The following is a 283,548-nucleotide window of genomic DNA, read 5'->3' as shown; positions in this document are numbered from 1 at the left end:
ACACACGCACACACACATGCACACACACACACACGCACACACACGCACGCACGCACACACACGCACACACACACGCACACACACACACACATGCACACACACACGCACACGCACGCACATACACGCACACACACGCACACGCACGCACACGCACGCACACGCACGCACACGTGCGCGCACACGCACACGCGCACGCACACGCACATACACGCACACACGCACACACACGCACACACGCGCACACACACGCACGCACATACACACCTCTACAGCTAACCTTTATGAGAAAAGGAGTAGCCTATATGTAGTTTTCTGACAGTCGCCTTTTCATTCTGTTATTAAGTTACCACATTGCAAAGAGCCAGTATTTATACATTTTAGTACCATGCAAGAGTCCATTATGTGAACGTATATCCCCCTATAGATATACTGACATGGGATTCCCTTCTGTATTCTGTGAATACCATTGGTTAATGAAGAAACTGTCTTGGCCTGTGATAGGGAGAAAGAGTAGAGTCAGGTAGGAAAACTAAACTGAATGCTGGGAGAAGGAAGATGGAGTTAGAAGAAGCCATGTAGCCCCACAGGAGACAGATGCTGGAACTTTACCCAGTAAGCCACAATCACATGGCAATACACAGCTTAATAGAAATGGATTAAATTAATATGTAAGAGCTGGGAGATAAGAAGCTAGACCTAATAGGCCAATCAGTGATTTAATTAATACAGTTTCTGTGGGATTATTTCAGGAATCTGGGCAGCCAGGAACACAGTCCACTACAATATTCCCTTGATTTTTTTTCTAAAACATGCTTATATATATATATATATATATATATATATATATATATATATATATATATATTCTGGAATATGTGTGCAAGTATTTCTCTTGAGCATACAACTAATAGTGGAACTGCTGTTAGGCATAGTTGCTCACACAAATCTAAGTGTTTGGGAGGCAGAGGCAGGAGGATTGTCATGAGATCAAACCAGCCTGGTATATACAATAAGTCAGTCCCAGGCTAGCCTGGACTACATAGTGAGACACTATCTCAAAAAATGAGAGTGAAATTGATTGTTTGCAAGTATACAAATTCTTAACTATTTCCATTTTCTTACCTTTAAATCATTGTCAAGTATTAATTGCAATGGATTTCATTATGACAATTCTGTGTAGGTGTTTTATGTTCCTGCTCCCTTCACACAAGCCCCTCACTAGTCTCAAATAGACCTTTTCCTTCTTTTAAAAATCTCAATTCCATGTAGGATAGAAAACATAAACTATACCTCTTTCTAAAATTACTTATTTTGTTTAAAATATTTAACTTTCAAATGAATGGCTATTCACAATGGCTATAAATAAATTGGCACATTAGCAATACATGACCGATCATTTTGATTAAAATCTTCAAAACTGGATTTTGTTAGGTCTTTTCATTTTTGCCAATTTAATCTATTTAAATATGCCACTATGGTCTTGTTTCTCTGATTGAGAATAAAAATCTTTTAAATATTTATTGTCATTTATGTACTTCTTACTTCAGGGGGAAAATTAACTCTTAGTCTATTGCCCATTTTTTCTGTTAGGTTGTCTGCCCTGTTGTTGTAAAACCTAGGGCTTGAGGTGTACCTACCACTCAGCTACATCCCTGCATTAGTTACTATAAAATACCATTACCAAAAGCAGTTGAAAGAGTGTACTTGGCTTATGGTTGCAGAGGGTTAGAGTCCATCATGGCGGAGCAGATGAATGGTAATAAGCAGTAGACATGGTAGAGTAGTAGGAGGCTGCTTGTTCATTCCTGGCTGCCCAGAACCAAAATAACCACACAGAAGTCTGCATTAATTGCAATACTGTTTGACCAATAACTCTAGCATATTTCTAGCAAGCCCTTACGTCTTAAATTAACCCATTCTTATTATTTTATATTTTTACCACAAAGCTCGTGGCCTACCAGAAAGGTTCTGGCTGGTGGCTTGCGTCTTTTTCCTCTGCCAGGAACATGTCATCTCACTGAGTTAGCCTTCTCTCTCCCAGCATTCAGTTTAGTTTTCCCCACCTAGCTCTGTTCTGCTGTCATAGGCCCAAGCAGCTTCTTTATCCATTGAACAATTGTAATAAAACATATTCACAGAATACAGAGGGGAATCCCACATTGTGGTGGGAAGAGCAGGAAGCTGAGAACTGACATCTTTTAACTATAAACACTAAGTAGAGAATGGACTTGGAATTTGGGGGAGGGGGCGATATCCCTTAAAGCCCGCCTCTAGTGATATACTTCCCTCCAGCAAAACCACACTTTCTAAACTTTCCTCAAACTTAAAATCCTCCTGCTTCAGCCTCCTGTGTAACTATAGGCATGAGCCACCAGTCTCAACTCTCTATACATCCATGCTCCTGACAAATGTCTTCTCTTGTGTGGAGTTGGGCTGGACAAAAGCTCTAAAGGAATTTATAACACAACCAATTTTATTTTATACTTATCTTTTATGACTTCTCTCTGCCTCAGCTTTAAATTCTTAAGGAAGAGATTCACATGTATTTTAAAATATATTTCTCCTATGTTTTGTACATCAGAAGCCCTAAAGTTCAAGATACTTAAGTTGTATGTGTGGAGGAAGATTTAAGTTCTTATGCCTGCCCCCATTTTTGTTTTTTGTTTTGTTTTGTTTGTTTGGTCTCATTGCATGGACACTTGTACTATTCTCCTATAGCACTAATTCTGAACCTTTGGGTTGCAACCCTTTTGGAATCATATATCAGCTATCCTGCATATTGGGTATTTACATTTCATTTCATGACAGTAGAAAAATTAGTTATGAAGTAGCAAGAAAAATAATTTTACGGTTGGGGTCACCACAACATGAAGAATTGTATAAAAGGGTCACAGCATTAGGAAGGTTGAGAATCATTGATCTATAGTATGCCTGATTATCAATATAAACACAATATATGTACATAAATATGTATACAAATATGCTATAGAGCTGTGGACTGGATGGTTTGCCCATTTTTGCTCTAATGCATTAATTTCCAGCCTTATTAGTAGGGTTCAAAGACTTTCTTTCTTTTTTCCCATTGGTCCCTCGACATTTTTTTTATCTTGTACTCAGTGACATATATTCATAATCAGTTTGTCAAGTCCAAGAAGAACACTACCAATCATTCAGTAAGAACTGACAGGTTTTTTGTTTTCTAGCCACAAGCATTTCATCTCTGTCTTGTAGTTTTATCACCTTCTCTGTACAAAACTAACAAGCATTTGAATTTACAACTACATATTGATTCTTAATTTTAGTAAACTGCCCAATTAAGGTCTAACAATCTGATGGTGGATTTCTTAATGGGATTTTCTAAGTATACAACCACATAATCTGCAAGCTCCTTTTAGCCTATCTCCTTTTCAATAATTAGGCTGTTTTTTAAAAATATTTATTTATTTATTTATTTATTTATTATGTATACAATATTCTCTGTGTGTGTATGCCTTCAGGCCAGAAGAGGGCACCAGACCCCATTACAAATGGCTGTGAGCCACCATGTGGTTGCTGGGAATTGAACTCAGGACCTTTGGAAGAGCAGGCAATGCTCTTAACCTCTGAGCCATCTCTCCAGCCCTAATTAGGCTGTTTTATTCTTATCTTTCTATGTTGTGGTAACACTTCTATTACTATGTCAGATTTTTAAAATGAGGAAAATTATTATCCTTGTTTTGATTTTGAAGAATTTTAACTTAATTTTTATTAACTGTGTGGTTGTGTGTGGGTAAGCACACATGAGTCCAGGTGCCCCCAGAGGCCAGAAGAGGGTATGAGATCCCCTAGAACTAGAATTATAGGCAGGTGTGAGATGCCCAATGTGAGTGCTCATATTTTGGAGAATTTTACATGTCAGTACTGTATTTACAACTATTTCCACCTCCATCTTTCCTCCCTCCAATTCTTGCATGTCCCCCATCCCCTCTCAAATTCATGGACTCTTTTCTTTATTGTTAAATCTAGACATACACATGGATTTATAAACACAACTTGTTGAGTCCATTTAATGTAGCTGTTATGTTTGGGGGCTGACCCTGGGGAAGATGGAGTCCCCCACTCTCAGCCGTCATTAATTAGTTGCCTATAGTTCTCCACCCCAAGGGCGGGGTCTTATGAGATTTTCTTCATGGCTGTGTTTTTCTCTCCAGCTGATTATCTTCAAGCTGTTTCTCATGTCCTTCTCCCAAGAACAGTGATCACAGGGTTTTCAGGCATCTTTTTAGTGAAAGTACTCTCTTACTGAAAGAGACAGGTATCGATTTCATCAGTTTTTCCCCATCTATTGATCAATTGGCTTTTTACTTTTATCCTACAGCAAAGGTGATCAATTTTCTAATACACCGCTTTTGCTGCATTCCTCAGATTTCATTTGGTCAGTGTGTTAGGTACATGACTATAACAAACCCATACTTTTCATCCCTCATATATATTCTATCTGGTGTTTTGTTTTGTTTTGGTTTGGTTTTGGTTTTTCGAGACAGGGTTTCTCTGTAGCTTTGGAGCCTGTCCTGGAACTAGCTCTTGTAGACCAGGCTGGCCTCGAACTCACAGAGATCCGCCTGCCTCTGCCTCCTGAGTGCTGGGATTAAAGGCATGCGCCACCACCGCCCGGCTACTCTATCTGGTGTTAATATCAAGGTGATAATAGTTTGGCTGTAGCTGGCAACTTAAGTATTTTCTGGGTAAATTTGCATATCAGAATAATCCATTCTTCTTGGTAAAGCTACATAAGAAAAAAAATCTCTCCTTTAATAAGAATAGTAAGGCTTATTTCTTCTTCATCAACTTTTTCCTGGAACCTTTTCACTTTCAATTCTCACATGAACTGACATGTCTGACGATACCCACTGCATCTGGTTAGTGTCTTCAGAATCTGTAATGGCGACTCTTTCCATTCCCAATGTTGGCTGTCTCTGTCTGTTTTTTCTCCATGATAAACGTGCCTAAAATTTTGTTCATGTTCTTCAGTTCACTTTATGGTGGTCCACAGAGTCCTTTCCTTCACTTCCCTGAGCGTAGTTTCTGTAATTTTATTCAGTTCATGCTGGCTTGGAACTTGCTATGCAGCTAAGGATGACATTGAACTCTTTATCTTCCTGCCTCCTAATTGGGGAGGAAGGATTCTAGGCAGGGTCATGACACTCAGCTGTACTTCATCCCCTCCCTCTGCCTCGTCTTTGTAGCATTGTGTAGCTCTCTTCCAAATTTTAAGATGAATTATTAATTAAATGATGAATGCTATCAGAATATTCTCCTAACACTTCCCCTTTCTTAGAAAAAGCGTCAAAACCAACCCTCTTGGCATAGCCAAAGGCCACTTGTGGCTAGATGTCTCTGAAGATGGGGATAATCCATCTGTCTGCAAGTCACTCCCCGGTGAGCAGAACCACAATCTGCATGGTCCTTACCCTCCTCCAGTGCCCCATCATTTTTCTCCATGTCATGTTCAGCCTCCTCCAAGAACTGGATATTGGCTGCCTCAAGGTTCTTTCACATAGCTGCTTCCCATACTTTTTCTCGTTTGTTTCACCTGAGAGTTCTGAGCCAAACCTGACCTTCCGGTTTAAGGAAGCCTTCACCATCCCTGCTCCTGTTTCCCCTTCTACTTATTTGGTAATTTCCATTGTTCTTACAGAGCTGCTACCAAAGACCATACTCCTATCAAGATTTTCCTCGCATATCAACAATTTTTACATGTCTAAGATGTCAGCATCTTCTAGATTTCCCAGAGGACATTCCACAAGGAGGAGCGTCCCCTGGGTATTTCACTATATGTAAAGTTTGTTTGATGATCCCTGAGATGGCAGTTACCCAGTTACCGTGACACAGGGCGGCTTTTCCTGCTACTTGTGAGGAGTGAACAAGGCCACTTCCGGCTGCAGGGACACGCCCGCCCACGCTGGTTTCACACCTTGCCTGGGCAGGTGCCCGTCAAGGTTGGCGGCAGCTCTCCAGGGTCCTAGGACCTTGTCAACTGAAGTACACAGGACAGGACAATGTGGTAGAAGGAAGTTCAGTTACACTTTGGAGACTAGCTGTCTGGGGGGTTGGATCACTGGACATCCAATACCAGGCAATGGGACTCTCAAAGTCCTCTTGGTCAATCCCTTAAGAGCTTCAGAGAGCAACTGTCTGGCTGGTGAGAGGACCAGAGAGGTCCAAGGTTAGTGTCTGCTTGGGCAGGAGTCAGGAAAGAAGACTCCAAAGCCCTGTTGTGTCGTTCACCATCGTAATCTGTCAGCACGGCCCTGCCTGCTGCGGATCATCACCCTGGGCATGCTGCAGTGGAGGCTGGGTACAGGAGCCAAACGACAGGAGTAAGGGCCTTTTTTATCTATTTGGGCTATTAATCATATAGATACATGCATTTTCATATAAATACATGTGCCATAAACACCATTTTGTTTGAACATTACCGTTTTCATTTCCCCCATTCTTCTATTTCCAGCCTATGCCCTGCACTTTGACTATAGATCATACACTGGGATCCAGTTTGACTGACTCTTTTCAAATGATAAACTTTATAAGTTTATCGTCTTATCGCATCTTCATTTCCACGTCGCTTGTCACACTGCTTCTCTAGTCATTTTTATTATTGTTCCTCGGTGATACTGTTACCTCTAGCAAGTATCTGTCCAAACTCCATGCTTCCTGGTCTATGCCCACTGTCGCTACTGAAGCTGGAAAGCGTCAATTCAGGATAGTCAGACCTGCTGCTCCTATCACCCTGTGGGTTCCCTCATTTATGACATCAACGAACTTTCCCCAAGTATCTGGTTTGTTTGGATGTTTTGTGGTGCGAGGGACCAAAGCCAGGGCTTTGTGCATGGCAGGGAGGTTCTCTACCAGCAAGCCACACGCAAGGTTCCACTCTCCTTTCAAAGTTAGCATCTCCTGAACTTGTTTTTCTTATTTAACAACTGTCTCCAAAAGTGTTCTTTGTGGAAAATCTTCTGAATCCTTGAACGAGCACATTCGATTTGATTCTGCGGGTGGGCTCTGTGACTGGTTCAGATTTCTCATGGGTAATCTATCTGGCCATGAGAACAAACATTCTTAAACACTAGGCATGAACATACAGGAAACCCCACCGTGGCCATGGAAGTGTACATACACAAAGTGACTCACCACAACGACATAATGGGTAAAGAACTGAAAGCAACCCAATCTCTAGAAACAGACTGTTTAATTACAATGAACATACAGTGATTAGGGGGTGGAGATCTGCACCAGAGAGACGGCCCACCAGGTTGATGTTGCCACCAAGCTTGATGTCCTGAGTTTGTCTGATCACCAGAAACCACATAGGTGAGAACAGATCTCCAAACGCTGTCATGTGACCTCCACAGGCACAGACACGCTTCCGCATAAATACATAAATTGTAAAAAAACTTCTTAATATGTGGAGGTTTACTCACAGGGAAAATTTCCTCATTTTTAAAGCAGGAAGGACAGGCTGGAGAGATGGCTCGAGACTCTTGCGGAGAACCTTAGTTCAGTTCCCAGCGTGCACCTGGCAGCTCACAACTGTCTGCAACTCCAGTTCCAGGTCTCACCTCTCTGTGCACCAGGCACGAGTGTGATGCGCACGCACACACATACGTACACATACACACACAAGTGCGCGCACACACACACACGCACACACACAAACATTCCCACACATACAGTCAATAAAGCAAAGAGGTCTTTTTGTTTTGGAGCTGTGCATATAGAAGTAAGAAACATCTCAAAGCCAGGACTGGTTGTGCTCTCACTGGAGACAATGCCGTGGGATCGTCTTTCCTTTGCATCCCGACACTGTCTCCACCAGGAACCTCTCTTACTGGTAGAAATGGTTAGTAGTGTCTTCGTGTCCGCTTTGGTTAAAACTTAGAGATCAGATGATGCTCAGAACTGGCAGATATCATTCTTTTTAGAGCATGATACCGTTTATTTATTTAATATTCCTTCAATTCCATGATAGCGCTCACTGCATAATGTGAACCCCTACATCAGGATGCTCAGATGCTCCTCCAGAGGAAGAGCCCCGCCCTTCATTTTCTACTTGACATACCATGACAATAAAGGGATTCACTGGGTCACTGCGAGCTGAGTAACAGTAATCTTTCTGCAAATGAGAAGGAGTGGATGGAGCGGGAGGGGGGGGGGAGGAACAGGGAGAGGAGGAAGGGAAAACTCAACAGGCTGGGAAAAAAAAACCTAATTAATTAATAAAAGAAAAACCTCACAGGTGGAAAACAAAAAACCTTTCTGTAAATAAACCCTTGTGTTTGAATGTCAACACACATATAGACACACAGTAAGCCCTGTGCACACAGCTCCGTCCTTGCTCCCCAGAGGAGTGCAATGTGAAATACCACTGCCTTCTGCAACTCTCCAAGCCAAGTCAGAGCTAAGGAAGAGACACACACTCGGTCTGGTATTTATTTGGTGGTTTGCTCTGCAGTGCTGAATGGCCATCACCAGCACACTGCAACTCCTCGTAGTGTGGTCCATTAAAGGACAAGCGAGAACAGCCCAGTCTCTTTAAAAGAAATCACAGCACTTCCTAGTGTAATCTGCAAGAGACCAGGAGTCTTGGGCCTTCTCCTCGGGAATAAATATTAGCCATAAAAACGTTCAGCCATTCTTCAGTTGTCCAGGGAGGCGCACGCACGGCCCCACGCAGGGTGTCAAAGTTCCTCTTTGAAATATCCCAGCTTCGCCAACGACATCTCCTTTCTCAGCTGCATCACTTCCCAAAACATCTGATCAACTGCACAGACGGAGAAGAGACATGTAATCAGAATGTGAGTCACTGCTCAAGCTTCAAGGACAACGCAGGAGCAGCTGAAATGCTTCTCACAAACCTCTCCGTGTTCCTGTGGACACCCCAGCTTCACCAGTCATTAAGAACAGTATTAGTTTTGTCTTGAGGAACGTAATAAAAGCCGGCATTTCAGTGTCTAGCGTCAAGGCTAATCCCATCCCCTCCTTGAGTACACTAAGGCTAATTATCATAGGTTATTATACAACCAGCGAGTCTTCCACCCTGGTGCGCTCTTCCTTGGATGGTTCCCAGAACACAGAAAATTCAGCAATGTTCCCTGAAGAGATAAAGGGAAGCTTCTGGATGGCTCAGATTAGAAATAAAAGCAAATGTTGGGGTTCAGCTGCACACTTCCATTGTCCAAACTTCCTTTTTAAACTCCAGGCAAGTGGGGAAAAAAGGGCTGTGTGCTTCCAAAGCCATGTAAGGTCTGTGATCAACACACACAGCGGTCAGTGTTCATCAGGGGGATCTGTGATGGACACACACTGTGGTCAGTGTTCATCAGGGGATCTGGCCCCCGAAGCACATCTGGCAATGTCTGAATACCTTGTTCACTGTTGAATTTGGAGGTTCTACTGCCATCTAATGAGAAGCCAGAGATTCTGTAAAATATCCATAACACACCCAATAGACACACACACACACACACACAATTACCCACGCTCAAAATGTCAATACAAGTATCCTTTATCTGAGATGCTTGTGAGAAGAAAGGGTTCACATTTAAAAAAACAAAACCATTTACACAACAGACACAATGAGAGAACCATAGGGAAAGAGCCCAAGGTCAGACCCAAAGTTAAAAGGCTTCACAGGGAGCCTGCTGTGGTGGTGGAGGCCTGGAATCCCAGAGAGCGGGGGGCAGAGACAGCAGAGTAGTGAGTTGGAGGCCAGCCTGATCAACAGAGGAAGCTCCCAAAGAGTTCCAGCAGAGCCAGAACTACAGTGAGACTCTCAATACAAAACAAAGCAAAGCAAAATAAACAAGAAAGGAAAAGGTTTCACGTGGATCTTACACACAGCAAAGTAGTATTTTTATTGTACCTGCATTCTGACTAGGAGGTCGGGTGGCTCCGACTTGTGGCTCTGCACCCATGCTCAATGTAATAATGCTTATTTTGAGGCTTTTGTGTTTGGGGATTAAGGTACAAAGGCTGAGAAACTCTGCCTTGGATTTAACTGACCCTAACCCTTTTTTTTAAAAAAAAAATATAAGGCTTAGATAATGAATAGGTTTGTATACAGGGTGCACATGGTGTATAACGTGTGCTGGAGCACTGACAGAGACTAGTGGGCTGTCACATCTGTCACTCTTACTCAAGACACTTCCTCCTATTTTCAACAAGTGAATTATTTTCAGACTTTCCCCAAATCTTTTACTTGTAACAAGGAGAAAATTTGCATCATATTATCCATCAACAGGTATTCAAAAGGTGTTTTTATTAAAATTACAAAAATCATTACACACAGACTAATTCTGTTTCATAGTCTTTAGCTCGAACGTTAGAGACTGATCCCATGCCTCCTTTATACATTAAAATTACATGTAATTCTAAATAAATAAGGCACAGTTCCGTATACCAGAGTCATAATGGCTGAACTAAGTCTTTGCCCACCTAATTTCCCGTAAACTTTTCACTAGGGTATGTGACTGAAAAGAATCAGCTTCTACTAGTCTTTTGCAGTACAGAAACATTTTCAACATCTATGAAAATTTACGTGGAAACATTTTCTACAATGTCAAATATAAAAAGATGGGTTTCTTCCTGACCTAGCGCATGCTCCTTTCGTCCTGCAACAGTCACGTGCACTCAGCAAGTGTGCTCGGAAGTTGTCGTGATGCACCAGCCCTTACGCTGGGTAGTTAAGGGAACACTGAGTTCTATAGTCCACTAGCCGCTCTGGAGGCTACGCTGAAGTGTTCACACAATCACAACAGCTCACGGATCTGTTTCTGCTGCTTCAGGATGGGCATCTTCTCTCTGCTCAGAATCATCACACACGGAAGTAGAACACACAGGAAACTCACGGTTGGCCTCTTACGCTTTCCATCAATAAAAATAAATCTGACCACTTCTAGAGCTTGCTCATTTTCACACACACACACACACACACACACACACACACCCCTCCAAGTACCAGCAACCAAACTTAGGACCTCGTTCTAATAAAGCACCCTACCACGGAGCTATACCCATTCCAATATTTTTAAAATAGTTTAGTTTTCTGAGACAGGATACCATTAACTTGCTTACACTGGCCTTGAACTCATCCTATAGTTCTCGCTTGCCTTCGATTTGCTATCCTCCTGTCTCAGCTTCCAAGTAGCTGTCATTTCATCTCTCCAGGGATAAATTCAGTAAACTCCAGATACCGTTCCCACTCACACTTTGCTTTGTCATGTATCCCTAGTGAGGTAAAACTGGCTCTGCTCAAAACTCGAGAGTTAAAAGAGGGAACTAAAAACTTCACTTTTAGAAGACATATTCTCTTCTAAAGTATCCAACCATTTTAACTAGGACCATAAGGGAAATTCAGTGGACTGGGGAGCAGCGGCTTCCTTCTCCCATTCCTGTCCTGACCGGCTAAACTGCGCTGCAGATGTTTACAGTGAACCAAGAACACTCACCGTCCTGCTGTTTCACAAGGCCCTGCTGGATGTATCGAATGTATGTAAAAAAGTTACACACAGAAGTGATCTAGGCCAAGAGGGAGAGAGGTCATCAGTAGTCAGTTTCCGGCACAGCAAACAGTATTATTATTAAACGTCAAGGTCAAGCCACTTACCCTGTATCTGCAAAAAGGAGAAATATAGTAATAGTTGCTTGAGTCCCCTAGTTTAATTCTGTGCTTACAGGACTTACTCTGGCCAGTGAGAGCACATTTTCTGCAAAATAACAAAGTTCAGTTTTGTTTTATAATTAAAAGCATTTGCCCATCCCCCCTCCCCATTTTAACAAGCTGTCTCTTCATTACAACAGAGAATATCTGAGAACCTAACATGTGTCAGGCCTGTTCTGGGTGCCGGACTACCGTGACGAAAAGACAAAGTCCCTGCCCTGTGGGACTTACATTACGGTATAAACTTACGACCGTAACACTGACCATGCTTCTACAAAGAGACCTGGGGTATTGTCCATACGTCCCAGCTGACGGCAAATCTACAAATGCATCAGCAGCTGCAGGCCAGCACTCCACTTGCAAACGTAACTTCAGCTTCCTAGCTGAATCTAATCAACATTATCCAAGTCTTAAAAACCATCGCTAATGGTTTGCAGGGTGACAGCTGCCAAGCGGAGTGTGTTTGATTGGTAGGTTTTGTTGCATTTAGTAAAGAAGCATAAAGAAATAAGCTGCCCTTCATGCACAAACCTCAACACCTGTGAGCGAGGCCCGTCTCATACCACTCTTTCTCCCTGCGGCCATGGCTGGCCTAGGCTATACATTCTTTGAGGGTACGCCTCTTTAGAGCCTGGCCCCAAGTAGCCACTGACTGCCTGCGAAATAGGCTCTGTGAGGGAAACATCAGGCTGGCTGCAGCAGCCCCGCTGGCAACTGTCAGCTGGGATCTTGGGAAGACACAACTACCAGTCTCTGGTTACACAAAATTAGCATAACTCAGTGAAACTAAGTGGCCAATCGTACCTGACATGACACTGTAAATCACACGACAAAGAAAAACAACTATATGAACTACATTAGATTTTGGTTATACCTAAAAGAAACATAACACAGTGTTCCTCGACAGTGAGAAACCAAATGTAAAATATATTATTTGGAACAATATGATTTTAGAGGTGGCCCTGCAAATCTTTTAATTTTTTTCAAAGAAATTTTGCCTTACTGTTTGTGCATGTGTGTGCTTGCGTACACACACACACACACCTACAAATTGCTTTAATGGTCTCTGGCAATATTTTAAAGTACTAACAATTAGCTTGGGATGGATCAGAGGTCAGTAAATTTAAGGTTCAATTACTGGAAGTTCTTGTAAGTTGCAAAACGTATAACTTATTCAGAAGGAAAAGTACCCTTGAATTAAAAAAAAAAGTTACACCTATTCTTCTGGAAATATATTTTTTTCTTTTAACATCTTGTCTCATTTTAAAAGGAGTTTGCTAAAGTGGTCTCAGGTATTAAATTTTAGAATAATAAAGTAAAAATATCCCCTTCAAAGAAAGGCCCAAGCTCTGGCTCGCTGAGTGTCGTTCTGCTCTGTGGAGGGTCTTTCTGTGTGTGCGCAGTATGGATGTGCATCTTTGCCCCAATAGAAGCTTTTCTCCACGTGCCTTTAAAAACAGCTGGCCGTTTCTAAACGCTAATACAGTCAGTCAGCACACTTGGATTCCGGACTCGATGCCGACCTGCCCTTCTCTCTGAAGCTGCAGTAGAACACGCCACTGCTCCCGTGCTTCCCACAGCGCTCGTCTCGAGTCCACATTCCGCTTGCCGGGCCACATGAGCACTGGAGGTAAATTCCTCCCTAAATCCAGCCTACCTAACTCGTTTACTAGAACCTGGGAAGTCCACATCGCCATCTGTCATCACTCGGAGTATACTTTCATATGTATAGTAAGTAAGACACACTGCAAGCACAGGCAAGTTCTATAATAAAAAACTGCCACATACTGTATTTAAAATAAGGTATGAGCAGACCTCCAAAGGACGGGCACTGCTGCCACTCCAGCTGACTTTCCATTTGAGAGGCTGCAGGGCCAAAAGGAAAACACTTTGGGGTCTATAGAATTTAATACTATAAATTCCCCTAAAGTTAGAGGCCACTGTGCTATAGGGTGTCACAGCAGGATTTAACACAGACTACCACTCTGAGGAGATGTGTGACTTGAACATGCACATGACCAGCTACACTAGCCAAGCAACCACCTGAGAATGTGTGTGCGCCAACAGAAGCCCGTTACAGCTTCTCAACAGGCTCACGACAGCCCTGATGAGTCAAGGACTTTACTCTGTGGGCTCCTGGGGCTTCCAGTCTCCCACAGCAACCCAGTCCTAGAACCGAAGTTAAAGCACAATTACATTTGAGTTTTGGGCAAAACCCTCTTCAGAGGCCCTCTCAGAGGACTGGATAGGAAAGGCTGCCCTGCTATGAAGTACAGTGGTTCTTCCTTTGAAAATTTATAATTTCCAAATACCTGTCATATGTGCAAAACAGAACTATTTGTCAATTTCGGAATCTTTTATAGAAATAATATGGAAGGTAGGAACAAATTATTTTTGTTGTTTTTTTATAATCATGTTTATGTGTGTAGGTCTGTGTGTGGGTACGTTCACGTAAGTGCTAGAGTCCATGAAGGTCAGAGGTAGCAGATCTGAGTTACAGGTCTCTGTGAGCTGCCTGATGTGGGAGCTCGGATTGAGTGGGAGTTCTCTCAAGAGCATCAGGGAGCGCTTACCACTGAGCCATCTCTCCAGCTCCTGGTGCCGCTTTCAGTCCTCATAGGAACAGTTCTAAGTCAGTACCTTTCCAAATCAGCTTTGATGGCAATCCTCAAATTGAAGCATTTTACACACATACCAACTGTACACAGCTAACTCATTCATTCTCTCCTCTCTTTCTCCCTCGCTCTCTCTGGCAAAACAAAAATTTGGTCTACAATTCGTTAGACAACTGTCTCTAATCCCTAGTCTCCCTGCATCCCTGCTTGTGCTCCATCATGAAGGGGCCTTAGCACACACCCAGCTCCCACCTTAAGTCTGTACTAGGGCCTTTCCTTGGGTAACTTCTCATTCTCCATAGCCACACTGAAATCTAAGAATGCGCCCTCATTCTCTTAGTGAACCACACACCTTTCTCCACTAAACAGGACCACAACTTCGTCTGGAGGAAAATAAGAAAAGTACCAGTACCCTCTGGGGATTTGTCCCTGGGCCACAGGCGCTAAGAAGAAACTGAGGAGGAGAAACGTAATCACACTTACAACACACAAATGAATGAACACAATAAATACCACAATGCAAAAACTTTCGAGAACTCACTCGCTCCCACAAGGCATGGATGGAAAAACCTACTTTGGTCCTCCACATTCTACAGCTGAGGCTTTCACGAATCGAATGGGCTGAAGCCCCACTGGCTCAATGCTTAGAGTGTTGTTCTCCACGGCCTCCAGAACAGCCGAAGCCAACTGAAAACAAAAAGCAACAAAAAGAATTAAACGATGGTAAGATTCAAAATAAGATAATAATTTTATAAGCTAGTCTTCTTTCAGTTTCACAGACTTGGCCTTAGACACTACAAAGAGAAGGGACAAAAAGCTCAAATCACAATCCTGACTTTATTACTTTCATAAATCAAGCAGTTATGATAGGTAACTAAGTTACAGTGGAAGAATTTTTGGTATTAACTGGAAGAGGATTAAAGGTATTAATTCCATTCCTTACCCAATATTACACATCTACTACAAAAGCCACCTCAAAATTAGTATCCTAATGCCACATCCTGATAAATTTATACAATAAATTCCAGTCATTTATATTAGCATTAGCAATATGTACTAATTTTAGCTATGTATTTTTTCATCTTATGTATTTATAGGCATAAAAATCTGCTTAAAAAAATTGACATTTCCCCCCCAAATCAAGTATAAGTCTCCTCTGATAAACGGGCAGTGAGGCCTGAGTTCCTCTGGGGAGGTTAGCAGCACCGAGAATGGCCGACAACGCACAGCCTACACGCCGGTCAGTGCGGGGCTCATCTGCAGTTCTCCTTACAAGGACGCTCGCTACAGCTCGATCCTCAAAAGGCTTCCCTAAGACTCTCAGGACTGAATTCCTTAAACATCAGTGGACAGGCCATTTATCTGAAGACAAACTTCTCACATATAAGATCAAACTGAAGTTATGACTTCTCAGTTGAATACGATTTATACAATTCCTGATCCTCTGAAATGATTTTTATCTGCCTACTTTATTCTTCCTCTTAATTCTATGACAAAGGCCACGTTAGCACCGTACTTCTGTTTATTTATAGACACACTTGGTGCTCTGGTTTAGGTTATGTTGGCCAAGGTGGAGATCAAGTTCACAGCCCTGCAGAGACCAGCCCAGCACTTAACTCAAAACCACACCCTAGATCCTCACACGTGTTTACCGTGTGATGATGAGCCCGTAACTGCCTGTCCCAGAGCAAGTACAGAACTTGGCTTAAACTGAAAACTGGACCTGGGTGTGTATGAAGCAAGCAGCTAGCCCTCTTTCCGTACACATCTGCCCGCCACACTAACACAGTACACATCTCAGTGCTTCTGAGCCTCGTCTCGAGAGAAGAAATATGTTCAGAACGGCAGGAATCGTGGGTCCTGATATGAAATGGAGGAAATGTTAAACATGACATTTTTACAGCAATCACATGTAAGACATTAAAATATGGAACATGAGAGCAGAAGCACAAAAGATCTGAATGCATTTCTATTAAAATGAAAAACAAAAAAACAACGCCGGGCCGTGGTGGCGCACGCCTTTAATCCCAGCACTCGGGAGGCAAAGGCAGGCGGATCTCTGTGAGTTCGAGACCAGCCTGGTCTACAAGAGCTAGTTCCAGGACAGGCTCCAAAACCACAGAGAAACCCTGTCTCGAAAAACCAAAAAAAAAAAAAAAAAAAAAAAAAAAAAGAAAAACAAATTACCTCACTTTTTGCGAACGTTAAGCACGGGAAGATATCTTCCTGGTAGATCTTGTCTAAGAAAGGACATGTTCTGTCCATCGTGGGCTCATCCTTCCAAGATCTGAACTCATTATACAGAGAGAGATCAGCCTGACAATCAGAGCAAACAAAAGCCACTTAAAGAACAAATAAAAACTACTTGATAAAGCAAGCCCTAATGCAAATATCATTAAAAGGAAATGTTCTTCATTTAAAATAATAAAAATTCAACTGTCCTGTAATATATGATAGCATTTTTCTTTATAAAATGATTGGCTGAGCTTTTGGGTACGATCCATCCCCTATGGAGCTCACAGACGTTGCCGTCTTCCTCACCTCGTGGGTCTCCAATACTGCGGCTACTCTCTCTCCCCATCTGAGCCAGGGGCTCACTATATATACCCAGGTCTTGGGAATCACGATGTCAGCAGACTGGCCCTGACTAGACTCATGCCTCAGCCCTACCACTACGCCCAGCCACACTGGGGCTCTCTGAAGACACAGACTGTCCTGAATATAAAAGGCGCTGCTGACCAGTGTTTTCTGAACATTATCAATCTGGAGCCAATCTAATTATTTATTAGTTTATTTAAACTGAGTGTGGCCTGTGAAATCTAGTGTGGGCTGAACACGGAGAGAACTGCTCTTTATTAAAGACAGTCCTAAAATACCTGCGTTACAGCAACGGGGCAAAGAGCAGCAGCAGGCACAGGGCCCTCCACTGACCACCGCATCACCCTGGATTAGCAGAAACAAGCCACGCCTCCTCTTGGCCCTCCTCTCCTGGCTCCCTGTACTCAGTCTAAGACCTCTCTCTACAGACCCTTGGATGGATCTCCTACCGAGGCCACTCCAGGCCACCTGCTGACACCGAGCAGCTCCTGCACAAGCCCCGCCCTGGGCCTTGCAGAGCTCCTGGCCATGCTCGCAAGTGCTGAACACCAGGTGAGCACGTGCTGTCGGCTGTCGTTGGCCTGGGATAACAGCTAGAGGTGCAGCGCACATTAAAGAAATGCAAGGCTGAGGGCACCATGCTCTCTCCTTCAGACTCTAAAGGTCAACCATGGCCATCTCATTCTAATCCATAAATGTCTTAAGCCAAAGCTACAGGCAAGAGGGTAATGTATATTAAGAGACAAATATTTAAGATTTTCAAATTCACTTGTGAAGTTAATCGAGAAGATGGAAATAAGCCCCGAAGCAGGAGAGTGAATAATTATCAAATGAAAGAGTTAAAGGCAATAGAGTCACTTCCTAGAAGCTGACTCTTTCGGGAACCATGCTTCCGTAAGCACTTTCTAAACACTTAATCCTGAGTGGTGCAAGGCGGACATGAAGACGCCCGGTTTATAGATAAGGCTAGGACTTGAGATAAAATGGCTCCCCCAAAGTCACACAGTGTGCCAGCTGATTTTGATGTCAACTTGAGACAGCTGAAGTCACTTAAAAGGAGGAAACCACAACTGAGAAAATGGTCCACAAGACAGAGCTGTGGGCAAGCAAGGCCAAGGGGCTTTTTCCTAATTAATGATTGATGGGGGAGGGCCCAGCCCACAGTGGGTGGTACCATCGGTTTAACAAGAAAGCAGGCTGAGCAAGCCAGTGAACAGCACTCCTCCCGCCATGACTTCTGCATCAGCCCCTGGACAGGATCCTGGCTCCTTTAGACAATGAAACATGACATGGAAGCGGAAGCAGAAGAAGCCCTTTCCTCCCCAGCTTGCTTTTGGTCAAGGTGTCTCATCACTGCGATAGTAACCCTGACTAAGATACACAATTAAGCCCAAATTCAGTTGGACTATTTAGAACCCAAAGCCCTGCACTGTGCACGTCTGCACACACGTGTGTCGAAAGCTTTCAAAACATCGCTGCGACTGAGAGCCCTTCCGTGTTTTCTGCAGAAGCGTGGACACATTCCACCTCACTTCAGATTGCTACAAACTGTCCTAGGGCAGTGCTCTCAGCCTTCCCAATGCTGGGCCTTTTAACACAGTTCCGCACGGTGCGGTGACCCCGGCCATACAATTACTCTCACTGCTACTTCTAACTGTAATTTTGCTACTGTTAGGAATCATAATGTAAGCATCTGTGTTTTCTGATGGTCTTCGGCAATCCCAGTGAAAGGGTCGTTCAACCCCAGAGGGATCATGACCCACAGGTTGAAAAGCATTGTCCTAGGGCGTGCTTCAGTAAAATTGTGTGTGTTTAAAACTTGCTGATGTTTTCACAAAGCACCAGGATATAAAGTGTGACCACAAATCAGAAGTGGGTGCAGGTGACCTATTCATATGAATTTCAAAACTAGAGAAGTTTACAAAGTGGTGAGAAGTCATCTACAAAGGTTTACTGTAAGAGGCAGGAGAAAATCCCTCACACTTACTGGGTGAGAACAACAAGAAAAGCTGTTTTAAAAGCACACTTATTTAAAGTCAAAGAAATCAGAACTAAAGTAACCACTAAAGAAGTGTGTTAGAAATTTAACAGAAACAAATACGAATTTCAGATTTTGCTATATTCAAAGATGGACAAGCACTAAACTTTTCGAGTTACCATATTTTTATTAATAACTGAACAAAGGTAACTCAGTTACAACAGTTAACCTCAGTAATTCAATTTAGTCACTCGGCTTCTATACACAAACTAACTGGATAAACACCAACAGCTTCTTCAGCAGGAACTAAACTCAACAATGACTACAGCTTTGAAGAAAACGAGGAATATTCCCAGAATTCTTGACCAATCCTCTTAGAGACAGATTTGACCACAGATGATAACAAAACAATGTTTAATAATTACATAACTTTAACTCTACACATTTCAAAATAAAAGGTATCCAAGTTATCTTTGTTTTTAAAATGTAAGGCTTCTATTACTTCTGGGTTCTCTTGTGTTCTTATTTAACTATTTATTTAATTATTTGCATCAAATCTAGAACTTTCTTAGTCACGCAAAACTCTTCTTCTGATTTTGAATAAAAAGAGCAAACAGTAATCTTCAAGAGAATCATCTCATTTCCTACTTTAACACCGCTCTAATGGACGTGAAAGCCACCCGCTTTCTCTTGTACAATACATCCCAGTTTGCTCCCTGAATGAACATGGGAAAGGCAGAAACTTACCAGATCTGCAGTGGGACTCTGAGGCCAGCCAGCAGAGAACAGGAGGGAAGGATCCCTGAAAACAACCAGCTCTAGATAAAGCCTCCCCCATCTTAATATTGCATATTTTGTACTAAAAAAAAATATGGTGGAAAAAAAAATCACGACGGACACCTCCATGACGGACATTAACCATGATCAGAGGACAGCCCTTGGCGAGTTACCTCTTTGCAGTCCTTCACCAGCGGCTGTATCACACTGAGGTCCTGGTGGCCGCCACTCATGGCACCGCTCGCACTTTTATTCCTCATGTGTCCCCTTTTAAAAGGCGTCTTTCCAGCCGCCAGAGGCTCCTGTGTTGGTGACGTGGGAGAGCTGGACAGCACGAGCGTCTTCAAGGCGGCCACTTCAGCTTGAAGTACATCGATCTTGAAAAGAAATCAGCACGGTCACACAAGCAACATGCTCGACAACAGATGCGGCTCAGCATTAGCAATCTGGTCAAAACACTTTCAAGGGCAGAACGTTAAGTTAAATTTGTATTTTCAGTGGACTAATTAAAGGAAAATAATCCAAGGATTTTGGGTTTCCATATGGCTTGGCTTCAAATGCCAGCAATGCCAAAAGAAAATTAAACAGTCAAAAATACGTAACATTAATGTGAATTTTCAAAATCATTAAGATAGATTAGCTTACAGTTCACTCCTAATATAAGATCTATATAGGGGTCTTCTTTCCCAAAGAATTAAGAAAATAAGCTTAACTTTAAAATGTGCCTACTGAACCCTTTTATGTGATTTACATGGCTTTAAGTAAGGGGGCTGAGATATAAATGCACCCCGGCGTCCAGTGTCAATGCACCTGTTATCTGACTCATGGTTTCTGCAGTCTCTAAATGTAGAATAAGCACTGTTTCTCCGGTCAGAACAGCCACCGATGGCTGCTGAGGCGCCCTGGCAACGGTGCTGACCGGCTCCCCACCGGCCCCCCAGTCCAGAACTAAGCAGTGAGACTCACTTTCCCTTGAGCTTCCTTCAGCTGCTTCTCTGCCGTGGCCTGCTTGACGTTCGCTTCTCTCACCATCTTGTGAGCTTCCTGAAAAAGGCAACACTCAAAGGTTGGAGACCAAGTGTTTCAGCATTCATTCTCAAAGCACATTTCAGCCGCCACCTATGACGGGAGCACAGCCATCGTGCCGAGGTCTACCCTGGATCTGAGCGTTCCATGTCCTCTACGGGAAAAGAGAGGACGTGAAAAGGAGGACCAGGCCCTCTCCACTTAGCACCTACTGGCCACGGTGGCAGCCAAGGTGGGTCCGACCACCTCAACAAACTCCCGCGCCAGGACTGCGACCACTAAACAGAGAATGACTGCAGGCAAAGCCAGCTAAGAGCGTGTGACCAGGGTCTGTAACTCTCAGTCACGACACATGCGTATCGCTCGCTAGCCGCAGAAAAGTATACAAACTGCCAACACCTCAACAGGAGTGACAACTGAGGAATTTCAGTTTCCAATGAAACACTTAGAAAGCGATACGGGTGGAAACCGGACTGCAGAGCGAGACCTGGAGAGGGGACTCTGCCTTCTCTTCAGTGGCCTTCACTTTCTAAAGCGACAGAATGAAACTGCAAGAATCTGCGGGTATCGACCTGCCTATCAGTCATAAATATTTACTCCTGACTTCTCTTTATGAGGCACTGCTCTGGGCTGTGACGAGCGAGAAGAGACAAAGGCCCCGCTCCTAAAGAGCATGTGCTCAGGGGACATTGAAGGGACAAAATCGGGGTAAGAATCCCGGACTTTACTCCAAGTAAAAGATGAAGTCTTGTTTTAAGGAAGAGAATAACATGATCCCATATTTTAAAGATTATGCTTTTGCAAAACAATCTGTGTAACAGATTAAAATGGATCCAGACAACATAGGATTTCGGAGTTCGGATTTAAGAACTTTATGCAAAGGAGATTAAGAGATATTTAATAAACACAAAGTCCAATGACTCCACCATGCTTGTGAGCTGCCAAGGGGCAGGGAGGAGATCTCCCTCACAGTTGCTCATTTGATCTTGTGGTAGGCACCAGTGGACAGCAGCTTGTCTTGTGAACATGAACCTCAGATGACATTAAATAATCAAATGTTCACTAGCAATGATTTATAATGAAATGGAATGAACACAGAGATACTTCATGCACCATCACGCTGCTTATCTGGCAAAGTCTGTAAGAACTGTCGGATGTGGTGAGCTCGGCATTTTCCTTTGGAAAACAACAGTTGTTGCGGATTTGCTAAAATTTTCTGGGGTAAGAAAAAGAAGACTATCTGGCAGACATTTCTGAAATAATAACCTATATACTCTGATCTCCCCGAAGATAAGAGGCAGTGAACTCTAAATGCAGAAGACAGAAATGCCAGAGCACCTGCCGACCTGGCTGCCGATGGACTCTTAGTGGACCCTACACGATCTGAATCCAGCTTCTCAGAGGACTGGGAGAGCGGACACTTCTAAAATCATCTCTGAAAGCTTCAGAGTAACAACTAGAACTAAGGCCACGAGAAAACACCAAGTGAGACATGAGGTGGCCTTTCCAGTCGCAAGAGGGATGCCATGAAAGATACAGAGGTGTGACTGATGTCCCCAAAGAGAGGGTACCAGCATGCGGCAGAAACATCTGAGAAGATAACGCGTAAGGCGTGAGTCTGCCAACCACCAAAATGTCAGAATGCAGATTTCCAAGAGTTTGGGTTACTTCCTTTTACTGTCTTTCTGGAGCTGACATGACGTAAGCACTATGGACACCACAGCTCCCAAACTTTCTCTACCTGAGATGTCAGGTTGGACATTTTATAAGGCTGAGAACACCAGTTCTAGGGCAAAATGGCAGAAGTATGTTTAGGACCATTTCAGAACTGTTAAAAATTATTTTTTAAATACATAACTTTTATCAGAAATTTATTCACTGAGAATTTGATATATGTGTGCAATGTGTTCTGGCTACTTTAACCCCACCCATCCTCTCTCCCTCCTACCCATCGGTCTTCCCTTTTACACGTCCCTTTCTCACGTCGTGTCTTGCACTCTGGCTTCTGGCACCCCACTTCTGGCACCCCACTTCTGGCACCCCACTTCTGGCACCCGACGTCATCGATATGACCATGTTTTGAACTATCCATGGGGCCCTGGTGTGTACAAGCATTACACAAACGACAATGACCGCATCATCCTCAGAACCAATCGAGGACAACAACTCACCAGGGTGAGGTATGGTCCCGTGAGCTCCTCCCAGTCTATAACAGGCCTAGGCTGCGCAGGTGCAGTGCAGGCTGGGCAGGGCTGTGGACACAGTGCTTTCACAGCCCTTCTCCAGATCTTCTGGCTCTTATGGTTTTTACCAACTCCTCTTTTTTTTTTGGGGGGGGGGGGTTATTTCTTTTTGCTTATTTACTTTTTGTTTTGTTTTTACATCCCAATCAAAAGTTTCCTTCCCTCCTTTTTGTAGCTCATCCCTCCCCCCAACTCCACTCCTCCTCCTCTGTTTCTCTTCAGATATAGGCAGGCCTCCCATGGATACCAGCCAACCACAGTATACCAAGTCGCAGCAAGACTGGGCATCTCCTTTTCTATTAAGGCTGGACAAGGCAATCCCTTAATTCCATAAGAGGAAAGTGTCCTAAAAGCAGGCCACAGTCATTGACATCCCCTGCTGTTAGGAGTCCCACAAGAAGACCAAGCTACACAACTGTAACATAGGTAAAGAGGGCCTGGTTCAGTCCCATGAAAGTTCCCTGATGGTCAGTTCAGTCTCTGTGAGCCCCTATGAACCCAGGTTAGTTGATTCTGTGGATTTTCCTGTGATGTCCTTGAACCCTTGAACCCCTCTTCTGCAGGATTCCTGTAGCTTCGCCCAAGGCTTGGCTGTGGGTCTCTGCATCATCGACTCATTGTTTTTAATGTTTTCTTTCTTTTAAATAAAACTCAAGCCAATGCTTCAAATAGCATTTTTTCTTTTTTACATTATTAATTTTGTGCATGCCATGGCATGCATGTAGAAATCAGAGAACAACTTACCTCAAATACTAAGATTTTCCTTTAATTTTTAATAACATGGAAGCGTGTGTGTGTGTGTGTGTGTGTGTCTCAGAGGACAACCTTCAGGAGTGGCACTCTCCTTCCACCATAGGATCCACCACCAGAGACTAAACTCTAGTCCACAGCTCACACAGCATGCATGTTTACCCACAGAGCCGCGTCAGTCTTATTTCCCTATTTTAAAAGGCTTGATATTGCCAGGCGGTGGTGGCGCACGCCTTTAATCCCAGCACTTGGGAGGCAGAGGCAGGCGGATCTCTGTGAGTTCGATGCCAGCCTGGTCTACAGAGCTAGTTCCAGGTCAGGCCCCAAAGCTACAGAGAAACCCTGTCTTGAAAAACAAACAACAACAACAAAAACGGCTTAATATTATCTAAGCACACACTACTCTTCAGCTTTATTCATTCATTGATGAATATATGTTTACATCTAGCTGGTGATAATACTACAGCAATGAACATGGGAACACAGATAGCAAGAATTAATCTTATTTCCTTTGATGTATACTGGAAAGTGAGATTGCTTGCCTCTAGTTTCAATTGGGGGGAGGCTGGGTTTTTTTGGTAGTTTTGTGGTTGTTTTACAACAAGGTCTCACTATATAGCCCTGGCTGTGCTGGGACTCACTGTGTAGACCAGGCTGACCTCAAACTCAGAGCTCTGTCTCTGCCTCCTGAGTGCATCACCACCGGCCGGCTCTATTTTTAGTCTTTATAATAACCAACAGCACCACATCCTTGCCCACATGCTGTCATATGTTAACAGGCGTGTGGTAACATCTCACCGGGGTTTGCTTTGGAATTACCTGACTGGTGATGTCAACCGTCTTTTCATACACCTTCCGCTGTTCGCACATCTCATTAGAGAATCCATTCGGTGCTGACCCTGCTCTTTCGACAATTGCCCCTTGACAGGCACACTTTGCCAGGTTTCCACCCAAGGCACTGCATTTTAATTTTGGTGACTGCTGTGTGCAGGTTTAGTCTCATGCAATTCTACCATTTTTTTTCTGTTTTCTGAGCTTTTGGTTTCATGTTAAAAAAATAATAATAATAATAAATAAAATAAATAAAAAAAAAAAAAAAACACCTTCCCAGACCAATGTCAAGAAGCTTTCCCCAAGTTTCTGCTAGTGTGGTTTCAGGTCTTTTAGTTCACTCTATGGGTCTGCTCACAGTGTGAGGGTTCAACTCACTCATCTACACGCGGATGTGGACATTCAATTCCCAGTGTCATTTACTGAGGAAACTAGTCTTTCTTCAGCCGGTGTTTATTAGCCCCTCATTAAGAATCAGTTGATTGTAAGTGCAAAGATTTATTTCTGGGCTCTACTCAATTCCGTTGGTCTCTGCATCCTTCCTCTCGTTGGTGATGCTGCAGTTCCCCCAGTGCTTACGATGAGGCTTTGCTTACTACTTGGTCCTTACTGAGTAGAATAACATTCCTCGAATACCTGCTTTATTGAAGATTCCATCATAAATTAAGGCTGACTTTTGTAAAATGAGTCTTCTCCATCTGTTGAGATGATCACGTGGTTTCCATCTCCTGTTCATGCAGTGTGGCACACAACTGATTTGCTGATGTCGGACATCTTTGTACCCCAAGAATAAATCCTATCTGGCCATGGTTATGGTTCTTCTCATGTGTTGTTAAATTCAGCTCGCTACCATTTTATTCAAGATTTTGCACCTTTGTGTTTCAAGACTACTGGCTTATAGGTTTTTTTCTCATGATGTCTTCCCTGGCTTTGACATTACAGTAATACTGACTTTATAAAATTCTTTTAGAAGTGTGAGCCCTTTTATTTACATTGTTTTCTTTGTTTTGGGTAAATATTTATTATTTTGTTTTACTGTTTAGTAAAATTCACCTGTGAAGTCATCTAGCACTGGACCCTTCTACTGGTAAGTTGGTTTTGGCTTTGTGTGTTTATTCCTGACTCATTTGTCATTGGTCTCTTGTGACTTTCTATGTCACCTTGATTCCATTTTGATAAACTGTTTCTAAGAATTTCTTCATTTCTTCTAGAGTATTATTAGCCTGGAATATGACTTCATACAGAACTCCATGATTCATAAAGGACTATGTGAATCATATAGGACTGTTAAGATTTCATGCAGGACTCTGACTTCATACAGGACTCTATGAATCATACATGGCTTTACAACTCATACAGAAGTCTTATGAACACATACAGGACTCTAAGACTCATAGAGAACTCTGACTCATATAGGACTCTATGATCTCACACAGGACTCTATGACTTCATACAGGGCTCTATGACCTCATACAGGACTCTATGACCTCACACATGACTCTATGACCTCACATAGACTCTATGACTTCATACAGGGCTCTATGACCTCATACAGGACTCTATGACCTCATACAGGGCTTTATGACCTCATACAGGACTCCATGACCTCATACAGGGCTCTATGACCTCATACAGGGCTCTATGACCTCATACAGGGCTCTATGACCTCATACAGGGCTCTATGACCTCATACAGGGCTCTATGACCTCATACAGGGCTCTATGACCTCATACAGGGCTCTATGACCTCATACAGGACTCTATGGCCTCATACAGGACTCTGTGACCTCATACAGGACTATGACTTCATACAGGGCTTTATGACCTCATACAGGACTCTATGACCTCATACAGGACTATGACTTCATACAGGGCTTTATGACCTCATACAGGACTCTATGACCTCATACAGGGCTCTATGACCTCATACAGGGCTCTATGACCTCATACAGGGCTCTATGGCCTCATACAGGACTATGACTTCATACAGGGCTTTATGACCTCATACAGGGCTCTATGACCTCATACAGGGCTCTATGACCTCATATAGGACTTTATGACATCATACAGAACTCTATGACATCATACGGGATTCTTATGAACTCATAAAGGGCTCTGACGACCTCATACAGGACTCTATGACATCATACAGGACTTTATTACTCATAGAAGACTCTGACTCATACAGGATTCTTATGATTTCATACAGACTCTATGACTTCATAAAGGACTCTTATGACACCATACAGAACTCTATGACTTCACACAGGACTCTTATGACTTCATACTGAATTTTATGAACACAGACAGACAGGACTTTATGACCTCATACAGGGCTCTATGACTTCATACAGGAACCTAACTTCATACAGGACATACAGGACTTTTAAGACATTAAAAAATCTTCAATATATCTTCCATCTCTTTTTAAAACTTTTTTTTTCCCCTCGGTCTAATAAAAGTCTTGATTATTTCTTTGAAAAATAAACAAACTTAATTTTGTTGATATTTTCCTTTTTTTGTCCTTGTTTCTATACCTACTATACCCCATCAATTCCTTCCTCTTGCTAACTTGGAGCTTAGTTCTCTTTCAAATTCCTTGAGGTCTCATCTTAGGCTGAGTATCTTCTTGTATTTTTCTGTAGGCATTTACTGCTCTGCAATTTTCTTAGTACTGCTTTTGTTGCCTCTCATAAGCTTTTACTATGCTGTATTTTCAATGTCTGTCTCAAGAAGTTTTCAAATTCCTTTTTTAATTCCCTCTTTAACCCCAAAGTTCAAAATGTCTTAAGTTTCCACATGCTTGTATTCTTTGCTGTTTTATTATTGATTTCTAACTAAATGTTACTGTGGCTGCAAAAGATTCTGGGACTCTTTTGTCTTTTTGAAGTTATAGTTGATTTTGTAATGTAACGTGAATTATCCTAGACAACAGCTCATGTACACATGAGAAGTATGTGGATTATTTTGTTATGTGGAAGGTTCTGTGTATGTCTGTAAATACCTCTGGTCTACTGACATCCATCCTACTGCTTCTTTATTTGATTTTCTGTCTGAACAATATATCCATTAAATGCAAGAGGTATTAGCATCTCCTACAATTACTGTATTGCTGTTTCTCCCTTCAGCTCTGGTAGTATTTGCTTTGTACATCTAGGTGCTTTGTTGTTGGGTACATATTTAATTGGATCATCTAATCAAACTGATCCTTTGTTATTATGTAATGATCCTGTCTCTTATTGACAGTTTTGATAGAAAGTCTATTATGTGCAATTCAAATACAACAATTCCTATTCTCCTTACCAGGTGCACAGACATCTTTCCCTACCTATTCACCTTCAGGCTGTGAGTATCTCCATGTATATTTTGATTGGAGAACTTGGTTTGTTTACATTTAGTGTAATTATTGTTAAGTACAGACTCACTCTGCCCATGTTGCCCTTGTGTTCTCTCTATTCTGTGGTTTCCTTGTTCCTCTTTTGTCTTGTTCACTTTCATTGTGGTTTGGTGGTGTGCATGTGCGTGCATGTGTGTGTGTGTGTGTGTGTGTTGGATTACTTTGATTCTTTTCTCTCTTTTGTGTACTAAGTACTTTATTATTTTGGTTATCAGAATCCAAACTAAACAATTCCCCATTATAACTGTTTTCAGCTGATTAACCTCAACTACATGAAGATACTTAAGACCTGCTCCCCAGTCCGCTATGTACTTTATAGCTGATGTCGGATCTCACTTCTTTGATCGTGTTTCCGTTAACAAATTTTTGTGGTTATAGCTACTTTCAATACTTGATTTTTAACTTACACATTAGTATTGAATCTTCCACATATTTACATGTATGAGAGTTTTAAACTTTTTTCTCCACTTAAAAACATAAAATCTATTCTTAGGTCACAGGAGACAAAAATAAGCAGACTGCAATTTCCTCACCTGTGATCTTTGCTCTTACACGTGTGAACATGTTCACAAACTTGGAAAAGAGAATTACTTTTCTCTCCTAGTATTTGGGGACAAACCAATTTCATGTTTCATTTTGTAATGGGAATCACAGGACACCCAAATTATGTATTATCAAGCATTTCTGTGATGGTATTTTGGATGAGATTAACAAATTGATATACTTTATAAGGCAGACTGCACTACACAAGCACAATGGGCCTCACCCCACCAGAGGAAGGCCTTAGCAGAACAAAAAGCCTACCGCCCCACCCAGTAAGAAAATCTGTTCTCCCTTCAGACTCTGAAACATGGCTCTTCCAGTTCTCAGGCCTTCAAACTCAGACCAGCTTGCCAGCTGACCTCATAGCCCTGGGACGTGGTGGCCTCCACAGGCAGGAGCCAGTTCTTTACCGTCTCTCTCTGCCTGCCTCACACACGCCCCCCTGCATCTGTGTCTCTGTGCCAACGACACTGCTATCCAGAACCAAAGCTGGGTAGAAAGCTTGGTCCTGAGGGCAAGCAGGAGATAAGAAGTGTACCAACTAATGTCTCTCAAATCACCCTACAGCAATGACTACACCTCAGGGGTTTGCAATCATAAAAGAAAATTAAAAATTAAGAAAAAAAAATCACAGTAGTCCCTAAATAACTGGTAAAATTTAAAACTAGAGTTACTAACCTTTCCTTTCACACACACACGTTTACACCACCAGATACTGATAGCCTATGGAATTGTAGTTTCTTCTTACACTGTTTTAAATTAGAGACTATATTTTATTATTATAATTACAGATTATATTTTCTTGCTTACAGGAATTATGAATACTCATGAAGCTAGCCATAGCCGTCTCAAGATTCCTTCACAAAACCAATTCTACCAACATTTAAAATTGAGATGTTGCTCTTGGCCACAACATAAACAGACCAACCTCAAATAAACTAGCTGTGAGTTCTTCCAACTCCTGCCCAAGTTGATCTCGCACTTTCGAAAGTCTCTCACATTCTTCATCTTTTAACTTCAATTCCTATGAGAAATTGATAATTTTGTTTTAGATCTCTTCGGTCTGAAATGAGATTATATCTACTATATAATAGTTATTAATAGAATTATAAAATATTAATACCACCTCCTAGTACCTGCTAGATGGAAGACAAACAAACAACCACAATTACAACAAATCAACACATTACATTAGATTTCTCCCAGAAAACGTCCAGAGACTAAATATGAATATAACACATAAAAAAACACTATTTCCCCTTTAGCTTTTCTCTGAACATATTTATTTCTCCCAAGCATGAACTTCTTTCAATTTTGCTTTCTAATGTCAATAAAATAAATGATTTTTTAAATGTTTACTTAAAGGGGATAGATGGTTCAGTCAGTAAAGTCCCCACCACAAAAGCGTAGAAGACCCAAGTTTGGATCCAGAACCCATGTGAAAAAGCAGGCACAGCAGGGAGACAAATCCCTGAGCTCACGGGCACAGCAGTGCACAGCAGTAACCCCAGCATGGAGGAGACAGAGACGGACAGATCCTAGAGCTCACGGGCACAGCAGTGCACACCTGCAACCCCAGCACGCAGGAGACAGAGACAGAAAGATCCCTGAGCTCACTGGCTAGCCAGCCTGCAAACAGGTGAGCTCCACACTCAGTGAGAAACCCTGTTCCAGCAAATATGAGAGAGCCGCAAAAGACAACAACCTTATCAGTCTCTGATTTCCACACACATGCATGTACATCCACATGCGTGACAAACACACACCACACACAAAATTGTATTCAAACATCAAAATACTTGATTTTATATGTTGAAATCACTTGAAACTAACCTTTCAAACAAAGATTTTAAAAAATCTGAAGCTCTAGCTGGGCAGTGGTAGCACAAACCTTCAACTCTAGTACTCGGGAGGCAGAGGTAGGCAGATCTCTGTGAGTTCAGGCCAGTCTGATCTACAGAGTGAGTTCCAGGACAGGCCCCAGAGCTACACAGAGAAATCCTGTCTAAGAAGCTCTGCCCAAGTCATTCAGTTCCTCTGACAATGTAATAACTAGTCAGGTCACAGAAGGCAGCTTAAGATTTTAATCTCCCAAAGACAACTCTTGAAAACCAAATATCCTAAGCTTGAGAACCTGATGATAAATCCTCAACAAAACCTGGCAGAAGAAATCCCTTGCAAATCTCAGGCTATAGAGAACGTGTCCTTGCTGTACAGGCAGTGAAGCAAGAGATGCAGCCCCACACTCATTACACACACCTCAAAGTGTAAGGACTCGCACGGTGGAGAAAACTGGAAGAACGTAGCTGAAAAGATGGGAAAAGCAGAAAGGTTTCCCAGGCCTCACTTGCGGGTGAATGAGACCAGCCATATGCTCCATCCCGGAGGCGGCGAGCGGCTAGGAAATGCGACACACGGCAGAGTGGTGAGCAGGGAGCCTCTCCCAGCACAGCACAGCCTCACACTGAGGGAAAACCTGTTGCCAGAAAACCACCAAAACACAGCAGACTGGTTGAGACAAGGCTGTGATGCGAAACTCTGACAGTGGAATGCTGAGGCGCCAAGGCCTCCAGAAACACTGCCCTAGAGAAAACCTGGCTGAACGAGGAGAGCTCCAAAAGATGCAAGCCATGAAAAAGACACACCAATCACAAGGAAGGCCACAGGCCATCCTGCTCCTGCACCCAAACCTCCTAATGTTCCATTAGAAACTCAAGATAAAAATGGATACATAAAGTTACAGTTAAACAGAAACAAGACGCTCTGGTATGCAGGTGACTGCAAACAGTAACGTGTTGACTATTCCAAAACCTATAATAAAGGATTCCAAAAACTTTGTCAATAGAAAACTTGGAAGAGCTAAATATGTTTAACATGATTTAAACACAACACAACATACATATGTATGAAACATGATAGTAACATATTAATACATATGATTTTATGTTTCTGTCTGTTTAAAAACATTTTTAAAAGTCAAGTTTCCTATAAGAGAGAAAAAAAATCGGATATGAAACTTCAACAGGGGTATTTTATGCTACAAAACAATGAAGTGTTATTTAAAAGACAAAACAACTCTAGACTCTAAGTTGAATGTTTTTCATCCAGCCAATCTTCCATAAGGCCACAAAGTAACACACCTGTAAGATCTCAGAAAATGTCTGCCCTATGAACCTCCTTGAGTGATGGAGTAGATTAAGTATCAGTAACTCTCACAAAACAAAACCTGCTGAAGCTTTATTAAGAGTGAAAAGGAAACTATAGAACCATGACTTGAAACATAAAGCTATCAAAATAATAAGAATAACTGAGATGACTCAATGTAAGAGTGCTTGCCTAACAGGACAAGGCCCTGGGTTCAGTCCATGGGGGTGAGGACACAGACATGGACACACAAACACACGCACACGCGCACACACATGAGGAGGGGAAGGGAGAGAAAGAATGGTGAGCCACAGACAGGATTCACATTTGCAAAGGACATACGTGATTAAGAACTATCATCCAAAACATGACAAGAATTATTAACAACATTAATAGAAGAAAAACTTTAAAAATGAACAAAATACCAGACCAAGACATTTCACCAAAGAAGACACACAGGTGATAAATAAGTTTCTGAAAGACACTCAATGTTCTCAGTGTTCTCTTTTATCCAGCAACTGCAGGTAAAACAAAACGCCACCAGACACCGTCAGAACGGCCAAAACCCAACCACGGAAGACACTGCACGCTTGTGAGGACATGGAGCACAAGAAAGTCCCATCCTCTGCTGCTGGGAGAACAAGGCGTGTGCTCACTTTGGAAAATGATTTGATAGTTACTTACAAAACCAGACACAGTCTTAACAAATGATCCAGAATCCTGGCACAGATCCGAAGAAACTGAAGACTTAGGCCTATATAAAAACATGCATGCAAATGTTTTTAGGGCTTCATCTGTAACTCCTCAGACCTGGGAGCAGCCAAGGTCCTTTACTAGGAATCCTTCTTAGTCGCAACTTCGGTCAGTCCAACACAACAGGTGAGCACTCGGTGCTAAAGTGAGCAGTACACCCATGAAGAGATACTCAAGACCCTTAAATGCATACTGCTAAGTGAAAAGCCAATCTGAAGCAGCTACTGACTGTGTCTTCAGCCACGTTACCTCCTGGACCAAAAGCAGGTCCACAGACACGGGACCCTAACAGGGCTGAGGACTGCATTACCCAATGAAACTCCTAACAGACACAAAAGGCAAAAACAGAAGACAGGAGCCACAGCGTGTCTGTCACTGGCAGAGGTGGAGCTCAGACTAGCTGCCGACTCTGACCAAAGCAGCCTAAATCCCACCCAGGCACTAAGTCCCCAAAAGCTTGTGCCAGTCACCTTTCCAGAGCTGTCCCTGAGTCATACTCTAAACAGGGTCACTCCCCAGCCTGGTCCGATCCATCTGAACTCTCCCCACAAGTGACTGATGTCTTTGTTTGGATGTATGCTTCAGGGTCTGCCTCAGCCAACCAACGCGTTGTGTTCTCTGTGTGAAGATCTCTTAGCATCTGTTTTCTTCCTCGTCAGTACTCTGTACTGAAACATAGCTACTCAATCTTCACTCCTTCAACACGTGCTAACTTGATGCTCATCAGGCAACTGTCTTAGTTCTGGAGACAGAATCTGAGAGCAAATTCATGGTTTTCATGAAGTCACTGTCTATGAGGGCTACAGAGCTTTTAGGCAAACTCACCAGGAAAATTCCTAAGTTGTGATGGGTGTGTACCAGGGAAGTTGGCACTGACCTACTGTAGGCATGAAGCAGTTAACCACATGAGGGGAAGGCTACAGAGAGGAAGGTTTATGACCTGTCTCAAGCAGCCCTGAAAGGCAAAGTAACAAACAGGACTTATCTTAAAGCAAAGGAGAATTACCAAAAAGAGAATGGGAGTCACTGAAGGATTCTAACCAAGGTCTAATTAAAGAAGCAACCAGCAGATTTATCATTCAGAATATACCACTGCATAGTTTAGCTACGTTTAAAAAGAAAAAAAACAAAAACAAAAAACACTGGAGAAAAAGATCACAGTAATTACTGGAATATTTTAGGCCAATGATATGAATTTAGATGATAACATGGGAGAAATAATCCAAGAGATGTACAGAAAACATCAGGATGCTATAAGCATATTTCAACAATATTTAAGACTCCATCTTCGGGGGGTTGCTCTTCCAGAGGATCTGAGTTCTATTCCCAGCACCCACATGGTGGCTCACAACCATCTGTAATGAGATCTGGTGGGTGCCCTCTTCTGGCCTGCAGGTGTACATGCAGTGCACTTGTGCATAAAATATAAATAAATAACTTAAAAAAAAAAAAAGAGTCCATCTTCATTATATTCCCAGAAGGGCTTTGATGTGTCCCCAAGCTAGCCCCAGACTCTTGAGGTCAAGCAATCCTCCTGCAGCTTGGCCTCCTCCCAAAGCAGCTGGGCTGTTCATGTATCACAGCACGGTCAGTGAAGACCTCATCTCCACCCAGAGCTAGAGACTAAACCAGCCAGCACCTCTGGTACACTACACAATCACCTACCACTGAGCTATGTATCTAGCTAGACTTTTTCATATGACAGACAGCTCATGCATACAGAAAGAAAAATGCTGAAAATGAAACGATGATACACTGGTTTTTTTTTTTTCTTCTTGGGGTTGTCATTTTGAGAATTCCTTTAGGCTCACAGAACAGATTTTTATCCTGTCACTCTGTGTTTCTTTTCAATATTTCACTACAGGGAGATACTTCTGAAGGTAGCTAACCTAGTAATTACGATCAACAATAAAGCATCCAACTCAATGAAACTAGCTTGAACAGTTAGCACCAAGTTCATGCGTAACTAGGCAATCACGAACGTCCTTATTTATTACTGTCTGTTACAATGTAAAGACCCACTCTGATTTCAGAGATGCTATAAGGGAAAAAAGAGGCGCAGCTACACCTTTTCTGTCCAGCTACCAGTTATTTTTCTCAATTTAATCTGGTTTATTTTTTGATAGAGGGCCTCACTCATAGAGATCCGATTGCCTCTGCTTCCCGAGTGCTGGGATTAAAGGCGTGTGCCTAATAAGGACATACTAAAGCCTTTATTCTACCCACACTGATCTTCAGCAACAACCTGGGGAAGACAGTTGATAACTAGAGAGTTACACCGTGATCTCTGGCACACCACACCTCTCAGTCTCACGGGCGGCTCCCCTATTAAAACACTATGGATCTGTTTCTGGAAAGTGATTTTCAGTCCTACAAGATTACAAAGTCTATCCGGGCGGTGGTGGCACACACTTTTAATCACAGCACTCGGGAGGCAGAGGCAGACAGTTCTCTGTGAGTTCGAGACCAGCCTGGTCTACAGAGCTAGTTCCAAGACAGGCTCCAAAGCTACAGAGAAACCCTGTCTCGAAAAACACAAAGCCCACCACAGAACAAAGATCCCTAACTACTTCACAGGAGAGCAACCTCTCTTCAGAGTATTTCACAAATAAAAGGTTAAGTTTCTAATATATTATACTGCTTATAAATTACTACCCATCTAGTATATTATGCATATGTACGTAAGTGTACAATATGCCTGCGTACCCATATACATATCCATGAAATCAACAAAATACAGCAGGACTACATCACACACTTCATGAACAAAACGGGAAGCTCAGAAAAACTGCAGTGTGCACATGTGTGGATGTGTAGATTCAGGAAGCGGTTACCTGGATAAAGTGGGCAGATAAACAATATAAGGGAACACAACTTCCCGTTCTAATCAAGACAGGGTAATGGTCCAATTTACCACCCACACGACACAGCTGAAAAACCAGGAGAACAATTCTGAAGCCACTGGGCACTTGCCAACAAAAGATTGTTTCCCAGAAGAGGGAAACAAAGTGAGCAGATGAGACGTGAGGACGTTCAAGCCCGAAGTTCAGGAAGTTAGAAGTAAGGGTCAACATGTTACACAACAAAAGCAAACTATTTAAAGGTTTAGACTTTGGACATGAAAACCACGAAGTCTGAGACAGGTCTGATACTGCAGAAGGAAAGAACAGCACTGGCAGCTGTGAGAAACTATCCACAATGAAACACAAACAGAGGGAAAACGACTAAAACAACAGAACCCCACACTCTAACACACATACAGAAGAGCATCACACTCTTAAGTGTATGTGTGCACATGTACACACACACGCACAGAGACCACACAGCCCAGAAGAAAACTATACTGCACGGGGAAAGCATAAAACTGCTTGCTTACAGAAGACTCTCCCAGCAGCAAACAGCACAGATGTCACAGACAGAGCAGCTCCTGTGGGAACCAAAGTGTGCGGGAAGTCAGCAAAGCAAAATCTTTTCAACTAAGAGAAAGAATACGTACATTGACCTCCAAGTCTACAGCCAGTGAACTGCAAAAACTAAAGTAGCGTATGCAAACAGGAAACATGTTAAAGGTGACCTTCAAGCAGAAAGAAAATGACAGCTGGAAATCTAGATACACTTGAAACCAAAGAGCAACACTGGAAACAGATGTGTAGAAAACTGAAGATTATTACTCATTATTTATCTCTTTAAAATAATCAAATGTTCAGTGCCAAAATCAAAGTGCATGATGAGATTTAAAATATATGATGTATATGATAATCACTGCACAGAGCTAGAAGAAAAAATACACTTCCAAGGTTCTTACACTGCACATAGGTGGTAGGCAGCTGGGAAGCAGACAGTGACAGGTGAAAGGAGTGTACTCTAAGTCATAAACTACATTAACACAACAAAAATTAGCCAGGAAGTCAAAGAAAGTAAGAGTGAAATTATAAAAATAATGAATACAAAAGGAGGAATAAGAAAAATCAAATAGAACAACAGAATACAAATGGTAAGACAAGAGATTTAGCCAAATTTTATCAATATTGCACTAAATATAAATGGCCTAAATACACCAATCAATGGGCACATATTAGTAAAGAAGGATAAAAAGCAAGACTTGCTCTAAACAGAAAGGTCCAAATAAAAGGATGAGAACAAGGCAGGTATGAATCACCAGAATATGCATGGCCCATGATGTAATTTTGATTCACAAGTTATCAGAATTCAGAAAATATTTTCATATTCAAATCCTCAAGACTTGAGTCCTACGTTGTATTAAAACTACATTACTCTCATCCTAATACAATTCAGTATGTATGTCACACAGTTATGCTTTGGTGGGAACGCCATGGTGGACAGATGGTGGAATATATGTCATGACATTAAAGAAATAAGTCTTTGACAGATTTTCTCGGTTTTTAAAATACAAATTGGTATTTGACCACAGCTGTCAAATTTATATACGTAGAATTTTTCTGATCATCCCTAAATTGTACTTTTGCTGTCTGTAGAATCAGGAGTAATACTCATTTTACTCTTAATACTGGTAATCTGTATTATTTATTTATTTATTTATTTTGCCAAAGGTTTGTCAATTGGGGGAGGTTGTTTGCTTGTTCTTTCAAGACAGGGTTTCTCTGTAGCTTTGGAGACTGTCCTGGAACTAGCTCTGTAGACCAGGCTGGCCTCGAACTCACAGAGATCCACCTGCCTCTGCCTCTCAAGTGCTGGGATTAAAGGCGTGCGCCACCACTGCCCGGCGAGGTTTGTCAATTTTATTGATGTTTTAAAGAATCCAGTTATTTTGTTTTCTATTTCTCTTGTTAATTTCACTGAATTCTGCTCTCTTTATCTTTCCCATTTTTCTACTCACTGTGTTTTAACTTTCCTTTGGTTTTTAGGCTGATAAAGTAAGATTGTTCATTTATGACTTTTCCTGGGCTACAGAGATAGCTAAACAGTTAAGAATGTTTACTGCGCAGTCATGAAGACCAGAGTTCAGATCCCTGCACCCACGAGACAAGTCTAGCATCCTGACATAAACCTATAACCGCAGCTCTAGGGATGAAGAGAAGACAGAAAGATCACTGACGCTCGCCATTGTCTAGCCTAATCGAGAAAATGGTTCAAGGAAAGACCTTGTCTCAAAGGTATAGGCAGAGAGCAATAGGGGAAACATCCCCTGCTGCCTCCGGGCCTCTGCACACACACAGGGGGACATACATCCCCTCTCACTCACACAACACACACACACATACACAACAAATAGATAAATATATTTCCTGTTTCCTAATGCTACACAGTTCTCTCTGCAATTTCATTTCAGTCTGGGGTAGGGGTATGATGAGAGCTGGCCATGAATTTAAGGACAAATAAAAAGGAAAATATCAAGGAAAGGAAATTCTACAATGTAAAATACAGACAATATTGACAATCAGCAGAAGAAAGGTGAAATCACCAAAATAACTCCTCCAAGTAAGAAGAACCAGACTGGAGGAGTTCCAGAGTGACAACCATACTGTGTTAGAGATAAAGCCGGACAGCCAGCAGTCAGCGCAGCGTTTCCCAGGCAGAGCTAGGCTATTTCACACACTCACGGATGCTTCCAATGAGGCCCAGCCTCAGTGAAGGCTGAGAGCAACAAGGCAAATGTGCTCATGAGCTGCATCCCAAGAAGTCATCCCGAGGGAATGGATGGAAGGACACATGGTTTTCTTACCCTCTGGGCTTTCGCAAGTTCTTCTTTCAACCTTTCATAGCCCTTCTCTCTAACTTCCAGAACAGATGGGCTTCGTAAACGTGACAGGCTATCCGTACTCAACCCAAAGATGTCATCGCTGCAAACAGGAGCCTCTGTGACGGTGGCGCCCTGCAAAAACTCCCTCTCAGCATTACAGCTGTCCTTCCTTGATGTCAGCTTCGTGAGGCCCACTGTCACTCCAGATGACACGGATGATGCAGGGTCCGGAACGTGAATGCTGCAAGGAGAGGAAGCTCAGAAGGTGTGCAATAAACGTTCCAAGGGACTAGCCGATCTACACTTAACTAATGGTGGGTCTGCGCCAGCTACACTTCAGGGCTCGACAGTGGCTACCATTCATCACGCACAACACAGAAAAGGCTACGGAGTACTACTTCTCGAGGACAGGGTCATGGCTGCAGCTGAAGGCTGAATCAAGTCTGCATGGCTCTAAGGGCACACACAGGAACTGATGACACACTGTATGACCTGTAAAACTCGAGATGAAATTTCTGTGACCACAAGTTTTACTGGAAGAGTCATATACATACTGCCTGCGGAACAAAACTGAAGAACCAGTACAAAACCTGTATGGCCGGGGGCTGGAGAGAGGGCTCGGAGGTTAACAGCACTTGCTGTTCTTTCAGAGGACACAGATTTGAATCTCGGGCCTGGCATGATGGCTAAAATCATCTGTAACTCAGTTCAGGGGACCTGACGCCGTCTTCCAGCCTCCACAGGTACTATACACGAGGTACAGATACATATGCAAGCAAAACATCCATATACAAAAAGTAAATACAATCTTTTAAAAAAGAAAACTATATGGCCTGCTAAACCTACAGTGGATATCTGCATAAGTTTGCCAATTCCTGGTCTAAGGATTAAAATATATCACTCTACAGGGCATACTTTTATCATTTAAATTTTCTAAAAAGGATAATTTAAGACATCAAGCAAACTTTTAAAAATAATAGTTATCCAAAATAAGTGTGATGGCTCTCTGTACCTGATGTTAGGTATCTGTGTGCTGGTGACCTCACACCCGACATTGGGTATCTGTGTGCTGGGATCTCATACCTGACATCAGGTATCTGTGTGCTGGTGAACTCACTCCTGACATCGGGTATCTGATATGCGGTATCTGCGTGCTGGGATCTCACTCCTGACATCGGGTATCTGATATGAGGTATCTGTGGGCTGGTGACCTCACACCCGACATTGGGTATCTGATATGAGGTATCTGTGGGCTGGTGACCTCACACCCGACATTGGGTATCTGATATGAGGTATCTGTGGGCTGGTGACCTCACACCCGACATTGGGTACCTGATATGAGGTATCTGTGGGCTGGTGATCTCACACCCGACATTGGGTATCTGATATGCGGTATCTGTGGGCTGGTGATCTCACACCCAACATTGGGTATCTGATATGAGGTATCTGTGTGCTGGTGATCTCACACCCAACATTGGGTATCTGATATGAGGTATCTGTGGGCTGGTGACCTCACACCCGACACTGGGTATCTGATATGAGGTATCTGTGGGCTGGTGATCTCACACCCGACATTGGGTATCTGATATGCGGTATCTGTGGGCTGGTGATCTCACACCCGACACTGGGTATCTGATATGAGGTATCTGTGGGCTGGTGACCTCACACCCGACATTGGGTATCTGATATGCGGTATCTGTGGGCTGGTGATCTCACACCCGACATTGGGTATCTGATATGAGGTATCTGTGGGCTGGTGACCTCACACCCGACATTGGGTATCTGATATGAGGTATCTGTGGGCTGGTGACCTCACACCCGACATTGGGTATCTGATATGAGGTATCTGTGGGCTGGTGACCTCACACCCGACATTGGGTATCTGATATGCAGTATCTGTGTGCTGGGATCTCACTCCTGACATTGGGTATCTGATATGAGGTATCTGTGGGCTGGTGACCTCACATCCGACATTGGGTATCTGATATGAGGTATCTGTGGGCTGGTGACCTCACACCCGACATTGGGTATCTGATATGAGGTATCTGTGGGCTGGTGACCTCACACCCGACATTGGGTATCTGATATGAGGTATCTGTGGGCTGGTGATCTCACACCCGACATTGGGTATCTGATATGAGGTATCTGTGGGCTGGTGATCTCACACCCGACATTGGGTATCTGATATGAGGTATCTGTGGGCTGGTGATCTCACACCCGACATTGGGTATCTGATATGCGGTATCTGTGGGCTGGTGATCTCACACCCGACATTGGGTATCTGATATGAGGTATCTGTGGGCTGGTGATCTCACACCCGACATTGGGTATCTGATATGCGGTATCTGTGGGCTGGTGATCTCATACCTGACATTGGGAATCTCCGCACAGTTTAAACGCCTAGGGGATGAGTACACAGGCTGTGTGGGAAGATCAGAAAGATCTAAGGCATTAGCCTGGAGAGGAGCAGAGCATAAAGACGAGGGGTGTGGCCGGTAGATGAGGCTCGGGGAGGTAGTCTGCTCTTGGGTTCCTGGGTCACACACACCAAGAAGGTCCGGAGAAGTAGGCGAAGCAAGGTTCACTTCATGGAAGCCTTCCAAGGGGTCATTAGCCATAGCAAAGACTTCATCCTAAGACACTCTAAGCTAAAGCCAAAAGAATACAGTTAGTTTTAATGACTCAATTCAAAACTGAATCAAAATACATAAGCTGTTAAACAATCTATATAAAGTTCACGCTTACAATAAAATACTGTTTAAAAAGAAAAATAAAAAACCTACTTAACATTTACAACGTGATCTCATGGTAGAAATACCACAGAAGGTAACCTGATTTGGAAGAGATATGAAAATACAGAAATATTGTCACAGTAGGTACAATTAACAGATATGAAGAATGAAGAAAAGCTTTCTTAATTTCTTAGCTTTGCTATCATCTATAACCTTGACTAGAAAGAAAGATAAACACATTTAGAACAAGTTAGCCTTAAGTTCAACTCTCTATCCTGCCTTGTACTGGATGTGACTTGGATAAACCACTGGTTTTTATTTTGAAAGCATTTTAAATTTATATAAGAATGTCAGAGCTCCTGAGTAGCAGTCCCCACAATCTGGGTGTTATTAACATGTCTGAGTCGTTTGAGAATGTTTCAACCCATTAACATGGACATACACACTGTATTCCAAGTCCAAGGATATTCTCCTAGCTGATCATAAAGTCATCAAATCTAGGCAGTAAATGATTAAAATTACCACCAAATGCACAAGCCCCAATCAAAATTCACTGACTGCCCCACCGCTGGACTTCAGGGTCAGGTCCCAGATCCAGTTCTGGGTTATATGTTCATTAACCTAAACCCAAATGGCGGACTAGGAATGGGCCTAACTACAACCCCCCCACACTCCATCTCCTGGCTGCCGTGAGCACTGAAGGCAATCCCTAAAATCACTCAGGGATACTGTGCTCCTGAGAAACACTTACTTCATGGTCATTAACAACAGCACGCTTCAGTTTCTACATTAGTAAAAATATATATACATAATATTGTTCAACGAATTTACAAAATGTTTGCAAAAAATAAGGCATGTCTCCCTCCAGTTGCTCTCTCAATTGTAAAGCCAAGAATCTTGTAAACCATTCAGTGATTTTTTTTTTTAATCTACATGGAAAAGTCCAAAAAGTCAGAACCTATAAAGTCCCGAACCCACTCCTTTCCAATCTGGTCCTTCCTAGGGAAGCACTGGGAAGACCATGAGCCATCCTTCCTGGACCTTCATGTCAAACAGCAGCTGAACATGCCACTTCTTCCCCAATATACAGAAATACCCATTCACTTGTGAAACCAATAAATCACCAATAAAAAGCCTTATAAAATATCCAGCAGAGAATAAAAACGTTGCAGAAAGTAGATACAATGTTAACAGCCTCTCAAAATCACAAGACTACTACGTGACCATGTAGGGACAACCAAAATTTTATCAAATAAATCTATAAATTCCCAACTTCAAAGTAAATGAATTTATAAATAGCAAACTTATTGACAGCAAATGCTACTTTCTGTCCCCAAAGCTTAATAATTTAATGCAAAATATTTACTGTGCCAAATGAAAGCTCAGAGAGTACTTTCTAAATTATCTTTTTCATTAAAAAAAGTAATTTCATTTATTATGTAATTCACACGCAAACATACAGAGAGGAAAAGTCTATGCTAAAAGTATATATTTCATTTTCATAAAGCTTACTAATTAATTCATGCTAAGGTAGGAAAAACAACAACTTTGAGATAGTGTCTATTTGACAACCTCATGTCCGACCATCTCGTGACCGTACAATATCCAGCTCATTCCCCGTCACCTCCTCTGATCCCTCTCCCCCTCGGGTTGATGCTTTCTTCTCCCAACGAGCCCCCTCCCACCAGGTCCTTATTATATCCATGCAGGGCTTATGCAGGCAGCCACGGCTGCTGTGTGCCTAGCAACAGCCGCGCCACACCCACAGAGCAGTGCCGGTGGTGTCCGTCCATCCTCTCGCTCTCATCCTCCCACCCTCTTGGGGATGCTCCCTGGGCCAGCCAGCAGGTGTACCACGCAGGACTGAGCACTCAGCAGTCCTGAGCACCCTGGCCTCTTAGGCTTCTCTGCACTACCCATCACCGTCTGCAAAAAGAAGTTTCTCTGACCCACACTGGGAGCAGCACTAGCCTAGGAGTATTAATGCACATATTTAGAAGGCAGTTAGGCTGCATGTCCACCTCATAAAACATCAGGACTATGTTCTATGCTAGGGCCTGTGATGTCTCCAGCCATAGGCTTATGGCCAGGTTTGTAGTATCAACCATGGAACAGTTCTCAGATCTAATCAGGAAGCTACTGGGTAATCCCACAACACTCTGGCCACTACTACACAAGCACGCATGTCTGGCTTGCAGGTCAGGATTGTAGCATGTAGGACCCAGAGCTGGCTAGACTACTGATGACTCTTCTCCCCCCGACGTCACAGCACCTTCTGGCACTGTGAACAGTAGGCAGCGGAGAGAGCTGCCAGCTCAGTGCCCACTGCTGTCTCCTGTCTCACATCCAGCACATGGCACCTCCTTCAGCAAAGGGCTCTTTACCATCTAGGCCTGGTGGTTAACCAAGGGCAAAGGCAGGAGCCTGTATTTAAGTTGAGATTTCAACAATAACTATGGCCCTTTCTTCTATCCCATGTGTATCTAATTTAACTTTGTATACCCTAAAGGCTCACCGAATTACAGAGTACAACCGCATTGTAATTTCTAGAAATGCAGAATGAGACAAATCTTCTGGAAGAAAACGTGGCGATACCTAGCAAAGTGGCAGATTCGTGCAGCAGCGTGCGACCCAGCATGCTCTTAGGGCTTCGGCCCAAGGACAAACAGGCAAACTGGAAGAAAAAAAAGATAAACATATCATTTTTAACAGCAAAAGACTGACTTGCAAGGTGAGGAACGGTCTCTACTTGTGGATATAAGAAGACGAAGCGTATCTACACACACCGCTGTGAATGACCTGAGGACATGCTGATAAATCTAACAGCACGCAGGAAAACAGCTGTGTAGGTACAGGAAGCCACTCTTGAAAACCTTTACCCCAGCACGCATGTGGCGGACAAGAGACAGTCCTCCTTCCACTGTGCCATGGGGACCTGGAATCACACAGATGTGTCCAGTCTGCTCACAGGCCCAAAACCTACTTCTAAATCTAGGAGAGGTGTGTACAAGTACAAACAGCCTTCTCTGCTACGGGGTGTATGTAGCTGCACATACATACATGTTTACCTTAGAACCGGAAGATGTTCCTAGAAACACAACCAGAAAAGTTTCCTATAGCGGGAGTGAGAAATCAGGTGGAGGGAACAGTGGCGAGGGCCAGACTCTCATTGTTTATAGGTTTGAATTTTAACTTGAAACCATATGAATATTAATTTTTTAAATCTTTGAAAGTAGAAACATCTAACATAGAGATGGTAGCTTAACCACATATAAAGTAAGTGCTTCACATAACTTAAAAACAATAAAGTAAATCCTAACAATGTTTTCTAAAACAAGTGTAGTAGAAATATCATAAATTATTTCCAGTGATCATATGAGCAGTAATACTGATGGTTTTATTCCATATAAAATCAAACAAGTAAGTTATCTTAATGTCATCTGTGACCAAAATGCTTTTAGATATGACAAAAGTTTAATACAAATACAAACTCAAAAAAACTAACTCTTGGCCGGGCAGTGGTGGCGCACACCTTTAATCCCAGCACTCAGGAGGCAGAGGCAGGAAGATCTTTGTGAGTTCGAGGCCAGCCTGGTCTACAAGAGCTAGTTCCAGGACAGGCTCCAAAAACTACAGAGAAACCCTGCCTCAAAAAATAAAAAAAAAAAAAAACCACAACTAACTCTTAAGAGCCTTTAAATCAAAAATACTATTTTTTCCCTTTTGTGGAAAGACCTGCTAGTCAGCTTAGGAACTACTATTATGCTCCCTGAAGATCCTCAAGCCCTTTTCTCTGTTCCTGTGTTAGTGGCTATTGTGATCCTCGTCTAGATCCGCTGAACTTATACTAAGTGGATTTTCTAAAAACATTTCCTCATGATCTAAGCCAGCTGCATGATATACCGGACTGTAAGGATGAGCTTACTTTTCCCTTCATTTATCAGTTCTACAATGAGTTGAACCCGGTGTGTCTTCTGTGACAGTGTGGTCTGAAGGCCAAAAGAGATTGACTCAGTCCGTAAGAACAGGATGCCCAGAATCCATGTCAACAGTAGGATGGACTGGCATCCTACTTGGAACCCCAACACTGCTAGGGGGTGGGGGAGTGAGGGGCTCTCCCTGGGCAGCCAGGTTAATGAGACTGCCTCAAATGACAAGGTGTATGTTACCTGAGCAACATTCAAGATTGACTTCTGGCCTCTATTAATACACATGTGTACAGACAGACAGACGGACGGACACACACACACACACCACACTATACCACACAGGAAAATCAAAGAAAGCAAAGGCAAAGGAATGCAGAAATAACAAGTGAAAGCCCCTCCCCCACTAAGAAGAAAACAAAGTTCTCAGCAGGGTGTTCAGGTGACCAAGGTATGGCCTCAAAACACTCACTAACCACGAATGCAATGGCTAACACAAAGGAGGGCGTTGGGCCTGCTTCTGCTAATCTGTGCGCACCAGTTCTCACATCTGGAATCTGTACCATGACCTCTACCTTAAGGGTGGAAGATACAGAAGCAGTTAGCACTTAGCAGCCCTGAGACAGGTGCGTGCCTTCAATGCTTCTGTTCTGATGCACTTGAGCACTGATTAATGTCAAATCCCCCCAGGATTAACTCAGTCTCCAGGGATGGAGAGGACCTGTCGCTCTTGCAGAGGACCTGGGGTCTGGTTTCAGGCACCCATCCATACCTCCTTACAGGAGATCTGGTGCCCCCTTCTGGCCTCTGGGGGCACTGCACACACAGGGCTCACAAACCTTCATGCATGCAGGACAACTAGGCTGGTTTCATACTCCCAAAGACCAAAGGTGACTTCCAATCAGGGGGAAACTAATCAGAAGAATGTGCTTCTGAATGCTGACATGCACTTGTTGTTACCGTTTCTCCTTCTGAAGTCAGTATTCTCACAGCAGAAACAGTGGCCAACCTCTACTGAAAGTTAACTTTCACAGAGGGGTATTAAGAAATGTAGTAACCGATTAAATGATGCCCAGCAAAAGTCAAGCAATTACAAAAATGACACTTTTCTTCGTAAAATCCACACTTGAAATGAAAACTAAAGGATCCATAAGACAGCTCAAATCACTCAAATCATCAGGATGAGTTAGTGATAAAATATTTTCCGAGAAGCATCTTAGAAGCTGGGCATGGGAATACACGCCTGTACTCCCACATTCTGGCTAAAGCTGGAGGATCTCCAGACTGAGGCCAGCCTGAGCTACATAAGGAACAGTCTCCAGAAAATAAAAATAAAGAAAGGGTAACGAATAAAAGAGCATCTGAGGACATGAATAAAATACAGACTGAAAAGTGTCTCCAACCGTAAGTCTCTCCACCAACGCAGCAATCCAATCAGACCAAATCAAATTGAACTAGAAAAAGTCCAGGTTTAATGGGTACAACGTTCCCAGATGATTTTCCATTAAAACCAAGCATCTTTTTCCTGGAGGCAGTTTAAATACCCTGTTGGGAGTGGCCTTGAGCATCTCTGGGGGGAGGGGCATCATTTGGTGGGCTTTCTGAGATGCTGTAGGGTTTGGAGAGAGATGGGGCAGGGGGCTTGGGGTGAAACATCCACCAGAACACATATAAATAATATAGAAGAAAGCTAGGAACATGATACATAATAATAGTCCAAATGAACAAAAAAACAAAAAAAGGCATTTTCCCACTATGTATTCTCAATTTGACTTCCCTTGATAAATGAGAAGCAGAAAAGAATCATATTCCCAAATCAACTTGATATATCTGAAAATTAATTTCTCTATTAATAAAAAGAGAACTACACTTTAGAAACAGACAATGGTTACATGGCATCGGAGTAGAAACACTAGTGCCGGAACAGAAAAGCTAAGGCTCTCACCTTTTAAACATTTCTTTAATTATTAGTATCACTGTGCACGAGCGTGTGTAGGCATGAGACTGTCACAGGGCCCATGTGGAGGGCAGAGAACAGACCTGCAAGTTCGAGAGCAACCCAATCTGCTACATATGAGACCCTGCCTCGAAACACCAAAACAGGTTCTAAGCACCATTTCCTTCTTTCAGTGTATTCTTTGCTGACTACTGACCCATGCACTGAGGGCCGGGAAGACAGCTATATGCATCTCCACCATTTTTCCCCCTTTTCTTTTTTTAGACAGGGTCTCTCTCACTAGATAGCCCTGGCTGATCTTGAACTTTCTAGGTAGACCAGGCTGGCTCCAAACTCAGCATTCTGCCTGCCTCTGCTTCTTGAATGCTGGATTTAAAGGAATGTGCCACCACACTGGCCAGATATTTTTTTTTTTTAATTCTCAGATACTTTCAAATTTAGCACGGATGTTTAAAGACTGGCTCTTGACATTAAACATTAGATTGCTACTTCAACAGTATATCATAAACTGAAGTGTTACAAATTCCACCTATTAGTTCACTTCCTTAAACATCTCTATTGACTTCCAGTATATACAACAGAAGAATGGTCACCAGCTTCAGCTCATCAGGGCACAGCCCAGTGCTGATGTCTAAGAACACAGCAGCGGACAGGCTAAATCAATGATATGTGGTCGATGAGAGCCAAGGATGACCCTGCAGGCACAGGGGATGGAGGAGAAGGGTGCTCTGAGGAGAGTAAATTACAACTTACATCTTAAATGCTAAGTAGGTGTCCACTAGATTGACAAAGCAGGGAAGTAAGACAGGATGCTCGGGGAATTCAGGACTGACACTAAGGACACTAGCAAAGGAAAGAGTGACAGATAATCAAGCAGGGAAGGCAGCTGAGGGACAGACTATTAAATGCTTCATTTAACAAGAAAATGTTGCTTGGCGTTGATCCTGAAGCGTCAGACCTTCATGGGAAATGCAGCCAGACTGTAATACGATCATTGGGGGAGAGGATCCAAGGTGGGGATGGCTTTAAATAGAGGAACTGGTTCCATGGTTCCCACAAAGGACTACATAAATGACAAAGGTCACACCCTCGGAGTACCTACTAGAGCAGGAGCTGGATGTTTGCTTTTATCTGCATATATACAGAACCTAGCTGAGCGTCCTCTAAAATGGTCCCAGTCCTTACTTTACAGAAACAAACTAAGAGACAGGGATGAGTAGAGGCCAATAATCCACAAATAAGTAAGAAGAGGCAAGCCGGGCTGTGTCTGATGCCAACACTTGACCCCACTACACTAAAGACAAAGTTACAAAACAAAAATGACAGAAAGACAGGGACAGCAGAGCCAGAAAGACAAAGGGTTTCTAAGGCCAGCTCATCACATCCACCCTGAGAGGTGATGAACACCCACACAGAAGAACGTTAACAACTCAACTCTGCTGTTTCCTCAAGCACAGTCACTGAAGTCAACACTGGCCACTTTTTGTGTCCTTCCTATTCTTTCCCTCTCCTTCACTGGTTGCAATCACCATGTCCTCCTTTGTTTACTACTTTGCTGGGATTTTTTTTTTTAACTTGTTAAAGTCTTGTAGAGAGCTGTGTGTGTGTGTGTATGCACTCACGCGCGTGTGTGCATGTGTGTGCACTCGTGTGTGTGCATGTGTGTGTGTCCCTGTGCATGTGAGGACCAGAGGACAATACCTCTGGTGCTCTTACTCAGGCACATTCACCCTGCTTTGATGAAGGGTCTCTCACTGACCTGGAGCTCATCAGCTATGCTAGGCTAGCTCTAGAGATGGGCTGATTTCAGCCTCCCCGACACTGGGATCCCAGGTGCAGTCACCAGACCAAACCTGTGGTGGTCTGAATGAGGAATGTACCCACAGGCTCTCATACATAACACTTGGTTCTCAGTTGGTTCGGGGAGGTGGTGCTCCGTTGGGGGTACACTTTGGTAGCACATAGCCTAACCCTACTTCACTGCTTCATGCCTGCTGTTAAACATGGGCTCTCTCTGCTTCCTGCTCTGGCTGCCTGCTGCCACACTGTCCCCGCCAGTATGGATTTCCTAAGCTTCTGGAACTATAATCCAAAATAAACTCTGCTATAAGCTGCTTTGGTCATGTTTTACCACAGCAGCAGAACAGTAACTAATACACAGTGTTTTACCCTTTACCAACTGAGCCTTCTCCTCCACTCTCCTCACAGGGCCTCAAAAAGCATAACATGCAAATTAAAAGAAACAGTAGCTTGATTTACTGAAGCCAAAGTATTCCTGTGTCTTATTCAGCTGCTAAAAATGAATAAAATCTACCATTTTTGGTTACTAGCAGCAAAATAGGTTAGGCACAGAAAAAGATAAGGATTCCCGTTTCCCCAGCTAGTGTAGAAACTTAAAACATTGGTCTTTTTGTTAACCACGAGCAACAAATCTCTCAAACTCCCAGCATTCTGCTAACTTCCACCTTCTTCTAAGCCTTGGTCTGCAGCTGTAGCAACTGAACCACGCTGCCAACATTCAGGTGTCAGTCTACGGACGACTCCAGACAACTTAAGTGCGCCTAACTACCTCGTTCAGCTGTGAGGTGAAGCAAAGGACAGCATAATCCAAGCTGCCAAAGGCACCCCTCTTACTTCTGTGGTCCCCCTGCTCTCGTTCTGAGCGCGTCAATTTCTATGGTCAGCACAACTGCACAGGCATATCCGGTGCAATCCCTCCTGAGCACCGAGCCCAAGGCTGACGCTCTCAGCTGGGGTAGGATAAAGCCAGCTGCCCCTGAGCTCACAGACCCACCTCCGCAGGCAGGCATCCAGTTCACGAGAGAAGTACAAATGCAGCGCAAATATCAAAATTAGTAAATGACAAGCCAGAAATACGTACTCAACATGACAGCAGGGAGGAAGGGCAGTGCAAGTACCTTTCCGCCATCGTGGAAGCGAGGGTTACAGTAAAAGCCCAGTCGTGTCCAGGCAATGGGGGTGGGAGGGTAGGGGGTGATGTTCGTTAGTTAAGGACAGCATTATAGCACAGGAGAAACTAGCTACATTTGATTTTACATTAGAAACCCTGACATTTGATTTCTAGAGCACCAAGTATATAGAGTAGCAAAACTGGGTGTCCTGCAGAATTATATATTGGCCAAAAGTTTAGTTTTAAAGTGTATCTTCCCAAACTATATCCTTATTGCTTTCTGTCATTACGGGAACACACACCTACCTACTAAGTCACTCCTGCTTCCGCCCCAGCACCCAACTTCTGTAACCTTCTGTTTTGACACTCAACAATTGTATACATATATTTTCACATCCATATATGTATATACATCCGTCTCAATGGTTTCTGCTGCGAGCTTTTGCTTTTTTTTGCATCCCAGGACCTGGACACAGGCTAAGCCAGCCCCTCCACCACTGAGCTACATCCCAGCCTCCTCTAAGTTTTGAGGAGCACATTATATAATTAATAAGGAACATCCCATGCTCCTACCTTAGACTCCACAGCTTCCTTTAACCCCCACGGACTTGCAGAGCAGATATGCAATGAATATTGTATTTAAAAAGCTCTGGTGGCATGAGAATTACATATTACACTCATATGACTATCTCATAAACGCTAAATTAAAAACATTTTTTAGCATTACGACCTACACATGCAGTGGCAGGGTAGTAATTAAGAACAGGCAATCCTTCAAGCACGAACTGGTGGGATGGGGTGACTAGGAGCATGCACAGCCTATCCAACAAGAAGCGATGCATTTAGCAATGGTCCCCAGCCCTGCCACCGAAGCCGGCTGACTCCTCAGCTACCTGTCACTAATTAGCCATCCGATCCCAGCTAAGCCACACAACAGCTAAGCTTCCTCAACTATAAAAGGCGAGGGTGTATAATGACCTAGCTCCTGGGTGGTGGGGGGAAATGAGTTGGAGTGAGCTGGGATCAGGACTTGGCACTCGAGAACCAGGAACTTTATAATAGTGGCAACAGCGATATTACCATCATCAGAGCTCCTGGGTCATTTTTAATCAGACACACAAGTAACAACACCTTTCACCTGCATGCCCCTCCCCAGCTTAAACGCAAAGCTCTTTTTTAGAAAGACCAGTAACATAAAGAGCAACAGAGTTTAAAACTCCACTTGGAGTTTCAAAAGTTTTTTTTTTTTTTAATCCTGGCTCTGATATAAGCCAGTTATAAATGAGAATTAAGTACTACAGGCAAGTCATTCTGACTCTCTGCACTTCGGTCTCCGTATTTGTAAAGTCTGATAAAGCACCTATAACCTAAGACTGTCCTTAGGACTAATGAGCCAAGGGTAGCCTCAAACGACAGGCACAGCACCCAGTCTGCGGTCAAGCTAAGGTTCGTTCCTCATCCCCTCCCCCACATCTCAATGGAATGTCTAGTTAAACCCATATTCCACCTTGATAAAGTTCATGTTGGGCTGAAGCACAGAGAAGGACCAAACACTGGCATTTTAAAATGCTTCTACACAGTGTGCTCAATACATCAGTTACTCAAGGTCACATGCTTGGGGAGGCAGCGTGAAAGTCAGCCCTTTCAGCTAAGGAAGCTGCTCAGCAAGATCACCTCAGCACAGAAGAAAAGCCAATCTAATCCCTGCAACACATGCAAGACTAAGTTTCTACTGTGCCACAGCATAAAAACGAGAGATGGGCTCCTCCTAGGAACGTTTCCATTTTTAAAAGTATCTGGGGAGCAACCATGTGCGCAGCAGAGTAGGGGCTTAAAGAAAATCCGAGGTAAAGAACATTTTTAAAAGCATAGAACTAGACTGATTCAAAAGGACAGCTAGATTTAAACAGAGACAATCACTAATCAGATCTCCATAAAGCAGGCGAACAGCAAACAGATCGTGGGAGGTTTGGATGTACTGGAAATCACTGGTGAGCGGCTACGTGAAGGGAGCAAGGAAGCATTCCACCAGACACACTCACTCACAAAAGTATGCATTAATTCAAAACCTCGCCAGACTGGAAAGAGAAAAAAAAGTTTAAAGATGTTTGCTCTTATAGTTAGAATGCATCACTGAGTAACTTCGTGTAATTGTTAAGGTCCTGGGATACGTTCACTACGGCCTTTAAGGACTAAGATTCACACAAGCCAGGTTCAGAACGCAGTGTCTATCCAAACATGAAAAGTCCTCTCAAAACGCACAGCCCTAGTAAATAAATAACACATGCTAGCAGAACAAGGCCCCATAAAACTGGTGAAATATTTAACTGTACCAAATATTTACAATGATGGACTGCGTACCGATTCCGCCTCCTCTTTTCCTCACGATTTGTCATTCATTGTTTAAAAACAAAAACTTAACAGTATAATGAACAGAGACTGGGTCTTTCAAAAGATATACAATAGAACAGTTTGTTTTAATCCTCTTATCGGCCTCTCCAATTATGCAATCATTCCACAGCCGGGGGGGGGGGGGGGGGGGGGGGGGGAGATCACAGGGCTCTTTCCTTGACTCGGGGGACACTGAGGAAGTGTATAAACAGGTAGGTTGGGAACAAACGTTTCCTTGAAACTAAAGTGCCTCAGGGGCGTCCGTTCTAACTCGGTGCCGAGTGCTCCAGCCAGCCATTACGGATCAATGTTTTAATCTCCAACAACCGGCAACTCTTGACGTGCTGCAGCGTCCACCCGGCTCCATCCCTCCCCAGCCTCCAAGCTGCTTCTCCGCGGGCGGTGGGGCGAGCACGGCGGGGCGAGCAGCTCAGGCGGGGGATGGAGGGGAAAAGAAGCCGGTTCACCACTCCTGCGTCCGAAGTGAACCCGGGCACCCGCTCTCGGGTCGGCGACCCCCACACATCGCCGGCCAACCGCGCCGCCGGCGACTTCGGCAACTCCGTGACCCAGGCCGCGCCGGGCAGCCAGGTGAGCGCCGGGGACCGCTCGGCCCGCGGAGTTAATGAGTAACCTGCCGAGCCGGAGCCGCCGCCCTCCGGGTTCCCGGGGCTCCGCAGTCGGCGGGCCACATCCGCACCCTCCCCGCCGCCTTCCGCACCTGCCCGGCAGCGCTCCGGGCCGGCGGAACCAGGGGGCGAGAGAGCGAGCGAGGCGCCGAAGGGGGGCGGTGCTCACACCGCCGGAGCCTCTCCCTCCCGTCGCCGCCACTCACCTGCCGGACCCGCCGCGGCCACCGCCCGCGCTCAGCGGCGCTCGCTCGCAGAGTCGCAAGGGAGAGCGGCCCCGTCCCCCTCCCAGCTCCGGAGACGAGGAAGACGGCGGCGGATCGACCCCGCTCCACTCCGGGCGCTCTGCGACGGGAGCCGTGGAGGCAGAGCCGACCGCGCCTGCGCAGAGCACCGGGCGGGGAGCCGGGAGCGGCCGTCCCCCGGGAGAGGGGGCGGGACTAGAGGCGGGGCCTGGGGGGGGCCGAGGGGCTCGAGCGCTGCGGCGCCCCCTGGCGCCAGGAGAGGCTCGGTGCAGGATGCCCCGTGCGGAGTCCTGGGTCCTCTAAGGGCCGTTTCCCTGGGAATCGCTCTGGCTGGGCCCCCTGGGGCTAACTTGGAGGTTGCTGAGCACTCCTGGAATGGAAAGAGGCTTTGACTGTCTGAGTTGAGGACGAGCAGAACCGACCTGAGATTCGGCGTCCATGGATACCAGAAGCTGAACCCGGGAGTGTGCGGTGGGCTTGCGGGTAAACCCAGGTCCTTTCTAGCAATTTTCAGAGAAGGTCGTTCCTATGTCGGCCTTCTCTCATGTGTATGGGAACTGTTTTTATTGTTTTGTTTTGTTTATTAAACTTCCCACACTCGGTCTTTCAAGTTGGAAAAGCCAAAGTACAGACGGAATCAAGCTCCGATAGAAGGGGAGAGGGACAATCATTCCCGGTAATCGATCAATGTTGTGATACTCAAAGAAAGGGGCTGTCTTTCTGGGTTGAGTATATCTAGGAGGTGATAACAAAAAGTAGGTTGTGTGTGTGGCTCCTGCGACCAGCCACCTACTGACCTCTGTGACCTTGAGCGCGTTCCTCTGCAGACACACCAGCCCTCTCACTAAAAGACAGTTGTAAGAAGACCTACCTCACGGAGGTTTTCAGAGTTTAAATGGTTTAATATATGAGATCAGTGGACTGTGCCACAGAGTGTCCGGGGAATGTAACCCTCCTACAATCCAACAGAAACCTAGAAAATCATTTACTGTTTAATAATTCATCTCCAATATATTACCAATTCTTATTTATTCTAATTCCCGAAGAATTCTTCACTTTTCTCCTCAGATGAAGCCTTCATCATTCCTAGACTCCTCATCCTCCCTTATGTTGTGTCTTTATCTGTTTATTGCTTTCCATCTCTGCACCTGCTAGACAGAAACACACACACATACACACACTTTTATCCCGTGTAGTCTCTCACTACTTAGCCCAGACTCCAGTTCCTTTGTGAACCATTCCCTAACCCTATTAGTGGTTCACTGTCCTTCCCTGTGTCCCATAAAACTTTAACTCTTGCACGTTCCACACCAACCGTTACTGGACTTTCCTCTCTTTTCTCTTTAGACTGTGTCTTAGAGTAAGCACACGGCCTGGAGCCAGAGAACTCTGTAAATGTAGGAAGAGGACATGACACACAAGCAGAGTGCACTCTTTGGAAGATGAGCTCTTTACTCAGTATAAGACTCAAGACATCATGGATCATGGGTCTACAGAAAACGGGAATACTGGTCTGTTTGAATCTCACAGTGACCTACGTACATAACTGGCCACAAGACTCTCTGCAGTCTTGGAAAGCAAGTCTAGCGCAGTTTGAAAATGAGTAGAGATCCTATGGCAGTTTGAATAGGAATGGCCCCATAGGCTCACAGATTCGAATGCTTGCTTATTGGGGAGTAGAACTACTTGACAGGGCTTAGGAGGTGTGGCCTTGTTGGGGTGAGTGTGGCCTTTATAAAGGAAGTGTGTCCCTGAGGGTAGGTTTTACGATTTCAAGAGCCCAACCTAGATCCTGTGTCTCTCTCTTCTTGTTGCCTGTGGATCCAGATTTAGAACTCTCAGCTACTTCTCCAGCTACGTCTGCCTGCATGCCACCAGACTCCCAGCCTTAACAGCAATGGACTAAACCTCTGAAGCTGTGAGCCAGCCCCATTTCAATATTTTCTTTTATAAGAATTGCCATGGTAGGGCTTGAGAGATGGCTCGGCAGTTAAGAGCACTGGCTGTTCTTCCAGAGGTCCTGAGTTCAATTCTCAGCAACCACACAGTGGCTCACAACCATCTTGGTGCCCTCTTCTGGCCTTCAGGTGTACAAGCAGGCAGAAAGCTGTATACTAAATAAATAATAAATTAAAAAAAAAGAATTGCCATGGTAATGATGTCTCTTCATAGCAACAGAACACGGACTAAGACAGAAGTTGGTGCCAGGAGTAGGGTATTGACAGGCCTGACCATGTTTCTTGGTGGGATGAAGACTTTGGGACTTTGGATAAGGAAAGCAGTTGAATGCTTTAAGCAGGGCTTAGTGGGCCATCCTAGTAGGAGCATGGAAGACAGTGGTGCTAAAAGTGGTTCCAGAGGAAAAGAGTATTAGTAAGTGGCCTAGAAATCGGTTTTCATGACATTTTGATGGAAAATGTGGCTGGTTTCTACCTTTGTCCAAAAAAATTGCCTGAGGCTAAAGTGAAAAATTTTAGATTAATAGCATTGACAGCCTAGTATTGACTGTGTCGCTTGGTTATTAATGGCTACTCTTAGGTAGATCTATAATGAAAAGGAGAAAGCTAAGCAAGGAAAAATACAAAATGTCCAGTTTGGGAGAAAAGTAACACCAGGAAGTATAATGGAGTGAAGTTCAATGTTCAAAGAGATTAAAAATTTAAAGAAAAATCTTATCCTAAATGAAATAAAGGGAGTGGTGACGTCGGTGTAAGACCTCACCCAGACAAGCTTCCAACTTGTGGAAAGGAATTAGAGAAAGGCTGAGGCCAAGCAGTGGTGGTAGTCATGCTATTAATCCCAGGACTCAGGTGGCAAAGGCAGGCAGAACACTGAGTTCCAGACCAGCCTGGTCTACAGAGTGAGTTCCAGGACAGCCAAGTTGAAGCAATGAGTTAAAATGTATTTGACTGAGGGGACCATGTTCCATTTCCAGGAAGTAAAAGAATGTGGCAGCTTCTTTAGAGTCAAGAGTACAAGAAAGAAATGTGTTCTGGAAACTCCTGTAACAGCTGGAAGCTGAACGCATACATAGAGCTGTGTCTACAACCTTCTTCCTTAGACCAAATATAGACAAGTTTGCATTTGAGAACACTTTCCTGGTGTGAGAAAATGGAAATGAGAAATCAGGAGGGCTGAAAGGCTTAACAAAGACCTTAGGTTCTAAACTGTGTGATTTCCTGAAAAAAATAATCACTCTAACAAGTTCTATTCATTAAAAAAAAAAAATGTTGGTAATTAGCCTCTCTCTCTCTTTCTCTTGAGTCATACATTAGGAAAATATGTATTTACTCTGTGCCACAGTGAGAGCACTTCCTGGTTTCACCGAATTTAGTTTCCTCACACCCTCCAAATACTTAAAATAATTCTCCAATTTTGTTTAATACTGCTTTGAGTGGATTCCTGTTACTGGCCACCAGAACGTAGCCTTTTAATATTGTTTTACATCTTTATTTATAGAAGTGGAGTGGTGTGTGCTGTGATGTGTGTGGAGGTCAGAGGACACCTTTCAGGAGTCTGGTCTCTTCTTTCACAGTGTGGGTTTCAGGGATTGAACTCAGGGCATCGGTTTTGTGGCAAGCACCTTCGGCTACTGGGCCATCTTACTGGCCCGCTCTGTTTTTTATGAGCCAAGCAAAGTGGTATATGCTTGTAATGCCAGCACTCTCAAGGCTAAGGCAAGAGAGAACTGTGAGTTCAAGGACAGCCTGAGCTACATTTAAAAAAAAAATCCTGTATTAAAAGTGGGAAAAGGTATTTTTTTTTTTGTAAGAAAAAGCACATAGGGGCTGGAGAGATGGCTCAGTGGTTAAGAGCACTGACTGCTCTTCTAGAGAACCCGGGTTCAATTCCCAGCACCCACATGGCAGCTCACAACTGTCTGTAACTCCAGGATCCAGCACCCTCACACAGATATACATACAGGCTAAAACACCAATAAAATAATTTTTTTTAAAAAAGAGAAAAAAAAGAAAAAGCACATAAATCAAATAAAATACCTACATCTCACACACGTGCAGTCAGTCCAGAGTGAGTACGGCAGACATCTAATAGGCAGGAACTCCTGTCTTCATCTACTGAACAAGCGACTTCTACTTTATGATCCATAATAGCTGTTCAGGCTCCAATAATCACACCCCTTTCCTAGCCAGCAGAACAGGAAGTGGTGGCAAAAAAGAACACAGCCTTCGATTTAAGGCTACTTATAAACCATATTGGCCAAGTATAGTCTCTTCTGGGCAGCTTTGTGCCTAGCTAAACATCTTCTAGCACTAAACCAGAAGGAAAGAGAGGGAAGGAGGGAGAGAGGGAGGGAGGGAGGGAGGGAGGGAGGGAAGGAGAGAGGAAGGAAGGGAGGGGAGAGGAGAGGGAGGGAGGGAGAGAGGGAAGGAGGAAGAGAGAACCAGTATCAGAGGTAGCTAGTATTCTCTAGCTCACCATCTGAGGCGATGCTTAGGACAAGAGCAGCAGAGCTGATGTGAGACAAACACGGAGCAAAGATGCTGCAAGTATAAAGGCTCTCCGTGTGCTCTGAGATGGCGAGCAATTAGAGGAGTTGGCTCATGGAACAAGTACAAGTGGGAAGAGAAGCCTAAGAAGACTCAAAAGAGCCACAGACCTTCAAAAAAGGTGACTGTGGAATGAAATGTGCTCCAGACAGGATCTTGTCTCTCACAAACGTCATTCCCGCCCCTTGACAATAAGAAACATCTTCCTGTTTCCTTTAAGTGGAGGAATTTCCAGCTTGGGAAAAAGAAATTTGAAAGTTATTGTCACCCTTGCACATACACATATTTACACAAGGATATTTTTAATTTGTATTTACGACACATGTTCCATATAGCCAATCTCTAGAACGGAACATCAGCGCACAGTGGTGGTCAGTTAGGAGATCTTCCTGATCTTGATTTGGTAGGAATCACAAAAACTACCGACGCCAGCAGGAAATGTGAGCCACTTGGAAAGGCTCCATACCTGCTATAGAAGGGGGGAGGAATGCTCCGGTACTTTTGAAGGCAGAAGCTGTGTTCTGTGATTTTCTTAGTCAGCCATTTTGCCATTAGCACGCTGAAAGGGCCTCTTCCTCGGGTAAGAGCAGGAGTTACAGCTCTTGATACTCTTCATGCCCGTGCTCCTAACAGTTTCCAGTTAGGGCAAAGACTAAGCAATGTGTGCAGTTTGAGTTGATTTTAATGCAGTCAGCATCCTAGATCTGCACAATCTTGTTAATGAGATATTTCAAGGTCAAGGGCTTTGGGGAATTGAAGAATATTCCCACAGGCACAACTTATCCAACGCATAGGGACCCAAGGGAATTTGCTTTCATACTGTTCTGATGAAACAGCAGAATACACTGAACTTGGAACCACAGGAGGAAAGGGGCTTTTGTTTCAGGAGGTGAAAATGCTAGCCTTAAAGTAGGCATGAGGACTGACCCAGAGCTTAAGGGAATTGTGAATTCTGAAGAGTTAGCCTATTTCTCTAGAAATACAGAGCAGATTTCAGAAGAGACATATCCTGACGAACATGAATCATACTTTAAGTTTCTGCAGCTGTATTTGATACAAAAACCTGACAATGTGTTGAATCACCAACTGCCTCTCCAATGTGTACAGGGTGGTTGCAAAAGGAATTTAATCTCACGGATCTGCAAAGGCGCCATTCTATCAAAGATCTAGTTGGAATTTGAGAAGTAGCATGTGAAACATAACATTGTCCTACATTTTAGTCCGTGTGGATTTCTTTCATAGCAATACTAAAATACAGGCAAAAACAACAACAACAAAAAGTCAAATTCAGCTATCCTTCATGTGGACACAGTTGAGACAGCTTAACAAAGTGTTTAGTTGAGGACATAGCTGCATTGTCACTAACGTAGTTCAAATTAGTCAGCAAGTTTCTGGGGGGTTGTTGTTGTTTGTTTGTTTGTTTTTGTTTTGTTTTTTGAGACAGGGTTACTCTGCATAACATCCATAGCTGTCCTGGAACTCACAGAGATCTGTCTGCCTCTGCCTCCTGAATGCTGGGATTAAAAGCGTGCATCACCACCGCCTGGCAAGTTTTATGATATAACCCTGAGTACCTGTGTAAACAATTCTTTCCAGATAAGTGGATACTTGGGACTGCATGGAATGGGCTCTCGCCCCAGTTTGCTACCAGGAATCCAACTCAAAACCTAAGTGACCCAGAAGATTCTAGAATCTGACATTGAGGAAAAATGTGGGAAATGGATGAATGTTGTGAAACCTAGTAACTTATAATGAGTAAATAAGTAAGTATAAGAATACTTGATCCATGTTTTGAGACCCTTAATTTTCAATGTATTATAATTAGTAGGCTTTAAGTAAGAATGAGCCAAAAGCTGTGAGTCACCCTTGATTTGATAGGCTATATTACCACATTTTTATAAGCATGGTACACAAACCATTTTGAAGGACTTTATTTTATTCTAAAAATCCATCATTTTAGCCAGGTTGGTGGTGGCTCATGTCTTTAGTCTCAGTACCCGGGAGGCAGAGGCTAGCAGGTCTCTATGAGTTCGAGGTCAGCCTACTCTACAGAGTGAATTCCAGGACAGCCAGAGCTACACAGAGAAACCCTGTCTCAAAAAAAAATAGTTACTATTATTATTAACATAAAATGATAATGAATTAATTTTAAAAATCCGTAATTTTGAATAGCTGACAAATTTAGGCTGCTGCTGTAGGGTCCTATATGCTGTGAATATGTGTTGTTCTCATTGTTTGATAAATAAAGCTGCTTTGGCCTATGATAAGGCAAGACAGAGACAGGTGGGAGGGAAATCCAAGCAGAGATATGGGTGAAGAAGAGCAGAGACAGGAAGATGCCAGGCAGCCACCGAGAGAGCAAGACATGTGGAAAACAAGGTAATTAGCCACAAACCATGTGGCAAAGCATAGATAAGAAATATGGGTTAATTTAAATGTAAGAGCTAGCTAGCAATCAGCCTGAGCCGTTGGCCAAACATTTATAGTTAATATGAGCCTCTGAGTGGTTATTTGGGAACTTGGGGGGGAGGGAGGGGCAGTAGAGAAATCTCCGTTTACAGGCTCCATGCATTTAGATTTCTAACTTTTCCTAAAATGTAGATACTGCTATACTGAAGCATTAAAGAGGAGTCCTGGTGTGAAAATGACTGAATGTGTTCCTGTTTCTTCATATTCAGAAATCATTTAAGTGCTAAGGGGGGAAAAACCTATTTCCCATCCCTCAAGATTCAGAAACATTTCTTTTTAATCTCACAGACTAGGATACCATTATGCTGTCCAGCTTCCAAATCACGGATGAATGTTAAAGAAAGCAGCTGAGATGCAAAAAAGTTGTGTGGGAGAAAGGAGAGCACACACACACATACACACACATACACAGAGAGAGAGAGAGAGAGACAGAGAGAGAGATCTGCAGCAAGAAGTCTCAGCTAGACTACGCAAGGAAAAGAGCAACTCCTGGCCTGAGAGTTTTGCTCAAGAGTGAAATGCCTGTCAATCTAAAAAGTAAAACTATAGAGGATGGGTAGAAAGCCCAGAAGGTAAGAAACTCCTGGAGGGAGCGAAGTCCCATCTTTCTTTTATAACCTGGGGCTGTAAGAGCGCCCACTCAGCGGAAGCTCCTGCATATAGCAGGTGTAGAAAAACTCCCTTGGTTTAATGATGAGAAACAGAAAGTAGTGCCAATATATGTTGATTGAATGAAAGAAACTTGAATGAAAATTTGGGGGAAAGGAGTATGTTCTGGTTTGAGAGTGAAATTTCCCTTGCAGATTCTCTTGGTTTCCATCTGGGGGTGCTGTTGAGAGAAAGCAGAGAACCTTCCGGCAGTGGGGCCTGGAGGATATGGGTCACTGTTGGGTGGGGAGGATGGCACAGTATAGCAGTATATTATTTGTATTTAGTAAATAAATCTTGCCTGAAGACTAGAGGCAAAGCTAAAGCCACTAGAGGTCAGGCAGTGATGACACACACCTTTAATCCCAGGATTTGGGAGACAGGGGCAGATGGATCTCTGTGAGTTAAAGGCCACCCTGGGCTACACAAGATCAATGCAGAAACAGATCCAAGTGGTGGCAGCTCACACCTTTAATCCCAGTCCTAGGAAGTCACACACCTTTAATACCAGCACTAGAGGGAATATAAAATGGGAGGAGAGAGAGAAACTTAGTTTGCTGAGTCTGCGGTCGCCCCGCCTTGGTAGAAGTAAGACTTCTCTAGTGGCTTGGTTGCTTTGCTTTTCTGGTTTTCAGGTTAAACTCCAATTTTTGTCTCTGGGTTTTTATTATTCGCGCTACAGTACAGCTTTTTGCTTCTGAATTTGCCACTACATGAACAAACACTGCCAAAGACAGAGCCTCCGAGCCCACACGATGGCCCACATTCCTGCCAACTGGGGGCATGATAATAAAACCTCTTTCCTTAGGATGGCTCTGTCAGGTGTGCAGTCATAGCGCCAAGACAAGAGACCAACACAGAGTAAAACAACAGACGAGTAACCTTTGTATGCAGCACGGTGAAATTTTTGAAAATTGTTTTTTTTTCTTGGATCAGGGGGGTTGGCTGGGGTGGTGATGCAATCGTTCTATAAAAAGACCATAAAGCATAAATGTGTAGAATCACAAAAGACATGATCAAGTAACATGAGATGGTGAAACATAAGATGAACAGATTTGAAAGAGTAAGCAGTAGAAAAACATAAAAAGAAAAAAAAATCACAGGAAAACAAAATTAGAAGGGAACCGAAGAAAGAAAAGAAACTTAAATCGCGTTAAAAGGATTACTAACACACAGAAAATGGACAAGTCTTTTTGTTTACTCTCTTAAACTGTTTATTGGGCATGAGTTTGACAAACATCATTTATGTTAGCAGTAACAGAGGAGCCAGCGAGAACTGCACCTTGTCCAGGCTGCACCCTGAGAGCCACCAATAGTGCGGAGTATCTGCAGACGTCCGCCCACGCTTCCCTTTGCGCATGAACACTGGGTTCGTGATAGACTGGGCATCAGGAGTTCTGACAGTTTTATGGAATGGATCAATGAGGACAACCTCGGGGTATTTATATGTGGACTCTTCTCCAACCATTAAGAATTCAAGATTCGTAAAAAACAATGACTTCTCGAATTTTGCATGCAAATGGATGGAAATAGAAAACACTATCCTGAGTGAGGTAAGCCAGACCCAAAAAGATGAACATGGGATGTACTCACTCATAATTGGTTTCTAGCCATAAATAAAGGTCACGGAGTCTATAATTGGTGATCCTAAAGAAGCTAAATAAGAAGGTGAACCCAAAGAAAAACATATAGTTATCCTCCTGGCTATGGGAAGTAGACAAAATTGCCGGGGGAAAAATTGGGATCTTGGGGGTGGGGTGGGGTGGGATGGGAGTAAGGGGAGATGGGGAGAGAAAAGTGAGAAGGGGAGGATGGGGGGAATTTGGGGAAACAGGATGATTGGGATGAAGGTTGGATAGGGGAGCAGAGAAGCACAAATCTTAGTTAAGGGAGCCACTTAGGGTTGACAAGAGACTTGAACCTAGAGTGGCTCCCAGGAGCCCAAGGCTATGTTCCCAGTTAGTTCCTTGGGCAGCTGAGGATAGGGAACCTGAAATGACCCTATCCTATAGCAATACTGACGAATATCTTGCATATCACCATAGAACCTTCATCTGGTAATGGATGGAGATAGAGACAGAGACCCACACTGGAGTACCGGACTGAGCTCCCAAAGTCCCAATGAGGAGCGGAAGGAGGGAGAACATGAGCAAGGAAGTCAGGACCACGAGGGGTGCACCCGCACACTGAGACAGAGGGGCTGATCTATTGGGAGCTCACCAAGGCCAGCTGGACTGTGACTGAAAAAGCATGGGATAAACTGGACTCTCTGAACATGGCAAACAATGAAGGCTGATGAGAAGCCAAGGACAATGGCATGGGGTTTTGATCCTACTTCCTGTTCTGGCTTTGTGGGAGTTTAGCCAGTTTGGATGTTCACCTTCCTAGACATGGACGGAGGGGGAAGGACCTTGGACTTTCCACAGGGAAGGGTGATGGAGGAAGGTCATTGGTTAAATAAAAGAAACTGCTTGACTCTCATTGGTTAGAGATAGGTGGGAGGAGTAAACAGAACAGAACGCTGGGAGGAAGAGGAAGTGAGCTCAGACTCCACAGCTCTCCTCTCGGGAGCAGATGCCTCAGAGAGATGCCATTCTCCGCTCTCCCGGGCAGACGCATGCGATGAAGCAAGCCGCCAGGTTAGACATGCTGAATCTTTCCCGGTAAGACCGGTGCTCACAGATTATTAGAGATGAGTTGATCGGGATGTGAGAATTAGCCTGTAAGGGCTAGAGCTAAAGGGCCAAGCAGTATTTAAATGAATACAGTTTGTGTGTTGTTATTTCGGAGCATAAGCTAGCCATGTGGGCAGCCGGGGTGCTGGGGACGCAGCCCCGCCTCCCTTATTTCAACAGCAGGGAACCCTGACTGCTCTTTGGACTGGAGAGGGAGGGGGAGAGGAGTGGGGGAGGGGGAGAAGGGTAGGAGGAAGGGGAGGGAAATGGGAGGCTGGGAGGAGGCAGATACTTTTTTTTCTTTTTCTCAATAAAAAATTAAAAATAAAATAAAATAAAATGAAAAAAAAAGAATTCAAGATTCAGTGGACATGGTGGCGCACACCTTTAATCCCAGCACTTAGGAGGCAGAGGCAGGTGAATGTCTGTGAGTTTGAGGCCAGCCTGGTCTACAAAGCAAGTTCCAGGATAGCAAGGACTACACAGAGAAACCCTGTCTTGAAAAACCAAAATAATAATTATTATTATTATTATTATTATTATTATTATTATTATTATTTAAGACTCTCAAGTAAGTGACCTCCAACTCTCCCCTCAGCAACAAATGGAAGGCTTCACCGGGCTTTTTGCTGGTTAACACATTATCAACAGACCTGCCATAAGCTGGTTGCATCTTTAGGAACTTGAAGCCATCACGGAGGATAGGTATCCTGAATACAACATAATCTTGCTTGACCTGTACCCTTTGTCCAGCCTGGTGGGGCAGGAAGCCCAGTAGCACAGAAATCAGCAGTACAGTCAGCAGTTGAGCCTCAGAAGAAATCCGCCTAAGGGGTATGAAGTGGGGGTGGGGACCCCTTTTTCCTCATTTGTGTGAACTCATCTCAGCCTACCTAATGGCTGATGCCAACCAAGCAGGAAGAAGTCTTGTCAAAGAAGTCTTTGTATGAAATGTCTAAATGATGTCCCAAAGAAAAAGATTCAAAATAATAAAACAAAGAAATAAATTTATAATTTGAAAAAAAAGAATGCATATCTTCATTGAAAGGGCGTGCCTCAAATAAGAGCTCTTTTATCTATCACGGCTCCTAACTACAGAGAAAATCCTCCAGGGAGATTTCTCAACAATCATGTCATTTTTCAAGGGGAAACTGTCAGGCTGGCTTAAGATTTCTGCACAGGAATTCTCCTCCCATGAAGGCATCAGAGCAACATAAGATGCAAGAAGAAAGTGGGCACGCCAGACGGGAAGTCTGGCCAAACTGTCTTCCAAGGAGAAAGGCAACAGGCAAAGGGTTTTAACTACCGAGCCATCCAGACGCCATTGCTTCTGTTAGCCCTTGAAAAGAAAAGCAAAGCTACTAGAAGATTAACTCTGGGCAACAAGACATAATCATACCCAGGTGATGGCCAAGCACCAGTGGCAGGCACACTCAGCTGACACAGAAATGGGCAGGCAACCCTGCCTCTTCCACCATCTGCTCCAGGATACAGAGCTGCGCGGAGCAGGTCACTTGACAGGACTGACCCTTTCAGATGGGATGAAGCCAGCCTGCAGGAGCTACAGGACCACGCCCAGGACTCCTTCCTGTCTCTACCAGCAACTCAGAAACTGAGCGATAATTAGTAAATGTCTTTGTCCACTTTGTGAAGACACAGGTAGCAAACAGCCAGTAGGAATAGGCAGGGTACAAGATCATGACGCCAATGCCATCAGAAGCCCTGTACATTAGCCCTGTCTAAGGATGCACCTCCCATCCCAAGAGGGGTGTCTCTGGATCTTTGAGGGTTCTCAGAAGTGGTGGTGGGGCTCGGTGAACTGTTTTTAACATTTCAGAGTGCATCACATAGAAAATTTTTACCTCTTTACAAGACTATACAGACTGAAATACGTGTGCTAGCCTTGAGCTGGTGTAGCACGAACTCGTGAATGAGAAGCACAAGGTGGTGTGATAATCTTGACTGTCAACTTGATGGGAACCTGGTATCAACTAAGAGCCGTGCCCCTGGGTGAGTCTGTGGGGGCCTTCCCAGAAAGGATGAACTGAGGGAAGATGCCCTGTGCTCAGAGGGGGCAACAGGAGAGGCAGAGAAAAAGGCGGGGTTGCTTGGCTACCTCTCTTCTTGCAGGTGGGTGTATCTTTTGGTGCTGCTGGTGGTCCTGCTGCTACTGATGATGCTGCTGTTGCTGCTGCTGGTGCGCCACCTGTGCCCTCTTCTGCCAGCATCACACTTCGGGTTCTTCAGCTTTCTAGCCTGAACTGAAGATCACCAACTCTCCAGGAATTTTCTAGGCCTTCAGCACCAAACTGGAAAAGCTGAGGCTTCCGGTTTCATAGAGAGTGAAACTACAAGTCTCTCAGGCTCCAGTGTGGAGATGGCTCATGCTGGACTACCCAACTCCTATCATGTAAGCCAGTCCAGTGAGTCCCCTTTTGTGATGCACACATGCGTGCTTGCGCGCGCGCGCACACACACACACACACACACACACACACACACACACACATGCACGCAACTCACACACGCCAGGTTGGTTCCATTCCTCCAGAAAACCATGCAAAATACAGGTGGTGGTTTATAAAGCTTTGATACATCAAAGGGCAGCATTCCGTTTTTTAGTTACTTATTTATATATGTGTGCGGTGCCGGTGTGTGCACATGCCGGTGGGTGACCTTGCTGATGCGTGCACTCACGGAGACCAGAGGTAGCGGTCAGGTGCCGTTCAGCCCTTTCTGCCATACTTTCCCTCACCCAACATGAAGCTCACCATTTCAAGCTAGACTGGCTGGTCAGCAAGCCCTCAGGATTCACCTGTTTCTACCCTTCCCCTCTGTACTGGGGTTATAGACAGGCACTGCAACACCTGGCTCTAAATGAATGCTGGGGATCCGAACCCAGGTCCTCATGAATACACAGCAAAGCCTCCATCCCAGCATGTTAAGGATACAAATAGCCCCAAATATAGGCTCTAGGAATATCAAAGTTCTGAGCCGTTTAGATGTTCAAGCCTGGTATAGTAGCACACGCCTTTAATCCCAGCACTCAGGAGGCAGAGACAGGTGGATCTCAGTAAGGTTAAGGCCAGACTGGTCTACACAGTGAGTTCCAGTACAGCCAGGACTATGTAGAGAGACAAACAAACAGAATAATAATCAATTTTAGACAGTCACTGAATCCAGGAGGTAAGGTTTATAATCAGCAAAAAATAGGGGTAGGGGTGTAGATCAGTGGTATATGATTTCCTCAGTTTATTATATTAAATTGCTCTACCCTTAAAAAGTCACAAAATATATTCCCCAATATTAGAATATTGTAATTAAAATATAAATGTTAAAATTGTATTTTTAAAAGATTTTCTAAACGTTCTCTGACTTACTTCATTAGAGCTGAGCACCTTTAAGGTAACATTGTACTTTTGGTTTCTCTACTTAAACCAGTCAGTATATTTTTAAACAAGTTCGTGTAGAATTTGCTTTTCTTTCCCAACAGACCTACTATGTGTCTTAGTTAAGGTTTCTGTTGCTGTGTGTGACGCCATGAAAACAGCAACTCTTATAAAGACATTCAATTGGGGCTGACTTAGAGTTCAGAGGTTTAGTCCATATGTCATGGTGGGAAGCCTGACGATGTGCAGACAGACGTGGCACCGAAGAAGGAGCTGAGAGTTCTACACACTGATGTGCCAGCCGCAGAAAGAGAAGGCAACTGGGCCTGGCTTGAGCTTCTGAAACCTCAAAGCCCACCCCCAGTGATGTGCTTGCTCCAACAAGGCCACACCTCCTCCAACAAAGCCGTACCTCCTAATAGTGCCACTCTGTATGAGCCTATGAGGGCAATTTTCTTCAAACCACCATACTACGTTATTAAGCTTTTCCGGAAAAAAAAGAGTCAGGAGGGCACTAGAATAAAGACTATTTCATTCTAATACAATTGCTACCTGGGATCAGTTAGGTTTTAAATTGACAGGGATTATTAAAGTCAGGAAAAATGCACTTTCAAAAATGTCATTTTAGTGGAAGAAGAGGAGGGGCAGAGAAGAGGCATGAAAGCTAAGGAGACCAAGGAGGTAAAGATGTCTAGAGAACAGGAAAATCAAGTAGAATTCCTGTTGCTCCCCATGAGGGGGTCATGAAGTTCAAAACTGTCAAAATGTCATGGTGTTAACAAGATACAAATACAAGATTAAGAAAAAATTCTCTTCTAAAAACATGCCTAAAATCTGAAGGGATTTGTTTATTTAATATGGAGGACATAAAGTTTCCCATGTTTTCCTTACAGATGAATATTATGCAGATATAAGCACACTGTCACCTGCCTCCCCTTGTCCTCATCTCTGCAGCAGTGACTAATTTTACCCACCTAGATGACAGAGCCCCCAAACCTCAGGCCCAACAGCCAGAATTCATAGTTCATTCCTTTACTTATGCAAGATAGTTATCCCCTGACAAAATATCTCAAATGGAAAGGCTTTGGGCAAATGCGAAACCGAAAAATAATCTCCTCTCCGAGTTGGAAGCCTCCTGGGAGCATAGCAAAGCTTATCAAAGTTACAGAAGTCCATTTGGAAAGCTCAAACTGCCAGCCCGCAGGCGAGATGCAACGGGGTATAATGAATGCAGTCGCAGACACGGGTCACTGAAGCGCCAGGCAGGTGTGCGCCTGGTTTTCAATAATGCCTTTCCTTCCGAATTCGTCTTAGCACTTTGAATTTGTCCTCCCAGTAAGCCGTGTTCCTGCATTCGGGAACAACCTGAATGCCCATCAAGAGGAAAGGGCAAGGAATTATGGCATATCTCTGGAATCCTAGGCATTTGTTTTTAAAGGAGCACGCCTTTAAACAAATCATAGAACACTGATATGGAAAAGTGGCTACAGGGTTTTGTTTTTGCTTTCGAAAGGAAAGCGAATAGAGCAAGGTTCCCAATATTCTGTTTCTACAAAACTTCTTTCTGTCTTTCTTTCTTTCTGATTTCTTTTTCTATTTTATTTGTTTTCTTTTTTTTTTTTTTCAAGACAGGTTTTCTTTGTTTAGCAGTCCTGGCTGTCCTGGAATTCTCTGTTCACAACCTTGCCTTGAACTCACAGAGATCTGCCTGCCTCTGCCTTCTGAGTGCTGGAATTAAAGGTGTGCACCACTATGCCCGGCTTCCATGTTTTAAATAAGTGTTTTGGATACAGTATTTGTCTTGAAGGGCACACCAAAACCCTGAGTGTCCCCTTCTTGCAGCCCCTGGGCTTTGTTGAGCTCCCTAAGCTAGCTGCAATTTGAGTTGTAACTCTGGGCCTACAGGCACACTGGTGCTATCAGCATCAATAAGTCCCTCTCATTTCCAAGTTTGGATGGAGCAGGTGACTGCCCAGGCCTAGAAATATGAACTACCAGTGGGAAGAGGCTGGGCCAATGGGAAATCAGAAGCAGGAGAAACTAAGAAAAAGCTCCTCCCTCTGACCTTGAGGATACTCTGAAGCGGGATTTCTTCTTGCAGCTTTTCCAGAAGAATCCAGCCGGAGAAGTAGGCACATCTGTTGAACCCCTGCCGAGTCTTTGCCAGGCCCCTTGTAAAACTGGCCAGCACAACCACATCCTGTTGCTTCCCGGCTTGCTTGCATTACTTCCATCTTTCAAGTCTCCTTCACCGGCCTCACTTGCTTTTCCCAAATAAAGCGGAACAAAATAATCCTTGATTCTTGCTCATTCCTCAACCCAGGTGAACCAGGCTAAGACCAAACGCAAGCTAAGTGTTGAGGATGTGTATAATGGTGAGCGTACACGCGTGTACACAAAAATGGGAGAGGCACCCAACGTTCCCCAACAGTGCCTGCCTGCTGCTTTAAAAAAAAAATTAAACATGCTTTGTGCTGTGTATTTTTTTATTGATTTTTATTGAGCTCTACATTTTTCTCTGCTCCCCTCCCTGTCTCTCCCCTCCCCTTCAACCCTCTCCCAAGGTCCCCATGCTCCCAGTTTACTCAGAAGATCTTGTCTTTTTCTACTACTCAATTAGATTAGTTCTATGTATGTCTCTCTTAGGGTCCTGTGCTGTGTATTTTATTAACCAGTGATAGTTAAATGCCTTTGCAATGACCTAGCACAGTGCATGTTTCTCGTATGTGGACTTGAACATAGCCTTAAACAATGGCATTTCTCAGGGGACATTGGTCTCTGAGATTCCTAAACTTTTATCGGGGTATGGCAGTTGATCTTGCTCCCCTGCACACATAGACGCACACAGAGATGTACACTCGTGCACCTCATGCATGTGCACACACACACCCTTCTTCCTTGCTAGAAACCCCAGTTTGGTTTGCAATCACTCTTTCCTTTGCCCTCTTGGACGAGGGAGGGGCAATTCCAAAGAAACAGAACCATGATGTGTTAGGCAGCTCTGGGGATCCCTACACCCAAAGATTTTGGCTCCTAAGATTATAAATATGTTCACACTTTAAATGAGTTATTATTGTATTAGCTGCCTCCAAAGAATCCTGAAACCCACACATACATTCACACACACACACACGCACACACACATACATACACACATGTGTGTGTGAACAAGTTCTTATGTCACGCGTCTCACCAGGGATTATGAGATAGTATTCATCTTACCTTCATATTCTCAACTCCTAACATTCATAGTAGGATCTTAACAAACATTTCTTGAAGTGGTTACTCCATTCATCTTGACCTGCAATTTACATATTATACATATTACATGCCTAGTAGGTAGTTAAGTAAAGGGCTGTGAAGAAGGCCCAGAAAATATGGTTGGTATTACTTCTTACCCAAAAACTTTAAGGCTATAAAGAAAGGTAACAAGGGGCTGGAGAGATGGCTCAGTGATTAAGAGCCTTTGACTGCTCTTCCAGAGGTCCTGAGTTCAAACCCACCAACCACATGATGGCTCGCAACCACCTATAATGGGATCTGACTGCCTCTTGTGTGTATGAAGACAGAACACACACACATATGAATAAATCTGGAAAGAAGGAAGAACGGAAGGAAGGAAGGAAGGAAGGAAGGAAGGAAGGAAGAAAGAAAAGGAAGGAAGGAAAATGGACCACAAAACAGGTTAAATCCCTATCATGTTACAGTACACCAAAGATGGCAAGTAATGGCTGTTGGACTGTTGGAACAGACAGACTCTTCTGCCATTGTATTATGTCTAGATAACAGCCAAACCCAAAAGAAAGTGTAATCTGCTCTTGGTAGAATGCAGTTGGTGCTTGAAGAGCATCAACAAGATGTCAAAACTCGGCAGCAGAATTTGACAAGTCTTCAGTGGAGAACGGAGGGGATGGGTGGGGTCCAAAGGAGCAGTGGCCACAAGCGAGACCTGCCATTGTAGGACCCTCCACCAAGGCTTGATGTCTTTTTTTTTTTTTTTTTTTTTTTTTGGTTTTTTCGAGACAGGGTTTCTCTGTGGCTTTGGAGCCTGTCCTGGAACTAGCTCTGTAGACCAGGCTGGCCTCGAACTCACAGAGATCCGCCTGCCTCTGCCTCCCGAGTGCTGGGATTAAAGGCGTGCGCCACCACCGCCCGGCAAGGCTTGATGTCTTAACCCGTGGTCTGACTCTCCACATAAGAAGCTTCAAAACTTAGCTTTAAATTGGAGCTGGGAGAGAGGAAGGGTTGACATGGCAAATGGTGTTTGTTTATGTAGCATGGATGATGCTGGTACCATGGGTTGGGAAGTGGTCTGAGAGATGGGACTCACGAGGCAAACTGTCAAAACAGTGTCCACTACCATGAGATTATTTCCTAAAACTAGGGAGCAATGGGTTAGGTGAAATAGGAGCCGCAGACACCGGAACCTTAGTTTCCTAGTAAGTCCAGCTCTGAAAAGCACAGCTCGCCTCCCTTTCATTCAGTCTTCAGTTCTTCAGTTTCTTCGGATCCTGTTTAGCAGTTTCCCTTCCCAGGTTTCTTGCTGTGCACACAGGGGATTTCGTATTCTTTAGGTGTGCTTCACTGAGTCCCACACTCTTGGGCTAGAACCCATGAATCTAGCCACCTTCATCTGCGTCCACATCACACTCACACTCAAGTCTACCACCCTCCACAAAGCTTGTGGGAGTAACCAACCAATATCTGACCTGTCTTAGGCCCACACCACTGATGGAACCCATTCCTGACACTGCTTGGGTAGCCAAGAGCCTGAGACCAGACAGGCCAGGGATCTAGGGCAAAGGCAATACTACTGTTCTAGTAAAAGAACATGGCGATAAAATTCCTCTTAATAACGTCTTGTTATACTCAACATCATCAGAGAAGCTTCCTCCTGCAGCAGAAGGGATCACATACAGACACCCACAGAAAGACATTATGCAGAGAGACCTTGAAATGTTCAACCCTAAATGATTTGTCTCCCTCAAATTCCTCCTACTCAGAGCTCAGGAAATCTGGGCAGAAAGAATGTAAAAGCCAGTGGAAATGGAGGACACCAGGAAAACAAGGCCCTCTGCCAGCAGGATTGGCACACATACGAACTCAGAGACTGAGGCACATGCACAAGGGTGTTTGCATGGGTCTTTGCTTCTATATAATGACTTCCAGTTTAGTAGTTTGGGTTGGTTTTGTTTGTTTGCTTGTTTTTGTTTTGTTTTGCTTTGTTTTTTCAACAGTGTTTCTCTGTAGCTTTGGAACCTGTCCTGGAATTAGCTCTTGTAGACCAGGCTGGCCTCGAACTCACTGAGATTCTACTGCCTCTGCCTCCCAAATTCTGGGATTAAAGGTGTGTGCCACCACTGCCCAGCCCAGTTTAATGTTTTTAAGGGATTCCTGAGTCTGCACACCAGTGGGTCTCTGCATCTCTATCTATTTCTGCATCTCTATCTATTTCTTGTGTCTTTTCTTGAACTCTTTTTCTTCTGTTTGCTTTGTACTATTCCGATGTGTTAGTTTTTGTTTTATCTTAGAAGTCTGTTGTTTTCTATTAAGAGATAGAAAGGGATAGATTTGGATGAGAGGAGAGGTGAGGAGGAACTGGGAGAAGTAGAGGGAGGAGAAACAATAAGGGGATACAACATGTGAGGAAAAAACCTAATTTCAGTCAGAGGAAAAGGGGGGGTATGAAGGCTTGGGGGTGTTAAATAATTTACCTAAATTTGGAGCCAGGATTTACCCCAACTCTATCCCTTTTACAGACAAGGACCACTTTCCATCGAGGAGGGGAGCACTTCCAACAACTTACCTATAGTTTTCTTCTCGATGGCTCTAACCATGTCAGCAATTATCCCCCTAAGCACCCTGCTATGCAGATAACATGTTCAGGAAAGTTCCAGAAACCTAGTGTAAATCAGACATCCAAACAAGAGCACACAAAGCCAGTTAAGGGTGATGAGTGTCAGATAGCAGCCTGGGGAGGTCACTGTGAGCTGGCATCTGAGCCCCCCACCCCACCCCCGCCCTGGGAAGATGTGGACTGCAGCGGACCTTAAAGGGGTGAGTTTCAGCAGGTTTGCCCGCAAGGGGCACAGCAAACAACGCTGGCATGCTAGTAATGCTTAGGAAAGAGGTGAAGCTAATCTCATTATTTGGCAGCACAGGAAACAGAGACAATAGAAAAGCTGGAGCCAGAAGGTGCAGACGTCTCTAGAAGATCTACATTATAATTTAGCTTTCAAACAAATAATTAGAATCCAAAGGCAAAAAGTCCCTTTCCTTCACATAACCCTGTTGGCAATTTCCTTGTGCGACTTTCTAGCTTTTTCTTGTCAATAGGCTAAGTAGCTATACCCACTTATATATCCATTTTTCCCTTTATTAAAATATGGCATATGACGTGAAGAAATTTTGAGCACTTAAAAAAAAATCTAGCCACTCTTTTCTATGGCCATAACCCCCTGGAACCCTCAAATCTATTTTTCTAAACCCTCTCCGAATGGCTCTGATGAGCAGCCAGCCCATTTCCGTCTGCTCCTCCCTGTCGTTTGTGTCAACTTGCCCAGGACTTGCTCACCACATCCCAAGATGGGGCTGTAAGCGCAAGCTCGTGTGTGATTGTATTTTAATAACTTCACAGTACTGAGAGCGAGGTGTTTGCAGGGCTTTTGTCTTTGCGGAGCTCTTTCCTGTATGGTGAGTGTTTTATTCATGGTACAAGTCCAAGGGATGGGCAAGCCAGCTTCTATTCCCCTTTGTTGCCAAAAAGACCAACCCTCAAGCTAGGTCTTTTGTCCAGGGTGGCCCCGTTGGATAAGCAGCCAGCATGACGCCCTCTCTCCTCGCTTAGGAGGTCTGAGCTGTTGTCTCCAGGTAGCCTTTCAGTTATCTTGAGAATATTTTGTTTAGTGACAGTGGGAAGGTTGGGCTTCCACAGAGACCAGTGGAAAAGATCTCCCAGGGCGGATGGGGCATGTGTATCAAATCAACCAGATAGACTTTCTTTTCTACCTCCAGGTAGAATCAATGCTGTCAGAATCACTTTCAGATAACATGACCGATGAAGCCGAGGAATGCAGCCCTAGGTCCAGGCGTGTTGGCGTCCAGGATGCTTTCTGTCCCTCCCTGGGCAACTGCTTCTTTGCTCTTCACACCGGCTGCTAGGAGCCAAGTGGTCCTCACTCCAGTCACACCTCCACTCAGGAGGTCGCATCTAGATCTTCCACCAGCTCCGAGACTGAAGAGAGTTTGTAACTTGCCGTCTAAACCAAGATAATCCTGAGAGGAAAGAGAGGATCCCTGGAGCAACACAGCAGCGTGACAAGTGGGAGGGAGGGAGGCGAGCTCTGGGCAAGCTCAGAAATAGCATTGCTCCAAAAATGAGAGGTTTGTAAAACATAAAGTCTGACTAAACCTTAGAGTGCTTTTCTTCCTTGATGTGCTCTTGGTAAAGTAGCAGTTTGTGTATCAGCTGTATGTTACTCTATACAGAGAAATTCCTGGGAAGTTGTGTAATGAAATTTTACTTGCCTGGAGAAGCTAGCTAAGAAAACAAATGGCATAAAGAAAGGTCATGAGAATGTAGTTTTAACAAAACCCTTTAACAGGGCTGGGAACATGGCTCAGGTGGAAAGAGCATTGGCCACCAACTCTGATGAGCCGAGTTTGATCCCCGGGAACAAAGTTACAGGAGGAAAGAACCAGAATGGACTCACACGAGTTGTCCTTTGATTTCTACAGATGTGTTGGCCACTCACCCTCCTGTGAGTGCACACACACAGACACAGAGGAGACAGCATGCACAAACAAATTAATAAAATGTAAAAAATCTTTTCAGAAAGCACTATCTCATCCTTTTGTAAGGCTTTAAATTTTGCAACATTTTCTTAATGTGTAGAAATAAACTGGCCGTTGTTATAAATAGTATGCTATTTAGTGTTCACATGAACCCCGTAAAGCAGTGTAGTGTGGAATATTCTCAGATGCATCTTTTCCTTGCATCTTACTGCAGCAGGCGTGGAGATGCTACCAGCAGAGTTGTAACGGACAAGGGGCTGCTCTTTTTAACGTAAAATAACAAACACTCATTATAAAAATTTTTAAATATAGAAAAATTGTGGGAAAATGTACCCACAATCACTTTGCAAGGGTCCATTTCGCTTTTCTGCTGTGTTCCCCTGCTAGAACCTCAAACTATCTGTCAGTTAACATCCTAGTGTAATGGTCCCCCAAAATATTTGTATTCAAATAACTTTCTATTTTTTACTTAGTTGGTACCGGGTAGCTGTTTTAATTTTACATTGTTGTTGAGACAGGTCTCACGAAGTAACCCTGGCTAGCCTGGAACTTGCTGCAGACTGAGTTGAACTCCAACTTGCAGAGATCTGCCTGCCTCTGCCTCCAGAGCCTGAGGTTAGAGGAGTGTGCCGCCGTGGCTCTGGCCTTAGCTGTGGTCACACTGTATATTAAGTGAATTCTAGTTCCCACTTGTTATGTAATGTGAATTTCCCATTCCGTTATAAACCATTTATAAGTATAATTTTAAATAACTGCACACTAATTATTGCATGGAGATGTCATATTTACCTAGGGGTCCTAGTTACAGCCTTCAGCGGCTTTCATCTTCTAAGAGTTTACAGGGAACAATGGAAATGTCCACACTGAACAATCCCATACTGAAATTTCTTTTGAAGGTTCGTTTTAATTTCCTACAGCTAGGTTCCTAAATTTGCACTCCTCTTACAGCACTAGAACATATTTAAGGTACTTGCTATGTATTAAAAGTTTGCCTTCCAGCAGGTTCGGCTTGAGTATCAACAGTAATCATGATCCTTTCCGGACAGGAGGCTTTCGGATAAAAAGCAGAGCATATGTTTGGGTGCCTTTCTTGGTTTCTAGAGACGTCAGCTATTTCCCTTATTCTGCCTATAACTAATGGTCTTTTCTGCTGCACAAATTACTTTTTCATATAATTTGTGAGCAGTAATTGTTACTAAAAGTATAAATTATATTTGTGAAAAACTTTTAAGGAAGGAAGGAATGAGGGAGGGGAGGAGGGACTGGGGAGATAACTCAATGTTTAAGAGCCTCCCAGCACCCGCAGGCGGCTAACAACCATCTATAAATCCAGTTATTTATACATTCCAGAGAATCCAGTGTGGCCTCATGGGTCCAGCTCATATGTGGTACATAGATATACATGCAGTAAAAACACCCATACATATAAAATAAAAATAAATAAATCTTGCCATGTCCAACACAACTAAAGACTTAGACCTGACTGAGGCAGTGAGGAAATGACAAAAAGACAGACAGACAGACATATGGACACACAGGCAGAAAGCTGGGGTTGGGTGGCCTGGGTTCTAAACTTTGGTTATTATATACAGTTGAACAGAAACACGGGGTATCGCATACAGTTGAATAAAAGGGTGTGGTTATTACACACAGACAGACAAGAAGGCGTGGTTATTACACACAGACAGACAAGGAGACAGGTGGAGCACCAGTAATCCAAACTCAGAGTGAGAATTTGAGGTTCAACCTGAAGGTCAGAAAAACAAAGCAGCCAGCCACTGGCTCTTACCTCTACCTCAGTCCAAAATGAGTATCCTGCCTCTAGAAATCTTAGAATGAGAATGAGCCTGAGAGCTGTCTCCTCCCCTCCCATCTTATCCCCTCTAGGGCTGGGATAAAGAACGAGCACCACTAACCACCTGCTTTCTAAGAGAGTGTGGTTACTGGGAATAAAGGTGTGTGTTATTGCTGCCGGTCTATAAGGCTAGCCAGTGCGGCTGTTTTACTTTTCTGATTCTCAGGCAAGTTTTTATTTATTAAAATACAATTGAAATGCCACTACAGATGGGGTTATTACACACAGACAGACAAGGAGGCAGGGTTATTACAGACAGACAAGGAGGCAGGCTTTACTGGATCAAGGAAGCAGGTTTAGCTCATCTGAAGCAGCCTCTGTAGGGAAGCAGGCTGTAAATATCTAAGCGGGGAAAGCTATGGTGACATTTACTGAAGGCTATCAACAGCCACACGTGAACCAGAGGAACACTCTGCCATCCATTTTCCTTTGAGTCTCCCCCGGGGGATTTGTGGATGGCTTTGCCGATTCCTTCGTGGGTCAGAGGCTCTGAGGACCTTGGCATATCCAGGTCCAGGCCAAAAGCACACCTTCTCTCAGGACTTCCCTCACGGGGCTCCTCTGCTCCCTACAGAATCTTAAAATAATAATAATAATAATAATAATAATAATAATAATAATAATAATAATAATAAATAAGGAAGGAAGGAAGGAAGGAAGGAAAGAAGGGAGGAAGTAAGGAGAGAGAAAAAAAAGAAAAGAGAGATTGGGAAACCACTCATTGGTTAAAGTGCTTGCCATAGAAGCCACAGAAGCCACAGAAGCCTGGTGTGCCTGCAGGCCTGGGACCAGCTAGCAAAGAGACCCAGCCTCAGACAAGGCAGAGAGGCAAGAATCAACACATAGAGGTTGTCTTCTGACCTCCACAAATGCACTGTGCTGTGCACCACCCCACCCCACAGAAACATATATGTTAATTTAAAAAAATACAAGAATAATTCAAGCACATGCTTTTATCTTTTTCGCAATTTAATATTTATGTATATACAATCAACTAGTTAGTTTGTGGTACTGGAATAGAACCCAGGACCTGACACACACTAAGCAAGTGCTATGTGCTGAACCACACCCCAAACTAAATTATAAATATCTACAACAGTTGGGGTTCAGTCCCCAGAACCACATAAACAGGGAGTGATACACACCTACCTATAGTCCCAGTACTTGGGGAAGCGGAGGCAGGAGGACCAAAAGCTCAAGATCATCCTCAGTGACCACAACAGCTCGCATGTCTTGTTGCTACAGCAAGACACCCGGCAACTGAAGGAAGACAGGTTTATTCTGGCTCACGGTGTGAGGGTCTAGTCTTTTACGGTGGGAAAGCTGTAGCCACAGCAGCTTGACGTGGCTGGTCACATTGTACGCACACTCCAGAAGCAGCAAGCATGCATCCCGGTGTGCAGCCCGCTCTCTCCTTTTTATGCAGCCCCCGCCCATAGAATGATGCTTCTCACACCCCAACCTCCCCACCACAATCTAATCTAACCCCTCGTAGAGAGCCTCAGAGACTGGTTTCCAAGGGGATTCCAAATCCCACCAAATTGACAAGATTAGACATCATACCTGCATAGCAAGATTCAGGGCTAGCCTTGGATGTGTGAGACTATCTCAAAAGTAAAAACAAAATCTTTATGTATAGTAAAGCTTGATCTTTTTAAGCCTATTAAAAGTATTATGTATGTTATACAATGAGAATAGGCCCAAATTTCTAAAGAAAGAACTTCAAGCATGTATATAAAAACATAACATTTCCATTCTGTGTGCTCCTGGCATGGATTTCCATTCTTATTAAGAACTGGCAAGACCCTCCAATTCCCTAAACTGGCAAAACTGGGGAGAGGGGCGAGTATGATTGGGGTTCATGATGTGAAATTCTTAAATAATCTATAAAACTATATATATATTTTTTTAAAGGACTGGCAAAACCCAAGGCCAGAGAGACAGCTACAGTGGGCTCTTGGGCCTGTTCAGTGTGCGTCGTTCTGGGCTGAATTCCCTGATTTCCCACTTTGTGCTGTGGTGTACAGGCATTTTGAGCCGTCTTTCGGGGAAGTGAAAGCGATTCTTCCAGAGAGAGAGAGAGAGAGAGAGAGAGAGAGAGAGAGAGAGACCTATGACCCCACCCAAGGTCACACAAGTAGTAAGGAACTGAACACTTTCCGATTCAAACACCTCAAATTCCCTTCGCTAATCTGCTGCTTAGCTTCCCAGGTAGAAGACAGCCTGAAAGAGCCAGGCTGTGGGTAGGTGGGAATTCCTTTTAAAACTGAAAAACCCAGCAAAGGAAACAGCCGCTTTGGCGCTTTGGCGTTGCTGGAGGTCCGTGCAGTCGGCTAAGACGTCTCTCACCTGCGTCAGTTGCTATTTTAATCGACTTCTCCCTTCTCCTGCATGTTTAGATGTCTAGCTTCAGGAAAAAGCGTCGGATTAGCAAAGGGTGAATGAACAGGCTCCACGTCCATCTGTCGGGTTTTAATAGCCAAGGCACCAAGTACACAACGAACGGTTGCCTGCCAAGAGGAAACTGTTGAGTCAGGCTGGTGTGTGATGCCACTGTCTGTCTTTGTCGGCTTCTTGGCAGCTTTATGAGGATGACAACCTACTTCCGCCTCCCTTGATCAAGAAAACTGAAGGTTATAAAGATGTGACACTTTTCAAAAATATGATCTCTTCCTATAGATATAAATCAAATTTGAAAATCATGATGCTTCAATGAGATATACAAAGTTAAGGGAGGTAAGTCATATTTTACATTATAAAACCCAAAATTAAGTAACTTTAGACACAAACAATTTTTGGCAGTACCGAGTGAACAACACAGAATGTTACAAAGCTTTTTAAATGGCTTCCTTTATATCCAGGAGTCTCAGGGAAAAATGAGCATTTGTCGCAGAAGAGCAGCGGGGACGATGGCAGATGATACAGTCCCACCCTTTGTGCTGTTTAAGAACCAGTGAGCTCCCTCTTGACAGCTTGAGCACTTGGCCTCAATGCCGCGTGACTGATTGGGAATTAATATGTGTATTAAACGATATATTATCAACCTGCTTTCATTTTAAAGAGGACATGCATTCTGAATATTTTTCTCTTAAAAATCAATCTTTCCTGGGAAAGATTGCGTTGGGATCCTAGGAGAAATCAATAAGACTAAAATTCTTCTGTGAGTACTGCCCTTAAGAAATAAGATTCGAGGGGGGAGGGGTGCGGGGAGAGGGGGCAGTCACTCACTTCTTCCTCTTTCTTCCTAGATACAAGAAAAAAACCTACCTAGGTGGTCTTGTGGAGGGTCTCAGGAGCCTAGGTCAAAGAAGCAGGAAGGCAGAAAACAAGGATTATCACAAATTTGGAGATCTAGAAAAATGTTACCCGTCAACAGCAACCCAGAGTTGAGAAGTTCAGACAGTGAGCCGATGACAGACAGGAAGGGAAAAGAAAGAAATGCAGACTTCTGGGAAGATGAAAGGAACAAAGGGACGAGTGGAAGATACACGGGTCAGACTCACTCACTTCAAAACCAAAGTCAAGCTACTGAGGAGCCCCTGGGACTATGGCACAAAGAAAGAAATGGCTGATCTAAAGACCTGAACTCTTGAGTTAGGCTGAACCAAAAGCTGCATGCACACACACACACACATACACGCCACACATATACATATATACACACATCACACATACCACACACATATACACACCATACACACACACCACACACAAAACACACATATGCTACACACCACACACAATACATACACACACACACCTCACAAATACTACACACATACACACACGTGCACACATGTACACATATGCCACACAATACACACACACCAGAAATATTATGCACATACACATTACACATGCCACACAACACACACACACAAAATAATAATAATGAAAAGAGACACAAGAACAAGTTTCTGAGAGATAATCTGGTCCTTTATGACTATAGTAATCACACACACACACTACTGGACACCATATCTACATATAGAAGTGTGGCCTGTGGTTGGAGTGATCGGTGTGGTTCTTGTCTTTCCAAACCTGCAGGAAAGAGAATCATCAAACAGTCTAAAACTATATAGCTGGATGTATTCTTAGGCCTTTTTCTCAGGATTGGGGCACGGGTATTTGTTTGTTTGTTTGTTTGTTTTTTTTTTTGGTTGGGTTTGGGTACACATTAGCTTCCTAGACCCCTTTAAACTGTCCCAGAAATAGCTTAATTTCAAGTTAGTATTAGGGGGATCCTAGGAAATGAATGGTGTGGAGAGGGGAGAAGCCTGAGTAGTGTGGGATGGAGAATGGCTATTTGAAGGGGAGGGTTACCGTCACCTCGGGGAAGCTGTCTGTCCACTCAGCCTGCAGCTCCTCTCAATCCCCTCTCTGTTAGTGATAATTGATACCGCAGCTTGTAATTCTCCCTGCCTGACAACAATCCGTGTTCCTATCTCCTCCTTGAAATTGGGATGAATTCTTATTCATCTGTATATTTCAAGCTCCTCAAGCCAGAAGAGGGCCCCAGATCTCATTACGGATGGTTGTAAGACACTACGTGGTTACTGGGAATTGAACTCAGGACCTCTGAAAGAGCAGCCAGTGCTTTTAAACTCTGAGCCATCTCCCCAGCCCCTATTCCAAGCTCCTAAGGCCAGGCCTGGCACGCAGTTGTTACTCAGAATCTTTTTGTAGAATGATTGGAGCCAGACACATGCCCCCTCCCCCATCCCTTCTGCCTTATGAAATGTCTGACCTCATGAGACATATTGACTTATAGAACTTCCTGAAAGACTATAAAGCAACAGAAAATACGTTGTTTTGTGCCCCCACATCATTTTAGCCTCTGGATAGTCAATTAAAGTTTATGTGATCTGATTGTTAATATTTATCACTAAACCTTGAGAACTGTCTCTAAACTGCAGGATGACACACTAATTGGAAGACCAGAAGGGCATATAGGTGCTTCACACAATGGGTAATTAATACTACTTAGCTTAACGGTTATTAAAAATTTACAAGTCTTGGAATTAACACTAAGTAGAGGCCGTTAATTTGGGCTCACAGATCCTTAGCAGGTCCAAGATGAACTCTGAGGATGGGGTGGGACCCTCAATGAATCACAAAATGATGAGGCTTGTGAATGTGTACATTCTGAAAGAGAGGCGCTCATAGCTCTTATTAGCTCCTGCAGGAGAACCAGGATGGCCCCCAAAATAACGAAATACATGACGTCAAACCTTAAAGGAACTGCAAAAGAAATATGCACACGATGCTGGTCAAACCATTGTTCTAGGGGGATGATGACCCGAGTGGACGCTAACAGGGGAACTTAGGGGTCTGTAAGACATGAAGGGTGTGCAGCACAGAGGCCACCATGTGCTGTTTAATGGCATAACAGCTTGCTGCCACCTCACGATTTTTTTTTTCTACAGGAAAAGAGCTTTGTCCCTCTATCAGACAATGCGTCAAACTTGCTTCTAAAATCCTAAAAGGTGCCTCTTCCTTTTTCCCCATTGGTTCCTGCATTTTTGGTCATGTTCAGAGAAAAACCTGATGGATCATGGATGGCATCCCGCCCTTGTAGAATTGAGGTCCCGTATCTACAAATAAGTCCTGTACAATGACAATACGTATCATCTCCCCTGAACAACTGTTGCTTTGCATTTTTTTTTAGAGAGAAAGGAGAGAGCTTTAACACAATAACACTTTGTAATTAAAGTCTAATTACCTGGTTATTTTAACGTTTAGATTGGGAAATGTGTTTTCTCACCATCTCTTACTGCTAAAAGAGCTACTGGCAGCAAAAGCGAGAGGGTAATTGTGACTGGATCCACACTCTCCGTTCAGATATTGTCTTTGAGAGGCAACCAAGAAACCCTTTAGACTGCTGGGCAGCCAGATCTAATCTCCCTGTCTAGACTAAATAAAAAATCTATAAATATAGAATTCGTGAAAGGTAATGGTGATAGGATATATGGTTTGCTGTTATTTGTTGCCTTTCAAAAACTGGGAAACAAAGTAAGTATCTGTGCTTTAATGAAAGAAAGAAAAAAAAAAGATTGAGTCACCACAAGGTGTAATGAGATCTCATTTGTGGAAATTGCATGCATACATGCATACCTGGGCATGGAATGTGTCCAGTCACAGCACACACACACACACACACACACACACACACTCCCAAAGTCAATAATTATCACTGAGTGTTAGAATTTGGGGTTTCTCATCCTTCTTTTTTTATACTGTGTGAACTTTTACAATATGTCATTTTATTAGAACAATAGCAGTATTTTTCAAGAACTGGAGAGACTATTTGGAGAAACATGAAGACAAAACTAACACCGGAAGTCAAACATAATTTGAAAGCTATGAACCTCAGCATCAGCATCGTGGAGAGTTCTCAGCTCTCCAGGTGCACGGAATCCTAAGACTCGCAGCAAGCTCTCTGTGTGGTAGTTTAAACATATTCAAAGGGAAGCAGCATCCGGTTTTGGATGCTCCTGACTCCGTCTAGCTCTTGAGAACTAGTTCTTGTGAAGACGCGGGTTGTATACAAGAATGAAAACACAGGCGGGGCCGTGGTGGCGCACGCCTTTAATCTTAGCACTTGGGAGGCAGAGGCAGGGGGATCTCTGTGAGTTTGAGGCCAGTTTGGTCTACAAGAGCTAGTTCCAGGACAAGCTCCAAAGCTGCAGAGAAACCCTGTCTTGAAAAAAAAACAAACAAACAAAAAGAATGAAAACACAGCAGAAGAGGTTGAGGTAACTGTCTGTTATCGCCAGTGGTTGTACCAGTCAACTCGGCACATCGTGCACCCGATATTCCAGGAAGAGATCCAGAGCTCATTGTCTGAAGCAGCCTAGGATTGTCCTAAGTAGACCAAGACCCACTCCCAACTTCAAGGTGAACTGCTCCATCATGAGACTGACCCCGCCTCAGAAAGACTGTGTACAGTGGGGGCGTCCGCTGTGAGTGATCAGGGCTCTTCTCAGGAATTCCCAGAGGCAGCCCCTCCCCCCACACCCCCAGCGTGCTGCCCCGAGAATCCAAAGGACTGTGCGCTTTCCAGGTTTGTTTGGGTCCCCCAAAGTTTCATATCTCCCATTATATAAGATGGATGAGAGGCAAGTTTCTTCTTTTGCCAAGTGGGAGAAAAGCACAGGAGAGAACACATATAAAGAAACTGTGTTTTAAAATCCACTTAAAATAACTCATACTCATATTCCCTTAGAAATACATCAATACACCTGCACGGCAAGTCATAGAATCGATCCAAATGCAACAGACGAACGGATAAAGTGTGCATATCTATGCACAATGGCGTTTAATCCAGGCATGGGGAGGAATGACATTATACCATTTCCAGAACAACAAATAGAACTGGAGATTGGCATGTTAAGTGGAGTGATCCAGACCCAGAGAGGCAAGTGTTACATCTTTCCTCCCGTATGCGGAACCCGAGGACTCTGTGTGTGTGTGCGTGTGCGTGTGTGTGCGTGTGCATATGCCACACATGTGTGCACTGTACGTGGCATGAAAATAAAAGGAGAAATATTTGAGAGGTAGGGAAACAAGAGAGGATAATGCGGAGTGCATATGGTCAAAGTGCATGGCATGTTTGCACAAAAATACTATCAAACTCGTTGCTTTCTACCATACATTTAGGAAAAACTTGGCTTAGAAACTCGTATCTACCCAGAAGCAAGCATAAACTACTGCTTTTGCCTACCCCTGTTAACTCATAGTATGGAGTCTGAGGCCTAGCTGGTGGCCTGGTCAAGACAAGGACCTAGGTCTTCCCACGAGCAGACTGGTGAGTTTTCAATTCTCCCAAGCTACGTTTTTGCTATGATCTTGGATGAATTTCACTTCTTCGAGGGTCATTTCTGTTGTTCGCCAAGTGAGAAGGGAGAGGTGGATGGTGCCCTTCCTCTGTTCCTCCACAACACTCCCCTATAAGTTCTGTGCGCCAGGGCCCTGAGGTAGACATGTTTGCACTGACCTCTCACTTCTGATTGGGTGTGTCAAATGGAAGGCCCTAGCAACATAGGAGTCGCAACCCTTCCACAGGGGTCACCTAAGACCATCAGAAAACACAGATATTTGCATTACCCTTTACAACAGTAGCAAAATAATGGTTATGAAGTAGCAACAAAAATAATTTTATGGTTTTGGGGGGGTCACCACAATATGAGGAACTGGTTTGTGTGTGTGTGTGTGTGTGTGTGTGTGTGGTTTTTCAAGACAGGATTTCTTTGTAGCTTTGGAGCCTGTTCTGGAACTAGCTCTTGTAAACCAGGCTGGCCTCAAACTCACAGAGATCCACCTGCCTCTGCCTCCCCAGTGCTGGGATTAAAGGCATGTGCCGCCACCACCCAGCTGAGGAACTGTATTAAAGGTTTTTAGAGTTAGGAAGTCGAGCACCCCTGGAGGGCTGAGTAAAACTGGTGTACCTGTCAAGCCCTGTCTGGCTACTGTGGGTAAATGGACCCTGTCAGCCCTGGCCTTAACGTTCAGTTGCCTTCTCCAAATTCTAGCATTTTTTCCCCCTTCCCCTTCAGCTGTAAGGGTGATGATGTTTTTCCAGAAGATCCCACCCAATTCATGGTAGACCACAACCGCAAGCGGAAATAAAATCCTCTCTACCAGTAAGCTGCACCCCCAACCTTGATCAACTCTGTTATTAACCTGGCAACTTTATCTAACTCTACCGTTTGTCTCATAAATATCCTAGCTAGACCGAGATCCAGCAGCCATTTCTTTGCTCTCTCTTCCTACCTACAACAACCCATAGCCTTTCTCTCCTTGACTCTTGAAAGGCACTGGTCCGACATCCTGTCAGCTCTGGAATGTGGTGTTCTGATGCTAGAACCCAATGCTCGGGGCATAAAACCCTGCACACAAATATTACACTTCAGCTAGCTAGTTCTCCCCAAAGATTATTCTGTAACTACTTTAAGCGTGTCACAGGACTGAGTAAGTGCAGGGTCCTTTGAAGAACTGGCGATTTCAGGGAAAATAGAAACTGAGCCTACACGTGTGTGTGTGTGTGTGTGTGTGTGTGTGTGTGTGTGCGCGCGCGTGCCAGTACTAAGTCTGTCTTAAGACTTAAGATAAGGCTGTCACCATAGGAGAAGGTCAAGCTGGGTACTTTATAAGAAAAGAGATCTATCTGGTGGGTGGGAAGCTCAAGAGTATGATGCGGGAGCCTATCAAGGGCCTTTGCGCCACAGTGCTGTGTGACAGAAAGACAAGCCAGCTCATGCGAGGGAGAGAGCATCAGGAGGCAGAATTGCTTGTCTCATGACTCTTTCGGAAAGACACTAATCCATTCGGAAGGGCTCTGCCACCCAGCGCTCTGACAGTGGGGATAAGCAGGCAGCTTGTGCTGTTAGGAGACACAACAAACCATACAATGAAAAAGAGAAGCATCTATCTATATATTTAACAGTAAGTCATTAGTGCACAGTTATATTGTCTACTCAGCAGAATTACAGTAATGGGTTCTCACCCAGGGCCTAAGAACTGTCTCATCATAGGTCCTTGGCCTTATAATGGGTTTGGGTTTGATCTTGTGGAGTGAGACAAATCCAACGAAAAAGTGGTTGGTTCCATTACTCCGGTGATGCTCACGCCACTGTTGCCGCAGAGGCCGTGTCTTGCCAGCCCAGTGACTTTTGTAGGTTGCAATGGCCTCAGCAGATATGGCTGGCAGTTACTTTTCTTGCCTGGTAGTAAACATCGTACCTTCTGGCACTGTGAAAGCTAACCAATAGGTACGACGCTTCCAGGTGAGCTCCAGTTTTGTGCGCTGGGCACTCTAGAACTTGATGGAAACCAAAAGCAGTATCAGTAGCCTCTAATGTTTTGGGGTCTATGGAACCTCACTAGTCAACAGACCATAGGATGACAATCTTTAACTTTCTGAAGAACCACCAATTTATTTTCTACTTTTGATTGGACCAACGTTTCTAATTTTTACTAGCAAGGTGCAAGGATTTAAATTTCTCCCTATCCTCACTGATGCTTGTTTTCTGATTCTCCTGTTTCTTTGTTTTTGTTGTTGTTTTAGACAGGGTCTTGCTCTGTAGTCCAGGCTGGCCTTGAACTCGTGGCCCTCCTGCCTTAGCTACCTGCACAATGCCTTTCCCAGATTTGTTCGCAGTTCATAGCCACCCTGTTTGCCACTCTGACTTGTGTTTACCCCGAAACTAATGATGTCAAGGGTCTCATCATGTATTTATTTGCTATAAGTGATTCTTGGTACTTTCCCCGCAGCTGCAAGTATACCCTGTAAACCATACAGATTTATAAGGATCTCTGTTGTTCCTTTTTATAGCCGCATCTACCTAATGCACCACTTTGATCACCCACCCTCCTACATATGGGAATCTAGTATTTCTTTCCAGCATTTTGCAATTACAAACCATACTACAATGAATGAGTTGGCACATAGGCATTTTTTTCTTATGACCAGGCAGTGGGCTCTTACGGCATGGAGTCAGCACAAAGGAGACAAAGCCATATATTAAGAACGAGAGAAGCAAGGCTTTACTGAAAGTTCGGCTCCTGAGCAAATGGGAGCTAACAGTCATCAAAGAAATAGACGGACAACTTGCTTCTCAAAGGGAGCAACAGGTTTTTATTGATTTTTTTTTTCGGGAGTAGACTGAAGTTTGGTAATTGCCTGTTGGTCATGGGCAAGATTTCAAAAGATGTTTTCCTTCTTGTGCACAGGTATTCTAGCCTTGAGATTTGCAGCACAGCGGGCATTCAACTAAACCGAGGAACTTCTGAGCTACCTTTGTTTGCATCAACATCCTGACCTTGCAAAGGCTGAACGGCTCTCGGTACCCGGTGTTGCAGAGAAAGCACCAGGAAAGGAGTAGAAGAAACGCATCCCAGATCCAACAGGTGGCAGGCCCGGCTCACCCTGCACTATAGCTTTGAACAAAACATTTTCAATGACCAACATGAAAAGAAAAGTAAAATGTGGCCCAAAGTTTAAGGGGATAGACACAATTTGGGGGCAGAAATAAGATATACTTTTCATCCCATTTTAGGGCCCACTAGATATAAGTAGACACCATGGTGGAGTCACTGTGTGTGTGTGTGTGTGTGTGTGTGTTTGTGTGTGTAAGACAGTGTGTGTGTCTATGTGTGCATGAATGTCTGTGCATTGTGTGACTGCATGTGAGTGTGTGTAAGATTTACTTTTGCTTTGTGTGTATCAGTATTTTGCCTATATGTGCATGCAGCGTCCACAGAGGCCAGAAGAGGGCATCAGATCTCATGGAATGGCTGTGATCTGCCTTGTGAGTGCTTGGAACCAAGCTCAGATCTACTCAGTTAACTACTAAGCCCTCTCTCTAAGCCCCAAAGAAAGTGGGATTTTTGTTGGTGGTGGTGGTAGTTTGTTTTGGTTTTGTTTTTTAGCAAAAATAACTTTGGGGGCCGGGCGATGGTGGCGCACGCCTTTAATCCCAGCACTCGGGAGGCAGAGGCAGGTGGATCTCTGGGAGTTCAAGACCAGCCTGGTCTACAGAGCTAGTTCCAGGACCGGCTCCAAAGCCACAGAGAAACCCTGTCTCGAAAAACCAAAAAAAAAAAAAAAAAAAACTTTGGGGCTGGAAATATGGCTCGGCCCATTGAAGACTGGGCTCCCAAGCCAAAACAAAAACAGCTTTTAGGTCTCTACAAAGAAAATACCCTGTTGCAGAATTCTCCTACCCAAGACATTGTCTGCAGCAGCGCCGGCCTAGAGCAAGCAGTGTCAGGTGCAACTGTGTGACCTCCCAAACCGGTGATTTTGTCTGAGAGCAACAGTCTAGATTTTCCCAAGGCAGGCTAACATCTGAGCTGATTCTGGGGGTCATTTTCCAAGATGAGTCTTTTCCTTAGCAACAATCCCCTGGCCTGCTTGTCATCTCTGTGGCCACCTCATACCCCATCAGGTCTAGTTTGATCCAGTCTAACAGGTTCTTAATCTGTAAACATTCTGGCTTTGCGGACTAATCTGGTGTTTTGTGAAGAGCTATTGAGACCACACATCTAGCCAGTAACAGGTTAAAGACCCAAAGTCAATTTGCCGTTTGGCTCCCTGAGGGGGTCCCAACCCCTGCTGTTTGTAGGTATACTTAGGGTCCCTGGAAATGGAATTGCCAAGGGCAAAATGTAAATTTACCTGCAATTTTGTTGTATATTAATGAAGTTAGTAGTGGAAGCAGGAAGAAGAGGGGGGGCTCAATCTGAAGCACAGGAGCATCAAATCTAAGTTGAGTTTGTCTTACTTTTCTATTGCTGTGCAAGACACCACGACCACGGCAACCAGGAAAGGAAAGCATGTATTGGAGCTTATAGCTTCTGAGGGTTAGAGTCTATGACTATGGTGGGGAGCGTGATGGCAGGCAGGCCTGGCCCTGGGACAGGAGCTAAGAGCCTACATCTCAATCCATAGACAGACAGACACACGTACAGAGGGGGGGGAGGGGAGGAACTGGTAATGTCAAGAGTCTTTTGAAACCTCAAAGCCTGCCCTTACTGATAGATATACTTCCTCCAACAAGGCCACACTAACCCTTCCCAAACATTTCGAATGCATGAGTCTGGGGGGGGTGGGGGGCTATTCTCATTTTGACCACCACAGAGTTGAGAAAAGGTTGAGTTGAGCTAAAGGTATCAGCCTGGAAAATATGATGGGTAACTATTTCCACTTCGCGGAATTTAGAATAACCACAAGAACAAATCTCTGACCATTTCTGTGAGGCGGTTTCTAGATCAGGTTAACTGAGGAGACCTACGTGCTGTTCTGCAGGCTGGGGTCCTAGACTGCATAAATGGAGCCCGGTTAACTGAGTGCTGGCACTCCCCATTCTCTACTCCCTGCCTGGGGGTGAAGCCAACCAGTGGCTTCCTGCTCCCCCTGCGGCAGCTGCCCTGTGGTGATGAACTGTCTCCTGTGGAACTGAGAGCCACAACAAACACTTCCTTTTGTCTTTGTCTTTGGTCAAGTACTGTGTCATAGCAATAAAACAAAGTGGCAGCAGCGAGAAGGGAAAGTGGCCAAAAGTTACCCCTAGCCAAGAAGCTACTTGCAATGTCTAACTACTGGGAAAGAGAAAACCAGTTTTCTCCAACAGAGTGTCCCTGGGGACATCAACCACACGCAGAGATAGACCCCACGCTCAGGAGTAGCTGGCCATCAGGAGTAGTTGGCTATCAGGAGTAGCTGGCTAACACAAAACGGACTCCATGTATTTGTGTGTGCTTCTGTTTTGTTCCGTTGGTTTGATTTTAAGGGTTTTTTGCTTCTTTTTTTCTGAGAGAGAACACGAAGGTGGATGCGGGGAGCATCTAGGAGAAGTTGGGGGGGGGAGAAAGAATCTAATAAGAATATAGTATATAAAAAAGCCAATAAAATATTAAAATATGGATGTTACTTTTAAAATACAGTTTATATGAGGTAAAACCTAAAGTTTCTCTTTGACTCCTTTAGTCCAAATCCAGGAGCCTCCCCAAAACTCAGGAGCTATGACGAGGTACCAAACCTAAAAGGATGTCTGAAAAGTGTCCCATCAACCAAATTAGGAAACCAGAAGCAACGATAGCTTTTCATTTCCACCCATATTCCACCACCGTACTTGTTTTTTGAATCGGGATCACACGTAGCCCAGACCGGCCTTGAACTCGCAACCTGCTGGACCTTCAGGGTTCCACCTCCCGATTGCTGAAACAATGTGTCTGTCTCGGCACACCTGGCTTATCCTCTTATTTCAGGGTGATATTTCCCCGTACCTTTCCTTGATCTATACAATAATATGATTTCCAAACACTGGTCGTGAAGTAACAGAATCTCATAGCTGTTCAGAATAAACAATATACTTGGGTTTACTGAGTTTGGGGTTGTTGTTGGGTGTGTGTGTGTGTGAAATTGAACTGATTTATAATTGATTCTATGCTGTAATTCTTTTTCCCTCTAGCACTCTGGAATGTGTCTGAGCAGAGCCTACCATCCACTTAAGAAATGGCATTGATTATTGAGCGCAGGATATGTTTCCAGCCCCGTAAGTCCTAATTCTCTAGACTCAGAGCTTTCGTTTCTAAAATAGAACAAGCTTTCCATCACGTCCATTTCAACAGAGATCACCTTCAGAACTTGAACTAATGCGTTTCTGTTTTGTTGAGTTGGCATTTAGTCTCTGCCCGGGCAGTCTGATGACTCCTCAAATATCCAGTCCTCCTGTGGGTTTAAAGCTGAAAATTTGTAACATGCAGCAGTATTGCCATTTCTGGGGGCTCACTTTTGCTCCCTGAGATCCAAGAGAGAGCCTGCTTGAGGAGGTTTTCCATCGCCTTTGGCTGGGGATGGGGCAGAGTTCCCCAGCTAATGGCGTGTGTATCGGCCACGTGACTTCCCGAGCCTGGTTTAGAGCCCTGGAAAAGCCATTAAAGAAGCCCCAAATCAGGAAAACCCAAGAGGGAAGAGGACGTGAGTTCTCGGGAATCTTACCACCTAAGGGGCTCAGGAAAACTTTACCTATAGGAATAAGAATCGCTGTATACAGTTCATAAATCAACTGAACTGAAACGTTGAGAAAATGATGATTTAACCCCAGGCGGGGAGATGACGCGGTCAGTGGCGTGTTTGCCTTGGAAACGCAGAGTTCGGTCGCAAGCGTCCACATGAAAATGCTGGGTATGATGTCTCATGTTCCTAATCCCAGGGCTAGAGAGGTGGAGACATGTGGCTCCCTGGGGCCAGTCAGCCTGGTCTACTGGGAAAGTTCGAGACCACTGAGAGGCTCGGTCTCAAAGCAAAACAGATGGATAGTACAAAATAATCATATGAGGGTTTTCTTTTCTCTTTCTTTCTTTCTTTCTTTCTTTTTTTCCAAAACAGGGTTTCTTTGTGTAGCCCTGGCTGTCCTGGAACTCTCTCTGGAGACCAGGCTGGCCTCACACACACAGAGATCCGCCCGCCTCTGCCTCCCGAGAGCTGGGATTAAAGGCGTGCGCCTCCGCCACCGCCGAGCTTCCATATAAGTTTTTAAGCTTTAAAGCTTTGTTTATGGCGTTTTGTATTATTTAAGTTTTGACTTTAGTCGTGTCTCGTGACTAGTTTACGTAGGGATGGATGTCCTACCGCATCTGTTCTTGATGTTCTGTACCAGAAAAACTACAGCCTGATGGGAGCCGTGATGGTGTTTACCGAGCACGCTGCCCTGGAAAGCTCGCTGGGCTCCTGGTTCTCAGTTACGACTGCTGTCAAATATGCTGAGTTTAGGGGACCACCATACACCTATTAGGAGATGCAGCAGGGAGGTCGAGAGCCTGCACTGTTTCTCTTTTGTACACATGAGGGTTTAAATAAACTTATACTCCCTGGGGCTCCCCAGTCCTGAAAGCCTTTGTAAGTGCGATTGCAGGTCTATCCAACTACTCTTCATGGCAGCTCAAATATAAGATACGAAATACTGTGTCTATGCTTTCTGCATATTCACAAATTCCCCAAGATACTCACAGCTGGGAAATAGTGAGGAAAAGTGATAATCAAACAATAATAATATCCAATATCAGCAGTTGGAGCCCCAGTGTTGAGATCAGTTATTCACAATTATTAAATGAATATTCATTACTTACAGGAATGAGGTTAGGAACAAGGGAATAAGGGCAGAGAAGTAAAAAACACCTACACTGTTAGGACTGTAAAGCACTTTCAGTTTGACAACGTTGGCCAAATGCACATGCAATTTAATAATTCTTTAATTTTTAGTTATATGGATTTCTTCCATTTTATATATTCTTAAGGGTTTTAGGGGAGGGATTTGTCCATTTGTTTGTTTGGGTTTTTTTTGTTTTTTTTGTTTTTTTTTTTTTTTTTTTTGCTTGTTTGGTTGGTTGGTTTTTTGAGACAGAGTCTAATTTATTAGCCGAGGTTGTCCTGGAACTTACGGAATTGCCCAGGCTAGGCTTGAACTCATGGCAAGTCTCCTTTCAGCTTCCCAAGTGATAGAATTATGGGCATGACCCACCAGGCATAGCCTAGTCTTGATTGTTCAGATATTTTATTCTCTGTGTTTCTCTACAAAAACAAACACTTTTTCCCATTATTCTCCTTAAGCTCACCGCGCAATGACAGGCACACAAGTTACTTCCGAAAGCTGAAAGGGTTCCAGGAAACGGCCCTCAGATTAATTATTTCACCACCTAAGGAACTCGGGTGAACATTCCCTTTTAAGGAAGAAAATATGCATTGTTTTCAATCCGAAAGAAACCACTCAAATCATTCAAAGTTTTCCTTTGTTAACCATGGCGAAAACATGGTAAACCCACGTGTTGTGGTTTTTCACTACACCGCATTATCCCACATCATGATTCTCTGTGAACTTCTAAAACATCCACCCCACAATACACCACACACATATACTACACACAAACACACCCCCTAGATACACACGCATACCACATACATACCATACACACGCCCACAAATATACATACGTGCATGTGCTTACACATATATACACTACCTGCATGCACACACATGCACATCACATACATATCACACACATGCATACAAATATGCATGCACCCTAGGTACACATGCACACACACACACACACACACACACACACGTGTTGCTTTTAACGGGAGAACAGTCTCAATTACTCTCAGACAAATAGGATTCTTGTATACATTTCTATCTGCCCCAGAGTGTGGTTTCATAAGAATTTATTCTTCATTGCATGCGCAAAAGGCTGCCCTAATCTCCCTCTTTGGCGACTGGAGTACATCCAGAAGTTTTCAGTAGAAAAGGGCCTTTCTTCCTTGATCCCGAGCCAGAGCTGAAATGAATCTTACGGGACTTAAACAGCCCAACGTCTTCACGCCACCACCAAAGTCTCGTTCACAGGGGCACTTTGGGCGGCAGGTGGAGTTATAATTATAGATTAGAAAAAAGCAGCATCAGCAGCTGTCACTTCTGTTTGTTCCCAGCTATAACTGTCACCAGTGGGCAAACTGGCATAAACAGGTCTCTGCAAGTGGAAAAACATTTAACCCCGGACTCGCTACTCGCCGGAACCTCACGGCAGCCAGAGGACAGGCGGAAACCTGCCGGTCCACAAGTGAAGGGTGCAAGCCGAGCAGCGATCTGAAGGTGCCTCTTCAGGGAGAGCCTGACATTTGAAGATTCCCTTCCGGTGAGAGACTCCGAAGAAACAGGTTAGTGCGCCATCGGGTTACGCACTTGAGTGGTGACCTTGGTGCTCTGTGGGTTTTGGGGTCTTGTCAGAGCCTAAATAGAAGGGTGGAGGAGCAAATGGAAGAAAGGAAAGGTGGCTAGAGACTATTATCCAACCCAACCTGCCCGGAGAGCAGCTGATGACATTTGGTTTCGTTTGCTGTGTCCCTCTCTGTGACATCTGTGCTCTCCTCAGGCAAAGAGGGAGCGATGGAAGAGGAAAGCGTGTTTTGTGGTAGGCGTCCCAATCTTTTGTAGGGCCACTGACTTCTGCAAAAGGCCTTGGTGTGGTTTTTAACTAAAATCAATAATGTTGAAGGCTAAATAAGTGATTTTGCTGTGGTTGCTGCTGTGTATACAGCGGCCAGCTCTTATTTCCTTAGAGAAAACAGAGAAGTTACAGTTGGGTGTGTGCCTATCTGAACCATACATTTTCTTACTTGTGATAGAACGTCTGCTACAGGTTGCTCTATAGGGAAATATGCTATGGGTTTTGTGTGTGTATGTTTTATAATTTGACTTTAAAACTACATGTTCTCAGTCTAAGTGGCTCTGCGAGAAGTGCCTCATAGTTTCATTGGAGAAAAGTTCCTATTTTAAAGAAATCTCATTTCATCCACATGTGACTATGCTAGCCAGTAGCTGAGCAATATATATATATATATATATATATATATATATATATATATATCAGCTTTGAGATAGCTCAAAGTTGAATAATACATCTCAGTGAGAAGCAATGGCAAAGCAGAGAGCTCTGGGAAAACCAGGCTTCGGGGTCCATCCTCATCCTGACTGCATTCATGGCACAGACCCAGTACAAGGAGTCCTAGATCATGGACTCTCTGGGGATGGAGCTCAGGCGGTGGAGTGCTTCCCCACCCCCCACCCCCGAGACTCAGGCCCTAGGAAACCAGGCACAGTGGCTTAGTCCTACAATTTCAGCACTCACTCCAAAGGTGGACCCAAAGCTCAAGGTCATCCTTGGCTAACTACCACATTCAAGGTCACCGTCTTAAAAAAAAAAAAAAAAAAAGACTCATTTTGTTCAGCTCTGAGCCGAAAGCCTTTAAGGATCTCGCTGAGACTTTCCGAAGGGAAAATGCAGCTTTTTAACTGCAGGGTTGCTCAGCACATGGTCTCCTTTTGAAAGGGACAGAATTCCAACTGTGCATCCGGAGGCCACGTAGACACACACATCCTACCCAGTGAGACCAGCCACAGTCACCCATCAGCGAAAGTGCTTCAAGGGCCCGGCTTCTTCCTCACAATAGCTCCTGCTTTCAAAGAAGTGGGCCGTGGCTTTTTCCTCTTAGGAAGTTTAAAGATGAACCCAATACCTCTTTACGGATTTTGCGGACACGGCCCCGACCAATGAGTATGGCCACCGATTTCAAGAAGCATCAGTTTTGCAAACAAGTTTCCTAAATCCTCTTACTGTTAAGAAGCAGCATTGTGATGTGTCTCGTATACCGCATGTGTTAATTTGGTATTCATTGAGCGATAGCTATAGACTCTAAAATAAGATTTAACAATTACAGAAATCTTGGGGCTTTTAGGAACACTCCTACAGGAAACCACCTTCCTCCCCTTCTGCACTTCAAGGTTTATTACTGAGATTCTAGACAGTGAGGTGGTGGTATCTTTGAGCTCTAAAAAGGGAGTGGGGGAAAGCGGGGAGGGTGGGTCAGCTAATCAGTTGCCGGCTTTAGTCTCCTTTGATTAGAAAAAGCGCGTGCGTGCCAGTGCTAACGTCAACCGTATTTTTCACCCGTGTTTTTGTCTTCTTGTTCTTCTAGAACAAAACTATCCGAGATGACTGTCACTTACTCCAGTAAAGTAGCAAATGCCACCTTTTTTGGATTTCATAGGTTGCTCCTCAAGTGGAGAGGCAGCATCTACAAGCTCCTATACAGGGAATTTGTTGTTTTTGCCCTTCTTTACACAGCAATCAGTTTGGTGTACAGGTACTTTCGCTTTGCATGTCTCCTTAACTGGCCCTCAGATGTTATGTAAGAATAGTCTCAAAAGTCGGATCCCCTTGGTTGCTGCTGGCCTTCGCAATTATGTAACCTCTCCCTCTGCATGAACTTCTCTGTCATTGTCTCTTCGGGACACGGTATTTTAATCCACACCTAACCATGTAGCAGAAGTAAGCAACCGGCAGAGACAAGGGGCTCGCATTCCAGCCCCACAGGAACTGGTCCTGATCAGGTATCAGCCATGCTGTTTTGGGCGTAAATAGAAAGCTTTATACTTACACCCTCATCGTGTGATGATTAATGGCAAAGCCCACAGACAAATATTTTCGTGCAACGATGTCATTCAGAGTCTGGACTTGTGGCCTGACAGCTTGTTGCAGCTCCATATGGAGCTAACATATGGGGAATAGAATTTACCAGGCAGCTTTCCTCCCTTTAGTCTTGACGGTAAGCTCTGACCCAAGATAGTGGACTCAAACCTTACCAGTGCCTCAACAAAAGAACTAAGGCCCAAAGAATAATCTGTTCTCTTATGTCTTCTGATTTCAGGGTGTCACTGTCGCAAAAGGAGGTATTTGTTCTTTAGAATGTCAAGATGTGCTCGTGTCAGGTTGAGAGACACTTTGAGGTCTAGCATGTCTGCCTCTCAACAACTGAAAATTGCAGTCTTAATGAAATTTCATCAGTATGCGAAAGCAGAAGCTTTTGGATCATTAACCTAAAGTGGAATCATTGGAGGAAGCGAAAATAGGAAAATGTGAGGTTTTGAGGCTGCATTTCCACCTTAGCTAGAAATGGATTTTTTTTTCTTCTACCACAGATGAACAAACTGAGTCATCATCTTCACCTACATCCTTCCTGGCAGCCACTAAACTCCATCCAGGAAAGGGATGCTCGCTTAGCTGGCTGAGCATTGCCCAGGCAAAACGTGAGCAGCTACTTTGTTACCTGACAAAACCTCCATGCTAGGGCTGGGGATGTAGCTAGCTCAGGTGCTTGCCTAGCCTGCACGAAGTCCTGGGTTCATTCTCTAGCATCACGTAAAGCCAGGCATGCTGGCACAACCCTGTAATCCCAGTATGGAGGAGGTGGAGACAGGAGGATCCGAAGTTCAAGATAATCCTTAGCTACTAGCGTTACAAGAGACCCTGTCCCCAAAATAAAACACTATTATTCCAAACAAGTGTACCTGCTAGGATGGATTTTGTGGGGCTGGGGATTCAGCTCAGTGGTAGAACGATAGAGGAACAAGTGTTAGGTCCTAGGTTCAGCCCCCAGTTCAAAGTAACCAAAACAAAAAACACCAAGGCAAAAATCACAAGACTACATTTTGCCAAATGTCCTTAGAGACTTTTAATATTTTTCAGATATCGTATATACTGTCTCAACAGTTTAGTCACGTGACACACAAACCTTCAGAATATGACAGATTAGCAAGCAGTGTTCCAGGACAGCTGTCTCCTTAGTTTATTCTTACTAATGTGAGTTGACTGTTGCTACTGCTGCTTAGAATAGACAAAGTCCTGAGAACAGTTGCTGTGTTGCCAAAAATGCTCCCTGGGGTCTCAACGTTTGCGCCAATATTAAACTCATACCCGCCCCCTGAAAGTCTACACAGATTTTTGTCTTTCGAAAAATCAGAGTGTATACATTTGTAACAATCACTCTAACTTAGCTTCTCCTTCTTTTTCAAAAGTCTCATTGTAAATTCTTTAAAAAGCAAATTTTTTAAATTTTATTTATTTCATGTGTGTTGGTGTTTTTGCCTGCATGTATGTCTGTGCGAGGGTGTCAGGTCCACTGGAACTGGAGTTACAGTTGTGAGCCACCATGTGGGTGCTGGGAATTGAACCCGGGCCCTCGGGAAGAGCAGCCAGTGTTCTTAACCACTGAGCCATCTCTCCAGCCTAAGTAGACCCTTTCTATCATAAGGATTTACCAAGAACTGTTAGATTAATAAGTCAAGAAAGTTGAGCAGACCTGTGGGAAACATAGGCAGAGTTTGTTCTTGTGCCTACAATAGACTTTGATTCTGCCTCTTCCAGTTTGGAGGAATTTGATAAAATGATCTCTGTGGTATTTTTCTAGCTAAGAAAATTTCTGTGTCTACTATTCATATTTCTTTGGCCATTTAGTATTAATACCACACATTTGGGTGCTATGTTTGAAGACATATGCTTTAAAAATTACTTATATAATTGTTTTTTTTTTATCTCTACAACACCATAAATTTAAAAAATTGCGACTCCTAGAGCCTTGATAATGCACCCGGCCTACATCTACGGCAACCCTGTGCTGTGCCCGGGCTGGGCCTAACTGATCCTAAGAGCTACACTTTCTACTCTAAATACTCTTTGAGCATTTCTAAGTTTTAGAACAGAAAATCCAGAATCAGAAAACCACTTTGTCTGTGACTTGTCACCAGCATGACCCTCACAAGCCTGTGAGTCCAGTTGGTGCCTCTCTCGCCATTTTCCCTGATTCCACGAACTCTGTCACCTCATCCAAAGCCGAGACAGGACCTCCACACAGCCCGGGACCCCAAACTCTTTCTTCACCAGTGCCAATTCCAGACTGAGTTCCAACTGTAGCCCCCTTGGCTGGACACTGCTCCTCTGCTTCTCTGTTGATATTATACCCAAGGGAACTTTCAGTACTTATTCCGATGAATCTTCCCTTAGATTTCTTCATCCTTTAGATGATTGCACTTTTGATCTATGCAGATTCATATGTGACTTCTCTCCCCACGTTTTGGTAATGATTATTAACCTGCCTAAAGAGATTTCTTTGGGCTCTGAATTCCCTCCCTAAGACATAACGGTCTCGTTATGGGCAGGCGCAATTAGTAATCTCAGAAAATGAGTTTGGGGAGGTTAAGTCAGATCTACAAGAAAAGTTCTGAAGCGGTGGCCAAAGGTAACCACGTTTCCACCTTTAATATTAAATCAGCATTATTTATATTCCAAATAATTATGGGTGTTTAAGTAAAGAATTATAATATTACTTGACATGGGGTTTGCACAATCCAGAATGTGCTAATTTACTTAATCTAATTAATTAACACCTGGATTAAGATCAAGATGTCTAATGCTGTTAATCAATAATGACTTAATAACTCTGAGCCACCAAATCAATACTCTCTCTCTTTTTTAAGTATTCTGATGAATAATTGAAAAGCAGAAACCGGGTCTGGTGGGCTAGCCAGTAACCCCAGCTACTTGGGTGGCTGAGGCAGGAGAATTACACGTTCAAGACCTACTTGGTCTACAGGGTGAGCTCCAGCCAGCTTGGGCCACTTAAGTGAGACCCTGTCTCGAAAATAAAAAAGAACAGATCGGTGAGATTGTCTGCCTGGCACCTGTGCTGCCCTAGCCAAATCTCAGTACAAAAAAAAAAAAAAAAAAAAACTTCCTTTGTAACATATCTTTCTCCAAAATCCAATGAATCGATTATATAAAACTTAAAAATTATAAAGTTTTAAAAAACAAAAAAGTGATTAATGAATTCTTTATTTAATGGCCGACGGATTTATGTGCTTAGAAACTTGAATACTTGAAGCACAAAGCAATTAAAAAAAAAACATTGGAGACACATCCGTTTAAGGACAAAGGAACAAAATCATAGAGTTCCTTTGAGCAAAACAAACCAACCTGAGATTATTTGTGCTTAACTGTTTGCACTTGATGTCGCCTGCAGCGCAGGTGCCGACGTGCCATATCGTAAAGGGCTGTGCGTTTTATTTTTGCTCCAGATTGTTACTTACAGGAGCCCAAAAACGTTACTTTGAAAAATTATCAATTTACTGTGACAGATATGCTGAACAAATTCCAGTAACCTTTGTGCTTGGTAAGTATAGGTCCCACGCAGAATGCAGCCACGCAGCTGTCTCCGTTAGATGACACAGGACTGCATGAGGGTGCTTCCGGGCTGAGCGGCATGCGTGGGAGAGCCGCCGCTTGCAATGGCACACGGCCGGTCCCTAAGGTTTGCCTTCAGGGCTGCTTCCGCTAAATTAACAACGAACCGTTTGAGGTCATAATCTGCTATGGGACAAAGCTTTCTCTCCACTAACCCTCCATTTTTGCAGCCAATATTACAGTTCTAATCCCCGCTTACTGGGTGCCCTGACCTTGCCAGGCACCTACGACATTTCCTCCCCTCTTGGAGGACAAGACTGTAAGGTTTGGATGATACCATCCTTCCAGATCTCGAACCCCTAAAAAGGCTAAAAATTCTGCTGAGAGTGTGTCCGTGGAGATGTCTCCTGTGGGAAAGTACATGATGGCTTCTGGTTATCCCGCAGGGTTCTATGTGACTCTGGTAGTAAACCGATGGTGGAACCAGTTTGTGAATCTGCCTTGGCCGGACAGGCTCATGTTCCTCATCTCCAGCAGTGTCCACGGGAGCGACCAGCATGGGCGCCTGCTCAGAAGGACGCTGATGCGCTACGTCAACCTGACCTCCCTGCTCATCTTCCGCTCGGTGAGCACAGCGGTATACAAAAGGTTTCCGACCATGGACCACGTGGTCGAGGCAGGTACGGTGCACGCTTTCTTCTCGTGGGCTCAAGATAGGGTGTCTATCAGACGTAGGAACCACCAAAATACTCTAGGAAGTACCGAAGTGTATTCCTTCAAGAAATGTTTGTGGGTTGTCTCCTGTGTGCCAGAAGAATTCTTAAAGGGCAAAGATGAGAAGGTATGATTCCTGCCTTCAAGAAGTGTACTTGGGAGGCAGAGGAGAGAAGTAGCCGCAAGTCAAAGACGTCTTGAGATAAGAGCAATGATGGTAGTCACAGTCATTAAAGCAACCTTTCCTCTGTTTTACCTTACACTTTTCCGGGACCGTATGGTGATTGTTTTCATTTTATTCTGAGTTTTTTTCTTTGCCTTGTTTTCTGTTGTGACTTTTGTTTTTGAGACAAGTTATCATCGCGTAGCCCAGGCTGACCTTGAACTCACTGCAATCCTCCAGCCTTAGCCTCCCTGGTCGTGATTGGGGGGAGGATTACAGATGTGAACCACATGCCTAGTTTATAGCTATCAATTATCTTAAGACGTCATGAAAACAGTAAAGAATTTAAAGAGATTTCAAGCTGTCCTGAATCGCATAGCTGGTTAGTGAAAGGAGCAGAATTAAAATCCAGGTTCAGGAGCATCATGATGATGTATGTGTTTTGAAGCAAAGTCAATTCTGGAAGGAATCTGCATGCCAGTTTTTATCCAGGTAAACCCTCCCCAGATGTGGTCGTCAAAGGCTCTCTTGGTATGGACCTGTCTCTTCAAGGCTTTATATGGTTTCTTGGATCTAGCGTGCTGAAAAGGAGTCATGTGTGAAGGATGGAGCTCTGGGCTATGTAAATATTTAACAAAGAAGCTGTAAAACCAGCCTTCAGTGGCGTGAGGATTAAGTGAAGTCACTCTTGGCCCGTGTCAATGATCTGAGCACTCAGAGAGCTCTGCCTTCATTTAGGCTACAATCTCAAATCAAATTGTAACCTCCAGTTTCCTCTTTCTTCTAAGAAGAATATTGTTGTTTTGTTGTTGTTATTGTTTTGGGGCTTGGGGGGGGAGATTTTTTTTTTTTCCGACACAAGGTTTCTCTGTAGCTTTGGAGCCTGTCCTGGAACTTGCTCTGTAGACCAGGTTGGCCTCGAACTCAGAGATTCACCTGCCTCTGCCTTCTGAGTGCTGGGATTAAAGGTGTGTGCGACCACCACCCGGCTATTGTTTGTTTTTTGATTTGTTGGCTTGTTGTTGATGTTGTTGTTGTGTGTGTGCGTGTGCATGGTATGTGGGAGTTTATGTGGGAGACACAGATAATAACTTAGGGTTGGAATTCTGACTCCACTATTCACTAGTAACACTACATAGTTTAGGTACGTAGCCTTTCTGTGCCTCAGCTTCCTCATCTATAAAATGGGCTTATGCTAACACCTATGTTACATACCTTGTAGGTTCACTATGAAAACTAAGTAAGTTAACGGTCACAAAGTGATCTGAGCAATTCCTAGCACCTGGCAAATACTATGTCATTTCTCATAAAGGAACCGTCTAGAACAGCATAGCACGGCATTTCGGTCACTTCGAAAGTCTCCTTGAATCCACGACATCCCGGGTATTTTTGATCTCTTTTCACCATGAGATTGAGAAAGTTGGGATGGAGAAAGAAAGCAAGGGTGCTATGTGAGAAAGTTGTGGGGTGCAAGAAATCAGTGGAGGACCCAGGCAGAAGCTTGAGTAGCTTGGCAGATACACAGTGTTATTGTATGTAACACCAGGAACCAAAGCCAAATTAACTGCCCCCTGTCCTCCAAAGGTAAAGATGGGATGCTGCTTCAGAATAACTAACCTGAAACACTCCCGGGAAACTTCAGTTTCTTACCCTAATACTCCAAGAATAAAGATATTAAGAATGACTTGCTCTGAAGAATAGTAGAAAAACAAGCAAGGAAAGTTAGGATGAACTAAAGTGCCGCTTCTCCAGTTCTGACGCATCCCGGCTCTGCTCAGCCTCTTTCTTAAAACAAATCACACCCTCTTAGTGTGAGCTCTGTATTAAAGGAGTGTCCAGGGGAGCTGGGCCAGCCAGCAGTAGAGAAGACTTTGGGGCCTCTGGTCAGACCTGAGCTGCCAGGACTGAACTGGACCTGGGTCGGCAGGCAAGTGAGAAAACCGGGTAGCAGGAGACTGATGTGACTTTGTTACACCAGTAACACACTTGTGCAAACGGCTGACACTTGCAACCAAGCTTTTTTCCTTTCTAAGGTATCTGGGGTGTTGGATTTTACTTCTCTCCCCACTCCCCATACCCCGACCACTCCAAGGGAATCTGAAAAATGAGAGTCATTCATTCGCTGGCCGGCACTCAGAGTCGTGTGTCTGGAACCCCAGTTCTCAGAGCCACAGACCTCGGCTGATGGCGGAGAGATCGGACGCTTAAAAGAAGTCCCACACTAGCTCAGAACTGAGAGATAGATCGTATTTATTTAGGGGGAAAACTTACAAATCATGGTTCTCTACTTGAACGGTGGATGGAGATAGGTCCAAAACAAACCGAATGAGAAAATGGGAACCAGGTGGGGGAGGAGAGAAGGGGCGTGTCCAGGTACCTAGTGTGAAAGGCCACGCCCCAGTAGGCGGGTAATTACTAGCTGTAAACCTTCCTGCTGCGCTCGGCATCTTGAGTGTTCCTTTAAAGTGCGTTGTCCTGGACCTCACTTTGAATCTTCTGAATCAGAAAACCTGAGCTTTTAGAAGTGCTGCTTAGACCCCTTCAGTTAAACACGTTTCCTTCCATGTCTCTTTGTATAAGACACACTTGTCATGTGTCCCAGCCTTGCCTGACTTGGTACTCCTTCTGCCTCAGCCTCCCTGGGGCAGGGATCCAAAGTGCGCCTCTCCACTCTCGGCTCCAAGTCATTGTCCACACACTGATGTTGGGAAGTACCGACTCTTTTACGGAATGCGTTAAAAACAAAACCAAACAAGCAGCAGCAACATCTCTTTTTCTGATTCCTGGGGGGTGAGGGGGAATCTCCCGAGGAGAGAGAGTCGTTGTTACTAACAAAGTACCAACCATGAAGATGGAGTAGATTCAGACTGTGCGTTTACCGGTGACTGCCGAGTTCAAAGTTAAGTTTGAGTCACTTGTTTGTGCATAGCAAGCATAGTTCTGGCTTAAAATTTTTAGTTTCTTTGGGCTGGCTCAAAGAGTCAGACACTAGGAGGGATTGGATGGAGCTCAAAATTTTTCTCAGAGCCCTTAAACCCATGACTCAAAACCTTCATTCAAAGGCCTTGTTTATCCTGAGGCAGGGGTCTATCCCGGAGGCTGTGGCGAATGGATTGTCTCGAGTTCGAGGCCAACCTGAGTGAGTTCCTGACCAGACAGGACCACTTAGCAAGATCACACCTCAAAGACCAAACAAAAGTAAAAGGGGCAAGGGTTGTCCTTTAGTTTCCATGTGCTTTTTGTAAGAAGGGCAGAGGACACAGGTTATGCTCAGAGGAATGTAAACATGTGCACCGCGCGAACATGATCTCAGGCCCGTGTGTCAGGTGGCCACCGAGCTGCAGGAACGGCCCCAAAGCCCGGCATTTCCTGCTGCCCCAGCCAGCACGCTCTGTCCGCGGCAGTGCTGACTCACGCAGTGTTTGGCTCCTTCCCCATCCAGAGGGCTGACTCAGTCTCATCCAGGCCCTGTTTCCAAGTTGTGCCACTGGACACACGCCTCCGCTACTCCCTGACTGCTTCCCGCCTGTGCCAAGAGTTCTGGGAAGAATAGGAAGTTGGAGATGGTGGAAAACATTTGGCAGATGTCCTGAGTCTAGAGCCAGGGCACCTACTCCTGCCTAAGGGGATACAGGACTCATAACTATGCCACTACCCTGCATTGTAGGGGCAAAATAAGTGGGGTGATGCTGAGGACATACACACTCCCACCTACATATACACACATACACACATGCACACACATACACACACACAAACACAAATATAAACACACATACATACAAAGATACACATATATGCAAACACAAATACACACATATAAACACACATGCAAGCATACAATAAACCCATATAAACATACGAACACACATATACACATACATACAAATATACACACAAACACATATACATACAAACATATACATAAGCACATATAAACATACAAACACACATATATGCACACATACATACAAATATACACATACACACAAACACACATATAAACACACATACATACAAACATGCATGCAAATAAATATATAAACACACATACATACAATCATATACACAAACACACATACATACAAACATACACACAAACACACATATAAACACACATATACACATACACACAAATACTCATATATAAACACATACATACAAACATACACACAAACACACATATAAACATACAAACACATACATACAAATATACACATACACACAAACACACAAATACACACATACAAACACACATACATACAAACATACACACAAACACACATATAAACACACACATTCATACCTCATCTACTGACTACCCTACTTAAAATCACTATAAGAAAAAATTATGTCTTTAGAAGTTGAGTATACATCAGCCACTCTTAAAGCCAATGCTGAAGGATGTCAGTGCATCTAACAAGCTCCTCTAGACAGTGGTAAGGGGCCCCAATCACAGGCTGCGGGATACTGAGATTTAAGTCCGTGTCCTCTCAAGCTCTTACCCCAAAGCTTCGCAAGGGCCCTTGCCTGCACAGCCTCTGTGCAGGGCAGGAGGAGGCAGGTGAGGGGTGGGAGCACGGAGCAGCTTCCTCATGTTCAGCAAAGCTTAGGCTGGAGCCAGACACGCCAGGCCCTTCCCTGCCAGTCTCTGAAGTTAAACAGCCACATTCTACTCCTTCATTCTGAGGAGTAGGAGAACCTTGCTGCATGCTTTGAGAAAAATACATCTAATTTGTTGTCATCTCAGGTTAAATTCTCAAATTAAAAATAAAAAGCTTTCTATTCTGCTTATACTAAAATTGAACTCAAAATAAGTCAATTCCGCTGAAAAGCCCCTGAAGTGTGGACTGTCCCATATTAGAGGGATTGCAAGAGAGGCTCTGCTATTTTGCCTGTTGACGCTAAACTTGTTCCGGAAAAATTCTAGTCATTCAAATCACCTGCCCTGGAAAATGTCACTCACTCCAAGTCCAGTGCATCATCCTGGATCTTCGCTAACCTGGGCCATGACCTTTGTTGACTGTTTACATTTTAGAACCCAGCTGAATCCAAATCTTTCACCTAACACTTCACAAGTATCAGAGAAGAAAATAGTTCTCGTCAACGCTGCTCATCAGAAGCGCAAAGACAGAAATAGAAAATTACAGTCATACTCTGAGAGAACCAGTGACAGACCTGCCAATAACTAGCAGGCATTTGCCCATTCTGTGAAGTTTCCTGGGGCCGGGAACACAGCTGGTTGACAGAGAGCCCGCCCTGCCTGGGCAAAGCTCTGGGTCTCATCCGCAGCACTGAGGAAGTCAGACACGGAGGCTTGTGCCTGGAATCCCAGCACTGGGCAAGCAGAGACAAACCGGGGGTTTAGGTTATCTTCTGCTACATCGTGAGTTTGAGGCCCACCTTAGGCACATGAGAGCCTGTCTGAAAGTTAATTAATTAACTAGTTAATTAATTAAAAAATAAGAGAATGGAAAGATGGCTTGGTGATTAAGAGCACTTGCTGTTTTTTTGGAGGACCCAAGTTTGATTCTCGACACCACGTGGCAGCTCACGACTGTCAGTAACGTTAGATCTCCCGAGAGAATCCAGGGTCCTCTTCTGGCGTCCGTGGGCACCAGACATGCATATGGGGCACATACATACATACAAGCAAGAATTTATATGAATAGATAAATAGATAGATAAACAAATACATAGATAAATCTTCTTTTAAGTAAAAAAAAAAAAAAGCAGAGTTGAACATGTAGCATGTACCAGGCACTGGGCTGAGCAGAGGGAACATAACCTAAGCAAGGATATAATGGTCCCGCTCAAGGGTCAGTAACAGTTACCATAAGTTTTGACCCACACTAATGATTTTCAGAGACAAGTTACAACTGAACTCCATGTCTCTGTATTGTGTTTCTCTCTCTTCCTCTGAAGCGAATGTTTTCCTTCAGTGCTCAGTTAGTAAGAACCATTTAAACATGATAACCTTAAAGAAAGGGGTCGCTTTTACTTTTGTTTTTCTTTTTGGCAGCAGCGGAGGCTGGGCTGGGAGTGAGGTTCGTGATAGAGGTTTTCTGTGTAACAGTTCTGGCCCTCTGTAGACCAGGCTGACCTCAAACTCACAGAGATCCGCCTGCCTCTGCCTCTGTCTCCCAAGTGCTGGGATTAAAGGCGTGTGCCACCACCACCCGGCTCATTTACTTGTTTCTTAAAGCCCTGGAACCTTAACCAAAGTCCCCAGGCCTTTTCCCGAGACTGGTGGAGCCTGGCGAGACTGCCCTGGAGCTTTCAGTCACTGCCTCACATGGCATGAAACACAGGTGAGCACTGGGCTGCCGAGCGACTGTTGAGTAGAAACCCTGATTTAAGATGCACCAGCCACAAGGCTAGACCCTTGGATTTTGTATATTTATCCCTGCCCTTCAGCTTGCTGTCATTTTCTTGGGTGTGTTCCTGGTTCTCGGGCTCCCTGGGCTGTTTAAGTGTCTTGATGTCCTGTGTTAGGAGGAGAGATGGCCAAAGGGACAGTGGAATTCACGCCTGCGCCAGCTTCCGCCATTGGCTGAACCTTTAGAGGCGGAGTCAGATAGTCCTGTATTGTCACCTGACGAGCCCAAGCAGACAGAATGTCATCCTGTGGGGGAAACCTGGCACTTCTTGCTCCACTCAGGAGTTTTGGACTGGCCCTCCTTGACCTGGCTGCCACCAGTGGACAGCCTCCCGGGTCCATGACAAGAGGGCAAGTCTATCCACCCAGTATTTCTGATAGTGGGATCCCTGTCATTGAATTGTCAAGAGATTTTGTTGTTGTTGTTGTAAGCCAGGATTTTACCATGTGTCCCGGGTGTGTGCCACCATGCTGAGTCAGGCTCTTTGTGTACTTGTGGTCTGTTTATATGCTTGCTTGTTTGTTTTGAAACAGAACCCTGCAGTGTAGTCTGGGTTAGCCTGGAACTCAATAGGTAGCCCAGGCTGGCCTGAAACTCAGGGCAATTGCAAATGACCTCAGATCTGTTAAGTCAATGAAACTCAAGGGCACCCACTTAGGTAAGGAGCTAAAAGCGTTAATTGTGTGTATGTTATTTCGTGTGTGTGTGTGTGCACACACACACACACGAGTGTGTCATTGTATTTTATACAGTGACCTGCCAAATGGAACATCCATTTCCAGATGGAGAGAGGGGTGACTACAGATATTTTGGTCATTTTGGGGAAATAACAGAATAGCTCTTCAGTCAGTATTGTATTCCAGGCTTTTTTTTTTTTTTTTTTTTTTTTTTTTTTTTTTTTTTTTTTGGTTTTTTCGAGACAAGGTTTCTCTGTGGTTTTGGAGCCTGTCCTGGAACTAGCTCTTGTAGACCAGGCTGGTCTCGAACTCACAGAGATCCGCCTGCCTCTGCCTCCCGAGTGCTGGGATTACAGGCGTGCGCCACGTATTCCAGGCTTTTGATCAATGGGCTGTAACTCATTTTGGATTAATGTTCTTAAATCATTAAAAAAAAATTCTGAGCGTTATGTTTAGTGGGATTAAATGGGGAGAACTCAGGATAGAGTGGAGACAATACTATCTTGCATAGTAGCCAGTAAACATAATGTAGAAGAAATGACAGTTATTTTTGAACCACACATGTCTCATGGTCTGATGCCTTGCCCTGCACAACAATGATGTGACTTGATTCTAGCTCTGTCTCCATCTCACTTTGCACCTCCTCAATTTCAGGGGTTCCTAAGCCTCTCCCATTGTATTTAAAGGGCATCTCGAGTTGAAGCGCTGTCTCTCTTGTATGCATTTGGAAATGAGTCAGAGACGTTGGATTCTTCTTGAAAAAGTTGTCTTGAGATGCTGAAAACACAGCTTTCTCTTAGAGGAAGAACTGGCATCACACCCACCCTTGTCTTTGAGCTTGGAGCTATGGTTCCTCTGCTAACGGGGCCTCCCTGGAAGGCCAAAGACACCTGCCTCTGCTTCAACCAGAGGACAAACAGGCCAACTCTGCAGCCGACAGATTGGTGATGGCAGGGATCTTGCCTGCTAATGGATTTAATTAGGCGTAGGGGCACGACAAATTTGCCTTCCTCTAGCAAATCCTGCTCCATCAAACTACCAGCTCAAGTGAAGTCAGTGCCAGCATCCCGTTCTAAGAATGTGGTATATGGGTATCTTGCCCGGATTAGATATATTAAAGAACATTGTGATTTTATAAGTCTAATATTATTAGACATATTCAAGTTGTTTTGCACACAAATAATGTGAAAATCACTGGGCAAGGCTGAACCAGTCAGAAAGAAACGAGATTGTGAGAGACGTTCTAGGTTGACACAGTAGCTTTGCCAGACCAGACGTAGGGTCTGAAGGAGAGAGATGTGTGGCCACAGAATGTTGGTAGACCAGCTGAATTGCCATTAAACTATAGTACAGCACAGCAATAACTGTAATTAATTTGCCTTAGATGTGAGGATAATAAAATTTTTATAAATTTTAAGGCATCGATGCCTAGTTACAATGACCTGAAAGGCTGATGAAGATAACATTCCACTTCATAGCTAGCACCCCTTAAATGGATTTGAACCCCCACCTAGTCTAGAGCTTTTCTTTCAATTGACCATCAATTTGATTTCCGAAATCGGGTGACTTGCGATGTTTGAGCCAGCATGGAATGAATGCCTGGCGTCATCCTGTCTGTGTACTCGGGGATGATGCGCTAAGCTCTGCTGCTTCGTTCATCTCCTAGAACCTGTTAAATTATCAATAACTTTGGGCTGAAATAAAACTTAAAAATCGCCAGCTTTCTTTCCTTTACATGACCCTTCCCATCCATAAATGTCCTTCCCAGAGTGCAGGACCAGGCTCCGGCTTTAGCACTGGCGCTAACCAAGGCCTCATCTTGCATATTTACTTTCTGCTTAGATGCCAAGAAAGGACTTGCTAGCACAATGTGATCCTGAATAAAAAATAGCCAGACACAAAGTTGTTTCCTGGCCAAATTACAGAAATTGCAGCCAGTCTGTAAGTGAGGTCATCTTTCTTTCTTTCTTTCTTTTTTCTTTTTTAAATCTAGAATTGCACTCTAAATCCCAAGAATCTAAGTGTCAGACAATTGATATGGAGTAGCTAAGATAGGCTTCCAGTTAAAGGAGGGACAGCTGTGGCAAGCCTTTACGCCCGAAGTGAAGAAAAGCCAAGTTCATGTGTTAACTATTTGATAAAACACAGGAGACAGTTTGTTCTTGAGCCGAATAGGAGTGGCGAGGGCCTTGGAATGCAGATCCAGGTTGCCTCAAGACACATGTTCCACAAAGAAGGAAAAATTTCACTGGTTATAGAACAAAGAAATTCATAACCCGAGGCTAGCTTCCTATAATAGCATTTAGTCATGCTCTGTAAGCCTGTTTTTAAAAGAAAAAGCAGACTTTCTGCATCATACAATAAATTAGTCAGGGTCACAGACTAATTTATGGAATGAATATATATATATACATACACATACATATATATGTATACACACACATATTTATAGGGAATTTATTGTAATGACTTATCGTATGTATTCCAACTAATCCAACAATGGCTAGCCATGAATGTAAAGTCCAAGAATCTTTGGTGCTCGATCCCACGAGGTTGGGTGTCTGATGCCTCTGGCTTTGGAGGGCACCTGCACACACACGCAAGGACACACATAATTAAAAACAATAAGAATAAATCCTTCTTCAATGTTCTTTTATTAAATAAACCTGCCACCTTGTTCCTCTCCTTTACTTGTGCAGGGAGAGAGGGAGTGAAGGAGGGACCCAGATGCAGTATCAAAGATACACTATTCCCTAGCACTAAGTGTGCTAAACCCTTCATGGATCTCAGGGTGTTTAGCATCTCAGGAAACACCCCCCCCCCCGCCCTTGCGTGCCTTTCTGATGTGCGATGCTGGCTTCCAACATGATAAGCAAGTGCTCTACCACTGAGTCTAGCCCCAGTATCATCGTCGTAAAGCAGATATTATTACAGAGGAAAACGCTGAGGCTTAGGGAGGTCTCTGGAAACCCAAGCTCATTGCATTTTTTTAATATTTATTTATTTATTTATTATGGATACACTATTCTGTTTGCATACATGCTTGTAGGCCAGAAGAGCACACCAGACCTCATTACAGATGGTTGTGAGCCACCATGTGGTTGCTGGGAATTGAACTCGGGTCCTTTGGAAGAGCATGCAATGCTCTTAACCTCTGAGCCATCTCTCCAGCCCCGCTCATTGCATTTTTATACACACATGTTTCAAGAATTTGTGCAAAGTAGTGTGGGGACTAAAAAGACAAATGTGGTCCTTGCCTTTCATTTATGTACAATGTCACTGTACTCCACGTCAAGACAGAGCGCCACATGGACGCTTTAGATTAGAGAAATCCCTGGGAGGGAGAAGGAGGAATGAGAGATGGGCTTTGCAGAAGGGAGTGCAATGGAGCAGGATGCTGATGGAGAAAGCAGGAGGCACAGCCGAGGGAATCAGAATCACGCAGAAGGGGATGGGGTGGAGCAGGATGCTGATGGAGAAGGCAGGAGGCACAGCCGCGGCAATCACTACGAAAGGGATGCGATGGAGCAGGAGGCACAGACGTGGGAATGGTGCACAACGCTTGCTACAAGCTCTGGATATGCTCTCGAATTTTAGTCTCTTAACCCTCACAATTCTAAGTATTATTGCTGCAGATTTTAGATTAATAAATCAAAATGTAAAGGAGAGACTTCCCTAGATATCTTAGATAGGGGCTCTTAAACTCTCTCCATTCAACAACCCCCTTTTACAGGAGACATTTTTATGACCACTTAGGCATATGGTGCTATAAAATGTGTATAACAGCAACAGTTACTGAAAATAAACTGTAAAGAAATTTACTTGGGATAGCACGATGGCCCAACAGGTGAATAAATGCCTCTGCCACCAAGCCTGGTAACCTGAGTTTTATCCACAGGAGCCGTGGAAGGCGAAAGCTAACCCCTGAAAGTGGCTCTTTAAGCCCCACACCAACACACATATGCACATGAATAAATCTAATTTTGAAACTTTTATAATAGAAATTTGTTTTAATGCAGTTTTCTGATGTACATAAATTTGACTTATTATTACAAGTGAACAAATTAATTCTAAAGGTGAAAGGTGAAAATAAACAACAGCTATAGTTCAGCTGGACCACCTGCCTAACGCGCCCAAAGCCCTGGGCTTGACCCTCAGCACCACATAAAAATAAACAAACAGGGGGCTGGAGAGATGGCTCAGTGGTTAAGAGCATTGCCTGCTCTTCCAAAGGTCATGAGTTCAATTCCCAGCAACAACATGGTGGCTCACAACCATCTCTAATGAGATTTAGTGCCCTCTTCTGGCCTGTGGACACACACACAGAATATTGTATATATAATAAATAAATAAATATTTTAAAAAAATAAAAAAATAAACAAACAAATAAACATGGTCACAGTGACACGCGCCTGTAATCCCAGTATGTGGAACATAAAGGTAGAGGGATCAGTGCAATAGTGAGTTTGAGTTTGAGGTCAATTTGGGCTACATGTCTCCCTGTCTCAAAAAAAATTGATGGTGGAAGTCAGAGAGATGGTTCAGCGGTTAAGAGCACTTTGCTGCTGTGTATAAGAGAACCAGAGTTGAGGTTCCAGCACCCACAAAGGGTGGCTCACAAGCACTTGTAACTACAGTTCCAGGGGACCTGGCCACCATGCAAACTCGCATCTACACATATGTAATGTATATCCACAGATAACACCCATATAAATAAAGTAAAATTGTTTTCTTTAAAAGAAAAGCAAAAAATTGCATATAAATGAGACAATGTGCTTATTTATTTTATATGCATAATTAGTTATTGGTCAAATATTTGGTAGTGCCTGACATCTTCGGCTTTTTCTAAGTTATTGATATTCTGATTTTGTAATCATCAAATTTATTAGAATGCCACTTCTAATAAATATATAGCATAAAACAGCAGAAGCATGTCTAGGGCCATCTCAAATACTGATGGAGAAGGCGGGAGGCACAGCTGTGGGAATCATGCAGAAGGGGATCCGTGATTGGAAATTCTGTACTAATTCGGAGACAAATTAATTTAACATTTTAAAAAATGAAACAAATCAACAGTTCAAATGGCACTTTTAAAATCAAACACTCTAATGTAATACAATTCATTCAAATGGGAAAATAATGTTTTTGCTTTCTGTAATTAAACCATTATGTTTCCATAAAAGCAGAATGCTCTATGTGGCTGGTGAAGGCATTGCCACTTCTAGCACAACATAGTCTCGACTCTGAGCCGAGATGCTCGAGGCTGTGTCTGTCAGTGTTGCGTGGCAGCAAGTTACGCTCAGTGTAAAGTGCACATGTTGTGTGTTCAGAACCAAGGCACAGTGAGCTGCTTGATATGGCACGGGTGTGTGCGGCTAGCAACACCTTGGGTTCATTATACGTTTGATCTTGAATTAATTTGTGGTCATCGTATGTTCAAAAATCTTTTACCAATAGTTCACAACCCACAGTCAGCCATGTGACCCCAAAGGGGGCTGTGCCTCACATTGTAAGAATCTGTGTCCCAGACTCATGTGTCCCCTTTCTTACCTTTACCATCAGCTTGCCAAGATGATGCATTGCTTCACAAGTGGAGGTATAATGTGTATGCAATTTGTGTATGTACATGCACACAACTCATGTGCAAAACTCTTCATCTCTAGCACAAATATAAACCACTGGAGACAAGAATATTTTTTTAGCAACCTCCGCTACCCCAGTATGCTTATATAGAATACTAAAATTATGGTAATGCATTAGTCTTAACTAAGCATGTATAACATCCCTATTGTTATTTTGTGTAAAGGTTTTATGACAGCAGACGAAAGGAAATTATTCGACCACCTCAAATCACCACATCTGAAATACTGGGTCCCCTTCATTTGGTTTGGGAATCTTGCCACCAAAGCCCGGAATGAAGGTAGAATCAGGGACAGCGTCGACCTTCAATCATTGATGACCGTAAGTATTTAGTAAGCCACGAGAAGATGCTAATTAGAACTCCAGGACCCTGGATGTAAGAGGTCAGACCAGAGGTCTGCTCTCGTCACTCCAGATTCTGCAGAGCTAGGAAGACGGTGGGAAACCCACAGTGTGCAGAACAGAGAGTGAGCAAGGTGAGCTCAGGCTCCTTGGAAGCATCTACTGTCGGCACTGCATATTCTGTGAGAGGCTTGTAGGGAAATGGTAAAGCCAGGATTGCCAGAGACTCTGAAGAGCCAGGCACATTGCCCACAGGCCTTTGCGACCGCTTGTGTGAGGATTCTAGATTAAAATTCTTGGTGACGGGATGAACTCCCGGCACCCAGACTAAAATCCTAAGGAAGAATAAACTTTAACCTTTCCCCCCAGATTTGAATACTCTAACCTTAAATCAGCCTTTCTGTTGCTCCAGGGAACAAAACAATGTCTTGCTGAATAAAAGACAAGATCGCCTGGGTAAATTGGGAGCGTGGGGGTCACGGGAGAGGGTAGAAGAGGAGAGGAAGGGAGGAGAGCAGGGAAATGTATAGCTCAATAAAAACAATTAAAGAAAAAGGTCTCAGGATTCATCAGGGAAATGTATACACGGAAAATCTGCTGTGACAGCTCTGATGGTCTCTGGCTTGGATGAGGCTAAAATGAGTAAATGGCTTTCAAATTGAGGTAATATTAGATTCAGTCTCATATGGATAAGGCAAGAGATCGATGACTCTCCATCCTCCCTGTTACAGATGGATGTTTCTGTCCATAGGAGCATTTTAAAGTCCCAGTTTGCTGGGCAGAAGGCTTAGCATGTATTCATATGTCTTTTCTAATATCTGTCATAAGAATGTTTTTAAGGAGATGAAAAAAATGCTTGCCAAATTTATACCAAAATAACCAGTAATTACTTATTTAAAATATTAACCTTCTTAGCTCCCTTTGAACACTTGGGGCCAGTCTATATGTTGAAGAGTGTGGATTAGAAAAACAAGTTTATCCTTATTAACATTCTATCTTTTCTTAAGAATATTTTTAAAATATTTATATTTTTATATTTTAAAAAATTATGTCCAAATGTCCTCATCATTTTACTTTCTTTTTTACAAACTGCTCCATACTGTATCCTTTGTTTTTTTTTCTTTTTTTTTTTTCCTGTTGTTGTTTTTTTTTTTTTGAGACAGGGTTTCTCTGTGTAGCTTTGGAGCCTGTCTTGGAACTCACTCTGTAGAGCAGGCTGGCCTCGAACTCACAGAGATCCGCCTGCATCTGCCTCCCCAGTGCTGGGCTTAAAATGCCTGGCCCCCTTTCCTTTTTCATTCTCAGGACTTTCCTTTCACGGGAGCCTTGGGGACAACTTTCAAAGCTGGCCTTAGCATTTACTGCCATGTTCATCAATAGCGTGCCCGGGTTCTGAATCCCAGCTCATGTTTATAACTGTGGTCATCGTTTGAGTAAAGTGTGTTTTCATGTTTTGGGCTTAGGAGATGAATCGGTACCGCTCCTGGTGCAGCCTCTTATTTGGCTATGACTGGGTTGGCATTCCGCTGGTTTACACACAGGTACCAAATACTGCGCGTGTGATCCTGGTGGTGGCGGGGACCAGAGGGTGGGAATCTGAGGTCGATCTTGGGTGTCATTCCTCTGAAGCCATTCACTTTATTTATTTATTTATTTAGAGATAAGATTGCTAACTGAGACCTATAACTTGCCATCTTTCATTTAAACTTGCCGGCCAGTGAGGCCCCAGGATCTACTTATCTTCACCCCTTCCCCAGAATTTGGGGTTACAGGAACAAGCCACCACTCCTGTCATTTTATACGGGTGCTTCTAATTGGACTCGGGTGCCCATGCGTGGGCTACCAATACTTTGTTGACCGAGTTATCGCCCCACATCCCACGCATGTGGCTTTTTCACCCCCACCTGCCCACTTCGCATAGTTTCTGTGGGCAGCTAGCACTGACCCCTCCCTCGGGTCTCCCTCTGTCCCAGGTGGTCACCCTCGCGGTCTACACGTTCTTCTTCGCGTGCCTCATTGGACGGCAGTTCCTGGATCCCACCAAAGGCTACGCGGGCCATGACTTAGATCTGTACATTCCGATCTTCACCCTCCTCCAGTTCTTCTTCTACGCGGGATGGCTCAAGGTAGTCCACAGTCTTGGTGCCCAAGGCACTCTGGAACCCCGCCCCCACCCTTGTTCCAAACTCTTCTCTGCTGAGTCTTTGGCAAATCATTCATGCATAACTCAAAGGTAGACGTGATGGTGTAATAGCTCAGAGATGTGGTTGCTTCTCCATCAGGGTTAAAGTTCTGGGTAGAGAGGCTGGGGTTCAGCAGTTCATGCTGCGAAGAGACGAGAAGGGCGTTTCCCTCACAGCTATTGATTTTTCTTCAAGTCTCTCTGTGTGCCCATTAGGCTGAAGTAACATAATTAAAGTAACAGCTGCACCTGTGCTGGGTTTTAGGCACAGCTGGGCAGAGGAAACAACAGAGGAAACATCAGTCTTTGGGAGCAGACCTGAGCTTTAATACCGTAATAGACGCCCGGTTCTGCTCCACTCCGTGACTCCTAAGCAATCCCCTGAGTTCCACTAGCTGTCCCACGCGTTAGCTACATTCCATGTTCAGAAAAGAAGCTCATCGGGATTAAAAGCAGAAACGTCAGGATTAGCAGTGACATGCAGTTTACCAGGGATCTAAAAGCATGCCAGAGCTGTGAGGACAGCTCATCCAGTCACGGGTATGGAACCGTATTTGTTCTCCCGACCCCCACCAATCCCAAGCCTCCTGAGATGTCAGTGTGTATATATCAGAAGCTTGACTCTCCATCCCTTGAAGTATGTGACAGGAAAAAAAAAAGTCAAAAGCAACAGTTTCCTTAAGTAAAGTGAAATCCAGCAATACCTTCAAGGAGTCTAACAAAACGGAATTTCCAAACACTTGGCCTTCCAAACAGCCACCTATGGTCAGGTCTTAGGGTTGGGATACGTTCCCCTGCAAATACTGGTTCTCTTGTTGGTTTGACGCTTCATAAGTGTGTTGGCACTTTAAATCATACTCCAATGATGAACAACATGTCCTTTAAATGGCAAAAATATTTTTAAGCAGATGACAGCGAGAAAGAGCAAGAGAGACGGCTGGCTCTCTCAGAGGGAAAAGTGGGCTTTACTTTATCAACATACAGTCGCCACAGTTGATCCGAATGCTCGACTCTCCTGTCATGCAGTTCCTTTCTGGCTTGTTTTGTCTCTTCCCTCTTCGTCCTGCTGAACTTAGTAACTGTCTGACTGCTTTGTTTGCATAGAAAATGCTTGGCTGAGCCATAAAGAGGTTCGTGGCTCCATTTTTGGTAAAGTGTCTAAATTCCTTTCCTCTATAAACTCTTTTCTTTTTCCCCTTTGAGACACAGTTTCCCTGTAGCTCAGGAGCCTGTCCTGGAACTAGCTCTTGTAGGCCAGGCTGGTCTCAAACTCACAGAGATCCACCTGCCTCTGCCTCCAGAGTGCTGGGATTAAAGGCATGTGCTACCACTGCCCGGCTGTAAACTGTTTTTCAAAAGCCAAATATGAAAAGACACAAGCGTGGTCTGTTCAAGATAAGCCAGCATAATAAAAGTGCAGTTCCCACTCAAGTGGACTGTGTCTCCATTTGCAAAGAGCAGCTCTATCCAAAGTGCAGAAAACATACCTTGACTTTTCTCACTGCAAATGGTGTCCTCCAGTAAACTCATCTTCGTGACATATTCAATACATAGATGTGTTATTTTGACTACTAAATACAGGCTGCAATAATATATACAAGACTGATGCTAAAAACGTGAAAAGTATGAACATAACAAAAAATATTTTCAAGACTGAAACAATGGCCTATTTCATTTCAGTAAAACCTCAGGCAAGAAAAGGAAGATAGCCTGGCACCAAACAATGAAGGACTTCCAAAGCTACTACCAGGAGGCTCACTAATGCAGGACTTCTGTACCCAAGCTAGCCCTGTGGTGTGTGTGTGTGTGTGTGTGTGTGTGTGTGTGTGTGTGTGTGATACACATGTGAGTTTGCAGGGTATATACCCTTCTGAATGTATGTACAGGCCAGAGTACAAAGTTGAGAGTTTCTCTTCTTCCTTCTTCTCTCTTCTCTCTTCTTCTTCTTCTTCTTCTTCTTCTTCTTCTTCTTCTTCTTTTTCTTCTTCTTCTTCTTCCTCTCTCTTCCTCCCCCTCTTCCTTCCTCCCTCCTCCTTTCCCTCCCTCCCTCCCTTTCTCCCTCCCTCCCTCCCCTATTGCCTTGAGACAGGGTTTTTCACTCGATAGGAAGCTTATCATTTCACTAGGCTACCTGGACCAGGAACTCTCAGAGTCTACCTGTATCCATCCCTACATTTCTGGTGTTACAGACATGCTCAGCCATGCCTGGCTTTTCACCTGGGTGCTGGGGGTTTGAACTCGGGCCCCTGTGTTTGCTGCTTAAGCACCCCTACCCACTGAGACATCTCCCCAACCCCAAATGGGTAGAGTTTTCACCAAATGGTCTCAGGATCTAGAAACTAATCAAATGATACCTTTATTTTGTTCACCTAAAAATTTTCTTCCCATCTGGAACCAATACTCCCCCTGCCACACACATACAAACACATTCACAAGTTAAAAAGAAAAGAAAATTGTTCAAAGAGGTTATATTTGACATCTAAGCCTCTCATTTAAAAAGCTATTCCAGGGGCTGGAGAGATGGCTCAGAGGTTAAGAGCACTGGCTGCTCTTCCAGAGGTCCTGAGTTCAATCCCCAGCAACCAAATGGTGGCTCACAACCATCTGTACTGAGATCTGGCGCCCTCCTCTGGCTTGCGGGCCAGAATGTTGTATACATAATAAATCTTTAAAAAAAAAAAAGCTATTCCGTCCAAAAACATGGTATGAATATTTAGTACAGACCAAATGTCAGATGTCATGGTCAGAAAGTGGCTAAATGGTTCAAAGGAGAACAGGGTGAATCTTGAATGTAAAACTAAACTAGCCTCCAGTTCCAGCTCTCAGGTGTAGTCACTTGGCAGGTATGTCTCGTAGCTGGCTATTGGGCATCATTGTTCATGTCTCATCATTTTGTCTTTCATTGCCATTTAACCTCATGTCATCAATTGGGCCTTTATGGGCTTCTCAAAAGCTCAGACGATATAATATATGCCTTGCGTGTAGTTAATGGTCTTTAGTACTCAGTTTCCTTTGGCTCCACGAAGCTCCTGGCTTCCCTGGGGTAGGGCAGCACTGTCTAGATGAGCAGATGGGTCCATCTGCAGAGCATGCCCATGAAGGGGCTTGCTGGACGATCAACATCTGGAGAGCAGCCCGCTGCCCTGAAGGATGCGTATTACAAAAGTGACAGGGAAGGGACAGCTGAAGCAGGGGTCAACCTCAGATTCCTTCTCTGTCTTCACACGCACTGTGTTCTCGACTGCAGGTTGCCGAGCAACTGATCAACCCTTTCGGAGAAGACGATGACGATTTTGAAACAAACTGGTGTATTGACAGGAACCTGCAGGTGAGGAACGTTTCTGTCCTCTGTGATCAAAAACAATAAATCACATGTAAATGGATTCTAGGTATAGGCTCCTGGACATGAGGGGCTTTTTTGTTTTGGTTTCTTTTGGTTTGGTTTTGGTTTTTCGAGACAGGGTTTCTCTGTGTAGCCTGTCCTGGAACTCCCTCTGGAGACCAGGCTGGCCTCAAACTCACAGAGATCCGCCTGCCTCTGCCTCCCGAGTGCTGGGATTAAAGGCATGTGCCACCACTGCCCAACTCCGGACCTGAGATCTTTAGGCAATCATGGAAGAAGCCTGATCAGGCACTGCGTTGTTTGTTTCGGGACCTAAAATGTCCTGGGTCTCATTCCCAGCGCCCATTAAGTCAAGATGATTTTCTCTGTGAATTTTTTTTTTTTATTTTCGAGACAGGGTTTCTCCGTAGCTTTTGGTTCCTGTCCTGGAACTAGCTCTTGTAGACCAGGCTGGCCTCGAACTCACAGAGATCCGCCTGCCTCTGCCTCCCGAGTGCTGGGATTAAAGGCGTGCGCCACCACCGCCCGGCTCTCTGTGAATTTTTGTTGGCACCATCTGTCCTCTTCCGTTTAGTACAGAGCGATATTATAATTCATTTTCTTACCTACTTTGATTTGTCATTGGAAGAGATTAACAGTAACATAAAATGGTATCCAGACATAATCAGCTGTGAATTCCTGAACATAACCCAGTTGTGTGGGGCGGGAGCCGAGGCTGCGTTGGTTTCTTCCTCACATCTGCGTCATGAATGGAGCCCCTTACTCTGAAACAGTGCTGTTGATAAAGGCTCATAAAGGCACGAGGGAATTCTCTTTCTAGGGAGGGCCGCCTTCAGAACCTCTGTCTGAGGGCTTTACCCCATCCATCTGTTTGAAGCCCTGCCAGTCTGTCGGGGAAGAAGCATAATGTTTCCCTCTCTCTGTCAAAACTGGATTCCCAGAGGCTTAATGGTTTATTTGTCACTCTACCTAAGCCAAGACAGAGAGGTTGTCACCGTGATACAGGTCTGTTGATACACTACTTTAGCCAGGCCTGGTGGCGTAGTCTGTAATTTCAGCACTTGGGAGCCTGGGAAAGAAGAATTACAAGTTCTAGGGTGGCCTGAGCTATGTGCTGAGAGCCTGTCTCAAAGAAGGAAGGAAGGAGAGAGAGAAGAGGAAAGTAGGGCATACAAGAAGTGGTGGGAGACAGAGGTAAGCTTGTCGGTTATAGCCGGGAGAACCGAGAGTGTCCACCTCTCTGTGCTCTATGGTGCTGAATGGCGGCTATCCGGGAGCCACCAAGGCAATACCGTAACTGAGAAATCAAGAGAAAGGAGCCTTGCAGACGATGACATGAAGCTCCATGCCAAGGCATGCAGGCAAAGGGTGGCCAGGAGGTGCACGAAGACTGGACAGCTCCACACTCCACTTACACCATTGCCCAGAGTTTTTGAGCAGAGAAGAACACATACATGTTCCTGCTACGCCCTCATTGTAGCACGTCTGCCTTTGGGCCTTTGTATACTCCTCAGTGTCCCGTCGTTCTCAAACTCGCTTCCGCCTGCTGCAACCCCCCCCCCCCCAATCTATGCCGCTCTAACAATACGACAACGGTTTTAGGTCTCCCTCTTAGCTGTGGACGAAATGCACATGAGCCTGCCCAAGATGAAGAAGGACATTTATTGGGATGATTCTGCCGCTCGGCCCCCCTACACACTGGCAGCGGCTGATTATTGCATACCCTCATTTCTGGGCTCAACAATCCAAATGGGGTAAGCGCGGTTTTTTTTTAATCTTTGATATTTAGGAGAACGTTTAAAAAATGTATGATGTGTGTGTATGTATGCCTATGTATATGACAGAGGAGGCATGAGCCGTGTCGTGCACACGGAGGTCAGAGGGCAACTTGGTGCAGTCAGTTCTCTCAATCTGCCTCTGTGTGGGCTTCCAAGGTCACTCAGGTCATCTGGCTTACGCAGCGGGTACCTTTATCCACATTTATACACGTTTCTGGGGCAGCTGTGAATGACCTAGGAGGCCATCTCTAAGCTGAGTTCCACACATATGTTCAATAAAATATGATCATATCCACCTTCCATTTTCCTCTCCAACTTCCCCAATGTTGCCCCAAAAATCTATCTCATTATTATTTCTTTTTCTTTCCCTCTCCTCCTTCTGCTTCCCCCACCCCCTTCTCTTCAACATCTAATTAATGCAGCCAATATACGCAGTAGGACATGGGAAACCTGTCAGTGGCCACAGCCTCAAAAAAAAAAGTCTCTCTCTCTCCTAGCTCAACAGTAGGGGAAGGGCCTTAAAAGCACACCTCCCCTTCATTTGTGCCGGAATTCAGGCCGGCTTTATCCTGTACAGGTCTTGTGGGCTGGCTTTATCCTGTACAGGTCTTGTAGTTGTGAAGCAAGCGCATGTCCCATTGTTGCTGGTGTGCCCTCTCCTCTGCTCCATCACTGCCCTGGCTCCTGACTCCCCATGTTAGATGTCTAACCTCTATCCTGTAAAGCTATGCTCTCGGTCAGACGACTCCAAATCCTCATAAGTAATGGTTTGTGGCACTCTCCTTCAGAAGGGGAGTCTGAAGCTCAAAGCCCTTCAAAAGTCAAAGCAAGAGATGCCTGAAAGTGGGATGTCAGGAGCTGTGGTAAGCCGTGAGAGAGAGTCAGGCACCTGGAGACTTGTGTAGGTGCCCACCAGCCTAGAGAAGGATGCCCACAGTAAGAAAGGCTTGATTCCTAGGCTAGTCCCGCCCATCCTTCCAGTCCAGTATGGTCCTCCTTATTCAAGATGGTGCAATAGATTATACTAGTTCAAATACATGAAGACGCATATTGCGGCAAACAAAGATCTTACTAAAGGTAAGATCTTTAAATGTATTTCTAGACTGGTATTTCAGTAATCATGTCTTACTTAGCCCACTATGCTCAAATAGTTTATTTTAGCCTTATAAGAAAATACATAGTCTGGTATACACGATTGCATGCTGGTGTTATGGACCACTTAAAAATAGCCTGACTTCTAAACCACTAGCTTCTACAAAATGTACTCTCGGTACATTGATTTTCTTCCCCTTGATTGTACGAGGAAGGCAGGAGAGGCAAGTCTCCCAAGGAGATGGATGTGCACTAAGTTCATCATTTCAGAGCTTAGGGATTCTCCGTCTGCCAGCGTGGGGTCACCTTGCTGCTCGGTCCTTACCTTTAAATGGTATCAGAGGTGTACACGGCGCAGTTCTCTTTCCAAGAGAACATCTACAGAATACAGTGTGCTCAGGGAGAGGGCTTGGCTGTAGTCTACGTGGTAGTGTGAAATTAGATATGCCTCGGGAAAGGTGTAGTACACCAAATTTGTCATAAATCCTGCTCTGAGCTCTCAAATAGGCCACGAAAGGTGACGGGAAGGTCGAGGTTCTAGTGCAGTTGCCAGCCTAAATGCCTCCCAAGATCCTCTGCTCCTAGGAACTGTCCACCAGAATGGAGCAGAGGGAAGTCTGGGTGGTCATAATATTCCGGTCATTGAAATGTCCTCATAATCCTTAGCTCCTTGCCTCCCAGCTCAGCGTGAGGGTTACTTGTGCATTTGTAAAGCTGCAACTGCAGCTTTGACTGTCATTCCACCATGAGTAAGGTCAAAAATAAGAGTGTTCCACTCTAGTGGGTTCGGTACCTCTGTTGCCCAGGTCTCAACTGTTCCTCTGCACAGGCCTGAGCCCTGACAGGTGCTCAGGCAAATCACCAGCTCTTGCCGGTGTAGCCCGCAACTTTGAGAGCACTGCAGTTTTAAAATAATAAAGCTGACATAAAAAAAATGGAACTCACAATATTAAATATCATTCTCCTCCACTCTTCATGTCAGGTATGTCAAGATGACTTTTTGCTGTTTGAATTTAAATTGTCCAAACACCACTTTGAAAGTGGAATGAAGAATGGTCAGTGTGGTGGGGTTTGTCCTTCCATCTTTCCGAAGCTCTGCACTAAATTACATCACTACACTAGTGCAGACACCTGTGTGATTAATGACGTCATTACGCTAGAGAGGACAGAGTTGTTTTGAAAAACAAACAAACAAAACCACCTTAAGTCTTCTAAGTCACCTGGCAGGGGCAGTTTTGGTCTTTATATATCAGAAACGCCCTAAGAAGTAGGCACTGAGCTGTGGTCTTTGGAAGCCAGGCTCTTGCTTCTTCCTTGTTACAGTAATATGTGTGTGTGTGTGTGTGTGTGTGTGTGTGTGTGTGTGTGTGACTTCTGAGCAGGCCCCACTGCTCACCCTTAGCTCTGCGGCTGATGGTCTTGTCAGTGGGTGTTCCACAGATGTTTTGAAACACTGGGTTTTGCTATCCACCTTTTCTCAACACTGGATATGAAAACAGCTCCAACGAGCATCGTCTGCCCCGCCGCGTGCTTTCCCTCCTACCCTTCCTCTCTCTTTCGGAAGCAGACTGTATGGGACACCTTTCTCCTTCCCGCGTGTCCCATATTGGTGTATGGGTGACTTAATGGAGTTAGCAGTGTCTAAAGAATGGCACAAACGCAGGGCTGAAAGGCCAGGGCGGACCAGTGCTCTCTGCATCTCTAACTCCTGCCATGCCGTCAGCCCTGGGTCCCATCCCTGAAATTCCCAGCTTCTGCCAGCCTTTCCTCTTCCCACACACAGTAAGACCCAATGCCCTGGTCTTACTGTTCAATAGCTGCTAAGTAGTCCTAGCAAAGGTTTTTTTAACTGTCTGGGGAAGCTCCCAGCTGCCGTGACAGTTTTTTAAAGAACTCTTTCAAAGAAGAAAAAGGACTTTCAGGCGAGCATTATCGCTTCCTCTTCCTCGGGCACCTGGGGACTGCTTCTGAGAGCTGCCAGTGATTGGCAGGATCCCTTTCAGAGCCTCTGTTCTTCAGAGCCCTCCGACACGCGCCACCCTTTCCATCCCCCAAGCATCCTGGAAGGCAGGGGAAATGTCGCCACTATCCGTTTACCGCGTGTGATGCTAAGTCACAGAGAGAGCCCCGCGAGTCTCCCGATGCTTGCATAGCTAGTATCAGCCTGGGCAGCAGCATCCTGACTCTCAAGTCCTGGAGTCATTCGTCCTGCTGTTGAAACAAGGCTCCCTCTCCACCTCTGGAAGCTAGTGGCTCCGTGGCAGTTCCCATGTATGTCCTGTCACTACCCATCTGTCTCAGTCCAAATGAGTTCCGAAACACAAACTGGCCATCCCGAACACGGGGTAACGTAATGAGAGCGCACCTGTCCTCTTCTGTAATGCTCTGGCTATGACTGTTTAGGTGCTATTATGTCTGCACCTCTGGCATGTACTAAAACTACACTTTAAAAATGAAACAAGGGTGCGGGTATGCTCAGTGCCCCACCCATCATCATCCAGATGTGAAGGGGTCATCCCGGTACTTTGGGAGGTGGAGGCAAGAGGTTCAGTTTGAAGTCTCTCTGCATAGTGTGATCAAGAACAGCCTAACGGGCACTGGGCTTTGTCTCAGTTTTTTATATCTGCTTTGATCTTCGGGGCATTCTGTCCTTAAGCTGAGTTTCTATATATCAGAAACACAAGAAGATCAAAACCCACGAAAACCATGACTGTGAAGAGAGGACAGGCGCTGAGTGGCAGCGACAGTCTTTGGTGCCAGCACTCAGAAGAAAGGTCAATCATTCCCTAACCCCAGGGAGTTTTGCTCCCGCTCTGTCCTGGCACAAAGACCTGAGGACACTTCTTACTTCATCACGAGATACATGAAACCTCAAGTGTCCTTCCAAAGGTCCAGCTTCAGGCTGGAAGTGCGGGACATTTCCAAGGCGTGTTTCCTACCCTATGCATTCATGGACACTGCTGTTCACGTAGCCTTTCCCTTGCAGGCAATTCCCAAACCACACGATTTCAGCCAGGAGGACAAAGTCCAAACCTTCATAGCATACCCCAAGATGATCATCCCAGTCGTGACCAACACCATCCCATTTCCCACCAACTAAAAAGCTTGCTAATTCCCGCTGCCTCATTTCTCTGAGGCACTGCTTTGGCATGGAATGCCTTCATCCCTTCTTCATCTGCACAGTCCGATTTCTTTGCAGAAAATTTGCCAGCACAAAAACTTCATTTCAAACGTAAATATTTGTATGCATGCATCTCCCTCCTTTAAAATTGTAGGTAATAAGGTCTATGATGCAGCAGATTCTTCACGGCAGAGGCTCGGTAAATTTAGCAATACAGTCTAGCAGATGAACCTCGTGTGTCCGCACCACAGTCTTAGGAGGCAGGAGAGTACAAAGAGGTCTCCTCGGCGGGTCTCCCCAGTGTGGCTCAGTTAGCTGAGGCTTTCTGCGTCTGCTCACCTGCTTGTCTCATTTTCTGCAGCCTGACTAGGGGACTGTAGGTGACAATACATCACTACACTAGTGCACAGTTGGAGCCTTTTACTTTTTTTCACACTTATTTGGGAGGGTGTGTGTGCACATGCATGTGTGTGTGTCTGTGTGTTTCTGGTTTTGTTTTTTGTTCCCCCTCCCCAGATAGGGTTTCTCTGTGTAACAGCTCTGGCTGTCCTGGAACTCACTTTGTAGACCAGGCTGGCCTCGAACTCAGAGATCTGTCTGCTTCTGCCTCCCAAATGCTGGGATTAAAGGCGTGTACCACCACCACCTCTGTGTGTCTGTGTGTAGGTCAGAGGATAAGTTACCAGTCCCTGTTCTCTCCTATCGCATAGGTTCCAGAGTTCAAACTCAATCCAGATAGGCAGCAAATGCCTTTATCCACTGAGCCATCTTGCTGGCCCAGCTTTTTATTTTGTTTGCTTTTTCCTTTTGCATCACAAAGATTTGAAATAATATTACTACAGATGGTTTTTTTTGTTGTTGTTGTTGTTTTCCTAGAAAACCATGTCCCTCATACCAGGTAGGGTACCTTACATGTAGTTAAGGGAGACAACCCGAAATAAATAGTCAGTGTCCCAAGTAGAGGGCATATGCCTGTCCTATAAAGAGAAAGTGCCAGCCTGACCTCACGTCTCCGAGGACCTCCAGCGTGGCAGCCCTAGTGAGCAACTGTGCTTGCTACTCCGCCGTGTCCTCCCCAGCTAAATAGACAGCTGTGAAGTGTGACTAATGAGGTCCTGGGGGCTGACCTAATGAAACCCAATGAGCAGGGTCACTGGGGCCACCGAAGCATGAGTCTGCATCTCCCAAGGCGATGTAACAGGATCTGCACCTGCTCTGGAGGGAGGGTCAGGAGGCTATCCGGTAGCCAAGGACACTGCTGGGCTTCAGAATAACAGCACGGGGCTGTAATCGGGCACCATCCCGGGACATCTAGCTGGGTGATCATCTCATCCATCTTTCATTCGTAACCACAGAAACGTTGGTTTTTTTTTTTTTTTTTTTTTTTTTTTTTTGGTGGTGGTTCTCTTTGCACTTCCCAGGTTCTACCAGCCTTTTCCTTTATGTCACAGAAAACGCACCTAGCATAAGGTAGCTTGTCACCATGGATATGATCACCAGCCCTGGACTGTCACAGCAGGGTTGCTGATGCTCCCTGGGCCAGCGCGAGCAACTGGCATTTCAGGACAAGTGTTTAAGTTGTTCTCCGAACCCCCATTAAGGCTGAAGTGGACAGAGGTGTGGGACAACCCTGGAATCTGAGGAAGGAGTAGACCTCACTGCCCAATGGGCCTCTTTGCCTCGTTGGCTCATTTTATCTTAGCCTTGAAGTAGATTAAAAAAGAGTGAACTCATTAAATGTCAGCATTTCAGTGGAAAATCCTTAGCCACGGCAAATCCTTCAAACCTACCAGGGGCCCCAATCACAGAGAGAGCCCAGCCCACCTCACCTCCACATCTCTTTTCCATGGCGAGCTGACTTCTCCTCTCAAGTCCACACTAAGTCTCAGAGATGCCGAGCTTTCAGGAGACATGTCTCAGTTCCTTCTAAGGTCTGCATTTTACTTCTTGTTCTGTCCTGGGGTCTAGAGTGTCGTGTGATACCTTGGTGGCAGGTTTTATACCAAAGGAGAAAGTAACAGAAAGCATTGGCCTCCCTAGCTAGTCAGGCACAGTGAATCTCCCGGACCTCAATAACCTGTCCATAAAGTGTTGGTAAAAATAGCAACATGAACTGACATCTTTATCATGAGAGTTAAATGAGCATTCACTGTCATTTGCATCCCCTCTCTTTTGCATTTATGGGGCAGGGGAGGGTGAGCACACTAGTCAAGGCGCATATACAGTGGCACAGGTGTGGAGGTCAGAAGAAACTTTATAGGTCTGTTCTCTCCTTTCACCCTTGTTTGGATTCTTGGGGTCATATTCAGGTTGCCAGATTGATGCAGCAAGCATTCATTCCACTGAGCCGTCCCACCGGTTCTGACAGTCTCTAGAGTTTAGCTATTTGTCAGAGGAGCTGCTTGTCGGTTCCCGGCTGCTCAGACCCGAAATAATCACACAGAAATTGTGTTATTTAAATCATTGCTCGGCCCATTAGCTCTAGCTTCTTATTAACTAACTCTTACATATTAATTTAACCCATTTCTGTTAATCTGTATATCACCACGTGGCTGTGGCTTACTGAGTAAAATTCCCAGCATCTGTCTTTGGTAGCTCCATGGCGTCTCTCTAACTCTGCCTTCCTCCTCCCATGCTATAGGCCAAGCCAGTTCTTTATTCATTAACCAATAAAAGCAACACACAGACAGAAGGACCTCCCACACCATTAGCTATGTCATATTATTTTTTTATAGAGTGGGGGGGGGAATAATGGGACCTGGGGAAATCTGCCTTTATTTCAACTCTAATAAAAACAAAAGAACACAGGTTTTGTACAGCACATACTAACATTCAAGCTCCTAGATCAGTAATTTCCAAAGTGTGATCTGGGAAGTCCCTGCAGGTCACCTACACTCTGGGAGGGAATCCGTATGGATAAAACTATTTTCATCCTAACATTATGGTGTTACTCTTTCATTTTCATCCTTTTTCTAAGTGTACAGAAATCCCCTCTGTTCTACCATTTTATTTCCACAGATTGCAGTTACACTGACTCAACCATAGTCCAAAAATATTAAGCAGAAGGTTGCAGGAGCAAACAGTTCATAGATTTTTAAATCGCATACCGTTCTGAACGGTGTGCTATATCCTGAGCCATCACGCTTTATCTCACCTAGGCTGTGTGTCCGTCTTTGTCCAGTGCATCTGTGTGATTGCCCTACCTGCCCCTCATTTATGAGCCAACACCATCCTCCGACCAACAGGCACTGCATCCAAAGCTTGTGCTCAGGGATACCTTAGTTTATGAATCTGTTTAACACACAAGAGTAGTGATGCTGGTAGTGTCTGGCTGTGTCTAAGAGAAGCTGTAAAATGTTCCCTTGAGTGAAAAATGAAAGCCTTGATTAATAAAAAAAAATATGCTAAGTTTTTAAAATATGGACAAGAATGCAACTCAGGATATTGTTAAGAATAGAAAAATAAGCCATGCTGGTCTTGCTGTCACGCTTGATGCTACCAAAGCTATGGCTGGATGGGCAAGATGGCTCAGCTGGTAAGAGCACACTGGCCACACAAGCCTGATAACCTGAGTTGGAGCCCTGGGACCCACGTGGTGGAGGAAGAGAATGACTCCCCACCAGAGGTCATTCTACAAGCATGCTATGGCATGTGTGTGCCCACACTCTCACACAGGCAACACAATTGAAAGATTAATTAAAAAGCAAGTTATAGCCGCATAGCCAAGTACAGTAGCACCAGCCTATAAATCCCAAAATGGGAAGTGGAGAGAAAAGGACCAGAAGTTTAACTCATCCTCGGCAATATTGCAAGTTTGAGGCAAGCCCGGAATACGTGAGAGTCTGTCTCTAAATAAATAAATAAAGTGATAGCCACGTGGTTAGTACGTGTTTAGCTAAGGTGGAAAGGGCATTACCATCTACGGTCTGGTGCTATCTGGGAATCCACCGGGGATCTTGGAATGTAGCTCCCAGCGATAAGGGGGGTAAGGGACTTCTATTCAGCAGAATTTCCTAGATGCTACCAGATATATGATAATGTCATCGCTTTATCCTTAATGGAACACGTGCTCGTACATTCTTGCCTTTTACATTCCTCGGTTATCACGTTGGGTGTGTAAAGTAGCGGTTGCCGTGAGTCGCCTTGAGACTGCCCACAATTCAGTCCTGCAGCTACTCTGTCTTTTGTCTCGCGCTTCAGGCTGTCCGGGTCCGAGTTCCCCGAGGAGGACTGGCTGTGGAACTATGAGAAGCACGGCCACCGGCGCTCGGTGATGAGGCGAGTCAAGCGCTTCCTGAGTACCCACGAGCACCCCAGCAGCCCCAGGAGAAGGACTTTCGGCAGGCAAGCCAGCGACAGCTCCATGTTCTTCCCGCCCAGCCCAGCTCGGGATCTGTTGGACGTGCCTCCGAGAAATCCCCACCGAGCCTCTCCCACCCGGAAGCAATCCCACTCCCTAGAGGGCAGCCCTAAACTGCATTCCAGCATGGGCGAACTGTCCACCATCAGGGAGACCAGCCGCACCAGCACTTTGCAAAGCCTGACCCCGCAGTCCAGTGTGAGGGCCTCCCCTACCAAAATTCCCCAGGTCCCTGAGGTCCTGATCACAGCGGCTGAAGCACCGGGGTCCTCGTCAGATAGCCATGATCAGGACTCTGCTGCCTCCATCTTGAGCCTCGAGTTCACTGGGGTGCAACCTAGCAGGACCGAGCAGCAGGAAGACCCCTCAAGGAAGGCGACGCCATCTGAGGACCGCAATCCCCAGGCTGTTTCAGCCAGTACTGAAAGAGACTTGTTTACCTTTGAGGAAGATCCTTGTGATGACAGATTCCCCCAAAGGTGGAGCCTTCCAGAGTTACGGGAGTCCAGGCACACCTCCTTGGGAAACTTAGGTCCAGATCCTATGAGCCCCGCAGCAGCTCTCTTACCTGACACGGGAACATCCTCAGAGACCAGCGTATTCCGTCCCAGGGCTAGCTCTGGGGTCTCTCCTGACATCCTGTTCTTAATGGAAAACTTGGACACTAAGGAAACAGACATCCTGGAGTTTAACAACGAGCACCCTGAAGAATCACCTAAGGGAACGCCGCAGCGCCCCAGGACCTGGTTCTAGTTCACCTTCCTCCTCTACACAGCTGTCAGTACCAGCTTGGGGACAGCCCCCAGGAGCTGTTATTTTTCAGTGTTTAGAAAAATAATCCTACTGTACAAGCTTAGAACTCTGAAGGGCATTATGGTCCTGCAAAACTCAAATGCAACCACATTGTCTAACGCAAAGGGGCTTTCACGGAAGTTGTATGGCCCAAAATGAATTATCATAACCAAATATGGGATCTCATATAAATGTTCATGGCTTATACATCCATACATGATTAAGCTTTGGAAAGGACCATACAGATCATAGTCTAATCCCCTAGAAGCAAAGGCCCAGACACCAAGAGTCCCATTTCTTTCCTGGTTCCATCCCATACCTCTCTTTCTTTAGCTACAGAGACAAGGCTAGACCATGCCATGCCCAGAGACCCTTTCTGCTTAGAACTGAAGCTTCCTGCCCACCCAACCACACTTTCTGTAACTATTGTTACCATCTTTCCTGAGCTCCTATACATCCTCAGCATCAGAAAGTTCTGTCTCTCTTTCATTACTATTTTTATTGTCTTCATTTTTCTCTCTTCATCTTTTTTCTCTGCCATCTTTCTTCTGCCCTTTTCCTTAGTCTAGCTCCTCCAGTGACTCTAATCTGTCCCTCTTTCCAGGTTATATAAATTTTCTCTTTTCAACTCTGTTGCTTACTCGCTGTCACAGTGTTCAAACTACGAGACACTGGTAAAGCCCGGTACAGGAATCGAACGCATCCCAGCCTTGCAGAAAGAGGTGCGTGTGTGCCGATGGTATCCACCATCTCAAACCTGCTGCTTCTGCTCTTTCGTCTTGGACACTGGAGAAGACTGAGTCCAGGAGGATCTGAAATCCACATAGCCTACTGCTACATCCCCAAAGGATGGCACGGTTTCATTCTATTGAACTCACACACAGTCTTAAGCAAAAACATCCCAATTGTGCCACAGCATGGGACCAGTTACTGAGTCTGCTGGGTTGTTTTATATGATGTAGGATGTTAGAGCTGGGTGGACTACAGGGTCCATGGCTGCGTGATGACAACAGACTGTTGCCAGCTTCCTTTCAGAAGTTCTTATGTTTTGTTTTGCAAGCTCCCGGCTTTGAAAAGTGTGGCTTTTCTGGGTGCCATCTGACCCATGTGTCATATAATGGAACTTGACGTGGGGCTTGGTTGGCTGTCTCAATGCTCCACGCAGCCGTATCTGAAGTTCACATGTGAGTTTCCAATCCTTGAAGGATTCCCATGGGACCGACATACCCTTAGCCCCATTTTAAAGATGAAAATAGAAGCAATGGAGAACTCATTTTCCCGAACCCACATAGCTGGGCTCACACTTCCTTGCCATGCCACTGTAAGACCGTGCATCTGCTAGCGATTTGCCCCCAAATTCTAGAGGACGCTCCGAGGTGGCCAGTCACAGGTTTGTGCCAAACCTCTTCAGCCTCGGAACCTATCTGAATCCTCCCTGCCCCAAACAGTTTCCAGTCACAGAGGAGAGAAGAGCTTTCTGTCTTTGAGCCCTTGCCATGGTCCTCTCCTTTGACTGTAAAAGCAGGCGGGAGTCTCTTTTTTTCTTCCCCCACTTTGGAGTCCTGGCTCAATTCTCAGCAGGGGCTTTTCTTCAAGGACTAAAATGGTTTGCTATTAGAAGACGTGCTGTATGTGAATGGTTCTCTATGTTGGCCCATACTGTTAGCGCCCAAGAAAGGACTGTAATCCCCAAACCATCCCGGACAGACAGACAGACACAAGCCCCATGGTGTTTCTAAAAGACCAGAGTCCCCAACCTTTCCCCAGTCACCGTTGTCTTCAGACACTTTTCTTGAGTGCTTCAATATAAATCTCTCCATCGGCTTCTTTGGCTCTGTTTGCTCAAGTATAAATAAGTTTCTACTTAACTATCTTTGAAGAATAATCAGTTTTTATCCTTAAATCCTCAGTTGTCAACTCTACACAGAAGAATAGTTTTATGGAGAAATGGGAAGGTGTTCATTTATCTATTCCTGTGCATCTCTTATCCGCTCTCATTCCAGAGAATTTTCTAAGTTATTCAATATTTTTTCAAATTTTGGGATGGCCTCCCATTTTTCTCCTCACGCTGAAAACTGAATTATGACTTGCTCAAAGAGCCCAAAGGAGGAGATTTTCCATTCTAGAATGAGTCTTTATCCTGCATGGCCAAGGCTGCAAAAATAAAAGGATTTATTCTCTTGTGCCTGATTTTTTTTCACCTGCCTGGATCATTTTCTAGAAAATCCTTTCAGACAAACAGTCATAGGTCTCTGTGGCATTGTCTTCAGGGTTTGACCAATCCAAGAACAGGCTGATCCTAGTCGTGTGTTAACATAATCTGCATGGTAGGGTGAACAGTGAAGCCTGGCCCTTGTGTTTTTCCTCCCTGCTCCTACAGACAGCTCTGCCCTGACTCTGGGGTTCAGTTTTAGTGCAGTTAAAGCTCACCAACTGTTCCTCTCCTGCCCAAGGATTTAGAACTGCCTAGCCCCTGGTTTTCCTCTCCCCTTCTTTTTTTTTTTTATTTATTATATATACAGCATTTTGCCTGCATGTATGCTGGGGAAGGACATGGGATGTCCTGAATGACGTCAGCTGCTGCCTTCCTCTCATAGTCACCCGAGCAGCATCAGACAGCAACACTGAGTATCCAGGGCCCAGGAAGCCCACATCCCAAACCCCTCACTGATGCACCACCCTCTTCTCAGGGTGTCAGTGAATAACGTACGTGTTCACAAGTATGTCCGTGTCTTTCCTCTGCCCAGTCCTGTTTGGCTCTCGTGTCAGTTGGTTCAGTGTACAGACCTTGGTTTGTTTACATTTTTTTTTGTTTTTTTGTTTTTTTTTTTTTTTTTTTTTAGAACAGGGTTCCTCTTGTAGCCCCGGCTATCCTGAAACTCTGTAGGCCAGGCTGGCCTCAAACTCAGAGATCCTCCTGAGTGCCGGGATTAAAGGCGTGCACCACCACTGCCCCGCTGCTTATATTCTGGTGAAAGCATCTATTAATGTCTTGTGCACAAGTGTTTTGTGAGGCCAGTGAGCAAAACTATGTTACCTCACGCATGTTACCGGGAAACTACATCTCAAGCTCTTGGTCATCTGAGACAATATCTTACTATGTAGCCCAGAGTTGCCTCAAACTCAAAGCTTTGCCGCCACCTCCTAAATTCTGGGATTACAGGCATTGTACTCTCCCTGGCTCAAGGACAGTGGGAACCATTCAAGACACAGGCCCTCCTGTCCAGGCCTATTGGCAGCTGGCCTTGCAGGGACATCGGGTCAAAGACAACCCAGGAACAGTGTATCATGGCTGTGTCGCTTTGACTGGGGAAACTTGAGTCTTTTCACTTAAGTTAGATGGGCCACAGCTGGTGTTCATGGTACCCAGCAGGCTGGCTGTCTTTTGCCATGAACCAGGGCAGCTAGGAGCCACCGTGCTATTTACACCAATCACTCTGAAGTCAGTTCTAGAGCACCTGGCACTGAAAACAGGGACAACTCCAAAGAGTAGACCTAAAATGCTGGGGGACTTTTGAAGCCAGCCCTACTTTTCTAAGCTATTGCACAGGTCGGTACACAGAGGGAGAACAAGCAGCTAAGCTAAGGCTGGTACAATGTTAGGACAAAGGGGAAATGCTTGCAAAGAAAAAGCCCTGACCCACTCACTACTTAGAAAACAGCTTCTAGGGACTGGAGAGATGGCTCAGCGGTTAAGAGCATTGCCTGCTCTTCCAAAGGTCCTGAGTTCAATTCCCAGCAACCACATGGTGGCTCACAACCATCTGTAATGAGGTCTGGTGCCCTCCTCTTCTGGCCTGCAGGCATACAGACAGACAGAATATTGTATACATAATAAATAAATAAATATTTTTTTAAAAAAAGAAAACAGCTTCTAAAGGAGGTGGGAGACCAGAGGCTGGTGAAGAGACTGAATGTCACTAAGTACCAAATGCAAGAGGCAGGCCTCTGCCAGTGTTTGAGCTCTCTCGATGGGCACTGGCTTAGTGTGGAGCCAATAGAAGTCCAATCACTGTCCTCAGAATTATACCAAGGGATGCCCAGAAAGCTAGTGGTATTCTAGATCAAAACACAGAAATCTCCACATCCGCTTGGTAAATTTATCTTCAGCCTGCTCATCAGGACCCTGAGATTTGGCCTCCAACCTCCAGGTAATTCTCTGTAGCGGTCCACCTTCCATTACCCAAAGTGAAAGTCACCTAGCCATGCAATTTTTTGCACACCCAACTCTGCTGCATCCCAATGAAACATGCAGTACAATTCAGATACAGACAAACTCTGAGACTCCTTGGCTCTCCGGAGTCGCCGGGGACATCCAGAACACAAGCACGGAGTGCACAGTCCCAACCCCTGTGTCTTCTGTAATCTAAACCAGGTACAAGGATCTGCCTGGGCAACTCCACCATCCTTTGTGTGACACGGAGGGTCTAGTCTAGAAAAGCATGAGCTATGGTGGATTCCCGGGGCCAGGAGTGCCCCCTGCTGGTCATATGACTAACTTTTTTTCTCCTCTATTGGGTTTTGAAACCAAGCCATCCATCCCCAACCCAGTAGTGATTTTTTTTTAATCTATTTATTTATTTTACAATATTCTGTCTGTGTGTATGTCTGCAGGCCAGAAGAGGGACACCAGACCCCATTACAGATGGTTGTGAGCCACCATGTGGTTGCTGGGAATTGAACTCAGGACCTTTGGAAGAGCAGGCAGTGCTCTTAACCACTGAGCCATCTCTCCAGCCCCCAGTAGTGATGTTTTTGATGTCGATAACTACTAATAGGCATTACCACGATCCAAATGTGTACTGAAAATCTTACTCAGACACAAATTCTATGAAGTTTGCCATCCCGCAGTTCACATTTCACAGATTGCTCTTCTCTGAACATCCAGTCCCCTCTCAAATACTTAAAAATATTTTGAAAACATTTTGCTTTACGTGTATGAGTAGTTCACCTGTTTATATGTATGTGTACCACATTCATGCCTGGTGCCTGCAGAAGAGGATGCTGTGTCCCCTGGGCCTCAAGTTACAGACATTTGTGAGCTTCCGTGTGGATGCTGGGAATTAAATCCAGTCCTCTGAAAATGCAGCCAGTGCCCCTAACCGCTGAGCCATCTCTCCAGGCCAAGAAAGATACTTTCCACCAAGTACCTCCCTTTTGACCCATGTTCTTCTCTGATATTCACAGATTCACATTTATTTCCAGCAGCAGGTGTTTCCTGGGACATCCAGGGCAGCCTGACCTGGAGTCTATGCCAATCCTTCATTGGCATCCCAGACTGCCTCGGGGCATCGCCCAGAGAGATCCAGGGTTACTAAGAAGATTGTGTGGGGCAGGTCATGTGGGACAGGTCACAGAGCCTGTCTGAAGGCTCTGCTCTCCAGGCAGGTGTTCCAGAAGGGGCAACTGAGGACATGGGGCTGGCTCACTTCCAACAGGGGTTCTGAAACTGCCAAGCCTCAGGCTCAGGGTTTGCTGAGCCCTGTGATGGAGAAGCTTAGGGTTGTTTGCATTCCCTGCCCTCTACCCTAAAGGTAGGGACTGAGTGATGTTGGGAGAACCAGACAGCCACATCTGCTTTGATAAGTTAAATAGACACCCCAGTTAGCCTATTGTCCTGGGCTTGAGACTGAAAAGTAAGCCTGGGGAGCTCTCCCGATCCTGCCTCCTGTTGGCCTGCTCCCCTCTTCCCTGAACTGTTTCTCAGGAACACAGCAAGGACTCCACACAGTCAGCGCATAATTATGACCACATGGAGGGTAGCCATGATGCTGAGACTCAGTCCCAGAGCCTCCTCCTTCACAAGGTGTTAGCCCTCTCCTCTTCACCTGAAAGCGGAGGATGGTCCTAGCATCTAAAGAGCAGCCTGGGTGTGTTCAAATGCTGTGGTATAAAAAGCTCTCAGCGTGGCGAATGGCGTGAAGCCAGCTATTGTCATTAAAAATAACCATGGAATCTAGGCCCAAAGCAAACATCATTTTTGCCAAGAATCTCAAGTGTTTCCTGAAACAGAGGTCCCGTCTAACCTGTGTCATGGTAATGTTTATCAGGTGCGTGTAAACTGGACCTGCTCCAAATGCATGTGAACTGCTCTATTCCAACGATGGAGGTGCTGCTGACTCTGTGTTTCACAAACTAGGGAAAACCAAAACACGTCAATGACCCAGCTGAGATCATCAGAAGCTGGTCGTGCAGCTGTGTGGTTGAGCGCTTGCCTGGCGTGCACAACGGCCTCGGGTTCAATCGCAAAGCGTTAAAACAACAAAAACCCTTGTAAATGGCAAAGACAGGATCAAAAATCTAACACTCGACCACATCAAATGTTGGGGAATGTCTGAAGTTCTCACTCAGGGCTAGAGGGGATGTGAATGGGACGGCCAGTCTGCACAGGGGCCATGGCAATCTTCGTATCATTCCAGTTTTAGTGTATGTGCTGTGGGGGGCCAACACAGTACAGCCACTGTGGAAGAGAGTTTGGGAGATGGATAGACCCTTTGAAAGTCAACTGTACTTCTGTACAATCCATCGATCCATGTTCTTCAGTATTTACCCAAATAAATCAAACACTGATGTACACACACACATACACACACACACCCCTGCAGGTGACTATGTTTGTAACAGCTTTATTAGTGACTGCCAAAATTTGGAAGTAGCTAGGATGCCACTCAGTAGGGAAGCGAATCAATAGCTGTGGGTACATCCAAACAGCATCCACTCAGTGCGGGGAGGTGGGGGAGGGGAGAGAGCTGAGCTATCAAGCTGGGAGAAGACAGGCAGAGGTCATATGATACATTTCTGAGTGGAAAAGACCAGTCTGAAAAGTAACAGACATCTTGCAACATTCCAACTGCACATTGTAAAAAGGTAAAACTATGGAGACAGTGAAGACCAGTTGCCTGGTGGGAGTAACTGATGAAGTGGGGAGGATGGGTTAGGGCATCCGCACTGTGTATGGACCATACACAATGGTGCGTGACATGCCATCCCATGCTTTTCAAAACCCCTAACATAAGCTGTGGATTTGGGATGGTGGTCACACACCCATTGCCGGATATCACACACCTGGGGGATGTTAATAGGATTGACTTTGAAGTGGGCGGGACAGGAAGCAGGTGGGAAATATCTGTAGTTTCCGCTCAATTTTGCCATGAACCTCAAAGCCACTCCTAAAAACTTAATTCTAAGAGCTGTGAATATAGCTCAGCGATAGAGCACTTGTCTAGCATGTGCAAGCCCCTGAGCTCAATCCCCAACACCACAAAAACAGGTAGGTTTTCAAGTTTAAAACAAAACAGAAAAGCAAGCTTCGAATCCAGGAAGTCGGCTCCAGAGAACATCCCTTGACCAGTTTGCTGCTCCAGCCAGCAACGTTTATAACTAGAAGGGTGGAAGGGCCAACTTCTGGTAGAACTAACTTAAAAGAAAAATGTGTGTGTGTCTGTGTGTGTGTGTGTGTGTGTGCGTGCGTTTGAAAGAGAGAGAGAGAGAGAGAGAGGGAGAGAGAGAGAAATGTGTGTGTGTGTGAGAGAGAGAAAGAAAAAAATGTGTGTGTATGTGTGTGTGTGTGTGTGTGTGTGTGTGTGAGAGAGAGAGAGAGAGAGAGAGAGAGAGAGAGAGAGAGAACTGAAGAGGGAGGTTGTTAAACTAATGACAAACAGCAACTTGCTACCCAGGGCTGCTGGAGACCATCCTGCCCCGAATGTGGCAATTAATTGATGACGAATACCTGAAGTGTGTCCTGCAGCCCGCACCCCCAGGCCCTTCTGATCAGAAAGGCAGCTGTGACTCATCTGGACACTGGGGCAGGAAGCATTATCAGCAGGCTCATCACAAAGCCCCAGGAAAGGTCTTGTCAGCCAGAGAAGAGTGTCCACTCTGGCTGCCCTATTTTTAGACAGAGGTGTTCTTTCCAAGCCTATGCTTCTGATCAAGGAATAGGGTGGTTTTGTCCTAAGTTTTCTGGACCACTCTCCAAAAAAATCAACCAAACAAACAAAAAGAATAAAAGGTCAGCTAGGGGAATTCTGTGGAACGTGGCTTTATGCCCCAGGAAGAGAAGTATAGGATATTGCAAGGTACTTACTGATACGATTTCAGCCACAATATGGCTGACACTTCCGGGTTCCAGGGCCACGCATGTGCGGACAAGCCCTCTGGTGCGACCCCTGTGCAGCATGGTTGCATCACCTACGTATGACACAGCTATGTGAGCCCTTGGGCGCATGCGTGCACTCCGCCATCTGCGTATGACGTAACCACGTAATTCCCCTGTCTGCATGTGCTAGGCAGCCCTTAAAAGCTGGATGCTCCATCTTCAGCTCTCTCGCTCTCCTCTCTCTCTCTCTCTCTCTCTCTCTCTCTCTCTCTCTCTCTGCACACCAACCTCACCAGGCCTGTACACCCCACCTATAAACTCCTAAGTGGGTTTGTTGCGTGTTCCGCGTTTCCTTCTCACTTGCGCTAGGTAATTTCATTGGTGCCTGTATCCTTCTCAAAGATCTCTGGCGCAGTTTGACAGTTGAGAGGTTTTGTCAGTTTAAAAAGACAACCTCACCAAATAAATTTCAGTAAAACACAAATCCTACAAGTTATAAAGGTGTGAGGACAAATACAAATTAATCAAATTTCTCTCTCACGCTGCCTTCCATAGTCTTAAAAATACTTTCATTATGCAAAAAATATCTGTCACAGTCATTCTGATATAAACTTATGTTTTCACAAACCCAAAGAATTCTTAGCCGGGCAGTGGTGGCGCATGCCTTTAATCCCAGCACTCAGGAGGCAGAGGCAGGCGGATCTCTGTGAGTTCGAGGTCAGCCTGCTCTACAAGAGCTAGTTCCAGGAACCAGGAAACCCTGTCTCGAAAAACCAAAAAAAAAAAAAAAAAAAAAAAAAAGAACTCTTGTGAGTTCTAGGGAGCCGAATTGAGGGATCCACCTTAAACAGGTCAGATACACCCCTCTCAGTTCCCTGGTCCTAAATTTTTTTTTTTCTTAAACTTAACTTTGTCCTCTGTTCTGCCAATACCTTAAATAGATATAAGAGACACCAGACATTTATATACCACAAACACAGACAGGAACAAAGAGACCAGATATGCCAGGATGTGACCAGCACCCAGTTTTCTCAGGTTCACCCCCCAAAATGATGCCCACAAATAAGCAGAAAACAGTCTTGAGAATCCATTGCCCCAATTCCTTTAACCTGTTGTGCCTAGCCTCCCTCCTTTTTATTATAAAAAAGAGATGGAAATGTAATGGTCTGTCCTGTCCCTTTAAGAGACAAGCACCACCCACTCCCTACCCTGTCCACCACTAAGGCAGGTGGATCTCTCTCTCTCTCTCTCTCTCTCTCTCTCTCTCTCTCTCTCTCTCTCCTCTTCCCCCTTCTCCCCTTTCCCTTCCCTTTCATAACCCACTAAATAAATACCCACTTTCCCTACATAGTGCATCTCTGCCTTCATGGCCTGCCATGGTCTCAGGACCTGCTGCCTGCTGCAGCCACTAGGGGAACAGCGCCATTTTTACTTAAACCATAACACTTACTGTTCAGATAGTAGCAACTTTCTAACTTCTCTAAGAATACCATTGAAAGTCAACAGAGACAGGACCAGGCTCCCCGTTCGCATAATTCGCGATCCTAGAGAAGCTAAATAAGAAGGTGAATCCATAGACAAACATATAGGCATCCTCCTGAATATTAACCTTCATCAGGTGATGAAAGGAGACAGAGACAGAGACCCACATTGGAGCACCGGACAGAAATCTCAAGGTCCAAATCAGGAGCAGAAGGAGAGAGAGAACGAGCGAGAAACTCAGGACCGCGAGGGGTGTACCCACACACTGAGACAATGGGGATGTTCTATCGGGAACTCACCAAGGCCAGCTGGCCTGGGTCTGAAAAAGCCTGGAATAAAATCGGACTCGCTGAACATAGCAGACAATGAGGAATACTGAGAACTCAAGAACAATGGCAATGGGTTTTTGATCCTACTGCACATACTGGCTTTGGGGGAGCCTAGGCAGTTTGGATGCTCACCTTACTAGATCTGGATGGAGGTGGGTGGTCCTTGGACTTCCCACAGGGCAGGGAACCCTGATTGCTCTTTGGGCTGAAGAGGGAGGGGGACTTGATGGGGGAAGGGGGAGGGAAATGGGAGGCAGTGGCGGGGAGGAGGTAGAAATCTTTAATAAATAAATTAATTAATTTTAAAAAAAAGAAAGTCAACAGAAAGCAAATTTTGCTATAAAAGAAGCAAACATCGATATAGGAAACCATGTTAGTTCTCTGTGGTGTTGGGGACCAGCCTTGACAAAAATACCACTTGCCAGGGTAGGTGCATGGGGATTAGAAATATAAGTAAAGAATACAAAGATGCAAAAAGAATAAAACAGAAAAGATAGAATAGTAACAGGAGGTAGTTCCAGTGAATACTAAAATCGCCCACGTTTAACTTCCAATTGCTTAAAATACCCCAACCCCAAAAGGTAGGAGTAAGATTTAAAAAAAAAAAAAAAAGAACTGCATTAACCTGATAAAAAGGCAATGAACAGACCAGTTGAAGGTCACAGACTACAATCATAGTTAAACATTCTGTTGCTAGAACAAAACAAGTCACACTCACACCCTAGACTAAAAAATTCTGTTAGGGAAACACTGCCTGAGTGGAATCCAATGTTATCTCCTTAAGGGAACTGGAACCTTAGTTGGATCCTTAGACTTTTGTTTAAGAAAGAAACATATCTGCTTCTCTATTCCTGAAATACAAGGTCTGGGCATTACCCACACCTGTTGACAATAACCTTGAGAGAGCAGAACTCTCTGAACTGAATCTAGGTGGGACCTTTGAGGAAGAAACACCAGAATCTTGAAGGAATAGAGGTAAATTGAAACTCTCTGACCTTTGGTCAAGGTGGAAATAGGCTCACATTTTTGGGCCTCCACATTGTGGCTGTGATAATCAACTCAAGAAAAATTAGTTTAAAGGAGAAAAGTGTATTTAAGCAGAGTTTCAGAGGTTTCAGTCTGTGACATATTGGTCCCATATCTTTTGGGCCTTCAGTGTAGAAAAACATCCTAACGGGGCTGGAGAGATGGCTCAGTAGTTAAGAGCATTGCCTGCTCTTCTAAAGGTCCTGAGTTCAATTCCCAGCAACCACATTGTGGCTCACAACCATCTGTAATGAGGTCTGGTGCCCTCTTCTGGCCTGCAGACATACACACAGACAGAATATTGTATACATAATAAATAAATAAATATTTTTAAAAAATCCTAACAACATCCATGGTGAATAAAAGAGAGACCAGCCAGAAACAGGGTGATTAGAGACTGGAGATAGTCTTTTCCAGAGCATGTACTCAATTACCTAACTTTCCCAGTAGGTCTCAGGCCCTAAAGATCCTACATCGCCACAATAGCACCACAGGCTGGTGGCCAAACCTCTTATAGATGAACCTCTAGGAGGCCACTTCAAATCCAAACTATACCAGAGATTATAGTGATATTTCATTTGTATTTTAATAAATAAAAATTTGCCTGAAGATTAGAGAGTAAAACAGCCACACTGGTCAGCCTTACAGACCAGGCAGTGGTGACACACACCTTTAATCCCAGCAGCCACTCTAGTTTGTCATAGAAACTGACTGGTAGTGGTGCACGCCTTTAATCACAGCACCAGAGAAGACTAAAAAATGGAAGGAGACAGCTCTCAGTCAGTCTGAGGACTTCTGGAGGCATTTTGGTCTGAGGTAGAGGTAAGAGCCAGTGACTGGTTGTTTTGCTTTTCTGACCTTCAGGTTGAACCCCAATATCAGTCCCTGGGGTTTTTATTAATCATGTTACAAGAGACTAAAAGGAAAAACATGCACTTTTACATCATAACCAGAAGAGGTCGTATGGAAAAGGTAATGAAACAATGACCAGAGAAGCTTTAGGTTTTTCTGAAACCAATCTGGAAGCTAGGAGGCTGTAGGAATGAGCGACACCACCCCACGAGGTGGCTCAGACCCAGCCATTTGGGCATCCAGTGATTTCCTGGAATAATCCCTTCCCCACATCTGATGATAACATTAATAATAAAAGGAGAATAACACAAAATAGCTTCCGTGTGTGAGATACTTTGAACCCACTAACTTCATGACCTCAGGCCAAGCCCAATTTGGCAGATAAGGAAACCAAAGTTAAGAGATGTTCCCCGGTCCTAGTCAAGTGCAGAGTTGATGTTAAAACTCAAGTTTTTGTGAGCACGGAGCCCACGCAGTCCCTTTCTGTTTGTCATGTCGGTCCCTCTAAATGTCTTGTGGCAGGGAGGTATGCAAAACCAAAGTGGGCTGTGACTTTGTTAATTTTAACTTTAGGGTCTAGAATCTGAACTAAAGCCAAACAACAGTGTATTTCTCAAGCTTGATCTTCCAGCCATCTCCCACACTTCCTCTAAGCTTAGTCAGGATTACTACTACGCTGATGCAACACCATGACCAAAGCCACTTGGGGAGGGAAAGATTCATTTGACTTAGGCTTCTAAATCATTGTTTAGCACTAAGGGAAGTCAGGACAGGAACTCAAACAGGGTAGGAACCTGGAGGCAGGAGCTAAAGCAGAGGCCATGGAGGGGAGCTGCTTACTGGCTTGCTTCCTCTGACTTGTTCAGCCTGCTTTCTTATAAAACCCAGGACTACTGGTCCATGGGTAGCCCCGCACACTACAGACTGGGCCCTTGTTGATAGCAATTAAAAAGACATTTTCCAAGCTTGCCTACAGCCCCATCTATGGAGGTATTTTCTCAACTGGGGCTCCCTCCTTCCCAATGACCCCAGCTTGCGTTAAGCTGACATAAAACTATACAGCAGGGGGCTGGAGAGATGGCTCAGTGGTTAAGAGCTCTTCCAAAGGTCCTGAGTTCAATTCCCAGCAACCACATGGTGGCTCACAACCATCTGTAACGAGGTCTGGTGCCCTCTTCTGGCCTGCAGGCATACACACAGACAAAACATTGTATACATAATAAATAAATAAATAAATAAATAAATATTTTAAAAAACCTATCCAGCAGGTAAAATTTGCCTGGCATTTGTTAACTCTGAGGTTCACACTTCAAAGCTTCATGTGACTGTTAGGGACACAAGATCCAACCCTCTTCTCTCCAGATAATGAGAAAGACATCACGGGTACAAGGAAATGTTGCAATTTAAAGAGTTCAAAGAAATCTTCAGAGTCCAAGTCCAGGACCCTTTCAACTACACTACCCCACACCTAGATGGCAGTTCAAGTGGGCAGCGTTTAGCAAGAACTAGAACCAGCCGACTCCTAAAGTGGAGTAATACTGAACTGATGGCAAGTCTCTCCTCCCCAATAGATAAATGAAAAGGCCCCCAAAGAGGAAAGCAGCTAGCTTACACTGAGACTCTGAAGGGTCCACATTCGTTTGTGGTATCTGTGAGATACACCCAGATGCCCTACAATCTACTCACAACAGTCACACAATTGTTCCCTTGTCTTCCTGCTACATAAGGCATTTCCTGAGCAAAAACGCCGAGCGAGGATATCTACAGCTGGAAAGATTCCATGAACTCTTCCAGGGCCCCTGCTTCACCAAAGTTAGGTCAGTGGTAAAGCGCTTACTAAGATGTTCAAGACACTGAGTTCATTCTCCAGGGTCTTGTAATAATGCCTTCTAGATATAAGTTGTATTAAATAAATTCTGTGGGGGGAAATAGAGAAGGAGACTTCATGAGACAGGGACAAGGGACACTTTGTAAGACAGACAGTCAATTCAAATTTCACAGAACCCAAAGCTTCCTTCACAATATGAAGCCATCAACCCACCACTTATGAGGAAGCTTTAGAAACAGCAAGACTGTAAAAGGAAATTCTTTTATTTTTATTATTTATTTATTTATTTATTAAAGATTTCTGTCTCTTCCCCGCCACTGCCTCCCATTTCCCTAACCCTCCCCCAACCAAGTACCCCTCCCTCGTCAGCCCAAAGAGCAATCAGGGTTCCCTGCCCTGTGGGAAGTCCAAGGACCACCCACCTCCATCCAGATCTAGTAAGGTGAGCATCCAAACTGCCTAGGCTCCCCCAAAGCCAGTACGTGCAGTAGGATGTAAAAGGAAATTCTTTTGAAAAAAATTGTGTGATGCTTTAAGACAAGTTGGCCCAAGCTGGCCTTGAACTCAAGTTCTTCAACCTCTGTCTGTAGCTACTGAGTGCTAGTTAGCTGGGAGCAAATGCTTGCACAAGTACAATCGATTGCAACAAAGGAAATTGTGTGGATATTGCTTCTCTTCTTTTTATTGTCATCATCATCAACATGATTATCATTATATCCTGGATGTGGGTAGTCATGAAGCTCTAGAGCACACACGTGGAAATCAAAGAACAACTCTGTGGAGTTGGTTCTCTCCTATATCTTGACCTGGGCTCCAGAGATTGAACCCAGGCTTGTGCAGCAGACAATTTTATCCACGGAGCCATTTTGTTGGCCCAGAAATTCTTACAAGGCTGGTTGTATGAGGAGTATTTCAACACCATTCCAATCACTGTATTAAATTTAAAGAAAATCTTCCCTGAGATTATTAACAATTTGTCCCACTGAAGAATATAAGGTCCTGACTGTTTAATCTACTTGGTGATCCAGTCCCCAGGAGGAGGACTGGCTCACGCTGGCATAGACAACAAAGGGTACTCAACCTGAGAAAAAGAAACACTGGGGCTTCCTAATTCTCAGTTCAGGGCAGGGTTTGTGCTGCACAGTGTAGAATATTCAGTAGCATCCCTGGCCCTCCCCAATAAATACCAGTGTCAATGACAACCAACACTGTCTCCTCTACTTGGGAGGCTGACCATAAAAGGAACAATTGAACCTGGGCATTTTGCTCCAACCTGTATGGCACTCATGACCCTGTATCAAAACCAGCCAAACAAAAGTATTCAAATGTTACCAACTGTCTGTTAGAGGAATAAAGTTGCCACTAGTTAATGGCACGAGACTGTAGAGAGGGCTCAGCAGCGACAAGGCACTTGTGGCTCTTTCAGAGGACCCTAGTACATCAGATGGCTCAAAGTTGTAGCTCCCAAAGCTACACAGCAATACCCAGATTCATCATAAATCATTTATTTAGTAGCAGCTGTCTTTGCTCTCAACACTAAATTCTACTGCCACCTTGTGAGCAGAGAATGGTAATATCCCTCTGAACTCATCAAAATCTAACTTACAGAATACAGTAAAACATAAAGTCTTTTTTTTAATACTTCTGAAAACATAGAATCAGTTGGGCAGTGGTGGTGCACACCTTTAACCCCAGCACTGGGGAGGTACAGGCAGGAGGATCTTTGTGAATTCAAGCCCAGCCAGCCTGGTCTACAGGGTGAGTTCCAGGACAGTCAGAACTCAGAGAAACTCTCCCAGAAAGGGTGGATGGGTGGGGAAATCATAGAATCAAATTAATCAATGCTAATCCAGCAAGAGCTCTGTTTGGATGGAGAACTTTTTTTTAAAATATTTATTTATTATGTATATAATGTTCTGTCTGCATGTGTGTCTGTGGGCCATACCAGAAGAGGGCACCAGGTGGTTGTGAGCCACCATGTGTGCTGGGAATTGAACTCAGGACCTCTGGAAGAGCAGCCAGTGCTCTTAACCACTGAGCCATCTCTCCAGCCCCAGATGGAGAGCTTTTATTTCAGTGTTTATTGGTGACATTTAAAGGGACACACATTTTTCCCGTGTGAGTCACTCTTCTAACTGTTAATACAGTTATCGCACTGAAAGTGACTGGCTTCTTTTCGAGTCTTAACCTCATAAACCTCCCATTCAAGACCTCTTCACACTGCAAGACTGTTTAGAAAACCACTCGTGTCCCAGCTCTGGGGAACAGCACACATTCCGTCTTAATTAAGTCTGCTTTAGTAAACTGTTCGCAGTAATCCCATAGATATGGGTAAAAAAAAAAAAAACCCTCTGTCCAAGATCAGACAGTCGCGGGAGGAAGACGGGGACCCCAGGCCAGACCTGGAGGGCATATGCAGATCTTTCTGGCTGTCAGCACACAACTCATATTTTGGGAACTCCTCACTTTGTGAATCGAATCATGGGGCTGGAAAACATCCACTCCCCGCGACTGAATCTGAAAACTCAGCTCCAGCCTCTCTTTTCAGCTGGGGCGGGACAAGGACCGATGAATCCTCCTCCAGGGTCCTGGATTCAGCTGCTAGTGATGTAGACAAGCAGGATAAAGCCAAAACAAAGCCTGTTCTGCAAAAGAGACAGCCAAGGGCCAGGGCAGCAGCCATTACCACGGGTGAGAGACACACACCAACAGTCCGGCTACTTGCAAAGCCGGGGACCCATGCTGAGCCAACCACCTTGACTCGGGGCTGACGTTAAATGTACGGAACAGAAGCCCTGTGTATCGGAACAAAGACTCCAAGGATAGATTCCCTACCGGGGTGAAATGATGCCCTCTGTGAAATAGGGCCCCCATTGTTTGCCCCCGGTTCCCTGTATCAGAGCGTAAGTAGTCAATCAGTCAGTATATGATATCATTACAAAGCCCCGTGTTCCACCTAGAAGTGGAGTAAGCACTTATCCTGTGTAGGAATTTTATCTGCTATTCTTAAGCACCTGACGCCGTGCTCAGCACCTAGCAGATGCTCAGTAAACCAGCCAGTAGCCATATTTCTATTGTTATCACTTCTGGGGACCACGGGGAAGCTGCCTCATGACCATTTGTGGTCAGCCCTGGCTAGGCTAAATATAGAGGCCGAAGGCAGCGCTTGTCAAGAGATGACATGCTTTAATAGCACCAAGACGCAAAGCAAGGGGAGGGCTCAAGATAAGAGCCCTTGACATTCAAAGGTTGGCAAGACCCAAACCACCGGCTTTGGTTATAATCCTGCGCGTAGGAAATGAGAGGTGACAGGGTCCCCACGCTGCCCTGTACAACACAGGCACGGACGCTCCCGGCCCGTGGCTCTGCGGCTCAGTTACAGGGAAGGTGTCGGAGGAGGGTCAGGGGTCACGGGTATGAGATCAAGGCCCGCCCGCGAGCCCAGCTGCTCTTTTTGAACAGCGAGCAAGCTGGTGGGGGTGGATTCTTTGTTTTCTGGATTCGTTTTACATATTATTATTTTTTTTACTGTTATTTTAGATGGGATCTCACTCTGTACACCGAACTGGCTGGATATGGATGATGCGGTCTGGATTGGCCCTAGGTCTGCAGAAGTTCTTCTGCCTTAGCCTCCCAAGTGCCAGGATTGCAGGGGGAATCATGCCCAGCCAAGTTTTTTTTAAATATTTATTATTTATTTATTTATTATGTATACAATATTCTGTCTGTGTGTATGCCTGAAGGCCAGACGAGGGCACCGGACCTCATTACAGATGGTTGTGAGCCATCATGTGGTTGCTGGGAATTGAACTCAGGACCTTTGGAAGAACAGGCAATGCTCTTAACCGCTGAGCCATCTCTCCAGCCGCCCCCCAGCCAAGTTTTAATTCCAATATATGCCCTTTAAAAAAAAAAACAGCACAAAAGGGCGTAAATGGAAAAGTTAATGTCCCCATGTCATCCTAAATCTCCAGGAAGATTTCCTGTAAACAATCACTGTTCCTTAACAGAAATATTTACTCACGCAAGGGTGCATGCATATTTTTCATAGCTGGAAATCACAAAAATTATTCTGAACCCAGCTTGCTTTCTTCCCAACTTCTCCCAAGTATCTTTTCAAATCAATTTATATAGATTTATTTCTTTACCTATAATATAACGAGGTAAGATAATAGGTGAGATCTCAATGGTGTGATTAATTTGCTTTTCACTCACCCAGATTCAGTGGGTTGCTGAGTGAGGCCCAGGGTTATGGGGAGGGAACCGTTCTGTTCCCAGAATGACCCAAAGTGCTGCCAGCTTTAACATGTGACTTCCACACACTTGCTGGCTTCTAAAGTCAACACACGGCCAGTGGATGCGGAAGAGTTTGAAGGAGGTGAGGAGCCTGTTTCCTGTTTAACAACCAAGAGCCATGTCGGGGAGACATTAAACACTTTGCCTCTATTTTCAGCAGACAGGATTTTTGTTTTTAATTGAATACGTAGTTTTTAATCTTTTGTGTGGGTGTGCGCACAAGCATGAGGTCACACATACACATAGGTGTGTAAGTTCCCACAGAGGTCAAGAGTGTGCTGGACCCCCCCCAGAACTGGAGTTTTAAGGGAATTGGAGCCTTCAGATATGAGGACTGGCACGGAACAGGGGTCCTCTGAAAGGGTAGCAAGTGCTCTTAACCTTTGGGCCATCTCTCTAGCCCCCAGTGGTCAGAACTTGAGGGCCCTCCATTTCGTGTATCAACTTGACAGAAGCTACACTCATCAGAGAGGAAAGAGCATTAGCTGAGGAACTGTCTCCACGAGATTCAGCTGTAGGGCATTGTCTCAATTAGTGGTCAATGGAGGAGGGCCCAGCCCATGGTGAATGGTACCATCCCTGGGCTGGTGGTTGTCCTGGCTTCTATAAGAAAGCAGCTGCTCCCCTCCATAGCCTCTGCATCAACTCCTGCCTCGAGGATCCTGCCCCCATTTTCTTCAATAGCAAAGAGCAAGATAGAAGGATAGGTCAAATGAACCCTTTTCTCCCCAAATTGTACATTTGATATTTTCACTTGCTCAGCACGCTCCTTCCCGTTACAGATCTTTAATCAAGCTAACACTAATAACCACAGGACAGAGTCTACACCAGGCTGTTTTAAGATTAATCCAAAACTTTTCAGTTTATCTGGAGGCAGACTCTTCAGACAAGGGTCAAAGGCAGCCACATTCCTTACCAATTCAATACCATTATCAAAATACCACGGGAATGATCAAAATACCACAAGCATGCTCTCTGGGCAACATATTAAAATGCTTCTCCTCCAAAACCTCTGGAGTCAGGCCCCCCCACAGTTCATCAAACCACACTCAGCACCATGGTCCCCCATGCTCTTTCTAGTACGTTCCACTAAGCAGCACTTAAAGTGATCGATTACCTTTCTAGTTCATATTAGTCCAAATTCCAAACAAAAACATGGTCAGGCCTATCCCAGAAATCCCTCAGTCCCTGGTACCAATTTCTGTCTTAGTTAAGGTTTCTATTGCTTGTGAAGAGACACCATGACCATGATAACTCTTATAAAAAAAATAACAAAAAACTTTTAATTGGGCTGGCTTACAGTTTGGAGGTTTAGTCCATTATCATCGTAACAGGAGATGGTGGCATGCAGGCAGACAGTGCTGGAGAAGGAGCTGAGAGTCCTACATCTTGGCACACAGGCAACAAGAAGCAACTGAGCTCGATGTAGCTTGAGCATAGGAGACCTCGAAGCCCACAGTGACACACCTCCTCCAACCAGGCCACACCTCCTAATAGTGCCACTCCCTATGAGTTCACAGGGGCCAATTACATAGTACCACACCCAGTTGGGTGATGGTGGCATATGCCTTTAATCCCAGCACTCAGCAGACAGGCAGGCAGAGCTCTGTGAGTTCAAGACCAGCCTGATCTAAAGCGTGAGTTCCAGGTTAGCCAGGACTACACAACACAGAGAAACTCGAAAACAGAAACAAACCAAACTACTACAACTTCATTCTTGAACAGTCCTTGGAATGTTCTGGGTCTTCGCTGCTTTTTTAAACAGGACACTATTAGCCGGGCGGTGGTGGCGCACGCCTTTAATCCCAGCACTCGGGAGGCAGAGGCAGGAGGATCTCTGTGAGTTCGAGACCAGCCTGGTCTACAAGAGCTAGTTCCAGGACAGGCTCCAAAACCACAGAGAAACCCTGTCTCGAAAAACCAAAAAAAAAATAAAAAATAAAAAAAAAATAAACAGGACACTATTTCAGAAGACAGGCACAGAGCTTTGATGAACATTTAAAAGCTTCTGGCACATTGTACCCTAAGGTTATGTTATATTCTCTCTCTCTCTCTCTCTCTCTCTCTCTCTCTCTCTCTCCAGGCTCTAAGGTTCTATTCTAATTAATCTATGCTAATTAGTCTGCCGTCCCCCCCCCACCCCCCCAGCCTTCTTGTTCTTTTTCAAAAGGAATTCTTTTTGTGTTTGTTTTGGCAGCCCTGGAGACAGATCCCAGGGCCTCACTTCTGCTAGGCAAGCATTCTAACATTGGGCTGGTTACACTCCCAACTCAGATATGCCTTTTTGGGGGGGAATGGGAGGAGTCAAAACAGGGTTTCTCTGTGTAGCCCTTGCTGGAACTCACTCTGTAAATCAAGCTGGCATTAAAGGTGTGCACCGCCATGCCTGGCTCACAGGTGCCTTTTTGAAGAGTGGGAAGATGTTATCTGGTAGGAATGACTACAGAAACAAGAAACTACAAACCGAAAGCCATTGCTTCTGATTATGGGACCTAATCGGATTTTGTTGGCAACAGGGAGAAAAATCTCTCCAGGATGGAGACCTTTGACTCAACACCTTCAAGAAGGTGTCGTAGAAAAATCTAGTGATATGTTGTTGCTTTTGGCTATCCTCAGGATGGAAACGGCCTTGGTCATGTTGGGTAAGCTCTCTGCCAAGATAGGTGAGCTATCTCCCAAGCCTGTTTGTCTTTCATCTGTATTTACAGGGGCCTTAATAAGAACCACACGTTATAAGTCACCTGTTGCTCCAGTGTAAAGAACTGTTTAACTCACTGTATACACATAAGGAGTACTATGCAAGTATTTAAAATAATTGTATACTTTATACCTGCAAGTATGTGATTATTTTTTATTCATGTGTAATTAAAAAAAACCAATCATTTGTAGCAAAAAGGAGAGAGGACTATATGTTCAAATATTTGTAGTTCTATCTACATAGTGGAAATATGGGTAATTTTCATTTTCTACTTCTCCACCTTTGTCATAGTATTTTACCATTAGGAAAAATAATCAAGAAAGAGTAGACAAAGGGCTTAAGTGATTAAAGGCAAATATGAGTTGGATATGGCCTCCCAGACCTTGCCTGTCTGTTGGGCCTGTCACCAGACACTCAAGTCGCTATCAGGAGCACTTTTCACTGTCAAAGTGACTGGCCTTTGTCACAGAATTCCGTGTTATAAAGGGAGGGTACAAAGGATCCAATGCAGTCAGCTGAGCCGGCCCCACTCCTTGGCAGAGGTGGTGGGCAGAGGCTTGCTTAGCGGCGGCGGGCTCCACATGGGGAACACCATCCGGGCCCTAGTGGCCTTCATCCCCACGGACCGCTGCCAGAATTACGTGGTGGGAGACCTCCGGGAGATGCCGCTGGACCGGATGGTAGATCTGAGCGGGAGCCAGCTGCGTCGCTTCCCACTCCATGTGTGCTCCTTCACCGAGCTGGTAAAGCTCTATCTGAGCGACAACCACCTCCAGAGCCTGCCTCCAGACCTGGCGCAGCTGCAGAACCTGCAGATCCTGGCCTTGGATTTCAACAACTTCAAAGCCCTTCCCCGGGTGGTGTGCACCTTGAAACAGCTCTGCATCCTCTACCTGGGCAATAACAAACTCTGTGACCTTCCAGATGAGCTCAGCCTGCTCCAGAACCTCCGTACCCTGTGGCTTGAGGACAACTGCCTCACCCAGCTGCCAGATGTGGTGTGTGAGCTGAGCCTCCTAAGGACCCTGCATGCGGGGTCCAACGCCCTAAGGCTGCTGCCTAGCCAGCTCCGGCGCCTACGGGAGCTCAGGACCATCTGGCTCTCAGGCAACCAGCTCACTGACTTCCCCCCTGTGCTGCTTCGCATGCCCTTCCTGGAGGTGATCGACGTGGACCGGAACAGTATCCGCTACTTCCCCAACCTGGCCCACTTGACTAATCTGAAACTGGTCATCTATGACCACAATCCTTGCAGAAATGCCCCCAAGGTGGGCAAAGGGGTGCGCCGTGTTGGGAGATGGGCAGATGAGACGCCAGAGCCTCAGCTCAGAAAAGCTAGGCGATATGCACTGGCCCAGGAAGAAAGTCAAGAGCCACCCGCTCCCCTTCTTCCTCCCAGCTCCTGAACAGCCTCAGTTGTAAGCCAGTTAAGGATGGCCCAATTGAAGACTTCTCATTAGAGTGGAAAGAGTCCCGGATCATCTCATGTAAAGGAATACTGAGAAGAAAACATTTCCGGTCCGCTGCACCTCTTCCTAGGGGAAGGTGTGGACTGCCGGGCCTGGAAGCCAGTGATTGCCACTCCTGAAGCAGCTTCTTCAAATAAGCTACTTTGAAACACTGAAGAGGAAGAAGGGCCAGGGCCTTGGGCCTCTTCCACTATGCAGAAATGGCTGGCCATGAGGTTGGTGAGTGCTTCGAGCGTGGTATTTGGTAATAAAGAAAACAAAAACTATCAGAGTGCTCAGGTGGTCTGTCTTTAGCCCCTCCCACATACCCATTTCTTTACCATGAATAGTGTCAATGTACTGTTACTAATTTAGCTCCTGAAAAGAACAACTCTACCTCATCAGTCTTGATTCAAGGAAAGCTGTTGTTACAAAGACCTCACTTTCCAGCACCTACTGGAAAGACATCTTGGCCGGTTCCACTCATTTCCTCTATAAGGTCTGACCTAAGGTCTGCTCAGTTTACTGTCATCTGGAAAGTCAAGCCTTTCTTCCCAGTGCAGCTGTGTGATTCCGGCAGAGTCCAGGCTGTCCTCGGGAGCAAAGCCATGCTTCCAGAGAGTCATACTATGTCAAGGTAGAATGTAAAAGTCCAATTGAAACAAGCACTTAAAGTTTGACTTGGAGAAGGTCAATTGAAAGTCTCTTATGTGTAGACATTCTGGCCTTTGACCACAATTTGTTTGGGTTTTTGTTCATAGGGTCTTTTGACAGTCTACAAACCTAGGTATTCGGTGCATTATTTATGCAAGTATGTAAATTGAGACTTTATTACAAATACATAAACTCTAAATGGCTGCCCATGGATGATCTAATAACCTTTCCAAAACACAAGGACACAAATTGCCATCCTACTTGGACAAACCATATATATTGAACTTCTAGAGCTTTGGGAGGATATGACCTTTCACAAGCACGGTTCTGAAATGACAGAATCCTTCCAGCCACGCGCTGGTTAAATCAGAGGTCCCTGTCACCACCTCTCCATACAGTACACCTGCAGCCCAGTGATCAGACCAAAAAAGATGCCTTTATAGTCTTATTCAGGGTGATTAAAGCCATATACTCAGCTGATGCTAAACACAATCTGCAAACAAGAATTTGCCTTCCAAGCCTCTGCTATAGCACTTTATAGATTGCTTTCTGACCAGCGTTTGCTCTGGAGACGGACAGGTCTATTTCTCCAGCGTAAGCTGCAGGCTTGAGTTGAAGCTAACTGACCCGGATTCTCAGTAACTGTACTGCATCCAATGTTAAATTACCAACATTTGGACTGCAGCCAAATGGTTTTCTTCTAAATCAGGAAGCGTGCAACAAACATAAGTTTGTCAATTATGGCAGATTTTGCTGCCTACAAGTGTTTATACTGTAGGTTTTCCATCACTTTTATATGGTAGTTACATTCTTTTAACTCTTCTGAGGGTCCAGGAGATGCTAAGAGCAGCAAAATCAGGAAGAATGGCTACAGCACCAAATATTAACTATTTAACCCCTGGATTTTTAAGTCAGGACACCCCAAGGCCTGGGGAAATCTCTTACAGACCATCCCCTAAACAGGGGTGAAGCTAGACAAGCTCTTAACTACTGGCCTGTCCTCACTCTTCCAGAACTTGTGGTACCAACCTGTGCTGGCTAGTTTCCTGTCAACGTGACACAAGCTAGTCATCTGGGAAGAGGGAACCTTCAGCGTAGAAAATGCCGCACCAAATCGGCATGAAGCAAGCTTATGGGGCATTTTCTTTATTCATAGTTGATGTGGGAGGACCCAGCTCACTGGGGAAGGTGCCACCGTGGGCTGGCGTTCCTGGGTGCAGTCATAAGAAAGCCAGTCCGCAGTGTTCCTCCACGGCTTCTGCCTCAGCACAAATTAATAAAATTGGGAATTTGTTTGCCTTGTCTGTGGTAGGAACTTTAAAGTTCTATAGTCACTGTGATCTACAGAAGTTCCCACTTCTAGGGAAGACAATGTAACAGCTGTATTCACCATGGATGGGCGCGCTGGCGGGTTTAACAAGGGTATGACTCAAGAGAATAAAGAACAAAAGGCCGCAGGAATCCAGACACTACCAACAGCAGCAGCAAGGTGTTTGGACTCCATCAGCTCAGGTCACAGGAAAGGGAAGTATTGCTCAAATCCATTACAATAGCCATGGAAGAAGCAAGGCACATATACAGAAAATGGCCACTGGGTAGACTGGGTAGTGGTTAAGGGGACCGAGTTTGGTTCCCAGCACCCAAGTCAACCACCTGACTTCAGTTCTAGGGGGACCCAACTCCTCTGGCCTCCACGGGCACCTACACCCAAGTACACACAGGCCCACACAAGTAAAAATAGACCTTAAAAAGAAATAAAGAGGGGCTGGAGAGATGGTTCAGTGGTTAAGAGCACTGGCCACCCTGACCGCTCTTCCAAAGGACCAGGGTTCAATTCCCAGCATCTACATAGCAATTCACAATTGTGAACTCCAGTTCCAGGGGATGTAGCATCCTCACACAGATATACATACAGGCAAAACCCCAACGTACCAAAACAAAACTTAGAAACACATCTCGCGGAGTTGAAGATGCTGGATGCCTGGGAAGACTCTCTCCCCACATCCTGCTGGCACCTGTGTGAAACCATTAGCAGTTCAGTCCTCATGGAAATGAGTCAACCACACAAGGTAAGTCAGTGTGGCCTTATTGGGTTCTAAACTTTTACTATTTTCTATGCAGTAATACTAATCATTAACAACTCTTTGATGTGCCTATTTATTTGGGGCTGGGCACCACAAACACATGGAGGCCAGAGGACTTGGTCCTCTCCTTCTGCCATGAGGGCTCCAGGAATTAAACTGAGGTCCTTCAGCGTGACAGCAAGCACCTTTGCTCACTGAACCATCCTGTCAGCCCCTAACAGACTCCAGGTATTAACATACAGACATGGGAGCTGGAGATGACTAAGTGACCAAGGGCTCCTGCAGAGAACCCGGGGTTAGGTCCCAGCACCCACAGAGTTTGACAACCACTTAGCAGTTTCAGCAAATCTCATGCCCTCTTCTGACCTCCTGAGGCATCAGGCATGCATGTGACACACACATACATAAGCAACATTCATGCACATAACCCCCACCTCCAAAACAGGTACTTTCTGTGTATCTGTATGCACAGGCTGACATCAGATGCCTTCATCTAGGACGCTCCACTCTACATGGGGGTCTCTGACTGAATCTGAAGCCCACCTATGGAACAGGCTAGCTATGACCGGCTAACCCCAGGGACCCTGCAGACAAGCACTTTACTGACTGCGCCACTTCTAGCCCTCTGGTACCAACTCTGAAAGCCCTGTCTTCTCTATGAGGCAATTCTGGGGCTGCCAGAGATAGCCAGTTAAGTTTCTTGCTTTTTAGCTTTTTTTAAAAAAGTTTTATTTATGTATGAGTGCTATCTGCATGTATGCTTTTATGGTGGAAGAGGGCATCAGCCGTCACTGCAGATGGCTGTGGACCACCAGGTGGTTGCTGGGAATTGAACCCAGGTCCTCTGGAAGCACAGCCAGTGCTCTTAATTGCTGAGCCATCTCTCCAGCCCTGCTTCTGAGCTTTCTTAAATTCTGTGGATGCTGCAATATATTAACTTATCTGTAAGTCAAACTTAAATTAAACTCAGTACATATCTATGCTTATTTCCGTTCTCTATCAAAACAAACCCCTAACAAACAACCACAATGAGGTTTAACTGAGCCCATTATCTAAGAGAATGTTACTAGTAAAGCATCAGAGAGGCGGACAGTTAAATATGACTTTTTCAAACTTGAACAGAAACTGAAATGTTTATCTAAGAATTAAATCGGTACTATACCTTATGGCACTTCCACTCCAAATTAATATGCAGTAAAAGCTATACATGACTGAGTATATATACATGGCCCCCTCCACAAAGCCAAAAGACTAATGTATCCATGTTTAAATCTGACGGGGGCATAATCAAAATAATTACTTCATAAAACAATAAGTCAATAATTGATTAAGCTGAAACAGCTCCACACTGAAATACAGTCATTTCTTTTAAGTAGATTTCCAGCAGAATATATACAGATCTGTAAGACATTAAGAGTTAATAACTGGATTTTTATTTTAATACACAGTATGAGAAATGAACTTGTAAGTCAACTGAATTGTATGCAAAATGAAATAGCAAATAAATTAGACCCATGTTTAAACAAAAGGTCAGCTAAATATTCAAACTATCATGGACACATCGATTCCACAGTCTTCTTTAAAAGGTTGAGTCTTTCAAATACAATTCTGCTACGGACTGGTCCAGAGATCAACAGCCAATGGGAATGCTTAGCAGGGGTGGTGATCAGGGACACGTTTCCTATAAGGAAAAAAGTCATACAAATAAGGAAAGTAAAGAATGAAAAGTATGGTTTTAACTAGTTTTCCACTGACACAAACAGAGCTAGAACCTTTGTTTACTAAAATCTCTATAGCTCCATTTCCCACAGGGACTTAACCTCCAACTTAATAAGCATTCACTCTCCAAAAAGGATTAATCTAGTTTTGCTTTCTTTTCTTTTCTTTTTTTTGTAATAGCTCTGACTGTCCTCGAACTTTCTATGTAGACCAGGCTGGCCTTGAACTGACAGAGATCCACCAGCATCTGCCTCCTGAGTGTTAGGATTAAAAGCGTGCGATGCCACCACCACCTGCCATTTTTTTCCCCCTGAAGACCAGATCTCGCTGTATATCCTAAGACTAGACTTGAACATGCAATCCTCCTGCCTCAGTCTCCCCAATAATATACTATCACTTGGCTTTATTCATGTTTTTGAGTAATCTACGTACTAAGAAAGTTTACCAAATTAGCCAGACAGCATTAAACAAAGCCAGAGAATGAAAACACACAGGGCTTCTAGATGACAACCTACTCAGGAGCACAACTGCCAATAGAAAAGCTAGAGACTGGGTAGACTATGACTTGGTATGCCAATAATCATGAATTCTCTGGCGACCATACAGTGTCTGGCGCTATAAGAATCTTTTGCAAAGAGATAGCAGGAATATCAGTGAACTCTTTAACGTCCTATCTGTTTGTAAAAAAATGTTAACAAAGTGTATGCATCTATGCATGTATATATGTATATGTATGTGTACACACAATGCATTTCAAAATTATATAATGGGAAAATACAGTGAGTATTTTAAAATCCCTGGTATGTCAGATTCAGGGACAGTAAACCAGCATCTCCAGGAATTCTCACAAATTTCAAAATTAGAGAATTTTAAACATAATTCTAAAAATCTTCCACTGGAGCTGGAGAAATGGCTCAGTGGTTAAGAGCCTGTTCTTCCAAAGGTCCTGAGTTCAATTCCCAGCAACCACATGGTGGCTCACAACCATCCGTAAGGAGATATGGTGCCCTCTTCTGGCCTGCAGGTGTACATGCAGACAGGATACTGACAATACTGTATACATAATAAATAAATAAATCTTTAAAAAAAAAATAAAAATCTTCCACTTAGCTATTTGGATGTTACAGGCACCCACACTTCCTCTTTGCTTTCACACGAACCCTCAAAACCACAATCAACTCCATTTTCCCTTGACTTTTCTAAACTTACTACAGAATGAATTTGATCTCTGCCACTCCACTAACACCGTGTGCCAAAACTAATGATGCTCAAGTCCATTTTAAGGGATTCACTTATGTGCATGTACACCTTTATGCCAGAAGAGGGCACCAGATCCCATTAGAGATGGTTGTAAACTGGGAATTAAACTCAGGACCTCTCTCTGGAAGAACAGCCAATGCTCTTAACTGCTGAGCAGATCATCTCTCCAGCCCTGAAGTCCAGTTTTTAAAGAGTTACTGTTCCTTGACCTATTGTCATTTTGGCAGGTTGTTCTTCTTCCTAAGTATTCCGTTCACCTGGCATCTTGGCTACATGTTTACTTGGCATTCCTCTCCTCCCACCCAAGAGCAACAGAACCAGTTAAGTATGAACTGAAACTTCTAAATTTGTGAACTCAAATAAATCCTTTGTATCTCCCATCAGATTTTTGACAGAGCAATGCAAAACAGACAGATGCACTTCATGTGAAAGTTTCTAGAGTATGGCCCTGTAAAGGAGGTGGGTGTTTGAGAATACCTGTGTGAGCCACGTGGGGGCAACCACCTATAATCTCAGCATGTAAAGCTCAGGGAAGCGCATTCTAAATCCGAATCCAGCCCAGGTTACACAGCAGGACCACCTCTAAAACCAGAACCACCCACAGGCATCTACACGGAAGTGCATCCAGGAAGGTAAGCAACATGACCTTACCCTGGTAAAAGGACACCAGGCAGCCACAGCTCCCTGATACCTTCACAAGCCTGGCTGCTCTGTGACTTCCAATCCCCTTGTGTCCCTGGCTGTCCATGCCCAGTTCCTGTGATCCCATATTTTAGATAATTTGCACAATACTCTACTAAAAGTTGACAGTTCCTTTAAATGTGGTTATCAAGTAAATAATGCTCCCTGGTTTTGTCTCACACAAGCTTTCCTAATGATGCCAAGGGCTCTTGTACCTCGGTGCTGCTTTGATGATGTTGTCCACACGGAGAATCACCTCTGCTGCTTCAGCTGCACTCAAAAGAACCTGTCGCTTCACTTGGAAGCTCTCTGTTATACCCAGTATTGCCATGTCTCCGATGGTACCTTCCTTCATATCTGAAAAAATATTACAGTAACTGTTTAACAAATAAGGTATTAAATCGTCTCTAATAACTTGTAGTAAAACGAAGCCTGTTACTGTACCCAACTACCTGGCATAGTTAGCAGATATAAAAGCATTCAAAGAAAACCTTCAAAAATGTGTTTGTTTGTTTGTTTTAAATTGTAGGGGCTAGATCAAATTACTCAGTGGTTAAGAGCAATTGCTGTTCTTGAAAACAGCCTGAATTCAGTTCCCATCACCCATGTTGGGCAGCTCCCAACCTCTTCTGTTCTCTCAGGGTGCATGTATATACACTCCCGTAACACACACACCACACCTAAAAGTTTTTAATTGGGTTAAGGATATGATTCAGTGGGTGAATGTTTGCACACTGAAAAACTAAGGATCTGAGTTTGAATCCCCAACATGCACACAGAACATCTGGGCACAGCTGCCAGGTGCCTCTAAAACCAGGACTGGGAGGAAAGGGGGGAAGAGACGCAATGTTGTCTTCCTGACCATTCAGTCTAGCAAAAATGGAAAACTTCAGTGAGACCCTGACTCAAGGTAGAAAACAACAGAGGTAGGTATCCTACATATTCTTCTAATGTGTCCATGGGTACATATGTATTTAAAACACACAAATACCCAACACTGGGGGTGCAGGAAGTCAATACTAATGATCTATATTAATAGAGGGCAATGATACCAAACAAAAACTTTTACAGGGACAGTTAGTAAAATGACTTAATAGGTAATGGTCCTGCATTATCACCCTGAGTTTGATCCTCAGGACCGAAAGCCAACTTCTTCAAGTTGTCCTGACCTCTATATCTAGTACTGTGGATATACACCCTTTAATCCCAGCACGTGGGAGGCAGGTGAAACTGAGCTCAATACTGGCCTGGTCTACACAACAAAGTCCAGCTAGAGAAGGCAACACAGTGAAACCACTCAACCAAAAAGGGGAACAGGAGAGATGGCTCTGCTGTTAAGAACACTAACTGCTCTTCCAAAGGAGCCTGGTTTGATTCCCAGCACCCACGTTAAGGTTCACAACAGTCTCTAGCTGCAGGGTATCTCATGCCTTTTGGCTTCCAAGGGCTTCTACAGGCACCAGGCCCACATGTGTTAGCTTGCTAACTACTTTATTTATATAGAGATTTACATTCAAAACTGCGCCGGATTGTTGTGAAATTAGAAACTAACACTGTGTTCTAAGAGTTTACACTTAAGAATATAAGCTCTACTCACATGTCCTAATACCAAACTCTAAATCTTTTGAGTAGTTTTATACCTCTTACAACAATGTCATGAATACAAAATTAAAACATTAATTATAAAAATTAGCATTGCCACCTTTGATACAGTTAGCATAAGAACTGTAAAAACACAGATACACACAGACAAAAACAAGAAAAGAAAAAATCCTATTGAACGAATAATGAGGGAACTGACTACTGTTGCCCTGCTGAACAAACACTATGTCCAATTGCGTTCTACACATTTGTTTGTATGTACGGATTAGTGCTGCCTGCAGCCTTACTCAGAAAAGCTTCAGTGTGCGGTGGATGCCAGTTAGCACAGAGACTCACAACTGGTGAAGGTACAGAAAACGATGCCTGCTGAGTGCTTGGCCTAAACTGACCATGCAGGTCTGAGCACCACAGAACAGGGCAGAACGTGTGAGAGTCAGGGGTAATGAGGAGTGGGGTGAGACGGCCAGTGCGCCTGTGAAGGCACAGCAGCTGCAGCCGCCCGCACAACTGTTAACCCTCCATCCCTACAGGCTGCTAATGGCTGCCGGAGAAGGATAAGTTATATTCTTCAGGGTAGTCTCCAGTAAGGTGCCTTCATGCAAGTAAATAACCCTCCACCCACGTAAGCGGGGAAAGGGCTTTGGAAACATGGGTTCAGTGGAAGAGTTAAGGTGTTAAGAGAACAAAGGGAAGGGGAATATGACCAAGTGCATTTCATATGTATGGTTTGTATGTATAAACATTTTCTTTAATTGAAGAAAATTACTTTTAACAGTGATTACAAAAGTCCACTCGACTTCTTACCCAGCCCAGCAGTTATTCGGCCTTCACTGTGAGCAGCTCGGAGCTGTGCCACCAGATCTGCACTGTCGTAGCCTGCATTGTCAGCTATGATGGTTGGCAGCTACAATATAACAATGAAAAATAACCACCAAGGACTAGCCATTGTCTGGATGAATACACCATAACTGGCTATCTCTTTCTTAATAACTGTTCATAATCAAGCATAAAACGTACAATCAAAATATACAACACTGTGAATGACCAGTTTTGCAAAAAGCAAGGAAAATGTCACCTTTTTGTCTAGGGCAGTATACTCAGTTTAAAATAATCAACTACATGAAAATTATGTTTAGATCCCTTTTCATAGTTACCATTCTCAAGGCTTTAGCAAAAGACTCCATTGCTACAGCTTCTTTTCCTGGTGTTTTACTGGCAAGTTTTGCCACAGCATGAGCCATCACCATCTCAGAACAACCTATAAATTAAAATCCAAAAACTATTATGTGGTCTATCTCCAGAACTATGAATTACTGACTTCCCTAAGATCTGTCATTTTAAAATCAAAGGCTAACATGATTGGTTTCTACAAGAGCCAATACATCCATTTGTAAGTCACATTACACATCAAGGAACCAAACGCTCACCTCCTCCATACACTGTCCTAGGATCTTTCACAGTTTGGGCAAGAACACAAAGGGCATCATGCAAAGACCTCTCCGCTTCATCCAAAATTTGCTGAGTGGCACCACGAAGTACAATGGTACAAGCCTCACCTAACATTAAATATAACATTCAGAAGTCAGTTACCACCTAGTCACAGACCACATAGCCATTTGCATTCCATTATTTATGTAAGTGATGACTATGATTGGGTTTTGGTAGATGATGTCTTCCACCATGCAACGTTTTCTCTGCAAAAATCCATGTTCATAAGAGTCCTAAGTTACCAAGAAAAATCTACTAAATGTACACATTTCAAAAAGGCACAGCAAGTATCAACTTAAGACTTTGAGACACTGGAACAAAACATAAAATAGGCCCTCTCAAAATTTATTTTATATTTGTCCTTATAACATATATGTACCTCAATTATTAATCTTTGTGTGTATGTATGTGTGGGAGGTGCATGTGTGCATGGTACTCAGGTGGAAATTGGTTCTCTCCTTCTACCATGTGGGTTCCAGGGAAGGAATGAGGTCATAACACACCTTCACCCACAGCCATCTCACCAGCCTATAGAAGGCATTTTAGTACCATAGAAACCTTTCTTTTGCTTCAAGATGCCCAAATTTACAGTCAGTCAACTCACCAAGGGCAACCCCAGAAAAGTGGATAAGTTTGTCTTCTCCAATCATGACTTCTTCGATTAGTTTGCAGCTTCCAAGCTTCACCAGCTCTGGGTGATCAAAGGTGGAGGCAATCTCACCACCTATGAAAAGAAACACATTACAGGGCATGGTGTTGCACACCTTTAATTCCAGCACCAGAAAGGCAGAAGCAGGCAGATCTCTGAGAGTCTGAGGCTGTTACTGGACTGATTCACCTATTTAAAAATTTTTACCATTGTGAAAGTTAAAAACTCAGAAAAGCTATGTTTAAATTAAAGCACAAGGCACATACTTCCCTCGCCCTGAAAGGCACAAAGTCTTCAGTAACGGTCACTGTAACTTTACCTCACACGGGGCAGAATTTAAATATTCAGCAAAACAGACAGACTAGTTAAGACTCAAGACAGCTCTTTTAAGTATGAATTTGTTTAGAATATTCCTAGAAAGTGAAGTCTTTATATTTGTGGGAAAGAACTAGTCTTGAAACACCATAACAAAAAGAACTCTCTAACCATGGCTTGCACATATATAAACTAGTACACACCTTAAACATTCATAAACTGAAACATAAATGTGCAACTTTTTAAAAATGAAAATGACAGAAGTAGAAAATCCTGAGTCAATGCAATGGACCAGTGAAAATGCGAGTCGGCCAAAACTGCTGTCTAAAGTATCTTCACTGTTTATGAGGCATTTGTAGCTAATAAAAATGAATTCCATGTTTAGACTTGGGTCTTACTCCAAGTTATCTCACTATGCATGATCAAATATTTCATTCACATCCCCGAAAATCCAGAATCTGAGAAGCTTTTGAGTACCAAGCATTTCTAAGAGAAAACTATCTACAGTTATAATAATGGGACCAGCCAGCAAGATAGTAGGTAAAGGCACTTGCCATTAAGATTCACATGGTTAAGAGGGGAGAGTCAGCTCTATAAAGTTGTCATCTGATCTCCACATGCAAGCAATGGCAGCGCAATTCTTCAAACAAATATAACTAAATTAAAGGTATAATTCAGAGTGTGTGTGGGTGTATAGACTTCCCTCCCCTTTAGTATATAGTCTTATTAAGAGGTTCTTATTCTCAACAATGCATTGCACAGTAATGCTCAATAAATTCAAGAATGGTAATTATACTACTAGAAACTAATGTCTTTTTCCTTACCTGTGACAAGAGCTAGGCGTTCCACACCTGCAAAATCTGCATGCTCAATAGCCATGACCCCCGCAGCACCGAAGAGGTGTTCAGGGTAATTATAAATTAGCTGTCTGCAGATGAAATACACAGAACACTCTGCTCAAACTTCACCAGAAGTTAAAAAAACACAAAACAGAACAGCCTGATGATCTATGCTCAATACTCGAGTCTCAAGTGATAGGAGAGAACACACTCCCACAAGTTGTCCTCTGACCACACAGCATAAGCAAAGCAGAAATTAAAAACGAAAACCCAAAATCAGTCATCTACAGCAATGAAATGCTAAAAAAAATCTTCAATAAAATTATTTCTACCTAAGAGTCTTCCCTTAAGAGATTCGTTTATCAGGTTCCAGCTAAAGTCAACTGAAATCAGAAATTCCAAATATTTTACATATTTACATCATTCCCTATCCTGAGTATCTGGAAGAAATCTGACACTGCTCTACTCTGTCCCACAAGTGTATGACTCATCAGCCCTCTGTCTCATGAACCCACAACGGTATGTTCTTCTGACAGCTAGTCACTTAGTGACCCTCTACATTAGAAGATCGATGTTACCGCACTGCGAGTATTCAACACTACCATAACCTTTTATTAAATGACAATACCCAATCAAATCAGCCTCACTTTATCTACCACATCAAGCACTGAATCCTTTTATCATCATATGAAAATTGAGTGCAGTGCAATAAAATACTGAGAGCAGCAAGAGGGACTGAGCAATCTTAGAACATGTAGACTTGCCTTTAATCTAGCAGTCTATTAAGTGTATGTGTCTTAGCTGAGGGCTTGAATCGCAACAATCTGTAACTGTACGTAAGCCATACACAGCAGTTTCTAACATTAAGTAATTTAATAGAAAATATAATTTTCATGAACAAAATAACTTAAGAACTTGTTAAAAACAGCACAAGCAAACACAGACCTGTTAATGAAACAATTTATTCCATGCTTAAGAATACGTTCAACTTTCTCCTTCATCTTTTCCTTTTCTGCATGTTCTATTTCTGCAACCTTTGCTGTGGAATCAACTCTCACCCGAGAGCCAAATATCTAAGATGGAAGACATAAAGACAGAGTTAAGTTTCACTCCTTTTTCACGTTCCAGTAACACAGTGTATCATTTTGAACACACATATCAAAGTATATATAGGTGTAATATTTTAAAGATTCTAAGCTGTTTAATGTAACCGACTCCTGAGTTAACAGCAACCAGCAATAGAATTTCAGGAAATATAACCACATACTTTTATTTTGTCTGTATCCATTCCAGTATTTGCAATAAGAATTTTAGCATTTTCAATTCTCTTTGGTTGATTTACTCCAATTTTTTTATCCAATAGAAAACCTACAACAAACATAAAAATAGTAATAAATACTTTAAGGATATACTTGTAAACCTGCAAAGTTGTCTGTATTACTAAATTAGTGATTCAAATAATGCATTTAAAGTTCAATGTACACATTCCCAGAATCTTAAAAGCATTCCATTATAGCAGTGGTCATAAACATCAACTCATTATTTAAAATAAATTTAAAAGCAGAATGCAAGGGTCTGGAGAGATAACTTAAGAGTACCTGCTGGCTTTTGCAGGGTACCTGGGTTCAATTCCCAGCACCCACAAGGTGGCTCACTACCATCCAGAACTCCAGTTTCAGGAGATCCAATGCCCTCTTCTGACCTCCAAAGGCACTTGGCACACACATGGTACTGATATTAATGTAGGCAAAACACTCATACACATTAATAATGAAGTATATAAGTAACAGTTAAATGAGAATACACACAAGGGAATACTACAGCATTAGCAGAGAAACAAAATGCACCACCAGGACATTTTTGTTTCATATTCATACAACAGACCAGAGTCTACTGACTATAATGTAAAAAATTTAAGTGCATTTTTACTAGCTTAAAACCAACAAGACAAAACAAGCAGTCAAGAGTGGAAATCAGCCGGGCGATGGTGGCGCACGCCTTTAATCCCAGCACTCGGGAGGCAGAGGTGGGCGGATCTCTGTGAGTTCGAGACCAGCCTGGTCTAGAGAGCTAGTTCCAGGACAGGCTCCAAAGCCACAGAGAAACCCTGTCTCGAAAAACCACAAAAAAAAAAAAAAAAAAAAAAAAAAGAGTGGAAATCAAAGGATAGTGCTATGCCTTTCAAAAGAACTCCATCTAGCCCAGCATAGTGGTATGGGCTTTTAATCTCAAACTAGGGAGGCAGAGGCCGGGACAGTCAAGAAAACTCCACGTAGTAGTAAAACAGAAACACAGACAAAGCATGTATGACTAGAGGTAGATGCTGATTACCAGCCTAGTGTGTTGACTGGATGCCACCATATGACCTAATAACATTGACCATCTTCATAGGCTTCTTTCAGACACATAAGAAACTTAGCTCATTAATTTCAACCTGTGCTTTCTGATCTATTCAGATTAATCTTGTCCTCAGCAGATCATCACTACAAGAACTAAAGGATTAAAGTTCCAATTATAATTCTTGGCACAGAGCACATATACAAGGATGGGGAGCAGCAAGTGACTCTCTCTGTTATAAGATTTTCCCCCACCTGCCAGACCATTAGAAACATTACAAAGCCCCCGAATATCAATGTAACCAAAACATTTTCAGAACTGCATAAACAAATGGCATAAAACACACAGCAAAATCAGGATTCCAAATCACGCGTAGCTTCAAAGCACAGCTTAACTCTTCTTACTCCTTTTAAGACAATGCCTACACAGTCCATGGTCCTTTTGAAAGTAAATATAAAGACACTGAAAAACCTATGCCCTGCAAACCACACTATTAAGAAAAAAAGCATCTCCCAAGAATTAGTCCTCAAAAACTAGTCCTATGTATTAACTATATACAATTATTTGTCAGTTAAAGAAACTTTGAAAGCATTTTTTCTTTTTTCTTTTTTTTTTTTTGTTTTTCGAGACAGGGTTTCTCTGTGGCTTTGGAGCCTGTCCTGGAACTAGCTCTTGTAGACCAGGCTGGTCTCGAACTCACAGAGATCCGCCTGCCTCTGCCTCCCGAGTGCTGGGATTAAAGGCGTGCGCCACCACCGCCCGGCGAAAGCATTTTTTCTTAAAACAACAGAATGAGCTGAGAGAGCTCAGACATGAAGAGCACTTCTTACTGTTACAGAGGACCTGCGTGTGGCTCACACCAGTCTGTAACTGCACCTTGAGCAGAGCTACCACCTCTGGCCACTGACATGCACACCCACAGTCAGACACAAACAAGCACATGACTAAAAACAATCTCATAAACAAAACGTTTTCTAGGGCTAATGATGTAATGTAGTTCAGTTAAGAGTGCTCACTTAGCACTCACGAAGTCCTATCTAGATGGATCCCCATACTGCACAAATCAGTAAAGTTTGGGAGACAAGGGCAGAAGGAACAGCAAGTTCAAAACAATCAAAGGCTACAAAAGACTATCTTTAAAAACAAGTAACAAGTTGGTGATGGTGGCACATGCCTTTAATCCCAGCATTAGAGAGGCAGGGGCAGGCACGCAGGCGGATCTTTGTGAGTTTGGTCAGACTGGTCTACAGAGCTAGTTCCAGGACAGCTAGGGCTGTTTACATAGAGAAACAATCTCGAAAAACCAAAAACCACCAAGCAACAAAGCTGGGCGGTGGTGGTGCACTCCTTTAATTCCAGCACTCGGGAGGCAGAGGTTCAAGAATCTCTTGGTTTGAGGCCAGCCAGGTCCATACAGGGAGTCCCAGGACAGTCAAGGCTACACAGAAAAACCCAGTCTTGAAAAACCTAAAAATAAACCAACAAAAATATAAGTAGCAAGGTCTGCAGAGATGGCTCAGCAGTTAAAGAGCACTTGCTGCTCTTGCTGCAGACCTGAATTTGGTTCTCAGTACTCAAACCGAGGTGCACAGCCGTCTTTACTCCAGTTCCAGGGAGTCTGGTGCCTTCTGACCTCATGGGCACCAGTCATGCATGTGGTGCACATACATGTTAAGTAAAAGGCTTATATGTACGTCTAAAAACTTTCAAAAAAAAGATAAATGCCACACAAAAGTTATAAAAGTTAATCAAACAAAACCCTTTTATCAACAGCCTGCTAATTAAATGATTTGACTTATCCAGACTGTGCTTAAAAAATACATGTAATCCTGAAAAGAAAAATAGCTCTGGAAACAGCTTTTGGTAAAGCTATCATTTCTCTACTAGACAGCAAATGACTCCACGTGAGAACTCTAGAAGTTAAGATGCTGCTGATAACGTGTGGAAGATGAAGAATACTATCAACACTACCAATTGATTAAAATGCCAACAACAGTTGCAACGTGAATGGTTCTTAAAGACAAACTTTTAAGCAGGGATGGATGGGAGCCGACCAAATCTTTTCCGTATTTGGTACACATACATACCTTCATCTAAATAGGAGTCTGCCAGACTCCCACCTAGTTTCTTGATGACATGAATGGCCTCCAGATTACCAGAACCCTTCAGTCTGAGAACAGCTTCTACAGCTAATTGAGTAAAGTGGTCCTTGTGATGAGTAAGGAGTTTTGAGGATAATGTCGTTCCTGCAATATTCATTAAATCTTGCCGGAATCTGACTTCATCAGAACTAATGGAACCAATCAAAAAAGAAAGCCCACCTGTTATTGAAATTTTTCAAACATATTAAGCATAGTTTAATTTTCAAAATTTACCTAAGTACTCGACTCTAACCAGACCTCTAATGTAAGCAAAATCAGGAAACATGTAAATAAATGGGACACCATGTTTCCCATCAAACTGCCAAACAGGGTGAAAAGCATAAAGCATATGTTGTCAAGAATGTGGGGAAACAACCATGTGCGACATACTCAGCACAAATAGAAATCGTTTCTGGCTGGGCAGTGGTGGCGCCCATCTTTAATCCCAGCACTCAGGAGGCAGAGACAGGCAGATCTCTGTGAGTTCGAGGCCAGCCTGGTCTAAAAGAGCTAGTTCCAGGACAGGCTCCAAAGCCACATAGAGAAACCCAGTCTTGACAAAACAAAAGAAATCGTTTCTGGATATTTGGTAATATACATAAGAGTAAACTAAAACATATACATATGTTTGGACTCAGCAATTCCACTTCCAGAAATATTTCCTGGGCAACAAATTTCCCACATTATAAAGCTAAAACGTTTTTCCCCCATAAAGCTAAAACTTTTCAAAAAGACATTTCTCCAAGGGCAGAGAGTATAAGGAAATCACCCTTCAGAAACACGTTATTACCCAGTTTAAAAGAGATTAAAAAAACATGCACGGAAACACATGCCTGTAATCCCAGCACTCAGGAGACAGAGGCAGGTGGATTTCTGTGAGTATGAGGCTCAAGAGAGCTACACAGCAAGACTAGAGCAGAGAAGGCTGAGGTGAAGAATCAGTTTCAATCAGTGCTAGCGGAGATTACAAAGGCTATCTAGGCACACTCGTGTATGTTTCTCCTCGTCCTCTAGTTCAGACTTTCCCACCAGGATCTTGGTGTACCCACCCATGATCAACAGCAGAGGTCAACAGCGCCTCTCTGGCAGCCTTGGTGGCTTCTCTCCAGCCTGCGATGATGGTCTGTGGATGGATCTTTTTTGCAATTAAAGATTCTGCTTCCTGTCAAAAAAAAGTATATAAATAAAAGTAATAAAGGATTGGATCACTTCAACTGCTCAAAATCAGTCAAATAATAAGGAGGAAGTATCGAATGGTTCTCACCCGGAGGAGTTCTGCTGCTAGAACAGTAACAGAGGTAGTGCCATCACCAACTTCGTCATCTTGAACCCTGGACATATCTAGGAAAAGAATAAAATTATTTCTCCACATCCCTAAATTCTTTTAAAACATTCACAACAAATCTAAACCCCACTTATAGGTTGATCCATACCTGACTAAGTTTGGGAGACCTTGAAGTTTCAAATACTGTAGCTTGAGTATGTCCTCCCCAAGTTCATGGAAACTTAATCCCTTATCTTTCTGTCTCACCCCTATTATGACAGCAAGCATCTCACTGACAGGGCCCACTGGTCTTGGACTTCACAATTTAGACAAACGACTTTTATCATTTAAAAACTACCTAGTTAGTGGCTGTAGCAGCCGCCAATGGTTGATACTTCTGAAATTCATTTTAGTAATGGCAAATGATGGCTATCATTTGAACAGTTTAGATATAGAGACTCACCAACTAAAACTTTGGCTGCTGGATTGTCAACACCAATGTTTTTTAGAATGGTGGCGCCATCATTGGTTACCATTAGCGAGGCATCTCGTCCACTGCTTAGAAGAATTTTGTCCTAAAAGGAAATGTGTTTGTGTCAAACTGAAGTTAAATACTTGAAAAATACCTGGAGTCAGTAAACGCACTCAGCTGTCCACTGCTCACACGGTAACACTCTGGATGGTTATTTGGCCACCAAGTGTTTTCAATGCACGTATCCTACAACCAAACCTCAATGTTTGCTCAGAAACTTAGAAGTACAGGTAACACAAACTAGCTTTGTTACAGCACCACGACAGACAACGATGGAAACAAATATCCAGGAACAAAGTTAAAAGCAAACCCCAGAATATGATACTGTGGTCAAAAGGAATACAACATTTTCTTATGCTAACTAAAAGATCAGTTAAAAAAAAATGCCAACTGGGTTATCAGCCCCCAGAGGAAGTTCGACTGACATAGGGTGCTGAGGACAGGCTCAAAGAAAGCAGTGGAGGCCCTGAAGGAGGTTACCAGGGAAGCTGAGTTTGCTGAGTGACCCTGACCAGAGAGGGATGGGGGGGGGGGGGGGAAGGAGGGAGAGAGACAGAAGGGGCTTGGGTTTAGTTATGTCTTGTAATTGGCAATGTAGGATTTGTTCAGAGTGTCCGATATCTAAGGATATCTGGACAGTTGGTGAATTTAGTGGATTCAGTTGGCAGTAGGTATTTAGCAATCACTTGGGCAGAGGAAAAGTAGGAGTGTGAGAAAAGAGGTAAGATTTATGTGGAATAAGTGATCCTGAGAGAACAGGAACTGGAGGGGATGACAGAAGGAGCTGCCATCCCTGTAAGTGTAGGCAGAAGCAGCTAGAGAACCCACTTCTGTATGAGGGATGGAAGGAGGACGTCTTTCAAAGTTTTTCTGCTGGGAGTGTAGAGGATCTGGGGCAGAATGGAGAATGTGAGGGCAAAGCGTAAGGAAGTATGGAGGGACTAAGTAAGGGGAGGGCAGAAAAGGAATGTGAAGGATGGATGAGCTTTCAACAAGAAGTTTGGTAAGATAAAGCCTGAGACAGCGGAAAGGACAGGCGAGTCCTTTGGACGTTAGGCATGGAGGGCAGGGATGGTGAGAGTGGATCCCAGAGTTTATTAGAAGGCAATAACGCAGACGTGGTCAGCCGTGAACGGTCCTATACAGAGTTCTGGAGAAGCCTAAGCGACAGGGGCAAAGGTCAGCCTTAGGTAGTGTCTATGTGTTTTGGAACAGTGAGGATGAATAGGTTTGTAAAGGTCTGAGAGGCAGAGGGCTGGAGCAGAAAAGAGAACATTTTAAGGGATTGTTTGTGGGTGGGAGAACAGGTAAGGCTATAAAAATAGTTTATGCGTGAAAAAAAAAAGAACAAACTCTTGAAATTTAAAACAGGACACTAAAAAGCAAGCACACACCAAGAGCACACGCACATAAACAAAAACAGCATCTGCTATTTTAAAAATGTGTTTCGAAAATCTAGGACAAACTTGTCCATAAATGATCAGAAAATAGAAGCAGGTTTTGCATCTAAATGGTGACACTTATTGCCACCGGAGAGTAACGATTGGGGATGTGATACAGGACGAGGACTTTTTATAATGTAATGTTCTGGACTGCAAAACATAAAAAAAAAAGTGTTACTAACTACATTTATGCTAAAGGCTTTAAACAATTTTTAAAACTTTTATTTTATTTATTTATTTATTTATTTTGGCCAGCCGCCTCAACACAAGACCACATCTCGAGAAAGCAAAGAAAACTAGAAACAAACAGAAAAATGCCTTCTAAAAATTTCCGCTTTTTCTTACCATGCCCTTCGGCCCCAAAGTGCTCTTCACCAAGTCTCCAATGGCGATGGCACCAATAAAGGATGACTTAAAAGAGAAAAACCAGAAAAGGCAGTCAAGACTTACTAATGATAAAACACGAAAAGTACAGTTTTGTCAATTACAAGAGGCGGGCCGGGCTGGCCGGGCTTACCAGGCGCGCGGTCTCGGCTCTCTCTTCATCAGCTCCAGCCTTGAAGATATTCACAGGTGCAAGGGAAAGGGAGGCCTGGAAGGGGAAACCGAGACACTCCGTTTCAATGCCTGTACTCTTTAACACGTTTCTGGGGCCTCTCGCTAGATTGGGAAGTGTATTACTTAAAGGAAAATTCACTTACAATATAATTTCTGGAGTCCGTCATGGGGGTGGGAATTGATTTAAATAGCGAGAGTTAGAGGTGGACGCCAGGAATAAATCAACTGACTGGTGTGTAAGGCAAAACGAAAGGCGACATTAAGGCGGAGGCAGGCAGCGGCCGAGGAACAGGGGCACCAACCACCACGAAACCCTCCATCTTCCACAGGCCTACGCCGCCACCCGCCCTTCAAGCCCCGCCCCGAGGGCGGGGCTGACCAGAGTGCTAGAAACTTCTTCGTTTGGGGTGAGTCCCGGGGGTCGTCGGGGACCCCTAACCACGAAGAAGCCCGATTTTAGTAAGAGATGCTGGCTTAGGGCGCATCCTCCCTTCGCGCCCCCCGTGGAGAGCTCGGTCTGCGGATCGCACGCAGGCCTCACCCCGGCCCGGGCCATGTGCGAGCGGCCCAAAGGACGGCCGCAGGGAGCCTGAGACCCCGGTTAGACAAGGGGAGCAGCGGGGGGGCACCGGCCACAGCGTGACCCGGGCAGGAGCACAGGTCGTGGGCCGGACTCTAGGCTCACCATGGTTCCGACGAACTCAGCACAGAGGATAATCCCTCGCGAGCCGCGCCGGGAAGACGGCAGGAGAAAGGAAGGCGGAAGTGACGACACGCGCTACCGCAGGGGGCGGGGCTGAGCGCGCAGGCTTCCGCCCGCACAGCCGCCGGCCTCCCGCGGTAGTGGGCTGTGCCAGAAGCGCCGCTCGCCGTGGAGGGGGCGGAGCCTAGGCTTTCGCCACGCCCACAGAGGGCGTCACTTGGATGTGGGAGGGGCTGGGGCGGACTGCTTTAGATTGAGTAGAACGCCAGGACAAAGAGACTGTGTACCGCCCGGGTTGCCACAGAAACGTTGTTCCTGCTTAAGTGTATTTTTGAGGTCAGATGTACAATTTCAAGTGTTGCACACTAATCATTTCCATCATTTACTCTCCCTGGAAGCAGTCACTCAATTTTTCGTGTTTTTTTTTCCCCCTTGGAAGAGCTATTTACCAATATACTAATAAGTAATAGTCTTACTATTTTTTTTTATTTTGTATTTTTTGGTTTTTCGAGACAGGGTTTCCCTGTAGTTTTAGAGCCTGTCCTGGAACTAGCTCTCTCTCTCTCTCTCTCTCTCTCTCTCTTTTTTTTTTTTTTTTTGGTTTTTCGAGACAGGGTTTCTCTGTGGTTTTGGAGCCTGTCCTGGGACTAGCTCTTCTAGACCAGGCTGGTCTCGAACTCAGAGAGATCCGCCTGCCTCTGCCTCCCAAGGGCTGGGATTAAAGGCGTGCGCTACCACCACCCGGCCTCTTACTAATTTTATTTTAGGCATAAAGGAATGTTCACTTAATTTTTTAGACAGAGCCTTACTGTGTAGCTCTGGCTTGGCTTGGAACTCAACGAGATAGACCAGACCGGCCTGGAATTCAGATCCACCTGTCACTCTCTCTGGGGTACAGATATTAATGGAGGGTGCCACTACTCTGGAGTTCTTTTAACTTGAAAACCCTGTAATTGCATGGACATTAATCGCCCAGGATAAGGGCTAGTCAGTCTTTAACTGAGACTTTTACCTTGGCCCTGGTTATCCACTTGCAGTTTTCCCCTTCATTTTGTTTTCCCTGGGGGAGAGGGGGAACTAATGTGACTATTACATGACGTCAACGGAGATCAAGAACAGTCTCAGTTATTTCAGTTTCTTAAAAGAAAGGTTTCTCCTTCCTCTTGACATCCTACGGTATCTAAAGCAAAGCTTCAATGATTAAAAAAAAAAGTTTTTTTTGTTTTTTACACACTTAGCACGTCCTGTTATTTTGGACAATTGATAACCCTAGACATTTTCAATGTTTAGTTATCTCTACCCTCAGACATAGTAACTTAGTTTATATTGGGTGGACAAGCTATGGAGACTCAAATCTAGTTACCAACTGCTTTTGAAGTTTTAAGCATTTTTTGAAAAATAAAAGCGGTTGTGGGGACGAGGCAGAAATCCTTAATAAATAAATAAATTAAAAAAAAAAAAGCAAGCAAAGAACAACAAAAAAAAAAAAAAGAAAAATAATGTGTGTGCATATGTGTGTGTGCCATGGTACACGAGGGCAACTTGAAGAAATCAGTTTTGTCCTGCCACGAAGTAGGTCCTTGAGGACTGAACTCAGGCTGTCGGGATCAACAGCATAAACCTTCACTCACTGAGCCTACTTTTCAATTTTTTAATTTCTGCACATGCACGTGCACATGTGTATCACAGATGTGTGTAAGTACTGGCAGAGGCCAAAGAGGGCATCAAATCCCCTGGAGCTGGAGGAGTGAGCAGTTCAACCCACAAGCACTACGAGTGGTTTATATTTAAATGGTTGGTAAAAAAGTCATGACACATGAAAATTTTTATGAAATTGATATTTTTATGCCGACAGAACTTTGAAGAAGGGCATATTCTTTTATCCTGTGACAGTTAAAAGAATTAAAAGATTATGATAGTCTATGGGTCCAAGCCTACAATAGTCATTATTTTAAACAGGTCTGAGACCCTGGTTGACACTATTCTAAGGTCCACTATGACCAGGGGTAAATTCAGGCCCAGCAAACTGTTACTTGAAACTTCCTAGTTTTCTGTTGCAGGGAAATTTCTCTAGGACATGTGTTTTAATGGGCAGATCCCAGGTGGTGTTTGGAAGCAAGTCACGCTGAGAAGCTAACATGCCCGCACATTTTAAAAGGCTAATTTTATCGCAGATAAATTATATACTAGGAGTTACTGCTCTCCTGTCCAGTGGATGGCGAGCAAACTTGAGATTGTGGACGATGGGCTATCCATGTCCCCTTCCTGTTAAGACTGTGGAAGAGTGGTGGACACAAGGGCTTTTGGACCCTGTAGATCATTTCAGGTCCTCTAGATCTGAAAGGAAGCCAGGAGTCCCCTGTAATGAGGGCACTGTAGACTTTTGCTCTTTCTTGTTCGTATCTTTGGTTTCTTCCACCCGCCCCCCTTTACTTGGTGCCTCTCCCACACCTGAGAATTTAAACATTCAATCTCTAGCACCAAGCTCCAATGAATTTGAATTTCAGCTTGTTTTTAGCACTAGTCATCTAGGGCTTCCGTAAGCACTCTGAACCAGTTCACTCACTAAAAGCTATTTCAGAACATCCCGCTCGCTTAATGTGTCATTTTACCCCGAAAACATCTTCTATAAATTGTATACCAGCTGATACTGGGTGTGTTCCAAGGTCCACGGAAATAGTGAGACTGTGGGAACTGTTTCCACAGGCATCTTCTGCTTTTATTTCCTTCTTTGTTCCTCAGGTTTTCTCTTAGCTCTCCCCACTGTCTTTGTGACCCTCCCTGTGTGTTTGCTTGTTTGTTTGTGAGACAGGGTTTCTCTGAGCAACAGCCCTGGCTGTCCTGGAACTCTCTCTGTAGACCAGGCTGGTTTCGAACTCAGTCTCTGTCTCCTTTACTTCCCTGTGGTTTGGATTCCTTTTAGTGAATTGTCAATTTGCCACCCCTAAGCTGCATTACCTCTGTGCCTCAATTTCCTGGTGTATGAAATAGACATAGAATATATCTCATAAAAGCAAGATTAAATTGCTTAGAGGATGCCTGAGCTACAAGCTCTATTTAGGTTAGCTATAACTCCAATATGGTTTGCAAAATATTGTTTCCTCAGTTGCTGTGCTTGGAATAACATGCAAAGCTCTGTAGTATGAGATTATCAGACAGAGGTGACCCCTATGCAAGGACCGTTTGACCTCCAAAGGGGTCACGACCCATGGGTTGAGAATCACTAGTTTGGAGCGAGATAACAGAAAAACACACAACATATGAGACCTCTCCACATTCCTCAAGAACTTTCCTAATACTAGAGAAGGGAAGTCAGGACTCCACAGTCAAAGTCTACTTGGACTCTTGCTGCTTGGCACTAAATTGTCCTACCATTCACCGCACACACTGCTGACACTTACTAGTTTGCCAATGGAAACAGACAGGACAGTCGTTAAAGTAAACACATAGGAGGCTGGAGAGATGGCTCAGCAGTTACGGGTGCTTGCAGAATACAGGAGTTTGGTTTTCAGCACCCATCCTTGGGAGCTCACAAATGCCTGTGACCCCAGGTCTGGGGAATCTGAAACTCTCTCAGGCTCCCAAGGATATCTGTACGTGTGTATACACATGCAAATGCACACAAAAATTAAAATTCTTAACGTTTTTAAATAAAATAAGCTAGCATTTGTGATAGCACATGGCAGTTGTTAAGGCGCTCACAAGTCAAAAATTCGAATTTCTATGAAAAACACCTGTCCATACTAAAACAGTACACATTACAGTTGCTCTTTGCTGTCTGTTTATAGGTGGCTTCTGGATCCCGTGGTTCTCAGTGGGGACAGTACTGACCCCTCTGGCAGTAAGCAGGGAAAAGTTTTTTCAAAAATTTGTGGCACTTCTATAAAAGAACCACTATTCGACTTTACAGGAGGTGGGAAATAGTTAAGGGAGTCTCAATAGCCACAGTGCACAGGAAACACTTCTTCCAAAACCTGTGCGCATTTCCTAGGGTCCATACAGGCTTTACCCACACAGATGAATGAAATATTTATAAGGAAGTCTCCAGAACCTGTTACACACACACACACCTTTTTAAAAAAGTAACACCCTCCTCAGTTCTCCTAAGGAAACTGGCTACTGTCTAAAGGTATCATAGACGTTGGTTGTAATATGCTATATTGACGTAGGAGTGTCATATATCAATCTGTTGATTTCATTGGTTAAGCAATAAAGAAACTGCTTGGCCCTCATAGGTTAAAACATAGGTGGGAGGAGTAAACAGAACAGAATGCTGGGAGGAAGAGGAAGTGAGCTCAGACACGACAGCTCTCCTCTCAGGGCCAGACGCCTCAGAGAGACACCATAGCTCAGCTCTCGGGGGCACACACCATGAAGCTCCGACCCAGGATGGATGTAGGCTAGAATCTTCCAGGTAAGCCACCTCGGTGCTACACATTATAAGAAATGGGCTAGTCCAGGTGCGATAATTGGCTAGTAAGGGCTAGAGCTAATGGGCCAAGCAGTGTTTAAATGAATACAGTTTGTGTGTTGTTATTTTGGGGCTTAAGCTAGCAGGCGGCCGGGGTGCTGGGGACGCAGCCCCGTTGCTCCTTATTACAACACTATATATGTCTTAGGGCTTAGTTCTTTGGGAGGAGAGGCATTGCCTTCTGCCATTAGTGACGGTCTAGCTATAGACTGTTTCGATGACAAAGACTGTCTCTGTGACTAGCACAGGGCCTAATTTAAGCCCACCTGCTAAATAAGAACGCATGAACACTTACTGTCCTCAGAAGCTCTTCAAAGGAAAAAGACATAATCAGAAGTTTTAAAATTCTGAGCATTAACACCCTACTGTTGAAAGATGCTTTGTATCATCACAACCAACTGGAGTGTTCTCTAATGTGTGGCATGTGTACACACCCAATTATGTGTGGATTTGTCTACCCCTCCATCACTTAAATGACTTCCATCTCTGCTGTATTAGACAAGGCTTGGCAATCTCATTCAGTGGTTTAAAGCAGGCTTGGGTTCCCAGAACTAGGGAGGATAAATTGGAATGAGCACATATATCAGTGAGAAAGTCTGCCAAGTGAGCACATATATGTTTTCTCTTTGAAAACAAATCTGGCTGGAGATATGGCTTAGTAGTTCACAGCTCCTACTGGTCTTGCAGAGGACCCTAGTTTGTTCTTCATCAACTGCAAGTTGGACAGCTAACAAACTATCTGTTGGTAATCAACTCCTCTTCTTACTTACAAGGGCACTGCATCCACATGCAAAACACCACTCCCCAACATAAGAATTATTAAAAATAAAGTCTTTTTTAAAAATGCAAGTGATATATGGAATATAAATACAGTAAAACTTTAAATAAGTATCCAACCAAGCTTTTATTTGGGTTTTATTGCAATCTACTTTTGGCAATAAGGGAAAAGTGACCATAAGAACTCATCAGATTTTATTTAACAAAGCAGTTTTTCATGAATGCTTAAGGTCAGTGTATAGTCAGCTCGGCTTCCAGTATCAACTTGAGTACCTCATCACGGATATCTGTGCCAGAATGATAACAGTAAGGCATTGCAAGATGCTACATTGTCTAAGATCAAACCATATTTTACACATTATAATTTTAGGATAGTAAGGTATACTAATACTCCACAATAAATAAGAACTTTTAAAAAGTGTTGCTTAGCCCTTGTTTAACAAAATTCCATTATTAGCTTATTCTTTAAGTACTCCAGTTAATAAAGGTTTGATTGTACTTCAAGAACTCTGACTTTTCCAAAGATTAAAAATTAGTTATTACTTCTTACATTAAAAACAAAGTTTTAAAGCACATCCACAACTTGTCCTTAAGAGCATGTTCACATCATATGTAACTTCTTATGCCTGACAACATGGCTTATATGGCAAAAAGAGTTACATACCAGGACAACTAGGTGGCAGTCCTCCCACCCCACTGCCTTCAAAAAGCCACACTTGGCCTCAGTGTAAAAGTTATTTTATTGCCATGCTACAAAATGTATGAATTGGCACTGACAGGGAGAGTGAAGAACAAAGGGCACGAAGGGGTAGAGGACAAATAATGCTGTTACACATACAACAGGGTTTTCATTGACAGTGGTTAAGTTTTGCCAATACTAAAAATGCAAACCCAAAATTAAAATGCTGATAATGAAACAGCATTAAGACACAATTTATGCATAGTACAATATCACGTCTTTCATTAGAGAAACATGGAATGTTTAGAAATTAACCATAGGGGTAAAATTCATATCTCATATACAATTTGGCAATGGTAGTCCCACTGTAGACAACTTTTATAAGAGAAAAATTAAAATCTAATAAGCTACCTTTATACAAAGTTGCTATTATTTATGCCTTTATGTAGGAAAAAAACATTTATAATGCAAATTATGACATACAATAATCTTACAGTATTATACAATGTAATGAAAATAGAAACATAACACAAAGTCTGTCCTTTATAAACATCTATTTTGCACTTCCTAATGCAAATGTGGCACCCTAGTGACTGTACTGTTGACACCAGCCTGTCTTGTCCAACTGTCAGAGAATTTCAACTATAGGATGCTATACAAGAATTGTGTTACACCCTGAACAATGAGGAAGCAGGAATGGGGAACAGGCAGCAAGAAGACAGGGTGCTGGTCTGGGCAGAGTACATTGTGAAAGGTCTGAATACTTTCATTTGTTAACTTTTCAAGCCAAAATGTTTCCTATATATTCTGTAATTTCGTACCAATGCCTTGACTCAAATTTGGCAAACATTAAGGAAAAATAGTACCATGTACTTCACATCAGAAATAAATGAGATGCCAATACATTACTTCTGAGTGTCTCTGATGTTATGTCTATTTCAAGAATATATATATATATTTATACATACACACTACACATTGCACAAAACACTTGGACATTTTGGGCAGAAAACAGTACAGGGGAAACGGGGAAGTACTTGTTAGCTTGAGGGCAAATACATGGTGGCACGTTGTTGGAAAAATCATGAAAACATAAGGCCCCTGTCCCATTTTTAATAGAACATTATTGAGGTACATTTTTATATGCTGTGCCACAGATCTGGGGTGGGAGCAGTGGGGAGAATAACAAACATCAGTTTTGACTTATGACATTGTGTGTGTGGGTCAACATTAATAACTGTAATGACAAAGATTGCTTGGCAAAGTTTAAGTCCCGAATGTGATCTTTTCTGGATATACTGAGAAGTGAAAGCTTTTTGCTGAGTCTTCGAGAGTAAAGTGCATGTCTCATCACTCCACAGCAGCGGGAAAAAAAGGAACTATTTGCCAATATTCTTGGAAGGAGGGAAGGCACCATATTTTCATTTTTTCAAAGGAAGATGAAACTGAGAAGCAAGCCATTGAGAAGAGCACTAGTAAGACCTATATCACTTTTCACCCCTGGTCTCAAAAAAAATGTTGTTAGGATCTGTATGGATAAAAAAGGATTTTATTGGGGGGGGGGGGACAAGGATTATATTTTCAAAACCAAAAAGTAGTGTCACATAGTCTAATCAACAAAACCAATTACCTAAAATTAAGCTTGTCTCAGAAAATCTGAGACATATGGCCACAAATATGAGGCAATAAAATATCTCACTCTGAAATTCACCAAATAGTAATAGGTACATTCTTCCAAAACAGAGCTTAATGCCCATTATGAGACTACTGTAAAGGACAGGTATTCTAAATGACTGATCGAACAGAAACAAAGGCAGTTTCCAGAAGACATCTAGAAGTTAACATCACCTGTTTACCTCTTCCTAATGAATATTCAGCTAGTCCCCTAAAATCAAATGGTCAGCAGACAAATTGGTCCCGTTTTCACTCTTAAACCATACATTATTTAAAGCATAAACTGTAGTGATTATATTAGAATCACCAAAAATAAAATAAATCTAACTCAAATCTGAAGGAAAAGTAAAGAGCACAAAGGAAACAAAGACCACCCAGCCTCCAGAGCGATCAGCCCCTCACTCCAGAGTCAGGCTGTCCTAATGCTCGCTCTCAGGAAACCGTGTACACTGCTGCTATCAGAGTTCTTACCCCATGTTCAAAAAACCACTGCTGAAATTTGGCACAATTAGCAGTCTACTCGGAAGAAAGGACAAATGGAAGAGGATATTAAACAGGAATCTGCACGTCTGGTCATTGCTCTCTTAGGGAGAACAGTGAACATTTTAGTAAGCACCAAGTTTACAGAGGAAAAAAGAAGGAAAAAGAAAATTCTGCTATAAACCAATGGCACTAAAAACGATGAAGACAACTGAAATAATTTATTTTCATTATGGTCCCACTCTACTGTTGTGCTAATCTGGTCATGGTTTTATGATGAGTCCTGGATACACAGAATGCTCTAGGACTGAGACCTGTTCTTGTTAAATCAACTTTAGCCACGTCTGGTATAGCCATATCACTATATGAAACTTCCTCAACATTAGAGAAAAAAGTAAAATATTTTGTAAAGCTACCTGTCCTTCCACTCTGTCTTTATTCTACAGTGGTTTAGGAATCTGGAGCATTCTTGATTTCTAAGAGTCCAACATCTGGACTCTCCATTAGTTTATATAAACATTCATTTCAGATCCTCAAGACTTCCCTGTACTTGCTATGCTGGCAACAATATTAATAGCTCACCAGAATCAGGGGCTAATAAGAGCCTAGCTCCACGGGAAGGACAGCAGAGTGGGCAGAGCGGGACTGCAGCCATGTAGCTGAGCAATCCCCACTAAAGTGCTGGGGAATGTGCCCACAGGGAGGACAGGACCATGGGAACTCACATGTTTAGAGTATCTTCCTTTTTTTCTCGGCTAGTAAAGAGATCACCTATGGACACAAATGAAATTTAAAATCGAGACAATGCTTTTTTCATCAACTTGAAGAGTAAACAGCAGGTAAATAAATACTGGACAAGGGCAACCCTGTTAGAAAATAACAGTCAGTTCCAAATGGACCTTCAAGACCATAACTTGACAAAAATGCAAACCAAGTAACAATAAACACACAATCCCATTCCAAAATGATATATAAACTTAAACATTGTATTGTAAATTGAGAAAGACATTACAAAACAGAGTAAGACAACCCAAACACCAAAGGGGGAAAAAGCTGAAGCTAAATGGGAATTTAATGGCACAAATGTTTCCAGAAAACAATGTGCTGTCAATCTACCGAAAAGAAACGCCAAGAGATCATGGTGTGGACTTTTCAAATGTTTTTGGGTAAAGTGACCTGAGACTGACTCCTAATCCTATAGTAATTCTGAGTAAGATATCTGGACATGCCCTTCAAATGACACCATGAGATGAGTAAACAAAACTTGGTCTCCTGTCTGCCTTCCAAAATGCAACTATATTCATGATACTGCACTCTTTCTAGTAACACTGAAGACAGAGGAGCTGACTGGTACAAAAGGAGGTGTGGTTCTTTTGCTTCTTCGTCTTCTTCTTCTTCGTCTTCTTCTTCTTTTTTTTTTTTTTTTTGGCCCAAGTCAAAAAGCCTTTAATTAATGAAATAAGATTCCTCATGTTCCATGCTGGAGACCGTACACTGTAAGCAGTGAATCTACAAGTCCTACCTTCAAAGCCTAGAGCTATGTTAGCAATGCACATTATCAAGAGACTTTATCAAAGGTTTAAATGCCAACACAACTTAGACGTGAAAGATACACATATGTCCTGGATATGGAATAAAAATCAACCAGCATGTCATTCACTTCAAATCTCATTTTAAATAGGCACTGTGAAAATGGGAATGCTGCTGTACAATAATAATAAGTAGAATATAATGAAATTAGTGTTCTGTAAGGAGTACCTGCTCTACATTAATTCCCTTTAAAGATGCACATGAAATATTCAGAAAAAAATTCATCAGTCTATAAAAGGAGTTAGTGTAGAAATGAAAATGAAGCATTGCATCTTCATTCTTAAAAACTTCACGAAGGTGCGGACGACGTGATGCTTTCCAGGCTCACATGGGCAGGTCAGTACTATTGTGTCTCGTTTTCCTAGACGTACCATCGTCACGGGGCAGTGCTTTCTGCAAGTTGGACATAGCAGCAGTTCTCTCGATGTCTATGACAGCATACAGCTCTGTGCGCCTGGTAGGGGTTTGTGGAAGGGGAGTGGTAGGGGTTTTTGGAGTCTGAGGGTTGTCGGAGTCACTGCCACCTTCCAAATCCACCTGTATATAATTGAGTTGCCTGTGTTCTAAGCTGGGGCGCCTGATGTCAAAGTTAAAGACTGTCGGTGTACAATCCCGACGCCTTGAATAGTCTATTTTGTGAGCACTTGCAGGCACAGTTACATTCTCTGTATTAACATAGTTATGCATTGGATCTAGATTATTATGGTAGCCATTTAGAGATGGGGTCTTTGGTCCTAAATTGTCATCTTCATCCCTACTTAGTTTGCGGGCTTCCCAAACAGGAGGCAAAGATGGTAAATTCTCATAGTTTAACAATGCAGTTCTCCTCTGAGCTGAATTGTTGATGTTCTGACTATCTGAGGTACTGGCAGATGTCAGACGACCTCTCCTGACCCCTGAGGCACTAGGGATAGACAGCCCGTTGATATTTTCATACACCAGTTTGTTAACAGCCGGTACGTCTCTCCGCTCGTCACTGTCATAGCCAGTGTCCCAGTCCGCGCCATTCGCACCACTTCCACTAACTTGGTCTCTTCCAAGCTGCTCCAGTTTCTCCTTTTCCATTAACTGCTTCTGAACAGGGGTTGGTCCTAAAACAAATTTGACTCCTTCGGGTTTTAGAAGAACCTGAGGGTCCCTGTCTTCAGTATTACTTGGTTCTTCTTTTGGTGTGTTGCTTTCCGCATTAGAAACTCTCGCCTCCTGGGGGACATGCACACTTGCACGGTTTTTTCGCTCTTCTTGCACGCCTGTGGTGTTAACATAAGTATGTACCTAAAAAGACAACAAAGCAAATCAGTCAAGGGTAAAGCACAAAGTAAAAAGAGCAGGGATAACCAGGGGGCTGGAGAGAAGGCTCAGTGGTTAAGAGCACTGGCTGCTTCCAGAGGACCTGGTTCACAATTCCTAGCACCCACATGGCAGTTCCCAACTGTCTGTAACTCAAATGCCCCCTTCTGGCTCCTATAGGCACTGCATACATCAGGTGCAGACATACACATGGGCACAACACCCACACACATAAAAATTTTTAAAAAGATATTGGTCATGCCAATTCATTTTATTTATTTATTGAAGCGGTCTCATTGTGTTGCCGAGGTTAGCATCAAACTAGATCCAACTGCCTCTACTTCAAAATGTTGGGATTATTGGTTTGTGCCACTGAAGTTAATTTTATGACTTCCTCTTTAAATATACTGTTACCTTAAAACATTTGCACTTATTTTTTGCCTAATAAAAAGACAGGAGGAGAAAAAGGATACAGAAAACTTTAAAATAACACACAGCATTATATTTAACAGCATTGTATTGGGAACCAGCTGATCATGGTGACACATACCTATAGTCCTGGTATTCTGGAGGCAGAGGCAGGAAGATAGCCAAGTTTGAGGCTATCTTAGGCTACATAACAAGACCCTGTCTCAAAAAAGGGGGGAAGGAAAGAGGATTATCTTTTTGCAAATGATTTAGAAAACCTTGCTAAGCTATTAAAACCTGGTTAATAAATAAGAAATGAGGGGGCTGGAGAGATGGCTCAGAGGTTAAGAGTACTGGCTGCTCTTCCAGAGGTCCTGAGTTCAATTCCCAGCAACCACATGGTGGCTCACAACCATCTGTACTGAGATCTGGCGCCCTGCTCTGGCGTGCAGGCATACATCGAGGCAGAATGTTGTATACATAATAAATAAATAAATATTAAAAAAAAAGAATAAATAAGAAATGACAAGAACTGACAAAGAATAGGTAATTTTATCACTATTTCCTTATGCTCTGGCCTGACAAAAAGAAAATCCCTATGTAAGAGTTCTATAAAATACATAGATGGAAAGTAGATACCATCTAATAAGATACCATTACCACTTAGAAAAGCTCAAGAGTATTTTAGAAAGAGAACCTAAAAATACCTGGAGGTCCAGACCAAAAAAATTTTAGGATTAAAAATGAAATGCAAAATTGAGGAAAATGTAATTATAGTAAACAATATAACAATGTTTACTACATAAAGAACACAAAAATTGATTTAAAGACACTAAAAATCCCTTAATGATAAATGACCATAACTTAGAAAAGACAAACTTAGCTGATAATATATATATAACGCTCAAACAAATACGTGGTTCCACATTTGAACTAGTGAGGAACACTAAATAGCTCCAAGCAACTTCAATGCCAAAATCTACCCTTGCACCTATAGTTCACTGGTAACAAAGACTAAGACATCAAAAGTAGGATAAACTCTAAATCACTAAGAACTGACTGAGTTTGTCTCTCTTCATCGACAAATGTACCTCTCTACAGACATGCAAACTACTCAGAAGGCTCTTCAATTCCAGTACTCAGGAGGCAGAGACAGGCAGATCTCTCTGGGAGTCCAAGGCTAGCTTGGTCTATTGTGAGTTCCAGACAAGCCAGGGCTCCATAGTGAGACCCTTTCTCAAAAAAAAAAAAGAAAAAAAAAGAAAAAAGAAAAAAAAATTAGGCTCCCCTTACATCTGTACATATTTCAGCACAATAGCAAATACATGCCATTTCTCCAATCTTCAATGCAGAAGTAATTCACAGTGGAAGCTAAAAATCACAATGAATAATAGCTCCAAGTATTAACACAACAACACAATACTGCACAAACAGTTTTGCTGGTACTCAATGGCAGCTGCTTACCTGTTCCTCGGCCACGAGCAAAGGATGGGTAGACTCTTCACCGACTGAGGGTAAGCGAGCACTTCCCACAGAAGGATGCCGGCTGGAGGGGTGGGATGAGGCATCTCCAAATGAGGGGTAGCGGGGATATCCGTTAGGTAAGTTCTGAGCAGCAAACCCTGGAGCTGAGGAGAAAGGCAGGATATGGGAGTAGGGCAGAGAATAAAAATGAGTGACATTCCTGTCAGGACACACAGAAGCTAGAGCACAAACAGCAGCGCATCCAATCTTACTTTATCAGCTAACTGGTCTTTCTGGCAGCACTGATGATAAAACATCATTCCCCCCAGCACAGTCAAGCATTTCAACACTGAGCTATACACCTGGCTTTTAACTCACATTTTAGGTAATGTGCGATATTTAATGTTTTCATTTTTAAAATGTTTGTCACTAAAGCTAACAGGGGTTTTGTTGTTGATGATCATTTCTAATTGTTATAGATTAAATGTCCATAACCTGTACCTTATAAGTGTCCGACATGCAAAATGAGAGAGAAAATGTCTACTTACTTGTGGGTGTTCGAGGGGTTCTAGGGACTTCCAACTCTGTCTGATGATTATTTCTTTCTACAACAGGCTCTTCCACCACATTTATACTATTATTTTGCATAATCTCTTGCAACATATTAAATAATTCTTCTGCACGGGCACACTTAAAAGCAAAGATTCCTACAAATATAAATCAAGAGGGAAACATAGTCACAAGAGCAGTGGTCAGCAGTGACTGCAGGGATTGACCAAAGGACAGAGGACAAGTGACTGCGGGACACCCGGCTGTAATTGGACACCTGTATAACACCTCCAAGGCTCAGGAACTGCACAGAAGAAAGGGCAGAAAACTGTCAGACCCAAAGGGCAAGGAGTTTGGGATGGAATGTTGACTTCCAGGCACAACAAGCTGCTGCACTCTTAAATGCACAGCAGCCGTGATTATATGCATAAGGACTGAACTTACTAGACCCATCAGCATACCCTGTCATGGGGTAGGGGAACTGGCTCAAGGGGGTCTAGGATTTCTACCGAGTTAATGGTTAATGTGGGACAGAAGGACATTCTATCAATGGTGAAGGCACAGTAAGGTACCTGTGCTCCGGTAAACAAACCCTCATCCATGTTCCTGTAAAAGACTCTAATGATAAACTCATTGGAGTTCTCCCAAATCCCCTCCCCATGACATCAAAGTAGATGGGGACTAACTGGAAAGAGAAAGGGACCAGCAACAGTGGGAGCTAAAAAAGGGAGGAAGAGGGGCTACATGATCAAATTTTATTATAAACATGCATGAAAATGCCAATGAACTCCATTTTATGTATAATTAATATACAGTAACAAATTTTTGAAAAGTTATAAGAACTCAAAGATAAAGAATTTGTGAAATAGGCATCTGTGGTGGTCTGGATAAAAACAGGCCTCCTAGCTCAAATATTTGAACATCTAGTCCCTGGTTGGTGGAATGTTTAAGGATTTAGTATGGCCTCATGAGGGAGTGTGTAACTGGGAAGGGTTTTTGAGGTGTCGAAAGTCCAGGTCAGCACAATCTCTGCTGCCACCAGTGCATCAGGATGAAAGGCTCTCAGCTACTGCTCCAGCACTATGCCCCCTGCCCTGCAGACAATTGTAAGCCAGCCCCAGTTAAATATTTCCTTTATAAGGTTTGCCTTGGTCATGGTGTCTCTTCACAGCAATAGAACAGCGACTAAGACAGCATCCTAATGTGCCAACAGGAAGAAACAACTTCTGATAAATCAATTATAGACGTCTTATTTCAAGGCATAAATCCATAAAGCTAAGATAATTTCAGTTTGTTTACAGGACCTTTCAGAGCAAAGGGGATCTATCTGCACATATACTCCAGAGGCTTTAACAGCAGGGGGAGTCCAGTCACCAGGAACAACGCAACACTCACCACCGAGCAGGCCTGCCTGTGGGCTTTATAATCATGGCCTGGTTCACTATCACAATCCCATGAGACAGGCATTATCATTGCCCTCTACAAAGTTCCAATAGAAGGCATATAACTTGCCCAAGCTACTCCATTAGTAGGGAGTCAAAATTATTATCATCATTATTATTAATTAGTTAAAAAATAAAACCATGTTCTATCTGACTCCCGTGTTTACATTGCTTTCCCAAGAATTAGGACCAAAAATAATACTTAGCTATTTTACTTCTACCAAGGGCAAAGTGTTTAGTGCATGCTTGATAAATGAATGGACATTAATCTATTTTCTTTTTCTCTTTCTTTCTTTCTTTCTTTCCTCTCTTTCTCTCTCTCTTTTTTTAAAAACTGAGACAGGTTTCACTGTGGAACTCTGGCTGTTCTGGAACTCACTCTGTAAGACCAGGCTTGCCTCAAATTCCAAGATCTACCTACCTCTGCCTTCTGAGTGCTGGAATTAAAGAGGTGTGCCATCCCTGCCCAGCCATAATTTTCTTTCTTTTTTTTTTTTTTTAACCATTCTGTTTGGGAGTTTTGTGGGGAATTTATTTATTGGCACAGGGTCTTTCTTTTTAAACCTGGCCGGCTTGGAATTCGCTATGTAGAGTTTGCAAGAATCCTCCTGCTTCTGCCTCCCAAGGGCTAGGTGTACAAGCGAGCATGTGTCATCATCATTCCCAGCCTTCCTCACAGAAATGAAACGCTGTACACAGAATAACTGAAAGCATAATGTTTCAAATGTATCTGAAGAAAATGAAGGCTTTACCTACCTTGTCCAGTCTGACACCTTCGACCACTTTCAAAAGAAAAGAGATTTGAGTCATAGCCATAACGTCGCAGGCAGAGGTAGTGCCATTTTACTGAATCACGCTTACGGGTGTATAGAATCAGTTCTGTGTCTGTAAGCTCCATTATGCCAGAGCCTAGCTCATTCCCATCATCATCCACATTAATGACCTAAAAAGAAATAATAGCATCTTAAACATTTCACCAACTTTCAGAAAAATGCACTGCTGATAATTATATCAACTTATTTTTTCACTTGCTAGTTCATCCACCTGTCAATGTGTGTAGGGTATGATCTATATAGCAATAAAATAATAGCCACTCACATGTGTAAAGAGTTACATTTCCACTGGAGAAATAAGATACAAACACCAAGTCACACTATGCTAGACGAGCTGACAAATGAATGTAGCAGAGACTAGCCAAGGCAGCAACGACTGCCTACGGCAGCTGAAAACAGTAAGGAGGGATTTTAACTTTATAGAGGAAATCCAGCAAAAGGGAAAGCTGGTGGCTCACAAGATACAAACACAATATGAAGAAACAATGCTGAAACAAAATAAAGAAAGTACCTTTACAAAGGTCAAATTAAGACAGGCCCAAAGTTCATCTAAAAAAAAAAAAAGGACTATAATGCCAAGCTCCAGAAAACACCCAGAGATGGCTGGGTTAATGGCCCACTTGACTAGCGTGCATGAAGCCCTAGGTTCCATTCCTAGCATTGCAAACAAAGAAAATGGCCAAAGACTAAGAATAAAGGGTAATATTTATGGAGCCGCTGTCATGCCCCTGGGCACAAACAGGAGATTTGCATGTACTTTCCCCACTTAATTTTTCTAACAACCCCTGACTACAGGTCAACGTTGTACCAATGGTAGAAAGACTTACTAATCATACAAACTGCCCCAGAGTGCAAAGCTGTTAAGTAACAGAGCTGGAACTCATGCAAGATACATGCCATCCTGAAGCTAAGACAAGCACACTGAGGTCAGACTGGAAGTGACACTAAATAGCTCTGGAAGAATTTAGCCTATTTTAGCACATTACTGAAGGAAGAAAGAGGACCAATTGTGCAGCGACCACAGGGTAAATCCAAGTGCGGTGAAGAAATCAAGCCAAAGATGGTAGCACAAGCCCTACAATCCAGCTAGAGACGAAAAAGAGTACTGGGGGCTACAAGGTAGACTTGGATACACAGCAAGACTGTCTTATCAAGAAAAAAATATGACCTGGCATGGTGGTGTAAGTTTTTAATCCCAGCACTCAGGAGGCATTGGCAGGCAGATCTCTGAGTTAGAGGTCAGCCTGGGCTACAACGCAAGTCCCAGGACAGTCAGAGAAGCCCTGTCTCTAAAAATGACAAACAAAAAAAGCGAAAAGCAACAACAAAAACAAAAGACCCCAAAACAAACAAACAAACAAAAAACAAATTAACCATCCATTTAAGCATGCATGAAGATGTCTAAATGATGATGCTGCTGTTGGGATCTTAAGCATCTCCCTTCGTCTTAAGTGTCAAAGCCATAGACCCCGACCGTGGCGGCAGCACTTATAAAGTGTCTTCCAGGCACTGTGGGCATGTCTCTGAAGACCCACTGCGTCCCTTTCTGTATCCCGACCATGACACTGCTCTACAGCACTCTGTCTCACTGTGCCGTCCCATAGCAGCAGGCTAACAGACCACGTACTGTAACCTCCAAGGCTGACCCCAAATAAAACTCTTCTTCAAAATAAGGCCTTTGTTAGTGACAGAAAGTTGACAAGGGGTAAGACTACAAAGACTACTCGAAAATGACGTTTTAAAGAAACGATTATCGCAATCATGTGATCAACGGGACACAAAGGACCAAATGAAAACTAAAGGAGGATTCCTGTTATGGTTTGTCCCCATGGCCATTCATCTGCGGGGGCTTGGCCATCACTGTGGCAATGCTGAGGTGGCGGTACTGACTTTTAAGAGGTGGGCATATGGGAGGTCCTTAGGTTACTGGGAGTGTGCCCTCAAAAGGGTCAACATAGGATCGGTGAGACCCCAGCTAACCCAGTCTCTCAGAGTTCTGGTTGTGTAAGCCACTGAGATACTATACCACAAGGCAGTCAAGTAAAGGGGTCCTTGGTTAGGGCCAGTGCTATGTTGATTGACCTCTTCTATTCAAAATTGTAAGCTAGACACACCTCTTTCTTTTGAAGTATTGAGCCAGAGGCATTTGTTACAGTAATGGGAAATGGACCAATAATCCATATTGTTAGTAAGAAAGTGCCATTTACAATCAAATAAGAAAAGGCAGACTGTGGGAAAGGTGGGGAAATAAAAGGTTCTGGGTAATAAAAAGAAAGACGGCAAGATGAGTTAGTGTTCAAGTACATCCAAGGAGGCAGAAGAAGAACAAAATAGTTTTGCTGGCTTTACTGACCTTAAACTTGTTCCGATGGTTATCTGGGACAGTGTCTTTATCTGGACAGCTACAACAGCTACCCATGGCTTCTTCAGAAGACCATGTGAGCACTGCACAGAAAATAATTTGAAGAAAATTATACGAGGATACAAAAGTTGCAAAACAGGAAAAGACTAAAAAGCACCACACAGAAGCATGATACTTTGATGCAGAAAATAAAGCCCAATGATGTTAATGTTTAGAATTAAATTTCATTCAACCAGCTGGTCAATTCTGCTTGGTGATACATGCCTCAGAAATGAGCGTTTCCAGTTTAACTTATAAAGGTCTGCTTATTCTAAAACCATGTACTACTAGCTAAACAATTAGCTTACAATTATTCAATAGTTAATCAAAAAACTAATTGGGGGAGAGGTTTCCGAGACAGGGTTTCTCTGTGGAGCCCTGGCTGTCCTCAGACTCACAGAAATCCACCTTCCTCTACCTCACAAGTCCTAGGATTAAAGGTATGTGCCACCACTATCCAACAAGAAACTAATCTTTTATGGCTTATCAGAAATTTCATGTCCCTTCTTTTAAAAAAATAAAAGCTGGGCATGTGGCACATGTCTTTAATACCAGCAGAGACAACCAGCTCTTGGGAGTCCGAAGCTAGCCTGATTCATACGGAGAGTTCCAGGCCAGCCAGGACTGCGTGTGTGCGTGCGTGTGTGTGTGTGTGCGCGCGCGCGCGCGTGTGTGTGTGTGTGTGTGTGTGTACAATTTTTTAAATGGATGCTACATTTTTAGCTAGCAGGTATTTTGATTCTTATTACTCATTGTAGTCCCTTTTACGTGTCCTATTAGACAAGAGTTCATTGGCAAGCAACACACAACAAACTTTAAACAGTACATTAGTAAGAAAGAAGACCAATTTAATTCAACCTGTAGAATAAAACACACAACACTGGTCAACCTTTGTTTATTTACTTGTGATATATTTTGTCTATTTAGTCCTTTGCCACAGAAGGTCAGATAAAGCTCACAGAGGTGACAATAAAGGAGAATGTCAAAGCATTACTTCTAAACAAACCAGAGAAGCAGAATACATTTGTCATTTGCTACATGGGGTAGGCAAAGATGCACAGGAACCAGACAAGATTCCAAACACAGATGTGATTAAAACTGTTTAAATTCAGTGTTTTGTTTTGTTTTTTGTTTTTTTAACTGCTTTAGGGTTTAAAAACCAAAACCAAACCCCCTGGTATGGGAGGTCCTTTTGTCTATGTGTTGCTTTTATTGGTTAATATTCATTATTGGTTAATGAATAAAAAAACTGGCTTGCCCTGATAGGGTAGAACAGAGCTAGGCGGGGAAAAACTAAACAGAATGCTGAGAGAAGGAGGTGGAGAGAGAGAAGTCATGGAGCCACTGAAGATAGCCATTAGGAATTTTAGTCAGTAAGCCACAGCCACGTGGCAATATACAGATTAATAGAAATGGGTTAAATTAATTTAAGAGTTAGCCAGTAAGAAGTCAGAGCTAATGGGCGAAGCAGTGATTTAATTAATACAGTTTCTGTGTGGTTATTTCAGGTCTAAGCTAGCTGGGTGGCTGGGAACCACAAGCGGCCTCCTCAACGTGGGTAAGATACCAGCCCAACCCCTCTTCTCCCCTGCTCTAACTACCCCTACCTCTAGTTAGAATAAACAAACTACCATCCCCACATCAGCTGTTGTCTCACATCCTTCCACAATAGCTGTCTGCAGCTTCCCTTTCCTGAGGTGAAACTTTTCCTGATGCCAAACTATCAGATTAATTAGAATTTTCACACAACACCATCTAAGCACCCTAGGTTGTCCAACTGCACCTACATCGCTTTGTCTTTAGCAGAAATTGTGGATGGCTATCCACTTACATACTGTTCTCCCTCTATTATGAGCTCCTTCCCAGCAGGAGTGGGCCTTACTCATCCTTTCTAATGTTCAACAGTAAGTAGGTACTTTAGGCTATTTCTGAACTAAGTGAACTATATTACACTAAGGTAAAGAATGCTTGGCAATTAAAATTAAGATGAAAAATTGTACTATCATATAAACCTAGAAGAATGTAACCTGCAGTATTCTCATAGTAAAACGGCATGGTCTTTTAAGGTGTTCTCTGTGTTAGTCAACTAATTTTGCTGTGATCTCTGAAGACAGGTATCCCCACTTCTTCATTCCCTAGGGCACTAACACACTATTTAACGTAGCACATGTTCTATATATGTTTTAAGTTTTTGATTGATAAGTATCAAATTATTAAAAGAGAAAAATATTTTTAAGTTTACAAATGGTATAACTGGGGCTGGAGAGATGGCTCAGTGGTTAAGAGCACTGCCTATTCCCAGCAACCACATGGTGGCTCACAACCATCTGTAATAAGATCTGGTGCCTTCTTCTGGCCTGCAGGTATACATGCAGACAGAATACTGAGAATACTGTATACATAATAATAATAAAAAAAAAGGTATAACTGATAGAAACATTTTGAAAATCTTAAAATTATGTCATTCTTTCCCTGTCCTCCTTAAACATATTCATTTTAACTATGGAAGGGAGCTAGTCAGACGTGCACTTAAAATTCACCTGCCTGCCGGGCGGTGGTGGCGCACGCCTTTAATCCCAGCACTCCGGAGGCAGAGGCAGGCGGATCTCTGTGAGTTCGAGACCAGCCTGGTCTACAGAGCTAGTTCCAGGACGGGCACCAAAGCTACAGAGAAACCCTGTCTCGAAAAACCAAAAAAAAAAAAAAATTCACCTGCCTGCAGGATACATTAACCCAAAATTCTTCACTTTAGCCTTGGGAAAACTCTTCAGACAAGGGCAAAAGGCAGCCACTTTTTTTCCACTAAAATATCACAAGAATGATCTCTAGACAACATACTAAAATTCTCCTCTGAAACCTCTTGAGTGAGCCTCAGTCAGTTCAAATAGCTCTTAGCATCTGTCTTCCGTGCTCCTACTAGTATGCCCCATTAAGCAGTGCTAAAGCACTCCACTGCCAGAGTCATGGGATACCTGAGGAGAAGAGCTACTAACAGGGAGTGGAACCAGCCCAAAAGAAGTAAGTTGTAAACAAATCTGAACAGAACTGGAGACCTGAAGAGCGTTTTGACATCAGATGCAAAGATGCAGAGTTTGGAGTTTGCCCATCTGGTTTTTGCTCTTGCTGTGGTCTAATATGTCCTTGATATGCTCCCTTCTCTATGTTTTGGAATATTATCCAAATGTATATCCTGTGACATTATATGTTGAAGTATGTGATCTGCTTTTTTATTTTGGTTTTTATAGGTGATTACAGTTAAGAGATTGTCATGCATCTCCGAGGAGACTTTGGACTTTGAAGTAATTTTTTTTTAAATATTTATTTATTTATTATGTATACAATATTCTGTCTGTGTATATGCCTGAAGGCCAGAAGAGGGCACCAGACCCCATTACAGATGGTTGTGAGCCACCATGTGGTTGCTGGGAATTGAACTCAGGACCTTTGGAAGAGCAGGTAAACCACTGAGCCATCTCTCCAGCCCTTGAAGTAAGTTTGAGACTGAATAGACTATGGGGACTTTTGAAGTTGGACTGAATAAAGCTGGGTTTTTAGATGAGGCGACCGCAGCAGAGAATGAGGGACAGACAAGACAACAAGACAACGCCCTTTATTAGTGGCATCCAGCAGTCAGAGGGGTCATCTGACCTAGGGTGTCAGAGTAAGGGAGACAAAGATATGACAAGATATTGGTAATAGGAAAGAAACAAAGAAGAGGGCTAGCCAACAAATGAAGGGGGGGGGGGCAAAATCAGGACAAGGTTTTGACATGATGAGAGCAGGGGCTTAGTCCTCGAGAAAAGCTCAAGCTGGTGAACACAGGCAGTGGTTTACATTCCAGCTTTGGGAAAGAGACCTGTTTAGAAACTGAATTAGAGTTTTGACAGTTTTGTTGATGTGCACAATGCACTCAGGTTGTTCTCTTCCCCTACCTCTTCACCATCCTCCTTCCCTGAGTATACTCCTCCTTCCCTGAGTACACTCTTCCTTCCAACTTGTCCCTTCCGAGACTCATGACATCTGGTCTTGCTGTGTGACTCCTTTAGTTTAATCAGGACCATACCTGTGACTACTGGACTAGGACTAACAATGGAAACAATGGAACATGATGGGGTCACCAGTGGATGCCAACTGACTCCTCCTCTCTCTGACTCTATCAGTAAGAAACAGTTCTGCAGTAAGGGGCAGGGTGCCCTGAGTCCCTCCTCCACCATGTCTGCCTGCGTCTGCCTGAGGACAAGCCCATTCTTGTGTGGATCCAGTGCAGACTTTCAGAGTTGGTAAGAGTTCCTGATTGCTACAGCTGTGCATTGCCCTAAAAGATGTGAAATCTCTATTCAAATCTCCGAGGCCCTCCTTCTGACCCACAATCTCCTAACAAAGGGAAAGGAGAGGTGCTGGATAGTTTTCACTTTTGAATAGCACATTAGTATCTGGTTGCCACATCTCAGCTGTGACACCTTAAACACTGAATAAAGACCCATGTGCTCTCATAAGCACACGTCTCCAGAAATCGACACACACGTAGGTGATCTTATGCTCCCCAAGGACAACACTGATATCTGAGTATATTCAATAGCAACAGGCAGCTTTCACCTGAGATCAACTTCCACAGGCTGTGTGAATATTCTCCACTAGGAAATACTGTGTTTGTTTAATTAAGGTCATTTGTACTTATTTTCTGGGAACGAGGAAGTCAGTAATCAAGACTCAACATGGTTACATTCAACAAAACAGTATTAAGTTGATTGGTCCTTTCTTTTAAGGTAAATTTCAACATACCTAGATTTGGCCATGAATGTTGTTAGCCTCTGATGCTGCATCAGGAGATTAATCATATTTCAAAATACGATGTCCTTATTTAATGACTTAACCTAGAAATAACAGAAAAAAAATCAATCTCTTTCTGGTAGTTGAAGCTGGAACCTCATACATGCTGAGTACATATTCTTAACCACTGAAGAACACACAGTCCTGAGACTTTGCTTCTTTTAAGATAAAAGTTTTCACTCTAAGACTTCTGGTAGTACTACTAGTTCAGCTGACCAATATAAAAAAATTCAAAGATCTAAAATATTGATTTAAAAATATCCAAGTTAGATTTTTAAAAAAGTAATGCATCAACCTAAGTTCTACAATGACTCTGGCTTCTGGACTACGGCTACAGTACTGGCTAGTTCACTTCTATATACATATGTCCCACTACAGCCACGACACTGACCAGTCCACTTCTATATACATATGTCCTACTACAGCTATGATAATGGCTATTTCACTTCTCTAAGCATATGTCCTCTGCTGTAAATATGGCTCCTTTCCAGACTTAAAGTCCTTTTTAAACCTGCAGTACACTAATTCTGCATTCGTGGTGATTCTTCCTAAAACTCAAGACCCCTTTAGAATCCATGCTCTGTATCTTCTATTCCATAAGACCTCCCAGTCAGGGACATTAGTCAATCTGAAAGTTGATGATAAGAAAAACATCCCAGCTGGGAGGTGGTGGTGCAAGCCTTTAATCCCAGCACTCAGCCGAGGCAGGTGGATCTCTGTGAGTTTAAAGCCAGTCTGGTCTACAGGGTGAGTTCCAGGACAGTCAAGTTATGCAGAGAAACCCTGTCTCAAAACAAAACAAAACAAAAGCTAAAAGAGAAACATTCCCAAAAGAGTCAGGGACTGGCATTCTAACAATAAATTAGTCTACAATCCTAAGAGACTTCATTGCAACTTTGTACATTTTCTGATCCATCTGTTTACTGCAAAAGAAAGGGGGTCAAACTCACTCAAACAGAAAGGTACTTACTGAACACCTACACTGTATCTACCAGGAAGTTCCGGAGGATCCCATTTTGACCTACATACTAACCAGAATTCACTCACAAACAGATGGTAATTCCAAATAAACACTTCCAAACTCCTATACTTACAGATACTAATTACAACTCTGACTTTAATACCTGTACATAAAACAAGCACACCAGGTACTTGCTTGCATCTCCATGGAGGGGGATGCACAGCAATCCAGCATCACTTTTAGCACAGCTTCTTGTTTGTCTGTCTGTTAAGATGGGAACCTTGCTAGATAGTCTAAGACTTAGACTTAACAGACGTTTTCAACCTGTGGGTCACACCCCACGTTGAGGTTACATATTAGATACCCTGCATATCAGATATTTACATTACAATTCGTAACAGTAGCAAAATTACAGTTATGAAGTAGCAATGAAAATAATTTTATAGTTGGGGGGTCACTATAACAAGAGGAACTGTATTAAAGGGCCACAACATTAAAAAGACTGAGAACCACCGCTTTAAACTATCTACTATATTTATAGTCCTGGCCTCCCTAGTGCTGGGCTTATGAGGACACACCACATTTGTCTTCTTAAAAACTATAGGTCTACAGGGGAGTCTCAAAAAAATTTACAACAAGAAAAGGGGCTCTGGTTTGTTTTTTTAAATATATTTTATTGTTTTTGAGGGTTTCATACAATTTTTTAAAAGAATTATTTATTTATAATGTCCAGACTGTTCTGCCAGAAGAGGGTGCCAGATCTCACCCATGTGGTTGCTGGCAACTGAACTCAGGACCTCTGGAAGAGCAGTTAGTGCTCTTAATCTCCAAGCCATCTGTCCAGCCTCTTATACAATATTTTATAAACAATCTTTTTTTTTTTTTTGTTTTTAAGAATACATGTGTCTTAGGCCAGCTTGGTCTGTGTTCCAGGCCAGCCAATGCTGCCTAGTGGGACATTTTGGTTTTTTGAGACAAGGTTTTTCTGTGTAACAGCTCTGGTTGTCCTAGAACTTGCTCTGTAGACCAGCCTGGCCTCAAACTCACGGAGATCCACCTGCTTCTGCTTCCTGAGTGCTAGGATTAAAGGCGTATGCCACCATCGTATGGCTGGGACCTTGTCTCAAAACAACAAATAAAACAGCTGGGCATGGAGGCACATGACTTTAATCCCAGCACTGAGAAGGCAGAGGCCGGTAGATCTCTGTACATTTGAGGCAAAAAAAAAAAAAGTATACATGTGTCTTGCCTACATGTGTGTCTGTGCACCACATGCACGCATAAGGCCTGTGGAGGCAACTGGGGTCTCTGGAAGAGCAAGTAAGTGCTCTTAACTGCTAAGTCGCTTCTCCAAGCCCCACTTTTTTAAAAATAATTTATTTATCTTTATTTTATATGCATAAATTTTCCTGCATGTGTATCTTTATACCACATACATGCTTGGTGCACTCAGAGGCCAGAAGGTGGTGTTTGATCCCATGTAACTAAAATTACAGTTGGCTCTGAGCTGCCAGAGAACTGAACCCCAGGTCTTCTGCATGAACAGCAAGTGCTCTTTCTTAACTGCTGAGCCATCTTCCAGCCACAGTCAAAGACTTTTTTTAATGTTCAACGATTAAAAGTATATTTAATATCAAATAGGTAGTACATGTGAGATGTCTCCACCACGCTGCAGTGCATAACTTCACCATCCATTCATGTTTCATCCCCACTATCGCTTAGAACACCTTGGCTCAGACAGGAGAATACTAAATGCTGTAAATTACAGCTAAGAAAACTTACCTAGAGTAAAATGGTCTGTAAATAGCTAACACGAGGGTAATTAAAATGCAGTCTACTCGCATACTGGAGCATCTAATAAACATTTTCTGAACATCTACTTTCTGTGGATCAAATAAACGCAGCAATTCCTATGGTAACAGATTCCGCAGGGAGGAGGAATACACAGAAGAAGAAAGATACCCAACAAAGTCACTGGCCACGTGCAAGAGCTATGAATTCCTTTAACTGAGGACAACGTGTGAAGAAAAGCTTCTGGGGGAAAGAGATCTCTAAACTGGGTTCTCAAAGGTAGATGGAAATTATCTAGGAAGGTGTGATTCAGATCAAGAAGGATGCACACAAAAGCACACAACCCAGAACAAAGACTGCTCTTAGAAATGGTTTGCTACAGTTCCTTCAAGCTGGAATGTAGGGAAATAGAAGTACCTATGGAGGTCAGAAGATGGCACTGGATCCCTTGGAGCTGGAGTCATAGGTGGTGGTGAACTGTCTGATATGGGTGCTGGCAACCAAACTTGGGTCCTGGAAAGAGCACTAACCAGAAAAGGCTTCTAACCACTGAGCCACCCCTCTAGCCCCAGTCAGAGAAATACTACTAAAAAGGATTAGTGAGGCTGGGGGTGTACCTCAGTTGGCAGAGTACTTGCCTACCATGCACAAAGGCCTAGGTTCAATCCCAGGACCACATAAACTCAACACAGTTCGTACACATATGCAATCCCAGCACTCAAGAGATGGAGGGAGGGGATAAGAAGTTCAAAATCATCCTCAGCTACATAGAAAGTTTGAACCCAGCTTGGAATATGTGAGATCCTCTCAATCAATTTTTCCAATCAATCAATGTGTTAAGGACTTGGGGTATGTATGTGCACCATACGAATGCAAGTGCCTGTGGAACCCAGAAGAGGGAGTCTGACTGGCTCCTGAACCTGTAGTTAAAGATGGTTGTTAGTCACCTGATATGTCTGCTGGGAACCAACCAAACCCAGGTCCATTACAAGATCAGTATGTGCTCTGATTTCCAGACCAGCCAGGGTTACATAGTGAGACCCTATCTTAAAAACAAAGAAATCATGGCTTTTCAAAGATGTAAACATATGTCAGACATGAATTAACTGTTGATGGAACTAGTTTGGAGAGAAATTCTAAGAACCACACACAATAAAGAATTCTGAAATGAATTTGTAAACTGATATGAAATAGGTATACTAACTGAGCCAGGATCCAATTGCATTCTACTGAACACAATATACATGCCTGTGAATAACATTCAACTGTATTATGATTTAAAATTTTTTTTTTAGATTTATTTATTATGTATACAACATTCTGCCTCAATATATACTTGCACGCCAGAGGAGGGCGCCAGATCTCAGTACAGATGGTTGTGAGCCACCATGTGGTTGCTGGGAATTGAACTCAGGACCTCTGGAAGAGCAGCCAGTGCTCTTAACCTCTGAGCCATCTCTCCAGCCCTATGATTTAAAATTTTGTGTGGCAAAAGACTCATTGCTATCTTTGCCATATGAACACAGTGTGTGCTACAGTCATCACCACCACTAGAACTCATTTGTCTTGTAAATTAAACAGTTTCCATGACAGCAGCCAGTGGAAACTACGACTCCACCTTCATCTCTGCTTTTGAGAGTGTCTCATTGTAGTGAAATCACAGACTACACAGGATCTTTGTAGCTGGTTAATTTCACTTAGCATGTCTGCAAGATCCATCTGTGTCTCACTATATGTTGTAAAATCTTCTTTTTTCAACACATATTCACTATGCTGGCCTGGAAGCAGAACAAGCTTCCTACTTCTGCCCCCAAGCACTGGGATTACAGACGTGCGCCTCCATGCCGGGCTTGGAAGGCGTAGTTAGAAGTATTCCACGAGATAGCTTTACTACACATTTGATTTATCAGCTCTTGCCTCAGTGGCGATGTGGGTTGCAGTCTTCAAGTCTTTGGTTGTGTTTTCAAGACTCTGTACAGCTCTTTTGGACATTCCCAAGAGACTCAGCACTGCATTATGTGGTTTTTCGATTTTTAGTTTCTAGAAGAACTGCCATGCTGTTTCCCACAACACTGGTGCATTTATATATATACTTATAGTGAATAGGGGTTCCAAAATTTTATACCCTTACCAGTATTTGAATTTTCTGTTTTTTTGGTTTGTTTTGTTTTTTGAGACAGGGTTTCTCTGTGGAACAGCTCTGTAGACCATGCTGGCCTTGAACTCACAGAAATCTGTCTGCCTTGGCCTTCCAAGTGCTGGGATTAAAAAGGTAAAAGGGTGTGAGCCACCACTGCCCAGCTGTTTCTTTTTTAAATAGTAATCATCCTAATAATCATGAGTTGGTATCATTATGATTCAAATCTGCATTCTCTAATTCATTTGTATAAAATTTTCTTTGGAGAAATAGCTATTCAAAGGACTTTACACGCAGCTTTTTTTTTTTTAAAAAAACAAAGCTGCTTTTTCCATTGCTGAGTTCCAGTTTGTACATAACCTAGATTTCCCTAGATTTCATTCAGTCTTCTATTATCTACATGGTTTGAAAATATTTTCTATTTTTACTTTTTTTTTTTTTTTTGCTTTTTGAGACAGGGTTTCGCTGTAGTGTTAGAGCCTATCCTGGAACTAGCTCTTGTAGACCAGGCTGGCCGCGAACTCAGAGACCCGCTTGCCTCTGCCTCCCAAGTGCTGGGATTAAAGGCGTGCGCCACCACTGCCCGGCCCCATTTTTACTTTTACTGTAGTGTCTTTGGTGAGGGAAACAGGAGCTAAGAGAGCACCTCACTACAGCCCTGGACAGCTTTAAACACGTAAGGACCCACTGGCCCTCCCAAGCCCTGGAATTACAGGGCTTACCACTATACTCAGCTACTGAAACTGTGTTTGGATGCTAAACCTCTAAATCATCATGAAATACCATTAGCCTTTAAAAACTTTTGTTGTATCCAAGAAATTGAAATGAATGTGAAACTTATTTCCATTTATTTAGGTGTTCATTAATATATTTCAATAAATTGTATATAACAGGGCTGGGGACTGAACCCTGCCTGATCCACACACATGCTAAAAACGGTCACTCTATTACCCAGTCCCAAGTCTGTTTTATCATTTTATTCTTTTCTATATTTACATTATTTTTTAACTTTATTAATTTTTTCCAGGCTGACCAGCTCCCTTCTCTCTTCCAAGTCTCCCAATCTCCCCCTCCCCAATCCATTCCTCCTAACAAGTTTTTTTAACCTCCAGTTATGCTTTATTGTTTAATTGTTTGTTTTTTTTTTTCAAGGCAGAGTTCTCTGTGTAGCCCTGGCTGTCCTGAAACTCAGTGGACCAGGGTAGCCTCAAATCTCCAATTTACAGAGATCTGTCTGCCTCTTGTTTCCCCAGTGGTAGGATTAAAGTATGTGCCATCACTCCCAGCTAGTTCCTGATTTTATTTTTTTTCTCATCCTAATTCTTTTTTTTTTTTATTTATTAAAGATTTCTGCCTCCTCCCCGCCACCGCCTCCCATTTCCCTCCCCTTCCCTCGATCAAGTCCCCCTCCCTCATCAGCTCGAAGAGCAATCAGGGTTCCCTGACCTGTGGGAAGTCCAAGGACCACCCACCTCCATCCAGGTCTAGTAAGGTGAGCATGCAAATTGCCTAGCCAATCCCCAAAGCCAGTACGTGCAGTAGGATCAAAAACCCATTGCCATTGTTCTTGAGTTCTCAGTAATCCTCATTGTCTGCTATGTTCAGCAAGTCCGGTTTTATCCCATGCTTTTTCAGACCCAGGCCAGCTGCCCTTGGTGGGTTCCCGATAAAACATCCCCATTGTCTCAGTGTGTGGGTGCACCCCTCGCAGTCCTGAGTTCCTTGCTCATGCTCCCTCTCCTTCTGCTCCTGATTTGGACCTTGAGATTTCTGTCCGGTGCTCCCGTGTGGGTCTCTGTCTCTGTCTCCTTTCATCACCTGATGAAGGTTAATATTCATGAGGATGCCTATATGTTTTTCTTTGGGTTCACCTTCTTATTTAGCTTCTCTAGGTTTGCAAATTATAGGCTCAATGTCCTTTATTTATGGCTAGAAACCAAATATGAGTGAGTACATCCTATGTTCCTCTTTTTGGGTCTGGCTTACCTCACTCAGGATAGTGTTTTCTATTTCCATCCATTTGTATGCAAAATTCAAGAAGTCCTTGTTTTTTACCGCTGAGTAGTACTCTAATATGTATATATTCCATACTTTCTTCATCCATTCTTCCATTGAAGGGCATCTAGGTTGTTTCCAGGTTCTGGCTATTACTAACAATGCTGCTATGAACATAGTTGAGCATATACTTTTGTTGTATGATAAGGCCTCTCTTGGGTATATTCCCAAGAGTGGTATTGCTGGGTCCAGGGGTAGGTTGATCCCGAATTTCCTGAGAAACTGCCACACTGCTTTCCAGGGTGGTTGCACAAGTTTGCATTCCCACCAGCAATGGATGAGTGTACCCCTTTCTCCACAACCTCTCCAGCAAAGGCTAGTTCCTGATTTTAAAACCTTTAATCTTCTACCGCTCAGCATGATGTTCACAGTGAACTGTTCAAACACTGCTTTTGTTATGTTGGTGAGGTTTTCTTCTCTTTCTGGTATGTTGTACTAATATTAAATTCTAAATAAACTTTAGTTAAGGGAACTAATACTTTAAGAGTGGACATGCTGGGCTGAGGTAACTCAACAGTTAAGAACCCTTGTTCTTTCAGAGGACGACCGTTCAATTCCCAAGACCATGACAGCTCATAACCATCTTTATAAATCTAAATCTTGAAGATCCAATGTCCTCTTGTGACCTCCTCAGCACCAGGCATACACATGGTACACAGACACATGAGAAACACTCAGATAAATAAAATAAATTTCTAAAAAACTAGCAGTGTTTAGCCAGGTTTGGTGGCACATGCCTGTAAATCTTAGCAGTCTGTATGGTAAGGCAGGTGGATTAGCGTTAAGTTTGTGGCCAGCCTGGGCTACATATAGGAGAACCTGTCTCAGAAAAGGTCATATATTCATAAATTTTATCTATAAATTTCTGCAACATGAAAATGTTAATAAAACTACACTGTGGTGGTTTGAAAGAAAATGGCCTCCAAAGGGAGTGGCACTTTTGGGAAGTGTGGCTTTGTCTGGGTGGATAAGGCCTTGTTTTAAAAGAAGTATGTCACTATTGGCGGTGGACTTTGTGGTTTCCTCAGCTCAGGATACCACCTGGTGTGTCAGCTGACTTCCTAGCTGCCTGCAAGACGTAGGACTCTCAGTTCCAGCACCATGTCTGTCTGCATATCACCATGCTTCCCGCCATGATGATAATGGACTAAACCTCTGAAACTGTAAGCAAGCCGCCCCAATTAAATGTTTTCTTTATAAGAGTTGCTGTGGTCACGACGTCTCTTCACAGCGATAAAAACCCTAACTGAGACATGCACACACGCAGTCTTCCGTGTTTACTTCTGTTACACTGTCAGCTAGTTCATAGGGGAATAATGTTTTGAAAAAGATACAGCATTCCAAAATTTCTTTTAGAAGAAATGTTTGTCACGCTGTTGTCCAAGTGAAGAGCAACACCCCAATCAAGACTGTGAGTAACAAATGTCTACCTTTTTTTAAAAAGATTTATTTATTTATTTATTTATTTATTTATTTATTTATTTATTATGTATACAGTGTTCTGTCTGTCTGTATGCTTGCTGGCCAGAAGAGGGCACCAGATCTCACTATAGATGGCTGTGAGCCACCATGTGGGTGCTGGGAATTAACTCAGGACCTCTGGAAGAGCAGTCAGTGCTCTTAACCTCTGAGCCACCTCTGCAGCCCAAATGTCTACCTTTTCATGTTACAGAGATTGCAGCACAGTTGCCTGGCTCCTGTCTACATCAACACTGTCAGCCATGCCGTCACTTCCTCCCGGCTACATCACTCAGTTCCTCGAGTTTTAAGACAGACCTAGGTGAGGGTGAATGTGTTCTAAGATTTCCGGCCCTAAAGCCATAAGATCTTTCAATTTTTGTTGTTGTTATTGCTGTTTTGTTTTTCAAGGCAGAGTTTCTCTGAATAACAACTCCGGCTGTGCTGGAACTCACTGTGGCCTTGAATTCACAGAGATCACCTTCCTCTGCCTTCTGGGTGCTGGGATTTGAAGGCGTGCATCACAATCACCCAGCTAAGATCTTTTAGTTTTTAACATAAGGTGCTAAATACTAGAGCCAGGGATAGCTCAGTGGTTAAGAACACATACTAGTCTTGTAAGGGACCAAAGTTTGGTTCCCAGCATGACACACTGGACAGTACCATGGGATCCAACTCCCTCTTGTGAGGGCAATGCACACATATGGTGCACAGAAACACAGGCAGGCAAAATCTTCATACAAATGAAATAAAAATCTTTACAAATAAACATTTTAAAGATGCTAAATATTTGTTAACATCTATTTTGCATATCACTTTATTTCATATAATCCCAACATTGGTACCTTTGGCATGCTGAAAAGAGTTACTCTAGCTGAAACAGGAACACTTGACACGCAATAAAAAGTGCAACTTCAGAACATCACAAACTACTGCAATGACAGTTTATGAGCAGCAGTTTCTTCTAAAAAAGTCACTTTCTTCTCTAACCTTAAGGGTACAGCCATCACAAGACTCTAAGCTCCTCTTGTTAATAGGGCCGAAACTGTTAGGATTGCAACTGGCAGCATATGTGCTCTTACACTTTAATTAAAATGCCAGAAATGAATGTGCTTACTTTGTCAATACTAAGAAAATCTTGTGGTTAAGGAAAATATTCAGAACTCTTCCTCTCCCCAAATCCACGAGTTGGGAAGCGGTGAGCACTGTTTCCCTCCTCCACGGCTCTGGGATATCTGCTTTGTTAACAAAAAATAACCACAGCATTCAAGAGTCTAATACAAAATTATTCTGAAAAATAAATGTTACTTATGTATCCTTCTTTAAACTACTAAAGCTGTATTAACATTATTGCTGATAAGGAAAAATTTGTACAAAAAGTTATTATAGATTAAAACCCAAACTGCTCCATCTAAATTACGACACAGTGCCACTTCTGTACTAGAATAAAGTGGACTTAATAACATTAATGTTGTAGCCTTTCTTTACAAGTTAAGCTATAAACAGAAACAGAAACTCAGTATAAAAACAGGCAAAAAAAATTACACAGTGTGAGGTATAGTAAGTATTTTATGAGAATTTTGATCAATTTGAAGATTCAAGCAAAAAACAAACATACAAAATAACTTGAAATGTCCTAAAGGAGTTAAGATTTAAAAAAAAAAACCAACAACGTAACTCTAACTTTTACGAGCATGTCTTCAGAGGGCCACAAAAACAGCCAAATACTGGGACTCTTTGCAAGAATCATTTATCCAATTCCTCAGGCAAAGTACTCCTTTGTTATATTTGCTAAAAACATGAGCTGCTCAAGAGTGTGATATTATTTAAAATATGGTTTTCAAAAAGTATGTGGTACATATTTTTAGAATGAAAAAAATCCTTGGGAAAAGCCTAGTTTAATACTAGAAAAACACTGAGGGGATGGTGCAGAGAAATTACCTTGTCCCACCTTTCTCTGCTATTATCATCTTATATTAGATAGGTCATTTGCTGTTTAATGGAAGAACACAGATAACATTATTAACAACTAAAATATACATTTATGGCCAGCACAGAAGCGTAAGCCTGTATGTAATCCCAACAGCCAAGAGGCTGAGGCAGGAGGACTTTCATGAGTTTGAAGCCAACGTGGGCTACACAGTAAGTTCCAGGCCAGCCTAGCTACAGTGTGAAATCCTGTGTCAAAAAGCAAAATAAATAAATAAATAAATAAATAAAGTATATACTTATTCAGACTACTTAGTTGTTACATAATTTTTTCATTCCATACAGGATATCTGAATTATATGTAGGCATTGAATGTCTCATGGCTTCTCTTTGCTGTACCACTGATTCCTGATGTTCCTTGTTTCTGGTGACCCCTCCAAATCTCAGCAATACTAGTGAAATACTTTATAGGGCTCTTTGCTCGAGTTAGAGTCATGCTTTTCTTATAATTACACCAAAATTATGAGGTTGGAAAACCGGAGATAAAATTTAGAAACACTATCAGTGGGACTTGTGGCTAATGTTGAACCTGGTCACCTAGTAGGGGCAGTGCCTGCCACCTTCCTCCACCCAGAAGCTATTCCACTCCAACTTACAAAGAAGGTCATCACTTACAGAGCTAGGATCCGAGCATGGTGGTGCAGGTCTATATCCTAGATACTCAGGAGGCTAAGACAGAATTCTAAACTTAAGGTTAGTGTTGTAGAATAATCTATTTGTACACTGTGAAGATATGTCTTTGCCAAAGTGCCATCTGAGTAATTAATAAGCTGAATGGCCGGAACTGGAGGAACAGCTCAGAGGTTAAGAGCACTGACTGTTCTTCCAGAGGTCCTGAGTTCAATTCCCAGCAACTACTACATGGTGGCTCACAACCATCCGTAATGAAATCTGGCATTTTCGTCTCGCCTGAAGGCACATGCTGGCAGAACATTATATATAATAAATAAATCTTTTTTTTAAAAAAAAGCTGAATGGCCAAAAGCAAGACAGGAAGAGGTTAGGTGGGACTTCAGGGCAGAGAGAAAAGAAGAGGGGATACATTTAGGCATGGAAGCTACCAGAGGAGATGGACAGGAAGCAGAACATGCAGGAGGAGAGGTAAAAATACAAGTCATGTGGCAGAATGTAGATTATTAGAAATAGGTTAATTTAAACTATAAGAGCTAATTAGAAATAAGCCTACGCTAAGGCCAAGCTTTCACAATCAATAAAAGGTCTCTGTGTCATGATTTGGGGGCTGGTGGGCCAAGAAAGCCTGCTACAGGCTAGCCTGGGCAATTTTAGCAAGATCATATATCAAAAAAAAAAAAAAAAAAAAAAGGTGAATGATGTGGGCTTAGTTCCCTAAGTACAGTCTCGAGCATTCATGGGGCTGAGTTCAACTGTACTTCTGGAGTAGGAGTAAGGAAGCAACTGAGGTTCTAACTTAGTGGTAGAGAAATATCTTACCTATCTACATAAGACCGTGGGTTCATGGGCTGGAGAGATGGTTAAGAGCATTGCCTGCTCTTCCGAAGGTCCTGAGTTCAATTCCCAGCAACCACATGGTGGCTCACAACCATCTGTAAAGAGGTCTGGCGCCCTCTTCTGGCCTTCAGGCATACAGACAGAATATTGTATACATAATAAATAAATAAATATTTAAAAAAAAAAAAGACCCTGGGTTCAATCCCCAGAAAGTCACGCACATCAAAGGAGATGGTGCAGCTGCAGTTTCAATTCACTGTGAAGGTAACACTGTCCTTTGAAGGTGTCATTTGAAAGGTGTGCAAGGCCAGCACTCTCCACTAAGCTCCACCTGCAGCACTGACCAATTATTTGGAATCCTTCTGCACAAGAAGAGAGTGATCTTTCCCTGTTTTTATTCTATTCAGTCACATGCTTATACCAGTATCGACCCGTGGACATTAATTTTACACTCTGGGTTATATCTGATACTACTTCACATGACTCTGTTGCTCAAATGATTTCATTTTTGGCCACTGGGAGCTCTTCCATGTGGTCCCTATGCTCTTCTGACACAGTCCATCTTTGTGGGGTTATTCCTTTGCTCCTTTCTTGCTTGCCGCAGCCCTAGAATCAGCTATTTCCCTAAAGGATGCTGGTTCCTCCTACTAAAGAATTTTTTTTAGTGGGTATGTTTCAAATATTTAAAGAGAACAAAACTTGAAAACTATAAAATTAGAACATAGTCTTTTACTTGGAACAAAAAGAGAGTAAAAAATAAAGGCAGAAAAACTTAAATCTCATTACAGGGGGCTGGAGATACAGCCCCAGTTGGTAGAGCATTTGCTAGCATACATGAAGCCCTAGGCTGAGACAGACTTAACTATGTGGCTCAGGCTCACTCTGTAGTCGAACTACCTTAAACTCCTGATCCTTTGCCTCTAGAGTGCTGGGATTGGAGGCATCACGCCCAGCAGTTTGTTTGTTTAGAGACGGGGGTCTGTGTAGTTGTGGCTGGTCTAGAACTCACTGTAGGTCAGGCTGGTCTTGAGCTCTCAGACATCTAAGACACACCCCTGTGAGCAGTGACTCAGGACTAGACAGACCAGTAACAGAAAGCAGAACATAAAGAAACAAAACTGCTCATATATGAAAACTTGACCTCTTTCTTAGGATGAGCCATGAAGGGAAAACAACTTCCCATCTGACTCCATGGAGATGAAGGGCCTGTGGGTGCAGGTGCTTGTGAACTGACTCTACTTTGCTTCTGTGGGGTGGCATCAAACGTTATCCAGGCTTATTGTAAAATGTCAAGCAGCCAAATGAACTTAGAGGTCAAATTATTTTAATTCTTTAATTACCCTTCATATTCTACAATTATAAAACTAATCAAACAAAAACCTGTCAAATCAAGTAGGCTATCTAATTAAGAAAAATCAAAAGCCAGGTGCTGTGGAAACTTTGGAGGCTGAGGAAGGAGGATTTCTAGTTGAAGCTAGCATAGACTTCTTAATAAGACCTGACTTAAAAATAAATATGAGGCTGACAGAAGTGTAGCTCTTCCAATTACTTCACACCCTAATGTTACCTTTGTGCCCCATTTATAATAGATAGCTTACTGGGATGGGGGGCTCCACTGCTAGACCACTTGCTGAGCATGTGCGAAGCCATAGATTCAATCTGTGGCACCACATATACAGAACATGGTGGCACTCACTCACCTGTAATCCCAGCACTTGGGAGATAGAGAAGGATCAGAAGTTCAAAGCCATCTATAGAACACATCAAGTTGGAGATAAGGCTGGACACATAAGACACCATCTCATTAAAAATAAAACAACAACAAATACCAGTCATTACTGTAGGGATTTGGAAAGAATTATTTGGAAAATCAAAACAATCCATGTTTCGGTCCATGTCTACATGTATGCATGAGCAACGGTGCCCATGGTAGACTACAAAGGGTCTGAGAACTGAAACCTAGATGTGCCTTTCTCCCTGTACTTGAGTGAGTGAATGTTTCTTTACGAGTTTGTGTCCGTGAGAATGAATGCCATGTACATGGTGCCAGCAGAGGCCAGAAGGAACACGGGATCCCTTGGAGCAGCAGTCAGTGCAGGTGGAAGTCACCTGACTAAGCCCTGGGAACTGAACCCCAATTCTCCAGAAGAGAACCAAATAACAGTCACCCACCCGTCCAGCTCCCATTTGGTCACTGCATTTTTCACTGTCTGCAAATGCTTCAGAGGATGAACAATATGTAACGATCTCACAAGGCTGGGGAAATGGCTCAGTGGGTAATGTGCTTACTATACAAGGAAAAGACCTGAGTTCATATCCCAGCACCAACTTAAAAGCTGGGAATGGAACATGTGCCTATAGCCACAGCACTGGGAAAACACAAACAGAAATATCCCCAGAACCCACTGGCTGGCCAGCCTAGCCAAAATGGCAAGCTCCATGTTCTTGAAAGACTGTCTTAAACACACACACACAAAGGTGAGATCTCCTTAGCTGGGCAGTGGTACACACTTGTAATCTTAGCACTCAGAAAGTTGAGGCTGGAGAGTCATGAGTTTGAGGTCAGTCTACAGACTACAAAGTTTAAGATCCAGTCTCAAAAATGAAAAGTAAAACACAAGCAAACAACAATCAAAACCAAGATAAGATCTTCCTTGGAAAGAGCAATAACAGACCTGGGGAGAGGGAGGGGGCAACTAAGGCAGGCACTGTAGGAAAAGCTGGCTGTCCAGCCTACTTGTGAGGCTGAGTTTGGAGGGTTGTTCTTACACCAGAGAAAGTGGGGAGGAGGCTTTCAAATAATTCTGATTAAAGTATTAAGTCAAAGAAATACACACAATTGCAAAGAGCACATCATTAAACTGGGAACTTATCAACACTATATTCATTACTAAAAAGGATGAGATGAAATAAGTAAATATTTATGTCAAATACTTTTTAAATATTGGATATAATGACTGTTTATATCATCAAGCAAACGAAATTCACTCTAATTTCATTCACTATCAAAGTACACACACACACACACACACACACACACACACACACACACACACGAGACATGTTCCTTCTGGACTCTAAGTTTCTGGCTCACACAAAAACAAGATGGTTAAACACACACCAACGTGGGCTCTGAGCCCTGTGCTTCTGCAGCCGCCCACACAGCACTTTGTGAGCATGTGATTAGGAGGAATGATGCACAATCACACCACATTCTTTCCCTCAGCTCACACATCAAGAACTTGCCCTCTCAGCGGCATTCTTCTCTAAACAGCCATGGTCACCTTAGCAACCCTATGCTCCCAATATGGACAGCTGGTCCATTTCAAGTCAGTCCTCCTTGGCAAAGAAAGTGCTTGTTCTTCAAACTGGGAGAGAGGAGGTTCCTTTCAGCACACATTACAGGGCCCGATTCATCCTGGTCAGCACTTTTGTTCTGTAGTAGCAATCTACAGAGTTTAAACCTACTCTGAGTTTGGGGTTTTGTTTTTGTTTTTTAAATATAAAAGCAAGTAACTAAATAGCTAAATCATATGGGACTCTGAGAGGAACATGAAACAGAAGTTATAAAACAATTTGTTTTATACTCTTATTACAACTTACAACTATTGAGTTTTAAGAATAAAGTTCAGCTTTAGTTCAATTTAACTGTAACACCTGAAGCGTCGGTACACATAAACGGATCTGGGTCAGAAAGCCCTAAATATCACAGCCTATCCTTGACCCTCGGACACAACAAAACCTGGAGAAAGCACTTTTCTACAAGTAGAGACCTGGGTTGGATCTCCAGCACAAACTGCTAATTAATTAACGGACTATCAGTCAGTTTGTATTTTCTACTCTACTGCCTTCATGGGCAATTTCTTAATTCTTCCAAATGTTCAAACAAAACCAAGTAATAAGCATATCTGAACACCTTATTAGACTGACATAAAAACAATGAACTACTCAAAAATAATCTTGATCACTGCCTGTACCTGTGACTGAACCAAATTAAACCTTTCAGAATAAAAGAAACAGTTTTATAAGAATATGTGACGTTCACACTATGAACAAGGAGAGAAAACTGACATTCTAAAATATATTCAATCAAAATTACTCATTACATAACCCACAAAGGCATTTTATATCCTACCCAACAAAACTAAAACACTAGCCTCTAACGAAATGAAAGCAGAATATTCTAAACTAAAAGTCTGTGATATTTATAAGTTGGAAAATATATGAAATGTTTTTCTATAACAGAGGTAAACCAAATCCTATTAATTTAATAAATGCTGCTTTAGTGAAACTCAAAAATAAGTATACTTAAATAAAAAATAAAAGAATTTGGGGTTAGAGCGATAGCTAAGCAGTTAAGAACACTGGCTGTTCTTTCAAAGGACCTACATGATGACCCAAAACCATCTATAACTCCAGATCCAGAAGATTCAATGCCCACTTTAGGCCTTTGTGGGTACTCAGTAAACAGACATATATGCACGTAAAGCATTCATACACATAAATTTTTAAAAATTAAAAATATGTTAAAACATTAAATAACTACTATCTAAATTATTCACTGGCTATCTTTTAACTGTATACATGTGTTTTTTAAACTTTCAGGTGATAAAGTTCTTGTTAACAACACTTCTTTAGGAGGCTGGCAAGACAGTTCAATGGGTACAGATGCCTGCCACCAAGCCTGACCACTTGATTTCGAGGACAAGAGAACCAACTTTCCCAAGCTGTCTTCTGACACCACCTGTGCACCAAGGCATCTGTATGCACGCACACACATAATGCATGCATGCATGCATACATACATACACACACATAAATGTAATAAAAATACAAAAATAACAACAAAGAAAAACTGCTCTAAAGACTTAACCTAGTTTCCTTTATCTTCTTCATGTAGCAAAGCATCAGCTGACAGGGCAGCCATACAGGTAGAAGACCCCCACATCCATTTTTCTAAATCTGGCGACTGTTTGTAAAATAGAAATACTATTGTTCCCCATATGCAGTCTGCCAAGTGGGAATAATGAAATTAGTATGCCATATAAAAAAAACTCAAAACCAAATATACTCAAAAAAGAACTATGCTGCTTGTTCAATTCTGAGTTGTACTTTTTAAAAAGTGGACCAATATTTGACCATCCATGGAATGTGAAAATCATTATCAGCATCAAAAGTTTCTAGTCTTCTTGCCAAATCTATCCTTTTTTTCTTTCGTTTTTTTTTTCCTCTTTTTCTTTTTTTGGTTTTTCAAGACAAGGTTTCCCTATGTAGTGTTGGAGCTGAAACCATCCTGGAACTCACTTTGTAGGCCAGGCTGGCCTTGAACCCTGAGATCTGCCTGCTTCTGCCTCCCAAGTGCTGGGATTAAAGGCATGGGCCACCAACAACAACCAGCCTTACCAAAAACTTTTATAAATACTTCACTATTGACATTAAAAAAAAAAAACCCAAGTGGGTAGTGGCAGAGGCAGGCAGACCTCTTGTGAGTTCAAGGTCATCCTGGTCTCCAAGAGCTAGGTCTAGGATAGGCTCCAAAGCTACAGAGAAACCCCGTCAAGAAAAAAAAAAAAAAAAAAAAAAGAATGAAAAACAAAACAAAAGCAAGCAAACAAAAACAAGCCTTACTTTCAAAAAGCTTCAACCTTGGCTTGTCTTCACAGACAAGCCTTCCTTTCCCGCTACAGTCCAAACTCTGCCCAGACAAAATTCAGGCCCTGACACTCTGAGAGGAGAGGAGGGGGTAGGGTGGCCCTGGTGGCTCTAACAGGTGGTCAGGTCATGGAGCTCCTCTTTGTGAGCGGGATTAAGGCTTTCACAAGAGTCTTCATCTTGCTCTTTTCTTCTTCTACCATCCATCACACCACAAGGCATTCCTCCTCTCTGCAGGAAGCAGCTGTCAGGCAAGGACCCTGCCAGGATACGCATCTTAGAATTCTCAGCTTCCATAATGGTGAGAAATCAATTCATGTTCTTTATAAGTTGCCCAGTTGGTGTGTGGTAGTACAGCAACACAAAGACACTTCCCTATTCCTTTCCACCATGTATTAGTCCCCTCGTCCATGAACTAAAACCCTCTAAGACCCTCACTTCATATTAAGAAACTGACCCAACAAGTACCTTTAGCTTCTTCCAACCAAGTCTGGTTCCAGCACCTACATCAAGAGGCTCACAACCACTTTTAATTCCAGTCCCAGAGATCTGAGGTCACTATACTTATGTGCACAAGCCCATGCATATGCATATATACAAAGTATATCAATCAATAAGAATTAGGGAGAGACTATAATATTGGACGCCATCTTCTGGCCTCCACACATGCTAACAAGTTCACAAACAGATACTAATACTTTCACACACACACACACACACACACACACACATAATAAACATTTTTTAGAAATCTATGTTATAAACAAAATAATATATACAACAAGCATTAAAAGTTGATTGGTCTGCTGGGCAGTGGTGGAGCGTGCCTTTAATCCCAGTACTAGGGAGGCAGAAACAGGTGGATCTCTATGAGTTCAAGGCTAGTCTGGTCTATAAGAGCTAGTTCTAAGACAGACTCCAAAGCTACCAAAAAACCCTTTCTTGAAAAACAACAAAAAAACAAACAAACAAAACAAAACAAAAACTTGGCCCTTTAAATGGACCAGTCAATGTTGATGAATATAGAACAAACTAATGATTTTAATAGCAATGTTCCTGAACTTAAGTAAAATGCTGATATGTTCAGACATTCAGCCTCTTATGGCTTCACAAAAATTTAAATAAATACAAAATATACTATGCGAAACTTACCATTTCAACTAATTTTTAAAATGTAGACTCATTTTTAAGGTTGTCACTGTCCCTTTACTACATTTAACTACACAGCAGAATGATACTGTATATGTGCATGTGTGTATAATGTGCTAATTTTCTATAATAAATACAAAAATATCAGGTGTTGGAAAGGAGGCTCAGTTAGCGAAGTGTTTACCTTGCAAACGGAGTACCTGTGATGGGTCCCCAGAACCTAAGTGAGAAAAAACCTGAGTGTTACCTTTTAAATCCTAACACTATGGAGACGTGTTAAGTCGAGACCGCTCATTCGTTTTCCAGCTGCCCAGACCCAAATAATCACACAGAAACTATATTAATTACAACACTGTTAGGCCGATTAGCTCGTGCTTCTTATTAACTAACTCTTGCATTTTAAATTAACCCATTTCTATTCATTTATATTTTACGATGAGCTTCGTGGTTTGTTACCACTTGCTTCTCGGGCAGCTCCATGGCATCTGCCTCTCTGGGCAACTACACAGTGCCTCCTTGAGTCTGCCTACTCTCTGCCTCTGTTTGAATTTCCTGCCTGGCTTAATCTGCTAAGCCAATCGCCTAAACAGCTTCTTTATTAATCAATGGTAATAAAAATACATTCACAGCATACAGAGGTAAATCCCACATCATCTCCCCTTTTCTGTCTAAATAAAAAGGAAGGCTTTAACTTTATATCAGAGACAGAGTCAGGATCCCCAGGGCTCTCTGACCAGCCAGCCTCACTTATTTGACAAGTTCCAAGCAAGTGAGCAACCATGTCTACAAAGAAAACAGTGGTTGGTGCCTAAGACATGAGAGTTAAGGTTGCCCTCTTGCCTCTACATACAGAGACATGCACCCACATGGGATATATCTGCACACATGCACAACCAAACATGCATACACATAAACACAAAATAAAAACACTGGAATTTAGGCCTAGCTTAGTAATAGGAGCATGCCTACCACATGAGGCCTTGTTTCAACCCTGGTATCATTAAATAAATACAAATTAAAAAAAAAATCTCACACACACACACACTCACACACTTACCACTCCAGACAGGAGCCCTAAAAGTACTAGACACTAATGCCATCGTCATTATGTATCATGCATTACATTGATGTAGGAGATTTAAATTTCACTTTCCAAAAGAAAATAGCAAAGAAGAACAGATTAAGGTCAGTGAGACTAATTTTCTGAAATTTCTATTTTTGATTTAAGCACTGTGGTCTACGAAAAGAAGATTCTGAATTTCTTCTGAAGCACTTTTTCAATGCTTTCAATAGCACCGCAGAAGATGTGAACACGCTATTTGTTAACATGCTGGAGGCAGAGGGGGCCAGGAGTGAGAGCAGGCTAAGCCTCTGCTGTCAAAGTGACAGTCTTTGGTGCTCCTCTTCCCTTCTCCTCCTCAGCTAGCGGGTCCCATTATTTTAATCCTTTTTTTTCTTTTATTTTTTAAATTTCTTTTTATTGTGTGACACTTTATTCTTTTGCTTTTTGGGGGGGAGGGCGCCACCCAGATCCCAAGTAAATCACACGCAGACTTATTCATAGTTATGAATGCCCGGCCTTAGCTTGGGTTGTTTCTTCCCAGCTTTTCTTATCTTAAATTTTCCCAACTACCTTTTGCCTCTGGGCTTTCATCTTTCTCTATTTCTGTATACCTTACTTTACTTCTTTCTCCGTGGCTTGCTGTGTAGTTGAGCAGCTAGCCCCTGATATCCTCATCTCCTTGTTCTCTTGCTGTTCGTTCTCCTCATTTCTCCTTCTATTTATCTTCTCTGCCTGCTAGCCCCACCTACCCTTGCTCCTGCAGCTCTTTATTAGGACCATCAAGTGTTTTAGATAGGCAAAGAATCAGTTAATCAAATACAACAAAAACAAAAGTAACACACCTGAAAATAATATCCCCTAACTTCTTCCTTCCTTCCTTCCTTCCTTCCTTCCTTCCTTCCTTCCTTCCTTCCATCTTTCCTTCCTTTCTTCCTTTCTGTTTTTCTTGGTTATTTTGGGGGGTTTTTGAGGCAGGGTTTCTATGTGTAGCTCTGGCTGTCCCAGAACTCACTCTATAGACCAGACTTCCTTTGAACTCACAGAGACCTGCCTGCCTCTGCCTCCTGAGTGCTGGGAATAAAGGTGTGTACCACCACTGCCTGACTTCAATACATTTTTCTAAGGCTGTAATTCAATAATGCTGCCTAAATGATTCTTTCAAGAAAACACAGCAGGCACATTTTCTAGAACCATATGCTAGAATTGGAATTACACAGTCAAAATAGGAATGTAAGTGACTCTCCATGGCCACATTCTCATTAATGTTTTCAGGGTAGACAACTGCGGAGATTAAGGGAGAGACTCGTGACTTACCACTCTGGAGGAATGCTCGCTCTGCTGCATCTTACTTCATGACATGTGGATTACTTCCTCACTGGGACATCCGGGCATCTACTTCTTGGTGGTCATTTCTGAAATATAGGTACAGTAATTGAGAATGTGACTCATATATTACAAAATCATAAACTCTTTAAGGACACTTAACTACATTATCATGACCAGTAAGGACTATTAACAAAGCTTTTAAACAAACTCCTAACAGAAAACATTAGCAGGTAAGATTTAAAAGCAAAAAAACTGGGTACTGTCCCACAGGACCAGAATGTTTTAGCCCTTAACACCTCCCTCTGTCCCTGCTGAGCCTGATTTGTGATTTATAAACTGGAACAAAAAAGACACACAGGAAACCGTAAAATTGCAGTTTTGAACACCATGAAGTGATTGTCCGTTCATTGTTTATGTATCCATTACACCTAAAATGAAAACCCAAGAAAGGGATTTCTGTCCATTTTATTTACCTACTTTAGGCACCTGAAACAATTGCTATTGTGCCAATGAGTTCTACACATTTATTCTAAGATGAATAAACTGATCATTGGCTAACTCCAACTGATAAAATGGCCCCCCACAGGCTCAAGGGAACCTTGAATGAAGAAACCATAGGGCCATGCTGAGTCAGCACTGCCCTTTGCTGGCGGCCCTGGAAAGGCTGGCCCTATCCATCCATCGCTGGAAGCTGAAGCAAGAGAGCCGCAGAAGAAATGGCCGCACCCAGCACCAAAGGCAGCAAGAGCTGAGCCTGAAGGCACTGGTTTAGAGGAGCTAGCTCCACCCGTCACCTGACTGACCAGGCCCAATGGGGTTGGTCTACCCTAACGACCTAACTAGATCTGCCTGCTGAAGCTCATGCAAGGACTGGTCCTGTGGAATGATAACTGCAGGATCTCCATGACTCGGGGCAGCCATGGATATCCAAGAGGAGTAAGGATGGTGGACCAGAAACCAGAGCCTTGAACTAGACCAGTGACCCACTGCAATGAACATCTACAAGTAAAGCTGACTGGACAAAAGCATAAGCTGTGTGACACACTACTCCCAACACCACCAGCATGAATGAAAAGGTAGTGGAGAGAAGAGGTTCATTCTTTCTTTTCTAGTTTTCATTGGGTGGGGGACACTGCAATGGGAAGGGGAGAATATGGAAGGACTGGGAGGTGGGCAGAGTTGGGGGTGCATGATGTAAAATTTCTAAAGATCCAATAAAAAAATTATGTTAAAAAAAAGAAAAGAAAAAATAGAAAATGACTCCCACGGACTCATAGGAGTGGCATTACTGGGGGTATGGCTTTGTTGGAGTAGGTGTGGCATTGTTGGAGGAAGTGTGTCACAGAGAGCAGGCTCTAAGGTTTCAGAAGCTCACTGTGGTGTCATTCTATCTTCCTGCTGTCCACCAATCTAGATGCAAAATTCAAAGCTACATCTCCAGTACCATGTCTACCCGTGTACCCCCATGCTTCCCGTCATGACAATGGACTAAACCTCTGAACATGTAAGCCAGCTATTAAATGTTTTTCCTTTATAACAGTTGTCATGAGCCAGAAAATGGTGGTGAAGGCCTTAATTTCAGCATTCAGGAGGCTGAGGCAGATGGGTGGATCTCTGTGATTTCGAGACTAGTCTGGTTTACAGAGTAAGCTCCGGGACAGGCCCCAAAGCTACACAGAGAAACCCTGTCTCAAAATCAAAACAAACAAATGAAAAAGGGATGTCATAGACATGGTGTCCCTTCACAGCAATAGAAACCCTAACTAAGATAAACTGCTTAAATCTCGAACACCATTTCTTCCACAGAAATGCCACTAGTGCCAACGACATCAGCACCATACACAATACATAAAAGACAATGGAGACATATTCCCAACCACCAAACTAGAACAAAAGCCTAAGGTTCCTTAGAATTTGATCAGCTTCGCCTTTGATAAAGAATCCAAGGAGATGAACTGAATGTGCGATTTCTGCCAAATCTCAGGCATGGGGTGGGCAGGTGTTTTTTATTAAACATTCATGTTCTTTAAAGTATTGTAGAGACCATTCAGGATACAAGTCTTCTGTAGGGAGGCAAAGTTGCCACTCTTACAGACTGCCAAGAATAAACCCATAATTCTAGCAGTTCCCTACTTCTCAAGCTAGAACTGAATGATAAACCACAAATGCTACTTGTGGCTGGGGGTAGTTGTGAGAGAGAGGCAGGGGATCTCTTTGAGTTTAAGGCCAGCCTGATCTACAGAGCTAGTTCCAAGACATCCAGGACTGTTACACTCTGTCCTGAAAAATCTAAAAAAAAAATGATGCTCCCAACTTCAAAAAATTAATGATGTATCTACCACACTGTTTTGTTTTTAAATACTCTGTCCCACAACTCCACAAAGGAATGGTTCAGGATTTTAATCAAATGAGTACCATTAGAACAATTCCCAAAAGAAATGTCATTCCCTTTCTCCTATTTATTTAAGCACTTCTGTTTGTGATTATAAAGTTTCAAGTTTTCTCAGGAAAAGTTCAAGTATTTCAAATTTACTTGTTATCTCTAGGCACCGTGGCCACTGGAAAGAATCAAAAGAGCACACTAACTCTCAACAAGACTAAATTGGATGCAACACTGTAGGAATGTTTGAACTTAATTTTTTTTTCTTTAAATAAACTCCCTTTGGGCTGAGGTCTACTTTGCCTTTTGAGTATCATGTGGCTGCAAACCTCAGGGTTTTAACAGAGATTAGCCAGGGGACAGAGGAACCACCAAGTATGACTCAGTGATCACATTTAATAATCCCTGAAGACCAAACCAAACACATGCAATCACCAGAACTGTCCCCAAACCACTGCCAACATACCTTTCATCTGAATAATCTATTTTCACTTCAAGTTCACAAACCTATTATCATATAATCCAAGATGCAAACATAAACCCAGAACATCAGACACTTGATCAGCAGGGGCCTAAAGGGCTGAACAATGAATCTGACAAGCAAAGTTCACCTGGAAGGAGGCAGGGAGAACTCTTGAATATTTTTAAACAGAAAACCTTGGTCACCAAGAAATCAGACTAGTAAATTCAACTATCTGAAAGATGAGTGACAGGACCAGCAATAGGCTAAGCAGGCAAAGGGGCTTGTCATCCTGGCGCCTGTGCTCACTCTCCTGGACCCACACAGTGGGAAGTCTTCGGACCTCCCCATGGGTCTGTGTGTACAGAGTCACATACAAGGTAAGTCAAGGTAATTGAAAACCTTAAAGACATTTAATAACTTGACTTTACCTATAAAGTATATCTTTAAACATTAATACAACAATCTACCTCTTTGCACAGAGGAGAAATGCAACAGAATTATCAACTTTAAAGTTCCCAAATGACTAAATATAAAAGCTAATTTTCAAACTATTTTGGTCCTGGATTGTCAAAAAAAACCTACCACTTAAAACTGCCCCTCAGAATCTAAAGTCCTTGTAGGGATGATGGAGGGGGAGGGGAGAAGAGGTCAGAGAAAACATACTTTCAAGGTAACAATTAGAAATAATACAACCTGAGTTAAAAGGAAAAACTTGAGATTTTGGTGTTCAAAACTATAATTAAAATCAAATGAGGACAATGAAATGGTCTGTGTGGTTTCAATTCAATACTTGAGGCACCAAGTATGTTTGCTTTTAGACCTTGCTTCGGGCTCTAAAGAAAGGGAATTGGTGGCATGTAAAATATACATGGTCTCTTGAAAGTTATATATACAATCTTTATACGCAGTCATTGTCTGGTCTTCCTATGTACGCTCATAAAATGAGTAAATGTCCTATTTTAAAACTTCTGTTTTAAATAGACTTCCTGCCCACATTCTAGGTCACTATACAAAATGTATTTCTTTTCCACAAAATGTTTTCAAGACAGGGTTTTTTTATATAGCTCTGGCTGTCCTGGAACTCGTTCCATGGACCAGGTTGACCTCCAAATCACAGAGATCTGCCTGCCTCTGCCTCCAGAGTGCTGGGATTAAAAGTGAGTGCCACCACACCCGGCTACAAAATATATTTTTAAACAGAAAATGTTATTACATTTCCCACTATAATCTATTTGGAATATCAAGGTAGAAACTTGCTAAGTTTTCTTCTATATCTCCAACATCACACACAAAAGATGTATAGAGTTCTAAATAAGCATTACCAGACTGTAACTTTATTGTTTTCAGAAACTTAAATGCAATGCCTAAAATATTCACTATGCAGAAAGGCTTGGCCTCAAACAGGCTTACCTTTTATACTCTCCAAGGAGCTGAGTTACCTGGCTACTAAAATATTCAGTTTCTACATGTGTCCTATAGACTGTCACCTTACCCCATCCATTAACTTCTCATTGCATTTAACTGATTGATTGACTGACTGACTAAGTGATTGACTGAGACAGGGTCTCTCTATGAAGGCCTTACTGACCTGGAATTTGTCATGACCAGGCAGGCTGTCCTCAAACTCACAGAGATCCACCTATCTCTGCCCTTCTGCTGCTAGGATTAAAGGTGTGTGCCACCATGCCTGGCAGGGTTTTGTTTGTTTGTTAAGAGTTTTATTTAGCTCACAATTTTGAAGACTGAAAGTCCGAACAGCATGGAGCTGGCTCTGATGATTCCAGAGATGCATGACAACAAAGAAAACAGATGGCAGGGCATTGGAAACTGGAAAACAAGGAATGTCTCAGGACAAGTACCAGGGCCCCACGTTCTAGAGACGGCAACTTCCAGGACTCAGTTATCTTGCATTAAGCCCTCCTGCTCAAAAGTTCCACCACCTCCCCGCACCACCACACTGAGAACCAACCTCCCAACCTCTGGATCACTGGGCACACATAAACTAAGAGCACAAGGGGCTGGAGAGATGGCTCAGAGGTTAAGAGCACTGACTGCTCTTCCAGAGGTCCTGAGTTCAATTCCCAGCAACCACATGGTGGCTCACAGCCATCTGTAATGGGGTTTGGTGCCCTCTTCTGGCCTGCAGGCATATACAAAGACAAAATATTGTATACATACTAAACAAATAAATAAATAAATCAGGTGAGCCTTGAACTTACCATTAGCTAAAGCCTCTAAAGATAAGAAATGGCATTGTCATACAACACCTTGCTTTCAACTTGGTTGTTAAACAAAAGGACTGAAGATTACTTGAAGATTGCTGGTTTAATACAGGAGGTATAATCTTAAAGCTCAAAGATGTAATCCTAATAACATATATACAAAAATCCATGGCATACAGCTTGCACTGGACCCAAAACAAAAATTTACAGTTCTCAAATTAAAGTTTATAGGCTAAAAAAAAGAGCCGACAGTGACAGGCCAAAAAGCACAGTATACTCAAGATAAATGTTAATCTTAAAGAAAACAAGTATCTTTAACTTCACGGACATTTTCCTTACACTTCTCTAATACCTAGACACATTTAACGTAGTCCACAAGTGTTGTACAAAAAAGGATGCCCAAACCATTTAATTTACAAAGATTACACTAGCTATTTCCTCACAAGGGCACATGTTATTACAGAGCACTGTTTGGTAGCATAGACTAGAGCAAAAGTTAAGGGGTGCTGCGGCTTCTGAAGAAACACTGCACCTTTACTGACACTGCAGAAAAACTTAACTTTCTGTTTACTGTACAGAAAGCACTCACTCAAACCTAATAAAAAATAAATAAATAAAACCAATGACGTTCCTAAACCAGGACAAAGAACTTCCTTGTCTTCAACCTAACAATAGAAGTAACAAAAAGGCATTTTAAACACTACTTGCAGACCGGGCTGGTTTACAGAGTGAGTTCCAGGACAGGCAAGACTACATAGAGAAACCCTGTCACAAAAAACAAACAAACAAACAAAAAACGAAAGAAGAGAGAAGAGAAGAGAAGAGAAGAGAAGAGAAGAGAAGAGAAGAGCAGAGCAGAAATGAGGCTGGAAAAGCTCAATGGCAAAGCACTTGCCTACCATGCACCTGGGTTTGATACATGTACCACACAACAGAATAAAACGTTAATTATTCAGATACTGATTAAAACATAAAGTACAGTGTTTGCCTGTCTGTGTAAGTGTGTGACAGAAGAGGGTATCACATTCCCTGGAATGGAACTGGAGTTTTAGAAGGTTGTAAGCTGCCATGTGGGTGCTGGGAATCAAAGTCAGGTCTTCTACAAGAGCAGCCAGTGTGATCTTAACTGTGTGTGATCTTTTCAGCCCCTAGTCTACCCTTTTTGACATGTGTCTATGTGTTTACTTGGGTGTGGTGTACACATATGAACAGAGGTGCCCGTAGATGCCAGACGAGTTATATACCCCAGGACTGGAGTCACAGGTGGTTACAAGTAGACTGACTAGGTGCTGGCAACTCAACTCCGGTCCTCTGGAAATGTGTGTGCTTTCAAGTGCTGGCCCATCTCTTCACTCCTAAAGAGATTTTGATATCGATTTTAAGCATGCTGGTTACAAAAAAGGTGTTCAGAAAGAAAATAAGACACAGACACGCCTGAGACCGTGGGTGTAAACTTCTCAAAAGAAAGCTAGCTGCCCACACTACAGGATTTTGAGCTAAATAGACCAGGGAAAACAAGGAAGTCACTTAGCACGCTGGTTATGAACACGGGCTTTGGAGTCACGGCTTTGAATGTATGCCCCAATTCTGCCATGACTAATTGTATGATCTTGGGCAAGTCACTCTCCAATCTCTTCTCTAACCTGATGAGTTAACATCGCTGCTGTGTGAGAGTGACATCAGGATAATGCTTATAAAACGCTCAGCCTGGCACCCAGTGGGGACTCAAAGAGCAGCAAAGCACCAGGAACCATTCTTTCCATCTGCTAAAACTGCCCCTGTGTTACTATTTTAAAAGATCAAACACTTTCCCACTTTGAGAATTTTACACATCTGATCTCAGAAAGCTAAATGCTTCCCACATTTTATCACACGTGCATCTAATGCAGACTAGGAGAGACCAAGTGAACAAGAGAAGTAGAAACAAGGAACTTGTTCCCACACTAACGCTGCCACAACTATAGCAAGGTCAAGTCTGGGGCAGGGGTGGCAGCATTTAGTCGTCCAAAGCCAGCAGTGTCACTGGGACAGGCTGTGGCATCTGTCTGTCTCTGTAGTTGTCACTGGTGTCCTCACAGGGACCCTTGTGCAGTGTGATTCTGGGCACTGTTCCTGGCTGCTTACCCTGAATCTGATTCGCTAACCCTTGCAACAATATGAACTACTGAATTCTCCCCAAGTAACCTTTAAACTGTAAGATACACTTCAATTGGTTTTTCCCACTGCAGAAATTCTGTTGGCACATCGAGTAGAGGCGCCATCATTCTCACCTCCCCTAGTGAGATGGTGTTTTCAATTCCTTTAAACAAAAATAAATAAATAAACAAATAAATACACAGAAAAAATACTACCCACTTTCAGTCTATGGTTTATCCTGGGAATTCTTGCAGTCTTGTTTTAATAAAGTATGAACAACTATTTTCCTAACTTAGAAAATTATCTACTTCTAAGGAATATTACAAAGAAGTGGTAACATGATGGAGGAAGGTCATTGGCTAATAAAGGCACTGCCCTGGCCCATTTTATTGGTTAGAGGATAGGTGGGAGGAGTAAACAGATCAAAATGCTGGGAGGAAGAGGAAGTGAGCTCAGAGACTCCACAGCTCTGCTCTCCGGAGCAGATGCCTCAGGAGAGACGCCATGCCCCAGCTCCCAGGCAGACGCACACTATGAAGCTCCGACCCAGGATGGACATAGGCTAGAATCTCCCCGGTAAGCGCACCTTGGGGTGCTACACACAGATGATTAGAAATGGGCTAAATTAATATGTGAGAATTAGCCTAGAAGAGAATGGGCCAAGCAGTGCTTAAAAGAATACAGTGTCCGTGTAATTATTTCGGGGCATAAGCTAGCCGGGCAGGAGGCTGGGGTGCTGGGAACGCAGCCCCGCTGCCCTTACTACTTCAGTAACACAGGAAAATAACTGCAAAAAGAGCTAACAAAAATTATTCCAGCACAGGCAAGATGGCTCAGTGGGTAATGGCATTTGCTGCCAGACCTGACAATCTTGAGTTCAATCCCCAGGACTCTCAGGGTAGAAGGAAAAAACAGACTCTCCAAAGTGTCCTCTGATTGCCACAGATGTGCACTGCTAAGTAAATAAATAAATAAAGTGAAGCAGACAGACAGACAGAAAGTAGCTATATTTATTTTATGAGAGGCCTAGAGATAGTATAAAGGACCTAAACAGATTCTGAATTACTACTCCATTATAAGGAGCAGGCTATGAAGGGAAATCCAAACACTGGAAGTAAAAATGGAGCTAACAATTTCCATCAAAATAAAGTATGTGAGCAAAAAGTCCATGAAACACAAGAGAAAACAGAAGTGTATAAACAGAGACCCAAAAGACAGCCCAGAAAACAGAGTGACAAACCAGAGGCACGTATGCTGTGACTTCTCTTGTGAGGAACAGAGCTACAGTTGACAGCTGTACAGCCGACCTGACCTTAGAGACTGAGACGGTTGTAACAGTCATGAGCATTGTTCAAACTTAATGAAACTCCCTGTCTGTGAGGAAGTTAGACTGCAACAAGCTTGTGGAGAAAGCCTAAGAAAGAGGGAAGGAGTGTAAAAAAAAAAAAAAAAAAAAAAAAAAAAAAACCCAGCAAATACTTACACACTGTTTCACTAACTCCCCAGAACAGATTCCTTAGCTACTAATACTATGCTCATTTCATAGGCCAACAGTACCTCCGATTTACAGAAGTTTAAACAGTGATATGTAACATGGTGCATTTTTCATCTCTCAATTTAAGTTACATGTTTAGAGAAATCTACTGCCCATAAACATCGTTTCAGAGCACAAAAGCATAAAGGTGCTAAATACTTTAAATTCTAGTTGGATCTGTTATTTTACTTCTATTTTTACTTAGATTCCAATACTTCTACAGCAGATAATGTCTTCATGAAGCTGAAAACAGATTAACTAGAAGACAATGTGCAAGCATCAGAGGGTACTTTAGATGTATTCATTTCAACATCACAACATTACTTAGTAGGCATTATTTTTAGAGGTAACTAAACCAAAGCACAAGCAAGCTTTTAAAAGAGACAACACAAGCTATTTCTGTGCCACATCCCTAATCCCAACATGGTTCTGATTACTAATACCAAACAAAAGCACTAGATATAGGTCATGGACAGCTTTTGATAATCATTGGTGATTATGGGCACAATGACAAAATGCTTCCAGAATATGTGATATTCAATCCGTAATACTGGATATTTTCATTCATTTAGCAAGTGTTTATTGTCATCATAAACTAAGAACTCATCAGAATGTGGCAATGTTATCTATATCTTCAGAACACAGTCCAAGAAAATGAAAACAAAACAAGCATGCAATGTAGAAACCTCGTAGACCTAGGTAGATGCAGCAGCAAACAAACAAAGGGGAATTGCTCTCAGAGGTCTAGACACAGAAGGAGGAAAGAAAAGCCTTAACAGCAGTTTCCTTTACTAACATGTGTTGTCTGCACACGTGTAGAGAGGCCTGAGATTATATTAGTCATCTTTCTCAGTTTTCTCCATTTAATTCCTTGAAGCAGGATCTCTCTAAGCCAGAGCTCATACAGCTTGTCTGACTAGTCATCTTGATTAGTGAGTCCTGTCACAAGATGACATCACACCCACCCATCACATGCAGGCTGAAATCTGAATCCTGATCCTTACACTTGAGTGGCAAACACTTTAACTACTGAGCCATCTCTCTAGTTCCTCAACAGAATCTGGAAAGTCTCTTCCAAAATCACTCCCATACAAGGTTAGTTCTCATTATGAAAAATGTTGTGGCAGGACAGAATATATGTAGCACAATTATATCACCTTAGGTGTACAAGAGAGAGGAGAAGGGATTAAAGGGTTGAGGTGGGTATGTGATATTGAACCCCTGCAAACATGTTATTGTCGTTTTGTTTGTTTGTTTTTTTAAGACAGGATTTCTCTGTGAAACAGACCTGGCTATCCTGGAACTCTGTAGGCCAGGCTGGCCTCAAACTCACAGAGATCCACCTGCCTCTGCCTCCCGAGTGCTGGGATTAAAAGTGTGAGCCACCATCTCCTGGCACTAAATTAAATCTTAAAAATGCAAGTCGTGATTAAATCAAAACAAAACTGAGCCTAACTGCTCAGAATGAAGAAGCCTGTCCCTAAGAAGAAAATGGAGCTGAAAGATTATCTGACATGTTCAACTTTATCAAAAAAATGTTCAGACGGTGGTAGATAATTGCAAATGCATTAACAAGCACAAAGTACACACACACACAAAAATAACATGAGGTAATTACATGAGAAATTATAGGCAACTCAGGTCAAATAAACATTTTTTGACATTTTATACAGTTAAAATTTTATTTAAATGTGAATGTCAAATGATATACTAAAGGGTCTCTTCGGGGAAATATGTACAAAATACTAAATATGAAAAAGAAAACAGGAAACAATCTTATCTGCAAGAACCGTAGCAACTTGTAACTTTTTAAAAGTCACATTTTTGTGGGCACAAACTTATCAACTAAATATAATCTAATTACCATACTTCTACAGTCTAAACCAAGAACCCGATTCCAGAAAAAGAAAACACTTCAAAGCACAAGATTAAAACCACAAACTACATCAGGATTTATTTTTTTCAATTAACGAAGCGCTTTTCAGATGGAAGCTTACACCTTTTACAGCACTGTTGGCAGAAGGTGGTGATCCATGACAGACTTCACTTACCAACTGTGCAACACTGATTTAGAAATAATTAAACAATTATTATACAATTTAAGGTCATTAATAATAGTTTAAAATCTCATATGTATATGCTATAAATCTCACATATATATGTATATAGTGACAAAACACAAGAGTCAGAGAGCAGCAACCAAAGAAAAGCCCAAGTATCTGTCACCAAGTGCCCACTGTATGATGGGAACCTGTATCCAAGCATCTGCAGGACAGGAGGAGGCTCCAAGAACTGCATTGTGAGGGGCTGAGTTTGTGGCTCAGACATGGAGCACTCACCTAACGCTGGCCAGGCTGCAGATTCTATTCGCAGAACCAGAAAAAAAGACCAAGAAAAAAAAATCCAATACAGAACCAGGAGTGGTACATGTGTGTAATTCCAGCACTATAGAATCCTGAGGACTGCTTCAGGTTCAAAGCCAGCCTGTGCTATATCGGGAGTTCCAGGCCAGCCAAGGCTATGTAACAAGACCCTGTTTCAGAAGGATTAAAGAAGTGCCTGGTCGAGTTGCCAAGGCTAGGACATAAATAACCATGAGCAAGACAAAACAGCAGAACATCTGAGAACTAAACTACAAACATAAATTTAAAGAGGAGAGAAAATAGAGGGCCTGAAAAACAGAGACCAAATTCAGTCCCAAATGTACTATGAAAGCATCCAAAGAGATGGGAATACAAATCAAGTCTGCACTCCTTCTTGATTTCATTCTATGAATTTTCTCATAATTAAAAATAATGGGGAGAACATATATGCAAAATCTATGAGAAGGGAAATAATCTAAAAAGAACTTCCCAGAAAAGAAAAAATAATACATAAAAAGAAAATCATCCATAAAAAAGCACTTTACTAAAGAATAATAGACCATGTATTTCAATTAACATTCACATTATTTTAGTAAACCTAACTCCATTATTTGAGAGAGAACAAGAGCACACACGCACCATACTCCCTTTCCAGTGAGATGCTCATAGAAGGTCAGTCACAACAACAAAACTACTCAGTCTGAGACCACAGGGCTGAGCGCTCTTAGGGCCCTTAAGAAGCACAGAGCAGTGCTGGCACGTTGTATTGCTTTATTATCAATCTCAACCTCTTCTACCAACCAAAACATCAGGGAACTATAGATCCTACGTTTAAAAAAAAAAAAAACAAACCAGCTACCCTCAGCTACAGTGCAAGCTCAAGGAGAGCCTGGGCTACATGAAACCCTATACCAAAACAAAACAGATCACTTACTTTCAAATAACTATGCTGTAACACGCCATGGTTTTACTTACAATCAAGAAAACGTTTATGACTAGTTCCACAATCGACAATATTTTAAGTAGGTTGAGATATCCCTAAGTACCCGCTAGATAACAGAACACTTACTTGATGGCTTGAGAAAAGTTAATGCCTCCTAGGTCAGAGCAAAAAGTCACAGTTACAAAGAATTTATACACAGAACTTTTCCAAAATTTCTTCTAAATTATTTAATTTAAACTGACAACTTTATCACTAAATAGGGATTGAAATATACATTGAAAATAAATAAAACAAAAATATTAATATGTTCAAATTCAACAGCATAAAGAAATCAACCATGAATACGCTATACTACATAGTTATTAACTGAGTTTATATTCTCAAAAAATATAATTTACACCAAAAAATTAGATATTATTTTCTCTAACAAATTCTTATTACTGCTCTACATCTATGAATGGAATCCATGTTTCTGTTGCACCCAAAATTACTTGTCATAAAAGAAAGCATTCATTAGTCTAACATCTGTAATCCAGGACCTTCACCCCACTGTCTTCTGATCCCTTATAACCATGGTCAGAAGATGCACGTGTTCTCCCACTACTTTCCCACCTGAAACATCTCTAAGCAATAGCCATGTCCTCCCTCGATTTACAGAAGGGTGTACTACTGAATTAATTCACCCCATTTATTTAACATGCAGACGTTTGATGGTTATAGTGTGTGCTACACGTGTGTGCGGGGAGTCTTCCTATATCACTGTCTATCTCATTTAGCAGGTTGCATGTATGTGCATGTGCAGATGTGCACGACAACATGTGTGGCAGTCAGGTGACAACTTCTCATGAGTTCATTTTCTCTTTCTCTTTGCTTCCTGGATTCTGGGAATCAAAGTCCTCATCATGCTTTCATAGCGACCGTTTTTATCTGCTAAGCCATACCACCAGCTCTCCATCTTACCTATTTTGAGACATGGTTTCTCAATGATGCTGTAACTCACCAAAGCAGCAAGCAGCAGCAAGTGCCAAGAACCCTCTTGTCTGGGTCACCTCGGTGCTAGGGATTACAGGTGCACACCACCACATCTAAGTTTGTAAAGGGCTCTGGGGAACTGAACTCAACTCTTCATATCTGCACAGCAAGGATTGAACCATCTGAGTGATTTCCCCACCCGGCTGTTTTTATACGTGATCATTTGTGCCTGGGTGCAGGAGGTGAAGAGTATGAAATGGAGTTCCAACAATTCCCTCCAGCCCTCTGAAGTAGTTGTGGCATGACACAAAAACAGAGTAACTGTAGCAGAGGAGCACAGTCCTAGTACAAAGTCGGCCACTTTTCCACTTACTGGAGTCATCTTCCTCCCATATCACTTCCATTTAGGCTACATTTAGCCTCCATCGGCACACGAAGGAAAGCCATTGTGGTACTGGTGCTGGTGGACAGAGTGTGTTGGGTAGGTAGGTGTAACAGTAACAGAACTACACAGCTGAGAAGCACAGGGAAGAGCTCCAACACAGATCTTCCTGCGACCGCAGTAACAACCAAGGGGAAGAACACACAAGCTGTAATTTCAAAACATTTATTTAACTAACACTTCGGCAGAGCTTACCATGTGTGCCAGCAACTATCTGAAGCACTCTACAATTCATTTAATTCTCTATGACGCAGATACAAACTATGTCTGGTAGATAAAAGTATTAAGGTAAGAAAATCTCTTGCCTAAGTCCCACAGTTAATTAAGTGGTAGAAACAGGAACCAAATACAGATAGGCTGACCTCAAATTCCATGCTCTTAATCACTCTAAGTAGTCATGCAGCGCCGATGCATAATTGTGATTTTCAGTATATGTCATCCTGACCATGTGTTAGATCAATAACTAAAATTTTATTATCAGAATTATATTTTGGGAGTAAGAACAAATCAGCAACAATTGGAAGAAAGAGGCCATGATTTTGAAAGAGAGCAAAGGGCTACATAAGGGAGGAAAAATAAAAAATTGTAAGAAATAAAAGAAAAAAATCAAGTATGTAAAACAGTGTTTACTGCTCATATTCATAAAATCAATCATAAATAGCAACATTCACTAAGATGACTCACAGATCAGACAGGACTTTATTAATTTTAATTCTGTGAAATCCACACATACACAATACTTTATTTAACCAACATACAACATTCAGTTATGTATGGAATTATTGCCATAAGCAACGTACCAAACCCTAAATTTAAGTTTACAAAAAGAGGCTGTAGCAACTTTTACTTATAAATCTTTATGCATTAGATCATAACTTTTGTTGCTGCCACCACCAAGGTTTACTCTACTCTAAGATTGCTCTGATTACAGTGTTGACAGTTATGTAACGGCCTTCTACTTAACAAAAATGTTATTAATGGTATTAATTAATTATTATTCTCCATTAAAGGATATATATCAGTCTTCCCAAATTTATCAGCATAATTTTATTTGCAGCACTATTTTAAAATTCTTAACAGACTGGAGACATTATTAAAAACTGATTATAATTGTATGGAGGATCTGAGATCAAACCAATTCAATGTTAAAGGAACCAATTAGAACAACGAAATCAAATATCCTCTGGGATACAGGACAAAACATCAAGAACAGAAAGAAGAGCCCTCAAGACTTCTGGAACTCCTATTACAAGTAAGACAATAAGCTAAATTTTGAAATAATTCCCAGACATGTTAATACTAAAAGTAACTTCTCCATGAACAGAATATTATGCAAAATAAGCATATCTTACCAGCTGATTCAAAAAGTGTTGGGGTGAAAATAAAAGACATCTGAAGACAACCTGATTGACTTATAATTTCTTAATGTACTAAGGGAAATTTTATGTTAGTATAAAACATTGAATATTAAAACAAGGAAAACTTAATGAAGCATTTCTCAAACTGGAAGGTAACTGGCGGAGAGGAGCTCAAAGTAATCAAAGATGAAATAGGGCAGGCAAGGACAGAAGTATTCCTGGAATCCTATAGTAAAAAATCACATAGAATAATTATAAAATGAGTCTATCTACTATGCTTACAGTGTAATGAGTTTATATCATACTTTTTTGTAAAAACACAATGAACATTTTCCCACTACATATACATAAAAGGTTTTTTGTTGGTACAATTTACTATGCCCATTCTCAACCCTAGGGTATTTTTGTACCCAATCTCAAATTGGAACTGGGATGTTTTTGTTCTCAAAATGTTGGGTTACTGGCAGAGGCATAGCTCCATGTCTAATAGAACCTTTATGTTCTACTACAAGTCTTTTTAAAGCAGTATTCTTATTTAGATGTAACTAAAACCACCCATACACTTCAAAGCATAAATCAAGGCTTACGGAATACACTGTTCACTGATACAATGGAGATTAAAACTTGTCCCTTGTACCAAGAATGATCCCGGTATTTACCCAGCACTTTATCTTAAGGTTAAACAGATTAATTCCTATTATTTATCCATTTTATTTAAGGAACTAGCATTCCAAAGCTAGCTATATAATGAATGCTATTTTCCCACCACTGAAAAACAGAAATGCTCCACAAGACTATATTCCCAAAACATTAAGCCCCAAACTTTCTATTACTAAATACAGCCACCTTGCTTATCAGATTGCCACGGTATCACAACGTTATGCCCAAGGAGCTCTCGTAGGCAGCAGTCTAACCCAACACCAAAACGCCCATGTCATTCACTTCACTCCATCTCATTGTGCAGACATTCAATAATATCTCATCACAAGAAGGGCAAGTTCAGTTCAGAGAGATACTTTGGAGAAGCACGGATGGTGGTGCATATATGCAAGTTTAGGAGGCTGAAACAGGAGTGGAGGTAACGGGAAGGATGGGAAGACCATGGCCAACCTGGAGTACAAGGCAAGATCTTGTTACAAAATAATGCTGAAAAATAACTATGATCAAACCATTTTATTACCGTAGAACGTTATACTTTTCTATATTATTGATATTAATCTCTGATTTATTAACTAAATTATAAATTATTCTTTATAATAGGCATGAGGATAAAAACAGCATATGCATGTTTCAGTAACCCATCTACTAGGGTGTCAGAATATATTCTTTAAAAAATATTTATTTATTTATTTATTATGTATACAATATTCTATCTGTGTGTATGCCTGCAGGCCGGAAGAGGAGGGCACCAGACCTCATTACAGATGGTTGTGAGCCACCATGTGGTTGCCGGGAATTGAACTCAGGACCTTTGGAAGAGCAGGCAATGCTCTTAACCACGGAGCCATCTCTCCAGCCCAAAATATATTTTTCATAGACAAGGAGGGATTAATATAAATGTTTGATGATGGAATGCAACTATCGGACTTCATTTCAGAGACGACAAAGACACAGATGAACTATCAGTATATCCGTTTTCTTCACAAAGCAATCTAAGTAAAAATAGCTTTATTCTGTGCTTGCCACAACAAATCACCCATTACAGTGTGAAAATTACCAAACAAATTTAAAAAATTTACTTTGTGCCCTAAGGAAGTTTAAATGCTAAGAGCTATCTAAGAGTAAAACAAAATACGTAAATATGTTTAACCCAGGAGGCACTCAAAAAAGCACATGAACTGACATGCAAAATTCACATCAACTGCTGAGGCGACAAATACACACTAACAGGATCTAGGTGAAACAAAATTAGGACGATAAATCTGAGGGAAAATTATTGTTTTAATTAACAGAATCCTAGCTATGCAATTAGTATTTCCTAAAGGCAATAAGCAATATACTTAAAGAACACCATTTATCATTTCAACATTTTAGTATATCAATATACTTAGAGAACAGGTGCTATCATTTCTCATTTTAGCAATACTTGGCTAAAGTTCTAATTCAGATGATGACAACACATTTTTAACAGGCTTGATTAAGGACTAAGTGATGTTTTAAATGTATATCACATTTAATGGACGTTTATTGAGTTCTTGACTTCCACAAGCCATTTTAATTACCCTAAATGCTGCAAGACATTTACTTTAGAAAAGGATCTTAAACCTGCTGATGTTTGCAAAGCTAGTGTTTTGCCTATAGATGGGAACTGCTCTTTTCTGAAAATGTTAGTTTAAAAATGATTGCTACATTTGTGCATTTTAAAAGTTGCCTGTGCAGGACAGGCTCCAAAACCACAGAGAAACCCTGTCTCGAAAAACCAAAAAACAAAAAACAAAAAACAAAAAAAAAAAATAAATAAAAGTTGCCTGTGTCGGGGGTGGGGGGGGGGTGGGGGTGAGGGGGAGGTGGGTGGCAGCGCACACTTTTAATCCCAGCACTTGGGATGTAGAGGCAGGTGGATCCATGTGAGTTCTCAGTCAGCCTGGTCTACAGAGGAGTTTTAGGGCAGGCTCCAAAGCTACACAGAGAAACCTTGTCTCGAAAAACAAACAAACAAACAAACAAGTTGCTGGTAGCACACCTTGGGCATGTATTCATGCATCCAGACACTCGGGTACCAGTCCTTTGTCTTACTCTGCCTTGCTTCTCCACCTCCTTTAAGACTACCATATCTCGGCAGGGCGGTGGTGGCGCACGCCTTTAATCCCAGCACTTGGGAGGCAGAGGCAGGAGGATCTCTGTGAGTTCGAGACCAGCCTGGTCTGCAGAGCTAGTTCCAGGACAGGCTCCAAAACCACAGAGAAACCGTCTCGAAAAACCAAAAAAAAAAAAAAAAAAAAAAAAAAAAAAAAAAAAGACTACCATATCTCAACTCATGGTAATCCAGGGATTAGGATTCCCCAGGTAGAACTAGTTCCCATTTCTCACTTCCTCCCTAGCTTGTATCATTAAAGTAAATCAATCAGAACAATGAACAGACTTACCTTCATTCTATCATCATCATCTCTCAACCTTTCACCCCAACTCACTTCCCTCCACATTTTCTGCTCCACAGGCTTTGATGCCCCAACCATTGATAATAAAAATCACAGGGGCTGGAGAGATGGCTCAGCGGTTAAGAGCATAGCCTGCTCTTCCAAAGGTCCTGAGTTCAATTCCCAGCAACCACATGGTGGTTCACAACCATCTGTAATGAGGTCTGGTGCCCTGGCCTGCAGGCATACACATAGACAGAACATTGTATATATAATTAATAAATAAATACTTAAAAAAAAATCACGATGGCTCGCCGGGCGGTGGTGGTGCACACCTTTAATCCCAGCACTCGGGAGGCAGAGGCAGATCTCTGTGAGTTCGAGGCCAGCCTGGTCTAGAGGAGCTAGTTTCAGGACAGGAACCAAAAAGCTACGGAGAAACCCTGTCTCGAAAATCAAAAAAAAAAAAAAAATCACAATAGCTCAATAAGTAAGGGCTCAATAACTTGCCTGAGTTCAATTTCCAGAATTCATATGATGGAAAGAGAGAACTGACCCGATCCCTCAAACTGTCCTGCAGACTCCACGTGAGCACCACCACACATCTCCATCACTAGATAGCTCGTATTTTACAGACTTGGAGGCATTTTTTTCCTATCTAAAAAATAAATAAAATAAAATAAACCAAGGTCTTAGAAGTCTTGAATATATCTTAGAAAACAAAAGATATTAGTTGGTATATAAAAAAGAATTCAGGTCCACCATTTGCAAGATTAATGACACCCCTCCAAAAAGAGACTCATGAAACAAAGGTATACTTAGAGCAAGCAGTGGTGCCACATAATTATCATGTGTTTATGTATCATTTACAAAGAAAATAGACCTTCACAATGTCATCAACTATTATTTATTAATTTACTAATTACAGTTCAAGAAACCTCAAGTGCTGAGTACGATCAGAATGCAGTCAATTACATTAATTATAAACATATGTAAGGGATTAATGAGCACACACAGAAGCACTCAAGTTCATGTATAAGGACAATGATGTTCAATCCCACCTTGAAGAACACCTAAATTAGAAAACAAGTTTCCGAGATTTAAAAATGGCTTCCAATATTATTTACCATTCAAAATACAGATAGCTCTATATGTGAACTAAATAGCTGCGATGGTTTGAATGAGATGTCCCTGTAGGCTTGGGCATTTGCATACTTGGCCTTGTTTGGTCACCTTTTGGGGCAGTTTAGAAGGTATGGTCTTCCTGGAAGAAGTGTGTTTCTTCTTTGAGGTTTCAAAGGTCATGTGATATTCCCAGTTCACACTCTCTGCCTCTTGTTTGTGATTCGAGGCGTGAGCTCTTAGCTCTGAGCTTCCAGGTTTGGTCACTGTGCCTGTATGCTGTCACACTTCTCTGCCCTGATGGCAATGGACTCATTCCTCCTTTGACAAGTCGCCTTGGTCACAGTGCTTTTTCACAGCAACAGAAAAGGAACTAATACAGAAGGTGGTAACCAGTGGAGCACTTCTATGACAGACCTGACCATGTGGTTTAGAGAAATGTGAAGTGGTTGTACATTGCAAGTGGAACTTAATAAGCCATCCAAGTGTAGGAGCTTTGTAGGAGCTTTGGAAGACAGTCATGCTGAGAACTATAGACTGTGAGGGCCCATCTCCAGAAGTTTCAGAGGGCAACAATATAAGCAGCTGGGTTAGAGGCCATAGTGATATTTTGGCAAAGAATATGTTTGCTTTCTGCCCTTGTCCTAAGAACTTGCCATGGCAGAGATTTCAAGATAGCCTAATACTGACTCTGTCACATAGTTAATAATCACTCTGATGCAGATTTACAATGAAAAGAAAGAAAAGAACTAAGTGGGATAGAAAGAAATAAAAATGAAGAGAAAAAAGACCAGGAAACAATGTTGCAGCCAAGTCTCTTAGTGAGAGAGACAAAGATATCAAGGGAAGGCCTGAGCCTGCACTGGAATAAAGGGAAAGGTGCCCTAGGCAAGACCCCACTGGTTAAGCTTCCAACTTGTGAAAAGGGCCGAGGAAATTTCTGTTGCAATAAATAAATAAATAAATAAATATATATATATATATAAATAAATAAATAAAAAGCTGCTATAGGTGGTGGTGGCGGGAGGCAGAGGCCAGCCTTGTCTACAGAGCAAGTTCCAGGGCAAGTTCCAAAACTACACAGAGAAATCTGTCTTTAAAAATGAAAGAGAAGGGGGTGGGGAGAGAAAGGAAAAAAAAAGGAAGGAAGGAAGGAAGGAAGGAAGGAAAGAAGGAAGGAAGGTGGGTGCTACAAACATGATTCAAGAGTGCCAGGATCCATCCCAAACTGGCAGCCAAACTTGCCAGTGTCTTCCAGGTGGTGCTGGCTTTAGAATTATAAAGGACAGATGAATAAAGGAGTCATGGAATCGAACTCCACAGTTTCAGAGAGCCATAGAAGCCAGAGATGTAGAGTCCCTGCAAGGCCACTGCTTGGGTTGCACTGGAGACCACAAGATACTGGAGACATCAGAGCCATGGGACATAGACTGAGGAGAGCTGCATACAGGGAGTGGAGCCAGCACAACCTAAAAGAAGCAAGCAGCAAAGCTGGAAAAACAAAACATCTGAGGCCTTTGAAACCAGACATGGAGCGACAGCATTTGGGGTTTGCCCTATTGAGTTTATGTCTTGTTTTGGTTGAGTAGTTATTCACCATGCTTCTACTCATTCCTTTGGGAGTGGTAATGTATATTCTGTGCCACTGTATGCTAGAAGTATGCAATTTGCTTTTTGAGTTTACAGAGTTACAGTTAAGAGATTGCCTTGAAGTCCCAAAAGAAACTTTGGATGTTGAACTTTAAACTTAAAAACAGTGTTGAGACTGTGAAAATCTGTGGACTTTTGAAGTTGGACTAAATACATTTAGCAGAATGGTGGTTTGAATGAAATGCCCCCCCCTCCCAGTCTCAGGCACTTGTTCCTAGCTGATGACCCTTTTGTACAGTGTAGGAGGTTTGACCTTGCTGAAGAATTGGGGGCAGGCTTTGAGGTTTCAAAAGCCACATGCCATTCCTAGTTTGTACTCTGCTTCCTGATTGTGGTCAAGATGTGAACTCTTTAGTCCTCAGCTTCCAGCCTCAGCTGTCATGTCTGTCTACTGCAATGCTTCCCCACCTTGATGGCAATGGACTCATCCCTCTGGAACTGGAACATACTTATACGTATCACATAAGGTCATGTGACCAGCTGCAGAAACAAGATGTAATTGATATGAGTATTCTTCTCTATTTTAAAAAATTTATTTACTTTTATTTCATGTGCACTCGTGTTTTGCCTGCATGAATGTCTGTGTGTGTGGTATGAGAGGATGGGGCCTGCTTTTTGTCCCAGCCACCTGGCTCCCCGCCGCCAAAATAACCACACAGAAATTGTATTAATTAAATTACTGCCTGGCCCATTGTCTCTAGCCTCTTATTGGCTAACTCTCACATCTTGTTTTAACCCATTTCCATTAATGTGTATTGCCACTTGACTGTGGCTTACCAGCATGAGTCTAACCAGTGTCCATCACGGGCAGGAGAATCATGGCATCTGCCTGTCTCTGCCTTCTTCCTCCCAGAATTCAGTTCTGTCCTCCCCGCCTTTCTAAGTTCTGCCCTATCAAAAGGCCAAGGCAATTTTTTTATTCAACCAATGAAAGCAATACAAATACAGAAGGACCTCCTACACCATGTGTGAAGGTGTCAGATCCCCTGGAACTGCGGTTACAGGCAGTTATGAGTTGCCATGTGGGTGCTGGGAATTAAACCCAGGTCCTCTGGAAGAGTAGCCAGTGCTACTGGGCCATCTCTCCAACCCATTTCTTCTCTATTTTGTTGAAAACATATTTGTGCATATAAACACATATACATATATCAAGCAGATATTTGTGTTTTCTCTCCTCTATTGTTTATCATGTAATGTCACAATGATTATAGTGTTTATTGTATTTTTTATGAGACACTAAAAGACTAAGCATTCCTTAAGGTACATTGCCACCTATCCTAAAATATATGATTTTGTGATTGTACGTAAAATAGTTATTTCATGTTAGACAGAATTATGACCTGGTTATTGCTTTCATTTGGAAATAAAGTATGACACAAGAAAAGTGATTATGTCAAGTTGACAAGGGACAAACCTGCAATAGTTAATCACGGTTGTCACCTAGAACCAACTAGAACCCAAGCTTCTGGGCATTCCTGTAAAGGACTTTCTGGATCTGATTATTTGAGGTGAGAAGACCCACCCTATGTCAGTGGCAGCCCAAATAAAATGGCATTAGCCCGCTCGTCGTACTCTTTCTGGTGAGTTCATTTATCCTGATACTGGGGCATTTCTTTATTACTATGACAACTTCTTCAGGATTCTAACACAGACTGAAGATCAGTTAGGACTCCAGTGCCAGATTGGGACTGCTCAGACATCCAACATCATGAACCGAACAACTACCAGAGTCTCAGCCTTTCCAAGAATTCCATCAGTTCCTTTAGAGAACCCTGACAATGTAATTGCTAAATCTGTTTTTACTGAAATTAAAACTCAAAGTAATATCACTAATTATCTCATAACCAGAAACCTCTGGTGGTAGTTACAGTCCTCAGTAAGAACAATTAAAAGCCTGGGCAAGAAAGATGGTTCAGCAGGGAGAGGCACCAGTTGCACAACCCTGGGGACCTAAATTTGATGCCTAGACCCTACATACCTACATACGGACTTCGCAAAACTGTCCTCTGACCTTCACACATGCGCATGGCACCCATGCACCCCCACTAATCATATAAATAATCAATTTTTCCCAATAAAAAATCTAGAAGCTGCAGATACAGCTTGGTGATTTAGAGAGCTCTTGTTGCTCTTGCAGAGGACCCGGAAGTGATTCCCAGCACTACGTGGTGGTTCATAATCACCCTCAATTCCAATTCCAAGAGATCTGATGACCTCTTCTGACCTCCACAGGCACCAGGTACAAGCCTGATGTGCACACAAACAAGCAGGCAAACATCCAGACACATAAAATTAGTACATCTTTAAATAAACGTTTTTGAGGGCTGGAGAGATGTTTCGGAGGTTAAAAATACTTGTCACTCCTGCAGAGGACCAGAGTTTGATTCCTAGCATGCACATAGATCACAACTATCTGTAACTCCAGTTCCAGGGGGTCTAATGCCCTCTTCTGGCTTCCCTAGGTACCAGGCATGCTTATGGTACACATACACCCATGCAGGCAAAATACTCATACACATGAAATAATAAAATAAATCTAAAATACAAGTTTCAAATAGAAAACCTATTTTGTAAAATAATTTCTGAATCTCAGATCAAGATTAATAAAAAATAAAAAATTACTTTTTAAATGTTCTCGAAAAGTAAAATGTAAACTAAAGCTACATATTGGGCATTAAATACTGAAAAAATATTTCAGCTTAATCAGAAAAAAGTGGGTGTGTACCAGATGAGGATAGAAGCATACTTAGGAGCAAATATACACATATCTATATCTCTATCTACAATCCTCTTGAGTTCTAAATTAACTGATGTGTATGAAATGAGAAAAAGATGAATACAGATAAAGAAAACTGATCAGACCCCAAACCACTAAAGAATTTCAACAGGAATAATAATGTTTCCCCTTTCATTTCAATCAGCTCCACACCCAGCTAACCTACCATATGCACATTTTCAACAAATTATTTTTAAAGTAATTATGCTTAATTTTCATCCTTACTTTTTCAAGGAAAAAAATCAGAGTTCAAGACAAGAATTAAGGAATATAATAAAGAGGCCCAAGGATATGGGACAAGTGTAAAGCAGCTACCCAAACCAGTCTAAAGACACCCAAGATTACTTAATGACTGAACAAATCAGGAGACCTCAATGGCATCCAGTACCTCTATAATACGGAAAAATTTACAAAGATATTTGAATCTTTTTGGATCTAGGTACAATTTCTATTGTTTAGTCTTTTCTTATTTACTTGACTTTGGTGCTAATGAGTTCCTGATATCTCAGTTTTCTCAACTAAAAGATGGAAATCAGAAGAATTCCTTTTTAAAAGTCTACTTTTCAATAAAGAAACAATTCAGAATTCCTCCCTGATTCCCTACATGAAGTCGTCTAAGTAAACTAGTTTCCTGGAGTCTCTACCTTTCTGCTCTCACAAAATGAACAGATGCTTAATACAAGCCAGCTATTTGTTACCAAACCTGTCCGTGCCAATCTGTACTATAATTAGATAAACTGATGAATTACAACAAGACATTGTTTCTGTGAAAAGATCAAAAAGACTCAAAGTGTGGTGTGTGTGTGTGCACACAGTATACAGACAGAGGTCAGAAGACAAGAAGTAGAAGTAGGTCTCTCCTAGCATATAGGTAAACTTAGGTCACCAAGCTTGGCAGCAGCAGCCCCGACCACCATACAAATAAATAAAGAAATGCATTTAAAAAAAAAAAGTAATTCAGGCTCACTCCCAGCTATATAGTGAGTTCAAAGCCAGTCTGAGCTACACAAGACTCTTTTTCAGATGAGCAAAAAACAAAAAAGTATTGCTGTCTCCTGAAACATACATAAGTAAAAGGATATATTATTTCCTTGTTTTCTAGTATGTCTGTACAGAAATACACAAACATACTTCATACAGCATTAGTCATATAACTTCTGTGGTGACCATCAAAAAAGTACAGCCTATAATTGAGAGTTCTGGGCGACAGTTCTACTTCACTGCGAGGACAAGATCACAATGATACATTGACAGTCAGCAGGCCCAGGCATTTGAAGATGACAAGAACAGGAGAAATGGATGAAGTGCTGCTGTAGTATCAGTGAAGGAAGTAGAGTTCCTAAGCAAGAAATGGTGGGGTGCTCAAGGATTCGGACTGAGAAAACAACAGCAAAGACAAAGAAAGCCAATGCATAAACTAGCAATAATTTTTAAAGTAATCACTGTAAACTAAATATAAGTATTGAGCAATTCGACCTCTAGATCAGAACTGTTGAGCACTGGCACTAATATTACAAAGCTTTTCCAGTTACTTAAAATGATATATCACATTTTAAAAGTTCATGTCACTGTGGCATGAACTTTTACACATACTACAACCAACTTTTCTTCATGGAAAAACTTACATGAAGAAATGTACTAAATAATTAGAACAGTAAAATAAGGCCTCTTTCACCTACGAGTTAGGAGAAAACAGAAACACTAGTAATCTAACATGAACAGTGAATCACTCACACCACCACTCTTTTGAAAAGCAATGTAATCAAATATTCTATATTGATATCCTTTGATCTAAAAACTAAAATCATACCTTGGAATCTGCCCTAAATTAACAACTAAGAACAGGAAGAAACCTTTATAGGAAGGATATTTTCTGTAAAATTTTCTATAACAGCAAAAATTAAAAATGATGCATTGCTTTACAAGAACATGTATTACAGGCACAAGAGCACAGCTTAGAGACATGGTATTTGTCTAGCGGGTACAAGACCTCAACGTTCAAGCCCCATAATGCAAAAAACAAAATACTACTTTTTTTAGAGCAGCAAACAAAACTGGACAGATACTATAAGGCAGGGCTTCTGAAACTGATTCCACTGATGACCCCTGTTTGCCCAAGAAATTCTGATGTAAGCTCAGGTATGAAGTGGACATAAAAAGCAAACAATAGTTGATAATACATCATCCCAAAACAATTCTTTGATATATTTTACCATTTACTTAAAAACAAATTTGCATACTAATGAGATGAAAGTGCCCATTTATTTTTACACAATTAAATTTAGGCTGGATTCACAATGTCAAAGAAGAGCCTCTTTAATGTCTTCTAGAGTTGGCTGATACTGATACTTTGATTTTATAATCATCAAAATAGAGAGCAAATGAAGTCCTGAGTCAATGTGTATTGTTGACAGGACCATGGACATGTCAAGAACCCTGGAATACCTTAGACCAATGGGAACAGCAAGACCTTCCCAAAGGCAGAGTACTACAAAAGCTGACAACGTGTGCAGAACTATCAATCACAGCCTCCTCCTCCCAGATGGCTGCAGCCTGAGACTGTTCCCCCAGAGAGAACCTCTACCAAGATTGGCTAACCCGCTTCTCATACAGTACACTCCTCCCATCCAGATGTAAACACTAAGTGCACTGAGTTCCAGGCTTCTGGGGCCACCTCTATCTATACATGTGTCTGTCATTTCTACTCATTCGCTACAGTCCCAGCCATGTCAATTCTAAAGCTCTGCAGGCTGAGGCACATCAATGCTGAGAATACCACTTCACACTGCAAACGGCAGGGGTGTGCTCATTTCATTGTTACTTTTGTGTATTTGTGGGTCATTGTTTCATTTTCCAGTTTTTTTGGAATAAATATAGTTAGGTCATTTCAGAATTTGCTGGAAATTCTGCCATAATCCCAAACCAAAATTCCTTTCTTTCTGTTTTTTTTTTCTTGGGGGGGGGTTCTCAAGACAGTATTTCTCTGTGTAACAGCCCTTGCTGTCTTGGAACTTGCTCTGTAGACCAGACAGACTAGCCTTGAACTCACAGAGATCCTCCTGCCTCTGCTTCTTGAATGCTGGGATTAAAGGTGTGCACCACCACCCAGCTCATTTAACTGTTTTTAAAGGATTTATTTATTTTCATTTATGTGTATACATGTTTTGTCTGTATATATGTGTACCATGTATGTGCCTGCTACTCTTGGAGGCCAGAAGAGAGCATCAGATCCCCTGGGATTAGAGTTATAAATGGTTGTTTACTGCCATCTGTGTGCTACAAACTGAACCCAGGTCTTTGCAAGAGCACCAAGTATTCTTAACCACCCAGCCATCTCTCCAGCCCCATTTAACTTTTTTTTAAAGTGATGCTTAAGTCAACAACTCCAGCAAAAGCTTTTTAAATATAGGCATTCTAATACAATACAACCCAAAGCTTTTCTAATTTAACACATCCTGAGGAATGAAGGTAGGGAAAAGTTAAAAGTCTCTGTCTTCTGACATAGGGATATGTTAAACGTCCCTGTTTTCTGTAATGAACCCACTGTGTTTCTCTAAGAGCAGAAACTCTGTAGAGGTGGTAAAGCCTGGAAATCTGAGCCAAGGTGGTTTCAGGACCACTCACGGGTACAATGGCTACCCAATGTAAAGTGAGTGTGCTGTGTGTGCAGAGTGAGCGCCGCACTGTGGACAAGCACTAACACACACCTCAGATTCGTTATATGCTTGATTCTCAATTAATTTCAGGTCCTGCACATTCAGAAACCCTTCACTGTTACCAATTTTTTTCAAAATCTGCATACAGTTACGTGATCGAAGTTTTGCTCAAAATGATAATTTATGAAATTGGAGTTATGGGCTGGAGAGATGTCTCAGTGTTGATGAAGAGCATTGAGGGTTCCTCCAGAACTCCTGAGATCAATTCCCAGCAATCACATGCTGGTTCACAACTGTCTATAACTGTAGCGCCATGTGACCCAGTACCCTCTTCTGGTATGCAAATGTATATGTAGACAAAAATGCCCAAATATATACATAAATCAATCTTTTAAAAAAAAGTTGGGTTATAAATAACATAAAAAGGAAAAAGCAAACCATCTCCAAGCCTGGGCAGCCTGGTTTAGTGGCACACCTTCCACCTCTCATGGGGTGGCCAAGGCTTTGACCCCAGAACCAAAGAAGAAAACCTCCGAAATAATTCTTTTATTCAGAATAGTAATATTTTCTCTATTGTCTAAATTTCCAGAATCTTCTTTATCTATTTTCACCTATTATTACCCTACATCAAAATTCACTTTACCTGAACTGGAATAACATTCTCTCTCCTCCACTCCTGAAGGCATGGCTGTGTTTTGGTTTTTGGCTTCTTTTGTTTTTTTTCTAGTTTTTGTTTTTGAGACAGAGTTTCTCAGTGTAACAGCCATTGGTCTGTAGACCAGGTTAGCCTTGAACTCACAGATTCTGTCTCTGCCTTCTTAGTGCTGGGATTAAAGGCATATGCCACCACCACCTGGCTTTTTTTCTAGCTTTTACAGGATATTCCATTCTCAGTTATTTCTCTGTTGCAGTGATAAAATCTCTGGCCAAAACAACTTAAAGGAGAAAGCGATGATTTTGTATCAGAGCTCAAGATTATGGTTCCAGGAGGTGGGGAAGCCACAGCCAAGCTTGAGACAACTGGTAACCACTGTCAAGAAGTAGAGAACAAGGGCTATTGCTCAGCTCACATTCTCCTCACACAGTCCAGGATCCTAGGTTGGGTTACCATGTCACACACCATGGGCAGGTTTTCCAACTTTAATTGACCTAATCAAAATAATTCCCCACAGATAAACCTAATTCTAGATAGCTGACAATAGAGATCAACCATCACACTCCACAAAACTTTTAGGATTTCATGTCAACAAGTTTAGTGGGTATGCACACCTCAACAGAAGCACTGTCATGGTTTGAGGCCAGCTTGGGCCACGTAGTGAATTCCAGGCCAACATGGTTTACCGAGTTATACCCTACCTTAAAAATTAAGGTTAGGGTTAGGGTTAGGGTTGGTGGCATGGTGGCGCACACATTTGATCTAGCATTTGGGAGAAGCAGGAGGATTTTTGTGAGTTTTAACCAGCATGGTCTACAGGGTGAATTCTAGGCCAGCCAGAGTGAACAAAAGAAACCCTGCCTCAATTAAATAGATAGATAAATAAATGAATGAATAAATGGATAAATGAGTGAGTGAGTGAGTGAATGAATGGGTAAGTAATGGGGAGGGAGGGGGATGAGTGGAAAGAGGGAGGACAGGGAAAAGAAAAAAAGGGAAAAAGAAAAGAAAAAATTCTATTTTCATTCGTTATTTTACATCTGATGACTAGCATGGCTCTTGATACCTAGTGCCCTCCCAAGAACTATTACTACATCAGTCAGTAGATTGATTCATGGTCTAACTTCTCATTGCCAAGCCCTTCCAGAACTGACTCAGAATAAGAGGCAGAGGTGGCACAGGCCCGTGCTCCTAGAGACTCCAAAAGGCTGCAGTGGGAGAGAGAAATCCCGAAACAGAAAAAGGTGAGTCTGGAGAACAGCCAGCTTCTACTGGTTCATGGCCCAAAGGAAAATACTAGCCAGCATCACACCCCAACAGCAACATGGTATCGGTGTAATTCAGTCAACTCCTCTGATTAGCCGAATCTTTTAGATTTATTTGTTTTTATGTATATGAGTGTTTGCTTGGATGCCTAAAGCACCTGGTACCCACGGAATTCAGAAGAGGGCACTGGGTCCCCTGGACTGAAATTACAGACAGTTGTGAGTCACCATGTAGGTGCTAGGGATCAAACCTGGTCCTCTGCAAGAGCAGCAAGTGCTTTTAACAGCCGAGCTAACTCTCTATCCCTAACTATAGAAATCCTAAGGGCTTGTTTAACAATTAGAAAAAGAACTGAACAGATACCAGAAAATCCGCCTGCTAACCTCCATCACTTGATGCTTTTAGATTTTCTTTGCTACATAAAATCTCTATGAAGAGTTGAAGTTACACAAAATAGCAGAAACTCCCTCCATATGAGCCTTAAGCTCTCAACAATTATATACAATTATGTCTATTATAGATATATGCATTATATCTACATTCACATATAAATAGATATTATAATATATAATTACACTGGAATTACTACCTTTTCAGTTATCTAATTTCAGCCAGCAATCATGGATATGTAATGTGTATATTAACTGTACAAGTAATATAAACATTAACAGCAATTTCAAAAGCAACTGTAGCCAATAAAAAGTCTCACTTCTACTGCTACCTTTGTCTCTGAGTCTTAATTTCCAAGACTATAAAATAGGCAAAACTGCCACAAGATTAAAATAAAATGATGAAAGTCAGACATGGTGGCTCTCATGCCCATAATAACAGCACTGAGAGGCTGAGGCAGAAGAACTGCCGTAAGTTTCTGGCCAGCAGGGCTAGGATACAGAGTAGTAGGAGAGAGTCCACTCTATAACCTAAACACACACACACACAGTAAGAACTCAAGAGGCAATCATGAATTCAAAGCAAGTATGAGCTACCTAGCAAGATTTGAAAGCAAAAACAAAAATAAAAAATATCAACAGACCCTCAACTGAGAAAATGTTCTGAGTAGGGGCTGGAGAGATGGCTCAGCAGTTAAGGGAACTGGATGCTCTTCCAGGGGACCCGAGTTCAACTCCCAGCAATCTCATGGTGGCTCACAACTGTCTATAATTCCAGTTAGAGAATCTGATGCTCACACACAGACAAACATACAGGCAAAACCAATGTGCATAAAATAAACAGACAAATAAATCTTAAAAAAGTATTTAAGGGGCTGGAGAGATGGCTCAGCGGTTAAGAGCATTACCTGCTCTTCCAAAGGTCCTGAGTTCAATTCCCAGCAACCACATGGTGGCTCACAACCATCTGTAATGATGTCTGGTGCCCTCTTCTGGCCTGCAGGCATACATGTACACAGGATATTATATACATAATAAATAAATAAATATTTTAAAAAAAGTATTTAAGTCGGGCAGTGGTGGTGCATGCCTTTAATCTCAGCACTCAGGAGGCAGAGGCAGGTGGCACTCTGTGAGTTCGAGGCCAGCCTGGTCTACAGACCAAGTTCCAGGACAGGTTTCACAAAGAAACCCTATATGGGAAAAATAAATAAATATTCTGAGGCACAGTGGGTAAAAGGACTTCAGAGGTAAAACCTGACAACCTCAATTTAGTCCTGTGACCCACTGCGGAAGGAGCTGTCCTCTGGTGTGTTTGTGTGTTTAGTCCTTGAAACCCACTGTGGAAGGAGCTGCCCTCTGGTGTGTGGTGTGTGTGTGTTACTTACATATTCACAAATAATAGTAATTATTTAATTTTTAAAAATCATTGAGATCTTGCATTGCTTGCACTGTACAAAAACCTGGGTTCAATCCCTACAGAGAGCGCGCTCTCTCTCTCTCTCTCTCTCTCTCTCTCTCTCTCTCTCTCTCTCTCTCTCAGAATTTCTCTGTGTAACAGAGTCCTTCCTGGCTGTCCTGGAACAAACTCTGCAGAGCAGGCTGGCCTCAAATTCACAGAGACCTGCCAGCCTCTGCCTCCTGAGTGCTAGGATTAAAGGCGTGTGCCACCGTGCCCAGCATGTTCTCTTCCTTTTTCTGAAACAGAAACTGATCCCAAGATAAGTAGTGAAAGATACTTATGACCCAACATATGGGAGGCTGAGGCAAATGGCTACTAAGGACAGAGGTCAGGCAGTAAAACACTTTCCAGACACATGCATGCCCAAGGTTCAATTCCCAGTACTACACACACACATACACACACACACACACACACAGAGTAGGGGGGGCGGGAGGGGAGGACACGGGACACAAAGGAAAAGAGGAAAAAAGGCAGTTCTCATAAAATGAACTGCCACTCCTAGGAACATCAATTTTAGCTGAAAGTACTTTACACAGTTTACATATATAAAAGACACAAAATGCAAAATCCCTGCAAATTTAAAAAATACAGCTTCATAGACATCAAAGACTTTTCAACTTATAAAAGGAATATTTTGGGCTGTTTCCCTAGGTTTTTTAAGGGTACTCATCCAACTCATTTGCCATCGGGAATGCTTGGTAGAAAAAAAAACTCAGCATTATTAAAATAAATGAATTACATATGATTTTTTTTAGTTTGCCCGAAACAATTATATACAGGAAAATTCTACGCCAACACCATCTTTAATATCTAAGGCAGTAAACTTCCAAGGCACTTGGATTGCTCCAACTTTACCTCAACATTTTGTTTTAGGTATCCCAACACAAATCCAAGTATTTCTACAAATCACCCAAGTTTTTAAGATTACCCAAGCTAAAACGCTCAAAGAAAACTAATGTTATATCTTTTTTTTTTTTTTTTTTGCAGGGAAAGGGGAGAGGTTGAGAGAGGGTTTCTCTGTGTAGCTGACTGGCCTAGAACTCACTCTGTAGACCAGACTAGCTTCAAACACAGAGATCCACCTGCCTGTCTCCGGAGTGCTGGGATTAAAGGTGTGCGCCACTACTGGTTGGCTCTAATATTACACCTTGATTCAGTAGCCTAGAATAGGCTTGTCCCTTAAAGGTCCTGCGCCTCTCCCCCACCCCAAGTGAACAAGGACTCAGTAAGCATCTAGTCAAGCGATGCCATTCCATAAACACTCTTGCTAATCATTGGTCTGAACCCCAGGACTTCTGTGGCTCACCCTGCATCGCCCATTATACACAGCACTTCACTCTTCCCTTCCTCGAGAAGCCATTTTGAATGCTAGTATCTTATTTGTCCAAGGTTTGCTTGCTTTTGCAAATAAGTCTTTCCTTGCTCTAGTTTCTGACTTTCCTGTGTACAGGGAAAGGAAAGCCAGTTTCTGCTATTTCATATGTCAAAAGCAAGTTCTCTATCTTGTTGGCTGACAGACTTAGCACCCCATCCCACCAGTTCACTACTTTCTCCTGGGACCCTAAGAAACACCTAAAAACAGTCTGCACTGTTCCTCAAAGTTCACTGCAAGGACCAATTTGGAGGGAAGAGTAAGGCTCGTGAGCTCCTACAGGGAGGGGTCAGGGCAGAATGAACCCTGAATCTAACTGGAACATGCATAAGATGAATACTCCTCTCCAACACCTCAAATACTACCAAGATTTCCAGATTTCACAGAACCACAATCTTCGAAGAGGGGTAGAGAGACCAGTGTAGCACTGTCCCACACACACACCTGCCGGGACTGGTGGCGCACTCCTGTGATGTAAGCAATTGAGAAATGAAGCAGAAGGGTCACATGTTTCAGGGCAATCTTGGCAGTACAGGGTTCAAGACCAGCCTATACTACATACATGAGAAGCTACCTGAAAAGAAAACAAACTATATAATCATTACTATTTCATCAAAGAACTAATGTGTTCCCTTCAATATTGGTAAATAATAGTTTTAGGAAAAAAAGGATTATCTTTTAAATTCAATAGATTTAGCCTTATAAAAGCAGACCACATTCTTATTCCACACAACAAGTGATAACAGTGACACAGGAGAATGACACTGTAACACACTTCAGCATCTGAGAACCACAGCTCTAACCTGCGAGGTCCCCTGAAGAAAGCGGCTGTAGTACAAGCTGCAAACAAGGATTACCCTCTCCAATAACAAGAAATGGAAGCCTGGAGGAAGTTTGGGGACTCTCCCAAAGTCACAGGTCAAGAATTTTAACTTCAGATTTGTATATCTCAGAGTCAATTCCCAACCATCAAGCTAAACTTTCCCACTTTTATCCAGCCACTTTTGGGACCAATGACAACCAAAGCATTTCCTAGACAGCTGGCAGGAGTGAGAGGCGCATCATGGGCCATTACTCAAACTAAAGCTAAATGGAACTCCTGACCTTTGCCCCATTAATACCAAGCTCACTGAAACTAAACCAAGCAGCCCAGACAAAGCACACACACAAGCCTCCTGCCTCCAACCACACCACTGCAGACCCTATGGACATCCCCTAGTGCCTGGGATGCAGCGGAAAAAGTACTCTTGAAAAGCAAAAGGAAGGTATTTTTTCTTAAGAAATACTTCTACAGCAACTCTGACTAAAAACAAACTTGCCTTTAAAATGTTACAGCCCTGAGCTTCATTCTGCAAACTATTACAGTGTTTTACGGGTTAAAATACAATTTCTTCCTATTTAACTATCTAAAAAGCAAAGGACATGAAACCCTACAGATTTAGAGCTCTTAAAAATTTTCAAAGTACCGGGCTGTGTTGGCGCATGCCTTCAGTCCCAGCACTTGGGAGGTAGAGGCAGGTGGATCTCTGTGAATTTGAGGCCAGCCTGGTCTACAAGAGCTAGTTCCTGGGGCTGGCGAGATAGCTCAGTGGTTAAGAGCAATGGCAGCTCTTCCAGAGGTCCTGAGTTCAATTCCCAGCAACCACATGGTGGCTCACAACCAACTGTAATGAGATCTTGTGCCCTCTTCTGGCGTGTGGGCATACATGGAGGCAGAATGTTGAATACATAATAAATAAATAAATCTTAAAAAAAAAAAAAGAGCTAGTTCCAGAACAGGCTCCAAAGCTACACAGAGAAAACCTTCTCGGAAAACAAAACAAACAAGAAAAAAAATTCAAAGTAAAACATAATCTTCACATATATTATATGATAGATGTGAGTATCTTATTCTTTCATCCCTCTATGGTAATCAGAGCATTTGAATAAAACTGTCATGTTAATCAAGAGTACTTTTACTGGGCAGGGAATGCAGTTTGGTGGTACATCACCTATCTGTGATAGATGTCTATGATGGAAGGCTTGATCAGACACCACAAAAATAAGAAAGGTATTATAAAAGAGCCAGAGGGGAAAAAATATGAATACCATTTTTTACAAAAGGTAATGCTAACAGTCACTGTCATGAGAAACCCCAAGTAATGTCTCTGAATACCAGACGTTCTTAATATCGAATTAAAAATAAGTCATACACATTAAAGCAGGGGGGGGGGGGAGAGAAAGAATACATCAATAGCCTCCAAATCTTCACAAGTCACCCAGCAGACAAGCCTAAAGGAAAGAACCACTTGGCGCTAGGGTCACCAGGCTGACACTGAACCAGTGAGTCTGAGCACCTGACCTCTCTGGAAACAGAACAATCCTAGCACAATATTCTGCTACTTCTTGATTTTGTTGTTATTTGTTTGTTTGGGGTGTGGGCAGGGGTATTTGTTTGTTTTAGAGACCAGGTCTCAGGTAGCCTGGGCTGACTTCAACTCCCAGTGTAGCTGAGGAGACCTTGACCTTCTGGCCCCACAACTCCTTCAAGTGCTAGAGTTAGAGACAGGCATAGAGCTTGTCTAACCCACAGTCCAGGGCCTAAGCCTAAACTATACCCGCAGCCTGCCTCAAGTGGATGTTTTATTTTTGTTTTTTTGGGTTTCTGTTACTGTTGTTTTTGAGACAGGGACTTTACAAAGTCCCTGCAATTTACAAAGATCTGCCTGCCTCCGTCCTTCCAGAGTGCTGAGATTAAAGGGCACCACCACAGGTCACAGGATTTTTGAACTTTTTAAAATTAGATTTAATGTGTGTGGGGGGGGGGGGTCTGTGATAGGAAGAGAGGGGTACCATGGCCCATGGCCTGCAAGTGGAAATCAAAGAACAACTTCAAAGTTGTTCTTTCCTTCTACCCTGTGGGTGCCAGGAACAGAACTCGGGGCATCAGACTTGTCAGCAAGCACCTTTCTCTGCTGAATCATCTAGACACCCCTCAACTGGATTTTAATGACAGATTTTTTCTACTCCATCTGAATTTATAGCTCAAGGAAACTACACAGATTATCTAATTCCTTACCCACTGCATAAAATATACTCAGTGTTTTTCTGTTTTAAACAGATGCCATTTAAACACAGGGTTGGTTTTGCTGCTGTTGCCTTGGTTTTGTTTTCTCTCTACACACTCCCTTGGCACTTTAACCTCCTTATACAGATTCAACACATAGATCTGTCTGAATAATCTATTTGTGTTTTCTCTCTATTTATGTTTTGTACATGTCTAGCTCTAACCTCTCTCTTGTACCACAAACCTCCATTTCCAAAAGCCTTCATGCAGTCCCAGCAGGTAAGTATGTTCAAACCTGGCATGCCAGGCCTGGAAGCACACGCTGGCAACCACAGCTTCTCTGGAGAGCTAGGCAGGAGTGTGAATGTGAGGCTTTACCCATCTTAGAACAATGGAACCTAATGATGCAACTCATTGCTCACATCCCTAGTAACCACCATCAACAAGATCCAGTTAGAAATTGTAGCTTTCGATCTCTGACTCCACTAAACCTTTCCTATCAAGCCCCTACCTCCCTACTGATGGGTGCTAGCTAGGCCCTGCTGGCCCTTGGCCCTTATCCTACTATCATCACTCTCAGAATGCACATTAATAGTTTGCAATAATAAATCATTCTGCACACTAAACTATCACAAGGTACATACTTCTTGTTTTCTTCCAAATGCTGAACTTCTAAATACAGCATCTAAACAAGCGCCACAATTCAGCCTTAACTTAAATCCAAACTTCACTTCTAATTCCAAAATAAACCATCCAGGTCGTCTGGTACACTAACTTTTTCCCTACACCATGAGCCTTCTCATCTCCAAAACTGTCGTTCTCTTAACCAGTCACAAACTAATTTAAAATAGTTTAAGAGCAGGGTACAATGGAACATGCCTATAATCCCAAGCACAGAAGTGGAGACTACAGATCAGAAGACCAAGGTCATACTTAACTGCAAAGGAACCTTAGACCTACTTAAGACGCAGGAGACTCTGTCTCAAAAATTACATGAAATAAATAAAAAGAATACACGTTTATTGGAAGTACCAACTTCCCCACAAGATCAATCTGGCTTCAAAGAGGGACTGTTACACTAGCCACATAACTCCAGGGGAGGTCGCTGAACATTTGAGACTCGGTATCTAGACTATTCTGAGAGATGCCTACACAGTAAGACCCTGTCTCAACAGAAAGAAGCTTCTATGTTGTTGTGACAATAATAATAAAATTAAGTGCCCAATAAATAATAGCACTGACCCACCCTTGAGTGTTACCATGTTTCTACAGTTTTTCATGACGACTTAAGCTAAAACAAACATTTTCCTTTTGTGTAACCCCAAACTTTAGATAAACCCACTCACGTGGTTAAGTATTTACATACATTTCTTCTTTGTTTTCAGAGGCTCTTCCTTTGCTGTGAACAGGGTCCTCTTGCTACCAGTTCACCATCCTCTTGTCCCTGTTTCCTTTGCCTCTGCATGCACGTCATCACGTCCAGCCAATTATGTATTTATACTATGAACCTTGTACAAATATCTTACATCCCTACTAGACTCAAATTTCTAAAGACCAGCCTTAATCTTTGTGGCTTAGAGTGCCTGACACAGTATTTTTCATGAAGCACTCAACACCTCCATCCAAACTGAGTCCCAATTCAAAGGAGGTTTAGTATTCCTAGACAGTGCTACTCAATTCTTCATGATTTCAACACACCTTGGAAAATTATCAAAACATGAATCTTTATTTGTCCCTACATGGTTCCCTAAAAGAGCCTGACACAGAGAAAACGCTCAATATCATTTGACTTGACTTAAGCAATAAAATTTACAATGCCTGAAAGTATACGATTTTCACCAATTTCTTTTTTGCTTTTATAACTGCCATAATTTTTCCCTTCAAAATAATTATATCCAGAGTACAAATCCATAACCAAATCTAACTTGACTCATTTTTCAGACTCTAATTTCAACATCCCAATCTTAGGCGCTGAACAATTGAGTATTTCAAGGTAGGTATATAGGAGGCCACATTTTCCATCCAAACCTAAAAGTTGTACATCTTAGTTTTACTCACATTTTCCCCACAAACTTAACACACACACACACCTTTAGTGCTAAGTATCAGTAACATTGATTTGGGTGGCTGGGGAGAAGGCTCACAGGTAAAGAGCAAGCATGAAACCTGAATTGGGATTCACAGCACCCATATAAAAGCAGGTCCTGTATAGCATGTCTGTAGCTCTTGGAAGGAGATAGGGGGACATGAGCAAACACAGGAGGATCCCTGGGACTCGCTGGCCACACAGTCCAGCCCAAAACTCCAAGCTCCAGGCTCAGAGACACCCTGTCTCAAATAATTAATAGTATTAACAAAAATGAGGAGGAGGAGGAAGAAGAAAAGGAAGAAGACACTCAATGTGAACCTCTGGCATTACACAGAGACATTTTTTTATTTTGGTTTTAAAAGACAGGGTTTCTCTGTCCTGGCTGTCCTGGAATTCAATCTGCAGACCAGGCTGGCCTCAAACTCACTGAGATTCACCTGCTTCTGCCTCCCAAGTGCTGGAATTAAAGGTGTACACCACCACTGCCTGGTGAGAAATTTTTTAAATGAAATAATTCTTCCTTTGCATAAGTCAGTTCATGGAATTTGTCACTTCAAACTATCCCCCTTATTCATGATATCACCTTCCTTTCCAGTGGTAGAGAGAATGACAAGAAAGACAGACAGACAAGACCAAAAAAAGTATAGATCCTAACATAAGCATAATATGAGAAGAGCAGATAACATCATTGGTTTGATGGAAAATGACTTACGTATACTTGACACTGTGACAACACAGGTCGTCTGCAACAAATGAACTTTCTGGTTATAATTTAAAACTCAATGAAAGTGGAAAATATACCCATTATTTGCCACAAACCTTTCACGAGTAGTTTATAACCTAAACTCCGATTACTAACAGTAGTTACAAGATTTTCTTCTCTAGGAAATTCTAAGTTTATTCGAGCTAAACGCTTCATACATTTAAATCAACAAACACACCTCTGCCCAGCTGTAGGAACCTCCGACGCGTTGCAACAACAGCTGGACTACACAAAGAACCTTTGATGAGAAACTGAGGAATATTTTTCTAAGCTCAAGAAATGACAGTTCCAAGTATGAAAGTAAACAAATCTGGGGTAGAAAAGAATACCATTCTCCAGCCCTTTGCAGTCAACTCGTGCAACGTCCAGACTGAACTCTTACAACTGCGACTTCGGTTGAGCACAGAAATTCGAAAGGCTGATTCGGGAATTAGCATCTTTTTTTTTTTTTTACGTCAGCGCAAGAACACGGGAAAACTCATCTGAATCTACGATTCTCCTCCAATCTTCGTTTTGTTTTTGTTTTTTTAAGAAGCGACTTCAACAGTTTCAGCTTTCAAGCAGAGTAAAGACCCTTCGAGGAAAGCTACTGCCTCAGTGACCCTCCGCAGGCATCCAGACCCTGTTGGTTTCAAGCCGAGTCCAAACGGAACCCAGGGGACCCCGACACGGAACTGGATGAAAAGCCCCGCATGAGATCTCCAGCATCCACACAGGGAGCGCCCCACCCTGGGACCGAGACTACACCCCTGGGACACAGGATAATTGCTGAGCCGGGAAGTGGGGGACAGATCCAAGAGGCGACGAAAGTAGGGTACCGCTGTCCAGTGCGGTGAGGCTGTGCAGGTTCCCGGCGCCGGGGTGCACAGACCCCCACTGCGGAGGCGCCGAGCCCATCATAGCCCGAGCAGACTGAGAGAGAGAGAGGGATGGGGGGGGTCGCAGCGCGGGCGGCCCGGCCCCGCTCCAGAGTCCCCTCCGCGTCCCCAGCTCCGGGAACCCGCTCCTGCCGCGCCCCGCCCACTCCGCGGCCCCGCAGCGCGCCTCTCCCCGGGCCCCGCGGGCCGCGCGCGCTCCCCGGCGCTCGACGACCCCCTTCCCGGACCCCGACAGCTGAACCTGCAGCGGACAGCCGGGTCCGAGGGCGCCCGCCCGCCCCGCGCAGGCCCGCTCAGCTTCCCCGGCTACTCACCGCCGGCGCGGGGGCGCTGCGAGGGCGCGGGGCGGCGGCGGCCGCGGAGCTCCGCAACTCTCTCCGCGACCCGACCCCCGACTCGGAGCCGACGGAGCCTCGGCGCCTGTGTCTACCAGGCCTCTCTCCTGCCCGAAGCCTAGACAAGCACTTCCGGGGGAGCGGGGGAGGGCAGGGTTTTGGCACCGGAACTGCTCCCGGGCTGGAGTTGCCAGGCCTCCCGGGAGGGGCGGGGCCTCTGAACCCGGCGCCCGCCCCCGGACTCCTTGCTAACCCTTGTGGCCCTGCGGGCCCCGGGCGACGGCTGGTATCCCTTATTTTAACTGCTGTTAGGATTGTTCCCCTCCAGCCACCTAATTCAATGGAGGCTCGGAGAATCCAGCCGAGCCCAGTGCATTCACCCGGCTGGCCGACGGTCCCGTGGTGTTTTCCCCACTTGCTTCTGTCTCGCTTAAAAACGCAGTTGACATTCATCGAAGGCTTACTGAGTGGTAGATAGTGCATCACGCGCTTCGACTGCGTTAGCTACTCTAATCACCTTCAAACTCCTGGAAAACGGTGCTATTCTCTACATCTTACAGAGAAAGAAACCGGCCAGGTACCAAACTTTACCGCAAATGCTGGCTCTTGGGTTTATTTTAATTTGTGGTATGTGTAGAACTCTCATCTGCTCCAAACAAGACTTTTCAAACTATTCAAAGAGAGGAGCTAAACTCTATTCCCCTGTATCGTTCATCCCCACATTCAATAAAAGCCGGGATGAGGGGCTCTGGAACCTCAGCGTCTGGAGCCTGTTATTTTACTTTTCACCTTGACGAGTTAGTTAACCTTTTTAAATTTGTGTGCGTATGTTCATCTTTGTACTGTAGAAGTTAATACTATAATGCATGGTAACCCTTTCACGTACTGACCAGTAACAGGCACTAGAGAAGACCTGGGATTTTGAAGCTCTGACCAAAGACGATAGGAGAACCCACAGAGTCAGACGCCAGGCTAGGAAAAGAGGGAAGGTCTTTAAAAACTTCCTCTGCCACAAAATCAGTAAAACGTCAGGTATTGGAGGCAGGTTTTCTCTCCGGAGCTAGATCCCACGGAAGGAGAAACAGAAAAAGGGCTCCAGCCTGACAAGATACCTTGTGTCTGGAGTCCCTGCAGTTTAAAGGCGGAGGCAGGGAGAGTCCTGGGAGTTTGGGCCAGCCTAGACTTTTACAGTGAGTTCCAAAGCCAGCAAGGACTGTGTAGCAAGACCTTTGGAGAGAGAGAAACAGACAGACAGACAGACAGACAGACAGACAGAGAAAAGAAAAAGCCTCTTACAATTCAGAAAGAAGGAGAAAAAAGAAAAGGCCTCTTAGAATTTATAGTGTCAAACAAATACTTCTGCGAAGAGTCTTGAAACAGAAAGACAGAGTAAAAGAAAACCCCTTATTACAAACTTAAGATGCAAACAATCCCATCACTAGTGCTGTATTTAAAGTACTGCCTTGTGTTTTATGTAATTGCAGAACCGTTTGTAAACACTTCCATAATTCCCAAGTTCAAGTCGCCTTCCATGCCTCCTAGGAGAGTGAAGCAAATACCAGACTCCGCACAGTCAAAACTTCGGTTGTCTCCAGCCATACCAATGCGCGCGCGCGCGTGCGCGCGCACACACACACACACACACACACACACGCACGCACGCACGCACGCACGCCGAGGCCTGGAGCCCTAATGAAAGGAATCCTCAATCACAGACTCTCGTCTAACTGGTAAGAGATGTAGCCTGGATTTAAAAGTGAATCTGTTTTCTTACGAGCTTCTCACCACCTAGCCAAGCAGTTCTTAAGCTTGGAAGTGCAGCGCAATCACCCGGAGGGCTTGCTGAGCCACTTGCTGGTCCCCCATCCCCAGCCTTTCACTCACCCGGGCTAGTGCTTCTCAAGGTGTGTCCACGGTCTAGCAGCTCAGCATCACCTGAGAACTTGTTAAAGATGCAAATAACCAGGCCCCGCCCCAGACCTTGTAAAGCAGTAACTCTAGGATAAACCCTGACAATCCTTGTTTAGAGTCCTCCCCCCCGCCCCACCTCCCAGCCAGGGCATTCCGATAAGCTCTCGAGTTAAAGACCTGCCGCATTCTAGAAGCCTAACGTTCACATATATGTTCTTTTCTAATTCTAGTAAATCTGCAGCATGGGATTGTTTTTGTTTTGAAGTCTTGAGGGCTGAAGTCTGTCTCTCAGCCCATTGGAAGCAAATGCCACTGAGCCACATTCTCAGTAAGAAAAAAAAAAGTCTGCTTGTTAATTAAATGACATTTTGGAACATTTTAATTTTTTTATTCATCTTTTTTCCTCTCCATAGGAGATGAGGTGGGGTAAAATGAGTTTTAATGGGAGTTCTTTTTGATTTGTACTTCATTTGAACCAGATAATTCTGGGTTGGGGTTGGGGGGGAGGGGGCGTTGGAACAAGCCTTACTTGAGGACTGCTCGGTGTTGAGGCTTTACCTGCATTTTCTAAATTAATCTTCACTGTGCTGTGAGGTTTTATGGCCTTACTTTTACAAATGAGACTAGCTGAGACAGAGGTGAAGTAATTGACTTAAGGCCACATTCTTGTTCTGGGGTCGAAACGGGATTACTCAAAGTTCCCTCTAATTCCAAAGCTCATGCGTTTTCCATTTTGTGGCTGGAGGCTGGAGAACTGAATTCCAGTGGCTCCACCACCCCAGCTATGCGGCATTGAGTAAGCGATTTCATCTCTATTTTCAATTTCTCCGTCTATAAATAATGTTATCGTAAATCTGCCCTTCCCACACGAGAATGTCAAAATAAATGAGGAAATAAAAGTGCTCTCAGTTCTTTGAGGGAAACCAGTAAAAGGGCTGTAACAAGTGATGGTCTTGTGCGTTTAGACACGGCATCCCGTTTGTGAACTTTTTTCTGGTTCTTCCCTTGATTCACCCAGAAGAGAGCCCCATCCCCCAAAAGTTGTTTAAGTTCATTTGCCAGGGTCTCCTTTCCTAAAGAAGATGACAGAAGATCTTTTTTTCTTTTGAGGGTGGTGGTGGTTTGGTTTGGTTTTTCGAGACAGGATTTCTCTGTGTAGCCCTGGCTGGCCTTGAACTCACTCTATAGACCAGACTGACTTCAAACTCAAAGATCTGCCTGCCTCTGTCCCCCCCCCCCCACACACACACACACACTCCTGTGCTGGGATTAAATGCATGCACCACCACCACCCAGGGACAGAGGATCTTCTCTGTGTGTTTTTAAAACTCTACAGAGACCAGGGCCCAGAGGTTCACACCAGTGCTTGTAATATCCCAGTGTTTAGCATGTGGAGGCAGTTACAAGTGGGAAGGCAGCCTGAACTATACAGTGAGCCCCTGACTAAAACTCAAGGTGCTGGGGTTTAGCTTAAGGATAGAATGCTTAACACGCCCAAGGCCCTGGGTTTTATCCCTCGCCACCCTGCCAAACGCGTAATTTAAATGACAGGAATTTCTTACAAGGTTCACAGATCCTGCTTTGTTACCAAATGCTAGCCCACCCTCATCCTAAAAGCATTTTTAATCCAAACCATTTTTTTTCTTTCCATTCCAGGCACCCCTCCACCCTCCTACCTCCACCCCCCCCACACACACACACACCCTCCCCGACCCCCGGCAAAGGAAGACTTAAAATTCCTGTTATTTTATTATGTAGAAGGATTTAGTTCTTAATCTTTATCTCAGGCCAGACTCCAGGCCCATCTTTACTGACTTAATAGCCAGGTTGCACAACCGCAGGGGATGCTGTTCACAGAGAATACAGCTTGAATGTTGCTCAAGGGGGTGCCAGTCACACCGACCCCATGCCTCGTGGAGCCGTGCAAGGCGAGGACCCAGCCGCTGCTAAGCAGCTATCCGCAGAGCCATTAAGGCAGCTTGTTAAACAAAAGAGCTGCACTTCAGCGTTCACCCTTTGCCAGGCCTGGAGATAATGGGGTTCTTTGTTTATGCTTTGTTTGTTTTAACATAGGCCTGATCCCTTACCACCCAGCCTAAGTCGAAGGCTCCACACTTCTCTGTGGCATTTTTCACTGCCTTCCCCTCCCGATACCATCAAATCTTCCCAAACCTGGGAGCTTTTTAAATGCTTCGGCTTTATTTTTAGGTAGGAGCTTATGAAGCAGTTCAGGCTAGCTTCTAGTTCTCGTTCCTCTTGCCTCCACCTACCAAGCACTGGGATTACAGACAGTGTCACCCTGCCTGACTGGAGTCTTTTAAACGTGAAGATGATCACACTTTGTCTACCTCAACTTTTCTGCCTTCTTTGGCACAGTGCTTGAAAAAACACTGCTTTGGGTGGGGGCACTATGGACACTGTGTGTGTTGAAGTATAGGTAGAAGGAGTTGAAAATCCGCTCTACAATGTGTTTGTCCCATAATTTTTGTACTGAATTGTACTGAATTTTGTACCGAAAATAAATACATAACCTCTAAGTTTGCTCTTTTTTTTAAGATATTTTTTTCTTTTTGAATTTGTTTTTAGACTTACTTTCTGTGTATGAATGACTTGCCTGTGCCCACAGACATCAGAAGAGGGGAACTGGATCTCCTGAAACTGGATTTATAAATGTTGGTGAGCCTCCACATATGTAAAGGGAATTAAACCCAAATCCTCTATCTAAGAGCATCCTTTGCTCCTAACCATTGAGCCATTTCTCCAGCCCCAAGATTTATTTTATTTTTAATTATGTGTGTAGGCGTGTGTCTGCATGTGAGTATATATATACTTGTGAGAGCAGCTTCCCGTGGAGACCAGAGACTTTAGATGCCCTGGAAAGCCAGTTTCTTTTGATTGTGAGCCTCCCACCACTGGCACTAGGAACCCTTGGGGGCCCTGGGAAAAGAGTGCAGTACATGATCTTGTTTGTTGTCAGTTACTCGTGGGAGTAGTATGGGTTTTATTATTTGTGAGTTTGTTTGTTTGGTTTGTTTTCCTGTGTATGAGTGTTTTACCTCCAGGTACGTCCGTGCACCAAGTGCAGGCATACAGAAACCAGAAGAAGTCACAGGTGATTGTGAGCTGCCCTGTGAGTGCTGGGAATCAAACCCAGTCCTCTGGAAGAGCAGCCAGTGCTCTGAATCACAGCACTCTTTCCTGCCTTTTGTTTTGTTTTTGAGACAGCATCTCACTGTGTCTCCCCAGCTGGCCTGGATGGACTGTAACTGTGTAGACCAGGCTGGTCCCAAACTCACAAAGCTCTCCTATCTCTGCCTGTCAAGTGCTGGCATTACAGACATCCACCACGATGCTCAGCAAAGAACCATATAGGCTCTTAGCCGCTGAGCTGTCTCTCCAACTTTATCAACTCAAAGCTTTAAAATTGAGGCCAGGGATGTAGCTCAGTTTGTAGAATGCTTGTGTATAAAAATCCTTGGCTTTGCCGGGCGGTGGTGGCTCACGCCTTTAATCCCAGCACTCGGGAGGCAGAGGCAGGCGGATCTCTGTGAGTTTGAGACCAGCCTGGTCTACAGAGCTAGTTCCAGGACAGGCTCCAAAGCCACAGAGAAACCCTGTCTCGGAAAAAAAAAAAAAAAAAAATCCTTGGCTTTGGGTGTAGAGAGATGGCTCAGGGCTTAGGAGCACTGCCTGTTCATCCAGGAGAGCTGGGTTCAATTCCCAGCACCCGCATAGCAGCTCACATCTGTCTGTAACTCCATCCAGTTCCAGGGGATCTGACACCTTCACCCCAATGCACATAAAACAAATTTAAACAAATTATTAGAGAAAAATCCCTGGATTTGACTCTCGTAGGACCGCATTGAAGTTTTTTTAAGAGCATGGAAGTACTGATGCACACCTATAAGCCCAGAATTTGGGAAGTAGAGACAGAAAGGTCAGGGGTTCAAAACCCTGTCCCCAATTTCTCTTTTTCTGGCCACTCTTGAAACTTAGCATACTCTGGCAAGCATCTGGCACAAGGCACCATTGTCTTTGGTTCAGACACCTCTTGCCTTCATCAAAGTTAGTGAATTGTTCTCCCTCACAAGTAAAATCTCCACTCTAAGTCTGAGCCACTAAGGTAGAAGAGAACATGGGCATTTTAAAACAATATAGAATCTTATTGTAACTATTTATTTGAATGTATTTTGAAAGAGTTTAAAGGTATTTTCTTGGAGAGTAGTTCCCCAAAAGGCAAGTGTAGACAACAAATTATATAGTTCACACCAACGGGTTTTGTTTTGTTGTTTTTAACAAAGTGAGTAGCTCAGGCTGGCCTTGAACTCACTAGGTAGCCAAGGGTGACGTGAGCTTGTGAGGTGCTGGGGATGGAAGGATGGAAGCCAGGGCTTCACGCATGTTAGATAAATACCGGAACAACTGAGTTACATGCCCAGATCGCCTACCACCACCAACTTAAAGGAGTTGTAGATTCTAGCTGTCAACTGTTTGGAAAGAGAAAAGACAATATCAGATACTTAGAGGTAACTCTGAGATTGAGATTGGATCTTTCTGTCCCCTTTGTTCTGAATGGAGAAAGAGCCCCAGAAACAGCTGCACAGCTGGTTAAGGTAGGATAGCAAGGGACAGAGCTGGGCTTAGAAACAGACAGTCTGTCTCCTGAGACACGGTCCTAACCACTAAACTAGTATTTATGGAGCTTTTCCCATGTGACAGAGCCATGACTGCCTCCCACCTGGAAGACCTTATTTATGGAAGAATGTGCCTATCTCCTCCAGGCCTTTTAGAGGAATCTGTAACCAACCCACAAGAACCTTCTCATCTCCCTCCCTCTGCTTCCCACGATGTACTGACATGTTGATCATCTTCCTTCTGAAGTGTATGAACTACCAGACATCTGAAGTTTTCTGAAGTCTCATATGATACTTGTGTGAAGTTTGTTTTTACCGAAAGTTACTACCAAGTCTTCTGCCCATAGTGAAAGGTTTTGTTTTGTGGGTTTTTTTTTTTTTCTCACAGACAATGGATGCAAGCTAACAAGATCAGCACTGGAAACCAGTATCTGCAGTCATGTTGTGCTGTGGTAGAAAAATGGGAGCTAGTAAGAGTGAATCTGAGCAAAATGTCACCTTGTCACAAATGTAGCAAAGCCTCAAAAATAACCTCAAGGGAATAAGCACCGATTTTTTTATTATATTTTGCATTTTATTTTCAATTAGCTATTAAGAAAAAGTATTAGAACTTACACTGGTCTATAAAAGGGTTAAATTAATTGGCGTCTTGTCCACAGGAGTACGTTATTTTAATGAGTTTAAAGAATAAAGGGTTATAATCCCAGCACTCGGGAGGCAGAGGCAGGTGGATCTCTGGGAGTTCGAGGCCAGCCTGGTCTAAAAGAGCTAGTTCCGGGATAGGAACCAAAAACTACGGAGAAACCCTGTCTCGAAAAATTCAAAAAAAAAAGAAAAAAAAAGAATGAAGGGTTACATTTCCACCTCTACTCTCTTTTTCTTCTTCTTCTTCTTCTTCTTCTTCTTCTTCTTCTTCTTCTTCTTATTTTTTTTTTTTTAACCAAAGTGGTGGCTCAGGGGGAAAGGGTGTTTGCCCAGTGACCTGTGGTTGATAACTGGAACGCACGTGGCATGCGGGTTGTTCTCTGAGGACCCGCCTCCTGCCACACACACACACAGAGAACACATACACTATAAATATTTTTCACGTCATTTTAAAAATGGTTGCCCCTCTGACTCGGCCTCAGATTTTCCTCCTGGAAAATACAGATGCTAAACGCATCTTTCTGTCATGGAGATGTTTTGAGACGTAGCTAATAAAGGATTATAAAGCACAGGGCTTTGAAGTATAAAGCCCTGCATAATTAGTAAATGCTATAATAATCATCCTTATAATAATAGTAATTTTCAGCCAACACATCAGCCAGCCCCAGATGCCTTTAGTCACCTCCCAATTAGACAAAAGTGTATATGCCAACTATGAAATACAATCAAAACCTTAAACCACAGACCAGTTCCATCCCCTCCTTCTTGCCCTGCCAGGGAGACAGCCTAGCCCCGGTGCCTCCTAGCAGTGAGACCAGTTTGTGCAAAACAAACTTCTCTGGACTGATCCTTTTATTTTTAAACCATGGTTATTTACTGGTTTGCTGGAGATATATGCATTCGTGCCGCAGTGCACGTGGGAGGTCAAAGGACAACTTGAGAGAGTAAGCGCTCCTCCGTCCACCACAGGGACCTCAGGGACAGAACTCAGCTTCCTCAGCCTTGGCAGCAAGCACCTTTCGCGCTGAGCCGGCTCGCTAGCCCATGGTCTGTTTCTTTAACTGTGAAGTGATGACTGGTGGTGCCCAGCTGTGTTTCTGTGAGAGATTAACAAAGTAATACTAATAGAATCCGTCCGGAGGTATACTAGAAGAGCTTAATGGATGTCAGTAAGGACGGCAACAAGGCCCGATGCATGAAAAAGCTTAAAATGGACAATAATCTAGCCCATGCTTTTGAATAGAAGAGAAAGTAAAGTCAATACACGCAACCTGAAGAATGATTTAAGCATTTACCAAACAGAGTCTAAGCACTTGAGTGCTAGGTTCAGATTGCACAGGGAACAGTGGACCACTTTATTTCCATTTATAAACGGCTGATTTTGTAATAAATGACTATGTTTGGGTTGTATATGATAGGGGTGGGTTAAACGTGAAAGTGTCGCTTTCCCTCTAGTGACCCCAACCCCTGGCTCCTTCCTCTCCACAGATGTGACCAAAGCCGATGGATCATTATACCGGTTTCTGGGCCCTCGCCTGATCTCTTACATTCCTACAAACAAAATCCAACATTCAGGCAATGTATGTACTTACAACATTTATGCTTAAATCCCTAGAAGAACAGAACCTTCTAAAGATTATTTTAAGAATTTAGCATATAGGGCTGGAGAGATGGCTCAGTGGTTAAGAGCACAGGCTGCTCTTCCTGAGGTCCTGAGTTCAATTCCCAGCAACCACATGGTGGCTCACAACCATCTGTAATGAGATCTGACACTCTCCTCTTGTGTGGGGGCATACATGGAGGCAAAATGTCGTATACATAATAAATAAATCTTTAAAAAAAAGAATTTAGCATATAATATATAAATATATAGTTTACATATATATTGTAATTTAATATAATATAAATAATATGATATCTATGATATCTATTTAATACATTAAAGTTTTCATTGACTTATTTATATATCTTTATGGAATATAGTGTGATAGTACAATATATGTATACAATATCTAACAATAGGATTGAGGTAATTGATATATTCCTTATTTTAAACACTTATCCCTTCTTTGTATTAAGAATTTTATAATTCTGTGAATTTTGCATTTGTATTTTGAATTTGTATTTGAACTTGGTATTGAATTTCATAACACTGTAAAAAAATTTTTTCAGAGACAGGGTTTCTCTCTGTAGTTTTGGAGCCTGTCCTGGAACTAGCTCTTGTAGACCAGGCTGGCCTCGAACTGAACTCACAGAGATCTGCCTGCCTCTGCCTCCCGAGTGCAGGGATTAAAGGCGTGCACCACCACCGCCTGACAACACTGTGAATGTTGAAGTATTGAGTCAATTGTGGTTTTTTTTTGTTGTTGTTGTTGTTGTTGTTGTTTTTGGTTTTTCGAGACAGGGTTTCTCTGTGGTTTTGGAGCCTGTCCTGGAACTAGCTCTTGTAGACCAGGCTGGCCTCGAACTCACAGAGATTCGCCTGCCTCTGCCTCCCGAGTGCTGGGATTAAAGGCGTGCGCCACCACCGCCCGGCTTGAGTCAATTGTTATGTGAGGAGTGTAGCTCAGAGGTAGAGTGCTTACCCACTCTACTCAGAGCCCTAGGTTTGAAATGCAGGGCGCGCGCGCGCGCGCGCGCGCGCACGCGCACACACACACACACACACACACACACACACGAGTCAGCCATGATCAGCCCACTGTACTATGAATGCTGCCTGCCCCTCTGCACCCATTAATGCGTGCGTGGTCTTAAACTCTGTGATATTTACCAAGCGGTGATCTAAATCAGGAACTTGCCCATATGCCGTTTTACCTCCCTGAAAACAATGCCCGTTTAAGACTCCTGTTGGAACGAGCTGCAGTGCAAATGCTTCCTTTCTTGGTAAAGCAAATTTCATTTTCCATCACATTTTCAATGCCGTGTAATAGAATCCCCTTCTAATCTCCACAGAGTGTATGAGGGCGAGGAACCCAGAAGCCCAAGGAGTTTTCTAAGCGGTGACTGTGGAGAGCAGCCAAGGATGAAGAATGGTGCCAAGTGCAGAATCCTCGAGTTGCTCCCTGCAAGAGCAGAAACGCGTGCACAAAGTGTACTTCACAGGGGCAGAGCATCTCACCTACAAAGATAGAGCACGGGCGGATAATAGTGGGGATCAGGGAATAGAGTGTTTCAGGAGCATGTTCTCTGAAGAGAAAGCCAACGACTTTTGGAGAAGGAAGAAAGGAGAATTAAGTAAGAAGTCCTACTACACATATTTAAAATGTTTCTCTTATAGTAAATTAATGGCTGAACTCTTATTACTCCTACAGCAAGCTTGATGCACTTAAAAAGATACATACAAATGTGGAAATCCAAAGTTATTCCTGATTTGAAAGGTGTTTAATTTGAAATATCCCTGGACCCAAACCACTGCAAATGTTTATTGCGTGCTTATTGTGCACGGGGCACAGGATGTTACAGAGAATACCAAGAACGCCGAGCACCAGAAGAGAATAAAAATGCCAGTTGGGGAGATGAGTTGTGGTCTCATAGAAACGAGCCATAAGGCTGCAGCGCATCTCGTGATGAATGCAGAAGGAGTAAGAGAGTCGTTAATTTGGGGAGACTGTTTCCATCATTCATGCTCTTAAGACCAACTCTGAGATGGGACTTAATATTTTAAAGGATTTGTAAAGGATCCCGGCATTTTTTTATTTTAAGTATGGCTGTGAGGAAGTTCAAAGCACAACTAGGAACTCTCCTGCCTCAGACTCCCAAGATCTGGGATTACAGGCACTCTTCTCCACACCTGGTCTTCCGCATGATTGTAGTTTTAAAGCGTGATGTTAGTCCTTATGGAGTCCTGTAGCAAGACCTCCAAGACAGGTCGCTCCTGTGTTTCCCCTCAACTTCTTACATTTGAAACACCCAGAACTCCATCCTTTGTCGTCTTCATCTGTTTTCCTCCATTAGTGATCTCATCCACTTTCAAAGATGTGAATGTTATCTATAAGCTAACCATAGACAGAGGATTTCTGGGGGGGGGGGGGGAAGAAAATCAAGAATTGAAAATGTTAAGTTGAAAATGTCTCCTCTACTCGGATAGTATCCAAAAGGAGAAATTCCCACAGGCTGCTGTAGTGCCCTGAAAACAGGCTAGCAAGAGAAGACTCTTCAAGTTGAGCGTGGGCCACAGCCAAAACTAAAACCTGGAGGCAGAGCAGGATGGTGCGCTGGAGTCAGAAAGGAGACAGCATTCTAAAGTGAGGGGATGGGATAGGTGGGGGGGGGGGTCCCTGATCAACCTCCTTTGGACCACTCCTTCATGCCACTGTTCCTAGGGTTAAGACCCCATCATCATCATTTGATTTAGGTTTCTAATGAACTGATGTAGGTATTGGGAGAGGTGATGGAGGAGGACTATGTAGAAGGATGAACAAAACGGCTGAGGCTGAAAGCAACTGTTTGCAATCCTATGTTTCCAGTACACTGTCTAGACAGATGCTTCTCCCATTGTTTCTGTGACACACTCTGCTTTTCACTTTAGTACCCTTTTCACAAGTAAAGTTTGCAGAGTCCTCTTTCCATATTGGAAGGCCTGGCCACTTTTCTATGATTGCAGTTTACCCTGCTTTCTGTGTGAGCATAAACACATAAAATATTTATACATCCCTCCAATCTATAGAAAAGTCACTTTGGGGACTTGAAAACAGACTCGTTACAGATGGAGAGGATGTGAGAGAAATGCCCTCAGTGTGCTGGCTCAGACCTGCAATGTCTGCCCAGCACTGTGCCTCCTCTCATAACGGGATGCTCTGCTGAATGAGCCCTTGTATGTCAAGATTCAAAACGTTCTTGTTTGCTCCAGTCGAACAAAGCTCTCACAGACAGTGGGATCTGCAGGGCAACCGCCGAGTGTATTAAACCAATGTTCCTTCGACCACACTGTGAATGGTTTATCGTAATGGCAGTTCACACCTTCATGTATAGAGGCTGGTGTGCTGTTTGCGCAGCCGTCCTGCACAGAGCCCCACTGACTTCAAAGGAAGTGACATAGAACAGAACCCCAAGGTGTAAGGAGAGGCAAGCAGTATCTCCTCAGAACCGGGCTAGTTTTGGTTATTTGTTTGTTTTTCATGCTCTCTGTAGAATTGGCTAGATTTATATACTAAATATCTAAAGACAGGCTCCTACTTTAACAGTTTATGAGTTGTCAAGTTTGTGAATATGTATTGAGAAACTAGACATTGAACTGTTTTTGTTGTTGTTTTGGCTTTTTTTTTTTTTATGAAGGAGGGAAAGAGGGTTGTAGTGTAAAAAAACCCATCCCAATCCCGATCCCATGGTTTTCTTACACTACAAGCCCCCAAGAGGCTGAAGCAATGTTCAACAAGCTTAGTAGTTCTGTATAATGGAAGCCACCTTGATTCAAACCCTAAGGGGAGGCAAAGAGGAGGGAGATGAGGAAAAGGAAAAAAAAAGAAAATATAAGTGTATATTAAATATTTAAACAGTGAGGCCTTTCTAAGCTGAAAAGCAAGGAGAAATCACTAATGATTAATAGACTAACCTACCCAAATTTTACTATTTCTACATAAGCAAAATCAAAATAAGATAGACTCAAAAGGGAAATAAAAAGTTGTGGCGATTTTGGAAGGCATAATAATGATATTTCTAATGTATTAGAAATTTTTGCACATTGGCTAAAAGTAAAGCAAAATAAGTTCCAGATGGATGGAGTCAAAAGTAGGACTTTTTAAAACTGTCCAGCAAAAACAGAGTAAAAGAGACTGTCCAGCCCGTGGATAAGGAAGTGGGATCTGCAGGGTGACCACCTGCAGAAAGCCTAGTCATATAAAACTATGAAGAAACATATCAACACATTTAACCATATAAAATTTAATTTTAAAAATTAAAAAAATACAATTAGAGTTTTAGGTATAGCCCAGTCATACAACATGTGCTTAACATTTTAAATTTTAAGTTCTGGGTTTCGGCTTTGGTATATCAAGAAAGAAAAAAAAAAAGAAAACATTTTCAGTTAACTTAGAAAATATTTACAACAAACAATTCTTTTAAATTTACAAAGAACTCAGTAAAATTGACTTTCTTATTAAAGAAATATTGATGTAATTTTTTTCTTATTTCAGGTGCATAGGTGTTTTGCCTGCATGTATATCTGTGGACTATGTGCATGCCTGATGCCCACATAGGCCGGAAGAGATCAGTGGATTCCCGGGAACTGGAGTTATAGAGGAGTGTGAGCTGCCATATGGGCTCTGGGAATTGAACCTTGGACATCAGGGAGAGCAGGCAATGCCCCTAACTGCGGAGACACATTTCCAGCCCCTTGACTTACTTACTTTTTTTTTTTTTTTTTTTTTTTTTTGGTTTTTCGAGACAGGGTTTCTCTGTGGCTTTGGAGCCTGTCCTGGAATTAGCTCTGTAAACCAGGCTGGTCTTGAACTCACAGAGATCCGCCTGCCTCTGCCTCCCGAGTGCTGGGATTAAAGGCGTGCAACACCACCACCCGGCTTACTTACTTATTTTTGCTAAAGTACTGGAACCATTCACAGTGGTGTCCATCTGAGCCCTCAGGAGGCAGAGGCCAGAAGATTGCAGGTGAAGGCCAGTTTAAACTAGTTGGTGAGAACATACACAAGGAAGAAAAGAAAAGGGAAAGGGAAAAAAAAATTAAAAGCACTAAAAGTTCCCTAGAAAAAAACAAAGAATTCAAATATTTTACAAAAATATATACAAAAATATACAATGGCTGACTAACAAGCGTTTGAAAAATGGCCAGTTACTTATAACAGGCTTGATGGAATTCCCCCTTTTTTTTTCTCCTGGCTTCATATTAGTTGATAGCAAAAGATGAACCTGTTTGCTGTAGTCCTCTCCAATGCAAGCAAATAAAAAATATCTTGAAAAATGACTTCGAAAATCAACAAAACGAAGCGCTGAGAAGATGGCTTGGCCAGGTAAGAGCTTGCAATAAATGTGGAAGGTCTGGGTCACCAGTACTCACACACAGCACACAAATAAACAAAAATATGAGTGCGCGACCCTGAAATCCCAGTGCTGGGGAGAGACAGAAGGATGCCCAGGGCTCACTGACCAGTCCCTTTAGCCGAACAATGAGCTCCAGGTTCAGTGAGAGAACCTATCTCAGAATATAAGGTGGCTAAGGATGGGCTTAGTTGGAAGAATTCCTAGGGTTTCATCCACAGGACCAAGTAAACTGATGGCGCACATCTGCAATATCAGCAGTTGGGAGGGGGTCGTAGATGTGGTCAGGAGTTCAAGGTAATCTTTAATCCCAGCACATAGGAGGCAGAGGCAGAGGGATCTCTGTGAGTTCAAGCCCAGCCTGGTCTACAGAGCTAGTTCCAGGACAGCTAGGGCTGTTGGACAGAGAAGCCTTGTCAAAAAAATAAAAACAACACCTAAATAAATAAATAAGTTCAAGGTCATCCTCAGAACATATGATACATAAGACCCTGTCTTTATGTGTATATATATGTATATTGTATACATACATATATATATATATATATACACACACACACAAAATATGATAGAGAAGAGGTTACCATTGTTAACCTCTGACCTACACACAAACACACACACAGCATGAGCAGAAAATGAGCTTTCTGTCCCCAGGGAAAAGGCAAACTCCGGGGACCAGACAAGCCCAGACTTGTCTGATCTGGTAATGTGACAGCGTAAAGATGTCCAACGATTGGCCAGATGCGTGGACTTAAAACCAACTGCTAGAATATTGAGGGTAATGGGTACGTGTGTCGGAGAAGAATCTAAGAGAGGCTGGGAGTGCTGAGGTAAGTAAGCCCTGCAGCCGTAGGTTAGAGTTGAAGCCATCAGTGTGAATGGGGGATTTTCTTTGTTTTCCCTTGTGTATCACTTCTGTTGTTGTGTGTGCCTGTGAGACCTGGTGTGAGTACATCAGAACATACAAGCAGAATCATGAGACTATCTTTGGGAACTGATTCTCCCCTTTGAGAACTGGATCCTGGATCGAGCTCAGGTCGGCACAATCCACACAGTTCTCCCTCACACCAACTACAACTGTTTTTATACCACTGCTGTGTTTACTGCCTGTCGCTGTCACAGAAGTCTAAGCGATCTTGCCATTCTATGTCCTTCCTGCCTTGCATAGTCTCTTCGATAGCCCTTGTAGTTGATGTTTTTCGTGAATTCAAAACATAACCACAGAATATATGCCAATGAAAAAGAATATGAAAATATTTACACAAATTTACTACGTGTGGATGAGGGAAGAGCATTTGCCTAGCACTTGAGCGACCAACCCTGGTTACTTTCCAACACTGGAGAATAAATAAACCAACAAACAAACTTAGTCTGTGTTAGGTCCTAGGGATGAAAGAGGAGAACATAAAATTTTGTTTTACAGGGTTTTCATTGTTGTTGATTTTATAACATTTCTATTTTGTGGCAGTGTGGTTGTGGTGAGGTGCCGGTGGGTTATGTGAGTGCCGTGGTATGCAACTTGCCCAAGTCAGTTCCCTCCTTTACCATGTGGGTCTTAGGGACCAAACTCAAGACACTAGGCTTGAACCATCCTTCCTGCCTTTAAAACAAAACCCAAAAAAACATTATTTATTTTTAAGGCAATGGCTCTTATAGTTCAGGATAGGCGCAACCTCTCAAAGGAAAGGGTGGCCTTAACTATTGATCTCTCTCTGTCTCTATCCCCCAAGTGTTAGGATTACAGATGAGGACTGATCTTCTAGGTGCTATGATAAAACACTCTCACCAAAAGCCACATAAAGGAGGAAAAGAGTTTATTTAGCTTATACTTACTTCTAGGTTACATTCTGCAGGAAGTCGGAAGGCAACTCAAGCAGGAACCTGAAGGCAGGCATGCTTGCTTTCCCATGATAGCAACTCTAACCAGGCAGGCGACTCACTCCTAGCAGGAAATACAGCAGACACTGGGGAGGAATGCTAGTTGGTGACTCATGTATGCTCAACGCTCCGCTAGCTTTGTTACACAACCCAGAACTCCTTGCCTAGAGACCACCCACAGTTGGCTTTGCTCTCCCACGTCAGCTAACAATCAAGACAGTCCCCTACAGGCATGCTCGCGGGTCAGTCTAATGGAGGTGACTCATCAAATGAGGCTCCACTCCTGGGTGATGCTAGGTTGGGTCACCTACAGATATAACTAACCCCGGCAGCCGCTGTGCTTGGTTCTCATGTGGTTTACAATCTAGAAGATGGAGAAGCAAGCTATCGCAACTCTCCATGATTAGGGCTGTGGTGGGGAAGTATGGGCAGTATAGTATGCATGGGAGAAGTCCTACTCTCTGGGCTCAAGGAAGATGATCACAAAATATTCTCTAAAGGACATGCTCTCCTAGTGAAACCTAATGGACGGATGACTTGGTCATCCAAAACACAAGGAGGTAGGTCAGAGGCGAAGTGGAGCAGATATCCGATTAAGGCATACCATGGAATGTTCAGCATGCTAAAAAAAAAAAGTCCTTAGGATAGGCTATGGGGGGAGGTAGTTTTGCAAACACGCACGCGTGCGCGCACACGCAAGTCTGCACTAGTCTAGATAAATAAGCTAGCATCATTCAGCCAATCAAATTTAGGAAATTGAATGAGTACTGAAAGGTTGCATACAGAAGCAACATGATCAGTTTTATGTTGCGCAAAGGTCATTCCTTCCGAACTGTGTGTAAGGGACTGAACACCAAGAGTCAGAAGGCGGCAGCAGTGATCTAGATAGAAGTTGGCAGGAAGTGACCTAAGCTAGGCGGTCAACAATGGCATTTAAAGAATAAGGTAGAAATGAAAGAAATGATAGGTGGTGGTGGTGGTAAAAATTAGCATTCAAATAATTTGATAAACTGTATGAGGGCAAGTAGTTAAATATTTGGAGAGAAAAAGATCCTTATTTCAGATTACATCAAAATTGATCCCAGGTCAGTGAAAGACTTGAATGCTTAAAAGTGAAAATATAAAACTTCCAGGAGAGTTCTGGCCAAGATGGTCCTCCAAAGCTCCCCGTCTATTCCACTTGCGCCAACAGCCAAAGAAAACCGGTCTCCTCCAGAGATCATGACGCATGGGGCTGTAGTCTCGAGAAGGTGGAAAGACCCAGACACAGCAGATAATGACTGAACAGAGTTGGCCTTTGGAGTGGTGATTGGGTTTGCAGCATCTGCAATCTTCTTCTAGAGTAGGAATTTCGAAATGTTAGCCTAGGAACTGCTTTGGGATTAGTAGCTAGAGTCAGAATGTGGGTAGCCATAAAAGCCAGATAAGGCAGGCAGGCGGACCACAGGAAATAAGGGGAGAAACTAAGCCAAAACAAACACACACACACACACACACACACACACACACACACACACACAAATGAGTCTAAAGGCTGTTTGAACATCATGTTGATGGGTAAACCATGGGTTGGAAAATTCAGACTACACAAGGCATGCACAGCAGACATTCACATAGCTGCTTTAGCTCCTGTTCTCTGCTTTGTTTCCTTTTGTTTCTGAGACAAGGTCTCCTGTAGCCTAAGCAGGCCCTGGACTCACTATGCAGCTAAGGATGGCCTTACATTTCTGACCAGCTATCCTCCATCACCTCCTACGTGCCGAGTACAGGCATCCGCCAACACATCCAGTTTTATGTGGTGCTGGGATAGAATCTCGGGCTTCCTGAGTGTGAGGCATGCTTTCTACCAACCGAGCTACATGCCCAGGAAGTATGTAGCTAAGACTTTTTAGCTCAAGAAGTCTGATGGGGGAACTGGCCGGAAGATGATGGAGAGATAGCTCAGCAAGTTAAGGCACTTACTAGCTGCCAGGTCTACTAACCTGAGTTTCATCCCCAGGATCAACATGGTGGAAGAATAGAATCAACTCCTATAAATTGTCCTCAGATCTCCATACATGTGCTTGGCATGCACATATCCAATACATAGGTTAAATATGTAAATAATTAGATTTTTAAAAAGTCTCACCTTTTGAACACTTATCACTATCTTAAACCCAGTCCTCCACTTGGCTCTACACCTACACCTCTTCATCTGAATGTTGTTGGAAGACATGCGCACATACAGACATGCGCACATGCAATGGTCCCTTGCTACAAGTTCCTCTTTGTGTTACCCCCAGTTACGGTCAGGTCCAAGCACATTCTCACTCTGCTAGGCCAGTCATACTTTCCTTCAGCTCTTCGAATTTATCCCTGGTCTCCCAATCAAAACCACTTATCTTTATTTCTAGTGAATGACATTAATAAGACCCGCCAGACAAGACTTAGCACATGCATCCAATATCACCTCTCCTCACCTGTCTACACTTGTTTATTTTGCAATCTTTTTCTTAAAATCATTTATTCTATTGGTGTTTTGCTTGCATGTATGTGTGAGAGTGTTGGGTCCCCTGGAACTGGAGTTACGGACAGTCGTGAGCTGCCAGGTGGGTGCTGGGAATTGAACCCAGGTCCTCTGGAAGAGCCGCCAGTGCTCTTAACCACTGAGCCATCTCTCCAGTCCTTTGTTCTTTTTTATTTATTTCTTTTTTATTTTTATTTTTTGTTTTTTGAGACGGGGTTTCTTTGTGTTACCCTAGCCCTAGCTATCCTGGAACTAGCTCTGTAGATCAGGCTGGCCTCAAACTCATAGAGATCAGTCTACTTCTGCCTCCAGAGCTCTGGAATTAAAGGTGTGCACCACCACGATCTAGTTCTGCATTCTTACCTGTTACTGTGAGTTTGTTTGTTTGGTTGGTTTTGGTTCCACTTTGGTTTGTTTTGGTTTGAGACAGCATTCCACGTAGGCCTGGCTGACTTCGAACTCTATGTAATTGAAAATGACTTGAAACCACTGATCCTCTTAAGTTTAGCTCTGAAGTGCTGAGACTGCAGACATGACCCATAATACCTTTCTTTGGATTATACTCTTAATGAAAATCAGTCATCTGCTATGTACTGGTTCTCATAACTTCTAGCCTATCAAGGGATCTAACAATTCTCTCCTGGTGTACAGATGCGGACAGATCAGTAGCCGAGCACTCGCTTAGTGTCTGATAGGGTCCTGGGTTCCATCCTAGATACTGGAACAAAGAAAGAATATTTCCCTTCGTCAGTTTTCCGTTCTTTGTTGGGCTTTTTTTTAAATTTATTTATTATGTATCTAGTGTTCTGGGCACCAGATCTCATTATACATGGGTGTGAGCCATCATGTGGTTGCTGGGAATTGAACTCAGGACCTCCAGAACAGCAGCCATTTCTCTTAACCTCTGAGCCATGTCTCCAGCCCCTCTGTTGGGATTTTTTTGTTTTGTTTTGTTTTGTTTTGTTTTGTTTTTTTGTTTTTCGAGACAGGGTTTCTCTGTGGCTTTGGAGCCTGTCCTGGAACTCGCTCTGTAGACTAGGCTGGCCTCAAACTCACAGAGATCAGCCTGGCTCTGCCTCCCGAGTGCTGGGATTAAAGGTGTGCGCCACCACCGCCCAGCTCTGTTGGGCTTTTTATATTATCATAAAATCCTACTTCCATATCTCATGTCTTAATAAAATTCCTGCTATTGCCCTCACTTTTTCACCCAACCATTCATTTATTTTCTACTTTCTCCCAAGAAAAACGTCTTAGAGGAACAGCCTACCAATAGCCACCCGGCCTCACTTTTCTCTTCCCGCTCGGTTTTCAGTCCATATCAGTCAGGCCCTTGTCCCCTCAGTCCGTTTTGAACTATTGTAACAGAATACCACAGACTCTACTTATACTGCAGAGAACCATATCGGCTCACAGTTGAGGGACAGCATCTAGCAAGCACCTTCATGATGCTGATCCCATGGCAAATGAGCAGAGAGAAGGGGGAGAATAGAAAGCAGGGAATCAGTCTTGTCCTTTTGTAAGGAACCCATTTAGCCCACTGATGAGGGGCCCAATTACCTCTTAAAGAAAAGATCATTACTCTTTTTTTTTTAAATATTTATTTATTATGTGTATGCAATATTCTGTCTGTGTGTATATCTGCAGGCCAGAAGAGGGCAGCAAACCTCATTACAGATGGTTGTGAGCCACCATGTGGTTGCTGGGAATTGAACTCAGGACCTTTGGAAGAGCAGGCAATACTCTTAACCGCTGAGCCATCTCTCCAGCCCAAGATCATTACTCTTAACATCTTTTAATATTTGATATGGCTAAAATGAAGATTGTATTTCAACATGAGTTTGGGAAAAGGCATTTAAAACCCAGTCCCTTCAAATCCCCATAGCACCTCATCAATTTCCAGGTCCAAATTGCATGAGACTGACATTGCTGAGCGTGTTGAGTGATGTTAGCCCTCATCCTGCTTGATCCATTTGTAGCACGCAACACATTTGATTCTGCCTTCTTGAGAGATATTTTCTCTCTTGGCACTTTTCCACTGTTGTCTCTGTTTTGTCTTCTGCTCCTTCTCTATTTCGTTGTTTTTTTTTTCCTTATCTCCACAGTCCCTGAATGCTGGAAGAGCTCAGTCTTTGAATTTCTCCTCCTTAGTGTTTATGATTTATAAGCATTTGCTCCCCCTCTTCTGCAAAGATTATATATCTACACTCTGGATTTCCTCAAAATCTCTCCTCTAAGAAGAATATGCAGCATGATTCTATTGCAGGGCTGGGCTACTTTCGTGGCTGTTAACTTCCAAATAAGGCCAAACTTGAATCAGGCCTACAGCTGGCCATTAGGCTAGAGAAAATCTGGGATCCATTTGGGTGTAACACTAGCAAGAAATAAATGCGAACAAGTTTAATCCATTGAGATTTGGGTTGTTTGTTTCCTTAACAACAAACTCTTAACAAAAACTCCTTAACAAAACTCTTATTTATTTAGAGATAGGATTTCCTGTACCCAAGGCTAGCCTCAAACTCACAATTATAGCCAAGTCAACTTCTGATCTTCCTGCCTCTTCTTCTCAAGGGCTGGGATTACAGGTGTGCACCACCAAGCATGAAGCTGCCTTTAAATCATGCTGAGTTCCAAGCTCCTGCATACAATTGCGAACTTGATTTCTGCATTTGCCATCCAAAGGCTTATCAAAGCCAGTAGATCTAAAGGGAAGCACGTGCTCTTTCCTATCAACCACGGTCTTCTTTGGGCCTTTCCACTATCAACTCATGGAAGCATCAACATTCCAAGACCAGAAACAACAACAAAAACATACAGTCAATGTGATTTCTTAATTTTGCTAATATCCCACTTTGACGCATCAATGAATCTTGTTGCTTCTGTTTGTTTTGAAAACCAACCCAGGCTCTGCAAACTCCACAGCTTTCATGCATGACCCAAGGCATGATTGCCTTTGCCTATCCACTGAATGACAGACCAGCCCTTACCAATGGGATGGAAACTTTGCTTTGTCCATCTTAGTCTGAGTTCTTTAGTATTCCTTGAGATAGTTTCTCTGGAGAAGAAAAACAAGTTAATCAACAGCTACCCAGTGAACTCTGCTCAGCTTCAGGTGGGTCAGAGATAACAGGTTATCTTTTAACTCCCTTTAATCAGGAGCCACCGCCCCATCACTATCACCTAGTTCAAGCCACCATTATCTTCACCTGGGTTATTTTGAGAGCCACCACACTTGCTCCTGTTTGTCCCTCCAAGTGGGCTTTTAAAAAAGTGATGGTATCGTACCTCTCATTTGCTCAAACTTTCCTTCAAATAGCTTCTTCCCACTTCTCCACACCAGGAAGGGAAAGGCAAGTCGTTGAAATGGCCGACTTCACAGTGCTCTTCTACAGCACACAGGGCTCACCTGACTGCTGGGATCCCATTTGTTGTGAGCCACAGCATTCCGGCTCAGTTTAGGCCTCAGTGGCCTCTTTGTTCCTTACACGACCCACTTCTGCTCTCACTTCAAGGCCTTTGCATTTGTGTTTGTTAGTGTTCCCTCTAGTTAAGATCTTTATCGTTGTTTGCCAGTGTTTTGTTTATTGATTTGCTTGCTTGCTGCCTTCCTTTCTTTTTTCCTTTCTCTCTCTCTCTGTCTCTTTCCTTTCCTTCTTCCTTCCTCCCTCCCTCTCTCCCTTCCTTTCTTCCCTCCCTCTTTCCTTCCTCCCCTTCTCTCTTTCTTTTCTTTCTTTCTTCCTTCCTCCCCCTTCCTTTCCTCCCTTCTTCCTTCCCCTCTTTCTTTCCTTCTTTCTTTCTTTCTTTCTTTCCTTCCTCCCTCCCCTTCCCTTCCTTCCCTCCTTCCTTCCTTTCCTCCTTTCTTTCTTCTCTTTTTCTTGAGCCCAGGTTAGCCTTAAACTTGCTACACATCCAACAATGCCCAACCTTGGACTCCTGATCCACACCTGGCTCCTAGGGTGCTCTTCCTTCACACATCTCTTTGGCCTGCTTTCTAATCTTAAGGGTTTTACTTACATTCGTGAGGCCTTCTTGGCCACTATTTAAAATGGCCTCACTATCCTTCATCCCTACTTTCCTCTCCATAGTGTTTATCACAGAGTATATAAAATTTAATATATAATAAATTCTGCTTATTGTTTCCATGCCTACACTAAAATATAAAATGCTTCATGAATTTCAAATGTTTTATTATTTTTTTACTTCATTATTGTGTCTTCTGAGAATGATAAATGCTCAAAAATTATTTGTCAAGACAATCAATGTAATTAACCAAATATAATTTCCAAGATATATACTCCTTCTTGTCAAAAGGAAATAAAAAGGTTGGGATATAGCTCAGAGGTAGAATGTTTGCCTACAATGCACCAGGTCCTGAATTTGCCCTCCAGTTAAGGGAAGCAGGGAGACAAAAATAACCAATTGAGGAATCAGCCAATGCTATGAGTTTATAGGTGAAATGTGTAATCAATAGCCCTAAGGAAAGGGATTCACATCACTAGTGATGAGGTATACAAAATGAGATCTTGCCGGGCGGTGGTGGCACACGCCTTTAATCCCAGCACTCGGGAGGCAGAGGCAGGGCGGATCTCTGTGAGTTCAGTTCGAGGCCAGCCTGGTCTACAAGAGCTAGTTCCAGGACAGGCTCCAAAACCACAGAGAAACCCTGTCTCGAAAAACCAAAAAAAAAAAAAAAAAAAAAAAAATGAGATCTTTTTGTAACCACCTGACTTATAAAAATGTATACATTCTTAAATCCTGAAGAGATTTCGAGGACCAATAAGTCCCATAATGCTGGTACACTTGGGAGGCTGGGGACCCTGAAACCTGGAGGACACAGGTTCATCCACCTGGCAGTTACAGTTGTACATCCAAAGCAGTCAGTACCAGCTGAAACTGGTCACAGCATCCTTCTGACAGCTCATGTGTACAAAAATGTTCATAGAGTTGTTAACGATAATCCCCAGCTGGAAATGTAAATGCCCTTCGGTAACATAAGAAACACATGAATTCTGGACATGTACATAATGGGATTTTTAATCACAATGAAAATGAACAAACTATTGCCCAACATAACAGGAAACCCTCTGCAATATCGTGAACGCAAGGCAAGGTCACCTGAACGATGCAATTCTTAAGACAGTCCAGAGCAGGGCATGAGTGAGACTCATTTCTCAGAGTGAAACAAGAAAAGAGCACAGCACAGGGTTGGTTGGGTTTGGATGCAGCTTCTCTAGCTTGACAATATGGAAGGAACCCTCACCCGGTGGGTTCAGTTACAAACCATGTCAAATGAGCACGTGGTATCGTCTGGGATGGTTTGACTGTCCATGTTACAGTGTGTTTTCCTGTGTGCCATTTAGCCCTCTACCTGTGCCATTGTCAACCGTTTCATTGACCAGATAAGGTGTTCGGTGCCGTGGAAGCAAGGACACATAAAGGTGGCTCTTGTCCTCTGAGGGTTTGGAATCTAGATGCAGAGGGGGTACTAGCATGTGATGAGATACTCATTTAAAAAATATATCGCTGAGCGGTGGTGGCACACACCTCTAATCCCAGCACTTGGGAGGCATAGGCAGGCGGATCTCTGTGAGTTCGAGGCCAGCCTGGTCTACAGAGTGAGTTCCAGGACAGCCAGGACTATACAGAGAAACCCTGTCTTGAAAAGGGGAAAAAAAAAATCTATCCACTGGCACATGGCAATAGTCTCAATCTGGGAGGCATATGGATTGTTTGAACCCAGGAATTTGAGGTCACATGAGACTCTATCTTATAAAATAAGGGGTCATCAGTTACTACACTAACCTTTCTGGAAACGCATGTCAGGAAGGGACTGCTTCTGATTATAGTAGACAAGGAGATTTCTAAAAGAAAGTAGAATTTTAACCTTAAGTCTGGTTAAGGTTTCAGTGGGCACATTAGGGGGGAAAGCCAATGGCTAAGGTTGAGTGACGTGAGAGACTCTAAGTGGGGTTCGCAGAAGGGCTTTCTTGGTGGAGCCGTAAGGTGAGTCACGGAATAAATATAGAGAAGACTCAGAATAGAGACAGGTACATGAGGAGGTAATGATAACTCATGGCACAGTCTTGAAAGGGATGCTCAAGGGTTTCAGTTTAATAGGCTTTTGGCTTTTGTTTTTAATGAAGCAGAGTTGGACTTTGATAAAGGCATTGTATAATACTGGCTTGCTCCTGGGGTGACGGACAAAGGAAGCCCGTGTGGATGGTTGTGATGGCAAAGGAGGCCCATGTGGATGGTTGTGGTGGGCAGAGGAGGCCCGTGGTTGTGGGCTTCTCGAAGATGAGTCACAGAAACTAATGTGGGAGTGGGTTCCTGAAGAGAGACTAACCGCAATTCACTGCATTTTGATGTAGGAATGATTTGGTTTAAAATATTACAGAAATCTGGGTGAAGTGGGCGGTGGTGGGCATGAATTTAATCCAGCACCTGAGAAGCAGAGACAGGCAGATCTCTGTGAGTTTTCAGCCAGCCTGGTCTGAGTGTGAGAGTTCCAGGTCTACAGAGTGAGTTCCAGGACAGGCTCCAAAGCTATAGAGAAACTAAAACTCGGTCTCAAAAAACAAAACAAAATAAAAAGGAAAAGAAATCTGGGTGTTGTCATCCCAGCACTCCAGAGGACAGGAGGACTTTTTAGTTCAAGGCTAGCCTGGACTCCATGGCAAGACCTGTGGGAGGCAGGGAGAATACAACTAGTTTTTTAAAGTATGCTAAGAATGAACTGGTAGTGATATGCTAATTAGTTCAAAGGGACATATGTATTTATTATGAAGTGATATTACATTAACCGCTATTCTTTGAAAAATGAAGCCAGGCGGTGGTGGCGCACGCCTTTAATCCCAGCACTCGGGAGGCAGAGGCAGGCGGATCTCTGTGAGTTCCAGGCCAGCCTGGTCTACAAGAGCTAGTTCCAGGACAGGAACCAAAGCCACAGAGAAACCCTGTCTTGAAAAACCAATAAATAAATAAATATAAATAAAAAATACAAATTAAAACGATATTATTTTGTGTTTGGATTGCCTGTACGGCATGTGCATATGTGGTCCTGTCAGATTTCCCGGATCTAGAGTTACAGACCCTTGCAAGCTAAGTCACTGTGTGGGTGCTGGGAAGCAAGCGTAGGTTCTCTACTACTCAGAACTGCGGCCGGGCGATGGTGGCGCACGCCTTTAATCCCAGCACTCGGGAGGCAGAGGCAGGCGGATCTCTGTGAGTTCGAGACCAGCCTGGTCTACAGAGCGAGTTCCAGGACAGGCTCCAAAGCCACAGAGAAACCCTGTCTCAAAAAAAAAAAAAAAAAAAAAAAAAAAAAAAAAAAAAAAAAAAAAAAAAAGAACTGCGGAGCCATCTCTCCAGTCCCAGTGTTAGCTGCTCTAGGCATCCGTCAAGTTCATCCTTACAGGAGCTCCATGTGGTAGGTTTCACTCTCCTTACTTCTTAGAAATGAAATTCAAGTCCGGAAGGGGGCACATATTTTAATAAATTCACACATCAAGAAGGGTCTGGCTCACACACAGATTCTGATCCCTTCCCCTCATTCCAAAGTCAGTTCTTTTATTCTCTGGTGTGTTAACTCTACTGTAATACTACAGCAGGATCTGTTCCACTCCAAGGAGGAGACAGTGTGCATCTGATCCAAGGTATGAGAGGGAAGGAGTATCACGTCAGAAGACTAACACACACACACACACACACACACACACACACACACACAAACCCAAAGATGCTGAAAAGCAGTGATTTTCATCTGGAGGAAAGCTCTGACATTTCTGGATGTGGTAGGCACTTTCTAGATGATCTCCCACAATTCACCGACTGGACTGAGAGACCCATTTCTAATGAACAGAGATACATTGCAACCTAAAGAGGCATTCTGATTCCTGCCATGAAATTCGAGAAGTCTCCATTATATGAGGGAATGGTTAGAACCCCAGATCATCTCACCGGTCCTGCCCAATGGTAGAGAATTTGGACATTGCCTTGATAGATGCTCATTCGAACATCCCAGTGGTCAGCAGCTACAATATTAAAGCAAATAAACAGAATCAGCATGTGTATCTGGTAACTTTGCTTCTAAGGCATTGGAATATAAATTTGGGGTTCACAATTCAATGCGCTTTTATTAGTTTTGGGTCAGAGAAGTTAGGCGGGGCCATCATCCTCTTTTTTTGCAATTGCTTCTCACCAGCACAGATACAGCAGTGGGAATTTCTGCTATGGTTCCAGATCTAGATTTCAGGATACAGGAACACAGAGGCAGTGTGGAGTAGGCAGCTTCCTGAGCATCAAGACACAGATAGTCCAGCGAGAACCTTGACTCAGTCTCCTCAAGACAGCCTCGTCTTCTTTTTAAGCCCTCCCGGTGAATTTGGTGACTCATAATTACTTGGATCTAATTTCTTTCCATTGCCAAAAGTACCTGCATCGTTTTCTATTTTCTTTAGTGAACCTGGCTGATATACCTTTCCAGGGATTGAGGGTGGGGCATTCTATCTATCTGCAGAGGGTGAACAAGAAAAGCCCTGGGCCCCGGGACAGTTGAAGAATCAATGAAGGTCTGCAAAATGATGGACGAGATCTCTAGTCTTTTAATACTAGCGGCAGACAGAATGACTTCACGGAGATTAGTCTCTGTTGCTGGATCCACTGGTTTTCTCAGAGAACCTTTGAGGAGAGTGGGTAAACACCCTGCCTAACGGAGCAGCATTCTCGAGGCACTAGTGAACACTTCTGTCTCAGTTGATTGATGGAGTGTGGTGCTGGGGATCAACCCTGGCTTCACGTCTGCTGGACAACTGTGCTACTCTATCACCAAATTGCCTCGTTGTTTAGATAAGACACACCAACAATAAACAGCTGTTAGAAGATTCTAGTGAAAAATGGAGATGGAGTTGTGCTTCTGCAGAGCTGGCTCAGTGGTAAAGAGTATGTACCACTTTCTCCTTGCTTCCTTTCTTTTTTTTTTTTATTTTAAAAATGAGACACTGAGCAGGGCGGTGGTGGCGCACGCCTTTAATCCCAGCACTCGGGAGGCAGAGGCAGGTGGATCTCTGTGAGTTCGAGACCAGCCTGGTCTACAGAGCTAGTTCCAGGACAGGCTCCAAAGCCACAGAGAAACCCTGTTTCGAAAAACAAAAACAAAAACAAACAAACAAAAAAAAAAACCAAAAAAAATAAAAATGAGACACTGTGTAGCCCTGGCTAGCCTGGACCTTGCTATTTAAACCGGCTGGCTACTGGGATTAAAGGTGTGTGCCTGGTCTGTAAGGCTGACGAGTACGGCTGTTTTATTCTCTAAATTTCAGGCAAGTTTTATTTTACTAAAATACAAATGAAATATCACTACCTGCCCTGAAGCATGAAGACCTGAGTTGGGTCTCAAGAAGCTTCTTTGTAATGTCAGGTGTGGTGGTGCATGTGTCCAACACCGGTGGCGGGAGGCAGAGGTCAGAGAATCGCTGGGGTTCAGTTACCAACCATTGTAGCCTAAT

At 43.1% G+C, this 283,548-nt stretch overlaps 5 protein-coding genes and 2 long non-coding RNA genes across 12 annotated transcripts; 4 read left to right on the top strand and 3 right to left on the bottom strand.

Annotated features, from left to right (window-relative positions):
* Positions 1 to 7,936: 7,936 nt before the first annotated feature.
* Positions 7,937 to 53,008, bottom strand: LOC121459736 (RAB3A interacting protein). Of its 2 annotated transcripts, XM_041669716.1 has the most exons (12): positions 52,827 to 53,007; positions 43,402 to 43,480; positions 40,442 to 40,722; positions 38,057 to 38,315; positions 29,384 to 29,479; positions 20,633 to 20,710; positions 19,840 to 20,043; positions 16,501 to 16,629; positions 14,888 to 15,000; positions 11,645 to 11,744; positions 11,487 to 11,556; positions 7,937 to 8,800 (listed from the first exon to the last, which is right to left on the bottom strand). In XM_041669716.1, the coding sequence occupies exons 3-12, from the start codon at positions 40,690 to 40,692 to the stop codon at positions 8,718 to 8,720; spliced, it is 1,383 nt and encodes a 460-aa protein (XP_041525650.1). In that variant the 5' UTR covers positions 40,693 to 40,722; positions 43,402 to 43,480; positions 52,827 to 53,007; the 3' UTR covers positions 7,937 to 8,717. The 2 variants fall into 2 exon arrangements, with proteins under 2 accessions (XP_041525650.1, XP_041525659.1); XM_041669725.1 differs by lacking the exon at positions 29,384 to 29,479 and having other exon boundaries at positions 52,827 to 53,008.
* Positions 53,009 to 87,073: 34,065 nt separating this feature from the next.
* On the top strand, positions 87,074 to 93,221 carry LOC121457155. Its single transcript, XR_005975681.1, has 3 exons — positions 87,074 to 87,111; positions 90,177 to 90,260; positions 93,193 to 93,221. It is a non-coding gene; the product is annotated as an uncharacterized LOC121457155 (long non-coding RNA).
* A 2,033-nt stretch (positions 93,222 to 95,254) lies between these two features.
* On the top strand, positions 95,255 to 130,693 carry Best3 (bestrophin 3). The gene is made up of 9 exons (XM_041673228.1): positions 95,255 to 95,406; positions 99,173 to 99,267; positions 99,725 to 99,958; positions 113,019 to 113,173; positions 114,658 to 114,735; positions 115,168 to 115,320; positions 118,624 to 118,704; positions 120,322 to 120,473; positions 128,911 to 130,693. The coding sequence occupies exons 1-9, from the start codon at positions 95,255 to 95,257 to the stop codon at positions 129,821 to 129,823; spliced, it is 2,013 nt and encodes a 670-aa protein (XP_041529162.1). The 3' UTR covers positions 129,824 to 130,693.
* Positions 130,694 to 150,825: 20,132 nt separating this feature from the next.
* Positions 150,826 to 152,198, top strand: Lrrc10 (leucine rich repeat containing 10). Its single transcript, XM_041675076.1, has one exon. It carries the CDS (start codon positions 150,840 to 150,842, stop codon positions 151,875 to 151,877), a length of 1,038 nt encoding a protein of 345 aa, XP_041531010.1. The 5' UTR covers positions 150,826 to 150,839; the 3' UTR covers positions 151,878 to 152,198.
* A 3,869-nt stretch (positions 152,199 to 156,067) lies between these two features.
* Cct2 (chaperonin containing TCP1 subunit 2) lies at positions 156,068 to 172,301 on the bottom strand. The gene is made up of 16 exons (XM_041668686.1): positions 172,170 to 172,301; positions 171,444 to 171,518; positions 171,272 to 171,337; positions 169,416 to 169,527; positions 168,953 to 169,029; positions 168,738 to 168,850; positions 167,635 to 167,837; positions 164,478 to 164,578; positions 164,156 to 164,283; positions 163,196 to 163,299; positions 162,012 to 162,131; positions 161,347 to 161,475; positions 161,074 to 161,177; positions 160,724 to 160,823; positions 158,533 to 158,674; positions 156,068 to 156,338 (listed from the first exon to the last, which is right to left on the bottom strand). Exons 1-16 carry the CDS (start codon positions 172,170 to 172,172, stop codon positions 156,308 to 156,310), a joined length of 1,608 nt encoding a protein of 535 aa, XP_041524620.1. The 5' UTR covers positions 172,173 to 172,301; the 3' UTR covers positions 156,068 to 156,307.
* Positions 172,302 to 177,543: 5,242 nt separating this feature from the next.
* On the bottom strand, positions 177,544 to 255,588 carry Frs2 (fibroblast growth factor receptor substrate 2). 5 transcript variants are annotated; one of them, XM_041667072.1, is made up of 9 exons: positions 255,458 to 255,588; positions 216,115 to 216,212; positions 213,922 to 213,957; positions 195,028 to 195,119; positions 190,198 to 190,289; positions 187,768 to 187,954; positions 185,569 to 185,727; positions 185,021 to 185,184; positions 177,544 to 183,133 (listed from the first exon to the last, which is right to left on the bottom strand). In XM_041667072.1, exons 5-9 carry the CDS (start codon positions 190,261 to 190,263, stop codon positions 182,183 to 182,185), a joined length of 1,527 nt encoding a protein of 508 aa, XP_041523006.1. In that variant the 5' UTR covers positions 190,264 to 190,289; positions 195,028 to 195,119; positions 213,922 to 213,957; positions 216,115 to 216,212; positions 255,458 to 255,588; the 3' UTR covers positions 177,544 to 182,182. The 5 variants fall into 5 exon arrangements, with proteins under 5 accessions (XP_041523006.1, XP_041522997.1, XP_041523013.1 ...); XM_041667063.1 differs by lacking the exon at positions 213,922 to 213,957 and adding an exon at positions 208,637 to 208,687; XM_041667079.1 differs by lacking the exons at positions 195,028 to 195,119; positions 213,922 to 213,957 and adding an exon at positions 208,637 to 208,687.
* A 1,401-nt stretch (positions 255,589 to 256,989) lies between these two features.
* Positions 256,990 to 269,032, top strand: LOC121461096. The gene is made up of 5 exons (XR_005976154.1): positions 256,990 to 257,208; positions 259,976 to 260,065; positions 264,157 to 264,248; positions 265,624 to 265,905; positions 268,803 to 269,032. It is a non-coding gene; the product is annotated as an uncharacterized LOC121461096 (long non-coding RNA).
* Positions 269,033 to 283,548: the final 14,516 nt, after the last annotated feature.

Source organism: Microtus oregoni, unplaced genomic scaffold (assembly GCF_018167655.1).
Source record: "Microtus oregoni isolate MIOR12 unplaced genomic scaffold, Mior012 000001F_ref0000356, whole genome shotgun sequence".
NCBI classification, from domain to species: domain Eukaryota; kingdom Metazoa; phylum Chordata; class Mammalia; order Rodentia; family Cricetidae; genus Microtus; species Microtus oregoni.
This window is presented reverse-complemented; position numbering and strand designations above follow the sequence as displayed.

Excerpts from the sequence above, each read along its gene's own strand:
- Cct2 (XM_041668686.1), bottom strand. Across the intron at positions 171,338-171,443 it reads GAGCCGAGACCGCGCGCCTG|TCATCCTTTATTGGTGCCAT; the intron begins GTAAGCCCGGCC and ends TTCTCTTTTAAG. Across the intron at positions 164,284-164,477 it reads TGGATACAGACAAAATAAAA|ATATTTGGCTCTCGGGTGAG; the intron begins GTATGTGGTTAT and ends CTTCCATCTTAG.
- Best3 (XM_041673228.1), top strand. The coding sequence starts at position 95,255 with ATGACTGTCACTTACTCCAGTAAAGTAGCAAATGCCACCTTTTTTGGA. Across the intron at positions 115,321-118,623 it reads TCTACGCGGGATGGCTCAAG|GTTGCCGAGCAACTGATCAA; the intron begins GTAGTCCACAGT and ends TCTCGACTGCAG. Across the intron at positions 118,705-120,321 it reads GTATTGACAGGAACCTGCAG|GTCTCCCTCTTAGCTGTGGA; the intron begins GTGAGGAACGTT and ends CAACGGTTTTAG.
- Frs2 (XM_041667072.1), bottom strand. The coding sequence starts at position 190,263 with ATGGGTAGCTGTTGTAGCTGTCCAGATAAAGACACTGTCCCAGATAAC. Across the intron at positions 185,728-187,767 it reads AAGGTGTCAGACTGGACAAG|GAATCTTTGCTTTTAAGTGT; the intron begins GTAGGTAAAGCC and ends TTATATTTGTAG. Across the intron at positions 183,134-185,020 it reads TGCTCGTGGCCGAGGAACAG|GTACATACTTATGTTAACAC; the intron begins GTAAGCAGCTGC and ends TTGTCTTTTTAG.
- Lrrc10 (XM_041675076.1), top strand. The coding sequence starts at position 150,840 with ATGGCCTCCCAGACCTTGCCTGTCTGTTGGGCCTGTCACCAGACACTC.
- LOC121459736 (XM_041669716.1), bottom strand. The coding sequence starts at position 40,692 with ATGGCTAATGACCCCTTGGAAGGCTTCCATGAAGTGAACCTTGCTTCG. Across the intron at positions 38,316-40,441 it reads GCGGAGATTCCCAATGTCAG|CATTCACGTTCCGGACCCTG; the intron begins GTATGAGATCAC and ends CTCTCCTTGCAG. Across the intron at positions 8,801-11,486 it reads CCTTGTGAAACAGCAGGACG|TTGATCAGATGTTTTGGGAA; the intron begins GTGAGTGTTCTT and ends CCGTCTGTGCAG.